Below are 286,846 nucleotides of genomic sequence, written 5' to 3'. Positions count from 1 at the left end.
TGTTCACTTCTCTACCTGTTGCCCTGACATCTCTAACATCAGCTCTCTCTCTCTCTTTCTTTCTCTCCAGGTGACGAAAGGCATGTTTGGTGCTAGAAAGAAATTTGTAGAGTTTGTCGAGGTTGTCGATAACGACTTTACTGATGAAAGCATGTACTACAACCAGTCCTCGATGTTCCCACATCGGTCGGACAAAGACGTGAGTGTGTTTGCACACGTCTGTCACATCATGAGTGGACACCAGAGGAGGTGTTTTCTAGTTTTCTGACTCTGTCCTGTCCTTTAAATGTTTCCTTCAGATGCTTTCCTCTCCCTCGCCGTCGTCGTCGGGTCAGCTGTCGCAGCTCGGCGCAAGTTTGTACGGTCCACAAAGTAAGTGTTTGGTTTTCCCTACCGTTCTCGTATGTAGCACATTTCTTGTGAACTTTACTAAAAGTTTCTTTCCCCTGTGTGTTTCCTCCGTGTCTTTACGCAGGTGCACTCGGTTTCTCGGTAAGGGGCATGGGGAGCAATACGCCTCAGTTAAACCGAAATTTAACACAAGGCACGCTACCACCAAGTCATATCACCCCCACGACAGGGGTCCCCGCCATGTCCCTCCATACCCCTCCATCACCAAGCAGGTGTGTATGAAACTGTTGATTGTGAGTTTGCAGACACACACCTGTGTGGTTTATAAAGGGAAATAATAAGGGAAATGGCAAATGCGTGAGACCCCTTTGATGATTCACCAGGGGGACATTACCGATGAACTCGAGGAACATGCTGAACCACTCTCAGGTCGGTCAAGGCATCGGAATGAGCGGCAGGACCAATAGTATGGGCAGCTCAGGGCTGGGCAGCCCCAACCGCAGCTCGCCCAGTATCATCTGTATGCCCAAACAGCAACCAGCACGCCAGCCATTCACCATAAACAGGTAAACATTATGTCCTGTATTCACGTCCTTGTACATGTCTGCTGTTTTGCGTCCAGAAACGAAAGGTTCACGTTTGGAAGCTGGAGGTTTATTGTTGGTTTTTGGTTTTCTTTTATCTCTGCAGCATGTCAGGATTTGGTATGAACCGCAATCAGGCTTTTGGGATGAACAATTCATTATCAAGCAACATCTTCAATGGCACAGGTTGGTGTTTTTGAATCAGGTCCAGATGCCAATGGATCATTAGTTGTGCGTTTAAACACTCCTGAAATGTACCGGTGTTCATTCAGTGTTTAAAAAAACGTTTGGCAACCTGATCTTAAAGACGACCTCGTCGCCTGTAAAATGCAGTGGACAGTGTTGTCTTATAAAGACAGATCAGTTCAAACTAAACTCTTTTGAAAAAGTCTGTGCATCTTTTATGGTGAAACTGTAAAAGTGAAATTCATTCATGTAAAAATGGTGAAGGTAAACCCATCGCATCACTTATCTTTCAGACAGAGTAGTAGTAGTTCGATCAACCTTTGTTACTTAGGATTGGAGTTGGCATGCAATTTATTTGCAGTGTAATAAAATTAGATCACCAAGTTAATAATTGCCACATATTGAAGGTGACATTACAAGTTCCTGACCTTCCTATTGCTGCAGATGGGAGTGAGAATGTAACGGGACTGGATCTGACAGACTTCCCCGCGTTAGCAGACAGGAGTCGGAGAGAAGGGACTGGAAACCCAACACCGGTGCTCAACCCACTGGCTGGACGGGCTCCTTATGGTAGGCCATTAGGCCCGAGATCTAATATCTTATTTTTACACTAGCAGTAGGCGGTAGATGACATGAGCAGAGGAAAAGAATATCAGCTTCTTGATTGGGTTCATAATACTAGTTTTTTTTTTTTTTTTTGATGCACAGAAACATGAATTGCTGACCATACCCCTTTTTGTTTTGATTCATTGCGTCTCACACTTTGGGGAATTATAATCTCTACTTCACTGTGTTCATCATCATCAAGTTGGCATGGTGACGAAGCCATCAACTGAACAGACACAGGATTTCTCCATCCATAACGAGGACTTCCCTGCACTGCCTGGCCCAAACTATAAGGACCCCACGTTGAACAACGACGACAGCAAAACTGTAAGTGTGTGCCACTGATGGCTCTTCGGCACAATGTGGCAGGATGTCTGTTTGCTTTTTTAAGGTTACATATCAAAGGGAATTATTTGTGATGATTTTTTTTCTTTCTTTCTTTTTAAAAACTGTTTCTTTCCTTGTTTGTAGAACTTGAACTCCACGAGCAAGAGCACATCCAATGCAGATGGGCCCAAGTTCCCCGGAGACAAGACGGCCTCAGCACAGAACAACAACCAGAAGAAAGGGATCCAGGTGTTGCCCGATGGTGAGACCTCTCAGCCAATCGTATCGCTCCAATTCCACTGAGACATCCCTTCTTAATCGCACAACTTGGGTGAGGCAGTTGGGCTCTCTACCCTGCATTTGGTGTTAGATAATTATTGGATAGGCTACAGTGAGGGAAAACCAAAAGAATATGTTCAGTATGATACAGACCATCATCATCTTTCCATTAGTCTGTCATTAGTCACTTGTTAAAAAATAATTGGCTTGGTTTGCTCTCCGGTGCGTGCACAGAGTGTGGTTTAGAAATATGGAGGTAATGTATTGAGAGTAAGTATTACCTGTAAATCACAGCCCAGTTTGAGAAGTCTGTTGAACTCTGGATTATCCTGCCGCTGCAGGTCGGGTGACGAACATTCCCTCAGGAATGGTAACAGACCAATTCGGCATGATTGGCCTGCTGACGTTTATCCGGGCAGCGGAGACTGATCCGGGAATGGTCCATCTGGCACTAGGAAGTGACCTCACGACACTGGGACTCAACTTAAACTCACCAGAGTAAGAAAGCCGTTCTCTCTAAATACAGTCGTAGCGTTTCGTTAGCCAGTAGGTGTATGCCGACATACAATCAATGAAGAATATAAACAGGATTAATGAATCAGTAGTTCAGTAATGAAAATTAATTGCCCATTTAAATGTTATGTGACCTGTAATACATATTGCAGGCACAGACACTACCCTCCTTTTTTACCGGCATGCCATTTTTACACTGAATTTTTTTTTTCTCATTGTACATTTTTTGCCTCCAGAGCGGCAAAAAAACCTCAAAACTCAGAAAAAAAGTACAATAATGGAAGTATATGAAGCCAAACGGCCGTGGCAACAAATGCGTCCTAGCCCCAACCAGTACAGCAAACCTAGAAGAAAAGTAAAGATACTGAAGATGACGAGCTGCAATTGGCAGTTTAGTTTCACACTGTCACACTGTGTCACTGTGAGTTATTTCCCATCCATAATCAAACTGGCATTTAAAGGGTTAAACTCCTCAAAATGATTGAATGTTTGTTTTGAGCAGGGCAGAAGTTTTTTTAAGAGATTTATGCAGAAAAAAGCTGAAAAAAAATTAAGTTTTACAGTTTTTATAGCAGTTTTTTGGAAGTGCGCATTTTTTCCTTAACGACTTAAGAGGGTTGTAAATTTCTTTTGGTGTTCTATTGATCTGTTTGAAAAATTTTAATTCCCAAATTTGTCAAGAGAGAAAAAAATGTGCCATATGCACTAACAGGCAAAATAATGGTTAGATAAAGAGGAAATGGACAGAAATGTCCATAGTGACGGATGCAGATTAATTGTCCTTGTTTAGTTTGTTATTGTTACGCTCCGTTAAAGTATGTCTAGCAAATGTTCTGTTTTGATGTTCAGAGTGCCGAAAACTTACTGCAGCTTTATTTCCCGACAGAAACTTGTACCCTAAGTTCGCCTCTCCTTGGGCTTCATCACCCTGTCGACCTCAAGACATTGGTAAGTCATTAATGTGAAGTACATTGGAGGACAGCTTTTTTAATATTTTTGATTACCTTATTTTAGCGATCATTTCCCAGTCCTGATTAACTCTTAAGATTTGTCAGAGTCAGAGCAGGTCTGAAGAATTTATGTTGACAGACAGACAGACAGACAGGAGGAACCTGCTCCTCATCTATTCCCACAATAATTTGTTGGCTCTATGATCTGATCCGATCTAGTGCTCTAAAGCAGTAGCACTCATATTGCACTCTGCTGTTTCACTATGCAGTTGATTTTAAAGAGGGGATGCATTCAATAAGCAACCAGAGTCCAAACATTCACATGTAGCAACCTGATGAATAGTGATCATCACTAATACAGTACAGTACAGTTGCCACCCTAGTTAATGAAGCATATGATCACATGCGTTTGTCATTTGCTTGTTTGGGCAAGTAAACAGTGACTATCGGTGGGCTGGGTGCTGGCAGACATTTAACCAGTGATCAGGTTTAAATTCTGACATTGCTCTTTGTGCTTAATAATTAGCTGAGGCTTTGTTGTGTGAGTAACTGCCTTACTTGTGCTTGCCTTTTCAGACTTCCATGTTCCCTCTGAATACTTAACCAATATCCACATAAGGGACAAGGTAATTATGAGCTTCAGAGTTGTGCCAGTTTTTAGGTAGTACACAAGTTCAAAAAACTAATTCCCTTTTGTTTTTTGCTGTCCTGCTTCCAGTTGGCGGCAATTAAACTGGCTCGATATGGTGAAGACCTGTTGTTCTACTTGTACTACATGAATGGTGGAGACCTACTACAGCTTCTGGCAGCAGTAGAGCTGTGAGTACTTCTTTGGGTTAAAGTTTCATGGGAGTCAGAGGTCACTCGCAAGATTTGTTCCTTATTTTCTTGTATTCAATTTGGTCGACTTCACTCTGCAGCTTTAACCGGGACTGGAGGTACCACAAAGAAGAGCGGGTTTGGATAACAAGGGCGCCTGGCATGGAGCCTACACTGAAGACCAACGCCTATGAGAGGGGAACCTACTACTTCTTTGATTGTCTTAACTGGAGGAAAGTAGCCAAGGTAAGACTTTGTCTTTCTGCTGCCTCTTTGCACGTTCATTAACTGACCTTTCCGTGTGAATTAGAGCTTTTCCGATAATGTTTACGTTGTGTCTGCGTCTCCTAAGGAATTTCATCTGGAGTATGACAAGCTGGAGGAGAGGCCACACGTGCCAACAACATTCAACTACAACCCAGCCCAGCAGGCCTTCTAAGGCCCGACCAGTCTGAAGGCCACAGCTGTTCCTGCACACAACAGTGTTGTCTAGGAGGGGCGCTGTGGTTCACACAGCTTGGTTTTTATTCCTCGAAGGATTTGGCTATTTGACTGCGGGGGTCGTCGCCACCATCAAAACTGCCCTGCCTTTCCAAAATTACATGCTGCCCAAAAAAAAAAAACACCAACACTTGTTCTGTTTTTATTCTTTATGTTTCTCCTGTTTTTTTTTTTTTTTTTGTCTTGTTTTGAGCAGGGTCTGTGTTATGTTTACGTCTCTGAATCTGAAGCCTGTTTTGTTGCAGAAAAGGAGGACTGACCTTGTGGCACAGGACAGTGACAGAACAAGGGGTGACGCCTTGTTTTCACAAGTGTTAAGAGCAGGAAAAAAAAGTCGGGGAAAGCAAAGTGAACATCCTCAGACGCAAGTGAAAGGGTGAAAGAAATGCAATGTTTATTGTTGCACTATATTTAGTAATAAAAGAACACAAAATTTGTTTGTGATTTTTTTTTTTTTATGTGAACACTCCCTGATAATATTTTTCCTTTTCCATTTTTTTTGTTATGGGTCAGGGGGGTTCATGCAACTTTTCCACATGCATCCCTTTTTCATCTCGCCCTTTTTTTTTCTTCCTTCCATTTACATTGATTCCAACCTCTGTATTTGCACCACCAACCTGTTTTTTCTGTCTCATACATACATACTGTTTCTCTCTCTCTCTCTCTGTGAGTTCTGTGCCAGTTGAACATGGACACAAATCTGGGAGACTACTTTGGTTTCCACAAATGTGGACAAATCCTCACAGAGGCTAAACAGCTACACAATGTTGCTCCAGAGCAAACAAAACACTTTCCAGTCTTTGTTACAATTTTGTAAGAAATGTGTACATTTTTTGTTTCTTTGCATCACATAAATTAGTATGTATGTACGAATGTGTATATATGATTGCTATATATATATATATGTATGTATATATATATATGACATCTATTTTGGAAGAAATTTTGCCCTGCCTTGTACCTCGTTTTTATGAGGTGAGCATGGATGCAATATGTGGACGTAACAGGACATTTCTGGATCTGCTGGACAGGGTGTCACATGGCACTGCGGGCACTTAAATCAAAATAATACAAAATTAAAATTTAAGGAAAGGCCTGATTCTCAGCTAAAAAAGAAAAATCAAAAAGAAAAAAAAAAACATGGAGATCATCCCCCACAAGTTTCGAGTCCAAAGCAAAAGAAGGGATGTATTTCAATTAAAGCTGTTTGAACAGCGGTGAACAGCAGCATTTCATAGGAAACGGAAAAATGACAATTTGAGGAGGAAAAAAAATCCAGACCAATCTTGTATTTTCTGAAGTTCAAAGCTTTTCTTTGTATTAAAGCAGAAAAGGCTTTCCTGAACAAACGTGTGCGTGTGTTTTGTTTGTTACTCTTTAAAGTCACTCTCCTGGAGTCAGTTTTTTCCTTATGTTCAAATTTGTAGTTAATACCTGTGCATCACTGCCAAGGAACAAATTAACATGCATTTATTTAGTACACAGAGTTCAATGTTAACACCAGGGAATCATGCAGAGCAAACATGTAAGCTGTGCTCTAATACCTTTTGCAGCATCTTAACTGAGTTTAAAACTCACCGAGACATTAAATTCTGACCAAAGTGCAAGTTTTATTAGTCTTCAAAGACTTTACAGAACTTTCTCTTCAAGCAAGTTAATTAATGGAATGTAATTTTGACCAGATTATGGCCTCATTTTCACATGTTTATCGATACAAAATTTAGGAGATGTAATGATACATCTCCAGTGCAGCAGAGAAATAGTGAAACTCAAAGATCAAGAATCTTGTGTGTTTGGATGACTTATTTCTAAATTAATTAGTCAAATTATCAAAACAAGTATCCACAATTTATAAAGGCACATACACACCTCGAGTCATACATGTATAAAATGGACAAAACAAGCAGTAGACTAGCAGTAGACAAATATGACACACAAACAAGATTAAAACATTCCCAAGAGTCCTCGATACTGTGCTATAATTAAGCTGCCGTTTAAGGCAATGAACAATCAATTAGTACATCAAACCTGCAAAGTATTAAAATCAAATCAAAGATGCAGATAAGTCATTGATTGAACTGACACGCATTCAGCTGAAGCTTCTACTGCAGAAAATGATCCAGGCTGTATGTACAAGTATCAAAAGGCAGCGTGGCAAAGGAGAGGATTCACTTTAACCTTTCGCTTGTTGTTATGCCACCTGACCTTTTTAAATTGCAGTCGACTTGAGTAAATGCTACAAATTCAAACTGGATGTATTAGTTGCAAACACTTGAAAGCTGCGAGATGTTACATCGATGTTTCTGTAGAATGGAAACAAAAAGTGAAAAGACACTTTCTGCAGTAGCACGATCACTTTGTCACGGGGCACAAAGAGTCTTAAAAACAATCTCCCTCAATTGTCAGTTTTTAAATCCATTTCAGTGCAGTCTGCTGCAGGAGATCTTCTCCACACACTATCTTCTGACCAGGCCATGATCTCACAGTGAGGGTCACTTTGAGGCAGGTTCGTTGGGGGTCGAGCCATCTGAAGCATCTCCGGCTTTGGCAGCGTCTTCTGGTGAAAAATGGCAGTGGAATTATTTGCGAGATCTAAAGGAGCTCATCACCCGTTAATCAGCGTACCATCTTTCTTTCTACATTATCTATCTATGAAAACTCATTTATAAAAAGCCTGTATAACAGGATGAGTGTGTCAGTGGTTTTGCATAATTAAAAAGACTCCATCAATCAATTGCAACACCACCTAACCTTTATCTTTCTTCTCCTGAATCTCCTCAGCTGCAGTCTTGTCTGCTCTGAAGAAGATCCGTGCACTGCTTAATGAGAAGTGGAGCAGCTCAAACTCCTGAAGTGAAAGGAAGAGACAAAGAGGTCAGGGTGGATAATTGTTGAGAGGTTTTCAGACACTGAGGGAGAGACGTGAGGCAAAGATGCTGCATGAGGTAAGAACCATAAAAACAACGCCAGGGTTAGGTGTTGTAGTTTGACACGCTGATCTGACCTGCTTACCAACAGCAGCAGCTGGAGCAGCAGCAGTGTCTGAGGCAATTAAAGTACTTTAAAACACTCGGTGCCCTTTTCACGCAATTTACAACAAAGTTCATAGTCCTTCTCGGAGTCAGACAGATGTGAACCACAATTTTTTGATTTAGTTTGGCTAACACATCGCAAAGATATCATTTACTTGGTATCTATCCCGAATAAACGTCCATAAATAGAAAATGAGACACTCCTTAAACTCCAGAAACTGCCTGGGAACTGTCATATTTTTAAAAGTTCCAGTGTGTAAGATTTAGGAGTATGTATTGGTAGGAATGGAATAGGAATATAATATTGATTAGTTTGTGTTCATTCGTGTACCTGAAAATATCGTTTCTGATCTAGATATGGCCCTTTGTTTTATCGTGAATTTGGCAGCCAGAGTTTCTCTTACATGCTTGGAAGGAAGACACCGTTAGAGACGTGGGAGGGTTTTCATGTGGTTGCAATCTGCAACTTCACCGCTTGGTGTCACTAAATCCTACTTGCTGGGCCTACAACTTTTTCTCAGTGTTAAAGTTATCTAGTGATAGCTCTCTGTGCATCCTTGGATACAAAGCAAACAGGAGCTGCTAATAGCTAATTCAGCATATGCATAATGCTGCCAGACCAGCAGCGACTGTACCTGAAGGTAAACATCAAGCCTCTTCTGGGTGAGGTTCATCGTTTGCAGCAACTTCTCATCCTGGCTGGCAGACTGGACGTTCTGCTCCTTCACCACAGCATTCATCTCTTTCTTGTACTTATCTCTGACAGCCTGGAACCAGTGCAGGGAGTCAAACTCCAGGTACTGGTCCAGCAGCTTTAGGATGTACGCCACACCTGAGAATTGCGAGAGAGGCAGCGTTAAGAGAGAGGAGCCAAAAAGCAGCGGAAGCGTAGTGTTTAATTATGTATAATTCATCACTCACCCATAGCAAAGCCATCATCTGTGAAAGCAGCTCCAGTTTTGTTCTTCTTGTTGAGTTTCTCTTTGCAGCTGATGGAGTGCTCCACAAAATTCACCGTCTACAAGAGAGATGTGTTGTGTATCAATTCCAGACAGAGAAGATAAACACAAACAAAAAGAAGCACAGAGCCAAATTTGTCTTGACACTGACCAGTGGGGGCACAATCATGTAGAAGTTCCTCAGGTGCATATTCTTGGCACTGCGAAACTCAGGCGCAAACACCGCCACTAGCATCTTGAAGTACTCTGTCCCCTCGGCAGAGTTGCTGGTCAGATCTCCCAACACTGAATCCAGGACGCTGGAAGTGATCCACAATATTTAAGATAAGCAACAGGTGACGTTTCCTTTACATTTTTCTAGCTGTGTTTCCTTCTGCAGGTGTAAAAATGGAAATACAAATTAAAATATCTGGACATTATTTGACATAACTGAAGGACAGCTCTTTGTGTGCATGGCAGACATAATAAACCAAAACTGACAGCTTAACACCTACTGAAGCTGAGACTGAATTTAAAATAACCCCAAATCTACATCAGCCAGAAATATTATAATAATGCACAGAAAGAAGACTTAGGGCTGGGCGATATGGACCAAAAGTCATATCTCAATATTTTTAAGCTGAATGGCGATACTCGATATATAATCGATATTTTTTCCTCGGCTGGATGATTTCATACATCTATTATAAATGACCCGCCAGTAAATTGCACTCCCACCACTCATACTACAAAGACAGACAGACGACGTCAATGAGCAGCGTGAGACCTGGACAGAGGGAGAGGAGAAATAAAAGCGAACTGGCGGCTCAAGGGAAGAAATGTATGGTAATTTTAACGCAAAATAAACTATATCGATATTAACAATATGGTCTCGTGCTATATCGCGTTTGAAAATATATTGATATAGATTAAAATATCGATATATATCGCCCAGCCCTAAGAAGACTGACATTCAAGTTTTAATTTAGAGTCATAAAGTGATTTTGAAATACCTAGCAGCTTTCTGGGTCTCCTCTGACAGTCCCTCCTCCTTCACCAGCTCTTCAAAATTGACGATGTCCTCCAGGTCTGGGACAAACCTGGAGATAACAAGTTTTAATCAGATTTAATTTAATAGTTACACAATCAGGAATTAATAGACAGAGACCTTGGGCTGACTCAGCCACCGTCATATATAAACTTAGCAATGCAGCACACTTGAACAGCTCTTTTTACCGGATGGCGCTGCTGCAGCAGTGGAGGCCTCCAGAACGGATCATACGCACATAGCCCATGGCGTTACCTGAAATACAACAAGGTGACATTGGTCCTGGTGTACATATGTCTACACCTGCAGTTGAATTTTTAAAGATATTTCTGCTAAAAACAACATTTAGATGTTTTTCTCACCAATCTGGCTGATGAGCTGTCGGAACTGGTCCAGGTAACTCTGTCCATCAGGAGTGATGCCCAGCTTCCTGATGCCGCGGTTAAACTTCTCTGCTCGCTCAAATGGATACTGCAAATTAAATGAGGATAAGAACAGCTGAACAAGAGCTGGCAAGGGGGCTACGTTACTTTGCCTGGTGATATGATAATGCAGCATTTTTTTAAACAGGCGCTTCAGGGAGTTATTACAGGAGGATTAGACGGCTAAACGGTTTCCAAGAACAGAAAATGGAAAATCGTTCCAGAGACAGGATTTACTGAAAGTCTGTTCAGATGTGATTATTTAAAATTCTCATTGGCAGATTAACGTCGTCTTAACAGCTGGTCTCAGTCCAGTTTTCAGCTCTTACTACTTTCTATAAAAAGGTGCAATATTCACCATCTGTCCATTTTGCTTTGTGTGTGTACCTGGTGAATTTGGGCAGGCACTCAAGCCTTTTTTTACCTTCTGATCAGACTGGTCCTTCGTTTCTCTGAAGAAGCGGATGTCCTTGATGAGTCTAGACTTGATGTGCTCGTCATACATGAACTGGCTAAAGATGTAAAACTTCTTCCGCAGGAACTGGTAGGTGAAATTCACCTGAAGAAATATGAGAGGAGATGAGCAACAGGTGAGGCACAAACACACACACACCACTGCCTCTCCTGGAAACTCACCGTGGTGTTCATGATGCCTGTGCCGTGGGTCCGGATGGAGTTGGCGATGTGACGGATGTTGATGGTGTTCAAGTGTTTATTGTTACTTGCTTTCTCTATGAAGATCTGTAAGAAAGCAGAGACTGTATATAATGCACAGACAGCTGCTTGATTCAAGATGGTGATGGTGAACACGGAGGCTAACAAGTCTTACCTGATTGTTGAGGTTATAAAGGTAGCGTGAGACAAAAACATGTATGTTTCTCATGATCTCCAGAACGTCCAATCCCTGATGAGAACACACAGGGTGATTCAGTTAATCAACCATTCATCAACTTTACATCTTCACTTAAAAACTGTAAATACACAAGACCTGCTCCAGGGTCTGGCTGGGCAGGTGCGCCTCCGTCATTGTAAGTCCATAACGCTGCGTAGCGAGGTTTCTCATCTCACTGTATGTGGCCCAGTCATGCAGAGCAACGGTGGTTAGGTTGTAGAAGGTTTTATCCAGATAGTGGGTCACGTAGGCTGCAAGGACATGAAAAATAAGACAAATAATTATGCACCTTCAACATCATCTTACAGTTTTCTAGCAGTGTTACACTGATATGACCAGGTTTCACTTTTTTCTTCCATACACTGGTGCAGAGAGGTGATATACCACACAGATTAGCAAAGAAACAATAACAACTCCACTCGGAGGGTGCACATAAACTCTGTAGAGGAAGTGGTGAGGAAGGATGTTATCAAAGCTGTCATCTGTCATGAACAACGCCTCCTACCCCATGCCAGACTGCAAGGGTCTTAAACAGCTCCTTCAGCAACAGACTGCTACTCCCAGCATGTAAGAAGGAGCACTATCACAGCTGTCAGACTTTTTACCAGCAGGACTTCATGACTTTTTTTCTATAGATTTCTTCTTAATGAGTAATTTCTTAACAATCTTGCGGATACAAGCTGCTGTGACAAATGCATTTCCCCGGTGTGGAATCGTTAAAGTTTATGTTATCTTATACGACTGAATATGCTGTGTGCGTATACATGTGTGGTCACAGTCTTTCAGCACCTTTGATATGAATGAAGCGGTTGAAGAATCGGATGGGTTTGAGGGAAAAGAAGTGGGCCAGGTCCTTCATGCCGACTTTGAAAGGATTCCTGTCGTCCAGCTTCAGGTGTGTGTGAACAGAGAGACGCAGGTCCTTCTCAATCTCCTTACACAGCTTGTCCAAGAGGTGCTGTAAGAGTTAGACGCCAGAGAGAATGAGAACAAGGATAACAATGTTATGTTAGATTTCATTATTTTGATTCGTACCTAAAGTTCAAGTTTATACTGTTGTGGAAATTTTCTGCTGCTGGTGAAGAATGAAAGAGAGCCAACAAGGTTTTTATTTTCTTTGCAAAGAAAAGATCAGTTCAACACGCGAGCGGTGAATGATGGAGAAAAGACCCCGAATATGGGGACACCTGGATATTTATACATGAGGGGCACTCCTTTCACATCCCTTTGTCTGCTCATAAAGTGTTTTCACACCCTTTTGTCTGTTGCAAGTATTGGCGCCGGCCCCCCGTTGCTATGTTTTACACCTGAATTATCCTGCAGGATCTTGTATTTAGGTGCAAAGTTGAGTCTAGGCATCACAATTTACAAAGACAAAAAGGAGCTGGTGTCTTATGTTAAGGAGGAGGAGTGAATGAAACAAAGGCATTGAATTTACTATTACAATACGTCCTTTATGATTCTCACTATCTACTGACACTCATTTCATCTGTTCTCACCTCGTTGAACACATCCATGATCTCCTTGTCGTAGCACTCCAGTAGCTGGTCACATGACTCCAGATGTTTGGCGTGTAACATGGAAGGCACACTGTCCCTCAGTGCACTAAACATGTACTGCTCCGGCCAATCACAGAAGTCATCCAGAAGATCAATCAACACAAGCAGAAGAAAAACAAGGTAACGATTAAAAACAAATACTGAACAAAGAGATTATAGAAATTAATCTGTGGTAAATGTCAGAATTCACTCAGATAGTCTGCTACTTACGTGTATTCTTGCTGCATCCACAGCGTTGTCATATACATCATCTAGGTAGATGGGAAACACAGCTCGGTGCCAGTAAAGGAAACTGCAGTCACACTGCAGTTTGACCCTGGGAAATAAAAGAAAACAGACTTAAATTGGGCCAAAGACTCACAACACTGTTTTTCTGTTACACAAGATGTTGAACACTGTCTGTCACACACTGGCTCCACACATAGCAGCAACATCTAAACTTCTGGAAGTTTTATAAACTGCCTGGAGGGTTAATCACTTTGCCAGCTCTTGGCAGATAGAGTGATCAAAAAAAAACAGTGATCAGACATTTTGACATCTGAAATTTTTGTTAAGAAAATAAATAAATAAAACTCCCACCTCTCACTCAGCTCACTAATCAGATCCAGCTTCTTCAGCACGAGCTGCAGCGGAAGCAGCTCCTCGTCTTTGAAAGTTTTCTGTAAGACAGAAAGAAAGATTTCAACGGCAAGCTCAGAATCAAATGAAATAAAAAAGCAACAGCAGTGTCTGTATCCCATCAATCAAACTTCTCCGAACATACCAGCTGAGTGCCGACACACAGTGCCAGAGACACCACTAGGCGGCGCTCCTTTGTACTGGGGCCACTCAAAGCATTTTCTGCCAGCACCAGAGATGAAAGCACATCCAGCCGTTGCTCGCTATACTTCTTGTCTGAGATCACCCTTTTCTTCAAGGGAAAAAAAAGAAGTTAGGCCTCTAATTAGAAAAATATAAACGTATCACTTAGACCACTGCTATGAATACCAATAAAGTGATTTAATATTTGCGTGTTTGTATTTACTTTGGCGATGCCAATGGCATTGAGGGCCTGCGACTGCAGCTGCTGAGTGATGTGAGAAACAGAGTCTGCTACAACCATGGACCTCCTGTGAAATGTGTGCTCCACAGCCTGCGGGAAGAGAGCAGTCACATATCTAGACTGTACACTGGTGAAAAGCATGAAAACACTCAAAAAACAAAACACACACCTTGAGCAACTCAACCAGTCGACACAGAGCTTTGACAGAGGTCTTAGTCATGGGCCGCTGCATTGACATGTACATGTTCATGGTGGTTTTGATGATGGTGCTGATGCTGTATGCATACAGGATGCCCTGTGAGGAGCAGAAAACAGAGAGGGAGCTGTCAGGGAAGAAGGTATAGTACATATATTGTGCTTTGACATTATATGCTCAGTTTATCATGGAGGATAATGAATGCATCTTCATGTGAACAGCTGGTCTTTGCAGTCTCATACTCTGCTAACACTGGCAGATCTTGTCGTGTTCTGACTGATACATATATATGTTTACAAGAAACATAACAGAAGCACACACATAGAACTGCACAGGCACACACATGGATAAACAATCACACAGATAGGACACTCATAGCACATCTGGGAAACCCCTTTTGGTAAGGTCTTGGCATCAACAATATTGTGTCCTGGGATGACTTCCAGAATGAATTACCTGTTCCACCAGATAACATTCATCGCCCGTACTGACTTGTTTTTCCAGGTCGCTTTGACCAGATCATGAAGAAGTCACGCACACATACACACTAATGAGAGACACACACACACACACACTTCTCTTTTCTTGGAGCTCTTGGGGATACTCAGAACATTGACTATGTGATCATAACAAAAGTTCAGGATGTTCAGATTTCACAAGCAGCTGTCTCTGTGTTTTCTCCACAACAATCTTACCTGTACAAACACATTACACCTGCTGTTAAGGTCCTCTGCCAATTTGTCACCTTTATGCTCCTTGGACAAGATGGATTCCATCTTCATCATCCAGGAAGTGACAAACACGTAGTAGGACTGAACATCCCTGAAGAGGAGAGACAACAGAAACAGTCAGACTCTTAAAGCTGAACATTTTATACGAAATAAACATGACTTTGACTTTCGCTGACTTTGTTAGTGTCAGAGCTCTTTGCTGCAGGTACGTGTCTCTCTGCACTCGGATGCTCTGCAGACTTTTCTTATCCATCAGTTTAGCTGCAGCTGGGACCTTAGTGATGAGGAAATTGTCGGGAAACCAGATGATGTTTGCAGTCAGTGTGACAGCTGGAACCTAGAGGAAGGGACGGACACACGTTGATGTTTCCACCGTTGTGAAATAAAATAAATAAACATACTAAAGAGCGTGTCATGGAGAGAGAAAAGAGGAACAAGAACAGAAAACAGGAAGAAGAACACTAAACTACCTTTTTACAGACATCAAGCAGTGCTTTGAAGAACTTTTTGTCAACACTCCTGAAGATGTGAAAGTGAAGCACAAAGAGACCACAGACCCCAGCATATTTATCTCTCTGGTCAATCTCTGAAGGTTCACCTGAGAAGAACACAGACACACATTCATTAAAGTTGCAGGAAAGACTTAGTGCAAATGTACCTGGCGTATCCTGAGCAGAGAAACTGACCTATTTTGGACTCAACATTGGTGAAGATGGTGCGAATATTGGAGGCAAACTCCTCGGCAAAGGCACTGTTTTTAGCAACAGCTACTCCTTCCCCAGGATCATCGAATCTCTGCTCCACACAAGCCTGTCAGACAGATACAAGCACCATGAGGCGACTAGTCCTCAGAGGACATGAAGGTAAATTTTAGCAAAAAATATAATAAAAGATCTGTCACCTGCAGTATCATGCCATCCAGCAGCTGTCCCTCAAGCTTGAGCAGGAGCTTCTCAAAAGGTTTCAATTTCTCTTCAGGAATGGAAAATTTACCCGGGTTATGATGCACAGACTTCAACAACCTACAAGCAGAGGATGTAATTACAGTAGCTGATGCAGATGCTCTATGTGAAACTGATCATACACTACATTATGGTCTAAAGAGAAGAGATCTTTCTAGATCAAATGAATGTACATATATTTTAGTTAAGTTGAAAATAATTTTGTATGGTTTCATATTATACTTGAATAAAATTGTGCTAAATCTGTAATGCAGTGGCATCTTGCTTTGGTTGCTATTCCAATAACATTCTTTTAGTATAATCACACATTTGTCATTTTTTGACATGTTTCATAAATTGTGAAGAGCTGTCGTTCACGGTCATCCAGAAAGCTATATGAATTAAATTAAAAACCCATACCATTCAGCTTTTCCTGGTTTTAATAGCTGTGTCTGTGTGTGTGTGTGTGTGTGTGTGTGTCTGTGTGTGTGTGTGTGTGTGTATGTGTTAACCTTTTATACATCTTCCAGTGGTCTTTCAGTGTGCCATGATTTTCCATTATCTCATCGAGTGTGAGCAGAACCACTAACAACTCCCCGAGATGCTCGTACACGATCTGACGAACGCAAAACAGAAACAGTAGGAAAAGTTTTGAGTAATAGAGAACACGGACTCAAGACAGGAAGAAAATGATTCAATCTTTAAAAAAACCCCACCTGGAAATGGACACCTGACGACTCAATGATTTTTGTTGCACCCCTAAGATATGACAGGAGAAAGGTTGTGTTACATTTTGTTTTGCATAGTAACAGAGAAACCAGAAATGCAGTCTGTAAGTGGTTTTGTCTGTATATGAATAAAGCATAAAGGGTCTTTTGACGTCCAATCCAGCAACAAGAACAGTACATTCACTGTGTGAGACTACTTGCTTCAGTTAGTGGATCTTACTTGTTGCTGTTGTAGAGGGCAGCCAGCTGATGGACAATGTTGACCACCACTTCATAACATCTTGACACAAAACAGGACAGCTCCTATCAAAACAGACAGAAAGAGAAACTGTCAGTGTTTTCTGGATTTTAATTTTGTGTCATCATTCAAATTATTCATCGCTTACCTGAAAGAATGAAATAAATCTGCCCATCTGAATCTGTGAATCTCCTTCAACAACACTGGTGTCAGACACTGAAACACAAATGTACATATACCTTTTATTTTTAGCAATCGACAAAGAATCTGTGTGCCACTGAGAGCAAACATAGAATAATATTAAATAGTAACCACTGATTGATTACCTCCCTCTCCATAGTACAATAAGCCATTGTAGAATTTGGATTCTGCCTGCAAGGAAACATAAATTCAGGGCACAGAATTAGAAATTGTATCTCACAGCAAAACACAAACAAGGAATATCAACATCTGTTCAGAGAGATGCTGCCTCTGGAGTTTTAGACCTCTAGTTTTATGTTTCCTTTAAAAAACGTGGCGGATCTAACAGAATATTGCATTAATGCAGTGCTCGTTTTATTTACTTCTCATATTGACTTTCCCTCAAATCATTTTCTGTGTCTATTTTTGTTTTGTTTGGTCTTACATGATGTCTTCATCAATGGAGTTAGTGTAACTGTAAAAGTTGTACATGAAGGAGCACAGGGGTAGATGTTGGTAATCAGAAAAGGATCAGCACAGATGGTGGTGTTTGTTTGGCGTTATTGTTTTTTGTTATTGTTGAATAATGAAAATAAAAACTGTTCATCTAAAAAAAAACGTGGCGGACCTGTAGAAATACTCTTTGCCAAGCTCATAAGACTGATGTCTTCAAAACTATTAAGGTTTCCATTTGTTATTATTTGGGAAAAGGCAGTGATACCTCACTTGGTTTATTGTCTATTGCCTGTGGTCTTGTGATTCTGTGGGAAGGGTGGACCATATGATGGCCAGTTCAGACAACCCACTGATTTTGTAGCTGTAGCTTGAGTACTTCATTAACTCTGCTGAGGCAGCCCAGAACTGACTGTATAGATGTGTCCATTTCAGATAGCTCGATGTCTTTCCATCTAGACTCATAAACTGTGTTACACCAGCACACGAGAGGCCTCAGCTGAGCCGACAGGTGGTAATCTTTAACATATGGCAAGTGGATCTCTGTTTTGTTTATGATGTGCATGGGTTCAAACAGTTCTACCAACCTCAGTATTCCACTGATCAACAAGTGGCTGAACATGCCGAGGTATGCAGTGTTATGGAATTTTCACAGGGTCACGCATGGGCCTTGAGGTCATAGACAGTGACGGCACTAAATCATAAAAGACTCTCTCTCTCTTTTTGGTATGCGAGGCCGCTGTTTGGATTGCTGGAGGAGAGCAGGTGCCAGCCTATCTCAATGTTGTGCTGACCAGGGTCTAAGAAACTGAATGTTAGCTTCCTAGACATAATAGATAGCTTGTTGTTGACGTTCCATTAACATAAACAGGCAACAGTGTCTCCAGACTAGAATGTGCTGACGGTGAACACAAACATGGGTAAAAACGTTCTCTTTGACTATTTCTGGGCGTATAGTATTTCTGGTGTCCTCGGTAAAGTCTGACCACCAGCATGAGTTGAGCAGAATAGAGACGGACTCATATATATGCATAGCTGATGTTTTTAAGAATGTCTCTATTTCTCCTTGGCCAAGCTTCAATAAACATTACAGCAACAATTTCTCCACAACATGCAGTAATGCGCCAGAAAAATACATAGACACATTTATTTATATATATTAAATTTCATACTGAAACAATATATCTCATCTTAATTTACCCGTACTGTATAATTACACCAATTATTACATTTATACCGCAATTGTGCTGGTACACAAGCTGTAATATCTCAGTGTATCCATTTCAACCTGTCCATACCGATCATAGTGTATATATCATAACATAGTTTATACTTAAATCTACACTATTATTTATATATCTGTGCACTTTACTGCCTGTTTGCATTTCTGGTTAGATGCTAAGCTGCATTTCGTTGCCTTAGTACTTGTACTTTGTGCAATGACAATAAAACTAAAAAATTAGGGTTACACAGCTAGTTAGATGTTTTAACTTATACGATGTTTGTTCTTATATTACATGTCCTGAGGGCACTTCCCTTTTTTGCTGTTTTCCTGAGACTGGCAGGGTAAGGTAAAGTTCAGGTTATTGTATAAATAGAGGCCTAGGGACAGGTCAGAGAGGTGACATCAAGATTGGGGACATACTGGCTACTCATTAGGTGATATGTTGAAGAAAGCTGTTTAAATGCATTATATGCAAATTGACTGTTAACAATTTACAGGGGTTGAGACAGCCCATCTTCAGGAAAATGTATAAGAACCAACTGTTAACGCTTCTCTGTAACCCCTTTAGTGTGTTGCACTGTGAAACGGTCCTCTTGTACAAGAACAATAAATTCAACTTAAACTTTGATGTTTTGAACCCGATCCTCCTTATTTAAGGGTTTTTCAACACTCACACACATATTCACAATGATGGCTGCCATGCAAACGCTCAACCATACACGCACAAATCAAACTCACGATAACGCAACAGAGTGCTCCGTTTTGACCACGCTTACCTCATACTTGAGCTTCTTCACCTCACTACAGAGCGCAGCGTAAACTGTGATGACTTTGTTCAGAACCTGCACACGACACAACATAATGATCACTATCCCAAAACCTCGTAAATAAAAAAAACAACATTCTTACAGACTGTTTTTTATTTACCTTGTTGTCTGTCTTAATTAACTCCAATAAGGACGACTGCTCGTACGGGAGAAGCTGAAACAGAGTTGAAAACATTAGGAAGGAAGTTACACAAGTTTAAGTTGTGTAAAAGAAAAACAATGGCAGGTCCCCTTAAGTAGATGTGCAGTTACTGGTCTTGTGTGTTTCACCTTCAGGGCGATGGGGTCAAGAGTGAAGTCCCACACATCTCCAATCGAGTCATCTAGAGCCTCCTCGATGCCCTTCAGCTGGGACGTGTACTCCTCCAGAAACTTGCTGTAGTTCTTCAGCTGGACCTCTGTGTGTATTTCTGTGAGGTGGACAGTTTAAACATGTAAACATCACAAGCTAGATAGCATTTATGTCTTCCTATGATTTTTTTAGGAGCCATACACAGACACAAAATTGGAAAATTGGATTTCTATGAGGTGTATATGAACTGCAGGAGTCCTTGCTAAAAACAAACAACACTAGCATTGTGTTGTTGTTGTTGTTATTTTTGTTTGCTTTCACCAAAATAAGCTGGCGTTAAAGTCCATGTACAGACCATTTGTCCTGTTTTTGCTTTGGACTACCTTAAGCTGTCAAACTGATCAGCTGTTTGACTGATAGCTTTAATTACCGTCACTATCATTTCCTTTATCGAGTTTACGCTTCAAATTACGACTGGCCCGAGCACGCTGGACTTTAAAATTGCAGTAAATACTACGCGATATGATTTTTAAAGTCTCCGTTTGACGAACAGTTGTTGGAAATTAACACTAAGTTGCAGCAAATAGACGGCGCCCAGTGGCAAAGCATCCTGCTAGCAGCGACAGCTAGCACGGAAAGCTACGGGACCGTCAGGTGAGTTTAGCCCGTCGCTCTGCGTCCCTGCGCGGTGTACTCACTTTGTGAACCGTCGTCAAAACGGTCAAACTCCCAGTCATGAGCGATGGTTTCCACCGCCATACTGTCAGCACAGGTGACCCAAAACACTGCTGCTAAAAACTGGGGCAACAAAATCCCATGACGGGTCTCATGATTTTGTGAATGGTCGCTAGTGCTCATGGGAAATGGAGTGCAAAGGAAATAAGCATGGAGACTGGACAGATAGATAGATAGATAGATAGATAGATAGATAGATAGATAGATTATTATAACCACACACACTCCTGACTCTTCATCAGGGTCGTGGATGGCTGCAGGTTATCCCAGCTGGTAGTGGGTGAGAGGTAGGGTACACCATTAAAGCACATCACCAAACAAACCACTCACACTCACATTTACACCTACAGGCCAACTAGATTCACCAGTTGAATGTCTTTGTATCGTGGGAGGAAAACACTGCAATCATGGCTCCAAATGGCAACTATCAGGAAGAGAAGTGTGGATCAGGAACATCCCTTATCCACTCAAGTAGCTCTGGTTCTTGAACTGGTTTCATTCAGGATTCAACAACAGCATAATCAAAATTCTTCCAATAGTATTAGGAATAAAACTTCCTCCTGCAAGACCATCTGTAGCTGAATAGTCAGCCTACTATATTTGAACGCCTGTTATACTGGTGGTACTTGGCGAGACGAATATATTCTGAGGTGGTACACAGTGTAAAAGGTTTGAGAAACACTGTGCTAGACGATAATACAGTCCCAGACGACCACCGCTGGACTGCTCTTCACAAACAAATGTCAAATATGTGTATGTGTATGTGTGTGTGTGTGTGTGTGTGTGTGCATCCTGCTGCTTAGGCTGTTGCTGTATTTGAATATGCATGCAATGGTGTGTGTTCGTGTGTCTAAGGGGGTAGGTTAGAGTAATGTCACACTGGAGACTCAACACACCATTCAGAGGACGACAGAAGCCATACAGAGGAGTCATGGTTAGCGGTGGAGTGTGAGAATAGATGCCTCTTGTTCTTCTATGGTTTCACGTTGAGGGTAAGGCACTTTTTTAAATCTACTATTCTACTAACTGTAGAACAAATGTCACTCAGCCTATCAAATCATATATCTATGTACGACTATGGCCATATGGATTGTATCAGTATCTGTGTGAGCAGAGAAGCTAGAGAGAGACTGAGACACTGGAAGAGAAAGTAAGCATTGCAAATTAATTTGATGCGAGAATTAAAACTTTCTCTCAAGTTCTTTTAGTTTGTACTCAACCCTTTGATGAAGATGATTAGTGCCTAACTGTAGAAATACTTTCATTATACAGTGTTGTGTTCGTTACCGGACTCTTAGTAGATAACATAAATATTTGTAACTTTACTGACCATTTTGATTGTTTCTGGATTTATCATAGCTATTTAACATGTATGTCTGTATATATATATATCCATCATTTCTTTCAAACTGTAGTTTAAAGTATAGTTTATAAACAGCTTAACAACACTTAAGTTACCATTCCTTCAAGCTTTTTCAACAGCATAAAGCTGATTATTTATTTTTGATACACTTTCTTTCACCGTTAACAAGTGTGTCTGTTGACTTTTTCTACTTTTTGCAGTTTGTATTAAAAAATATATATATTTTATACAATTCCTCATTTGCAGCCCAACGCCCTCAGCCATTTAATACCTGGTCATCTCATAGGAATTTCCAATGAAGTGCATTGTCTCTGTCAGACAACACAGCCTCAGTGTTGCTGATGGGAATCAGGCATGAAGAATGATAATGCAGGCCATCTGTGCCATCAGATGACTCTGAAACAGCCCAATTCAAAATATACATGCCAAAGTCACACACTTGATTTTACATGGAGGTAAATAGTAAATATACTTGTAATTATATATTGCCTTTCTCGTCTACCGGTTTCTGGTCTGAGCTTTTACAGCTATTAGTACTGTTATACTGGCAGTCTTCATTGCTATTTTTCTTTCAAGGCTAACTGTTGTGAGCAGTGTCTCGGGAGCTGGAGAAGCAGGACTAACATCCTGCCTGAACCCAACTCTACACCATGGTTGTCTCGGGGTCACAAGATGAGCAACTACCCCGAAGTGGATCAGAGGGCAGAGGTGCCAACCAACAGAACAGACCCAACCCGTCTGTACTGCACCACTCTGGACACCCACATTTAAGCTCTAATGGGAATATTTCACCAGTCAACACCAGTCTCAATTACGAGCCACAGGAGACAGACTTTCTGCTCCCAAATAAACTATACAGTAGGTCAAGGCTCAGTGATTCCATGAGAGAAAAGGATGTAGACGACTCCGGTGCGCCAGCTGAGACAATCTGCTCCATGTTGCTTCAGATCCTGGTGCCATTTCTGCTGGCTGGGTTTGGGACAGTCTCTGCTGGGATGCTACTTGAAGTGGTTCAGGTGAGGGAACTAAGGAGGGCAAAGAAGCGGTTAAGTGTTTAGATGATCTAAGTGAGATTGTCATGTCAATGCCTGGAAACTAGAGATGAATCGATGTAGGAGTTAGGAGACCAAGAGGAAAGTATGACCAGTATTTTGTTGGTGCAGGATGGGGTCCTGCTGTAGACATCAGTCAGCAGAGAAACACAGGAATTATAAAATAAAACAAAACTAACTTGAATTTAAGCAACAACACCTTGAAAATTAAGATGTTTCATTGTGTATTTGTGGTGTTGACTGTCATTCACCTTCTGTATTAAGTTCACTGCTTTACTTTGTACTGTGTGTTTCACTGCAGAACTGGGACGTTTTCCAGGAAATCACAGAGATCTTCATCCTGGTCCCTGCAGTATTAGGCATGAAGGGGAACCTGGAAATGACTCTGGCCTCTAGACTCTCAACTGCTGTCAGTGTGTGCATGTTAACACACACACACACACACACACACACACACACACACACACACACACACACACACACACACACACACACACACAAGCCAACAATTTAATCTGGTCATGCACATACCATGATGCACATGAGAAATTACTACCATGATACAAGTGAGATGTGTTTCAAACAGTATATACAGTATAAAACAACACCACAATAGACAGAGATGGAGTGAAAGTGAATGATAAATTGAATTGATGCTCAAGGTAACTTCAACCTCTTTCTCAGTATTATATGTTTTCCCTCTGCACGTCATGGGTTTTCTGTCCTCATGTGAAACTCCTCACAGTCCTGTGAAGACTACAGCAGCAGGTCAGCCTGTAGTACAATATCCTGCAGGACAAATTGATAACAATAACATTAGTCCAACAATTCAGATAACCTGAATGATGTTCTCCTGGAAAAGGAGAGAATATAATAATCAAATATTATCATAGGTATTGGCCTAATGTATCTTATTCCTCGGTGCAACAGATCTCTAAAACTAACGCCAAGGAGCTGCACTGTTGCACTGATGGGTCCTTCATTACCATGAAAATTGCCACTATAGTTTATTTTGAGTCCATTGCATTCTGGGGCTGTTGATACACCTAAGGCTTAGGAGTGTGGATTAATCTGCAGCTGAAAACAGTCCAAACAAATGCACTATTCACTCCTGCTTGAGTTACATTTATTGAAAAAGTGGCAATTACTAACCGCTTTAAAAAAGCCATTAAATCTTTATATTTTAGTAAGAACCAACAAGGTTGGGGTGCCACAAACAGAGTATGTGAGTTAGAAAGTAATGAGAGACACAATAACATGTTTTCATGGTGTATAAAATAACACCAGCCTAACAAGGTCACAGTTTCACTAAATCACAGCTGTAAACTGTGTTACACTGTAACAAGTGATTTGATTTGTTAATTTGAATTCAATTTTTGCTATTAATGAATTACATTTTTCCCCAAAGCATTGAGTGAATTTCAGGTGTCTGCGCATAGATGCATAGTTATGTATTAATGCTGATGCTGTTATAAACATGTGCTTTATTTGAAGATACCTGTTTAGTCACGGGCTGATATCTTGACCACTCCTAGGTCAGAGGCTATTTAACTAGGGGGTTACAGGGCTCAGCCAGGTCGGAGCCGCTGCCAGATGTTCAGGAGAAGTAAAGACTTGTTTAGATACATTGATGAGGAGTCGGGTCAAAGGTTAAGCTATAGGGGGTCTTCCTAGGAAAGGAATTTCTATTATCTTTCTGTTTCTTTGGTTTTAATTAACTTTATTGTATGGTTTGCCGTGAGCTATTGTTACTGCATGTCATGGGGAGGCACAAAATACCCTATATAAGGGCTTCTCCTGCATAGATCGAGAGTCTCTCATCATTCGGCCAGGAGCTCTCCAAGTAGTTTTTACTTGCTTCGACACTGTGCTTGTTGTAATAAACTTGTTATACGACTAAGACGGTGTCGGCGGAGTTTCTCTTCAAACATCTTCATCAGCATCACCACTGAAAATATACTACAGCCTCAACAGCAAATTGAGTTTGTCAGGTTGTGATGGAAATGCAGATGTTGTAAGCTGATATATACTGTATATATCTGATACTGTCAGGTGAATGCAGGAAAATTGGACTCTACCAGAGAGAAGTGGATGTTGATTGTTGGAAACCTGGCACTCAAGCAGGTACATTATTTTCATATCAGAAAAGATGCGATCTTCTAGTTGATAAATTCTGTATCATTACCTGTTTATCTGCATCATTTTACTCTACCCAGACTTCTCACTGCCACTCTCATTTTACAGCTACAAGCCACAGTGCTCGGCCTGTTAGCCTCTTTGATGGCAACTGTGTTGGGCTGGATGGCAGAAGGAAAGATGCCCCTTCATCACTTAGTGCTCCTGTGTTCAACCAGTGTTTCTACTGCGTTCATGGCTTCACTGCTACAAGGTAATGACACAACTTGCTGTCACCTTAAACTTCTGTCCTTGACCATTCTCTGAGTGTAATAAGAATAGATCAGGGCATCACACACACAAACCTTTGTAACATTCCTCTTTCTCCCTCTCAGCGTCACCTATGACCTCAGGAATCTTCAAGAAGTTTAAATAGCTATAACGCATGCATTATACATTTACAAGTGCTGGCCCCTGTGTTTATGTTTGGGGCTAGGATCACACATCTCATCCTTCTTCACTGTTATTTATGTACAAAGTTTCATCTACCAACCTATACTTTCTTTTTAAAACATATTCCTTGACCTGTTTTCTTAGCAAAGACTCTTAAATACCTGAAAGGAAATGGTGCATTGGTGTCTCAGAAACTTTCTTCTTCTTTGGTTATATGAGCTGCTCTACGTGGGTGAGAATCCTTCTAGAAATGGAAGTGTAAACAGAGGGACCGTGACAAGGCACATCTAGGACATATAAATCAATTCTGCATGGGGTTTATGATTTTTGGTTGAAGAATGTCCTCTGATAACCCACAATTTGAATTTTGACATGGACTGATTATGGCAAATTCAAGATTATTTCCTTGTTCTTAACTCTCTCTAGGTATAATTATGGTTGGAGTGATCATTGGCTCCAAGCGGTTGGGAATCAACCCAGACAACGTGGCCACACCAATGGCTGCCAGCTTTGGGGATCTCATCACTCTTGCCCTGCTGGCCTGTTTCAGTCAGTGGTTCTACTCTATCATAGGTATGGACTACAAGTGGACCAATTCAAATCTGTCACATGCAACAGAACAGCAAACAGTAATCGTGCTACACTCAGAGGTCATGTTATTCTTACTTTTGGCCAACAGATGGTACTAACACAGCCATAAAGACCAGAGACCTGACAGCCTGGTTGAAAATGAAAGGTTGAAATAATGACAATTTCTCCTGACAGATTTGTATTCCTATGTGTTGTACCTGGTGGATCTGTTCTTTTTGTGCCTGATTCCTCTTTGGGTGGTAATTGCCTCCAAACATCCAGCCAGTCACATGCTGCTCCGTACAGGCTGGGAACCAATCATCACAGCAATGGTCATCAGCAGGTACTCGTCTCAGTAACTGACTTTTTCAAAAGATTGCATGTTTATTCAGACTGCTTCAATTGTTACACTTAAGTGTAGAGTGGATTTTGGAGTTTATAAGTTCAGTTCAGGTCAAATATTAAACCACTAATAAAATCATGTGCCTCCCATCACTGACTGTCAAATTACAGACGTGGAGGAATTTTTGTTAAAGAAAGCAGTTGAAGTAGACTTAAACTCCATTGTCAGCAATATACTATATATACAGTACTGTTTTGAATCACCTGGTATGGTGAGGTTTTTCTTCTTTCCTTCAATAATTGCTATTTTAACATATTTTAACATATGAATTAGTATAATTTAGAAACTAAATTATAATTTAATATAAGATAACCATATTTACTTATGCTTCTGTATTGGTTTAATACTTTCATTTTCATTTTCACTTTCATTAAACTTTTATGTCTTTTATAAGTTTGTGTAACTTTGGTCTGACTATGTGTGATCAGATATAACTAAGAATTGACTTTCTGATTTCTCTCTTCAGATTTTGCTGCTAACCCTCCATTTTTATTTTTTATTTTTTTTACTATTGACTGATAATTTCTTATATTCCTATATAACTGTTCCCCTCAGAGTTACTGTTTTTTCTTCCTGCCTTTTCAGTTGTCAGTATGGTTGAACCATCGTATAGCATTTGGTTCTCCATGTACGAAACAAGGACTTTTTACAGTAGCTTTAGTGACTAGCAAGTCCAAACTGTTTCAACAAAAAATAATGCTAACTAAGGGCCACATATGTTATTTTTTTTAAGGAAAACCTTTAGGAACACAGGATTCAAAGTTTAAGCTGAATTTATTATTCTTGTACAAGAAGGAGCGTTTAACAGTGCAACACACCACTCCCTCTAACAGTTGGTTTCTTATACATTTTTAATGGGCTCAGATACCTCCCCATTGATACAGATATGATCATAACGTCCTTTTTTGGTTTTCCGCTTAGTAATGAACATTATGTTCCTTATCCAAATGATACTTCCCTCTCCTTTGCTTGTACTATTAATTGATAATCATCTCTCCCTGTCAGCCTCAGTAAAACACAGGCCGAATAAGGGAAGCACACACACACAAACACACACACACACACACACACACGCACACACACACACACTATATGAATGAAAACATCTGCACCCCAGTATGATCCTATTTTTTATAACAACATACTTATCTAAACTGTATTGCATTAATTTCTCTAAAAGTATTTGTGAAAAAAAAATATATAAATAGAGAAATAGTAAACAATTAACCCCTAAAAAGGTCTCTTTTCATTAAGGCTGTCTGTTTGTTAACTCCATTGTTGAAGTATCACCAAACAAACAGTTCTGTTAAATCAAACAGTGTAATCACAATATGTAGCGCTTCTCAAAACATGTTCTTGGTTGTCTTTCTTTTAGCATTGGAGGACTTATTCTGGACAAGACCGTGTCAGATCCAAACCTGGCAGGAATCATTGTTTATGCACCAGTCATAACTGGTGAGTTTTAAAAATGCATTCATGGGCTAGTTCTTGTGACAATGCAGATCTAAAAATGTGTAGCCTGTGTTGGTAGACAGATCATCACCCTTTCAGTTCCCAATCTAAATTTCTAAATTCCTATTGACATTGAAGTCACAACCCTTCGCATTTAAACAGTTCAAGAAGGGGACAAACAATCCACAGAAATGCCACACTAGCTAATTTAAAAAGGTTAGTGTTAACAAAGGCAAACTGATTCCAAACCTTCCTGTTAAAAACTGCACATGAATACAGTGTTTTTACTGGCTCACTATGGGAATTCACAGAGCAGAGTTGGCTTGCCGACTTGCCAAGGACAAGCTTGGTCTGTGGGAGGATTAGAGGAAGGATGTTGATTATTAACAGTCAGGAAGAGACAGGACAGAAAGATGAAATAAGATGTTGCAAATAGATGAATGGTTTTCTATATGGGGTGCACATTTTGAGCTTAACCTTTTTTGTGGACCATGCTCTAAACATGAACTGTAACTTTGAATTGTGTGTAATGTAAGCCTTTGGTTTTAAAAAAGGAATACGAATGTGTGGAATAAAAAAGACAATATTTCTGATTGTGCATCAGTTTATCGTCTTCTGTTTCTGCCTGGAATAGTCCAGAGGTGATACCACATATCACAGATCTAGTGAAGGTGATAACGATTTAGTCTTTTTTTTTTTAATGAGTAAGCTACCTTCTTTGTTTATGCCACACGTCAAACAGAAGGCATACATTACATGTAAATATGACCTTACTGTGCTCCCACTTTTTCTTTTTCTATTCAGGTATTGGAGGAAACCTTGTCTCCATACAATCTAGCCGAATTTCTACTAATTTGCATTTGTATTACTTGCCTGGAGAGGTTCCTGAAGACCGTAAGAGCTGCTACAACCCTTGTCGCACCTTCTTGGGTTCAGGTGAAGAGCTTAAAGTGTTGAAGGCGGCGTGTTGCCCCTTTATCTAAACAAAAACACATTCTGATGTTCAGCTTTGTCATGGCAGGAGCAAACCATCGATCGGCTCAGATTCTGCTTCTTTTGGTCATGCCCGGCCAGCTCGTCTTTATACACATTATACATCTGATGAAAGGAGGCCACACTTTGCCCAGTCCTCTCTTCACAGTTGCCTTCTTGTCTGCTTCCCTGATACAGGTGAGCCAGACCTCTGTTCATTTTTCCTCCTCATATTTCATCACTGCTTTACAATATCACCTGTGTCCATCTCTTAGGTCTTCTCCCTGCTGTGTATAGCTGACTGTATGGTCCACTGTCTATGGCGGAGGGGTAAAGACCCCGACAGTTACTCAATACCCTACCTGACAGCCCTCGGAGATCTACTAGGGACTGCTCTCCTCTCTCTTGCCTTTCTCATGCTGTGGTGCATTGGTGACTCAGGCAGTGTATAGGAAGGCACTCATATATTATGTTTCACTTTTGTCAAACTAATAGTAGCACATTTACAACTTTTACAAGTATACGGAAGTTACTTTTCAGTTGAGGGAATTTCCCATCATGTCTCTACTCATATTTGATATGATTTTTTTTTTTAGTTTATCACATCAGCATTTTTGCCAACAATAAAATATGTTTAAAGGAACAGTCTGTGCTGCGCTTGTGATTCAGTTATACAGTCGTCCCTCACTATATCGCGGTTCACTTTTCGCGGACTCGCTGTTTCGTGGATTTTTTTAGTGTAATTTTGCATGATTTTTTTACAGCGTACTGTACAGTATGAACGTGCATTGTGTTCTGCGTCCTAAATTGGCTAAGGGAGAACCGCACGTGTTCTGCGTCCTGATTAACTAAGGGAGTACTGTACAAAATGCGTGTAAAAAGGTGTACACAAGTGTGTGGTTAGGGATTTTACGGCCTTAAAACATGTATAATAATTGTAAAACTTACTTCGCAGATTTTGTTTATTGCGGGTTATTTTTAGAACGCATCCCCCACGATAAACGAGGGACCACTGTATTAAGATTGTGTTTATATTATGCATTGTTTTATATGTATAGTGTACTATTTTGACTTATGTTTATTGCTTTTGTTTTCTTTATGTTTCAAGAGTCAACCCCACCGCACACATCTCTGGCGCGTCGCGTTTCAGAAGCGAGCATTTAGCCCCGCCAGACTTTGTTTACTTGCTCAGATCTGGCCATTTTCCCAGTGCATGTTCTTCTAAATATGCTTCTACATGTGTAAATATGCTACGTAGTTAATTAGTTTTCACTCTTTGCTTTTTCTGTGTCTGGCTTCCGCCCGCTCGAGGTGATCTGTGTAATATGCGGGCTGCTCGTGTCAAGTGTCAAAAACAGAACAGCTGTATATTTCACGTGGAGCCAAGCGGAAACGGACCACGGCGGAGCTGGTGGTGGGGGGAAGTGTGAAGTATATCTCTCTGTGTGTGTCTAAGTGTCTAAGTTTGCTATCACACATGTCCTTTTAGTTGGTAGTCATGATTAATGTTCTTTAAAAGGGTGTATTATTAGGATGTATGTTACAACAGTTTTATGTCCTATGTAAAAGTTTGTTTCTATTCATTTATCAGTTTGACATTCACATGTGGTAGGAATCTTGGCAGAAGCCCATGATTGATATATTGATGTTATTTAGGAGACCCTAGGATGAATAATGGACAGTCCAGGAGATCCAGAGAAGAGTAAAGGGTGTTCCAGTGTGTATCCTGTGTGTTTGTATGTTAGATGAGATTGTCTGTGGTCTCCTCATTACCTGTCAATTGCATATCAACTTGTTGTCTGTTGTGTAGATCCTTTCTATCGATCAGTGAATTCACTTCAATGCACCATTATGCAGCTGAGTTGTTGGAAAGCAAAAATTTAAATAAAAATTGTTAGATTAATTTGAGCTCCTTATAATCTAAAGTAATCAGCCTCCAGTGTCACCTGAGGGGACTGCAGAGATCGAAGTGTTCTTTCTTATAAGCATATACAGTTCTAGCTCAAAAAATCTGAATATCGTGGAGAAGTTCATTTATTTCAATAATTCAATTCAAACAGTTACACTCGTAGATTCATTGCACAGAGTAAAATCTTTCAAGCATTTATATCGTTTAATTTTGATGATTATGGCTTACAGTTAATGAAAACCTAAAATTCAGTATATCAAAAAAATTTAATATTACATAAGACCAATAAAAAAAGGATTTTTAATACAGAAATGTTGGCTTACTCAAAGATATGTTCATATATAGGAGAGAGAGAAATACTCCACATCTTTCGTCAAACACTGTTTGACCCCACTTTGACAGTTTTACTTTAACCTTTGACCTACCACGAAACGAGTGAGCTCTGGCTGTATCAGAGGAATGAGGGTGAAACAGTGGGGCCTCTGTCTGCTGTAGGGATGCTGAGTTCCGGCCTTTGACCTTTTAATGAGGTGTATCAAATTGGGGGCTCTTATTTTTGGTGCTTTTGGGATGTTCTATCTATTCAGGATTTTGTTTTGTTTTCTACACTGAATATCTTTTTCATTTCTTGAAGTGACTTCTGACTCGGAGTTTCAGGGCATCTGGCTCACGTGTTGCTTTTCATCTGCTTGTGCTTTGTGACGGTGAGGTGTCTGCACATAGATGCATAGTCACATACTAATGCTAATACTATTATATACATATGGTTTACATCAAGATACTTGTTTTAGTCACTAGCTGTTATCTTGATCCATTCTTGGCTCTGAGGTTATTTGAATAAGGCATGCCAAAGAGCCACTATAGCTTGATGCCGCTATCAGATGTGTAGATGTTTAAGATGTGATGTAGGTTGAAGGGGTCTTTTAACTGGATAGATAAGAGGTCAGGTCAAATGTTAAGGCCCATAGGAGGGGTATCCTGGTAAAGGAATTTCTCTGTCCCTCTGACTCAAGTTATTTTGACTGCATGTCTTGGGGGCATAACCTCGACCATATATAAGGGCTTGTCCCGCATAGATCAGGAGAGTCTCATCATTCGGCCAGGGGCTCTCCAAATAACGTTTTACTTGCTACGATACTGAACGTATTGTAATAAATTTGTTATACAACTAAGACAGTGTCAGCTGAGTTTTTCTTCAAACATCTTCAACTGCATCACCACTGAATATACGACTCCGACTTCATGGCCTGACCTAATTTCTGATTGGTTGTCTGGGATCTCATCAGGAGAGATGGTCAACACCTGAATTGGTGTGAATGCTCACTTATAAGAAGAGCTCTGAGCATTCACTCTCGCTCTCTCCTGTTTGAGTTGCTGGGTTTGTTTGAGCTTTGGTTACTTATATTTTGTTTCATCTTACATTTACACACATTCTCACACACCCACACATTACAAACATTACTGATGAACTGATATACACAGTTAATCTTAATGTAGTTTAATAAAATGTATGTTTTATAGTTTAAAGGCATGTGTGGTCTCCATCTTTTGTCATACCTCTGAGCCAGGTTGTGACAGCTTCCAGCTGCACTTCTCACTCTGTGGTTTGTGTCCCACAGCTCCTTTGTTCCACAGCTGTGACAAAAAAAATCTATTTTAATTTACAAGACAATTAAGAGACAAGACAAAACGATCATTTTATATTTAGAAAACTTTGTTGAAACCAATGAAATGCAAATTTCACACACACAAAGAACACCAGACTCGCAGATTTCTTCTTTGTTTCCACAGTTGATGGCTTTGAAGCTGAAGTCCAGACCTTGACGGCAACCCACCTATTCATCCTTCAACTCCACCACCATACAACTCTGTGACACCCAGCAAGAAGGGAAACAAACCCCCTATGCCACAACAAAAAATAAGTTCTGGAGCAGCTCATTGTTTCCTTGATGTGTCTGTTTCACCACAGAACCCTACATCTGAAACCACCATGTCCTCCCCTCCTCCCCCGCTTCAGAAGGTGCCTCCTCCTCCTCCTCCTCCTCCTCCAAAGGGGTCTCCTCATATTCAGTGGTGTGGTCAGAGGCTTCAGTTGAACAGGGAGGCTGACCCTCACCGGTTGTGCTCCTAGAGGATGTGGAGGGCCTAGTTGGTTGATCAGGGTGGCGTCGATGGAACTCCCTGATGAGAGGAGCATCAAAAATATGCCGTGCAGGAACCCAGGACCTCTCCTCAGGGCCATACCCCTCCCAATCCACCAGGTACTAAAGACCCCTCCCCCGGCAACAGGAACGAAGGAGTCGATGGATGGTATAGGCGGGACCCCCTTCGATGATGCGGGGTTGCGGCGGGGGAGGAGCAGCGGGGACCAGGGGGCTCTCACGGACAGGTTTGACTTTGGAGACATGGAAAGTGGGGTGGACCCACATGGACCTGGGTAACTTGAGCTGAACTGCCGCAGGGTTGATGACCTTCTGAACCTCAAATGGCCCGATAAATCTAGGGACCAACTTCTTCGATTCGTAAGGGTAGCTCCCGGGTTGATAACCACACCTTCTGGCCAACTTGATAGGTCGGTGCCTTAGATCGACGACAATTAGTTGGCCGTAGTGGAATAGCGGTCAGTGGAGCAAAGAAGGGAGGCTCTGGCCTGAGTCTAGGTCCTGTGGCAGCGGCGGATGAAGGCTTGCACCGACGGGCAGGAAACCTCTTTCTCCAGGGCGGGAAAGAGTGGGGGTTGGAACACGAGGCACACTGAAATGGAGTCCTGTAGCAGAGCTGGTCAGGGTGTTATGGGCATATTCCACCCACAGAAGCAGTCGGGACCAGGATGAGGGGTACTGAGAGACCATGCAGCGTAAAGCAGTCTCCATCTCCTGATTCATCCTCTCAGACTGGCCGTTGGACTGGGGGTGGAACCCGGATGACAAACTGACGGTGGCCCCCACCAGTGTGCAGAACTCCCTCCAGAAGACGGAGGTGAATTGGGTCCCCCGGTCGGAGACCACATCAGTAGGGAAACCATGTAAGAGAGAGGGATCCAACACCCTTTCGTCAAATTTTGACAGGTATTGTTCTCTACCCTTTACCCAGTAACCTTTGACCTAGTCCCCCACCCCCCTAATTCCCAGACACATTTGCATATTTAACAGACAGATTTGCATATTCCCAAACCCCCACCCCCTTTCCCCTTCACCTGGAGATGGAGCGGAGGAGGTGGATGGCCTGCCGGGATATATGAAAGGAGTAAAAACTATCGTGCTCCATCTGCTTAATCTTACTCTGGGCAAGTACCAGCAAGAGAACTGTAACGGGTGTCAGACAAACCATCCCAGCCAACGGCAGCATGAGTGTTTGAATGTCTTGGACATATGACTATTACCATAACAACTTTCACCAGCTGATGAAAAAAACCAAACTTTATTCCTGCCGTCCAACACTTTCTCACCCAGAACGACATCCATGTGGAGAAGAGCAGAGTCGTACACACGGTTGTGAAACTTGCGAGATCTGAAATCCGCAAATTACATCTATAAACCCATCAACGTATGTATGTATGACGATCTGGCCACAGACAACAGGTTGAAATTTGGACTACTCGAAACTGCGAACAAGATATGGGGGAAACAAGAGTAAGCTGCCACAGTCAAGACTTTATTTGAAAACAGACAGAAAACAGAAAAAGTAATGAGAAATGGGAAACGTCTTGGGGAAACAAGTTGTTCTGGAGAGCAGGATGAAAACCCTGATCGATCCGGAGAACAAAGAGAACCGGGTGGTTGGCAGGACACATAGATTTTTTTCTTCTTCTTTCCCTTTTCACTCAAACTTGGGCAATGCTGATCTGGAGAACAAAGAGAACCGTCTGCCTGATCTGAAAGGAGGGCTGGACGGATAGATTTTTTTTCTTCTTTCCCTTTCAACTTATTTATGTTACAAGTTTTAACTATCATTTGGGTTACAACATGTCTGTGAAACACTTGATGAAAAAAGTGTATTACGATCCTGCCCATCCGGACAGCTTCGGAGGTGTAGAACCTCAGGGGGTGCAAGATGAAACGGGAAAGATGGTCAACCTTGAGAAGGCTAAAGATTTTTTATCCGAGCAGGATGCTTACACTCTGCACAAACCTGTCAGAGTACATTTAGCTAGAAACAGAGTGTTTGTCCCACGACCTTTAAACCAATTCCAAGCTGACCTGTGTGATATGCAAGCTTTAGCCGAGTTTAATGATGGTTATAATTATCTTTTAACCGTCATAGATGTATTTTCCAAGAGGGCTTATGTGCGTCCTCTAAAAAGAAAGACTGCAGTTGAGATGGTAAAGGCCTTTGAATCAGTGTTTGAGGAAAGTCAGACACCCGCAAAGCTGCAGACGGACGATGGGAAAGAATTTTTCAAAAAGAGTTTTGAGGCTCTGATGAAAAAACACAATAATAACACATTTTTCAATACATTTAACAATACATTTTTCCACCTAGATGTCTTACAAGACTTGGTAAGAAGCTACAATCACAGCTATCACAGTAGTATTAAAACCCCTATGCAGGCGACTAAAGAAAATACTTTACAGGTGTTTCAAAACTTGTATGGTACACCTCAAAAGGGAAATCAAAAGATGAAATTTAAAACAGGGAATATTGTCAGGATATCAAAGCTGAAAGGGGTGTTTGATAAAAAAATATGAACAGAGTTTTACAGATGAAGTGTTTACAGTATCTGATTGCATCCCCCGCATCCCCCCTGTGTACAAACCAAAAGATTATAACAGAGAGCCCGTTCAAGGTTCATTTTATGAGCAGGAGTTGCAAAAAGTAAAACTGGCTCAAGACAAAGTATTTCACATCGAGAAGATTCTAAAGCAACGCACCGTCAAGGGTGAAAAACATGTCTTTGTACGCTGGAAGAATTGGCCTGAGAAATTCAACAGCTGGGTGAAGGCTTTGGATTTAAAGGATATATAAAAAATGGACACACTTACACAGACCATCATTCCATCATGCACGGTTCAAAGGATGAGGGGTTTTACATCACCCTACCCTCCAACACCAGCCACAATGTTTTCAAAGATACGACAATTTTCGCGTGGATCTATCAACTTAGAAGGACGATGGGGGGGTCGCCATGACAGAGGTTTCGTACCCGCATACCTGGTATAACATACATCATGAGGAGGCCTACTTTGATTGGAGGTCAAACTCTGAAAAGGGTCGTGTGTCTTGCCAAAGGTTTCAAGGAGGATATTAAAATAGCGTGCACCAGTTTAGGTCGGAGTTGGAAGCTTTCTTTAGAAAAATGAATTCTGATATTTATATTGTTTTTAACAGCATTCAGAAGAAGAAATATGATTTCCAGGCCGGAGGTCAAACCCACGTACGTTTTGACGCACCTGTGGCTTACATGATTGGTCTTGTTGAAAACAGCCTCTCTGTTTTTACCTAGATTGGTTGATGTGAAGAAGAGTCCAAAGACGTCAGAGACGGTTCGTGAGTGTAAGATTCACTTCCTCTCTATCTCGGGCTGCGGTTACTTCCTCTGCAGGCTGAGAAAAACAAGAGACAGCTGTTAACTTAACCCCAAGTATAAATGATCAAGCAGCAAGTGCATATATGTATAAAATGTCAACCAAGCATTAATATATTTTGTGTGATGCTGCATGCGTGCTCAATCCACAGTCTTAAAGCAGGAGAATGGTTCGAATTTGACAAGAAGATGGCTCACTATCCTGCGGATTTAAAAGCGGGGTTTTATCATCTTTACTGTTACAGCGATGTGGTTCGGCCACAGCTTGTAGAGGACGCTTATGCTCCGCTTTTGAGTACGGTTGACGTCAAGGGTACATTCAGAGATATCATCACACAACATTTAAATCCCGCCTATTATTTACTTGTGGCAAAGCAGTATATTGAAAACATTCAGATCCAGATAAAAACGGATCAAAACAGACCGGTAAAATTCACCTACAGTAAAACTATTGTAACGCTCCACTTTAGAAGTTACTCATATCAACAATATTTAACTATATAACCCATCTATCTGAGCAGATATCATTCAGTGCTAAATGTCCCACGATGGTAACTGTCCGCTGCTGACCGCGTGTCACGGAGGAAAAAAAAAAAAAAATTGGCTCTGGTGGGTTTGGTAGAAGATCCTCACCACTTTGTACAATATTATGAGAGACAAGTAGGAGGGGATTTACCAGGATTTTATGGAGCACCCGTCATGTACGGTCGCGGTATAGGCTCTCTGTTTTCAAGATTGTTCCGTTTTGTTTCCCCTCTCGTGAAGAAAGGCTTCACCATTGTTAAACCTCATCTTAAAATGGCAGCCAGCAACATTGCCTCTGACGTGTTCAACCAAGCTGTGGGAAAGTTGACCAACCAGCAGAAACAAGAGGTATCTGGGGGTATTATGTTCTTATCGCGTAGGTTGAAGAGGCAGCCTCCGGGACAACGTATCCCATCCACCTCTAATAAACATTCCAGCGGTAAAAAAAAGGAATCAGTCGGGGGAAGCGGGTGGACAAAGAGGAAGTCCGGCAGGAGCTCTGATATATTTTAATACTGGGGGAAAAAAACTTAATATTGAAAAAAAAAACATCAAAAATCTCCAGAGTGTACCTTGTCAGAGCTAGATTTGTTCTCAGCGCCTATGACGCAGCTTTCTATCGAGGACAAAACCTACACAGAAATTTCTCCCGTGGCAGCCATCAGCGATGGGGGTCCTATTTAGTTATTCATTCCGGGAGATGGGGAAAAGTATCTGGATCTCAACGACATCTTGTTGCATGTCCGTGTTAAAATTACAAATGCGGTACAAACCTGGCTAACGATGCACCTGTAGACTGTTAGTGCGCTCGTTGATTTGCATAGAGGAATTCTATAGCCGAATTATTCCTTAGTACGAGTATTTATTGTACATGTTCATGGACCTCTTTTGTTCAGCAAATCGCAGTCTGCAAGCAGTTAACGGCAACCAACTTCCAAAAAGAGAGTGCCTAACTTAAAATTTACACAAAGTTATATAACATGTGTGCCTATCTCATTGGTCCAAAAACTGTTGGGGAGCGGCCCTGGTTTAAACTTGGCTCTCCCTTGTTGGTGCACAGGCTGGTCCCAGCCTGTGCGCCTGTGCACCCCCCGAGGCGAACATTTTCTCATGCGCCCTCACGGCCGCCCCTGGATGCGCCGTGCGCCCCCATCACTCTGTCCGCCGCCCCCCTCTGCCTTGTCAACACCCCGCTCCCGGGGCGCCCGCTCCGCTACCTTAATGAGCGGTATCGAAAATTACCGAGGTTTTTTTCTTTTTCGGGCGCTTGTGCGCCCCCCACGGAGACTGCGCCCTGGGCGGCCGCCCACATTGCCCATAGCTAAGACCGGCCCTGAAGAGGGAGGACAACCTAAACTCCCCCTTTGATGTTCAGTTGTACCTAGTCAGCGATCTGAGACATCTATCTTACAGTATGCTGTCGTATATTCGGTGGTGATGCAGTTGAAGATGTTTGAAGAGAAACTCCGCCGACACTGTCTTAGTCGTATAACAAGTTTATTACAACAAGTTCGGTATCGTAACAAGTAAAACGTTACTTGGAGAGCTCCTGGCCGAATGATGAGACTCTCCCAACTAATGCAGGACAAGCCCTTATATAGGTAGTTTATGCCCCCAAACCATACAATTAAAATAGCTCGTGCCAAAACATACAATGAAGTTACTTAAGTCAAAGGAACAGATAGACAGAAGAAATTCCATTCCCAGGAAAGACCACCTGAAGGCTTAACCTTTGACCTGACCCTTATCCATCCAAAGAAGTCTTTGTTTCAACTAAACATCTGTCAGTGGCGCCGACCTAGCGGCCCTTTGGCTCCCCCATCCTAATAACCTCTGACCTAGGATTGGTCAAGATAACATCCCATGATTAAGCAAGTAACTTCAAATAAACCACATGTCTATAACAGCATCAGCATTAGTATGTGACTATGCATCTATGTGCAAACACCTCAATGCCTCACATGACTAACTGCATACTGAACTTTTAGGGGGTTTGACTTTTGACCCTGACGGTATCTTGTCCCTCTGTTTTCAACCGGCTGATAATCAGAGTAGCCCTCTGTTCTACAGATCCTGTTTCAATCAACTGATAGAGGTGGCCTTCTGCTCTATGGATCTATAGAAACCAAGGTGATAAGTTGGCAACACAACTTACAGGTCACACAATACGAATATAAAACATTTTATTCTAACAAGACCTCATCAGTTATCCCCTGAATACAATTTCTGAGCAGTGTGATGTTAGTCTGGGAGACAGATTGATTTCGCAGTCCAGCGCCACACATCCTTACCGTGCTATGATCGAAGCTCTGCTCAACTTTTCAGAGGATACGCTCAAGAGTCAATTCAGCGCAGGTCTTTTTTACAAAGATACCCTGGGTGCTATAGACTCTATAGTGACTATTAACGGACCAAATGAGGGTCTCAATAAAAGAGCCGGGTTTACCGCCCAGTCAGGAGAACTTCACCTTTTCGGTCCTCTGCACGGGGACATATTTTTCTGCGAGAGGCTCATCCTGAATGCTGTCGACTTCAGAATCAAACTGACGCCGGCCAGTGATGCCTTTTGTCTCAGCCGCCCGTAACTCCACTTACCGCCTCAAAATACTGGGGGCCTCTCTCTGTGAAAAAAGTCACCGTCTCCCCAGCCGCAGCGGCCTTACTCAAAGGGAACGCTCTCTATCCCCACTCCAGCGTCAACGTGAAAACATATTCCATCCCTGAGAATTCATGGATATGCAACCAAGATAATCTGTTTCTAGGGTCCATGCCTAAGTACGTGGTTTTGGGCATGGTTCATCACGAAGCTTTCACAGGGAAAAGAGATCTGTCACCTTTCAATTTCCTCCACAATAACATAGAGTATCTGGCTGTCTGTCAAGATGGCAGACCGATTCCTGCAAAGGCTTTTCAGATGCAATTCAACAACGGATTAACAGTCAGAGAGTTTTTGGCAACGGGTAGACATCTGAAGGATTTACCCCTGTGCATGGGTTGTGAGGGATTTAACAACAGGTACTCTCTGTTTGCTTTTAATCTCAACCCTGCTGATGACAACGATGCATTGTCCCCCATGTCGAGCGGTAATCTAAGGTTGGAGATGAGGTTCAGAGTGCCTGGTCCCGCACACCACTACACTCATAGTGTACGCTTGTTATGATTCTATCCTGGAGATAGACTCAAAAAGACACGTCCTGGTGGACTATTATTAACTTTGCAAGAGCGACATGGACAGTCTTCAACTGCAGAGCCTTTTACACGGCCTGCTGGGAGATGTGTTTTGTGGAGTGTGGGCATCTGATCAACTACCCTCATTAACAGAGTTTCAGACTCCCCACCTACCTTATCGTCAACACACACCCTGCCCACAGACCTGGCATTGGTTATCTTCATGGGCGGACTGGGACAAAAAAATCGGCCCTGGCATTTTGGAGTTTGGGGTGTGTTATCTACTCGTTAAATGAATATATATATATATATCGGGACTTGTCGGCCCAAATAGCACGTCGGCCCACCGGGCAAATGCACGGTATGCCAGATTGCCAGTCCGTCCCTGGTTATCTTTAACGTTGGAAGAAGATGGTGAAGCCACCTTCTTTGACTCTTATGGATTCCCGCCAGACTTTGTCTATTACCCATCGAGCATTTTAAAGTTTCTGGAAAAATATTCTCAAAACATCAAGTACCACCGCAGTCAACTGCAACACCCCCTATCATCCTTTTGCGGCCATCACTGCATTTATTATCTCTGCCATCGTGCCTGCGGATTATCCTTTGAGCAAGTATTGGAGCTGTACGAAGATGATGTGATTAAAAGATTATCTAAAGGCGTACAACTTTGTGAAGAAATATCAACGCTGCATCAAGAAACCTACCAGAACTGCCAAACAGGGGAACTGCTCTTTCCATTTTTTAAACAGTGCTCCAACAACTGATGTTGACTGATTTCAACAACTTTTATATGTTTATGGTTATCTTTTATATTTTGTGACCTCCCAAACTTTTATATTCCTCGTCCCTCAGGTATAAGCATCTAGGTGTACCCATATTCGTTCTTTCTTCATCTTGACCGCTTGCGTGTTGACTGACCTTTTCTTTGCAAAGAAAATAAAAACCTTGACGGCCGGCAGAAGTCTCTATCTCATTCTTCACCAGCAGCAGATGAAAATTTCCACAACACATGCCTCTCAAAGGACAGGTATCAGTAGGGCTTAAACACCTGGGGCAACCGTGGAAAAAGCAGCCGTGAAATTCCCAGACATATTTTAGACCGTCAATCTCAGCATAACCATCAACAAAATAACGGCCCAACTGTTTTTCTCCTATATTTAGGGCATGCTGGATAAAGATGTTTTGTTTGCACATTAGCCATTCTAACCATTGGATGGATGAATTTGAGAATCTTTTACACCGATGCTTGTAGTTGTAGGGGCACGGTATGGTTAGGGTATTAGGAGACAAGAAATTTGTGAGAAACACTTTCATACAAGCCAAAGCAATGGTGATACAGCTGAAAGGGTCAACTCCCGTACCACTGAGAAACTCTTCTCTGAAGATGGAAGTGCAACCCTTGGAGAGAATGTCAATATCATTTTTACAGTAATGCATGGCTTCCTCTTTGGCGTCGTGTGTTCTACATTGTAGTATGAGGGTGAAGGATAGGGCCCTACATACTCGAGGTGGTTTTTGAGCTGAATTTGTGAGGGAAATACGCCTTGGTCTGATCGGCAAAAACTAAGGCTTTAAGCATAGCGCTAAGACGCATGGTCAGAAAAGAAAGATCTTGAATTTAGTCTATGAATTTAGGATCTTACTCCCCGTCATGAGAATCCTGTGGTGCCACACCCTCTTGCAACATACCCTTCAAGACCAGGTAGCAAATTATGCGCCACAAAAACATTTTCCTTGAAGCATTTGCTCCTAAAGTACAGTAGAAAGGATTTAACACAGTCTAGACCATAAAACAGGGGACATGTTCACCACTCTCACCGACAGCACAGTCTGCATCTTTCACATTTTTTCACCAAGTTACAGAAGCTAAAAGTAGTTCCTGGCTTACCCTCTCTGTGTCTAGCCAAACAAGAGGGCAATCTGCACGTCCTGTGACAGTCTGAACAATTTAGAAGTCTGAGCCTTTCTGTGGGACAGATCGGGTCGTTGCAGACCTGACAGTAACTGTGGTGTTCTGTGTGACACATATGGACTTTTGAATAGAACATGATAAAGGCACACACATACACACATAATGCACAAACGCACAGATTACACAGCTAGGACAGTATTGAATGTTTCTGTGCCACCCGATAACATTCAGCCAGTCTGTTTTCAGATCGGCCTTGACCAAGATTAAGGAGTCGAGCGCACACACACACCATGCAGGCTCATGGGAAACACAGACAATATTACGTTCATGTGACGCTCAGAACACGGACATAAGATTATAAGAAAGTACAGGACGGTTGGGTCCAGATCTGGTGATTTGACTATGTAACAGTGATGTGAGAATGACGTAAAAATGGGTATAAAAAGGTTGTGAAAAAGAAAAGTAAAGGGTCGTTCGGATTTGCAAGCAGCAGTCTCCATGTTGTTATTTCATTACGTTTTGGAAGGTTTCTCCACAACATAACCTCTACAGCTATGCAGATAGGAGTCATTGAATCCCTTGTAGCAATAATTGCAGAAAAACCTTGTTCCTACAAAGCCTTTAATATTTTTTATCCCATAGTGGTTATGCAGTAAAAACAAAAACCGAGAATTAGAACCATCTGGGAAGATTGTCTCAAAATGAAATTCTGTAAAACACCAAAATTTTACACCCCAGAATCTCTTAAAATTTCCGTATACCAGTAAAAGTGACGGAGTCTGATGATCTAAGCACGTCTGGCGTTGCAATTCCCTCCCCCATCACTCACTCTCACCGTCAGTCAGCTCAGGATCAGCAACATGAGCCAAGTTGATGGCAAAGCACAGCTGATCGTTCCTATTTTCAACAACATACAAGTGACGTCTTTTCTTGCTGAGAATTTCACTGTCTAAAGTTTTCCACAGTTTACGCTCGATACCTCCCCTAGGGTTCTGCACTACCTGAACAATGAATTCTAGGCTTTCGTTTGCGGCCATATCAGTGTTGGGCTGCACCAAACGATTAAGCAAATTCAATCATCCACTTGTCGTATATTCAGTGGTGATGCAGTTGAAGATGTTTGAAGAGAAACTCCACCGACACTGTCTTAGTTGTATAACAAATTTATTACAATAAGTTCAGCATCGTAACAAGTAAAAGGTTACTTGGAGAGCCCCTGGCCGAATGATGACTCTCTCGAACTATGCAGGGCAAGCCGTTTTATACGGTAGGTTATGCCCCCAAAACATACAATCAAAAATAACTCACCCTAAGACAGGGGACATTTAAGGACAGATAGATAAGAGAACTTCCTTTCCCAAGATACCCCATCTATGGGCCTTAACCTTTGACCTGATCTTTCCCCTGCTACATCATAAATATCATCTCTCCTGTCAATGGTGCCAACCTGATGGTTTTTTGACCCCTTTCCAAATAACCTCAAAGTCAGGATGGTTCAAAAGAACAGCTGACGACCAAAATAACTATCTTGATGTAAACTATATGTATATAATAATACTAACATTCGTATGTAACTATGCATCTTTGTGCAGACACCTCACACTGAAACAGCAATGTGATCTCTTACATTTTCACCCACCACTTAAAGCTGTACCACATCATTACGGTTAGCTCGTAATCACATCTCTGTAAAATGGGGCAATATCAGGCACATCTCCTGAGGGAGGGACCGTCTGGGTCCGTTTCAGTCACTCTGTGTTAAAAGACTGGTGTAGGGGACTGTTGTGGTTTGTGCCGTCTGTGCAGTGTCTGACCACTCTCCCTCTTGAACCTTACATGACGATTGACAGTCTGATTAAGACTCTGCAGGGTATCGTTTATGGCCTGTAAAGGATCTCTGGTTTGATTGAGACGTCAGAGAGCATCATCTATGAAGGATCATCACAGCTAGTGCTGCTTCACTTCTCACAGGATTCCTCTGCTCGGTTGGTGTGACTGGACTTTGCCTTTGGTTACACCGGAAACTCTGTCGTGTCTTCTTTGCATCTGTCAACACAGCAACTATTTAAGTTCCAGACATCTTTGAAACATGTAATCATCATTAAACGTACTGTCAAATAGTTTTCTGGCAACTTTTGGTCTAGCTCTCTGAAACCTCAGATGCCGTACAGCTCGGACGGCCCTTCTGAAAGCAGCCCGGACAGCTTCAGAGGACAGGCGAGTAGGTGGGACGGCGTAAGGTGATGCAGAAGCGCCTGCAGGAGCACCTGCAGGGGTAGTCAGGGCAGGAGGTGTTGGGAGTTGCTGGGACGGCGAGAGGTGACTGAGGGGCTGTCTTGTGTGGATTGAGCACGCATGCAGTATCACACAAAATATATTAATGCTTGGTTGACATTTTATACATATATGCACTTGCTGCTTGATCAGTTATACTTGGGGTTAAGTTAAGGTCAACAACTGTCTCTTGTTTGTCTCAGCCTGCAGAGGAAGTAACCGCAGCCAGAGATACAGAGGAAGTGAATCTTACACCCACGAACCGTCTCTGACGTCATATATGGAACAGTTTCTAGTATACAAACTTTAACTTAGTCACCTAAGAGTGATACCAGATACCAGCTGGAACAGATCTATATGAGCTTGCTATTGCAGATATTACTCAGATCTCACTTTGCATTTGGCTTAAACAGATATATGTTCTGTAGTGTGATGTCCAGAGATCTCTGTTGACAGAAATAAAGGTTTGCTTGTGTGATATTCAACGACTCTTTGGACTCTTCTTCACATCAACCAACCCGGGTAAAAACAGAAAGGCCATTTTCAACACTTGTTTGGTGTTAGAGATATAGGCGATGTAGAAAAAAATGGAAAAAGAGAACGCAGAATTGGAGTTGAAGTCCGAGGTGGCGGTTCTGTTTTTAAAATCAGTCAAAAATGTATCTTTACAGACGTTAGCCATCGAGAACATCATACATCACAGACTGTGACGACACCACCTCGTGACAGAGTATGAGGCAGTCCCCCTTTCATTTGAAAGTCGAAGCGCCAAGAGTCTACACCCTCTTAAACCGATAGAAAAGTGGTCATATTACCAATGACAGCTTGCGTGGTGCCAGGATTTTTATTCACCGAGGCTCCCCGATGGATTTCAGGATTGGATTTACCCTGGCCCGAGTTTTACGGTCCGTTTTCCCCAGGATTAATCCCTTCAGGCCGGAAAGCCCCTTTGAGACACTCCACTGTACCACCGGCTTCTTCTTGGACACCGGGAAGATCACCGTGGAAAACAACGTTGGACGATGTGGGATGATTCTGTGCCGCCTCTACCCTAACTGGAAGATATTTTATATTTAAAAAATGAAGCACACGCAGGTGCGCAGCATTATGCGACTAGCATAAAATGGAGGAGAAAGTTTCTCCTGGGGAAAGCTTCTTGCAAAGAAAAAAAAGATCTCAGTGAGTTTATCTTGGTCAAAACTGTCTGAGAAATCCAACTTATCTGCAGACTTCACCAGATCTGTAAAAACATTTTTTTAACTAAATTTAAATTGTTTTGATTTGTTTTTTTTTAATATTGAAAAGATAAACACAGAAAAATTAAAACAGTACCGATATCTGATTGTGTGAGGTGGATGTCAGCTAACTCTTGTGGATATAGATGTACAGCACAAACACACCGGCTATTCATACAATTAAAAGTAATCAAGCGCAAATATGTAATCACAATGTTTAAAGATTGTGTAATGAAGCTAATGAATGTGACAGTTATTGTGCAACACAGCAGAGACATAGAGTTGTGCTGATGGCAGGATTATCTCAGGAAATGGCTCAAGAAATGTTTTGCACAAAACAGAGCAAAAGAACTGCAACCATTTAAAAGAAGAAGTGAGAAATATTCTGTTTTCAGCAGATGTAGAGTTTAAAGAAATGTCACCATATAGGGTAGCAACAGTATAGAACAGGAAGAAAGGAAGTGACGTTAGTGTTGCAGATTCAGAAGTGTATAAGAACACAGACGCAGGAAGAACTCTTTGAATCTCACTTGGCTTTTGCTGTGACAGATGTATTCTCTGTAGTGGGATTCCCAACAGCTGTTGTTATAATTGAATAAATACTTTGAACGGATCCACGTCTTCTGAGGGCTCTTCTTGCATCAACCAATCCGGGGAGGTGACTTAGGAGAAACCTCAACACTCTGGAGCAACAACTATAAATATACACATTTTATTCTGATGTTAGCTAGGAAAATATATAAATAAATAAGCCACTTACCGGGTATCCCCGCGATGCGCTCAGCTTTTTGGCAGGCTTCCACTTGTGAAATATCGCCGGCCATCTTGTTTGGTAAATAGCAAATTTGTCGGGGAATTGAGTAGAGAACAGTATCTGTCAAAATTTGACAAAAGGGTGTTTAATGTAGTCCTCTAAACCCTGCAGATAAGCATTGCAAGTGGCAGTCTCGTTCCAGTAGCTCTGGCGAGCCCTGATACGGAACTCAATGGCATAGTTAGCAACAGTTCGTCATCCTTGGCTCAGGTCCATCAGGTGCTATGCCGAACACCTTGTGAAGCTCCATGGTGAAGGCTTGGAAGGAGCAAGCAGCGGTCTGGCGTTCCCACTGTTCCCCACAGGCGAGCTCGACCTGTCAGGTGATTAATGGCGAAGGTCTAACCCCTAAAATACACGGCATGCGGAACGGCTGCAGAACGGCTCTGCTCCGAACTCGCAAATTCACACATAATCGCGCGATATTGCCGACTGCAGTCTCTTTGACTCCTGCAATGGCATTCCACATCTTTTTTCTGGTGTGAGGGGTCATGAATGATTATGCCTGAAAACCCCTCATCTGTTGACTTCAGGTCGGCCCTGCCCATGATGACGTGTTCTTTTAATGAAACTTGATCCATGGTGAACACAAATATTTTATTTTGAAAATCAACCGGGGTTTTATTTTGTAGCCGATTTCCTTCCCCACACAATTTGCTCTGTGATGAATTTATGCGCCGTGCTCCGGCGTCCTTGGAAAATAGAAGCTCTGCGTATGTGTTGCAGAGGGCTGCCGGATGCCGCAGTCATTCCGGTGCCGTGACGCAGCGGGACAGGGACTGTGTGAGCTGACACATTGAAACGTATCGGCTACGTCGCCGTGGCGGTGCCGTTCCGCATGCAGTGTATTTTAGGCTTGAGGCTGCAGAGCGAAGAGGATGGAGCAGTTGGTGATGAATGGTTGCAGCGCCCCGGATCTCCAGCATATAATTCCGGAGGTCCCACCCAGGACTTTGGTGGTAGACCCGGAGAAATGGGAACCGCAGCTGGTGGGGGTAGTGCCATCTGGTAGTGCTGGCAGAACAGCAGCAGCGGCAGATTGGGCAATGGCTGCTGCCAGCTGCTGGACCTGAGTAACTAGCATAGCTAGCCCTTTTGCCTGGTTAACAGTAGCCTGCTGGAAGTCAGCTGTTATGAAGGCATTCTCGATCCTCTCGAGCCGGGACTGCGGCAAAGACGAGTGCGCTGGGTCCATTCTTGGCCAGATTGTACTGTGACGGGTGTAGTAAGAACCCAAATGCAGCACACTGGATGAAGGTAATAAATGAAAGTCACTTTTATTACACTTGGCTGGTAGACGAGAAAAAGCACAGTTCAACGCCACAGCTGAAATAGTCTCTCGGGCACGGGAAAAGTCCAGGGGCTCTGGCTGGGGAAACCAGTGCGGCAAGCAGGTAAACAGGCGATGAAGCAGGCTAACCAGGAACGAGCCGCCGGTAGCCGAGCCGTCACCAGCTAGCAGAATCCAGAGGGGCCAGAAGCTGAACTTGTGGTCGGGGACAGAAGGCAGGGTCAGTTTCCGGGATTACAGCTAAACAGGTTAGTGCAAGTCAGGCAGAGTCAGCAACGAGAGATCAGTCCAGAGAAAAGTGCTGGAGAGTCTAGCGTGAGCATGTAGAACAATCTGTCAGAGAGTGAGTGAGCAGAGAGGGGTTAAATACTGGCTTGATTGGTGATGGGAAGCAGGTGAGTCAAGCAGGTGAGGGGAGTTGGTCTGATGAGGGAGGTGTGGCTGGCAGGTGAGTGGAGAGTGAATAGAAAAGTACTGACTGTGCAAACTGTGACGAACACAGTCCGAGAACATTGGCAACCAGATCATGAACATAGAGGAAGAGGATGTGGCCGACACAAGTACTGGGAAAGAAAACCTCCAAAGGATCTCTGTTTCCTCTGTGGTCAACATGGACATTGGAAACATAAATGTCACAAAATACCTCATCGACCCTGGTGGACTGAGTTGGACTGAAAATGGTTAAGGGTTGTCGGAGAGGGTGTTGTGGAGAACGTTTCTTTACTTTTCCTTTTCACAACCTTTTATCACCATTCTTACATCACTCTTACATCACTGTTACATAGTCCAATCACCAGATCTAGACCTAACCGTCCCGTACTTTTTTATAATCATATGTCCGTGTTCTGAGCCTGCATGGTGTGTGTGTGTGCTCGACTCCTTAATCTTGTTTAAGGCCAATGTTGCTGAAATTTCTGGAAAACAATTCACCAACACAAAATAAGGATCTTGAGTCAATCAATTGGTCCTTAAAGGCTTTGTCATTTTATTTTTGCAAGAGGAACAGCTCTACAAATGCACAAGACAGTCTGCAGAAAATGTTCAGGGTGGGGCAGTGCCACGCTGATTCTTATACACTTCTAAGGAGTATTCGTCATTATTATGATTTACTTATCTAACTGTAGCAGGTGACTACAATGGAATGTGCTCATCATTATCAAACCTCTTTATCAAGAGAAAGATACAAATCTTTCTCTCATTTATGCAAGTTGTTTGTAGCAGTAGGTACTGAGTGAAACCAAACAAGACTATAAGGCACACAGTGTTATACTTAAAACCCTTTTCTTAATATTACTGAGATCAAATGTGGCTATATATGGTTATAAAGGAACACACAATCATGTAATATAAATTTTCCATTACACCGACCTGAAAACAGACTGGCTAAATGTTATCTGGTGGCACAGAAACATTCAATACTGTCCTAGCTGTGTAATCTGTGTGTCTGCGTGTTTGTGCGTTTTGTATGTCTATGTGTGTGCCCTTATCATGTACCATTCAAAAGTCCATATGTGTCACACAGAACACCACAAGGGATGGACTCCTGTTGACAAGCCAAACTGACTTGTGAGATCGGAAGGAGGTACTGGACCACACCCACACACATACTGAGCAGATTAATACACAATCTATAGAGAATTCAGATAATAGACATGCAGTTGCTTCCAACATATGTTCAGTACACATCTGATCATTTCATGAAGTTTCCACAACATACATTGACCACCGAAAAACAAAATGTTACATTAGTTGACTCAGGAGCCACAAACTCCATGGTAAAAGCTTTAGAGCTCAATACAAAACCAAAAATGAGTGGAGATTATGTGACAACAATTAGAGAGACCATTACTGTCCCACTCAAATGTGCGGATGGACCAGATACGAGCTTCAAACATTCATTCTTGCTCTCAAAAGTCTGTCCCATTAACCTGATGGGCAGGGATTTGATGTGCAAATTAGGCCTTTGTCTGATCTCAACCCCAAAAGGTGTCAAAGTTCACAGACTATCCGATCTGGAGCAAACCTTTTCACACTCTTTTGTTTACCACACCCAAGACCTACAATATGTATATCAATGGAAATTGCAGCCATCAACTCATCTGAGCTTCTTACTAACCCCTACTTTAGCTAAATAAAAACAGTTTTAACAGCTACAGTAGATTTCACGACACCAGAGGATCTGCATTGTACATATGAGGAAGGTTGGTTAAGAGAGAGATTTGATAAACTCACACTGACACACATTTATTGGACACAACATAAATGTACTATATCAGTCTCTCTCACACCAGCTCAATGTGATGTGTACAGTGGTCCCTCGTTTATCGCGGGGGATACGTTCTAAAAATAACCCGCAATAAACGAAATCCGCGAAGTAAGTTTTACAATTATTATACATGTTTTAAGGCCGTAAAACCCCTAACCACACACTTTTATACACTTTTCTCAGACAGGCATTAGCATTTTCTCACATTTCTCTCTTATTTAAACACTGTCAAATTTAAACTTTCGCAGATTTAACAAAAATAAGTACAATACTGTATTATTAATGAAACCAAAGATCAAAACCTGTTTTCAAGCCCAAACATCTTAACAAATTTAATTTTAATGATCAATCTACGAGGTTTGACACATAAGAAATTATTACCAGTAACTCACGCATATTTCACAGTTCCTCTGATGGTGCCGAACACAATGCACGTTCATACTGTAGAGTACGCTGTAAAAAAAGCAGGCAAAATTACACAAAAAAAAATCAGCGAGTCCGCGAAAAGTGAACCGCGTTATAGCGAGGGACAACTGTACACCATAGATTATTTGGTCCCACACATCACAATTGCAAAACACACACCAGACAATTGGGAAGATTTGGGCCCATCTGTAAAATCATGTCAGCGCGCAACCGATTGACAGGAAACATCTGATCAATCTTTTGTTTTGTTTTTTTCACCTACACAGTGCTACTCTAGGAGTTTACCATCTGATGTGCACACTCAAAGAACAAACCAGCTGGTACCTAAAAGCGCCTCTAAATCTTTTCCTTTTTTGTCTGTCTTTTCCTTTTCGAATGTGTGTATAAGAACACGCTACAGCTATTACAGTCCTACAGGAAGTCCCTAAGAGATTGTGGACTGTTAATAAATATGATGTTGGCTTCATCAAAGACTGTAAACCTGTTGTCATTACTCCCTTTAGACCTTGCAAGGCTCAATATCCAATTAAACAAGAAGCCATCAATGGCATAACACCAGTCTTTGAGTCTCTTAAAGCAGCAGGAGTAATTATTCCCTGTGATGATTCTCCAGTGCACACACCTTTGTTATGCAATGCTTTCAACCCTGTCAATCCCACACGATCGACAAGAACATAACTGTGTTCCCATCCTCCAACAGGTCTGCTCCACAAGACTGGATCTATAAGAAACTCCATTAACTAACCCTGATTTGGTTGTTTTTGTAGATGGTTCTCTTTTAAGAGACCAACAAACTGGTCGCAACAGAGTTGGATTTGCTGTTGGCACTAATCATGAAACTCACTATTCATACAACAACTCGGATTCTGTCTCTCTGAAATGCAATAGGGATGTTGGATCTTCTACTCTCTCTCAAGTCTATCAGCAGGTGAAACCAGCCCTTCTACTACCAACTTCCACATCACTTCATGACTTCCAGCCTGGCGACTGGTTTGCTCAGACAGGTTTGTGAACACCAACAAGGACAAGACAAAAACTAAAAGTGAACTATGACAAAAGAAGAAGAGACAGGAATTTTACAGAACAAGATCGTGTCTGGATCCGTACTCACCCTCACTCTAAAGCTGTCAGGTCTTTTTCAGCCAAACTTGCCCCACGTTGGAAAGGCCCCCTACGGAGTGGTGCAGAAAATGAGCCCACTCTGTTACCAGATTGTCCTGGAGGATTCAGGAATGGACCTCAAAGTTGTAAACATTTCACAGATGAAACCTTGCTATCCCACAGTGAATGAATGGGATAAGCAACAACACCATCAAGTCATGTAGATTTTTGAAGCCGATTTTTTTTGTGTGTGTGTGAAAAAAGATGGTCAGTTTGTCCCGGGCGCATTAGCTACTACTGTTAATGTCCCATTTACAAACAAAGCATTTGGTCTTTTGCAAATGGAAATGACACAGGTGACTAACACAAGTGGCCACTCATGTGGGGTCTTCTATATAATGCCAGGTGTGAACAGGGCCACTATGATGTGTCTGTACTCCAATGGCCCTATACCCTCCAGACCTCCCTTGTATTGTTATGTTGCAAATGCTCTTCCAACTTTCTCCTGCAGTTGTCCATGCTTTTTTAAATTTAACCTTCCGACTTCCCTTTGTACACTCCTCAGCTTCTCCTGATCTCAACGTAGTATGTGAATGTGAATTTTCAAATCCAAACCGCAAAAGCCAAGCCAAAAACAAGTCTGGTGCCAAGAAGTAAAACTCTTGAAGATGTTTGAAGAAAAACTCCGCCCACACTGTCTTAGTTGTATAACACACTTGACAATGTGCCCTAAGCACACTCCCTGGTTACATTACACATGACTCTTTTAACATAAATTGTATTACATGGATACACTTAATACATACATTAACAAACTTGACAATGTGCCATAAACACACCTGACAGTGACGCCAGAATGGTAGCTCTCCAGTACCCCTATCCAAATAATCTCAAAGTCCATATGGACAAAAGTAACAGCTAACGACACAGACAAGTGTTGGTGGAAGTTGCTTAACCCTGTTTTCCATTTGGACTACCATTAGGAAATAAAAGTCAACAATTCACTATGTAAAATTCAGAAATGTGTTTACAATGCGTAGAGTAACTAAATTATATCTCAGATAATGTAAATTGTTGAACTGAATTACAAATAATCTAAAGTCTGAGTAAAGTGGAGGAGGTCCAACCATATTAATGTAGTGCAACCCTGTTACTCTAATCACAGTAACAGGGTTGCAAATCTATGCTAATGTTAGCTTTTTCTCAGGAATAGAAGCTAGCTGTTTAGTCAGCTGTTACTGCTAACCAGGAGGACAAACTTACTTATGTAAATAAGTAAAGAAAAAATAAAAATGTCTTATTCTGATCATATACATAACAGGGTTGCACGAGGTAAAGTGAGACATTCAATCAAGGCTAGCTATGTTATAAAAATATGAAAAATAGAAGAGAGGACTTACCTTTGCTCTAGCCATTCTTTTGGAAAACTGTTTGATGATGTCATATCCAGGGTATCATGTTACGCACTGCTTTCTTCTTCTTTTACCATGCTAAAAAGGTTATGGTAACAGGGTTGCGTGCGTGTTGTGGGACACACATTCTATGAATAATAATTACTATTTAAAATATTATGTTTATTTAAACCAATATTCCCACAGTTAGAAGAGACAGCAATGAAACAAATAATACCAAAAAAATCAAATTTAAATTTCATTTTAACGGTTTTATTTGAGATTCAATTTGGTCATTAGGGGGGTGGGACAAAGGAAAAATGGCATTTTAAGGGGTACTCCAGACTTATTTGGTATTGTTAAAACTCCTTTCAAGCATTGTTTTCTCTCAGTTTTTTAGATTTGGTCTCAGGACAAGTAAATTTACTCAGAAACTACACGTTTTAGTATTTTGTGTGTGCATTATTCAAAATTTGATGGGTGGGACGTAAAATGTCCTCCAATTCTGGAATGACCCATATGCTATGCTCATCATCTGCTCCGTCCCTGAAGTTATTAGTCTAAGTCCCAAGACTCGATGCTCCAATGTGGTTGATCGTTCAGCATGTCTTGGAACCCGAAGTCTCTGTTGTACAGTGTCTCTTATGCTCCCTGCTCGCCAGATTTTAACCATATTAGGTTGAGTCATATGTTACATAATCCATCATCCTCCTTGTCCATCCAGATGTATCCTGCTTGCTTCAAATACCCCTTCCCTTTTCAATCTTTCTCCTCCGGTTTGGTTGCCCAAGTTTTTTTGCTCCCCCATGATTTATTATTGTTATTTCACCTTAGTTACCAACTTATTGCAATGATTTCACAATTTCTAGTAGTCAGAATCTTCAGTTATAATCACACTCTTTTCTTATGGTTACACTCATTTCAACATTTCACTTTTGTTTAATACAGAATCATCATTAATCTCATTTTAGCGTAGCTCATTTTTATCTTTATGCATTACTCACATACTCAGAAGGAGAGTCCTTAAATGTCCAAAGGTTTATGCCATCACTGGCAATAATGGAAAGTCCCTTAGTTCCCAACTCTCAGGCCCTCTGCTGGGGAGTTTTACTTCCCTATTTGCAAGGTCAGACGGTGAGCAACCCTCTATCATCCGTGTAATGTTTTATATTCAGTGGTGATGCAGTTGAAGATGTTTGATAAAAAACTCCACTGAGACTGTCTTAGTTGTATAACAAATTTATTACAATAAGTTCAATATCGTAGCAAGTAATACGTTACTTGGAGAGCCCCTGGCCGAATGATGAGACTCTCTCGAACTATGCAGGGCAAGCCCCTATATACAGTAGGTTATGCCCCCAAAACATACAATCAAAAATAATTCACCCCAAGACAGGGGGCATTTAAGGACAGATAGATAAGAGAAATTCCTTTCCCAAGATACCCCACCCCATATGGGCCTTAACCTTTGACCTGATCTTTCCCCTGCTACATCATAAATATCATCTCTCCTGTCAACAGTGCCAACCTGATGGTTTTTTGACCCCTTTCCAAATAACCTCAAAGTCAGAATGGTTCAAAAGAACAGCTGACGACCAAAATAACTATCTTGATGTAAACTATATGTATATAATAATACTAACATTCGTATGTAACTATGCATCTTTGTGTAGACACCTCAAGAGCACAATGGTTGAAGTAGAGTTGGCTTATGTGAGCACACAAGTTTAATAAAGTAATGGGCACTTGTTTTTTTAGTATGATTTGATGTGAACTATATAAATGTGTGATGACATGTAACAGTTGATGGAAGGTTACAGTTAATACTAGATAATTGTGTGGTGTGTTAATTCTTTTGTGTAATGATGATTCTTTTGTGTGATGTTAATTCTTTTGTGTGAACAACAACTTAGTATGATGATGTGTGTGTATTGCAAAATGTTGAAGGGTAGGGTGCAGTTAAAAGGATCATGTGCACTTACATGTGAGACATAGGACAACAATCTAACTGTCTGTTATCCAAACCACACTTAAAGTCAATAACGTGAAACAGTGGAGAGATAACTGTCACAAAAAGAGTGGTCCAAAGTGTTTCAGGAAATAACGGTCAGTTTGTTATATCTTATTTTACCATATATGGAGTGAAGACATGTATTAATCTGCCCAGAGACAAATGTAACACCTGTTTGTGTGTGTGTTTAATAAAACGAGCCAGAACTGTTGGAGTTCAGAACTCAGCTGGATGCGATGGTGAATGGACTGCGGAGTCTGTAAAAGCCGTGTTCTCCCTCTGCAAAGGCGAAACTAAATTACTTGTTTTTTGTCTTCTTTAAATTCAATATCTTTCTGCTCTACGTCAGGTCAACAGAACTCGGGGTGGTTTGGACCACCACAACACAGTGTGACTTTTTTTTTTTAAATACAGTTGGGAAGATCTGTGACATCATGGTGTAAAAAAAAGTTAATAAAGGGTTTTTAAAAAAATAGTATAATTACAAAACAGAATCTGTCACCCAGTGAAGAATGAAACAAAAGAAAAACAACAAACAGTAGGATCAGTAGGTGTGAGATGAGACACCATTAAGAAATGGAAAAACCCCAAAACATGGACCAGCCCTGAGAGTCCACCTGAGTGGAAAATTACACCATTATGTCACAGAGATAGTTTGATGAAAATAGGCAGGACATGAAATGTGCATAAAGGTATATAAGAGAAAGCATGAGTCAGCAAATTCAGTTCATCCATGGGGACTCGGGCTCAGGCACGGACTGATAATCTGGCTGACTGTGCATTTGCCCGGTAGGCCGACGTGCTATTTGGGCCGATAAGTCCCAATATCTTTTATTTATTTATTTATTTTAAATATTGGTCTGACCGGCCCATAACCAGTAGATCACACAGCCCAAACACACTGTTGAACAACCACCCCGTTCGCTTTGGTCCCGCTTTGGTTACACGCTGACTGACAGTGGACCGGCCCAATCATATCATAAAAACACCTCCCCCCCTTTGGCTTGGCAGTTTATTGATGGGTGAAATGTTATTACTTAGAGATGGAGAGAAAACGCAAAGGTGGCGCAGAAAAACTCTGCGACAAAAAAGAAGCTTGCTCTTCAGGCAGATGCTGCAAAGTGTGCCAAAATCACTGATATGTTTGCCACAGCAGGGCCTCCATCAGCTCCCGTCGCTGATGACAGTGGTGCCGGTGGCAGTGGCCCTCAACAGGAGCATGTTGTTGAACCTGCAGTAAGCTGGACTACTGTCAGAACATGTATGAAATGCAACGAGTAGGATAAAGCATCCCAACCACTTGATGAATATGATAAAATGTCAATCAAATAATTCTGTCTATTGCCCTATGGCCAAGTTGTTTTTTGTAATGCAGGTGAAATGAGCTAAAAACGTTCTGAGCATTAGTGTTGTTTTTACTGTAAGACATTGTAGGCTACACTGGCTGGATGAGAAAATAAGCCTAGCTTAATAGCCTACTTTTATGTCTTTCATTCTAAACGAAATAGTCTTTAATGTGAGAAAACTTGTTCACCATTTACCAACAATAACAATAAGTCAGTGGGCAGCATTCTAATTTCTTATTATTAGACTATTATTGTTTGTGGGGTGAGTACTAGGCTGGCCTATTGGCTAAGTTGCTTTTTTGTCCTGAAAATATAGCAGTTCCTTATTATATCATTTTGTCTATGTTATGTGAATGCAGCTGAGGGTATGTGTACATTCCAGTAATTCTAGCCTAGGCATATTTAAAGCCACCACCACTCACCAAAAATGTGTGAAAAGTGAAGAGTCAGCACTCTCAATTTCTTTGTTCAACTAGTAGTAGTGGATATATATATATTCCACAACAATGCATCTTGCCACGTTGCTATGCACACAAAATAGTTAATGTATATATATGATATTATATGATATGTTATGATATATATATATATATACACACACACACACACACACACATATATATACATACATACATATATAGGCATAGGCACACCCAATAGGATGAATGCTGCCTTCAGATTCATTACTGTGATTGAGTGGTGCAGTGTATTTTTATAGTGTTAATTAATGACAAGTTTGGAAGTGTTTCATGTGTCCACTCTCACTGATTCCTGTTAAGTCATTGCATGGCTCTCAAGGTATGTTGTTTTAAAGACTTGCACAGTTGCACCGAAAAGAGTGAAAAGGTGTGTTATCAAATGTTGTGGGCCGGTCTGCTCCAAAAATAAAAGTCCGCCCCTGCTCGGGCTCTTGTTGTCTGTAAAGATAATAAAGAGTTCATTCTGCTGCAAATCCTGATGAATCCTCTGTGTTATTGCCTACAGAAGTAGAGTTACGCTATTTGACCTAATTTGAAGCAGAAAATTGGATAAGCTGCACGCAGTCTGCAGAGCAAGGAACGACACTCTCCAGAAAAAGGTCCGCCTCCTGCCCACACATGTTTAAGATTAGCAGGCTGGGGGGAATCCCCCTTATTGTTCTCTCGGACAGGCTGGTGGTTAGTTGGCGCAAACTACTAACGACTGGGTGTTTTTCTCTGCCTATGGTCCGCCACATGGAGATAAAACACTACACGGATGTGTGAGCGACAAATCAAAGAGGTGTATGTGGTTACTGATCGGATTTTGGATGTTACGACCGTCACGGGTGAAGTTGGACCTCGTCGGGATTTGAAAGTAAGATGGCGTTAATATAAAAGTTAAGCAGGCAGCTGAAGTGATTATCAAGATTGTTGTGAGGAGGTGTAGACAGACACTGCATGTTAATGTATTTACCTGTGCGCGATCGCAGTGTTTGCGCCGCAGTGGTATGATTTATCCTGAACTAACTTTTTAATCCTAATCTTTTTAATTCAGATGTTTTAGTCTCCTACTCAGCTGCAGCCTGTTGAAATTGTTATTATTATAAAATGAATGACTAAATCTACTCAAAACTCGCATGAAATCATGTTTTCTGTGCTTTGTTTTGTATGAATTACAACACAACTATGATTTGTAACACGTACAGAAGTTTGCCATGACCAAAACATGACATCATTATTTCAAGGATGGAAATCAGTTGCTTGTGTAAAATAGTCGGTAGTTACATGCCAACAAGGGCGTGCCACACCGGGTCTGTGAGGGCATGGGAGCTGAATTTTCAGGGGCTGTCCGTTTCTGTTTGAACAGACTTGATGAACTCTTAAACATCAGACTGTGTCAGACTCAAGAGCTTCCCCTCAAATTACTTTCTAGATTCCAGTACATGCTTTAGTGGTGTTTGTGGCAAAGTGCCTAGAGGAAGAAATCTGTTTCCTCATTCGTGGTATATATTAGTATATAAGTAATCATTTCTATGGCCATAATACTGGATGTATGACATAATAGCAATCTATAACGTAATCTTGAAAAACAAATTGTAATACATGATGTAAGGTGACAAAATGTGTAACAAGTATAAATAAGTAAATCAAAATCTTAACAAGTGTTTCTTGAGGATTAAGACCTAACGTTTTTTTATTTACTAAAGTGTAGCATGAAGAATTAGATGGTAAAGCTGTAAAAGAGAGAGAAGAAAAAATAAAAGACTAAAAACTAAAGTCAGAGCCACCCAATGACCCTGGGAACCCAGGTGCATGTCGCAAAGGAAACTAAAACAAAATGTAATGTTGTGCAAAACATTGAAACTAGTCCGGAAGAAGTGAAATAGTCCAAAGACTATTTACTCAATACTCCTTCAATTTTATTGTTTTGAGGGAATTATATGCCTATTTTGAATTTGATGCCATTGACACAGTTCTATGTTGGTTCGTGTTTCCCACATCATCAACACTCTCAGTGTATCTGGGAACTGAGGAGACCAGATGCTGTAATCTTGAAAGAGGAAAGTTTTACCATTCTTGCTTGATTGTAGGATTTCAGCTTCTCAAAAGTTCAGGGCCTCCTTTGGCATATTTTACATTTTATAATGTGCCAAACATTTTTTTAATCAAATTTTTATTTTATTTTCACAACAAATACTGATGTACAGTCACCGAACATACCGTTGCGTCAAACCCGTGGTGAGCCATATATTGATATTCGCCTCTTTGGCCCCATTTATACGGGCTGTTGACAGTTTCATATATGTAACATCCAGAAAAGTTAGAACCCATTGTCTGATGGTCAAAGTGTGAGGGGGGCTTCCAGTGTACTGCGATCATTTTCTCAGCAGCTGTTAATCCTGCCAACAAAACACGTTTCCGACATTCAGGAACTTGAAATGCTGAAAGGTCATTTAGTAATAACACTGATATGGTCACAGGTATTGTCTCCGATACGAGTGCCATCAGCTCAGCGGCCACACCCTGCCAAAATCGTGCAACAGGGGGGCACTCCCACACCATATGGAGGAAAGTGCCAGGGGTTTTTAATGTACACAGGGTGCATGACGGATCACTGATAACTTTCATAAGATGTAGCTTACGAGGGGTCAGGTAGGTCCTGTGTATGAAATTACAATGGATCTGTTGGTGATCAGGGTTTCGAGAGGCGAGTTTGATAGTGACCCACACCTTGTCCCAATCAAAATCCTGATCCAGCGCAGGGACATCCCCCCCCTCCACATCCTGTCTACTCGGAGCGTTTTGTAGGTGGCCTCAAGCAAGTATAAGTATAGAATGGACACTATTCCCCTCGCAGCTCTTTTAGTAATAATCAACTCATGAAGTGGATGTGTAGGCAGCGGGTGCCGTCAAGGTACACCGTGTGCTTTAAGAGCTGCTCTTAGCTGTAAGTAAAAAAAGAATGAAGTGCCTGGAAGATTAAAACTATTCTTAATGTCCTGAAAGGAGCGTAAACCCTCTAAGCCGAAGATATCGCCCAAAAATTTTATTCCTCCCTTTTCCCATTGAGGGTAGGTGACAGGTCTCCCTCCAGTCAGCAAACCTTTTTTATTAAAGATTGGAGAGTGCAGGTGCCATCTGCAAGAAATATCAGAAATCCTTTCCACTGAGCGCCAAACCTGCATCAGATAGGTCACTATGGGGCCACAACGTAATTGACTCTGCCGTGCAAAGACATTTGCAAATAAAATGTCTGTCAAAGACCACGGGTGTACCATTCTTTCTTCCACTGTACGCCAAGACACTGCCGTCTGAGAGTCAAACCATGTGACAAGGGGTCTAAGCGTAAAGGACCAGTGGTAAAGTTTAAATTTGGGCACCGCTAATCCCCCATCTAATCTCCTGCGCTGAACAGTGGTAGATCTAAGTTGGGGTCTCTTCCCATTCCATATGAATTTTGAAACCGCTACATGAAGCTTACCCCAGTATCCAGCAGGGGGAGAGAGGGGGACCATGGAGCTGACAAAATTTATTCTCACTACGTTCATTTTGACAATGGAAATGCGTGCCTGAAGTGAGTTGGGCCGGCTGGCCCATCTTTCCAAATCACCTAAGACTTTGTCCAGTGTCTCTGAATAATTGTGCTTCACAATACGATGTAGAGAGGAAAATATTTCAATGCCTAGGTATTTTAAAATGTGAAACTGAGGGGATATTGGAAGGCAAAGCAGAGGTCTTGGCCGCTTCATTCAATGACAGCAAAGCTGATTTTGACCAATTAATTTTAAACCCTGATAGCGTGTCAAACTCATCCAACGTGCCAAACATTTTTAACATAGGATAAGTCTAGACAGCAAAGACTCTTTTACAACAGGGCCATGCTGTTAAATGAAGTTAAAGTTATCAACTTTTTGCGACTTAACTGTCTATTGTATACTGTAATACCACTTAAGTAACCACAGGGGTGAAGCATTCTGAATAATGTGCATAGCTATGCAGTATGGTAAAAGGAGGGGGAAACCATACAGTTATTTTGTTAGGATAATATTTGAATTATAGAGCTGTTATACTTATATATGATATATGAGGAAAGATACATGTTTTTTGAAATGCATCTTCACATAGACTGTCTAGATATAGTATAAGGACAATGCTGGGGACACAATAAAATCAGGGGTTAACTGGCATGCATGCAGTCTTCCAGATTTGCACCCTCTCATTAACATTAAATCTTGCAGAGGTTTGACCTATCTGACAAATAAAGCTCTAGCACTTGATGTATAAAGTTTCATGAATGCTGCATAACTGACAGAATGCTTGACTGTTCTGAATTGTTTTAAGCTATTTTTCTGTTTTCCTATTGCTGTCGTTTGAGCAACAGGTATATAACAAGTACTATACTATGCATGTTCTGAAATATTTAAGTAGATGTGATGCAGGCACTTATAACTGGAAACATAGTGAATCACAGAAAGCAGAACCCTGTTTGAGATGAAATATAATTAGAATCAGAATCAGAAATACTTTAATAATCCCAGGGGGAAATTACTTTATTTGGATTTTAATCAAGGTGAAATGTAGTCCTTTTGAAGGCTTATACACATAATCACACAGAATGCTGTAAATCAGATAGAGAGCACAATGGTTGAGGTAGAGTTGGCTTATGTGAGCACGCAAGTAAAATGAAGTAATAGTAAAGTTCGGTAGGTGATATAGATAAATGACATATTTTGTGTGAACAATATATTTAGTGAACAGACAGTGAAGAATTGTGTGTGAGCAGATCATACACAATCATTACCTTGTGTTATATCCGCTGGTTATACTCCCTGAAATCTTCAAGGTTACAGATAAAACTGCAATAGGCTGCTTCTAATGAGAAGTCATGATGTGACTGGCACAATGAATGAAATGGCTTATTGTAACATAAACCTTACAGGTGTTGTGCCTTTTGTGTGATTTCCAGTGATGTATTTTGTCAGGATGGGTTGGGTGTTGAATGTGTTATATGTTCAAGGAATATTAGCACTGTCAGCAGTGTGCATCTGTGGGTTGCTCTTCCTTTAGAAGAGGTTAAGAGGTTTGGTTAATTTAAATATTAATAATACATATATGTAATAGTGATAATCTCTAGTCTGAAAATGACAGAATGTATAGATGTATTGTTGTATATTCAGTGGCGATGTAGCTGAAGATGTTATAAGTCAATAAGTTCAGTATCATAATCAAGTAAAACGTTACTTGGAGAGCCTCCGGCCGAATAATGACTCTCCTAAACTATGCGGGGCAGACCCTTATATACAGTGGAGGTTATGCTCTCAAAACATGCGGTCAAAGTCAACAATAGTATAACTCTTATGTAAGAGAGGGAAAGAGGAAAAGAGAGCCCCCCCCCCCAAAAAAAAACACCACATGGGACCCGAGACCCGGCCCCACATGACTCCCTCAACTTACATTGCACCACAAACGTCAACACACTTGACAGTGGCACCATACTGGCGGTTCTTTTTTACCCATATCCAAAAAACAGTGGCACCATACTGGCGGTTCTTTTTTACCCATATCCAAAAAACCTCAAAGTCCAGATGGACCAAATTGACAGCTAGCGACACAGACAAGTATCTCAATGTAAACCATATGTATATAATAGTACTAGTATTAGTATGTAACTATGCATCTATGTGCAGACACCTCAGTATAACAGCTTTGAAGTACGTCGTCTTCAGACATGCACCACTGTACCAATTTGACATGTCGGTCTAGAAGTAAAACAGTGTTCAACCATTAGGAGTGTGTATTGTGCCACCTCTAAGTGTGTGCATGTATGCATATGTGTCCTAGTATAGAAAAAGTTCTTGACAAGATGTGTGCTGAATATATTGCACTGCATAAATTAGTGTGTGTTTTTACGACTCTTAATATTTTTAATTTTTTTTTCAGGGAAGTAACCTCTTCGTGGCCATATGACTTAGCAGAGGACATCAATGGATTCTTGTGGATTACTGACTTACTGACAAGTTGGACTTACCTCAAAATCTTTGCACGGTGTTTTCTCAGGACACAATGTGGAGTCAGCAAGCTGGTACAACAAATAACTCATGTCCGTACAGGACATCGAACATGGTGCTTCACGCAATACTCTCTAACAAACATCAAACATCAAATTGGGAGACTTCAGCAGTCCGTCAGGCATTTTCTTTTCAGCAGCCAGCTATAGGGAAGACTAACAATGACTATCATAAAATGTTACACAGCAATCTACAAAGCTCATGTACAAATACACAAAATGGAAACCCTCTTCTGCTGGACACTAATGGACATCAGGTTGCCACTCAGCAAGATTTTCATCCGAACTCGGGATTCTTCAAGGCAAACACTACATACTCCCAGCCAGGCAAGGCAGGACATTGGAACCAACAGGATATAGTTCAGACACATAGCAGACAGAATATTCATAACCAGAATCACAGACAAAATGGTACTCATCATGGACACTCTCCTACCAACCCAGCACCATCTTATAATATGGCTGCCCCACAGTCTTTCAGAAACAACAAAATTACTACAAACTCATCAAATGAACAGATTTTCCACAGTTCGAGCACGGCTTGGAAAACTCAACAATACCCTTATCATCTCAACTCAAATCATAACACCCATAGTCATCTCAACTCAAATCATAACAACACCCACTGTGTCTTGTCAAAGACAAATAATGCTACCCAAGAACAAATACACAGAAACCAGGTAGTCGCAAGAATTGCGGACGAGCTTCGTAAGTCATGCACTGCTAGCTCAGATGGTTGTCCTCCAGTGTATACTAGTTCTTCTCGCAGAGAGAATCAGTTTTTCAGCGAGTGCAGAATGACAGAGCCTAATCAAAATATGCAATCTGTGACAATGACTGTCTCTCAAAGTCATAACTCAAATGCCTCCCAGTCCTTATCACTCAATTCTGGACTAACGTTGCCAAATACCAGCCACAATTTTATGTTAGAAAACCAGCACAGTGTGGATTTGCCACAACAAAGCTCTGTATCAAATGTCTTCTATGTCCCTGCAACAGTTGATGGAAGTGGTAATGGAAATAAGGCTGCAAATGCATGTGTTAAATCACCAAATAATGTATCTCAGTTTACGAGAATGCCTGAGAACATTCCACCACAGAAAAAGACTGAATATAAAAAGACTGAATCAAAGACAGCAAACAGAGATATAAACTTGGGGGTCTCTGGAATGCTCCAGTTTGTCACGGTCATTGATGACAACATTCACTCATCTCCTGGGCGCATAGCCACAAGAGCTGTTGCTGTTGTGCCACCATTGTCACAGGAATACTATGAGGGTGTCAGCATGCATACATCCTCTAATACGATCAATCAATCGCCTCCAAAGGACAATCTATGTAAAATTCAAGTACAAAATAAAAGTACAAAATACAAAGAGGCCCAGTATTATTCAGCAGCATCCAGTGATAGCAATTGCTCAGCTGGGCCTTGTCAGGCCTTGTCACAAAAACAACTATGTTCAGATGACAGTGGATCTAAACTAGGTACTAGCATGCAAGTAGACCAGTGTGCTGCATCAACTGCTCAACAATCAGTAACCTCTGAACTGCCAGTGAGCTCAAGTGGTCATAAAGACAGAAGTGAAAATCAGACGGATCCAAAAGGCCCTGTTTCTGAGGTCTCTGCAGCAACCCCATGGACAATTGGCGCATTAACTGAATTGGTACAGGATATTGAAAAGACTCAGATGATGCTTAGAGGAAATTCCACAGTGTTTGATTATTCTTCACGTGAATTATTATTAAGCCATTTTTGGGATGGTAACACTAAAAACTTGTCATGTAAACTCAAGACGGGCTGGTACAAGGATTTAATGGATGACGTTTTAGAATTCTGCCATAAACATGTAATGCCAGACTCCATCATACTGCCACAAGAAAACGCAAGCTTTAGGAAGGAACCCCAAAGCGACCATGTCCTCAAAAATGATGAAGTATATTCAGAGCCACCCTACAAATCCCTATGGTTGAATGTCAATGAGGACCTTGATGACATTGATAAAGAGTTTGGCTTCCCATGGTCTCTGAAGCATCATCTTCCGGTAATTGAGATCCACAGCCAGCCAGAGCAGTCTGAAACAATCAACAGCAATCCTGCACAGCTAGTTGACTTAGGTGAAGAAAAACAAACATCAACTGTTGAAGCCACTACAACACAAGCTGCCTCTCCTAATAAAACAGAAAGTACTGATTCCAGTGACCCATATTACTCATTTGAAATCAAAGTTTTGCCTCCAGAAGAGGCCAGAATTATCTTTGAGCAAACACAAAGCAAGATGCCACAAAGTATGGACAAGGACAGTCATCCAGAGAAAAATAGCTTAGTGGGGGTTGAGCTACCCGAGGCTGAAGATAGAGATGTCACATTGAATGACTCAACAGTGAAGAACACAACAGGCCGTCCAATAGAGCAGGTTTGCTGCATTTCAAGGTGGATGGAAATGATCTGTGGGTCAGACAATCCTGATTTGAGTAAATGCCAGTGCAAAAATGAGCAAAGTCTTAAAGATTGTACTGACAAGACCCCTGATAAGGTAGAGAAGGCGACATGTAGTCCGTCTGAACTATGCAATGAACCCAGTCAAATCATTGACTTAACTAAAAATGACCACACATCCTACTCACATTCTGAACCGAAGAACATCTCCCAGATAAGTGGTAGTAAGTCAAGCATTGTTGAAAGAAAGCGAAAAAGATCAGGCAGTCATGAAAGTTTTTTTCCACTTCATAAGAAATCAAACAAATGCAACCCCCCCGATAATGTAAATTCACAGCCTTCAACAGATAAGAAGGTTTTAACTGATGATACTGAACCCTCATCCTCAAACGTTAAGTCTATACAACTGGTTCTGTTTGGCTCAGCACAAGACTCACGTGTCAACAAAAGGAGACATATTTCATCTTCAGCAACTGTGTCTGGAGTACTGATGCCTCCAAAATATCTCTCTGTGAATCTCAGTCCCTTGAGTAGAAAGTTAAGTGAAACTGTCCCGACTAAGGAATATACAGTCAAACGATGGATCTATGAAAAATGGAGGAGAAGTTTACCACCAATTAAAATCCAATGCAGAAGCAAACTGAAAACACAGAAATGTGCTTTTTCCTCTTTTTCTGGTGTAAAAAATCCTAAGCACCGCCTGAGTCTGACAAGAAGGAGGTCCCTCCCTGACAATCTTAAATCTGGAAAGGAAAAAACGAAGATGGATGTGGTCCCACTAGAACAACCTGCTGATAAAGACAGTAGGAACACTAAAAATGGCAGCCATGGTGGCAAGCCTCACCAGGAGAACAGCGTCCTGACATTCAACGTGTTACCCAGTACCTTCAACTTCAAAAATAGATCCAATGAGGGAAAGGAGATCAATGGCTCTTTTACAAGTAAGTCAAAAGATTGTGGTTTATGGGATGTATTGCACCAGACTGTTGAGGGGCTTGTGAAAGAATGATTAAAATGGGACTGGTCAAAATCATTGCAGCAAAGAACAGTTTTTTCAAGTCCATGCCAGCAGATTGCAACAAAGGTTCCCAGAAAGCTTTCCTGGGTCACAACTGGGTCATTTACAAATATAAAAGAGCATGGCCTGTCTCTTTTAGGGAAATAATTAAACTCTTTGTCTCCTGGAATGACTAATCAGTGCAGCTGTCCTGTATGGCTTGAACTGTCTCCGTCTTCTAGGAGACCATGGCTGTAGGAAGATTGGCTGTGCTGTGCTGCAGGCTCAACAGATGGGCTGTTTGTGATTGTTGCTTTTGACCTGAAGTGACTCAATCGACTCAAGTTGACTCTTTTGGTTGTCTCCTTTGTTCAGATAAGACTGCCCTTGATGAAGGAAAAGACAGCAGCCCCAACAAACCTCTCACGAAGGAAAGAGGTAACAAACACAACTGAAACAATAAAAAAGTCTTCTCAGTTTTTATATCTTGACTACAGTTTTGCTAATCAGTATCAATAAACTGCACCTTAGGTACATGGTATCCAAATTTGGAGAAGAAGCATTGTCCTCTTCGTTCACCTCCCGTCCTCAAAAACAAAAACAGCATCTTCCACAAGTTTCAGAAGAAATACAAGGAGAAGACGCAGCCATTGATGAAGGAATGACATGACAGGCCTCAGAGACAGTTTTTAAATTGAATAATGTCTCTCTCTCTCTCTCTCTCTCTCTCTCTCTCTCTCTCTCTCTCTCTCTCTCTCTCTCTCTCTCTCTCTTAAATTTATGTTGGGCCTAATTTGTACCTCTGAATATGATTGTAACCTGCATATAGTAGTTATGTTCTCAACAGTTTACACATCAGTTGTTTACATGGAGGATTCAAGTTCTCCACTTACAGACTTACTTGACTTACTGTGAACTGTATTTTTATGTCTTCATTTTTTATACATTAAGTTTTTTATACAATACTTGCAACATATATGTATATAATGTTTCTATTTTTTTACATACTGTTTTTTTTTTTTTTTTTTTACAAATCACAAAAATCTTTAAATTATTGTATAATAACTGAGTATGTGCTGTTTTCCATGCATGGGAGAATGTTGTTGGAAATTTTGTACATTGGCTATAAAATAAAAACCCCAAACTGAACAGGACAAAGATGTTATTTAATTTTAAGTGTAAATAAATTTCAATTCATTTCAATATTCACATATAATCATACAAGTACAATCATGGTGAAATGTGTTTTGTCAGTTTATCGTAACTGTTACTACAATAATTGTTTATTACTATATTTATACAGCTATGTATTCATCATGCAGAACAATACACAGTATGTGTCTACTCAACACTACACTTACCAATATAATCATGTGATCTAAGTAATGTGTACACTGTTAATTATGTTACTATAATTAACTATTTTCCTTAGTTCTGTCAAGAAGTCTGACTGTGACAGGGTGTGACTGAATAATGCTCTCTGGCTATAAGGGCTCATCTTTGTCCATTACATTATGACTGTGCCCCATCAGGCCTTTCCAACTGACTTTTGTTGGGTAGACTTGACTCTGTATCACATGCATTCAGATGGGATCCTGCGCTGTGGCAAAAGTGGAGGTTTTCCATTCATTTGAATTTGGCTAGTGTGTTTTGGCTGCAGCGGTGCTAGCCAGTGTCTGCCAAAAGACGCAGTGACTTGTAGCGGAGAAGTTGAGCTGGAGTCTAAAGGATCAGTCGTGTGGCGGTGTGTGCAGGTGAGGAGGGATGCTTTGGATTTGTCCGTTTGTGCTGAATGTAACTGCTGTGAAACAATCAGGAAATAACTTTATTTCACTGATTAACCGGCATTTCGATGCCGTTACTCACTCACTCTCATTCACGGTCTCTGTCTCTCAACCAATGCTTGCTTTCACTTTCCTTGTCTCTCTCTCTCTCAAACCTCTGACACAAACCAAAAGAAACAAAGGATACATGAAATAAACAAGGCCAGAACGCAACAGGTACAGTATCATAGTTTAGTGGGGGGTTTTTTTGGACCCCCTGCTGCAACAACACTGACACAGCCACAACCCACTACACCCGCTCAAATGAATGGACCTGTGTTTAAAAACCTGTGTTGATGATGCATGATGAATGATGCATCATAAATCAAGTAGCGGGAAGCCACTGGGTATCCTAGTGCAAGTCAGGAAAAGGTCATAGAGTATGAGTCAAGATATCCACATTCAGACATTCAGGAGCATCATATTCTCCGGCCCCTTGCAACCCTCCACTCTTTTAGATAGAGCTTAATTGATTATAATTCACTATAGTGTTGTGGAAGGACTTAAAATGACAAGAAGAAGCAAAGTGTTTGTATTTGAGAAGACAGTGTGTTTATGATGCTTGTGTGTCTTTCTAATTGTATGCCAGTGGTTCAGCCATTTCATATTATTTCATTGGTCTCTCCTAAGGGTACAGTTGAATGTGAAGTGTATGTCTGAAATAACTTGCAATGACCTCTCTCTGGGTGAAGAATAAGCATTCTATAGTATTTGTGACCTTTTTTGGGTAAATGGCATTGCATGTCTTGTGCACTTCCTTATTTGGCCTGTGTTTTACTAAGGCTGGCAGGGAGAGAATAAACCAATAGTTCAAGGACGGGACAGACAAGCACGTGAGAGACAGGCCTGGGAAGTGTCATTTGGAAAAGAAACATAATGTTCATTACTGAGAAGAAAACCAAAAAGGACCCTACTGTTATGGAATTTTCTATCCTTAGGTTACACAAAGTCACATGTGGGCCTTGAGGTCCTCGGCAATATTAATTGTTTGGCTTTGAGTAGGTGCCAGCCTATCTCAACACTGTGGTGGCCAGGGTCGAAGAGACCCGTTGCTGCCTTCATAGACATAATGGATATCTTGCCGTTGACGTTCCAATCTGTGTAAACAGACATATGTGTCTCCAGACTAGAACATGCTGACAAAAACACCTCCATGGGTAAAAACATCTCTTTGACTAAATCTGGGTGTATAGTATTTGTGTGTTATCTTTGGGTTTAAAGTCGATCCACTAGCACAAGTTCAGCAGAATGTGAGACCGACTCAGGTACTAGATTAGATTATACTTTATTTATCCCACAATGGGGAAATTCACGTGTTAGAGCAGCAGAAAGTGTAATATACACTACAGAAGTAGAATCAAATAAAATGGCAAAAACCCACATAAATGAAACAGACAGAAATATCTATACCTACACAATAAACATGAAAAACAATCAACCTTTAAAAACAGACAAGTACTGAGGATGGAAATGGCATGATATATAAAAGTATTGTAGTGTAAAGTAACCATAGTGTAAGAAATATTGCAAAGGTAAGTGACCATGGTAAAAATTATAACCGCAGCGTATAAATGAAAAAAAAAATTGCAATGGGACATGAACAGGAGACTACAACATGATCAAGTGGTGTAGGTGTTGTAAAGTCTGACAGAAGCAGGAACCTCTCCTTCTTACACCATGGGTGTAGCAGTCTGCTGCTGAAGGAGCTGCTCACCCGACAGTGTCATGTAGGGGGTGAGAGGTGTTGTTCATGATGGATGTCAGCTTAGCTAACATCCTCCTCTCACTCACTTCCTGGGGGGGAGCAGGCCAGGGGAGGTGTGAATAGGGGGGAATAGGCCCAGTCCTTGTCCCCGCTCACTTGTTTCATCCCCACTCCTTTTTATCATTCCCTGCGATGGTCTGCAGTCCTCTCCAGACGTCCCTGGAGTTGTTCTGCTTCAGCCGCTTCTCCAGTTTCCTCCTGTAGCTGTCCTTCCCTTTCCTGATCCTCAGTCGGAGTTCCTTCTGGACTCTGTGCAGCTCCTCTTTGTCCCCCAATCCGAAGACCCTCTTCTTCTTCTCGTTCAGCAGGGCCCTAGTCACCCAGGGTTTGTTGTTGGGAAAACACTGTACCAACTTGGAGAGCACAGTGTTCTCCACACAGAAGTTGATATAGTCCGTGATGATCTGAGCGACCCAGCGGGGGGAGGGTGGATGAGGTGTATGCATCCTTGATGTTTGCATACAGTAGGTCCAATGTTTTATTGTCTTTGGTGTGGCAGTTCACTTACTGGGTGAAGGTGGGGAGAGCAGAGGACAGAGAGGCATGATTAAAGTCACCGGAGATGAGGAGGAGGGATTGGGGGTGCTGGTTTAGAAGCTGCGAGACAACAGTGTGGATCTGGTCTGTAGTTGCAGCAGCGACCGCCAAGGGGGGGATGTACACAGTCACAGCAATGACCTGTGAAAACTCCCTCGGGAGGTAGTATGGCCACATGCTGACCGCTATTAGCTCCAAGTCTCTGGTTTACGGATGTACTTTGAAAGTGTCTCTAATTCTCCTCGGCCAAGCGTCAATAAGTAATACAGCATAAGACATCAGAGGCTTCTGAACACTTTCTTCCTTCCTGACCTTCATTGACCTTTGACTTCAGCAATTTCTCCACAACCCCTATGAGTGGGGAGGTGTCCGAGACAGCCCATTTGAAAATATGTATAGGAGCCAACTGTTAGAGCTCCTCGAGGAGCCTTTTCTCTGTAACCCTTTTTTAAACACTCCTTCTTGTACAAGAATAATGAGTAATGATACTTTGATACTATGAATCCAGTCTTCCTTACTTAAGGGTTTTTCTTTAAAAATTCCCATAACACACTCTCTCTCAACAGAATATCCTATATCCTTAGTTGGTAAAGACATGTATGGCAAAATCAGCTATGGAAGATAAGCAACAGAAGTTGGTCCCATAAAAGGACATTCTCAGAATGTATTTTTGTTTTGTCTGTGTGTATAAAAGCTAAACCAGGAGAAGAGGGAAGTCCTAATTATTCAATGCAAGACGAGTTGTGGCTCTTACCAACAAGGCCCGGAACCCATCCTGACACTCTTTCACTGTTCACACTCTACCTTTGCCTGTCACATTGACACTGCACTCACAACTCTATGCGTTACATTAACGCTCAGCTCGGACTTCCCTGTTTTGTTACTTGCATATTGAAAATACTCTGCATACTATGAATGCACATGGTACTAACTCGGCTGCACTGCTCTTCTTATTTTTTACTTTTAAAACATATTGTGTATATATATATATTTATATTGTTAAATTAAATACTTTTTTCTTATTTTCTTATCCTTATATTTAGAGATGTCTGACATGCACCAACAACACCAAAACAACAAACTGATTACTTTGCCATATCTTTACCATACATTTTTCCATTTATCTTTTTCTGGTTTACGCAATTAGATTCTGACTCTGCATACTGCATTCTTACAAAAAAGAAACTTTTTAAAGAGTTTCAATCATCATGGTTCTTCATCTTTAATGTGATCAACATTTTCACACATTAAAGACTGATTATCTCACTTGTGTGTACACAGATCACAGATCATCTCTGTTGTAGCCAATTTTTCATGTGTGGCAATGTGGGTGTGGTAATGTGGGGTGTTGTGGTTGTGACGTCACCTGCACAGCTGACCAATTCACACGTGAATGGAATTAGGAGTGAAGGTGAGAAAGGGAAGTCACGGGTGGACAGGTGGTAGGGAAAAACACAACAAAGTAGAGAAGCCACACAGTTTTGTAACCGCACACGTGTGTGTGTGTGTGTGTGTGTGTGTGTGTATATATTAAAGGTGCTGTGCGTTTTATCAGATCACTTCGGTTTTGTTTAAGTTAACATGCACAGTTTAAGTCATTCATCAGTCATTCATTCATTCAGGATTTTTTTGTAGTTTGTTGATTTGCATTAATAAAACGTCAAAGCATTCTTTCTTGGAAGATCTTATTTTTTGCCACCACAACAAGTTACAAAGGACTTCAAATTCCCTCAAGTGGCATTTTTGGTTTTTCGGATTGCCATCCGACCATCTGTCTGTGGAGAACCATCAACTTGCTAATGAGCTGAAGGTGTTTTATTTCAGATTCCACACGTTCACACCTTCCCCCTTCCTCTATTTAGAGAGGTCATAAATACTATAGAACGCTTGTTCTTCACTCAGAGAGAGGCCATTGCAAATTCTTACAACACTTTAAAGCTGCCAGTAATGATTGAAGCACTGAGCAGATCTGTCGGGAATCTGAATGAGGCCGTGCACCGGAATACGGATAACATCACAGTTTTGGATCGCAAAGTGGACGACATCACAGAGACTTTGAACTGGAACATGGTCACCATTACAGGATCGATGGATAACATCAAGAACAACCAGGATATGGGCTACATCATGGAGAAGCTGACAGTTTTGCAAAGGCAAATGGATCGTTTTGGAGACCAAGCTGGCTGAGAGAGCCTGTAGCAGAAAAGAATGCAGCTACTGGCGCCCAAGACCAAACAAATTCCAATCTTATCTTGACCTCCCCATACCTGTAGGGCCTTGGCCAAGGCTTCTGCTGGAATAACAACTCCCGTGGAAGATCACTACAGCGAGACACTTTTATGCCCTCCTCCCCCATCTCCCACTGACACTTATTGACTGTTCTGCAATGACCTGATCAAGGCTGTCTCCACAGCAACTGCCATGCCATCGCCATAACATCTGCGGATTGAGACTCCATGATTTTGGTGCAGGGCGGGGCACGTCTCCAGGCCTACGCACTCATGCACACACTTACAGATGTGCTTTCACTGCCCCACCCCCATCCCCCCGCCTTCACCGCTTTGCTCCCCCCAGCCTGACAAGGCGGGTTGCCGAAACGGCTGCAGGACCAAATGGCTGCATGACTGTGCTGGGATTACTCAAACCCCCCATCCCCTATCCCCTGGTTGCTAGTGATGTGTCTCATGTTGTAGAGTGTACTGTATATGTGCTATAATTGCTGAGGTGTTTTTGTCCTGCTTCCAGTGTACTCCCGTTAAGGAGCACAGGCTGGGGGTTGTTCTTTTTTTCTCCTCCCCCCTCCCCATGTTGTTTCCCTTTTTTCTTCTTTCCTTTGACTACCAGACCCTGTCCTGTCTACCCCCCCACAAATTGTCATATATGTATGGACAGACTGGTGTTGCAATTTCGTTGTACTGTACTTGTACTGTTACAATGACAAATAAAGCTTCATTCATTCACTTTACATTCAACTGTACCCTTAGGAGAGACCAATGAATTACTATGAAATGCTTGTAAGAAAATATACCACATGTATGTCTGAATGTATGTCTGAAATGGAAGTTGAAGTTTTTTATGTTAAATAATTGACAGAAACCATTTGTGTGAGTGTCCTATGCATATTTATGTATTTATTATTGAACTTAGACTTTGTTATTTGTAAATTAGACATGTGTGGCTTAGGGGAGTCATCGCATAGGTTTGCCCCAAATAATCTGAATGTAAGAAATAGTAAATCTAGTACAGGACATTAAACAACCACATGTAAGGACTTTCCTTTGTCATAATGTTCAAGCGCATCCCGGTTGAGGTAGTTGTGTTAAATATCTGCAAGGTAATTACACAGTCCTCAGAGTTCAGGATGGTAACACCAAACACTGCTGCAGGTCAGACCATAGTTCTCCTCTCTAACAGACTCGGGCAGCTCAAACTGAGCCAGCAGACACAGGAGTCGTCGGATGCCGTGCTCCTCGAACTGGGCTCTACCAGGATCTCCAATCAGGACTTTGGTGCCGTGGGTTTTGATGCAGCGGTCCAACCAGCTGTGAAGGCTGGTGGTGAGGGCCTCGTGGTAGAACATGTCACCCAGGAGGATCAGGTCAAAACCCTCGGCTTGGGAACCAATCATGTTGTCAGTGGCACAGACGGGCGGCTCGAGTCCGTTCAGCTCACAGTTCATGAGGGTCGCAACAGCTGCAACTGTAACACAAACTGGTATTTTAGCATGTTACCCCCCGTTGCACAGCACGTTTGACACAAAGAATTCCATTTATACTCCTAGCTGTGAAAAACTGAAAAACACTGCACAGTGACAGGTTTTGAAACTGACCGCTCGAGGAATTACAGTTTTTAACACTTCCACATTTGGCTTTATTTTTCAGCTCCAGAGGTTGCTGCTTGGTCTTTACTTAATGATTTATCTGTGTACTGAGACCATTAGTAGTAAAATAATTTGTGTGAGTGTCTCATGCGGGCACAAGAATCAGTCATTCTTAATTTAATAATTACATATTTATGTATTTAATATTTAACATTGTGGGGCCTCTAGACTTTGTTTTGTTTTTTTTGTAAATGTGTGGCTTAGTGGACTCATTGCATAGGTTTGCCTAAATAATTTGAATGTAAGAAATAAAAGCTTTATAAAAACTGTATGTACATTCAGTAGAGGACATAAAACATCCACATGTAAGGGCTTTACCTTTGTCATATTGTCTATGTGCTTCCTGGATATTAAAATATATTTACATAGTTGTTAACATTTTCACTTTCATACAGACTTAACTATGAAACTATTTTATGCTATTACATAGACTTTTATACAACAGGGGTAATGGAGGCCACATAACAGCGTAGACAAGCCATGAGCGTGAGCATGTGTCTGCATTTAAGGATTTGTGCTGATTGTTATGGGAATTTTAAAGAAAAACCCTTGAATACGGAGGACTGGATTCAAAGTATCAAAGTTTAAGTTGAACTTATTATTCTTGTACAAGAAGGAGCGTTTAACAGTGGGGTTACAGAGAAAAGGCTCCCTGTGGAGCAGATGGTTCCTATACAAACGATAACGGGCTGTCTTAACCCTCTGTAAATTGTTAACAGAAAATTTGCATATATAGCATCTAAACGTTTTTCTTTTCCCTTAGTTAGTAGTCAGCATATCCCCGATCTAAATGTCACCTCTCTGACCCTCGTTCGGTTCTTGACTTCCTCTGTTTATTAACCTGAACTTTACCTTACCCTGCCAGCCTCAGCAAAACATTAATAAAGGGAAGTGTCCTCAAGACATGTGATAAATAGGATCACACAGACACACACGGTATGATTTAAAACATCTGAATAGCAGTGTAATCCTAATTTTTATAACACTGAGATCCTTGAGAGTAAAATAATGGAACAAAATGTACCACAACACAGTCAGAATAAACACAGATGCATACCAGTGTCAATGTCATTAGCCACAACATGAGCAGCTCCACTCAGTTTTGCAGCGATGGCTGAGGCTCCACAGCCACTCCCCACATCCAGGACCCTCTTCCCCCGACACACTGCAGGGTTATCCAACAGGTACCTGCAGACACCAGGTGAGACTCAACTCAGCATTCAACTCAGCGTGTGTCACACAGTGACAGGGGTTTATTACCTTGAGAGTGCCTGTCCGCCTGGCCAATATATGGCCCAGTACGGCTCATCAAAAGGCCAAAGCTCTGGTCTTTCTCGCCAAAATCTGCAGTTTGGAGTAAAAAGTCTGAGTTTGACCTCTGGGGTCAGGCTCTGCTCTCCAACTACCTCTGTGTTCTCGGAGATAAATCTCCTGATGTGCTCATCAGACTGACAGCTGAGGGAGAAACATCTGCGTGTCTGTCTTAAAGCGCGGACAAACAGTTTAACACATGGAGAGCAGTCACGTGGCGAAACACGCGCAAACATGATCACAAAGTTAGAAGAAAAGCGCGTGCGAACATGACGACAGAGAAATCATCACTCACGTGTTAGATCGTTTTCTACACGGACCCAAAATAGTGTCACACAAAAATGATATTCATCCCCCTGAAAACAGGAGACACACTCTATGTTCCGCCCCCAAAGGTTCCTACCTAAATATGTGTTGATTTTTTTTAAATGTTATGAATAAAAATATAAATGATTTTAATTTGCATATACACACACACACACACACACACACACATCAGATTGTTATATCATGACACGAAGGAGTGTTTGATGGAGGTCGACTGGAATAATTAGTCTCACTTATTGAAAGTTGGTTTTGTTAATAAGAACTATAAAACTATAAAAGTGCAGGCCACTACACTTTATGATAATGATTATATGTGCTGTACTTTTTGACAGCTGTAGTATCAAAAACAAAATCTTTAGCCCTCAATCTGAACTTTTTTTTCTCCATTCTTTCAAATTCTTGAACTCTTTCAATTCAAACATTTTGCTTAATGGTATTAATGGTTATTAAAAATTGCTTAAACGTTGTGCTGGGCAACCAAAATGTTCCAGCATTCATTATTGTAATGCATCTCAACTGTCATTTGCTTCTCCACTTAATATAATTGACACTTACCTAAACAACGTCTCAGTGAAAAGACGCACTGTGTGCTTTGTTGTGCCTTTTTGTGTAATGACAAATAAACAAGAAGTGTGAATGTCAACATCTTTTTTTCAGTTACATTTTATGATAAAAATGCTTTAAAATAAATAAAATAAAATAAATAAATCTAAAAAATAGCACTTTTGGGGATTTTAGGAGCTCCTGATATATAATGGTTAAGTTTTGTCGTATATTCAGTGGTGATGCAGTTGAAGATGTTTGAAGAGAAACTCCGCCGACACTGTCTTAGTTGTATAACAAATTTGCAGTAAAGTAACCTGAGTCAGAGGGACAGATAGACAAGAGAAATTCCTTTCCCAGGAAAGACCACTTAGGGGCTTAACCTTTGACCTGACCCCTTAGCTATCCATTTTAAAGAAGTCATTATCATTATCTCATCTACACATCTGACAGCGGCTCCAAGATGCTTTAGTATGTGACTATGCATCTATGTGCAGACAACTCAATTGTAATTCTATATATATTCTGATATATATTATAAGACCAAGACAAGACAAGATAAGATAAGATAAGATAAGATAAGATAAGATAAGATAGACTTTATTGATACCATACTGGGGAAATTCACTTGTTACAGCAGTTCACAAAACACAAGGTGAATAAATTGAATAAAAATAGAAAAGAAAATATACTGTAAGTAAAAGAGGAAAAGTAGTTGCACAGCATAGAATAATCATTGTTAGATTAGTGAGACAGCCTTATCCTCTGACCTCTGGTTACCATCTGGTTATCATGATCCAAAAGGCGACTGCTAAACAAAACAAAACATACAGCTGCACACTTTTCAAATGGTTGGTGTAGGGCCAAATGTGGTGTTAATGGTGTTTACCCTACACTGTAGGGTAAACAGTACTGTTTCCTGAGGTTCCTCAGGGAAAAGTTCTATCTATCTATCTATCTATCTATCTATCTATCTATCTATCTATCTATCTATCTATCTATCTATCTATCTATCTATCTATCTATCTATCTATCCACACAGAGACCAGTCATTATAAGTAAATATATATTAACCACAAGATATATTAAACTATAAATAGCATAATAACATTAAACTGAAGCATGATAGTGTTCCTCTATAAAGGCTGATAGATAATAAAACATTAAGAGCCTGCTGTTGGTTTTATAATGTAAAGACACGGTGTGTGTGTGTGTGTGCATGTGTGTGTGTGAGCAGATGGTTCACAGAGTCACAGTCATACTGGACCCCTGGGCTGTAATTACCTTTATGTTCTCATCACGTGCAAAGCTATTGGTTTTTGATGGAGGATGTGGAGTTCTAATGGGTAGTTTTCTTCCTGTCATTGAAGTTACTGTCATGTATTGACGACTCTCTTCGTGCTTGTTTGAGTGAAAAAGAATAAGCAGAGCTCGAGGCTTCTTTCTTAAGGAATGCTCCTTTTTTTATTACAAGCCATTACATACTCTGAGTGCATGAAGAGAATCCTTGAGGTCAGATTAAAGACTGCTGAGGTCCCTATGGTCAGATTGCAGCCCCGATTCTCCCCCTGTGTTAAGGCGTTGCCCTGCTATATACTAATATGCAAATGAAGCGATTACATATTAATGTTATGAACGTTTCACCATACATTCTTCCGTATTTGGTAGTGATGACCAGGGGTGCAAGCCTGGATCTTGTCATCTCAAGGGCTTACAGCAATCTTGACATGTACACCTTAACAGAAAATAGTTGATATTAAGATGACAGCCAATCGCTCAATTCTATTGTGCTAAAAGCTTTCTCCAATTTTACTTAAGACATCTGTTTACTCTGCGAATAAGTTCAAATAAAGCAGACTCAAAAATATACCACATTACCCTGAGCTGACCCCCGTGGGTCAGGACTAGCACACCCACAGCTCTGTTCAGGGATTATTTTTTATAGATGGCAGCTGTCTATCAGGGCCAGTGGTTGTAGTGACTTGATTTCATATGGGAATTGTAACCTTCAGTCCCTCCAGTTGATGTGTCAGTGTGGCAAGAGGGTAACAATGTGTTCCCGTTCTGAAAATAAAGGAGCTCAGATATACACTGTTGCCCATAATAAAATATTTTTACCTCTTCTCATGAAATGATTGTGACGATGTGGTTTATTCTTGACAGAAAACCAAATTATTACAACTTTATGGGCAACAGTGTACACAGACCTTTGTCCTCCATTATCCAGGTTGTGATTTAGTTTTTTTTTTCATTATGGCAGATATGATTTGACATAAAAGTTTTTTTTAAGTATATATATTTTTTGGGCTTTTCATGCCTTTAATTGATATGACAGCTGAGGAGAGACAGGAGGCAGGGGGCAGAGAGAGGGGAATGACACACAGCAATGGGCCATCCGATGCAGGATTCAAACCGGGGCCGGCTGCAGCGAGGACTGTAGCCTCTATACACGGGGCGCCTGCACAAGCCACTACGCTACCGACCACCCCAATTTGACATGAAAGTTATGATTAAAACTGCAAGATGCAAATTCAGAAAATATGTCTGTCTCTTTCTAACAATCCATCCATCCATCTGTTTTCTGTAAATAATAAGACTTATCAATCGCTGGGAGAAAATCAGGGTTTAGGAACACAAAAGATAAAGACGTGAAAAGAATAAAAACAGAGCAAAGTAAATAAAAAACCTAAAAATTAAGTTAATTATTCTAGAAATGGTTACATGGTCAGAACTTTGTGGCTGACTAATAAAATCTAGTCAACACTGTTTGTTTTCCTTTTTATTGAACTAGTTATGATTAATGAATAAAATGCAGTCTCACAGGAGACACTATAAATTGGTGCAGTGATTAAGACATGTTTTCACAGGCTGAGGTTAAATCCTGACAGATGATGCTCCACATGGTTTTCTGTGTCACGTCTTCCCTCCCAGAAAAACTGGAAGAGTCACAGCAAACCTCACACAATGTGAAAATCAAGCTTTCCTTTCACTATACTGAGCACACCTTTTGCATGCTTTCTTAATTTCTGATGCCATAGCATGGTACTTTTATATCTCGCATAATGTTCCTTTAAATTATTTTCCACTTCCTCCACTCCAGACACAGACTGGCATTCCTTCAGGAAACAAAAGTTACAGTTCTACCTAGTAAACTGACTTTCATCAGTGTTATCAGTGGTGTTGATACAATCCCCCAGTCCTTTAACACTAGTAAATTTTCCCTGTCTTCCTGTTTAAAATCCGAGGAGTTTAGAGGAATGCAAGCTGCAGCGACAAATCACTTGATGACTTAAACCTCTTAGAGCCTGAAACCGTTTTTTTCCTTTAAGAAGAAACTGAAGTAATATAGTGTAGTACTTCTCAGAATATTGCCAGAGACCTGGGGGAGTCCTTAAAGGATTCCTAGAGGCAAACACAAAATCTGACAAATAGTTTAATTTTAGTTTGGAGGACAACATGTGAAACTTTTGTAAAAAGGGATCCTAATTTCCTAAAATCACGTATGAAATAATAATATGATGGTTATGCAAACAGTCTTTCATTTGATGCCTCAGTGTGTTACAGAAATAAGCCAACCAACTAAATAAACAAATGCTGTAGCTCCCCCTGTTGGTCATTCACATAAGATCATTGTGTGTGTCGTGGGTGTGTAGATGAGTTGAATAAAGTCATGATCTTAAAAGACATATTTGGAGATGTCATAATGAAATTCATTTGTCTTCTTATCATCTTGGCCTCTCAGTTTCATCATGCAAATCTGTGAAGACCTGTATATTTGTATCTGCATCATCTTCAGAACACAGAGACAGAAGTCTTTTGCTGTCATTGGCATCCACACTGACAGTATTCAGTATTCAGATTACGTAAGCAAACGATACCACACTATAGAAATAGTAAAGTTGTTATAATGTATTTTATATTTTGAGACTATACTCATAGACTGTAGTCTTTGATTGTAGTAATTGACTGCTGCAGGCCTAATTTGAATTATTCTGTGTTTCATATTTAGTATGGTGACCCCATATAGGCCAGTTTGCATCCGTACCCTTATATCGAGTCACTTCTGGCTGTTTAAAGGTCAAAACCTTCTCCATCAGGGTCCATCGACTTTGGAACGACCTGCCCGAGGAGATAAGGCTCGCTGATTCAGTGAACTTCCTCGACACTTTTAAATCACTTCTTGAAACTCATTTTTATAGACTTTATCATCTCTTTATCCTTTTACGTTTAACACCAGACGAGCTACCAGACGAGCCTTTTTGTTATTAGTTTTCCCTTTATATTCTACCATCTTAAATATATATATATTTATATATAATATCTATATATATATATATTATATATATATATTATATATATATATATATATATTATATATATTCTTATTACTGTCTGATATTATTTTTTCTAAGCTTTTAGAAAAAACTAGTTTTAATTTTTTATTTCGCTAGCTCTGTTGGCTTTCTGTTGTCTTTGTTGTGTTTCACTTTTCTTTATTTTAACTTGTTTGGCCTTCTGTTGGTTCTTCTGCAGTACTTGACAGTAACAGTACTTGAGCAAATGTACTGTAAGTAAAAATAAAACAACTCCTTGTAAAAGGAGCAGGACCTCTAAATTTGGGTTAAATAAAAACACATGCTCCTGCTGGCTCACTCTGTTTATCTTCAAGCAAGTTGTAGACTAATTGATGTGCTAATTGTGCATTGGATGGTTTTCAAACTCTACTTTTTATTCCTTGTGAATACTTCAAGTTGATATGATTTGTCAAAGCATGTCTGTAACAAAGCTGTTTCCTCCAGGCTTCTGTGTGAATAATGACAAAACAGAGAAACCTGATGTCTGCCTCTGAGTTCTGCTCCATTATAATCATTATGATAATGGAAATCTGATTTCGCTGACCGCTGCATACATTCCCTCAGAGCCAGCAGGCACTTTACCATCTGTGACTCTGAACAGACCATGCTGATTTCTGTTTTGAGAAAGATGAGTCTTCTGTCTTCGTCATGTAAATTTAAGCAGCATCACAAGCACATGCAAACTTAAGGCTTGCACACAATGATCATTTCTAACATGTACAAACAAACAGAAAAAAGGCCTTAGGTCAGTGTCACAGAACATTAAAGGACCATATTTGCGGATGTGTTCCAACATTTAGGAATATGTGAGTCAGAGAGTAACAATTAGTTTTACAGGACTGCAACAACAAATAAACAATAAAAATAAACATTTTCTGAGATGTTTACCATGCAGAACTGTGTCAAACAGAGGCAAACCTCAGAGACAGTTATTAGACTTCAGTTAAAAATGTTTTTTCCTTGTCTTGTTTGCTTGCCTGTGGACACATTTACCATTTTTTTTCAGCAGACCTGCTGTGCGATGACTGAAAACCTCTGATTATGCCAGCAATTACTTGAAATCAATTTGAAGGCAACCAGTCAAAAACTCTTTCTCTCTTTTTTTCATATAATTACTATCAAATTACACCATACCTTCCTGGTGATTGTCAATTTACAGTTGAAAATAATATAGTCTCTAAGAAATTATAGGAAACTATGTGACCCCCTAAAATAAAAATGTTTATTGTGTTATTACTACAGTATACATATTCTGCATTTTTTAATGAAGCACATTATAGCTGAAAGAACTGCCTCGACATGTTCTCTCTTACAATTCATGAACCATACTGAAGGTCTAAATCATTTTTCAAAATTCAATTTTACAAAATTGATGAAGTAATGCTAAATATAATCACATAAGTTACAGACTTTTAGGTTATTTGTTTATGTATGGATAAGTCTCTCTTTTTTTGACATATCAAAATAATATTTATTTATTCTGTACACTGCTGGCCAGGGAATGATCTTCATTCCTTCGTGTTTAGAACATGTTTGAATGATAAACTAAACTGAACTGAACATTCTGTATGCTGGAATCAGCCTTACAATATATATATATATAAACTTCCCCAGAGATCATGACCTCAAGTGGTAGCTCCACGCTGCATGATAATAGACCAAGCAGGCATCCATCTTAAATATTACGCACAAACATACATATAATACGATGCAAACCACTTGTCAAGTCATCCTATGCAAACAAAACATGGTCTTCCCACATGGCTTGAGAAAAGCAGCTTCAGTTGGTCTCCAGTATTGTTTGACTCATTTGACAAATATACACAGCAGGCCGCCAGCAGAAACACTTGCCAGGAAATTCACAAGTCATAATTTATTTGGAGAGCTTACTCTTTGATTAATATAAATCAAAACAGTGAGCTGTACAGAACTTAGTTTCCTCTTTTTAATTATTATTGCATGTGATAGGGGGAAACAGTAAAATAATCAAACAGTATGCTCGACTTGGAGCATTCACAAGCGTCGCCACAGGACTGATTGTGTTAACAGAACGATATGCTTCACTGTCAAAGGAAGTTGATAAAAACAATGACACCATGGTATCTCTTAGCTATTCTTGTATTACTAGCAACTCATTTCTCCAGTTATGCAAATACCCCAATTAATATGCTTCTGGGGAATAAAGCTTTGTGCAAGAGTGAGCTCAGTAATATCCTCAGAAGAACGAGTGGTACTTCTGTTTTCATATAAGAGAGAAGGAGGGGGAGAAGACCTCTCAGTGCATAATGTTTTCTCTTGCTCATGATTTTGTTGACAATGATTCAGAGTAACAAACAATTACTTCTGAAGTTCAGTGATTTTCTCTGTATTTGTTCCTTGTCTTTTTTCATGTCTTTGAAATTACTTCTAGTGAAGTCAGAGTTAAATTAAGTTATTTGCTGAAATCGTAAAAATGTTTTGTCCTTTGTTGTACTGCAATGTCAGCATGAGTGGATTATTCATTTCATTAAAAAAAAAAAAATGCAATTCAGCTGCATTTGTCCCGTCTTTCCCTTTGTATAATTTACAAAACGTTCATCTGGTCACCCATTATCAAGAAGCAAATGAAGTCCAAGTCAAGTGTCAACAGTTCTCTGAATCTCTGATTATTTTAAACCATGAGAACAGCACGAGGTAATCAACACACAAACACACGTGTATCTGCATGTACTGTGCATGACAGCCCATGTGTTTGTTTGTGTCAGTGCCAGATGAACCAGCTGACCTGCAGATCACAGCAGCATTAAATAATATAATGCACAGGGCGTAAATCTCATTAAATCGCGCATACAAGTGCCGACTTACAACTGTGCTGCTTCCAAACAGGAATACAGTCTTTAGAAGAGAGACAGCGGTACCTTTCATCCATGTCCTTGTCTATTTAAAAACAGAAAAAGGCCCAGCTGGGAGAATAATGTGATTTATAAAAACTCATTATCTGGTTAATTATCTTTCTTTGTCATGCCAAAACAATTAGCCACTCTTTTTTTCCAGATTATGACCAAATAAATAAATTTAAAAGTCTTTACAGGAGTAGGTGTTTTCATGGTTTTCATTCAGATGGTGACCAGACGTTGTTTAGGTTGTCAAACGGAAGCAGAGCCCCAGTGCAGCAGTAGTGTGTGGTGCGTGTCTGCCACGGTGACACACAGCTCACAGGGAAATGGAGAGAAATGGGAGTAAACAGACACGGTCAGAGTGGAGAATGACAGAAAGAGAAAGAGGAAGAGTTATAGAGAGAAACACACTCACACACACACACAGAAAGAAGGAGAGTAGGAGAGGAACCCACCTCTATCACAAAGTTTTTGGCACAATACACAGAGACGATGCTGCTACTCCTCTGAGAGTTGCACACGCATAAAAATGTCACCACAAAACAGAACAAAATAGGCTGTTTCCCTTGTAAAGACTGGTGTTTCCGAGGCAGTTGTAAGATGTGAAACAGGAGAAAGCAGCATGACTCCCCGGTGGATAACACTTACAGAAGATAACTGGGAGGGGGTGGGGGTATGGGGGAGAAGAAGATCGAGTGCACAGGCAAGCAGCAGACTCATCTCTCTAAATACTCCCTGTGCCAACTAGTCTGAATCACCAGCAGGCGACCATGTTTAACGTCCCGGGAGAGCGTTTGGAGAGCGGGTCAATGCTCGGTGCACCGCTTGATCTGAAAGGATTGTTTGTACTAAAAGAGAAAATAGATGGAGCACAGTGGGGAGGATTTCCAGGTAGTTCAAGGTTAAAGCAGAACTCTCAGCACAGGGCCTAGTGCAGACGACATGTGGAGACGTGACTACAGAGTGCGCCGACTTCTATTGTGTTGTGACAAGAAATGTGAGCTGCTAAGAAAGTCTGGCAGCCTTGACATTGTAATTAGAAACTCATGAGGGAAATTTCTTCCAGTCATTTTGCTTTGTGATTTTAATAAGCCATTTTACTGTCAGAGGGAAATGACACTTCCCGATGACACCCTTGAATACGTCATTAATCTCAATAATACACACCAGTGTTTATTTAGAATAAGTCTCTCTCAGGTGATAAAGGGCCACCATCACCGTCTAACAGAGGAACCATTTATTCTGTATTTAAGTTCTCAGTTAGGTGGCCTCCTCTGCAGAGGTAATCTGTTTATCTCAATTTTCTGTGGCACATCTTGAAGCTCATATGCTGTAGAGATGCTGGCAGGGGACAATGGTGCTTTGCTTAAGTGGGAACTCTTTTCTTATTACTTCAGGCAATTGTCTTATGGCAACATCTCATAACATTTTCATCATAAAATAACCAATTTCAAATCATTTTGATGCTACATTGACTTCAGGTGAATGGTGTCTCACCCTGTGTGTTTCTTCTTGCATTGTGTAACCTTGTGCTCTGTGTATGATCACCTCGAGGTACATAACTATTTCACTAATTTTCGTGAAACCGCATCAACTCTGAGATTTTCAGAGTTTCCTAATGGACAGTAGTTTGTTAGCCGGGTTGTCTGGACTATGAGCGCATCAGGAGTGTGTTAGTGTTTGTACCACAGGTGTTTTGGACCACCAGGAAGAGAAGGTTTTCAGGCCCGGGGCACAGGCAGATGCTGGCGGAGAGTGGACCCAGTATCGTGCCAGAACCTGAGTTGGCCAAGTGGGTAATGTAACAGGGTTCAGCAGTGTCTATAATGAGAGAGACGAAAGAGCCATTGATGGCCACGGGACAATAGTAAAACGTTGAGTGACGTTTAGGTGTTGGCAAGAGCATTGTGAAATAAAAGGCTGAAAGACAGATGCCCAACTGGGCTTTTCTTGCTGTTGGTGTAGTAAGTTATATCAGCTGGTCTTGTGTTGTTGCACCTGCTTGATGTTTGGCTTTTAGCAAAGTTGTCGACATGCTAGTTTTCGGTCATAATAAATATTCATCACAGCTGTCGATTTGTTGCTTTAAAGATCCCTGTTCACTGGGAAGCTTGTGGTAGTCCATTATGTTCACAGGATGCTTTTCATCTTTAATCTTTGACCTTTCATCCATACTATAGAAATTAAGTGGTTAGGTCACTGTTTTATCCTACAATCGATTTGATACACTCAACATATTTACGAGCACCACCGTGACATAGAACTGTGCCTCTTTTTCATGATAACCAATGAGCTCATGTGTATTTACCTCAAAAGAAATAATAGACTTCTTCTCTGCATGTGCCAGTACCACATCTGTTATTGGTTACGTTGCTGATGAGGCATAACCTAGTCATTTGTAATGTGACATATTTATATAATTACACCAAGTCTGTCACTATATATTCATCACTTGACTAGTCCTTCATTATGTGTACATTATCTACAATATAGAGGTTCCTGATCCTGCCCACCTTTTGGAGTATTACTCTTCTGTTATTCCTCTCACTATTAATTTATTGAGAAATGTGGGTGCCATATTTCACATCAAAACATAAAACTTTAAGTTTGCAATGACTCACAGTATGTTGTCTTCCATCTCTGTTAGAGACCCTGCACAGGTACAGGTGTCTCTTGACTGATTAGACCTCTGCTCAGGTTAAAGTTGGGTGCCTTAGCTATTACAAGAGGTCATCGAACTTCCTACTGCAATAAGAATTATAACGTTACTCTACAGGTCTGTAGTTTATCAGTACAGACTAGTGTCTGTTAACAGACAGTCACTTTGTTTACAACATGGTAAAAATGCACAGGGAGAAGTACTTAAGTTGAACATCGTAGTTTCGCCACAGATCACGTCAATAATGATGATGTCACTGATGATGTCTTCATGTTCTGAATTCTCCTGCCTTTCTTTTCAATCTGATCTCTTGGCATTTTCCTTACAACATTTGTGGCGTCATCTGTAGGGGTTTAAGGTGTGACCACCAACATGAGTTGGGCAGAACAGAGTTCATATTCATACCATATACATACCTGGTTGTATGTGAGAATTTCTCTAACTCTCCTTAGCCAAGCTTCAGTAAATATTACAGCATAAGACACCAGAGGCTTCTGAGCACTTTCCTCCTCACCATTGACCATTGATTTCTCCACAAAAGTTGGTAGATAGTGTACAGTTTTTGGGGTTTGTAGCCATGTGACGATTCACCTTACACATACTCATTTCATTCTTTGTTTGCTGATATAAGCATATTAGTGCAGCTTTAAACTATGTGTATCTGTTTGAATGGTTTTATCTCTACTCAAGATAAAGCACCTGGTTGTTAGTATACCACTGTGGCTCACATGTAGAGAGAAATTATTGTAGACATGTAACCTAAATACATAAATTGCTCCACTTAAAAGATTAGCACTTCTGTAGCCTTGTGCTCTATTTCTCTGTTAATCATAGTAAAATAAATCATACATTCTCACCCATCCCTGCCACGGCATGAAACCCCCTACATTTATACAGTACATCAGCTAATTAAGTTCGTGAGGTGATGATGATTGTTATGAGGCTTTATATGTTGGGTGTTAGAGCGGTAATGTAGAGAAGTACTAAAGCCCTTAAGAGGCAACACATTAGAGAGTTATCAACTAGCTGTTGTGATTAACAGTTTAAGACCCAGAACTCAAACACCAACCAAAGCCTGTTCAGTTTTAAATAGTTTATTAAAAAGCCGGAGGTGACTTGGTGGACGAAACGATAAAATGGTGATGGTGGGTGGTGTAGCTAGTGTTATGGAATTTTCTATCCTTAGGTTACACAAGGTCACGTGTGGGCCTTGAGGTCCTCAGCAGTATTAGTTGTTTTGCTTTGACTGGGAACAGTAGGTGCCAGTCTATCTCAACACTGTGTTGGCCAGGGTCGAAGAGACCTATTGCTGCCTTCCTTGACATAATAGATAGCTGGCCGTTGATCTTCCAATCTGCGTAAACAGACATCTGTGTCTCCAGACTAGAATGTGCTGACAATAACACCTGCATGGGTAAAGACATTCTCTTTGACTAATTCTGGGCGTGTAGTATTTGTGGTGTTATCTTTGGGTTTAAAGTTTATCCACCAGCATTAGTTGGGCAGAATGTGAGACAGACTCAGACACTTCTGATGTACTTTAAGAGTGTCTCTAATTCTCCTTGGCCAAGCGTCAATAAATATTACAGCATAAGACATCAGAGGCTCCTGAACACTTTCTTCCCTCATGACCTCACCATTGACCTTTGATATCAGCAATTTCTCCAGAACAGCTAGGAATGGCGCAGGGCTGTGCTCAACAGAGACTTCAGGTGAAGGTGCAGGATTGGTTGGAGCTGGATATGTCAGTTAAGTGATGAGGGAAAACAGGACTAGCAAAAACTCAACAAGAAGATCCGAGTGTACAAAGATGGCCATACATGGCCAGTAGGTCAAGCCAGTTTTATACTCCAAGGGTTGATTAGTTGATGAGCTGCAGGAGGTGAGGGGAAGACTGGAGGCCATATCCAGCAACACATACATAGACATGAGTCACTTACATGTTGTGTCAAACAGGGGTCCATTCAGGAGGGTTAGGAATTATATGATTTAAATGGAGAAGACAGGCTTAATGCAGTGGACCACAATGAGGACAGTGTTGGTCAGCACATATTGCTGTAGGATCAGGTCTGAGTGTGAGAACAGAGCACATTCTCACAGCCACAGAAATCCTAAACCACATCTGATCCCAGACTATAAAGCTGTTCTTAAAATCCTACAGGTCCTTTGATCAATGAAAGGAGTCATGAATGGACCTATCACATCTCGTCCTCTGTTTAACAGCATTTGATATTCAGTTAAAATATAGTGTGTTTCTACTTAGTAAAAGAATGACAACGTTTACAGCTTTAGAGATTCAAGACAACGGCATGAAAAAACTAATAAACTTCAGATTATGCAAGGAACGACCTGACTGGATGGTGACCTCAGTGCACCCAAATAAAGTGCAAGGCCATTTGTCCTTTGAAATAAACGCTGAACAAGTAGTGTGAAGAAATAAGAGAAAACAAATGTGTTAACACATCATGTATTCTCTCTGCTTCAGATTGTCTGTGTTCATGTTGATGTGTGAATGTAATTATTAAAGCCCTTCAGTGTAGTGTAGCTTCAGAAAATCAAGATTTAATTCAGGAAATAAACAGCTCTGCTTATTATTATTGTTTTATTGATATCAGTGGCTGCAAGGCTGTGATCATCATTCAGTTTACTGAAGTTCTAATTTTCCAAACTATCATTAGTAATATTTTGCAATGAACTAAGTAAATTAAACAATTTTGCCTAAAAATACATTGTGCCTTTTAGATAATGATATGTATTGAATCAGATGAGTGACAATGGTCACTCTGTGTTACAACTCGAGTAGTACAATTGGGAAAAATGCCCTCTGAAGGAGTCAACCAGATTTCACATTATAAAAAGATTGCTACCGGTACCTTTGTGTTATACCTGCATTGACACTGCTCAAGAGCAGTGTGTTTTTCCACTTACTCTGACTTCACCACCAATGTTTTATGTCATAGTTTTTGAGTGTCCTGTTTGATGTTTCCTGTTTTCTCTGTGGGTACGCTCGAATTGTCAAAAAAAATGACCTTCTAAGTCCTCGCCTAATCACTTTTCCTTGACCTTAATGGAAAATGTCAAGATGCCAAGGAAAGATGTGAAGGAGAACTCATAAGGAGTTTGGTGCGGTGTATATAGAATCAGACTGTGCCTTCAAGCTGGATATGACAGTTAAGTGATGAGGGAAAACAGGACTAGCAAAAACTCAACAAGAAGATCCGAGTGTACAAAGTTGGCTATACATGGCCAGTAGGTCAAGCCAGTTTTATACTGCAAGGGTTGATTAGTTGATGAGCTGCAGGAGGTGAGGGGAAGACTGGAAGCCATGTCCAGCAACACATACACAGACAATAGAGAGAAACAGGGAGGGAGAAACAGTCATCATCATAGTCATCATTCAAACTGCACGTGTCAAACTAAGTTTAAAACCAGCCACTAAAAGGAGTGAAATGGCGACTACAAACAGAACTCCATCTTAAAACTAGCCTGAGGGACATTTATAATACAATGGGATCAGTCACTTCCATGTTGTGCGAACAGGGGTCCATTCAGGAGCGTTGGGAATTATATGATTTAAATGGAGAAGACAATCTTAATGCAGTGGACCACAATGAGGACAGTGTTGGTCAGCACATATCATCAGGTTTGAGTGTGAGAACAGAGCACATTCTCACAGCCACAGAAATCCTGATCCACATCTGATCCCAGACTATAAAGCTGTTCTTAAAATCCTACAGGTCCTTTGATCAATGAAAGGAGTCATGAATGGACCTATCACATCTACATCTACACCTACATTCATAGAATCCGACTGCACTTACACTAGACTACGTCATAATGTGACAGCGGATGTTATTTGTTGTTAGTTGCTGTCCATCATCATATGCTAAAGGAGATAATAAAGGATCATGGCTAAATACTTCTGGGTCATTTCACTCAGTTAAGAACCTTCCTAAGTAAAATAAACTATCTGGATGCACCCTCTGTGTTCCTTGTTTCCTTTTGTCATGTCGTACTGTCTGTGTATGGTTCGTAAGTTCTGTTTTCATTTCCTCAGTCTGTTTCTCAGTTCTGCTTAGTGCGTCTTCCTGTTGTTCCTGCGACTTTGGTTGACATGAACTTCTGTTTATTAGATTTACCTTGTTTTTCTCTGCGCTTATTCACCATTGTTGTTTTTCATTGTTTTTCATGGTTTTTATTGTTATTTTTGTGTTTTCCATCCCTGTAAGTTATTAAAGGTACCTTTTTGTTCACCTTCAAGTCTGCATTTGGGTCCTCTTACTGAACTGACAGTTTCAATGTACTTTCTACCAAATAAAAAGGGAAATGCATCACACAGCACGACAACATCAACCACAAGGCATAACTATTGAGGGTGTAACCAGTGGAGTGAACTAGGGTTCAAAAGCTGTTGGGGGCCCATTCGTGTGCGAGGGCTGAGAATAGCAAACTCCCTTAGCTGTCTTTTTTCATTTCCAAAGTTCTTATCTCCAAGGATGTAATATTTTTTTTCCTACAAGCACCTTTTTGGAGATACATAAAGAGACCCTGTTTCAATACAACTTCATTGTGTGTGCTCTTGTGTTACGCAGCACAACAAAAAAATATTTGCACCAGGCCAATCACAATTACGTCACACTGCAGCATCGTTTGGACTAATAAAGAACATTACATGTGTCATCACCCCTCTCAGGCCGTACCTTCACCGCTCATGTTTTAAAATGATGTCTACAGCCATTAACATGAGAGTGATTTGGTGTTGTTTGTATGGTGCTCTCATGTATTGTGCTTTCATGACTTGTTTATTTGCTGATTCATACAGTATTTTCAATTACATGAATCTTGCATGTGTTTGATTGCTCTGATAAGTCTAGTGAGCACAAATCATCACACAACTCAAGCTCATTCATTACACAGACTACACATTGTTTATGTCTGTCATTACTCAGTGTGCCTTCTGTCAGTTAATAGTGTTTGTTAAATTTGTGCCAGTTTGCATACTGCTCCTTCTCCTTCTTGATACTTTAGGACATCTGGTGATGCATTGTTTAATTCTCATTGAAGACATTCCTACATTGTTTATTGATATCAGGCACTATAAACAATTTCTGACACCGCAAGGAGCAGGAGCAGTTAAAACTAATTTGACTCATTTTTTTCCACAATGCCAAAATAATTATTTTAATCAAATTAAAATAAATTCCCTTTCCACATCTAGTCACATTTGTAATTCACACTTTACAATACCAAGGGCACAGACACTTTATTTGTTCACTCTTTCTGAAGGAAAAGTGGGTCGCATATTTGATAAAGACATGATTTAAAATATGCACAACAACAAGGTCGATGTGGAAAGGGTTTTGAGGAATTTGAAAGGTGAAGGATCCAAGGATATGTGGTCCCTAGTCTGAAATCAGGGAGCACTTGTCACACATGAGTGTAACAAAGACTGACACCATAAACTGCTGCAAAGTATGGACCTCTTTAACCTTGACCATATACAGTATTTCTGCTCTCCATCTGTGTGTAAACTGGCTCAAGAAAGAGCCATCTGCCCAAGGTTCAGACAGGCAGAGATTGATGGAGCTACACTTGTTCTTTTGCTCTTGCTCTTTCTCCTTGACTGCATTCATGACCCAAAATAAAGCATGAAATTACTGTCTCATATTACAGCTAAACCGTACATGTAAAGTATATGTTTATGAAAACATCTGAGAAATAGGTAATGCAGCAACATAATCTTAATTCATATTTTGCCAGCACTGATGAAATATCAGCACTACTTGGTTTGATAGTTTGATTCAAGCTTTTTGAGCATCCATCTCATTGCACTGGACGAATTTCACTTGCATGAAGCTGAGGGCAAGTCAACTCGCAGTGGAGTATCTATCATGCACTGAACGGACGAATCTCCTGCTCTTCATGGAAAATAAATTAGATCTGTCAACTTGACATCCATCAACAGATCCTGTGTGTCTGCTCCATGAGTAGGTGATCAGCCGCAAACTGCAATCTCTCTGCTGCGATCTTACCTGCCAGCCTCAGAGTCCCTCCAGCAGGAGACTGCAGCCCAGTGGGACCAAACCTCACACCACAAGATTAGTTTTTTTTTTCCCTGACTGCAGATAGTATCATCACCACCCACTGACACTGACTATATGACTGTCTTTAATATCTATAGCATGATGCATTTAGATTGTCATGTGGACCATTAAGGTAAATAAAATGATATATTTGAGTGAGGGCGCCTTGGTGGTGCACTGGTTAGCACTGACGCCTCACAGCAAGAAGGTTTGAACGTTGGCTGGACCATTCCTGTCTGTGTGGCTTCTCTCCGGGTACTGCGGCTACCTCCCACAGTCCAAAGACATGCATTTAATGGGTTAATTGGTGAGTCTAAATTGCCTGTAGGTGTTGAGGTGTCTGCACATAGATGCATAGTTTCATACTAATGCTAGTACTAGATATACATATGATTTACATCAAAATAATTGTTTTGCCTGCTAGCTGTTGTCTTGATCCATCCTGACTCTGGGGTTATTTGGATAGGGACCCAAGAGCCACCAGGTTGGCGCCACTGTAAGGTATGTTATGATCAGTAGTTGAGTTGTAAAATGAAACCGGGGTGATGGTGAAATTTTTCATTTATGTGACATATTTTCCAGCAGGGGGGTCTGGGGGTCCTCCCCCAGAAAATTTTGTATTTCTTAGATGTAATTTCCTGCATTCTAGTCAATTTTAGGGTGACTTGTTAGACATGGCAAATCCTAAATCCCATCTGATTCATAGCTTGCATTCTCAGTTGCATGGCCTGCACACGACAATACTATTTATTGGAAAGAAACAATAACCACTATGGACATCATGTCATTCACATCTTTTTTAAACATATTTGTAAAAACATTTTAAATATCTTTATTTGTGAATGTTTTTAAACACAACTTTGTGTATGTATCTTTGTGTGTTTTCAAACATATTTACATACATTTAAACACATTTTTTGTTAAAAATCTTCACTTAAAAAAACACAATTTAAGGAGGAGGAAAGAAGACTTTGAGTTTTAAGACGACGCGATGTTTGAAACAAGCGGTATTAAAGAATATGAAGCAGCAGGTAGCAGCTAACGGTGCTGCTAAGGCTAAAACAACACAGAGTGTGGATGATTGACACCTGTCACCTGTCGACCAATCAGAGTCAGGAGAATCTATTAGTACCGCCCACATTCACCTTTGACCCACCAATGACGATCCAGAATGAAGTAAACCCAAAGGTAGTATATCGCAGCAAGAGGTCTCACTTCACTGTCAAAGCCTCTTTGTCTTTATGTAACAACCAGGAGCTTCATGACTGATTCAAACTAAAGCAGAGACATAGCAGGAGACATTAGCAGCATTTCTTCGCGCTGAAATAAAACTTTTGACACGAAACAGCAAAGATCAGACATACTGTGTCATTTTGTGGATTTTTGTTGCTACTCTTTGTGGGCTAGCTCGCTGAGTTTTTATCGCACAGTGATGAGACACATATCTTTGTAAGATATATTTTTATTTTTCCCCCCGCCGCGCCTCCCCTGAAGTCCTCTGGCGCCCCCCAAGGGAGGCGCGCCTCACACTTTGAAAACCGCTGACATAGGTAATAGACTGATTATCATAAAGCCCCCCTAAATGTCGAATGGTAATTCTATTTCCAGTGTTAAATATAAGTAATTTTCACATGCATTGATAAAATGCCATAAGGGATGGAAGAAGGGATGACCATTTTAGAAGAGGGATGATTTTGACCATTTTCCCCCAGGGGGGATGCCATCCCCCCCCCATCCCCCCTCAACTCGAGTACTGCTTATTGTAATAAATTTGTTATACAACTAAGACAGTGTCAGCAGAGTTTCTCTTCAAACATCTTCAACTGCATCACCACTGAATATACGACAGTGTCAATGTAAGTGTGAATGGTTGTTTATCTCTATGTGCCCTGTAATGAGCTGGCGACTTGTCCAGGGTGTACCCCATTTCTAGGCCAGAGGCAGCTGGGAAAGGCTCCAGCCCCACCATGACCCTGATGAGGATAAGTAGTTACAGATAATTGATGGATGGATCTTTGAGTGATAATATGATATTCTTCTCACACTTAAATGTGGTGTCGGTCATACTGGAGAAAGATTGTTCATTGTTGAGTCTCATATCCAGGTTGACAGATACTGACGTAAATGGGAGCATACCACTGCACAACTATCTTGCAGCCACCAACCTTAAGCGTCGGTATTTCTTGACCTGGGAGTATGAATTCCATCTGTTGTGTTGTGACTCAGCCTGACTCAGAGCCATTTTGTCGGTATTTAACAACCTGGGAATGAGACTCCATCACAGACGACGCATTTAAAGCTGTGTTTTGTGCTCTATTATGTTATTTCACATCTGTGTGTGCATCTGAATCAAATCCTCTAACCCTTTAGAAACAGATAGCTCAAGTCTAACAAGTCTCTTGTATTATGCCATTTTTCTGTTTTGGAAACTCCAGTGAGATACAAACACATTAAAGTTACATTAATATTGTCTTTGATGTTGATTTATTAGACAGAGTAATAAGTACATCACACAAAGAATACCAAGTTCCAAATATTTCAGGTGAAAGGTCAGAGATCCTCTGAGGATCACAAGATGGTCTGACAAAGAGTGAAACAAAGTAACATGCATACAGTTCTGTCCTCCTTGATTGTGACTTCAACTGAAGTTTAGCTGTTATCCTGGCAAGGGAGTCCTCCCATACAGAAGGACATGGCCTTATCCTGTCCTTGAAAGTTATCAAAACTACTCCAAAATGAAACTCATATGAATACCAGACATAATTTACTTCCCAAATTCTTGACTGATCCTTGTAACAAGTCACAGTTATAAGAAAAACATGCCGTAGTCATATTTCCTAAAGGAATACACACAGAGTCTAGCAAAATACAGTGCAATATAGTTAAAATGTTAACAATAATAATTTAATTGGTGTATTTGTCACTACATAAAGAACAACCTTCTTGGTTGCGAGTGGGGTCAAGCTCTTGCGTGATCATTGCATAGATCCCATTAGCCACATCCCCTGAAAAGCATGAATAGGAAGACTTCTCTGAGTAAAGAGCTGAGCGTCTTTACACATTATGGTCAAACAAATCAATTCAGAAAAAGAAAAATGTAACTTTGGAATTTCTTTCTCTTTAAGAAAAGCTCCTCAGAGAATGGTTAGACATGATATGTGGGCGACACTGTAGTGAACTATATAGTCCAAGTATAATCACTATAGGAGGTAGGGGAAGAACATTGCCTTTCTGTTGTAAGCTGCTGCAATCATGAGGTTTCACTGAGGACCAGCAGGTGGCCGGATGGGCTCAGTGGCTCTAATTGGGGGAGAGCAATATGGTTCATCCACCAGCAGAGTCACAGCCCTCCCCTGATGGCTAGTTGCACACTAGTATGCTATTTATTACCCTGAACAAACCCTGAGCACGTTGAACAAATGATGGCCACACAACAATTCAAGGGAAGATGGTGTGAGAAGCAATCATACTTTAGTATTTTAGTTTAGTTTATACACTCCTTTCATTTTCTCTTTAAAACAAGTCACTAGTTCATCGCAGGGCACATAGAGACAAACAACAATTCACACTCACATTCACACCTACAGGCAATTTAGAGTCAGCGATTAACCTATAAAGAGCATGATGTCTTTGGAGGATGGGAGGAAACTGGAGTACCCAGAGAGAAGCCACACAGACACGAAGATAACATGCAAACTCACCACAGAACCAAGGTTCAAACCTCCTTGCTGTGAGGTGACAGTACTAACCGCTACACCACCCCAGTGATAACATAATAATAGATGAAAATTAGTTAGCGTTCTGTTTATTGCTTGTTTTCACTGGCCCTAAATAACAAAAGAAAACAAATAAAATCCAGCCAAAGCCAAAAAAATAAAATGTTAATGCATTTTTTAAGATGTTTTAAGATATTTTAGGATGCATGCCAAGTAAACACAGCAATACATTTGCATATTTTTATTTGGTTGTACACATATGCATGTGTGTACAACCAAATAAAAATATGTATGCATGTGTTTGTGTCTGTGTCTGTATTTTTCTCCACACAAACACTGCCCTCTTGATTTCATAAAGCTTTATCACATTATTTCTGCACCAGTTTATTTTTCACAATTTCTTTTTGCCTTCCTTTAGAACCAGGCTACATCTGTGCATGAAAAAAATAATGTTTTATATAAGATTTCACACATGGCTGTGTACCTTAGAGCCTAACTCTCACCAGTCACCATGATCCTGTCATTCAATTTTAGTCAATTTATGGCGAGTGTTGGGTGTTTATCAAAATAATAGAAAGTATTTCATGTGCTGCATGGCTGACACAGTCAGTATTCATCTTTCAGGGTGAATGAACAAGAGATTTCTCATGGTTCTTTCCATCTTTCTAAAGAAATAATAATAAAAAAACTTTATTATTATGAAAATATGGAAATGGTCATAGCCTGCCTGGCCATCCTGGATTCTGTTTATTTGATGTGTGTGAATTTATTACTTCCTTATTGAAAACGTAGAGAATGAACTTCATACTGGATAAAAGATAGTGGAAATACATATAGGCTACTTTATTCTTATTCATTTTCCTCTTTTGTTCTGCATTGAACATTAGTCTGAATGTGAATATGTAAGTTTAATGAATATTGTCTATTTGAACTACATCACATGTTTGAAAATCACCCATGAATGATCACAAAATGCCACCCTTGTGATGGTTGGATTATTCAGTTTTGCTCTTTGTGTTTCCAGAGTAAATAGCTTGTCAGGTTGTTTCCCAACAGCAGGGTCAGTCGATAATGACGGAGAGCTGTGTTGGCCAAACCAATCAATGTTGCTTTTCTTACATTTCCTTCGGGCGAATTGATTTGATAACTCAAAGATATTGCATATTAGATTGTGCTGTTGAATATAGCTGTCATGTTGTAAGATGTGAGCGATGATGTTTGTGTTTTTGTTCTCACTACATAGACTCTCCTCTTTTGCTCTTTTGTTGAGTGAATCAGCACACAGATGAAACACTGGAACATCAGAGAGAGGAAAAAATTATATTAAACATTTTTTTCCCCTATAAAATTTCAGTATTTCACTGCTTTTGTATATTTTGTATATTCAGACAGTTCAGTTCACATCAAAGGCAGGGGAGAGTTAAAGCTTCATACTTTCGTTAGGTGGAGATAAGAAGTCCCTGTCAAGGCCAATATGGTCAATCATCTCCAACATGTAGCTACAGCAAAGGTGAAATCAAATCAAATCAAATCAGATTTTATTTGTATAGCCCAAAGTCACAAAGTACATTTGCCTCAGAGGGCTTTACAATCTGCATAGGGAGTGACACCCTCTGTCCTTAGACCCTCGGTTCGAGTGAGGAAAAATTTGCCCACAAAAAACCCTTTTAAAAGGGAAAAAAGGTGGAAGAAACCTCAGGAAGAGCCACAGAGGAGGGATCCCTCTCTCAGGACGGACAGACGTGCAATAGATGTCACGTGTACAGGACGAGAGGAGAAGCTGTGAAAGTTTCAAATCGTCTAAAATGATAGCCTGTAGCTACAGTAATGATGAAGAGTTACAAAAGTTTAGAAAAAAGTCTAAAAAAGATTCAAAGGGTCAAAAAAAGTTTATTCCTGTGAGATAAGCTGAAGACAAAGCGGCTTACCCTTCTTTATGCACCACCTCACCCCTACGTCCACTTTCACTTTGGTTCTGAGGTGTCTGCACATAGATGCATAGTCACATACTAATGCTAGTACTATGATATACATATGGTTTACATCAAGATAATTGTTTGGCCTGCTAGCTGTTATCTTGGTCCATCCTGACTTTAAGGATATTTGGATAGGGGTACCAAAGAACCAAAGAGCTGTCAGGGGTGTTGATGATTGTGTTGTAATGTATGTTAAAAGAGTCATGTAAGTATGTATGTATCTCAAGTCCCATACAGTGTTTTTTTCCTGTGTGTGTGTTTCCTTTGACGTGATTAAGGGAGAGGTTTCAGGTCAAAGGTTAAGAGCAAATTGTTAGGGAATCCTGGGAGAAGGGCCTCTCTTTTCTTCTGTCCCTATCTTATACTGATTTATACTATTGTTTATTTAGACTGCATGTATTGTATTGTATTGTATACCTTCCGCGGTATATAAGGGTTTGTCCCGCATAGTTCGAGAGAGTCTCATCATTCGGCCAGGGTCTCTCCAAGTAACGTTTTACTTGCTACGATACTGAACTTATTCTAATAAATTTGTTATACAACTAAGACAGTGTTGGCGGAGTTTCTCTTCAAACATCTTCAACTGCATCACCACTGAATATATGACAGTTCCTCCAAATTTAGATTTTCTAATTGCAATTTTTTTCAAATTCCAGATGCCATATTAGTTCAAGCCAGTGCCATGTGGCATGATTCAGGACCTTTCATGAGCCTGCAGTGCATCAAGGCCACAGATCAAGGCCGTTTGTCTCTTGCTTTAAAGCCTGACACTGTTATTTGGCCCAAGGATAGTTATACAATACAGACAATATAATTATGCAAACTGAGACAAAACATATATGAATATACTGGGGTATATAAGTTGATTTCAAACATATCTTGTAGCACACTATATATTTTGTAACACAACAGGATTTGTTGGCTCAGATTATGAACCCGCACATGCATTATTTGGCATTATTTTATTTTTACAATTTTTATTTCAAATGTATGTTTTGTTGCATTTTGTCCAGAGCACAGTTTATTTTTATGATGTATGTAGGTAAAGGGTTAACATCCAGCGAGGGATTTAACTTGCCAGCAGACACAGGGCTCAGTCACTTTGATCAAATTTTTACAAACCATGTGCAGCAGCCAACGCTTCTTGGTATCTCTTTTGGAATATATATTTTCTATTGGCAACAATGGATTCACACACTGTCTCATTTGAGACAAGGCCATTTTGTTTATCCCATTACAGACAGGAGCTCTAAGAGCCTGCTCAAAAATGTGATTTGTCCTGATAAGCCAATAAATGCTCCTTCATCAGTTTAGTGTTCAAATCCATTAAAGGAGCACTCTCCTTAGCAGAACAGAGAGAAAAAAATTGACTGAGTACAAACAGCGCTTCGAAAGGCGGTCATTGATCTGGGGGATCTGAGAAATAAGCTTCTGCATCTCGGCTGAATGTCAGTGACTGAATCTCAAAAACAGGAAAATCCAATTTTGGAGTTATTCTTCTGGAAGTCAGTGACTATATATCAAGGAGGCAACTTTCAAAACAAAAATTGTAATGTTTTTCTTGTAACTTTAGCCGAAGTTGGCAGCTCTGAGTGGGAGCAGGTGAAATCCAGGCTCAGGTGGGCAGACAGCATACTAATTACTTCAGTAAGTTGAACCTAACAGGGTGAATTAGTGTGGAAACACGTGTGAATCCCAACAACACAGGAGGTCTGCGGGGTCTACCAGGCTTAAACTGTCTGCAGGGAGGCAGGCGACAAGATAGTTCACATTAATTAAATCTGCCATATGCTGGCTCTCTCCACGTCCCAGGCTGCATGTCCCACAGCACAACAGATGCGACAAACTATCAATTGTTTTGGAAATTAAATCTACCAGGGCTTGAACATGAGATATCGAGTGTATCAGCCAGTTGCTGCTTCGGTCCTCTTCCAGACAGGTTTTTTAGCTTGGCAGACATCGCAGTCGTCCATCTGAACAGCTGCCAAATGGAGCCAGTTACATGCGGTCATCTGTCCTGTTATCTCCATAGACAGCAGAAATCATTGATATAGTCTCTGTGGCGTCACCCACAGGTTTCTGAAGAGTTGTTGTGAAGTGGCTCTGGTTCCCACCATCTTGGCAGTCTTGTTTTTGGCTCATTCTTTCTAATCAAAAAATGGGCAAAAACCAAATGGCAACCTCTATGTCTGTGAAGTGAAGAAAATACTGCTGAGGTGTCTGCATATAGGTGCATAGTTACATATTAATACTAGTACAATTATATACATATGGTTTACATTGAGATAACTGTCTGTCGTTAGCTGTCAATTTGGTCCATCTGGACTTTGAGGTTATTTGGTTAGGAGTACCAGAGAACCGTCAGGATGATGCCACTGTCAAGTGTGTTGATGAATGTTAATGATGTGTTGTAATGTAAGTTGAGGGAGTCATGTGGGATTGAGTGTCCCGGGTCCCATGTGGTTTCCTTTAACGTGGTTAAGGGTAAGGATGGGAATTGATAAGATTTTTACGATTCTGATTCCATTATCGATTCTGCTTAACGATTTGATTCTTTATCGATTCTCTTATCAATTCTCATTTAGGAAAAAAAGGAGAACAGACAGTTTGATCTGCATCAACTTTGTTTAGTTAGAAGTATCACAACCTTACAAAATCAACAGCGAGGTCAAAAGAAGCCCACGGCCTAGATAATAATAACGATGTGTAACTGTGGCAAATAAACAAGAACCAGAGTTACCTTCCGTAGTAACCGCAGAGGTGGTCATAGCCTGGCTGCTGCCACTGTAACCAAGTAACGTCATACTTGCTTACGATACTAAACTTATTGTAATAAATTTGTTATACAGCTAAGACAGTGTCGGCTGAGTTTTTCTTCAAAACTCTTCAACTGCATTGCCACTGAATATACAACACTACACTTCCTCAAATGACCACTTGAGGCTGGCTACAGAATCAATCAATCTCCACAAGCCCCCATGTTAAAATGTCCAACTTCACAGCAGAAATAAGCATGTTTACAGCCTGGTACAACAGTTTTGTTCTCTATAGCTAATTTCAATGTAATTTCCAGACAGCTTGGTTGAGCACCCAGGCGTCATTCAGCCCACCTCAGCTCCATTGACAATCAATGTCATTTTTAGATTAGCCGGGAGTACTGCCAAGACAGTGAGGGCCAGAGCGACCATGCTCTGAGCTTCACAACGGCTCTTTAGAAGTGTTAAGGTGATTTCTCTGAGACAAAGTCCATTCTTACTGTCTATGACATGACATGGCTTGTGGGTAGAGCTGAGGCAGACTGAGCCCCCCCAAAGTCAGTCAAAGCAGACACACTTTTAATTAAATTTTAATATGGGGGCTTATGGAGACTGACTTGTTCTGTACAAACTCAAGTTGGATTCATTTCCCAGCCATGGAGGTCACCGCTTGGTTATTTCTTGCTTTGATCTTTGTAAAATAAATGTAGTTTCAGAGAATATTTTTCCCTTTGAGCGTTAATTGGAGTCACGATGGCTTCAGATGCAGCAGAGATAACTTCAGATGGATCTCTACTCGTTTTTATTTGGTTTCTGAATCAAGTAATTTCACACAATGTTGTGGCTCACAGTGGCATCAAGAGAGTCCTGATGTCGGCCTGCAGCACTTCTCTCTGGGAGAGAGATAATCTCTTCGAGAGCACCATCGTGAAAGGAGTTTTCATAGTCTTTATTGCCACTAATTAGATTGCCGTCTTTGAGAACCCCTTAAGGCCCTGTCAGTTCACTGTTTTTTGTGATCATCTACACGTGGAGTTATCTTGTTCTCTGTAGTTTGGAAGAACTCTCTAGGTGCTGTGGTCGATTGCATCCTCGTGGAGTAAATCTTGATGGGCTTTTGGATCAATAATTTCTCAAACTGCTTCAACAGGGATAAACTACCCCTCTGAGGGAGCTTTTCAGGTCAAAGCTCGCCTCATTTAACAGCTAATTAGATGCTTTCTATTGAGCATATGGTTCCTGTGAAGCCTCTGTTTCAGCAGAACATACAGTAAACGCTGAATTTGCACATGACGCTCAGTGGGAATTCTGTGGCCCTGCTTTGGCTGATAATGAACAGGATCTATAGTTCATGTATATTTGGGAGCTTAAGAGTTTTCTCTTTTAGTTTAGTTTTGATCAATAGTGGTAAAATGCTGGCAGTATGGTCATTCACTTGAGTAATGTCAAATTGTCAAGTGGAGTTTTTTAAGCACAATTCCTTTTCAAGCCAGAGCAAATAATCATGACGCCGGAGTGGAGCATCAATTGTCCATCCATTACCTGATTAATCAAAGCGGCATGCCACTGGCAACTTCCTCTTCCTATTAGATTTCAAGACAGATGGTGCAGCAGAGTCTCTGTTCATTATTCATCAGATATCAAACTAACGCCTATCTGTGTTTTGTGGTAATCATGCTTGTGCATGCTCTTATTAATGTGACTGCAGGCAGTGCTGTGTGTAGAATAATACACAGCCATGACGCAGAGGAGACCAGACTATGCTACAGGTCCCTTCATAACAGACCCCTCTGATTATATTTATGAAATTCAATTACTCTGACACAGACAGATGGACTTGCTGTCAGTGGGGACGCTCGTCATTTGTTAGCATCAGCGGACATGTCAGCCCTGAGGTACTGATGGGACAGAGACTGTGTGACTGGAAACAAAAGAGAGGAGGGGAAGAAATTAGAAGAAGAGACCCAGTGATCAACGTTTTTCACATGAATAAACACAAATGAATAGTTCAATGCATATTTTCTTGTAAGATGAAAAGTTTGCTATCAATATCATGTCTGTGTTAGGGCAAGGTTAGCTTAGCCTAGCGTTAATATCGTTACAAGTCTGTAAGCAAGGTAACTAGAGGCAAGGCCCAACAGCAGATGCTACAGTAGTCACCCTTTGTGCAGTCCAAATATGATTAAATAACACAAAACTTACAGGGTGGCAAATTATTCAAAGAAATATTTAAGAATTATTCATCAAATAGAATTAATTCATATAAAAACACCATGATAGAAAGTCATCGTAGGTTAGGTCTACCATTTTGGAAGTCCTGCCCCCCAGTCGGCTCCCCACCAATCCAAAAGTGGGGCTGAGATGGGCTGAATAAAGTCTGTGAACAGTTGAACAATTGAGTTATACAGAAAAAAAAACTCCACCAGAAGTACAGTTGTCAACAGGGCCGTTTCTAGTTGTTTGGGGGTCCTATGCAAGATGCTATTTGGGGCCCCTATTTTGTCAAACTCTGAGGGGGAGATTCCTCACATTTTCAGATGATCCGAGGTGATGCAACGGTCTGTTACATTTTAAGAGGAAAACAGGCTTGATTACTGTCATGAGAATTTTTTAAGAAGAACCTTTGAATAAGGAGGACTGGATTCAAAGTATCAAAGTTTAAGTTTAAGCGTTTAACAGTGCAACACACAAGAGGGTTACAGAGAAAAGGCTCCCTGTGGAGCTCTGTCAGGTAGTTTTTATACAATGCATTCAAAATGGGCTGTCTCGAACATCTTCCCACTAACGATTTCCTTTTTTGGTTTTCCCCTTAGTAATGAACATTATGTTTCTTGTCCAAAATGACACTTCCTTTAGTCTGTTTCTCATGTCCTTGAACATTTTTAAAATTTCCTTTCCCAGGCAGCTTTAACAAACACATGCTAGATAAGGGGAATACACAAAATAAACAAAAAGACAAAACACACATACACTCCCTCTAAGAGTTAAAACACCTGCAGCCCAGTACAATCCTAATTTTTATAACAAGTACATTAATAAATGCAACAGATGCAGCATGTTCCTGAAAAATGTAAACTGTAAACTTTGAAAACAAGGTGACATAAAAACTCTCCTCACCAATTCAAAACAGTAAAGAAGAAATAACGTAACTTACTTAAATGAATAAATATGCCTCAATATTAATGTGCAAACAATAAAAAACAAAGAAACTAGTAGGAATAATACTGATGTAACACTACAACCCCTTAAGTACCATTTTTTGGTATGTATAACCACAAGTCTGATGTTTGAGGCCATTGCACAAGATCAAAATGATAAGAGATCAATAAATGAGAGGGTTTGCCTGGCTACAAATAAAGACAGGTACTTTTAATTCTCCCAAAATATATTGAGGCTGATCTTGGAGCTCGGGCCCCCTGATGGCTGCGGGTCCAAGAAACGGCTCAAGTTGTGAATAACATGGAAGTTAGCCTTTAAGACCAAAGCCATCATTTGTACCAGGCTGTAAACATGTTTATTTCTGCTGTGAAGTTACATTGGTTTAATATGGGGCCTTATGGACTCATTCTGTAGCCAGCCTTAAGTGGCCATTTGTGGAACTTCAGTCTTTGGCACTTCTGCATTGTCTTCACGTCACAGGTCCAATGAAAGATGCTATTGAATTGTACAATGGGAAATGGAGGATCCAGCATTTGTTGCACTTAATCCATAAAAGGACTAAAAGTCTGGATATGTCTGGTGTACCTATTGTGAATATTTGTTTTTTAGAATCTATCTACAAAGAACTGCAACACCGGTTCACTGGAGGAACACTTTAAGATGAAAACAGTCATCCATGCTGATGCTTTTGTAGTCTACATCTATTTCCCACTTGCCTCTCCTCCGTCCTGTCTTTTCCTTTTCCTTTTCAACATATTGAAATCAGATGTCTTATATGCTGTTTCAATGAATATAAAAATCTATTCAAATTAAATCAAAAGGAAAAGAAACAGTACTTGGGTTTTTAATCCAGCTAGATGTCGCTCTGTTCAGTGCCCTCTGTTGGTGAATTATTGATGAGTTTGAAAATTAAAGCTAGTTGGGAATTCATTGTAACTGCTGACAGTGTTAGTATACCTTCTAGACCTATCTAGACCGTAGGAGCTGTGGGTAGGAGCAGGTAGACAAAAACCGCAAGGGACGTCTGTTCAATGCAAAGTATGTTAGGTAAAAGGTAAAACCACATGAGTCCTTTTGTTTCGAACTTGCCCTGAAACCTTTAGCTGTTGCAAGCTGAGATGAGTGGGCTGTAAAAACTGAGGCCAGACCAAACTCACAAGCCAAGGCTGAAAAGCATGACGTGTGATCTGATCTGAGCCTGCAGGGTTGTGATCACACCTTCCTCCTACTGCCTCTGTAATACTGCAGCCCACGCCTCACAATGTGCTTTAGTTCTTGTGTAAAAGACTTCCATGAGTGAAAAAATAAAATAAAGACATTTTCATACCTACTGTTTTTCTGAAAGTGGAGCTTGGAATGAAAGGAAGAAAGAGATGCCAAACGGGGGGGAAGGGAAAATGGAGGGATGTGAGGGAAGGGAGAGGGGGCAGCAGACCAACATTCACATCTAAAACATCTGAGCAATGCTCACTTGAAAAAGATTTTGACTAGTTTTTCCAAAACCTTCCGGAAGAAAGACTCTCCTCGGGGTAATATCCTTTGGAGCCCAGCTCTGGCTGCTGAGAGGCGTCAGCTGGGTTTGTGATTGAATGCCAGTAGATAGACTGATCTACTGTATTCTACTGAGAGCACCCTGAGGAGGCCAGGAGAAACAAAACCAGTGCTTTGCTCTGAGCTAAAGATCCAGCAATGCTTTCACTCACTGTTTTTATTTTCAGGTGCTTACACCCAAATGAAACAAACAAAACATACTCATGAATATTATATTGCATTTCTCCTATATTCTTTTCATAATTGTGATGCCTCTGTGCTTTTACACCACCTGTTATTGGGATCCCCAGTCGTATCCCCAGAAGTATCCTGTTGTTACTCACCTAATGCTTGATGTTATTTCTCATTTCTTGTCTATCTAGATGAGCCCTCTTCTTCGCCAAAGCTCCATGACTGCTTCACTGTGCATCATAAAAAAATCCTCACAAGAGCCCCAGCGTTTTATAAAGTATAGACGCTTCTTAAAATTATACATTTTTAATGCATATTACCTCAGATAGTAAAATGCCTAATTACCCTCTGCAGTATTACAGCAGTTAAGCAATCGCCACATGCCCTCCCAAAGTATGTTTTCCATCCAACAGGGCAATAAAGGACGAGATCAATTGAGCATTTAATTATTGCAAAGATGTAAACCTGTGATTTAGAGCCTTCTGACAGTTAAAAGAGGACTCCACCTCTAATAACACATCCATATGGTGATTTTACTGTATGGCTGTTTATTGAAGTTTATCTGCTGATATATGAAACTGCAGTGAGTGTGTGTGTGTGTGATACTGCTGACGGTGCTAAGTTTAACTGGGGCCTGCTTACATTTACCTTGAGGAGCTCTACCCAAGATGCAGCTCCACCAGCTGGCTTTTTGATGTTCGCAATGAAAGTCCCTTATTAAGGATCAGTGGAAAACAAAATAAATAATCTGTGAGTGAACTTGCGCTGGAAACAAATGTGGGAGGGGAGATGTCATAAAAAATGCAACTTTCCCCACAAAAGATATCACTGAGTCTTTTCGCAAAAAAAGGCAAAAATGTTTGGATGCTGAGAGGGAGAGAGGTAAAGATGACCGATGAAGAGCAGAGGTGCATATGGAGGGTTTGTGTTTGTTTGTGCGTATCTGCACTGAGCGCATGGGGGGAAATAACAGTATTTGAATGATGGGTGTGACAGAGGCTGATGTCTGCTCAGGGCCCGTGTTGCTCCAGTAATAAAGATACTGTGGCTCAAAGTGGTTTCATTCCGTCTTAAATGCTCCTTAATCTTCCCATAAACGACATCTTTGGCTCCCAGTAAGGAGAGTGAAAAAGCCAAACTGTTTGTGGCAGTGCTACTGGGGTTTTAATGGTCATGTCAATAGAGAAAAAGCTCCTGAGCTTAAATGTCAGAGGAGCTTGATGTATTTTCTCATCATTTTCTTTTTACATTTTTATATAAAAAAATCTAGATATGATACACTGCATGTACTTAGCTTGTGGAAATTACAGCCTACAGTTTCTCTCAGCACTCACGAGGCAGAGAAGAATTAATAATAAATATTGTATGGTGTGAAAAGCTACATGTAAGTGCGGCTGTAAGTCAGATACAAAATAGGAATACCCTTTCGCTGGTGCTGTTTCCTCGGCCATCAACAGCACTTTTCACAAGTCATTTTAACTGGCTTGTCAATACACTGTGTGTTCTGCTCTCACCAGGCTTTGACCTTTTTTTGAATCAGTGCTTTTCTATAAGGACGGCAATTTGTGGAGCTCACAGAAGGGCAGAAATTGTTCCCTGCCTCTGCTGCTGGGTGTCACCTTTGTCATAGCCATATCCACATAATACAGCATGCACATACAGATACATGTTTATATATGGTCACGAGATAATATTGATTTTGATCAAAGCATGTGGTTATGTGTCAGTGTGATAGCAAGGGAGCTCATATTCATTTGCAGACTTTCTGGCAGCTTGCCCAGATAAGGACCATAAAGAATTGACCGTGGGATAATGAACCTGTATGACACACCTGCAGCTGGAGGAGCAACTCCAAGGACGACTTATGACCTCCTTTGCTCCCACATCTCATTATGACCAGCGAATGGTTAAGGCTGGTGATTACAGACAGGCGTTGCGGCAAAGCACAGGGGGGATTTACGTGATAGAGCTTATTCGACTGACACTGACACAACGGTGTTGCTGTAAGGTCAAGAAGGTGCTTATCAAAGCATCGTTGGAAGCTGGTTCACACTGTGCCTGTGCTGCTTGATGCGTTGAGGATGGTTACAAAAGAAGCGACAGTCTGGCTTGTGAGTTATTTGCAAAGAAACTGATCAAGCAAGGATACATTCTGTGCTAAAGCTACATCATGAGTGTAATACCACTGTCTGTAAATGTGGACAGTGGTTTTACATGTGTATTTGTTATGAATATATTACTTCAGAAATTAGTGAGTCTTTGCTAACAGCCATATGACACATAGGAGCCAGCTAATATTACTTATTAGTCCACGCTTGTCTTTCAGCCTTTTAGTTCACAAAGGTCTCGCCAACAACTAAAAGTCAGTCCCAGATTTTCCACTGGCATCTTGCTTGTCTTAGCTCGTCTTAGCTTCTTCCATCAACATCCCCTTTGGTCAGATTCATGCAAGTTTAACATATTCCATACAATGTATTCTTTGTTACCTGACTCCAGATGTGAAAGAAAGGCAGAATTGTTTTTTAGACCCCCCCTCCCCTTCCTCACTTAGAGAAGACACTTTCACACAACTTTTCCCTTATCTCATCTTGCACTGTTAACCCTGTCAGCAGTTTTACACACACACACACACACACACACACACACACACACATGAGGGTGAAACAGTGGGGCCTCTGTCTGCTGTAGGGATGCTGAGTTCCAACGACTAGGCAGTGCTGAGACTGGTGATTTCAAATCACTTGCCCTTAACCAACCTTTGACCTTTTAATGAGGTGTATCAAATTGGGGGCTCAGATAAAAGGGGGTCAGGGGAAGTTCCAAGAGAATGTTCTGGAAATGGGGGTGTGCACATGCACACACACACACACATACACAGACATATTACTTTAATCAGCATTCATGCACAATAGGTAATAGAGAAGACACTTCCACACAGCTTTTCCTTTATCTGATCTTGCACTAAGTGAGGAAGTGGGGTGGAGGGGTCTAAAAAACAATTCTGCCTTTCTTTCACATCTGGAGTCAGTGAACAAAGAAATTGTAAATTGTATGGAATAGGTTAAACTAGCATGAATCTGATTTAAATCTGAACCTTATGTTCAACATGACTTATTATGAGTATTGCAATATCTGTTTACATTTAAAGTGTCACTCTTGCTCTTGTCTTTAACCAAATCATACAGAAAGTAATTTTTTGTCCCATATAACACCAGCAGTTATGTCCTTGCATTCAAATGCTTCATTATGTCGACCAAAAACACCAAATATTCCAACCATATACCGTATCTGACAATCCTAACAGTCATAAATAATATATTATAAAAATGAAGCTTTGGGCCACATGAAATCTAAAAGCGGGCCGTGATTGCCCCCGGGCTGTACTTTGGACAGCCCTGCTTTAAGTAGTGTCAACTCTTGTGCAATCTCCTCACCCTTCTATGTCTGGAACATTACCCAATCTATGGTTATATTTTATCATTGCACAATTAGTTAAAAACTAAGGTCCTGTGAGGTCAAGGACCACCATTCTCAGCCAGTTCTCCTTTCCCAAAAAGAAAGACCACCTAAGGATTTAACCTATGGCCTGTTTCCTCATCGATCCCTCTAAAAGAGACTTTGTTTTAACTAAACATCTGGCAGTGGCGCCGAGCTGGCAGTGGTGCCAGCTCGGCACCCCCACTCGAATAACCTCTGACCTAGGAATGGTCAAGATAACAACCCATGCCTAAGAAATTATCTTCAAATAAACCACATGTCTATAACCGCATTAGTATTGGTATGTGACTATACATCTATGTGCAGACACCTCAAAACTTATCAAAACTCATTTATCAACCATGTATTGAATGTATTCACCATATGACATGAAGTTAATCAATGAACCAATAATATCCATCGGTCTTAAATCTTAATTACTGAAGAAGTTTATTTCACAGGAAAAAATATTTGTTACTTTTTAATTATCTATTTCTTAGTGGGAGAAAAGGAAATAATCAAGTCATGTGTCTGTTGTGTTTGAGTCTAATAAACACATTATTAATTTCTACTGCATGTTAATGTGATTCTTTATTGATCCCTGCAGGAAAACTCTTCTTCTTTTTGCTGCTGTTTGCAGATGAGACCACAGCAGTGGAGATTCTTGCCTACTCAGGCTTTGAACCTTAAACCTCTAAGCTTGAGGGTGATCTTCCTCCTCATCCTGCAAGCAAGTCTCCACCTTCACTGAATATTTAGTTTATCATGTTATTTTACTTCATTATGCTGGTTTTAAAAAAATATCCTGACATTCCAAAGTCAGCCTTTTCTCCTGTTAACTGCACACATGCAAATCAGTGATGCGAGAAGAGCTTACGCTTAGGTAAAAAATGAAAAACACATAAATTGACTGAACAGCTAAAATTTCTTCCCCTGATTTTCAAATCAGTAGAGGTTCCTGCTTCCCAGGCACTGTCAGTGTGACAGATGTCAGAATGGGCCCTCTCCACATGACCACAAACCATTTACAGATACATTGTCCAAGTAAACAGCTAAGGGTAATGAATAAATACACCAATCAGCCATAACATTACAACCACAAAATAGCCAACAGCCCTGACCTGTCGTGGTATGGACTCAACCAGACCTCTGAAGTTCTGCTGTGGTATCTGGCACCAAGATACAACAAGCTGCAAGATGCATCAAGCTTTAAGTTGTGTGGTGGGGCCTCCATGGGTCAGAGCTGTTTGTCCAACAGATCCCACAAATGCTGGATGAAATTGTTGTTGTGTTCGTCATACCATTCCTGAACTATTTTTGCTTTATGGTAGGGTGCTTTATCCTGCTAAAGAGGTCCCTGTCATTAGGCAATATTGTTTCCATGAAAGGATGTACATGGTACAATGCTTAGGTGGATAGTACATGTCAAGAAACATCCACATGAATGGTAGGACCCAAGGTTTCTTGATAAGCACCACACTGCAGAGGCAGACCAGCAACACCTCACAAGAGCTGGAGTTTTGTAGATGCTCTAACCAATCATCTCGTCATCACAATCTGTCCATAATTTCATTCATTTCTTTTAGGCAAAAGATAAATAGGCTATTGAGGATAAAACTTTTGCTTAAAGACTCATTGTGTAAGATTTTGTGGAATCTATTGACTGAATGTGATATTTTTAAAGTATGTTTTCATTAGTGTATAATAAACAGAAAATAAGAATTTCAATATCTTTTATATGTACAGTGTCCACGGTGTTAAACCGCCATGTTTCTACAGTACATACCTGGAGGGGGAAGGAGAGGCGAGAGGCATTCGTTTGGCTGCAACCTCAACTAAATGATGCCACTAAATTGTACATAATGGACCATTAAAGCGATAGATACACATTTAAAAGTGCTAAAAGTAATGGCTGAAAAAGTGGTGTCAGTGAATGGGAACTTGAGTCTATCTCACAGGGCTTTGGAGTATGTCTAACTAGGTTAGGAACCACTACCCAGTGTGCTATTTTGCATTTCCCAATAACAACAAGCACCTCACATTTGTTACCAGTATTGATAAGACCTAAATTTGCCAGCACAGTTAAGGAGACAGTTAAAGAGCTGTCAGTATTGAGCGCAAAGAAATGGATAATTAGCTGACGGCTGACTCAGGCCACTTGCAGCTTTGTGTGTCAGGGTGAGGATGGAAAAAGCGATGAAGAGAATCTCCCTGGGTGTCATAAAGCTTTGCTTTATGGCCAGTTTGTGTAGCCTTGCAGATTAAGTTCAAAGAAAGACGGCCGCTCTTTTCTCCATGCATCTTAAATCCTGTTTCTCCTTAGCTGGATCTGTAGATCAATTCTTTGGGCTGCGCTGAGATATCCCTGGTGTCAGCAGCTACACGGCAGCTATAGGAAGGACGGGGAGGACTGGGGATCTAAAAATACATTATTAAAGGGACAATTTCACCTTAGATTTAATAGTGCTTACAGAGCAGCATGACTGTTCCACTCAAATTGCATACGTTTCTTCACTCTGGAGTGACTGCTACAATTGCAGCCTCCATAAGAAGATACGATGGTTGCATTTGAAAGGCAAGAAAATACCAGTCTATTAGTGCATGGCTACATTTTAAGCGATGAGTTCTTCCTTAGAAACTACTTGCAGCATTTATCTCAAGAGAGCAGCACAACATGGAAATAAATGGGCTGGTGTCTGGAGATGGCAGGCTTCCTTTCTCTGTATAGACACAAAGACCAATTTCAAATGGTGGAGCTGGCAGAGGACCTGCAGCTGTCTAATCTCTCTGACTATACTCCACTGCAGACAGCTGGTACTGCTGAATGATGCTGGTATTATTCTTTTTACATTCAAAGTTAACTCAAAATGAAACACAGTGCAAGCAGCATGCGTTTTCTCTGGAGTCAGAAACATATCTGTTATTACAGACACATCAACAGGATTGAAATTTGGTTGAAAGAAGAACTGAACACAGAGGGATTACAAGATAAAAGACAAGGAATTTTCATCATTCTCTATTTTCAGCACTAAAACTCAAGCACTTATCCTCTTTACTCAGGATTGAAATAATAAAAAACAACAACACATCAAACAAATGTGGTTGCAAGAAGATTTTAGGCTGTGTGGTAGATATGTATTACATACATATGAATAATTTATTTTAAAAAGTCTAAAAAATATAAACAGCATCACACTGACAAAAATGGGTCCAAACACACCCAGTACATAACGTTGGCACACTTGCATTGCAACAGTTATCCAGTATTTACATTTTTTTAAGTATTTATATTGAAGAAAAAACAAATACATATTCTCATATTCATGACTTTTTCACATAAAAATTGGAGCTGCTGCGCACTGCAGAAGATTAATCCTTTTCTGAGATGCATTAGAGACACTCGGAAGGCAAACCCTATCATTTCTGTTTTTTCCCTCCCCCTCGCTTCCTGTGTGTCTCACCTTCAGGAATAACACGTTTTGTCTTAAGGTCACATTTACTCTTTCAAGTGTCTTTTTTCCCCTCAGTTGAACTTGTAAAAACTGAAATGATAAGAACAGCATAGAAAAAAAGCATAATAACTTAATCGCATCAGGATTCTGTCGAGATCAGTCTATCAGCACATACAGCAGTAAGGACAGCAGTTTATTTTGTACCTTTTCCAGCACCACATGTTTTTTTTTTAATAATTTGGCACTTTTAATATACAAACCATAAAAGTAAAGAAATAAGTGAGATAGATTACATTCATTTTTATCAGCATCATGATAGAGAGGAACGTCAGAATAAATAAATAAATAAATAAATAAATAAATAAATAAATAAACAATAAATAAATAAATACATAAATAATTCAATCAAATCTACTATGTGACTGGTTGAAATGTCCTGTGTTCCACCAAACTATGAGACAAGTTTCTGAGCTCAGCTGCAGAGTGAACCTGCTTGTATCCCAGCAGAGCCAGAGTGTCATTGCACAGATTCTGCACAGTCCTCACAATATCAAAGCCGAGACGAAGCCTCCAGCTCTCTGCTGTCGCTCTGGAGTCTCTGGTGGTGGAGTACCTGTAGTTCCACTCAGACGGAGACGATACGTTACTGTTGGTGTTCTTTGCAATCCACATTTGCACTCTATCCTCCATCTCCAGCCCCACAAACCTGTAAATCTCACTGGTCCTGTCCTTCGGATTGAACGCCAGGTCCTCATACCGCACCAGCATGTACCGTCCCCGCAGCCATGCTGGTCTTTGCAGGCCTGTTTCTGCAGAGGCCGCCATGTCCTTACACGTGCTGGTGATCTGCGACAGGTCCACGTATCGAGGCTGCCGTCCTGTCGCGTTCCATATCTTCCAAGCACGGAACTGATCTGAAAACGCCATCATGCGTGAGGCGAGGATTGCTCTGGGGTCTCTTACCAGGTGGATGATCTTCAGGTCCAGACGTGGATCTTCTGTGAGGGTGCGCAGGTCCCCCACCTCAGGGACCCGCACAGTCTTTATGGCTACATGTCCCTTTGACAGACATGACATAGAGGCTAGGGTGAGGTTCAGGGCCCCACACTTCTTAGGACACCAGGTTTCATCAGGCAGGTCAGAGGCTGCTCCATCCCCTCCTTCCAAGCACACTGGAGGGGAACAGAGGGCGTGGCTGGAGCTTCGCCGGAAGAAGGAGCCTGTGACGTGGTCCTGGGGCTCTGGGCGGATGTAATTCTCCATAAAGTGAAGGTCACAGGTATACAGATTAAGGAGGAGGTCCCTGTATGCTCCTAGTAGGGCGCGGCGGTCCAGTGTGCGACGCAGCCTGCTGCTGGAGTTGGTGAAGGCCTGCTGGACATGGTAGAGAGGTTCAAACACATAGAAGGTTTCTGGGTGTTGGTTGAGGAGCTGCCCAGTGAAGGAGGAGCCACTGCGTGTGGTGGCAAACAGCAGGATGTGCTTCCTGGGTGAATCGATGGGCATCCAGCTGTCATCACACAAGGCTCTCCACCTGGAGTCTTGAATTGAAACGAAATGAAAAGTCTTATACTTTGCATATTTAACTCGAATTATGTGATACTTCCACTAGCAGTGAGCTAAATTTAAAAAACACATTTTTTTCCCCCCAGTTTCAATTTCTGATGAAAGAGTTGTTTCACGTATTTCAGAAGAGTTACTTCAGCTCATAAGAGTCCATTTTTGTCATAACTTCAAGCCAGTAGAAAGTAAACGACTGAATCTAGCCAATAAAGCTTAAATAATTTAGTGGGTAAACATGCATGAGTAAGTTGCTTGTCTGCCGGTGGTTACCAAGGGGGTTTATGAAATGGCGGATCTCTAAATATAGCGCAAATAGCTAATGTGTAATTACTGCTGATGAGGAGTTGATTGCAAAGGGGATGTTACTTTTGTATACAGGAGCTGGGCGCCGGCAAACTACAGCTGCGCTTATGAGAGGGGATTAATGGAGATAAATTGGAGGATAATTGTAACATATTTCATTTCTCAATAATCCCCATCTCTAAGGAATTCCCTCACTAAAAATAAGCTTTGTTTCTTCTTTTGCTTCAGTCACAGTTTTGATGTCTTACTTCACTGAATGCTAAAAAAAAAGTGTTAAGAGTATCTCTTTGTCTGCTGTCTGTAACATTACACATACCTTTTAATTAATAAAAAATGTAACCATATATGTATACATGTCAACAGCTATACACATATTATGCTCACACACACAGTATGTGGGACAATCTTGACTGCTGTCAAGGCGTACCTCTGTGGTGTCTGGTCTGGCAGCGGTAAGCTCCCTGGCAGGGTCCAGACAACGAGTCCCTCAGGGTGCGGATGGCCGTGTACTGGACCCCAAGAGACGCACACACCAGCAGCAGCACCGTCTTCCAGGAGCACTCCATCCTGCCCTCCCCTCTGGCTCTACATCCTTCACGCTGACGCCGCCAGGGAGGCACAGAGACACACACAATGAGATTTCATTTTGATGCATTTTTCAGCTTCATGCAGCGCAGCTCCCCCTCATTTTAATGCCTGCAGCCTTCCACTGATGGGCAATGAAGTGCTCTTGCTAGAGCATCCCTGATTCTTGCTCAAGGACACTTAAACAGAGAATAAAATCTGTCCCATTAACTTTTACTTCCAGATTTTCCCTGCTTGTTTAGAGTGTTAACCTCTGTTCCACAACTGGTGTAACAGCATATTTTAGTGATGTAAAAAAAAAAAAGGTGTAATTTGAGTTGATAAAAGAATAGTTCAACATTTTGGGAACATGCTTATTTGCTTTCTTGCTGAGGGTTAGATGAAAATAACCCTAAAAAACAGAAGTGTAAAAATGCCAATTTGGGGGTTTATGTGCATGCCTAAACAAACAAGGTACAACCTGTGAATTAGTGAGTTTTAGAGGTTCTGGCAGGTGCCACCTTCGGACAGAGCAAGTCTTGTGTCTAGTTTTTGTGTTAATCTAACCAGCTGCTCAGCACATAAATGTAAGTATTTACCAAAACTCTTCCTTAAAATTGTGATTCCTAAAAAAATACAGAATCAAGAAACGGTTGCAGACAGCACTTTTTTAGCATTTCAAACATAAGTAGCTTAAATGCTTTGAAAAAAATATTTTCAGGGTTCAGGATCTGTCTCCTAAAGGCTCCACAGATGTGTTTTGCACAAACACACAACTCAAAGGTGAGACCTTCAGTGGGAAGCAGAAGTAATGTTCCTATATACAATAGCTCCACTATTCCGGGTAGCATTGCATAATTGCATTTCATTTTTGCTTTTCCTCTCTTCTGGGTAATTAAGCCTCTAAGCCCAGCAGAGAGCTACATACCCAGATAAATATAGCTGTCTTCACATAGATGAGTTTCCTTTATACACTTCCGAGTTCTTTGCCACTGGGCATGAAAGAGCAAAGTGAGATGCAATTTTCCAAATTCACGATTTTTAGAAAGAAACATGCTGCCATCTATTTGTCTCTATGCACCAAACTGGCAGAAGGTAATCACACGAAGAACCTGGATGCAAACTGCGCCTCCATCACTCAAAGTGGCCGCACGGAGGTAATCATCATCAAAACCGCAGGTAAATATACATGATATTACTGACAAAAATAAATACTGCCTTCCTGTTTACTTCCTCACTCTCTCTCTCTGTCACTCTTTCTCTCTCCAGTCTGCCTCTTGTTCATTAATGATGTTTATGTGTCCCTGGCAGACTCATGTCCTCAGGAATGTATCACACTGAGCTGAGATCGGCTTTTGATGTTCCATTAATCACAAACAGCGCAAAACCAAAGACATTTACTCTGTGGGTGAGAGGAAAAGGAATCAAGCTGACATCATGAGCCGTTCTGTTTGAATGTGGCTAAAAACAGCAATCACCGAATGAGAAATTTTGTTTCTTAGACTGGTGATGCAGAATGATATAAAATGGGAACACTGTATCCTTTGTCTTTCAGAACAACTTGCTGCTGCTTGTTCTGTTTGTTGAAGGACGGATGAAAACACAGAGAAGTATAAGCACGAATGACTACAGATAATGAGAAACTTTTGACCAAGTTTCTTACCATCTCTGACACTTAAGAAAAATCAGTCAATCTGACAGACTTGCCATCTACACCCTACAAGTACTGCACAGCTGGCTGACCAGGACACATCATTCCTCAGCGACAGGTTTTGTTTTCCTTTCCAGTCATGATCAGGGCTCAATGCTCCTCTACTATACATACACACACCCTGCTGCCCTCTGGAGAATGAAGACAGATGCTTTGATGGATTAAAGCAATTTGATTTGCAAGTCCTCGTCCTTTTTTCCCTGGCTTATAACTCCGCCCGCACTGAGACTCACACCAGGAATAATAGACACTTTGTCAACATCTGGAAGGGGACTGCAAGCTTCAGATGGTCTCAGCTTTTGTATCCCTCGTACAATAACAGTGCTTACGGTGGATAAAAGCCTCGGGGACATGATCAACCAAAGATTACACTGTGAGGTGCACGCTTCTCTGGCAGGTTTGAGTTGTAAATTTAGTGAGCACGGGCGTCGTTTCTGCTGCTGAGATAACACAGCTCGCAGCAAAAGTGTTGGAGATAATGACATTTGTGCACGGCGCAGGAAAGGCAATTGCCTCTGTGGAAAATAAAGGCAACAAATGAGGTTAGAAGTTAGTGATGAGGTTGGGACTGAGGGATTTTGGATGCAAGTGATTGAGGGATGTGACAGTGCCAAAGATTTTTCTATTAAGGCACCTCGGTGTGTTCACAGATGCTCTTGAGTGGGTCTGTTTATTGGCAGAGCCTGGTGATCAATCTCGGAAAACACAGAGAGTTGAGCAACAGTAGTAACACCAGGAGTAGCTTCAAGTCTCTGGTTTACCTTTATCGCTCTGTTCTGTATCTTTCTGTGCATTTCTTTCTCCCCCTCTAAACCAACAACACACACACACACACAGTGACACAGGCAGGGAGGAGAGCAGAGGAGCTGCTTCAGACCCCGGGCTACAGAGGAGCTCCTGTGATACGAGAGAATATATAAATCTTGTCCTACATGATTCCTAAAGCAAACAAACATTTGGAGCAAAGGCAGTGAGACTGGAGGAAGGATGAAGAAAAAAGGTCAACTCTTCATATGAGCTCGTCCAAGGTGAATATGTTTCCCCTATGAGTAATCCTTACTATGTGGTTCATCCACAAACAGAGAGAAAGAGTGGACAGTGTTAGATGAATGATAGGAGAAAATAATGGAAAGTTTAGTGATGATATAATTAAAGAATAGACAAAAAATAAATAATAATAGACCCGCAACTGCTGAGCTTACAGCACAAGTCTTGATTAAAAATGAATTTAAAGTGATTATTACAGATATAAACTCAATCAATAGCCCTCCACACGGGGTTATCACTTCAAAACAATCGTAGTTGTCTTAAAAATAAATGTCAGAACAAAATAATAAGCCCATGTGGAGTATTAAAACACACGCAGCCGATAAAGTAAGACCTATAAACTCGCCACTGAGCACCGCAGATGCACTTTTAAGCAGCCGTGTGGAGAAATGATGGGCATATCTACTGCTTTCACCCCTCACCTCCTCACTATCATGATACGCGATGTCAGATTGGATCATCTTGTTTGTTAGATAACAGTTCGTCTTTGCAGCCTGCCGCGCGTAAAATATACAACAGATGAAAAATAAATAGAACAGAAGAAAAGAAATGTTGCCTTACCATCAACGCACCCGATCTGACAGGATTTCTCTAGCCGGTTCAGTCCTCTGTGTTGCATTTGTAAAAGTGTGTGTGTGTGTGTGAGAGAGAGAGAGAGAGAGAGAGAGAGAGACAGTGAGAGAGAGGAGGAGGATGGATCGAGCGCTACCGCCAGTGTCCAGAGCCGAAGTGGATTCATAGATGGAGATGCGCCATGGATGGAGAGCAGCGAGAGTCGAGGAAGCATGTCTCTAGATTGGATGCAAGATTGCCCCTCTGTGCATTACGATTTGTTGCCGTTTCATTACGTCTTGTGAGCTTTACAGACTGTAAACACAGTGAGACCTCACTGCCTCCACCTAAAATCTGATCCTGACTCAGTTTGCCATCATACTTGAATTTGTTTGCACGTGTAGACGTTTCCCATATTTCACGGAGGCAGGTTTCATCAGCTCCAGCCAGGCATCAACAATCACTTCAGCATCCCACCATGAACATCAGTGTCATCGCTCCCTCTCTGTCATGCTCTCTGCAGGGATGCTCCCTATACCCTCAAATGGAGCACACACACACACACACACACACACACACACACACACACATACAATGACCTCTATTTTTCCTCATTCCAGTGTGGATGACTGCTATCATCAGATGTATGCCCCCCCCCCCTTTCTCACTCTGCTGCTGACTCCCCAGTGTGAAAGGATGGGTGCCATATCATTGCCCCCCGGAGGGTTACTTGGGGGTCAGATTTAGCCAGTGACAGCTCCATTACTTCTGGGAATGGGGGTCGATTCTGTTTGCGATCTCTCAGATTTATCTCCAGCTGTGACAGAGTGAGAGTCAGTGAGTGTCTTTACTGTGAGAGATTGGTGAAATCATGTTAATAATCTCTTAATGTATTGCTGAATCTCACTCGCACAATTTGTGCTGCTGTAGGAGTTGGCAAAGACATCAGACGCCTTAAACCTTCTATTAGTGAGGGATTAGTTTGCTCCAACTTCCCTGCCCTCATCCAGCCTGTGTGTTTGAATCTTTCATCCAGTACAAGCAAATACACCAAAGCAAAAAGCAGGCAGAAATGATCTGAAAAAATGGGAACCGGAGGGGTTTGAAGTCCTACCTACGCAGATAGAGAACAAGCTTTTTTTTGATGATATAGGGCTGAGGCACATTACCACCCAAAGTTCTCACAGTGCACACAAAGGACGACAAGCTGCCAAAAACGCCTGGTGAGTGATACAAGAGTGTCCTGTCCTACGCATATCTCTGCGTTGATCCCTCGCTCTGCCTGCCTGCCTGCCTACAGCATCGATTCTCCCGGCTCCGAGCAGCCAAACGCCCCCACACCTTCTTGGTGAGATCTGAAACAAGCAATAAGAAAAAGTTGAATTTTCTATGAGCGAAAAACTGAATCCTCCACAGGCCTCCCTGTTTCGCTATACCCACACTTGCTCCTCACCACGCATGCATGCAAAGAGCACAAAATCACATTCGAATTAGAGACTTAAAGTGTCTTTCATTCTTCCTTTCCAGAATTTGAGGCTGTTAACAAATCTGCATGCTTTCATCCACATATCTTTATGATCCACCCCATATCTGATCTTTAACATGACAGCAGTCTGTCATCATAAAGTAGATGGAAAAGCTCAGCTAAAATCTCTCAAATGTTCGGGACAACCTTGTCTCCTTAGCTCGCTGACTGATTTTCTATATCTGGGCCTACTTTGGCAACTTCTGCACTTTCCACTTTCTTTTAAAGATGCGATCTGTCTGTCAGATTTAGCTGTCAGTCAGCTTGTCACAAGGGAAAGTAGGTCTCACAAAAGTTATTCAAGGGGTAAATTTTGCCTGTGGACGAAAGGTAGTGTTTCTATACACTCGGTTTCATTTGAGAGAGCAAAAATGAAGAAGAAGAAAAAGAAAAAGGAAAAAAGCAGGTGCTCTATTCAGCTCTCCCTCACAGTAAGTGCTATAAGCAGGTGAAAGGAAATCTCATTTCACCCACTAGTATGCCAGCAGAGACAGCTAAATTTGATTCAGCAAACAAGCAGCACAGGGAACACCAGCACACTTTCTCTATTTATCACTGGTATTGCACTGGCAACATCGAAGCACTTTTCCAAAGTTATTGTGGCTTGGCCAGTAATAACACCATGCATACACTTATTTCATTTAAAAGGAAGAGTGTGACATCTGACATTTATAAGTTTTAGATCATTTTAAATTTTAGATGAGATCGATGCAAAGGTAAATGTGTAGCTACAGCCAGCCGCTGGAAACAGCAAACCTTTAAAGATGTGTTCAGAAATCAAAATGGACGAAAGGTGAACGTTCGTCTTTATTTGCAGCAAACAGCCAATATACCAAATGTGCAGATTCTGTTCAGCTCAGCCCCTGACTGAACCCTCCTTATGTCCTTGTATGTTTATGAAAAATTTAAAAAGCTGCAGAGAAATTAGATTTCCACTGATTTTGTATGACAATCTATAAAATTCAGTTTGCAGTCTGTCAGAATACTGTGTGCTCTTGTTTAGTTTGCACAAAAAAAAAAAAACTTTTTGGATGGGAGAAGTAAGACCATCAAAATTGTAAAATTGTGTTTTGATACTTCAGTTTTCATAGAAATAATATGTAAATGACCTTTAGTTACTCTTAGACATGGCCAGCCTAGCTGTTCCCCCTGTTTCCAGTCTTAATGCTGGCAAGTTAGTTAGTGGTAGTTTGACTTTGTGTAAAAATAACAAGTGTTTTCGTGAGGCTTATGTAGTATGTGTTGCTCATCTTTATGCTAAACTAACTGGCTGTAGCAATTTAGCCGACACATAGAGTGGACACACTCCCCAAACATTTCCCAAAATGTCAAAGCTATTTAATCCAATCATGAAATCATTGAAATAAATACTGATTCAGATTCTCATTTTTTTCCAACACGGTGAAGGAACATGATTGTAATCATTTTTGTTTTGTTGTGTAGTATTTCTTGTCTGTTAATGGGAGATCATGATAGAATTCACCGATGTTGACTCAGTCAGACTTAGTGTCAGAGTCTCTTTGATTGCTCGTTATCCTGAAGCCCACACAGCTCCTGAGCAACCTCGCCTCAGTTCAGCATTCAGTGAGTCAAGACCATCATTGGCTTTTTTTTTTGACTTTTTTTTGGGGTGGGGGCTTTTTTTTTTTTCTACGAAAAACACCAACTTACAGAGCGAGCGGACTGTCTTCATAACACCAAGCTTTCAACTAACATTTACCCAGCCATGGTGTTTCCCACCCAATCTAGCAAAGGCTTCATTTATGAAATTTAGGGTTGCAAGTCGATGTGCTTCACTGCTGGAAGAGTGAGAGAAATCCGCTGAGTGACACGCGAGATGATGAGAGGAAGGAGGAATGTGGGACATGAGGGATGATGAGCGAGAGATGGTGAGAGAGATTATAGCAGAGAGGAGGAGAGGAAGAGCAGGAGGGAGAACGAGAAAGTTTACACACACCATCTGTGCATCAAAGGTGTGGCTGTGCTGGCTTGCATTCATGAGGCACTGTCTGTGTGATTGTTTTTGAACGAGAGATCTCTTGAATATAGATGGTCTCATTTTCACTCCCCTGTCTACTGAGATATTCCTTTTTTTTTTTATTTCATCTGCACATGGGTGAACAAGTCGGCTCTGCCGTTGTGTTGTTGAAAAAAAAAAAAACAAGACTTGTAATCATCTGCTGTGTGAATGCCGATAGCTCAGTGAAATTAAAACTTTTTCCTGGTTATGAAGTTTTCTCCTGGCAGCCATCAACACTTTCTTAGACAACTCTTTTGCCACTTACATGCCTCAAGTGCCAGTTTCATGACCAATCATTTTTTATTCTAGCCGGCTGCTCTTTTAAGTTGCAAGAAATAAACTATTTGCAAACATCACAATGAGCACAATCATGCCGAGGGATTAAAAAACAGAATGATTGCTTGTGCTTGTGACGCACCTTCTGCTCTCCATCAGTTTGATCACACAGGGGAGTTTAAGTTTTACAATCTGACAGAGAGCAAGTATCACAGCATCTCAGCCTCACGCCCACTAGTTTCTAGGTTATAGACTTCAAATCAAATCCACTGAAAGCCTTTGAGACTTCCAGGGGGAAGTCAGTTTTATGAGAGCGTTTGATTGGTCCTGGTCTCGCTCGGATTGCCCCACTGAAAATAACAGACATAAATTCCTGCATGGCTGCGATCCAACCAGACACCTCCACATGTCTGGGTAGCGAGCAGACTGCTATTAGGAAAAGAGGAGTCCCAAGAGGCTCGTCTCCCTCCTGTCTCTAAAACCTTTTTCCTTTCTTTTTTGGGGGGCATTTGTTTCTGGACCCAAAGACCCCCCCTTCTGCAAATGTTTTTTCCTCTGCACTTTCGCTGTGAAACCAGCCCATCAGCAGTGCTCTCTGGTGCGTAATTGTGCCATTAGCACGACGAATCACACACTCTCAGGCAGTGTGGCTTGGACGGCGGCTGCAATAACTAGGTATCCTGCTCCCTCTCTCTCTCTCTCTCTCTCTCTCTCTCTCTCTCTCTATCTCTCTCTCTCTCTCTTTATCTCACCAACTGTTTCACACTCACAGGACTCACAGCCATCACATTTGTGGGAGTAATGGGCCTGGCAAATTACAGCAGATCGGGCCACAGCAGGCTTAGCGTGGCAGCCACCAGGGAGCACCGAGCAGACGTGCTGTTTCTACAGAACATGGCCTCCTGATCGGACAGAAAGAGGTGCCCCGGGAGGAAGCCAAGGAGGGATCATGTTAACATCCGCTGGCTGTGATTTTGATTGTTGCATTGGTGAGAGAAATGGACCAATGTGTGTGTGTGTGTGTGTGTGTGTGTAGGTGAGAGAGCGAAAACTCTAGATAATCTTCGAATTGGGAATCTAGTCACACATCACGGTGTGTTCTGCAGAAGTTGTAGGAGCCCAAGTAAACGCAGGTGACTCCGAGTAACAACTTGTCTAAACACAATTTCCTGGCTGATTTCATTTATTTTATTTTATTTTCAAACTTTAGTTCTGCTCTCTCACTGTGATAGCTCACGCTTTGCATAAACTCAAACACACATGAAGCGCAGGCATACTCGTAGCTCAAACACGCCCTCCTACACACACAGATGGTCTGAGAGATGCCTCGACAATTAAGCTGATCCATTTAAAGTCTCCCACTGTAACAAGCCGATGGAAGCCTGCTGCTGGATCTCGCTGTTCTCTGAGGCATGTTGATTCCTCTGCGCTCTGTCGGGCCTCCCAGGGCCTTTCTGTGTGACCGAGCCCTTTCTTAATTACACCTGAGAGCAGCGAACAGCTGCTACTCTTCCACATCTGTGTCTCCATCAATCAAGCCTGTGAAGGGGCTTATGTGAAGCAAACCTCACACTCCCTACCATCTCTTTCACATGCCATTCCTCTGTGCTTGTGGAAACAAATGCCCCTGATTTTGTGTCAATTTGGCACCGACCCTTTGATATTAAATCTACTTTTTCGTCTGCCAACAGACGTTCCTCCCTTCGTCCTGAGAGCATTAATGATCACAGGTGTTGTAATAAAGTTATTTTTAAAGACAAAGCATGAACTTCTAGGCTGAGCTTAGCTCTCTAAATATGATGCTTTTTATGAAACTGAAACTTTCATCCCAGAGCTGTAAAACTGTGAGCTGGGAGACTATTTTAGCAGAGAGCACAGAGCGGGAAATCAAAGGTTTCTCATGGACATCAACATTGTATTTATTTGGATCTCTTTTATAGAAACAATACCAACGAAAAGAAAATATTGTAAACGGTTAAACAATTGGTTTAGGATTTTCTACTCTATCTTCCTGCAGTAGCAGTATGAGATTCTGGCCCAACATCAAATTAAGAACAAAGATGGAATAAGATTTAGTGGTTTATATATACCAGCTGAGCAAATATTTCCCAATGGAAACCATATTTCTTCTTTGAATGCATTGGCACTGCTGTGAAACATAAATATTTATCAGGGCTCAAAAGGTTAAGTGCGTGGGAGTAATAGAATCTGGCAGCTGAAAATATTGCTGAAACACAACATCTCCAGATTGTTTTTGTAAGATGGAAAGCTTCATGAGCACACTAGAGCCACTTGCCGCCTTGCTGGTTGCATGTTTTGATATGCAGACTGTGATTTGACCTTTGCATGTCTGTAGCAGCATAATGTTACTGTATGGGCTACAGTTAGAAGTGATGCAATTGATTCAAGACAGAGGCAAAGGTCATAAGGTCATTGTGCCCAATTTTAGTGGAATTTTAATTACTCATTTTTTAAAATATACAGAGCGTTAGCTGAGAAAACTGATGCCACTCTGATCTGTATAGTAAATTTTGAGCTACTGCCAAGCAGCTGGTTACCCCGAATGTCCCTCTCCCCAGCAACGTATTCCAGCTCCTCCTGGGGGATTATAAGGTGTTCCCAGGCCAGATGGGCTAAATAGTCCCTACAGCGGGTTCTGGGTCTGCCCTGGGATCTCCTGTTGGATGGGCCTGGAAAACCTCCAGTAAAGTTCCTAGTTGGCATCTCCTCACTGCTGAGGTAGTGTAAAACCTCAGTCAGTGTTATATTCTATTAAAACTTCCTAATAATAATAATGTCTTTCTCAGTCTTTCTCAGTAAGACAACTAACATCTAACAACTGATAACAAATTAAGACTGATTGGCTAAATAAAGACTCCTTAGATGTGGCATGATGGTGCAGCACTGTCACAGCAAGAATGTTTTCTGGTTCAAACCTGTCCAGTCCTCTGGGGCCTTCCTGGTTGGAGTTTGTATGTTGTCTGCTTGGGTTCTCTCTGCTGGTTCTCTCAGGGTACTGCAGCTTCCTCCTACAGTTTTGGTGAGTCGGTGTAAATGTGTGTGAATGGTTGTTTGCCCTGTGATGAACTGGTGACTGTTTAAGGTGTACTGTACCCTGCCTCTCGCCCAGTGTCAGCTGTGATCGGCTCCAGGCCCCACAACCTTGATATGGATATGTTGTATGGTGTACTACAATGTTGTATGTTACTGTTAATGTTATATACATGTATAATTGTACACCACACCATCAATCTAACAACCTGCAGCTATGACGTTGCAGCCCATCCAGTGTAGCCTAGAAAATAACCTAACTTTTACATTTTTGTCATGATTTTACAGACAAGCTAAACATACATTATTGATGCATGTCCTTTCCAGACTCTGGTGTTACTGACAACCTGAGGGAGTGCAAAATGTTTCATTGGCCTGGCAGTGGATGAGCTCAGGGTTAACCATAACTTTACATGTTAGTTCAAGAATGAGACCAGCATTTGTTCTGGTTCTTCTAATTGACCAAATCATAATCAGATTACATGATGATAATAAACCATTTTTTCAGATCCCAGCTTGAATGTATTCATTCAAATTCATGTGAGCTTGTTACTAATGAGACTTTTAGTACCTCAGTTTCCCAAAGCATGATGCACTGTAACAGCTGTTCAGTTCAGCTGTTCATATTTTGTAAAAATGTAAACCACACATTCCACTGTATATTATCATGTGTAATAAAATGCATAATTGAATCAATATAAACACATTCAGCTAATCAGTAACACACACGATACATACAACACTTTATGTACTGTACCTCATCTTGTGTTTCAAAAACATAAACTGCGACACTGGATCAATAGCGATTCACTCTGCAGCAGTGTGCTAAGCTCAATACTCAGGAGCCACAGCGGATATTGATTCAATATCGCAGTTTATGTGTTTAATATTTGATGCTGCAGCCTAAGGTATGTTTTGATCAAAGACAGAAATGTAAGATACTTAAACATGTGTGCTGTAAGGTATGCAGTTTGTTTGTTCTGCTTTCTTTTCACATCCCAGCTTTTTGGAAACATCGAAGCACTGGTGACAGCTTGAGTCTGATCTTCTGATTCTCTTTGTTGCAGCAGAAGTGCCTGTTTTTTTTTTACAGTAATTCCACAAAGATAAGCATATTCATTGAAAGCAGAAAAGGTGTGCAACATGTTTGGTTTGATTGACTTTGCAGTCAATCTTCTTTCCAGCAGCAGCAGTTTTACAGACACAGTTTGCAACTAGCTAGTCAACTTAGTAGAGCATTTAGCCACTAAAGAGATATTTACCTCAGGAGTTGCTGAATGGCAAAACAGAACTACAATGAGGGTGAATATTGGACTTACATTCATCAGGTGACAGAAGCAGATATCCAAATGAATTATAATGCTGCTCCATCTCTTCTGGATCACTGACAGTATAAAGCGTATGCGTGACGTCACAGGTAGGTCTATGAAGTGCTGTTTTGAAGCTAAAAATCTGCTCCACCATGTTCGTAGTCCTCTTCCACCACTGGACTACTCAGCAAAGACGTGGATCATCGGTGGACCTGAGGCAGGCTGAATGATGCCTGGGTGCTCAAACAAGCCATCTGTAAAGGGACCTACCTGTCATTCAAAGTGGCCACACTTTAAAATTTGCAAACTTTAAGTCTTGATATAATTTGAACCTGCGAGTTCCATAAACATTCACCCTCAATACAGTTGTCATGAATGGGGAAATTATCTATAGAGACCAAAACATTTTTTTGTACCAGGTGAACATGTTTATTTCTGCTGTGTTAGTGGAACATTTAGCCACTAAAGAAATATTTCCCTCAGCAATTAGTGAAAACTAAAATGAGAGTGAATATTGGACTTACGTTCATCAGATGGACAGAAGCACATGTCCAAATTAATTATAATGCTGCTCCCTCTCTTCTGGATGTGTAAATAAGTTACTCTTTGCTGGCAGGCTAGCTGTATCTAATTATAGACAGTGTTGTGTTTACAGCTGCTTGTTGCACTGCCACGAAATATAAAAAACATGTAGCTTTGATATCAATCAAGATAATAAAGCCTAAATATATGACAGTTTTGAAGCCATAAACTCAACAAGCGTAAGAAAGAAAGCGTAGTCTGACAGGTCTGACTGCAATTATAATAATTACTTAATGAATGTCAGTGTCACAGTGAAATTACTTTTTCTTGTTTGGATTCTTTTGAAACGGGAACTTCGGGTACATTTTGGCCGTTGCCTTAGTGGCAACAAGCAATCTGTTGACAAGAGAGCAGCATAACAGGTTTTTAGTCATCATTTCATGTCACATTACAGCCATACCAAGTTGTCAGCCCATCCGATAAGTCTGAGACACAGTATCATCTCCTTACACTACTGTTTGGTTTGTACATTGACGTATCCAACAATAACAACCGAGGAGAGACTTTGTGACAGCACTGACATTTCTTTCTATTTAGAAGCAAAACACAGGCCAAGATAGGGTTTTGAAAAAAATAAAATAATTGCATAAAACCCAGTAATTAGTCATTAGCACCTAAAAAGAAGAAGAAACATGACATATCTATCTAACTAAATACAATGATGTACAAAGAATTGATGTAGAAAGATTTACAGGCATGTTTCATAGCACAGTTATTTCCAGTTGCAAATAAAATGCCTTGGAGCCACTATTAAGCACCATGTTCATCATTATTAGTTAACCTCTCAGTGCAACCAGGATCCACGTTCATTTTATGTCCTTGGTCGTGTCCAGAGCGAGAGGCCGATGAGGCATTTGCCCTCTTCTTTATTGCAATCACTGCAACAATCACTCCAACCACCAGCAGCCCCACCAGTCCTCCCCCCACAGCATACGCAGTCACATTACTGGCTTCTGGCTCGTCAGGTGGGGTGCTAGTTTCTAAATCCGCCGGTGTTTTCTTCAAAAAGTTCAAGATGGTTTTCTGTTTTAAGACGCACCTGTGTGTCTGAGGCCAGTAACTGTCATCCTCGTAATCATCTTCCCCAGTCTCAGCATTTTCCTCGTCATAATCATCTTCATATTCATCACCATCCTCCATGAGCTGAGGGCCTCTTAAAACAACACACCAGTACACACCTTGATCTTTCATCTCCAGGTGGGAGATCCTCAGCGAGGTGCCATTCTCAAGCTGCGTCATTCTGCCCCTCAGATCCTCTGGGATGGCGACAGTCTTGTCGTGTGAGTCATAGATAAGTTCATATTCCCTTGACGGTTGTAGTCTGTGCCACTGCACGCTTTGGGAGTCACCTTTACTAACATCACAATGTAGTAAGGCACTCCCGCCTACAGAAACAAAGTTCTCTTGGGTTTCCTCTTTGGGGCAAAGAACCAGCATGTAGTGCAATTCAAAAGAGGAGGACATGCATGAATAGTCCCCCCCGTGATCTTCAGAGACATAAGGAATCACCAAAGAGAAGCTTTCTGATTTATCATCAGATGATATGTGCATTTGGTTGTCTTTCACACTGCTATCATTAATACTCCCCAGTGGTGTATGCCATTGCTGGTGGTTACCATTAGAGGGGCAGTTTAGTACCAAACTGTCCCCTACTGAGGCATACATGTCCCTGCTGTCACTGATGTCCGGTAGATACATGTTTTGGAAACTGAGACAATGCTTACCTCTGATCACAAGGCAGTAAAAGTGCTGGTTATTCTTTAACATGCTTTTGTCAAGCAAGAGCAACGCCCCACTGTCTCTGACTTCCACAACACCACGCAGCTCCTCCACCAGAGGGTCCAACGACTTGCTGCTATCCAGGAAGAGTGTGAGCTTATAAGACGGATACATTTCATGATACCAGCGCACTGAGGTTCCCTCCAGACCAATGGAAGTGCTGTTACACACAAACTCACCCTGTCCATCTTGTTCCTTCACAATGACCTCTTCAGCTTCACCCTCCTCATCGCACACATAGAGTTGCTGTGTGTGCTGGCTGGTTAGTGTCTGGTCCTGCCAACATTCCCGCCTATAAACCCCAGAGTCCATGGCTGTGAGGTTACTGATCTGCAGCCCGAGCAGGTGCTGATGTTGGTTGATGTGGATGCGACCCTGGAGGTCTGCAGGGGGTGTAACGGGTGCGCCATCAGTTGAGGAGTTGCCAAGCAGCTGGTCTCCTCCTGGAGTACATCTATACACAAGTATATAATCCACTCCAAAACAATACCCCATCTCAATAACAGTGCCCATTGCTTTAAAAACGGGCACTGCCTCCTCACTGGAGACCCGGTGGAGGAGGAAGAAAAACAGAAATCTGATGTAGGTCATGTTGTCCGTCTGTCCTGGCCCATGTATTTGTCACACTCTGAGAGGTGTGCTTGTAGTAATACATCCACTTTGGTTTGTCACTTTAGTTCCGCCTCCAGTTAATACCAGTTTCCCTCCTCCTCCACATTCTTACAAAGATCTACACAAACACACTCTCAGCCTTAGAGTGACAGGCGTAGGAACACACACACGCACGTAAATGTTTGCACAATGACACACACACATACCCGACACATGTCAAGTTACTGAATGAGTGACAGGAGTGGCTGGAGAGGCATTAAAGTCATTAAAGTAATTAAGAATTGTGACAAATCTGAGACAACCGATAAGGCTACACAAAAGCCAAACAACAGAACATATAAATAAATAGTTGTGTTCCTTGGTTGCACATTAATTGTGCTCGTGCAGTTGGACAGGTTTTCACTGTGGGCGTGGTCAGTCACCACACAAGGTCGCTCGCCAGCAGTCAGAGGGAGTGTTTATGATCCCGTGTGTTTTTGTAGAAGATTCCGTGCAAGTAAGCATGATCGCACATTTCTTAAAGCATGCAACAATGCCTTTCTAATCTGAACCAAATCTAGAAGTATCAGGTAATCTGTGGCACGTATCTGTTGTCATTAGATTTCATTGTGTTATTTTCTTTGCACTGTGACAAAACACAAAAGATTAAATCTTGTGCTTCTTATCATCTGGAAGGAGCTGCATCTTATAATTTCACATTGTTCAAGAGTTGAGTAATATGGCATCAGCATAAAAGCTGTGAAATTAAATTGTATCCTGTTGTTTTTTGATGCTATCAGGCAGTGTTGTAGTACTTGAGATCAGTCTTGGTCTTAACAACCAGCTGGTCTGTAGCTCTAGAGCAAACAGCTGCATGGCACAGAAAATTAAAGAGAGAACAGGAAAGTTCAGGTCAAGGTTTAACCACAAAACCATGAGCAACAGGTGCAAAGTTATTCCAACAAATCAAACTCAGTATTTTATAAAGCAGGTTATTATAAAAAGAAAAGAAAGAAAGAAAAAATGAATATGAACTAGTTCCAGTTTGGGACTGTGAACCCTGTGACCTGTGGCTGATACAGCTGCCAGTAATCAGTGATTGGCCTCAAAAATCCTGATCAGAGCACCTTTAATAGTAACCCTCAAGTAATCAGCCATAGTATACAGACTGTTTTATATTTGAAAATGTATAAAAGAAAATCTGTGGGACTTGCTGAGAAGGCTGCGAGGCCTTACCCAAGGAGATTTGGCGAATATTAGCTACATGTTAGCTACCTAAGTTGACTATATACTGTCTGCTCTTGGTCTTGACTTGGTCTCACCCCCTCAAAGTCTCGGTCTTGTCTTGGTTTCGGTTTAGCTGGTCTTGACTACAGCACTGCCATCAAATGACGTCAATCAATATTTAGGAATGTCATGTTATTATATTGTAACTGTCATTGTTAATATGTAACTTTAATCAAACAATCTGCTGACACTACGAAGAGACTTTGCCTGGTCAGTCAGCCTACTAATAAGTTATTATATAAAGTCATTTTTACCAGTATTCCAGTATTAGAAATCACAGTCTGTTCAGCATACAGACAGCCTATGTTCTTGCTTCAGATGAGGAAAACAGGGTGACAAATAGAAGAAACCTCAGGAGAAAGTTAAACGTGTGCTTTTACATTGCAACAACAAGGAAACTGCAACAGGAAAAATACAATCTACATATCAGTGTGATAAAATTATCTTTTTTTACACAGCCGCAAGGTCGCTGATCTGCTGAAACATGAAACAATGGCAGGTTTGTTTAAAGTCTGCTTTGTGAAAAACTGCAGTGCTCCTGTGCTTTTTAGTGACCTCTCTATCTCTCGCTTTCATTTCCTCGTGTTGTAAATTCTTGTACTTTGCTCTAGTATGTTGGTGACAGAGGACAAGCACACTGTCTGGGAAAGCCCCATACTTTTGCTATCTGTCGTGTGATGGCTTTTGTATTATGTTGGGAATATACACTGTTTTCTTTATGAGGAGACGTCTAGCTATGTTTATGAAAGGACAGTGAGGTTGTGGGAAAGCACCTCAAGGTCCTTTTCCCCTATGGAAGTTTTTGTTAAGTTCCCTGGATCAGTTACCTTCTTCTTGCATATTAAACCAAAAAAGTTCCATAAAGCAACAAGCAGTGTGTGAGCATCTGCAAAGACGTCTGACAGCCTGCATCACATATTGCTTGTATTGTCAGTGGCATTTTGGAAAAGCTTCTCCTTTCCTCTTCCAGTTCAATGCTTTTGTTTACGCTTTGTGCAAACATCTCTTCCTAAGCATTCTGTTTTTTCTTCACTGCCATTGTGTTTTGGTGATTGTGCTATCACCTGGTTACAGTTGCTTCTTTTATTTTGTGCACCCCTCTGCAGCACTGAGTGATTGTTAACGAACACGACAATGTCACAGTAAGTATGTGATAGATTTAAATCTACGAATCAAGTCTGGGCAAGTTACTCATCCTACACCAGCTACACATTTATCAGAAGGGATTGACACAAGCTCTGCCTTCAGGATCATATTGGACCACAAACACATTTCAGACACAGGATTCCACATACTGCCAGCCTCAGCTGAGCATTTTTCGAAGCTCGTTTTGTTCTGCCAGTCCCAATTTCCCAGTGTTTTTGTTTTTAATAAAAATGCTGTTTAAGTCTTTAGTTCCTCATTCCTACAGAAACCACAGGAGCATTACATGAAGAGAGGGTGGATACTGATTGCGTGACTTTGCTCAAATGTCTGATCAAAGCCAGAGAGCCAGTTTACAGGTCGACTGCAAATAGAAGAACGGTGAATGGGCCTGTTTACTCTGCAGGCCTGCATGTTATTTTATACGTCTGGTTCCACTATTAAGAAAATTGTTTCCCATGACAGACATGCAAAAACAAATCTATCTTTCTCGCTATGCTGCGTTTGTGCTGCTTGGACATGATCTGTCTGAGTGATAAAAGCTGTTAATAACAACACCACCAGTGCACTCTGATGACCAACTCATTCCTGTCAACATACTGAGTATTGAAAGCGAAAGAAGCACCAACCTGTTTTCCTTTGAGACATATTGTCTGTTTACTAGTACATAAACTATAATGAACCCAGATACCCACTCAGCAGCAGCAGCTTTCGTGCTGCTGAGGGAACAGCTTGCAGAGCTGGTGATCAAGCATCATGATTAAGCACCAACTGTGAGAAAACTCTCCGTGTGTTCAGTCCAATTTAGCCCTGCACTGATTACACTCATCAGGGCCCGTATGCTGCAGGGTTTGGAGATGCACCAAATGCTGTTTGAGATACAGATTTTTGCCAAAATTATTTGATTACTGGACATATGGTCTGCAATAAAAGGGCAAAGCTTTGGAACAGGAAAGAAATAAGGCCAGTGATCAAATAAAACACATCAAATAAAGCTCACACTTCTACATTCTTATGCAGGGAAAATAACATTAAAAGCTTTTTCAGGGTCACGTTTGACTTCATAAAGTCTTGTCGTGTACCCGCCACTGCGCCTGCGTGGCGCTGCAGCACACAAAACAACAAGAGTAGAGGAAGAGACCAGTTTCATAACAAAACGTCACATCCGCTGACCGCTGGTAAAGCTAAAGGTAATTTATTTGCTAGTAAAAAAATGTCGATATACTCGCTCAAATCTCCACCTGTGATCATGTTAAACCGCGTGATTAAATCCCGCCATGTCTCGTGATGTCTGCTGGCATCTGCTCTTGTCTCCTCAAACATTTAGCATGTATGGTCAAATTGAAGACGACTTTTATTTTGAAATGCATGACCACTTAAGTGCCTTACACTGGTGTGCTTTAATGTGTTATCTGATTTTAGTCGGCATGTTTCAGTGCAGTGACAAGTTGGCTCATGCTTTACCACTTCCCCCTATGAAACATCTGGCAGCAGCTGTGCAGAGTAACCATTATCTTCTGTGTTATGAAGGCACTGACAACAAAATAAAACGAGGTTCAGTTACAAAGTGCTTTTAAGAAAGTAGTCACCTTAAATGAGCTTAAAAAATAATACAGGTAGGAGTCTGAAGGTTTGATGGTTGGATAGCACAATGTATATACATATCTGTCAGTGTAGAAGTGAAAACTGTTTTCTTTTTCTTGACAGTCAGTAGAAAACTGAACAAAAATGGCTGTGCACAATGTCAGGAAAATGTAGTCATAGAGTCTGTGTGGTGTTTGTGTAACTCGTGAAACAACAAGATAACAATGACATTCATGATTGTTAAAATATTGGGCTTTCCAAGTACCTCCGCGATGACCGATGTTAAAATAAAGCAGCACAGGCAGACCCTGTTCATCTGCAGACATTCACACAGGAGGTAGTTAATCTTAATTAGAAGATTATTTATTGTTGAGTGACTGCTGTCGATTCCTGAACAGAACCGGTTTAAGAACAAAACCTAATTTGGCGGAAAAGGAGACACCTGGTCCACACCTTTCTTCCTAATAATTCCTGTTTGGAGAGAAGCTGGTATTTTTAGCAACTAGTTATGTTAGTTGCCTGCTTGGTTGTCACTGCAGTTTCTTCTTCTCTCATCTCCCTAAGGTGGTCCAGCCTTGGGACTTTGCATCAATGCTGCGCTTGATTGCAACATCCCTGTGCCTCCGGTGCCAGCATGCCACAGCTCTACCTTTAAACCTGAGACCATGTGTAACCCTGAGCTCAGCAGAGAACCGGCAGACAGTAAAGGACCTCTATGATCTCTCTGTGGACATCCAGAAGATTCGGAAACTTAAAGGCTGGGTGCTGCATCAGAGTCAAGCCTATACTAAACAGGTGGCTGAAGTGCTGAAGGACATGGGAGCCTCAGACTCCATTGTTTCCCAGATCCTAGCGGTTCACCCTGAGGCGGTCCTGTGTCACCCAGAGCAGATGCAAGCTCAGAGAGAGCTGTGGATGTCCGTATGCCCAAACCAAAAAGACCTGATTGGTATCATTGAGAAATTTCCAGCCTCCTTTTTCACTTCCTCCAGTCACCATGACAACCAGCGGAACAACATTGCTTACTTTCAAAGCTTAAACCTCAACAAGCGAATCATCACCAAGCTCATGGCCAGCGCTCCCCAAAGCTTCAGCCGGCCGGTAGAGCAGAACGAAGTTATGGTGCGCACCCTCCAGCAGGCCTACCAGGAGCTTGGGGGAGAGGAGGCCAACATGAAGATCTGGCTTCAGAAGCTGCTGAGCCAGAATCCATTTGTCCTACTCAAGCCTCCCGAGGCGCTGAGGCAGAACTTGCTCTTCCTGAGGGACAAGGGCTTCAGCACAGCAGAGCTCCTCCACCTCCTCTCCAAACTCAGGGGTTTTGTCACTGAGCTGGACCCGGACAGCATGCGTCGCACCTTGGCATACTCCCAAGACGCTATGGGCTGCTCTGAGGCAGACCTGCGGGACATCATCCTCAACTGCCCGGCTGTGCTTTATTACCCTGAAACTATTCTGGCTGATCGTATTAAGTGTCTCCTCAGCGCGGGCATCAGCATGTCCCAAATCATATTAACTCCAACTGTTTTGGAGCTGACCACACAGATAGTAATGTATCGCATCCAGCGGCTGAGGGCGTATGGTTATGATGTAAGGACAGGTAGTCTGGAGGTCCTGAATGGTACCAAGAAGGACTTTGAGGTAAGCTATGGTAAACTAAAGCTACGTAGAGAGAGACCAATTTTCAACCCTGTTGCCCCTTTAAGAGGAGACGACTGACAGAGGCTGTGTGGACTGATTCAAATTAAATCTAAAACTGGATGTGTATTGTTGTAATTATTTATCTCTGCATGGTGTCAGTGTCAGATTAAAGTTTCTAAAGTCTAAAAGTGGACTCAACTCAAGCATGTAATTTATATTCCTATATTTTAATTGGGCATGTTACAATGGTGCCTTTTCTTAACTTCACAGTTAAGATGCCTGAGAGTGCTAACTGAAACAACAACAACTCTAAATGGCTTAGATTTAATGGGTGCTTAAATTCTGTTTGAAAATGTAGGCAGCTTTGCCGAGGTGAAGACAATTAGTTTTTACTCCCTTTCTGATGCCACGATCTGCTATCTTGGAATAAAAACATATCCATATTTATTTATATGAAATTCTATAATATATAATAGAAAAATGATCATGTAACCTCGCAAGAACCACGTATAAAATTGAAAAGATGTACACCCTATTTACTAGTGAGTCCGATCGCATTCACATGAGAAGCAACACACTTTTATTGCAGGTGTAAATTCATGTAATAAGACATGACGATGGTGATGTAACGACATCCCAGAGTGAGATCCGAAAGTGAGACAAATGCAATGGCATCCCGATGTGGCACGCTTTGATGTAGTCCCTTGACAAATAAAGACTTTATTACAGCTTATTTACCTCATCACAATAACTTAACATAAAATGCCTCATGACATAACTATGACATGACAGACGTGCTCAAATGTATTACCATAGAGCACAACTGAGGACAAACAAGGCTTTTCAAATTGTTTTATTTAGAGCCTGTGCAAGTGTCTCATTTTCACACAATGTTCTTGGCAGCACAATAGTTCCCCTCAGGGAGGAAATCTGACTGTGTCTCAGATTTTTATTGTTACTTTACAGATGGAGGCACTTTATTATAAGCTATTTCACTGCTGAAATGTCACTTTATTATCATTTCAAATGAATTTAAACACACCCGCACGATGCCATAAAACAGGGAGGAAAATGAACTTTCATTTGGATTTGAAGTGGTTTATTTATTTAGATTATTATTCAAAAATAGATTTTCCATTATGTTTGGCTTCATTAATGAGTTTCTCATGTCTATGTGCAACAGAAGCCACAAAATCAATATACAATCTCACTGAGCATTGTCTAAAACAAGAGAGGGCATTTAAAAATGTCTTCTTGACTCACTTTGAATGTGTCAAAAGCCCTTGAAACATGCTTTTTTTTTTCTTTTGATTTTTAATGGGAGCGAGCGCCCCAGCTAACGAAGACATGACTTTATGCCTCAAGGTTCCCTCTCTCTCTTAATGTAGATGTTGGTGGTCACAACAAAGAGAGAAAGGACTTGTGTGTCCAGAGGGTGGGAGGGAGGGGGCGTCATATACGTTAACAACTTCCACTTCCCATCTGCTGCCGTGTGCATCACTCAGCATGGCCCCGTAGTCATGGTGATAGCCACTGCGCAGATGATGCGAAAGTGAGTGCATCTGGTAATGAATCTGAACTCGGCAGATGGATGCTTGACTAGTGTTCATTTTCAAAGCATTCACAACATGGAACCCTTGAGGGGCTACAACAGTACTTCAAGTACTGCAGCTGATGTACTGAAGGTTACTAATTTAACACAGACAGCCGCACTTTCTTTTATTCATCATGTTGCAAAGTTATGTCTTTCTGTAAGTAATAAATGCAGGAGTTAATCAGGACGTATCAAGGCGAGACCTCAGGTGTATAAATAAAAGTCACCTCTATTTCTTACCCACTGTCCTCTTGTCCTCTGTCGACTGTCGTCTCGCGCTGTGCTCTTGAATTACACAGACAGGCCTGAGAGGTTAATAAGAGGGAGTATAAATTGTCCCTTTTCATTTCAAACACAGCTCTGCTGGATATTAGCCGCGCTTAACATATTGCTTTTATGGGTCCTATCTCACCAGAAACAGATGACATCTGCAATTAAATGCAGTGATTTCCAGCTGAAACCAGAGTGGACAACCACTGCTGCAGTAAATATTCATTTGAAGTCAGTGTGAGTCTCAAGTCCTAGATTTTTTATTTAGAAGTACATTCATCAAAAGGAGCTAAAACACCCCAGATTTAGTTTGGAAAAAACACTTAAATGTGCATTTAATAATCTTGTTTGGTTTCCCTACATACTAACTTTCAGCCTTAAAAACACTAATATTGTTATTGCTCTTGTGTTTTCTCCCTTATGTTAACATCTGCACCATAGATTGGGATTTTTTAATGTGCCTTCAACTGAATCTTTTTCTCCCCACCTACACCAGAAAGTTTCTTTTGTCATTACTTGTCTCTCAAAAGAGACTCCAACCTGCAACCCCAATGAGAGAACACAAATATACTGTACATGCTGTGGGCGGAAAATGAATGTCACATTGATGGACGTTCAATGCACCAAAAGCTAAATAACTTTCTATATTGAACATCTGAGATTCACAACTTGGAAATGCAGGCTCATCTGTCACTACTGGTAATTTGGCTTGTGGCGAGGTGCAGTCTGTTGGGATTGTATCACTTAATCTTTTGAATCATTCATGTCTGATTTTGTGTCATTGACCATATAAAACTGGTTGTCAGTGCTTGTCCTTGAGGCTTCTTTTGAAAGCTACTGTATCAGGAATTAATAGGCTTTTTTCAAAGAGGACGTGCTAACATGTCACAGTAGGAAAAGCACAGGTCACCAATAATTTTAATGGATTTCTGGATTCTGGCTGCTTGAGTTTCAGGTTCCTGGTATTCTGCACACTGGCTCATTGTCACACTGTCAAGGCTTACTCTGACACAAAGAACAAAACCATCATTAATGTTATCAGTAACACCTGTTCTTGTGACAAGTCAGAATATCCACTGTAAAAAAGGCCTCTGTTTCATCTCCGCCATGTACACGTCTGTGCATTGCTCAACGTACTGGAATTTTTTAAAGACATTTTTCCTTCAGTGTCTGGGTGTGTTGTGAGTTTCTGTCTTACAAACTGTCTTGAAAACCACAAACATGTATGAAGTATTTGACCTCGAACCACATGAGGTCACCAAAATGCATGTCTTGTGCAGGCATTGCAAGAATGGGAAAACACCTACTGTAAATGGAGGTATCATTTTAAATGACTGTTGATACTCTAACAATGACTGGAAATGTTGTTGCAGTGCAATACAGTGACATACCTTTATCATGTGTTCAGATGTTACGGCTGATTAATGTAAAAGTTGTTTGTCGAGTTCTCAGAAGAATCAGACTGAAGAGGGAGGTAATTGGAAACTCCCTTTCTCTTTCATTATGAAGTCCTCTGGGGAAACTAAAAAGAATAGACAAATAAAACTTATTTAAATTGCTCTTTAAGGTGTCTTTAGTCTTGTGTTGTTCTGAGCACAGTCAGTTTAATTTATATTACATACTTCAAAATGTCCAAGTGTTTTGACAAAGGGGTTTAAAAATATAATGTATGTTTTTATCATTTTTGGAGTAAAATCCCTGTGACCATCAATATTATATTACTATTGCAAAACCATCAAACCTTCAGTACCCAGTTAATACTAAGCTTTGTAACACTAAGCAGTTGACACCGTGTGTTTAATCCAGTTCTCCAAATGCCTTCAAATAGTGGCTGGTGTTAAAGTCTGGGACATGTTTATAATCAGTTACCAGCAGCGTGACAGTCTCCCCACCTCTCATTGATATGCCTCCATCTAGTGGCAAAAAGGATCACATACAACCAGATGAATGAGGCAAATTTTATTAAAAAGTCACAAAATGTCAGTTGTTCCTTCATAAAATATGTACAGTTAAATATTTTTGTTAAAAAGGTCCATACAACAGTAAACCCTTCATCAGTGAATATGTCTTACAACTGCAAACAACAAAAATATTAAAGATGTAACATCTCTATATGTATGTAAACAACACAGTCATTATCAAAACAACAAAACTGGCATCTGTCATGTTGGCTTAGAACAAACCAGATCTGCCGTACTACCCGGAGTACAGGCTGTCATTGACGTAGGCTGCTGACTGACTCACCGACAAACATATTTTCCAAGCAGCTACAAAAATACTGAGGGGGAGGATGAGATGGGAACGCTGACAAGTGACAAGGTGACAGCAGAAGGTGGCAGGGGATAAAAAAAATAAAAATAAATTAAAATACCACAACTGATCATAATCAAACAGCAACTAAACAGCATTAAAAATTAGAGTGAATACACATAAAACAAACTGGACTGTGGTTCAAGTGTCTCACAGTGCTCACAGTCAGCTGGGATAGGCTCCAGCCCCAGTTTGGATGCATTACAAAGGTCATATTTACTCTAGCTGGTATGCTCAGTGACTATATTGACAAGACTTTGGTTTTCCTTGAATTAAATAAAAATAAAAATAATAATAATATATAAAAAAATACAAAGATACACCGGGGGTTTTGGTTTGGGCATGTCTCTGCAGTCTACTCAGCAATACTTGATTTTGAGTATTTTCTGATGAGATCTTGTCTACACAGCATCACTCATCTCTCTCTTGAATACTTGGCATTTGTACTTGATGCCATTCTCCTCTTGAATCCCACTCGGTACATCAGGAAATCTTGTTTGGAATGAAAAGAAAAAGACAGAAAATTAATGGATAACAATTCAATGAAACAATCACAAGACTAGCAAGTGGTAGAACATAACTGTCTTCAAAACCACAAGCTTTTATTGTGAAAGAAGACATAATGAAACATGCAGACATTTTAGTCAACAATAACAAACAATTATATATTACCTGTAATGGTAAAAAACAAGATAATACCAAAAACATAAAAATTGACCTTTAGTGAACAACATTCATTAGTTTACTGTTTCAGTTCAGTGCCATTGTTGTACCATGGCGATGTCAGCAAATACTTAAAGCTTGGTTTAGCTAAACTAAACCAATGACAACGCAGCCTGTGCACAGATGGTTGCTCTGTAACAAAAGGCAAAAATCCCTTCTTCATACTGGTGGCGAGCACATTACTGAATCATTATTACAATAAATGATCTTTTTATAACTCAAAAGGGGCATCAGTGAAGGTTCACACTGTCAAGTTACACAGATTGTAAGAGATATGCTTGTTTTGGTAACTGGTTCTGACTGGATTTTGGTGTTTAGAGCAAAAGACTAGAAACACTAAAGGCCCAGGTCAGGATAACTTGCACTGTAATGGTGTGAGGATGAGATGAACACATACCTTTCTTGCAATTTAAATAGTCCTCTGTCGAACTCAGGGAAGAAAACATCGCAGTCAAAGTCTGCCATCACATGTGTTAGGTAAACCAAGTCGCACCACGGGTGCTTCAACGCATCCTGATCATAAACAGGAAGCAAGAGATTCTGGTCACATCACAAATGTGTACTTTAGCACAAAATGTATATTAGTAGCTTCAAATGGCCTTAAACATTTATCATTTCCTGCGTACCAACCCTGGTAAGCTGGTATGGGATCATTTTTAAAAGGTTAAAGGTCCAGTGTGTGAGACTTTAGAAGTTTCCATTTACAGAATATGGCAGAACTACAATATAATATGCAAATCATGTTTTCATTGGTGTATAATCAGAACCTCTTCCATGGACTGTCAGATTTCACAGTTAATATGCATTTTACAGCCACTGTAGTTTCTTTCACCCATGGATGGCCAGAGGAGGTGGATGCAATCTGCAACAACACCGCTAGACACCACTAAACCTACACACTTAAAATCACTCAACTCCAGGCTGATTCTGTCCTTAGTTTGCCATCTGTTTCCATGCACATAATTCAAAAAGGTGCTGCTCCTGCATGGAGTAGGGCATCGCTGGAATTCACAGGAGACCACCATCTAAATGTACTAAATGTAGTTAATCCAGCTGTACTTTCTGCCATACTAGAGGCTTCGATGATGCTTCAAGTTGTTTACCTTGTAGACCCGTGTTCCACCCACAACCCAGACGGTGTCAATTAGGCCAGCGAGTGGGGGCTGTGCTGCCAGGCGTACGGCACTCTCAAAGTCTTGACAAAGGAAGTGGGCGTGATCTGGAACCGTACTGTGAGAGAAGAATTGCCCAGAATCAGAATTTTGGTGCAAAATAAATATATTAAGTAGAAAAACATAAAGATATTACTAACACGTCAGGAAGCATAAGCAGATATTATAAATATATGTACTGAATGAAAAGATCTGTAGAGATTTGTGCAGGTATGTGTAAAGTTTTAATCAGGTAACAGTTAATGATGAATGGTGATGTAAGATAAGGTTTGGTATGATTTGTGGATAAAATATCTTTCTCCCCTTGTAGATGCATATAGGAGAGAAAACAAAAAGCACTCACTCCAGTTTCGTACTCAGCACCACATGCATCATATTGGCCATCGGAAAGGAAGTTTTTGGGTGGGAGAACCAACACTGTTTGCCCCAGACCATCATGTTCATCTTGCCTGAAACGGATACAACAAAATATTTGACTATAAACTCCAAATCTCAACTATTGCAGCTCTCACATTTATTTTGATGGCATATAGTACAGGACTGGGTTCAAAACCTTAAAAGTTTGGGGTAGCAAAAGAATTGAACCAAAACCAAAGTGGGAAAACTGTCAAGTAGAGGTGGATGCTATGAATAACATCTTCTATCATGGCATATGTAATTTTATATCATGATACTGACATATACTGAGATAAAGTACATTCTCTGGGAATGTCCCCTTATGGCTGTGAGCTGACAGTTTTCAGTTTTAAGTAATATCACTTTGATAAAAATGTTGAAATACAGGTGTATTTTAGTCTTGAATGATACCCAGGCTTTAAGGTTGCAATAAATGATTAAATGAACATTACCTGGTCTTGACACCCTCGTGATAGTGCTCATAAAATACTGGAATTCACATCTGTAAGAGTCACATTACCAAAGATAAATGAATCAGAAAACAGTCAGCTGTTACTGAGTACTGTTGCACCACATTGAACAAAGAATGTGATGAATATGCTGACGTATTAAAACACAAGTTTCCCTTGAGGCATCGCTTTTATAACTACTGCTGCTACTTACTTTAAATATACTGTACCACTACTCTCCACTCTACTACTACCTGTCCTGAAGATTTCTAATAATAGTAATATACTTATCTATTATTATATTTTATTATCTATTCATCAATTACATTATCAAAAGTCAATTATACATTTGAATAAATGTCATAACTTTTTTGTCATCAGCTGTTAATCACTGATGTCATTTTTGTCTGCTTCTAAGCAACAATAAGTAAGAATTTATCATCCATTACATGAAGCTCTTCTGTTTCACTAGAAATAAACCATATTGGATTGTGGAAATAATTCTTTGGAGCTGCTTTCATGGGCTTTATAAACTTTTCCACAAACCTTACAGAGGTTTGCAGATATATGTAGGCCTACATATAACAGATAGGCTACAATATTTAGTAACTAGTCTGACAAGTCACTCTTACGGTAAATTCCAGGGCACTTTTCCATCCTTCCCGATCCCCGAGTTATTACAAGCTGCTGCGATGAGGCGGACAGGCTTCCTCTGCATGTTGTCCTGATTCATTTCCATCTCCAACAGTCGGTCAAACAAACCAGCCAGAAAACACAGTGTCGAGATCTGCACCAGCTGCCACTACATTCATGTGCAGGGGCATTTTACCGAGGCTTTGAGTCCAGCTGTCACCGCCCACCGAGCTGCTATTGGACACGATGGAGTTTAAATGCATCCTGGATTTTACGCTTCCAACCCTCCCGCAAGCTTTTCTGTCTCCACCCCGGAGTGCGTGATCACACAGCAGCGTGACATGAGATGACGTCCGCAGTGCAAACATGATTTACCTGTGAGTCATTTCATTTAGGCCTGGTGTGTTTTTAATCACACCTTTTTTCCACTGCGTACATGTTCTTACTTTATTTTCTATCTGCAAGTTTTAGGAAAACTGGATAAAGATCAAAACCTATGGAAACTGATAAACAACACACTCTTTGGTTCAAAGTTCACATACAGGTCCAGCAAAGAGCAGCAGCACCCACTGGACTTTCTCGTGTTTTATTAACAACTTTGAATCAAAGGGTGTGGGAGTCATGACACTGATTTGAAATGTTTGAACTGAATCACTTGGCTTGTTGAGATGTCGTGCAGTGTTCGTGTACAGAGAACAATGTGAAATAAAAATCTGTTGGCACTGTGATGTAAATAAAACAAGACAAATAAAGACGATACGACAATTATTCTGGTGCAGTAAGAATTTGGTTGTTCTTTATACAAAAATAATAAGATTATATATGATCACATGGGAGACAAAAAGCACATGCATTCACAGTAGAACTTTACAGTTTTGGTAAGACATTCTTTACAAAAGGAGTCGTGAAACCCCATGACCAAATATACAAAAGCTGGAAATCAAAAACAATTAATATTTACAAATATTATTTTTATGAGACCTGCTTTATAGCCAAACCTGACAATCTTCTAATACCTTTACTACCGTACATCAGACCTTTAAATGTTCTCACATTATTTACATTCACGAGTGTGAATATTCTTTGTGTGAAATATTTCATGGTGTGTTTTCTGAGAGAACTGTGTCTTATCCAGGTCATCTCATGTCAGCGTGTTAACAGAGATTCAGGGTGTCAGCTGTATACAAGGAATCTTCCACAGTCTACTGATTGTGTTTTTGGTTCCAATCACTCAGATGGGAATCAGGGACCGAAGCTGTCAGGTATTAGCAAAATGTTCAGTTCGCTATCAATGGGAACTGATGCATGCCTAGATACTCTTTAAGCTGCCTGAATAACTGGGGGAAAGATGGTGTTTATTCTCCTGATCATATTATTATTATTGATATCCTGACATGACTGATGTGAGACGTTGAGGGGTAAAAAATAAAAGAAAAAAAAGGACATTTTTAATATTGATTAGTGTCTCTTTGCTTGTACAGAGACAAAGTATAGTGGAAGACCTCACTCTGATATATATATTTTCTCAAGTCCTTCTTCTGTTCCTGAGTAGTGAAATGTGTCCAGAACCTCGAGACCAAGACATTTTGGACTTTTGACAATCTGAACAAATATTATGTACAACGACAAACAGTCAATAGTATCAGCTAAATCCAGCCACTCCATTCTGTCTCCTCCACGGTTGTTAGTTACAGTTACTGCTGTGTGTGGAGAGGATGCTATCCAGATGACAGGACGGACAGAGGGATCCTTTGTGTTCTGCCTTCTGCACACTATTTGCTCTGCTTCCAGGATTTAGAGCTGCTTTCTAGTGAAGCATCTTCACGGCGGCGCTTCTGCGTGGACTGTCCTCTTTCTGCATTAAAACATGACACAGAACACGCAGAAAAGATTATTTCAGATTCACATGGTATCAGCTCAGAAATTATCATTTTAATGGTGAAGCGAATATACCTATGACTTTCTTTTGCAGTTTAGCAGTGCTGGCTCAGGGCATTTGATTGCTTTATAACAGAAGTTTAGTGTGATAAAGTAAATATTCAGTTACCAGTTCTCATATATATGTGATATCACGCTGACTGACCTGATTCATGAGTATAATCACTTTGAATAAAGTAAATTTTAGTATCTTGACTTTCTAAGTGTATGCATGCATTATTGTGCAAGGAACTGTGTTTTATCAACCATTAACAATCAGACCTACAAACCTGTTCGAGATGTTCCCTCCTGTATGGACGGGTTTTCACAGGACCCTCCTGGTCTTTGACTGCTCTCTGTGTTGACTCTTCCAACATTACTGCCATTTGAGCCATTGGTAGGATTGACTGGTACTGTTGCTAGCAGGCCTGCGAGGGAACCAAAGCAATTTACTCACAATAAAACACTTATGTGAGCAATCCATGTCTATAAACATCTAGCCGACATCATAAACATCAGTATGCTGTGTCTTCAAACAAAGCTAACTGACAAGGTGACATATAAAAGACACACAATACTGTGCATTTATAAACATCCTCAATGCTGCTCCCTTACCCTGATTGCTTTGATAAATCTGGAACTAAAAGCATCAAAATTGGTGCTATTTTTTGTATAGTAGTTACCAGAAACCCAAAACATTGTAATTTTCTGCTCTAGGGTCTCATTATCATCTGACCATCAAGGGAATTAACAATGCAGCGCCTGATAGTTAACAAACTGATGCAAATGTGCATGAATATTATTTGTAGAGAAGAAAATGTGAAAATTAGAATTTTCAAAATAAGCTTCTGTAGTTGTCCTGTATAGGGAATTCTGTCAGTCAGAACTTTATATATAGAGTCTTCTTGAAATGTTTTATCTGTCTAAAAAAAAGACGTTGAGTTTGAGGTAATCAGTATGTGGGTCATGTCCCTACCCAGTCCTCTGTAGCAGGAAAGCTGCTGGTAAATTTGCTTCATCCGCTCTATGTTGATGCGGCTGGCCTCAGCATGGTTCACCATGGGCTTGGGGTAATGGACTCCTATGATGCACTTGGCTGCCTTCTGCACATCCTCTGGGGCATTCCAAGGATCATAGATGTATTTGGCTGGAAAACCCCTCAATATGGGCAAATAACGCCTGGGAGCAGAGAAAGAAAAGAATGAAGACACATGTAGAAGATAAGAAAATGGAAATGAAACCTGCAGCATGCAACAGAAATATGTGACAGATGTCACATGAAAACTATTTTTCCTCCTCGTTAATTTAGACAGTATTGATTAGGTCACATGATTCTCATTATTGTTGACATGACTCTGTGGTGTGATGCAGACGATGCAACCTTGACAAATCATTTCCCCCACGTGAGGCTACAAAACAACCAACAGCACCAGGGCTTTGAAGTTAATATAATGCAGATCTGCTGACTGACCGTATGAAGTCCCCGTTAGGGTCTGTGCGTCGTCCGAATCCCACTGGGCAGTAGCAGTGAAAAAACTGCTGGAAAAACGAGCTGCAAGAAAGCCACATCCAGCTGCCTGCATTTACACTCCAGTCAGCATCCATAAGTAACTCTTCAAACGCCTGCACAAGACACAGAGTCAAAACAATGAATGGAAGTCATTTGAAGCACCAGGACAGCAGCAGGGAAATACTTAAATATCATTCTTACCTTCATGCCTTCCTCCCAGCTGATCCAGAGGTCTCCCCTGGTGAGGAAGCAAGCCACAGCGTGCCTCGCCAAATGATGGATCCACCCCTCCTGCCTCAGCTGGGTCATAATGGCGTCTATCCAGGGAAAGCCTGTCTGTCCCTCTGCCCACTTGGCCAGTGCCTCTGGGTTTCGGTCCCAGGGGATCTGAACACACACAGGGTTTCCCTCCATCTTGTCAAAGCAGGGGTTGTTGGTGGCAGTTGTGTAGAAGAACTCCCTCCACAATAACTGGCCATACAAAGAAAGCGGTGGTGTGTTGTTCCTCTTGACCTGATGAGACACAAAAAACACGTAAAGAGGATTCAAAATTAAGTTTATCATTTGTTTTTTATGTTTAAAAGAAACATGGCTAGAGAAGATGTTGAAATGTCTGTGTTCGTACCTTCCTGTACAGGTCGGTGAGTTTGTAGTAGAAGAGTCGACAGGAGAGACATCCAAAACGTAGGTAGGGGCTGAGACCTGTGGGACTGGCCAGCAGGGAGTTGGCATTCATACGTGGACGCTCAAAGTTTGCCACCCAGGCCTGTAAGAGATGGTCAATCAATTTCAACAAAAATAATACCACTGTGATGAGAGGAAATCTGCACCGGAAAAAATGACATCAGATGAGGTGTTTGTATCTCTGTGAAACAAAGATGCTGTTGATGGTGATACAACATCAGCATACAACTGATGGATTATTTATTACTTGAAGTGGGTAGAATACGATGAATCTATTTTGTTTTTGTAACAACTTGTCACAGGTTTTCAGAAGAGTGCACCTTTTGTATCCAAACTGTAGACTTAAGGGCTTTCTACAAACCTCTGTGCAACTCTTTCTATTGAAAAACTGTTACGTTAAAATGTTATGTTCATGGTATGACTTTTGAGTGCAGTCAGCTATTTGTTTTTTATTTTGTGCATACACTGTGTGGTCAGACATATTTTTACCTTCCTCTCCAGGTGCCGCTCAAGCCTTATGAGGGCTTCTGTTTCTCCACCTGGCCATACTGCTGTGGTCAGGCCCTCTGTATCAAAACCTGAAAAAACAAAATATAAAGTATAAAAACAAGTCTGCAACTGTGAAACTATAGTAGTAGTGTTTGTTTATATACACAACAAAATCACAGTATTCATGCACTGAGTTACAAAAACCTTACCGAGCTCTTCCAGTGAGGGCACCCCAAATTTATCATCATGGTCTTCACTGATGGGTGGGGCACATTCTTTGATGACATCAAGTGTGATCGTCTCTGCAGGGAGCTCCACGGCATCCATATGGTTGATGAGGGCCTGGAAGCGCTTGTATGTGAGAGGAGGCTGACCATCGTTGAGTTCTATGATCCTTTAAGACAAAAAATATATGAAGAAAATCAACATCAATATTTACACACTCAAACAGGGCAGGCCATGACAACCAACACTGTTTCAAGTAGGTCTAATTACATAACATATTCACATTACATAATTAATAGTGTATAGTCACTTACTTGGCCAGATTGTAGAGGGTGTGTGAAATCCGCACCATGACCTCTACCCCAGCCTCACAGGCTAGTTTTTGTATGGCTGCATCCCGTTCTTTGCCAAACGGCTCAGAGTCATATTCATAAGATAAACGGGTAATCTCCCATTCCTGAGAAGCAAATTAACACACACACACGCACACACACAGTTATAGATATAGTTGTTTATTTATTCGTTAAAAAAAATGGACTGATAGTGTCTATCCTTCTAACATTTATGCTTTATATTATTTTTTTAGTCAAAAATCATTACAACAAATTGGTTTTGAGGAATTAACCTCAAACTTTTGTGGTTGTGGGAAACTGTAACTAGAGTCATAAGTGATTTTTACGACATATATTGATATGAGATACAACATTAAGTTAAAATGATTAAAAATCTACAAAAGTATAAGATAGCATCTTCTACTCAGTTTCTTTTCAGTTTCAATTGTCACATATAATCATACAGGTATGTAGAAGTAAAAAGTAATCTCAATGGAAATGAATAATAACGGTAGTATTAAATTCCATCTGTAATACCTTAAAAAGACGGGGGAAGACATCTGTAGGCTGGCCTCTAATGACAAACAAACGTAAGTTGAGTTTACGCAGGCTCGCATCCAAGTCCTCTAGACAATGCAACAAAAACCTGGAACCAAACAGACAGAGGGGTCATTTAATTGATTATACAGTTGAGACTAAATGCAATCATGAGACCACCACTAATTACTGGCTTAGCTGACCTGATGACCTACACCAAGAAGGTGTGTGTGCACGCGTCACATGGTTTCAACAGTTTAATGGGACAGTAATGGCTGTGAGGACCATTGTACCTGATTGATAGGCTTGTTGGATATGCAGTCACAGCCTTACCATGTGTGGAGTTGAAAATTCATTCAGGTGTGAATCTGTAAATACAGATAGCTTGGAAAAGTTCTGTTGTTATGCCTGTTTTTTATTTCCTGAGTCCTGAGTGATGAGGAAAGGGTGAGGCGATTATTAGAGAGGCATTACATCCCCTAGTTAGTGTATACAAGCTGTTATCATCAGGCAGATGGTTTATAGTTTGTCATCCCTGCCTGTATTGTACTGCTGAACAAACTGTGAAGCAAAAATATCTGAACCTGTGTGGGAGGATGCTGCACCTTATAATATGTAGAACACTTTAAAAAGGTCCATTGTGTAGGATTTACTGGGATCTAACAGTGAAGGTGCAGATTGTAACCAGGTAAATACCGCCCACCTCGCCAAGCTCCTCACTCACTATGGCAGCTGTGAAAGTTGCAAAAGGCCTTATGTAGAGCTGGTGTTTAGTTTGTGTGTTCGGGGCTAATAAAAATGTATAAACACGACTTTGTAGATACATGGAGCTTCTTCTAAGGTAATGAAAACACAATTCCTATTTTCAAGTAATTAGACACGAACAAGAATTGTTGTTGATTATCATAATGCGTTTCTGCCAAAATGTCAAATTTTAAACACTGGACCTTTAATGGTATCTGGTGAATAAGTTGATATTAACAGTGAGGACTTGTTGGTGTTGTTGGGGTCATCGGTGGTTTTATAATTATCTGTTTACCTTATTGTGGCACATGATGAATTTCTGAAAAAACTAATAAATCATGTGTTGCAGTAACTGAAGCTTAGAGTTAAACAACAACACTAATGTAATTTCATAAGTTTTCAAATTGCACTGCAGAGACATAACAGCCTCCATGAGAAGACACCAATATGAGAAAGCTACAAGGGCTGATGTAGTCACAATTAAAATGAAGGCCATCATGTAACTGTCATGTCACATAGACAATACACCGTTTACAGTCAACAGAAACTTCTTCAACCCGGACAAACACAGTCAAAACACAGTTTATGCATATTTGGTTAAAGTATTAAATGTTCTTTTATTCACACTGCATGCTACCTACTTTGCATACAACAAATATACTTTTCATTATTCTATTAATGAACTAGAATTGGTTCCAAATTCACCATGACAGAGATTTGTTAAGAAAAAAATATTTTGTTTTCGTTTATTAGTTCAAAAAGAAATTTTAGACCAAAAACCCAAAAGGCCGGAACAATAATTATTGCTACTTTGCCACAACACTGCATAACTGATGTCCAGGACATTGTCATCTGCTTGATGAAAGGCTTCCGACTTAAAAAGCATGGTAGTCTTATAGTATGTAATAGTAGGACTGAAAGAAAAAAAGTATCTTATGTTCGATGTCAGACATCAATAATTAATGCTGTGTATTCTGAAAATATTTTTTAGACTCCCTATCTAAAGTTTGAATATTCTGTCAAACTATCACTCGCTTGTCCTGCAAATCATTACATCATATTTCCACTCACACATCTGCTCACCACATTAAAACAATACAACAGCAGCAGGAATCTCGAAGCATTGACCCCAGTTCACAATGCTTTGGCATGGCTCGGTATTGGAAAATCGGAATGATATGGATTATATATGTGCATAAATAAGGAGGCATGACTGACAAAAGGGAGTGGGGTAGGTGGTCTCGTGAGAATGTGTGTGTTTAATGTAGGTCAAGCTGTGAAGGGGCAATATGATGATGTAATTGTCATACCACACTGACCCAATTTCTCAGCTCTCCAGGGCTGAGCAGCAGAGTTAATAAGCAGGAAAATGACCTGCAACATCATGGTCAGAGTCAGAGTAATACCGGGAAACTGGCCTATTGTAAACATGCACTCAATAAACAAACACAGTGCAAAGGCTGGAAAAGACAGATGCACCTAGACAGCATTTTTTAATATCCTGTATTTTTCATCTATCTGAAACTGGCGTAGGTGACACTAAAGATTACACAACAACAGACTGTATATTGGTATAAACTGTTAGCAGTTTTTCTTTGTGATAGAACCCTTACACCACAATTGAGTTGAAAAACAAACCTGTTATTGGGAAGAGCTTTAATACTAGAAGGAAAACATATAAATATCTTAAAAAATGTCATTAGGCGTAGTGGCCAAATTGAGTTTCTCAATGTGCCTTCAGAGTCTCAAGGTACATTAAATACACTGCCCGATTTTAAAGCAGGGTTTGTCAGCCTGATCAAACTTAGGATGACTTCAAATGAATGAAACTTATTTGTCTATAGGGCTGCAGCAAACCATTGCTTTCATTATTGTTTAACCTGTCAATCATTTTCCTGTTTAACTGATTAGTTGTAGAAAATGGTGAAACATGTTGCTTCTTCAATACTCTTGTCACTTTTGCACACAATCCACATACAGTGTATAATACACTTATATAGTACATTTATACATTTTTTTTCATTTTATTTACATATATTATATAAATAATATTAAAATATATAATTCGATTCATTTTTATTTGATTCTATTTCTTTATATGTTAGATCAAGCACTGCTGTTGCAACTTAACGCAGTTTTATTCATTGTACTGTTGATCCTGTTGACCTACTATGACAAAATTAAAAACCAAATACAGAAATAAATAACATATAGTGATAAAGCAATGGCTCATAAACCAGTATAAACATGCACTGAACCTGATGAATCCAATAGTCTGCATAGTTTTAGAATAAATAGTTTTATACCAACTGAAAACACATGTCGTGTAAAAGATACGAGTTTAGTTTCAGATTTTACAGTATGTATAGTGCATAACCAAAAGTGCAAAGAAATATTTGGACAGAGAAGTAAGTGGTTCAGTCGGTGAAAGTGGGAGATTATTAGGTTAACGGTGCAGTGTTTAAGATTGGCAGCCTCTATTTTCAAAATAAGACAGGCATGGAATATAATAGCCATAACTATGTTTCCATGCATGTATAATCACCTGAAAAGAATCTTGTTATTTTATATTTTTCTTTTTATATCAACAGTCTTCCATGAGGGCTACCATGTTGAAACACCACGTTTCTACAAGTAGCAGACAAACTAAATTCTGACTCTTACAATGCAGCGATTACACTGCTTGATGCAACACACACACTGGACCTTTAAATGGGGTTCATTAGATTTGGGGTTGTGGTCCAGTAATGACACAATCTGTTAAACCCTCTACCCACCTATCACTCCCTCTCACATTCACATCTATCAAGCTCTGTCATCCTGTCCCATGCCTTACCTCCACCTGTTGATGCCCACATTGGAGGACCCCGCGAACCAGGGGTCCAGGATGTAAATGCAGCGCAGGGTGTCCGCTCCCCGGATAGACTCCCTCAGAGACGGGTTGTCGTGCAGCCGCAGTCCCTTCCTAAACCAGTGGATGGTGTTGACCACCATGTCACCTGCTTTCTTTATCAATGCCTGATGGGGTCAAAATGAGAGAGGAGGCGTTTTCCAACAACAACAACAACAACAACAAAGATCCTCTCTTGTGTTGTTCTGGTGTCAAAAACAGTCAAGTGTCACATTCACATCCGAGGGTGATGTAGCTCTTCACCTGCTCAGTTTCAGTCGGTCAGGTTGCGTTAAGGGTTTGCTGCTCCTTAACCTTGCTCCATGGATTTATCCACAGGGATGAGTCTGCTGAGCAGCGGCGGCTGCATGTGTGGGCAGCAGGTGACCACAGCCCAAAACCAGCACAGCTCCTGTTTGGTTCAGAAACGTCCAAGTGAACACACACTTCAAATAAATAAACCTAGTGAGCTTCAGCAAATTGTTTTTATCTCCGTACGCTGTCACACGAGGCGTGGGTGAAGCCCATAAGCTACTAGCGCGCAAAAAAAGTAAACACGAGCAAATATTCCCGCGTCGTTTTCCAGCTGTAACGTCAGTCTACGTTAAGTTAACACAAACTCGACCTCAGCACCGGGTTAAACAGTTTGTATAGCTCGTAAAAAGCTGCTAAACTCGGGCAAAACACGCAGGACGTCCTTTCTGTATCAACATCTCCACCCACAGGCAGACGCGGGGAGAAATGCCGCGCTCTGATTGGTCAGGACACACCGTTACATAAGGTCCCCACTGTCACGTTTCCATAATGTGCTTTCTTTATCCTGCTCCACGCGTCGTCCGTGGACGTTTTTAAACCACCCAGACGTCCACATGCGGTCGTATTATGTCGATGTTTTATCGCAGGATTCACTTTTGGAAAGCAAAAGTGACAAACAAGCGTTAAAAGGTTCAGTTGACAGCAGCTAATCGGAGGCTCAGGATTTGGGTTACGTGTTCACTCAGGAGTACCCGGATGAGCACATGTCACGCGGCGAGGCTTGGCTCGGATCAGGCGCGCTCGAGTTATCGTAGAGACCGCGCGCTCCCCGCCCACCCTCAGTCAGCAGCCATAATCTGTAACCCATGTGCGCCACGGCAAATTACATAAAAGTCAAAGTTGTGATGATACACCTAACCATACACGGTTAATGTTGTGTGTAGCACTCAGTTAAAGCAATTATAGCCTGAAATCCACCCTACAAATATATATTGTTTATGTCAACATTATGAAAATTAAAGCTAAGATGGACAGTTGGCAAGATGCGACTTCTAATGTAGGATGGACTTCAAACATCATTGTAAGCATACTGCATGGCAAATCAGGCAATATCTAATTTATTATAGCTTAAAAATATATATATTTTAAAGTTTCTCTGCACTCCACAATGAATGTTTGTTTTTGATTACATTAAATTAATCACAATAGCATTCTTTTATAAAAAATGTATTATATAAATACCCTGCTGAAGAATTATATAATGTGTTTTTGCTATTCACTACCACCCAGAGTTACCATTGTAAGAGCAAAGAGGATCTACTGTTCTGTAGTAAGGGAAACATAGGCGTACTGTATCAGCCTGGAGAAAGATGTCAAAAAATTGAAAGTTATTGACACAGACCCAGGCCTGAGGAGCTGTGCAGTATATTAATATAGTAAGTATCTATCTTTACAAGCTTTACAAGCTAAACTTGTTCCGAACATTACACTTGACTGTTTCTATTTCTATTCAAGACATTTACAGAAGGGTGGAAACAGCTGGCTTGAAACACCATGCTCAGTGATTCACAAACTGAGCTCCAACAGTAAACAGCAAGGCTTAATAAGGCAGTAATAGTTTATACTGTAGCCAGGGGTGGACTGGGACAAAAATTCAGCCCTGGCATTTTCTGTCCAGAGTCCAGACCAGCCCACTACATTATCAGCAGACCCTACATACAGTAGAAGTCCACAAATCTTACGGCATCTCCTGCATACTAGAAAGGTTATTTAAAACCTGTCTCTCTCTCTCTCTCTTTGTCTGTCTCTCCCATCATAGAAGAACTTCTAGCAGGTCAGGAAAACCTGTTTGACAGGAGATGATGGTAGCAGAGAATATAAAGAGACATTTATGAATTACCACTTATCATTTTATCACACATATAGTATTTTTATTACTATATTAAGTCATCATCACAAATCAAGTATGAATTCATAGAACATTATAAGACACATGACATACTCAACAAATCAGAGACGTCTCAGTAGCCAAAAGGAGGTGAAGAGGAGGCAGTAAGAGAGCAAGTCCTCGGACATGGACAGACGGGGAACAACTCCTCAGGCTCTCACATGTCAAGTGATCAACCTGAGAGGGACATGGATACATTATTAATTCTGAAAAATAAAGAAAATGTTTTCCTCTGTCCTGCATCTAGAGTTGAAAACTTTTTGGATGGAGAAGAATTGATACTTCAGTGTAAATAAGTACAGCAATAAGGATCAACACATGAGCACAATACAACTTCTAAAAGCATCAATAAAATGACAAATAATGAATTAGTCCATCCATAATGTGTGATGTGTTTGATTCTGCGTCTTTATTCACAGCTCATTAGTCCATGTCAATGTTTTCTGTTGCTATGGAAACAAGAGATGCTGACGTTAGCAGCTGTGAGCTATCTTAGCTAAATCATCTTAATAATAATCCATAATATCACAATTGGGCATATTTAAACAAAATCAACCACAACTACAGTGGTTCATTTTGTCACAGATGGCCAGTCCACCCCTGAACACACCACTACATTTGTACATTATACGTAAACAAACCAGATGCAGTTAATGACAATATATTGCAGAATAAAACTTTGACAATATCGTGGAGCTGAAAAAAAATGAATCATAATAATACCACGACCTCCTATAAATATGCTGTTTTTTATTGACATAATAAAGCAAGAATCCATCCAAGCTAGACGTTTTGTGCTTGAAATGTCGTTTAAAAAATATCACCCTGCTCCAGAAATCTTAGTTTACTGTATCTGTGCTATTTCATTGACTGCTCCTCTCCTCCATGTGTCCAGGACAAACCTAACACTAAACCAAACACAACTGGTTTCTGACGAAAAGTGAAGAAAAAAAGGCAGTGATGAACATGATGTGTCCTGTACATACATAGGGGTTAAAGTGTAGGTGTAATGAGGTTTAAAAAGCCCTTAAACCTTTTCTGGATGCCAAACTTTTAGGTCTGTTAATATGTTTGATATTTGAGCCTGTGGTTTATTAAGTAAAGCCTGGTTCACCCTCAAAGCTCGTTCCACTTGTTGTCTAATTAGGCCTCTTGTCAGGACTGTGTGGATGTGCTCCTCAGTCTTATCAGGGTTCTTATGTTAAAAATCCAGTTTTAGACTGATATTGACAGTGTGCTCAGATGATTTATGTTAAAGAATTATTTTTGTGTTTGATCACATTATCAGACAGCAAACCTGACGATGTATTCTAGCACAGGAATATTGCACACACTGCACAGAGATAATGAGGAACAAGGACTTGATGGGAGGCTCAGCAGCTAATTTGCACTTTACTTTGATTAAAGTACAATGCTATGTACACAGATCATTATAATGAACAGTAGAGAACCCAAACTGCAAACACCAACCACAGAAGAGAATACATTTATACAGTTTATTCAACCAAATTAATAGTGCAACTCAGGAGCAGGGTGACTGGATGAGATCTTAAAGGTAGGAGATCCAGAACAGTGCAAGGCTGGTGGTGGCAGCAAACTTCAGGAGCAGGTGTTTAGATAAGACTGAACTGGATGGATGACTGGCAGGATTTCCTGAAGCACAGGGAAAGTAAGGTTAAACAGGATTCAAAAAACAAATCTGGAAGTCTGGAAGGTTGAATCAGTCCTCTATATAGGATGACTGGATGATGAGCAGCAGGTGGTGAGCTGACAGTCAGGTGAGAGGGAGACTGGAGGTCACATCCAGCAACACACAAAACAGAGACAGACATGTCAGACAAACAGAAGGTGGAGTTTGGTAACTTACATTAGAACTAGTACAAGTAAGAACTAACTACATACCACTACAGGCTACCACCTGCAGGCTGCCTACACCTGCAGGTGGTAGCCTGTCAAAGCTGCTTGCCAGAGTCTGCAGGTGGAGACGGCCTGCAGGCTGATGGCAGAGGCAGGTAGGTGGAGGCGGCCTTCAGGATGGACGTAGAGCCTGGTAGGTGGAGGGTCAGTCAACGCTTCTTGCCACAGTCTGCAGCTGCAGGCCTCCACCTGTAGACTGTGGCACACAGCTGTACCTTGACCCTCCACCTGCATACTCTGGCAAGTAGCTTTGACTTTGGCTGGTGGCAGAGGCTGGCACATGGAGGATCAGTCAAAGCTGCTTGCCACAGTCTGGAAGTGGAGGCGGCCTGCAGGCTGGTGACAGAGGCAGGTAGGTGGAGGATCAGGCTGCAGCTGCTTGCCCGGGTCTGTAGCTGGAGGCTGTTGGCAAAGTTTGGTAGGTGGAGGGTCAGTCTAAAGCTGCTTTCCACAGTCTGCAGGTGGTGGTTGCCAGAAGGCTGGTGATAGTGGCTGGCAGGTGGAAGGTCAGGGTAAAGCTGCTTGCCACAGTCTGCAGGTGGCGGCAGCCTGCAGGTTGGAGGCAGAGGCAGGTAGGTGGATGGTCAGTCAAAGCTGCTTGCCACAGTCTGCAGGTGGAGGCGGCCTACAGGCTGGTGGAAAAGGCTGGTAGGTGGAGGGTCAGTCAAAGCTTCTTGCCCAGGTCTGCAGCTGGATGAGGACTGCAGGCTGTTGGCAAAGGAATGTAGGTGGAGGGTCAGGCTGCAGCTGCTTGCCCGGGTCTGCAGCTTGAGGCAGGCTGCAGGGTGTTGGCAAAGTTTGGTAGGTGAATGGTCAGTCTAAGATGCCTTCCACAGTCTGCAGGTCGCCAGAAGTCTGGTGGAAGTGGCTGGCAGGTGGAAGGTCAGGGTAAAGCTGCTTGCCTCCAGTCTACAGGTGGAGGCAGTCTGAAAGCTGGTGGCAAAGGCAGGTCAGTGGAGGGTCAGGGTACAGGTGCTTGCCACAGTCTGCAGGTGGAGGCAGGCTGCAGGCTGTTGGCAAAGTTTGGTAGGTGGATGGTCAGTCTAAAGCTGCTGTCCACAGTCAGCAGGTGGAGGTGACCAGAAGGCTGGTGGAAGAGGCTGGCAGGCGGAGGATCAGGCTCCAGCTTCTTGCCAGAGTCTGCAGTTGGAGGCGGCCTGCAGGCTGGATTGTCATGGTACAGCTGCTTGCCACAGTCTGCAGGTGGAGGCGACCTGAAGGCTGGTGGCAGAGGCAGACAGGTGGAGGATCAGTCAACGCTTCTTGCAACAGTCTGCAGCTGCAGGCCTCCACCTGTAGACTGTGGCAAACAGCTGTACCTTGACCCTCCACCTGCATACTCTGGCAAGTAGCTTTGACTTTGGCTGGTGGCAGAGGCTGGCAGATGGAGGGTCAGGGTACAGCTGCTTACCACAGTCTGCAGATGGAGGCAGTCTGAAGGCTGGTGGCAAAGACAGGTACATGGAGGATCAGTCAAAGCTGCTTGCCACAGTCTGGAAGTGGAGGCGGCCTGCAGCCTGGTGACAGAGGCAGGTAGGTGGAGGGTCAGGCTGCAGCTGCTTGCCCGGGTCTGTAGCTGGAGGCAGGCTGCAGGCTGTTGGCAAAGTTTGGTAGGTGGAGGGTCAGTCTAAAGCTGCTTTCCACAGTCTGCAGGTGGTGGTTGCCAGAAGGCTGGTGATAGTGGCTGGCAGGTGGAAGGTCAGGGTACAGCTGCAGGTGGTGGCAGCCTGCAGGTTGGAGACAGAGGCAGGTAGGTGGATGGTCAGTCAAAGCTGCTTGCCACAGTCTGCAGGTGGAGGCGACCTACAGGCTGGTGGAAAAGGCTGGTAGGTGGAGGGTCAGTCAAAGCTTCTTGCCCAGGTCTGCAGCTGGACGAGGACTGCAGGCTGTTAGCAAAGGAAGGTAGGTGGAGGGTCAGTCTAAGATGCCTTCCACAGTCTGCAGGTGGAGGTCCCCAAGAAGTCTGGTGGAAGTGGCTGGTATGTGGAGGGTCAGGGTACAGGTGCTTGCCACAGTCTGCAGATGGAGGCAGGCTGCAGGCTGTTGGCAAAGTTTGGTAGGTGGATGGTCAGTCTAAAGCTGCTGTCCACAGTCAGCAGGTGGAGGTGGCCGGAAGGCTGGTGGAGGAGGCTGGCAGGCGGAGGGTCAGGGTAAAGCTGCTTGCCGGAGTCTGCAGGTGGAGGCGGCCTGCAGGCTGGATGGTCATGGTACAGCTGCTTGCCACAGTCTGCAGGTGGAGGCGACCTGAAGGCTGGTGGCAGAGGCAGGTAGTTGGAGGATCAGGCTCCAGCTTCTTGCCACAGTCTGCAGGTGGTGGCGGGCTGCAGGCTGTTGGCAAAGGAAGGTAGGTGGAGGGTTAGGCTCAGCTGTTTGCCACAGTCTGCAGGTGGAGGTGGCCAGAAGGCTGGATGGAAGAGGTCAGGTAGGTGGAGGGTCAGTCAAAGCTGCTTGCCAGAGGCAGTAGGTGGAGGCATGCTTCAGGCTGGTGGAAGAGGTTGGCAGGTGGAGGATCAGGCTTGAGCTGCTTGCCACAGTCTGTAGGTGGAGGTGGACTGAAGGCTGGAGGCAGAGGCAGGTAGGTTGATGGTCAGTCTAAAGCTACTTTCCACAGTCTGCAGGTGGAGGCGGCCTGCAGGCTGGAGGCAGAGGCTGGTAGATGGATGGTTATTCAAAGCTTCTAGCCACAGTCTGCAGGTGGAGGTGGGCTGCAGGCTGTTGGCAAAGGCAGGTTGGTGGAGTTTCAGGGTATAGCTGTTTGCCACAGTCTGCAGGTGGAGGCAGCCTTAAGGCTGGAGGGCCAGGGTACAGCTGCTTGCCACAGTCTGCAGGTGGAGGCGGCCTGAAGACTGGAGGCAGGGGCAGGTAGGTTGATGGTCAGTCTAAAGCTGCTTTCCACAGTCTGCAGGTGGAGTCGGGCTGCAGGCTGGTGGAAGAGGCTGGCAGGTGGAGGGTCAGGGTACAGCTGCTTGCCACAGTCTGTAGATGGAGGTGGACTGAAGGCTAGAGGCAGAGGCTGGTAGGTGGAGGGTCACTCAAAGCTTCTTGCCACAGTCTGCAGTTGGAGGTGGGCTGCAGGCTGTTGGCAAAGGCAGGTAGATGGAGGGTCAGGGTACAGCGGTTTGCCACAGTCTGCAGGTGGAGGTGGACTGTAGGCTGGTGGAAGAGGCTGGCAGGTGGAGGGTCAGGGTCGAGCTGCATGCCAGAGTCTGCAGGTGAAGGCAGCCTGAAGACTGGTGGCAGAGGCTGGCAGGTGGAGGGTCAGGGTACAGATGCTTGCCACAGTCTGCAGGTGGAGGCGGCCTGAAGAGTGGTGGCAGTGGCAGGTATTTGGAGGGTCAGGGTCGAGCTGCATGCCAGAGTCTGAAGGTGGAGGTGGCCTGGAGACTGGAGGCAGAGGCTGGTAGGTTGATGGTCAGTCTAAAGCTGATTTCCATAGTCTGCAGGTGGAGGCGGGCTGCAGGCTGGTGGAAGAGGCTGGCAGGTGGAGGGTCAGGGTACAGATGCTTGCCATAGTCTGCAGGTGGAGGTGGGCTGCAGGCTAGTGGCAGATGCTGGCAGGTGGAGGGTTAGGGTACAGCTGCTTGCCACAGTCTGCAGGTGGTGGCAGCCTGCAGGCTGGTGTCAAAGGCTGGAAGGTGGAGGGTCAGTCAAAGCTTCGTGCCAGAGTCTGCAGCTGGAGACAGCCTTATGGCTGGAGGCAGAGGCTGGCAAGTGGAGGGTCAGGCTACAGTTGCCTGCCAGAGTCTGCAGGTGGAGGCGGGCAGCATGCTGTTGGCACAGGCTGGTAGATGGAGGGTCAGGCTACAGCCTGCTGCCAGAATGTAAAGGTGGAGGTGGCCTGCAGGTCATTAACAAAAGCTGGCAGGCAGAGCCTTGTGGTACAGGTGGTATTCAGAATTTGATGGTGGAGGAGGCTTCGAAAATGTAGGCTGTAGCTGGTTAGTGGAGTGCCAGGAGTCAGCTGCTTGCAACAATCTGCAGGTGGAGGACCTCCAGGTTGTTCTTAGAGGCTCATAGATGATTTTCTGCTGTACTTTTCTGCCAATATATGCAGGTGGAGTTGGCCATTGACAGAGGTTGGCAAGTACAGGCTTGTGCTACAGGTGGTGGTCAGAGTCTGCAGGTGGAGGAGACCTGCATTGTGTTGGCTGGTGGGTGTTTGAATTGTAAGCTGGAGGAGGCTTACAGGTTGTAGGTTGAAGCTGGTTGGTGGAGGGCCAGGAGTCAGCTGTTTTCCACAGTCTGCAGGTGGAGAAGCTCTATAGCTTGTTGGCTGAGGTTGGTAGTCAGAGGCTTGTGATACAGGTGGTGGTCAGAGTCTGCAGGTGAAGGAGGCTTGCAGGTAAAGTTAAAGGAGGCTTCAGGTGGATGCTGTTGTCTCAGATGGGTTTGTCTTTTGGTTGTCTTTTGTTATTTTGAGTCTTAAGGTGGATGATAGGTTTGTTGGTTGATGAGGTAGGAGGTTGTAGGTAGAGGATGGAATGGAGCATCCAGTTCTTACTTCCTGGCTCTCTTCTGTTTTGGTTTGCCAGGCTTTGGTTCGCCAGAAATGTCCACATCATAATGAGGAGGATGGACTCCGACCCCAAAACGCTGGTCGATAGTCACCAGTCCATCTTCACTTACTGATTCTATGAAGCTAGGACGACCCAGTCGCTCCCACAGCTCGGTTTTGATCCGGCGTCCCAGCTCTAAAGTGTATGGACGCAGGTTTCCATTCTTGTACCTGTGAGGAGCAGAGAAACAGAAATGAAACAATTCTGATCTATTTCAAGGAAAATGTCACGTGTTGCGTTGAAAATTTTGGGATGGGATTTTGTCTAAATCATACCTCAACAAATCATGTTGGCAACTTGGGACCAAGTCCAACGAGCTGGTAGAAGCAGTGGAAACTTGACTCAGCAGCTCTGGATGCCCAGGAGAAGGCTGGGAAGGACGGGCTACAGAGGTCCGCTTCCTCTTCTGGGGCAGGCTAGTAGGTGTAGCAGAGTGCTGGTGCTTTGGAGAATTAAGAAAGAGGATGTCAGGCTTCAGTAAATTTACTTACTAAACAAGTTGAAATTGAAAAGTGAAGATTTCACAGAGCAAAGTTTTAAATTTGTCAGAGATTAGATGGAAATGCACTGCTTATTACACTCATGTAAATGTAAATGACTGCTATATACAGTGCAATCTGCCTGTACGATGTCTCAAAACACTCAGTGTTGAAAATATATTCTGTCATGATTTCTACATTTTGTCAAGCAGTCTAATTCTCTCGTTCTGGAGAATGACATTTTGAACAATTTGGGACATAAACCATTGAAAAATAAATATATTAAAAATAAAACCCAGATTTCTAACCTGGTTGTCCCTGCAGCATGGACACTGCCTGTGAGCTGCAGGCTTCTTTGTCCTCTCTGACCGACGTACAGAAATTTGTCTTTTACTGCTGTAGTTATGGTCTTGGTTTGCCACATTACACTGAAAGGATACACACACATTAGAATGAGGCTTTACAAGTACATGATATGCAACAAACAGCACAGAATAATGTCAATTTCACATTTCCTGCAAAAAATGAACTTCTCTTAGATAATTACATTTGAGCAACATAAATGTCTGAGTCCTTTCAACCCATAGAGTTCTGTTCTTTCCTCGTTAACACAGACACATTTATCTACAAGTGACAGGCTGTGCCCATCTAACCTCTAGTGCAGGCCTTTAAAGTCAGAGACTTTGGGCCTCCCCTCAGACAAACGATCAACGTTTGTTTATTTAAATGTGGGACATAATTTATTTATTAGATAGTATAGTTTCGGCTGAGACTGCATACTAAAATTGGTCAATTTTATGATTTTGACTGATTATGACTATTTTGCCTCCATAAAATGTCTTTTTTCAGACAAGAGTAAAGATGATGCTAAAAACACATATTTTGTTTATTTGTGTCTGTAGATTTCTCCTGAATTTACCAAAAAAAGCTCATTTACATAATTTAACATAAAATGTCAGGAAGAATACCAAAAATAATTCTCTTAATGTATCTAATCAACTGGGGAAGTTTGATGGTGATATGGATTTGTTCATATTTTTGACCATCTTCACCTGCAGTCTTGTTAAATATATGTAATTTTACAATACACGAGGGGTTTGTTCATATTTAATTTCTATTTTTTTCTTTTTCTGTTGACAGTATTTACTGGTTTATTCACAGATAAAAAGAGATATACAAAATCCCCTCTGAAAACCTTTGACTTGATATGATATGTCAACATGATTTTTATCCAGCGTTCACATTAATGTTCTGGAGATGTATGGAAACTAACGCATTTCTAATTAGATAATACTTCGTTTGCACATTTAAATCTTAATATTTGTCATAAAGTCATCATTTCATGCGCATGTTTGGCCTGACGAATAGATCGATTGATCCGGTACAGTCCGGTAAAATCGATATTAAACATAAAAAAAAAGTAATCAAATCTCACATTTTCCATGATAGAAGTTTCTTGGTCGACTTCTTCACTCTCTGTGTGCTTTTATTCGTCGTGTGGATGTAAAAAATCCGCAGTTGAAGGGTTAATTTTCCGTTAATAGTCGGTGAAACAGGAGACAAACTTTTTCGTGACCGTTCGGTTTTGTTTATGTTCAAGTTATGATCTGTCCCTAGTTATGATCTATTAAAATGATGCACCTGGAGACAAAACATAGCAACCATAGAATGTTTGAATAATAATATATTGTCTATTTTGTTTTAAAATGTGTCTGTCTTGAATGTCTGTAATAATTACTTAGACTTTTATTTTAACGTGTATCTGAATGATAATAATATTAATATTAATGTTGTTATTATTATTGTTATTATTAATAATGGTGTAAAACAATTAGTATGCGTTACTGTGAATTTGCTACAATAAGACAATAATTTACTGTAAAAGTACAATAACATGTGTCACAGTAAAGCAGAACTCTCTAGTTTAGAGTATTGAGATATATTTTTATACCAGTTGAACCTTCGCTCTCATCAGATGCAATAAGAATAACAAACAGCAACAGTTGTGTAAACTATGTGAGTCTAGTTTTAAACTGATATTAAAAGTGTTCTCAGATGATGTATATTAAATAATTATTATCACACAGAAAACCTGAGGATGTATTCTAGCACAGGAATACTGCAGACGCTGCACAGAAAGGACGAGGAACAAGGCCTTAATAGGAGGCCCAGCAGCTAATTTCCACTTTGCTTTGCTTAAATGAATACACTAAAACGATAAATAGTAAATGGACTGTACTTATATTGCACCTTTCTAGTCATCTGACCACTGAAACTGCTTTTACATATATCATTCACCCATTCACACACATCCATAGACTGATGGCATCGGCTGCCAAGCAAAGTGCCAACTGCTCATCAGTTTGAGGAGCTAATCATTCATGACTTGAATTTAATTTAATTTAGTAGTAAGTGAAGTTTTGGACTACAACCTTCTGACAATTTGTCCAGGTGGTGGTGGCTTGTAGGTTCTTGACAGAAGCTGGTAGGTGTGGTTATCTGCAGGTTGTTGGCTGACACTGGTGGCTACTGCTGTTTGCCAGAGTCTGAAGGTGGAGGCGGCCTCCAGGTTGTAAAATGAGGCTCATAGGTGGAGGTGGAGAGTCTGCAGGTGGGTTGCCTGCAGGTTCAGCATTTAATGAAATGACCACAATCAAACTGACAGACTGAAAACCTGGAGCCAGATGTTTTCATCCAGGAGTCCTTGTTGGGTTCTTGATGTGAGGGAAAACAATGAAGCTACTATGTAAGGTCTGCTGTGTGCTTGATATGAACATGGAGGCAGCAGGTAAGCATGAACGAGGTGGAGGTGGACAATTGAGGCAGCAGTAAACTTTTGTTCTTTGACTCCGAACAAGTTAATCTGACCTTGACTGTATGTGTTTTATGCAATATAAAAATCAATAGAAATCAATTGTATTCATCTTCCCTTTTGACAAGTATGGTCCCCATCTGGAGAAGCTGTACTCCTTCAAGATGTCATAGCAGTCATGCTGAAATGAGGAAAACAATATTTTAGAGAGCAGATCCAGATTCATTATTTTAGTAGAAGAACCCTATAATGACTCACTAATTTATTTCTATTTCTTTGTGCAGACCTGAAAACTTTTTGTGAAATGAGAGACTTTTTTTTCACATTTTCACTTGTCAAAGAAAAGCTCAGGTGTCACTGAGAACATGAAAAATAGCTGTGAGACAGTGAGACATCTTTTTTTTTTTTTACACGTCCATGTTTTCAAGATTTTCACCTCTGGATGAAGTTCAGTGAATCACTGACAGAAAAACCTGTGAGTTTACTGAATGTGTGCTGCTTCATTGACTGCTGTGACTGCTGCTCATTGCTCCTCGTCTCCAGGTGGAGGCGCTGTAGGACAAACAAACACAAGTGGTTTCTGGAGGTTTTTCATGGCAACAAGAAAATCCAAAGCAGTGATGAAGCTGTCAAACATAGAAGCAGCTTGTTGTTGACCGTGCTGTTCGTTGAACAGTACAAAGAGTGTAAAAAGACTGGATCCCGGACTGGGGTGGACTGGGACAAAAATTCATCCCTAGCATTTTCTGTCCAGACCAGCCCACTACATTATCAGCAGACCCTACATACAGTAGAAGTCCACAAATCTCACGGCATCTCCTGCATACTACAAAGAAGAGTCTTATTCCTTGATAGCAGTTAACAAATAAAACACATAACTATGAACTCAAGGACTAAAACTGACAGCTATAGCAATCAATCAATCAGTCTTCATTCATTATAAATCACAACAGAAGTTATGTCATGATGAGACGGGTGGGACGAGACGAGACTAAAAGAACCCTCATGCTACCCTTTCAGTTTTTAGTGTGTGACTGTGAAAATCTTTTGGTGTAAGCCGAGCATTAGTTAAAACCTGTCTCTCTCTCTCTCTCTGTCTCTCTCTCTGTCTCTCTCATCATAGAAGAACTTCTAGCAGGTCAGGAAAACCTGTTTGACAGGAGATGATGGTAGCAGAGAATATAAAGAGACATTTATGAATTACCAATTGTCATTTTATCACACATATAGTATGTTTATTACATTATTAAGTCATCATCACAAATCAAGTATGAATTCATATAACATTATAAGACAGCCAAAAGGTGGAGAAGTGGAGGCAGTAAGAGAGCAAGTCCTCGGACATGGACAGACGGGGAACAACTCCTCAGGCTCTCACATGTCAAGTGGTCAACCTGAGAGGGACATGGATACATTATTAATTCTGAAAAATAAAGAAAATGTTTTTCCTCTGTCCTGCATCTAGAGTTGAAAACTTTTTGGATGGAGAAGAATTGATAATTTAGTGTAAATAAGTACACCATTTAGGATCAACACATAAGCACAATACAACTTCTAAAAGCATCAATAAAATGACAAATAATGAATTAGTCCATCCATAATGTGTGATGTGTTTGATTCTGCTTCTTTATTCACAGCTCATTAGTCCATGTCAATGTTCTCTGTTGCTATGGAAACAAGAGATGCTGACGTAAGCAGCTGTGAGCTAGCTTAGCTACTGTAAATCATCTTAATAATAATCCATAATATCACAATTGGGCATATTTAAACAAAATCAACCACAACTACAGTTTTTTATCCATTTTAAACTCAGCCCGTCCCGCGACTCCGGCCCATGCCATGAGGTCCCGCCCACCCTGGTTTGTGTTGTGATTGACAGCTCTGTCAGGGCTCTGTGAGCCTGTCAGCCCATGATTGATTGACAGTGACAAACATAGACCAATAATATATAATAATCTATCTATATAATAGCCCTCTGTAGCCAATTGACCAGCCCAATTGGAGGGAACCGGTATGCCAGATGGTCAGTCCACCCCTGACTGTAGCTAATAACTCCTAGTATAGTCATAAGATGATTTTCTTCAGATGGTGCAGAAGCTGCCTTAGTGGTTTAGTATTCCCAGGCCGACTCATCTCTCACTTCCAGGGTGAATTATAGTGGATGTGCCTATAAACACACTGCATGCATGCTGTTTCTTAGAGCATAGCCTGGCTTTCCAGTCAAATCGGCTGGTTCAGGCCATCTTACTGTAGAAGAGAGGAGCAGTGATGGATCACAACAGTGGATTAGTTTAAAGGGTTTATGTTGATTGTCTTTGGTGGAACTGCAAGTTTTTGGCCAACGTCTTACTCACCAACCTTTCCTGACTTACTCACTTTTTCCAAAAGCAAATTTAATCCAAAGTTCTCTCTCTCCTAATACTAGAGGAATCGTAGTAGTTTCCATTTATCCTGATTGTCAGTGACTTACACCACCATAGACCAGTTATTGAACTTGTCTGTGTCGAGTTAATTATACTGCATTACATTTGCAGATTATTGTGATCAAAGCAAATATCTGCTCTCATAAAATAAGACAAGCTTCATTGGAAAGTAATGCACATTGAAAATCATGCAATTGCATGCAGTTTTGAAAGTGAATACTAGATGGCAGTCTCAACCAGGAGTTGTTTTTGAAAGGCCTTTTGGCGTCCTGTCATCATATGTATAGACAATATATATTAGTTGTAATTTAGCAGAATATAATGTGAAAAAAAGAGTCTATAGCCATGCTTGACACTTGGTCACTGTGCTACATCATGCTTATAATGACAGTGTTACCATGCTGATAATTAACATTAAACGCAAAGTAAAGCCAAGACTAACAATAATGTCATTAGTTTTGCAGGTATTTGGTCATAAATAATATATCATAAAATCATGCTCTATATAAATTCAGCTTGATGATGATGATTAAGTGATCTCCAAACTTATTTCAATTCATCCTAAGCAGAAACACAAATGTCTCTAACATATTTTAGGGCAGTCTCTCCAGTAGTTCAAAATGTCAGTCGGTAGAGCATCCGCCCCATGTACAAAGGCTCAGTCCCTGCCGCAGCGGCCCAGGGTTCAAATCTGACCTGTGGCTCTTTGCCGCATGTCATTCCCCATCTCTCTCTCCATGCATTTCCTGTCACTCTTCAAGCTGTCTCTGTCCAAAAAAAGCTAAAAAATGTCAACCCCACTGTAGCATAAATCATCTGGGTGCCATGAATGACTGTACAAAGGTGTGCCACACAATTGAGAAGATGTTATGGTATTTCATTGGATAAGCTGAATAATTGCTGGTTGTGATGAAGGACAAGTCAGGGGATGATCAAAGCCAGATTCATCCATGAACATGTGCTAAAAATTTCATGACATCCCACCCAATAGTTGTTGAGATATCTCAGTCTGGAACAAAGTAGACAAATATTAGAGTCATGCTGACAATGTGGCTTAAAACAATTCATTTGGTTTGTGTTGCATTGGCTCCCAACTAAAAAAAAAGCCATAGCCATCACCTTTTTTAATTACCTCATTCTGTGTTTTGCGCCCTCTGACATCCCGCTCCTTATATATTAAGTTTGATTAAAGCATTCCCTCAGCTAGAAAGGCTAATTTGCACCCAGCATAGACATGAAACTGTGATATTAAATTATTCTCTAGGGCTACACAACCTTGAAGGTGAGTTTTACAACCTAATTAGGTACTTTAATTATACAAGAATTGATTCTCCAAAATTCTTTGGTGCCCAACATTGTAGCCTTTTCTTTCTCTAAAGATAGAGCTGTCATAGAGCAGTCAGTGAGGTTGCTGAGATAAATTAACATGATTAAAATCAACCAATCTCTCTGTCTCTCGCCCTGTACCTTGTAGAAAGAGGGTTACTGTCATTACTGTCATGAAGCCAGACCTTTGTCCTTTTTACTGTGTTTTATTTAATCTCCCAAATTATGTGACAATACCAGGTGATGGAGAATATGGAGGACACTTGGAGGTAGTCAGCCTTGACTATCTACCTAATTGCCCGATATTTCTCATGGATACTGATACCCCACATGCTACTGAAATATACGTCCCCTCTCACCTCTATTGTCTGTTGTGTTTCTGACCTCTCTCATCTAACTGCACCTTCTCTGTGCTGTGTAGACCTTCCTGGTGACCTTGCAGTAATTTATGAGATTTGTGTTTACACCTTTCACACCCAGAGCAGAGAGAGAACCTACTAAAACATTTAAGATGCCTATGTTTTTTTGGTAGTAATGTTTTCTTTCACACATCCTGCACTGTGCTTTTTGTCCTTTTCTTGTATGACTGTCAGAGTCTGAACAGTGTGCAATTTATATGTACATAATAGATCTACTATTTCTCCTAGCAGACATTCTGACTTGTCACAGTACAGGTGTAACTAATAATATTAACTGTGACTCTGTTCTATTCAAGTGCCCCTGTAAGCCATAGCAATGTAGCGGTGAGGCAGTATGAAAAACAACAGGATACCATCAATCCATTTTCAATAACTGCTTATTGTTATCACAGTCATGGGGGAGCTGATATTGGATATTGGGTACATCCTGGACAAGTGTCCAGTTCATCACAGGGCTGACACATAGAAACAAAACAACCATTCACATTTATGAGCAATTTAAGTTACCAATTAACCTGCATGTCTTTGAACTGTGTAAGGCAGCTGGAGTACCCGGAGAAAACCCACACAGACACAGGAGAAGATGTAAACACACAGAAAGGCCCCAGCCGGTTGAGGGATTCGAACCATGAACCTTCTTGCTGTGAACTAACCACTGCACCATACAATACCAGGATCCTAAACCAGAAGCAGCTAAATGGTATTAAGCCATCAAAACACCTGTGAGTATACTGTGAAGGGTGAAAAGGTCTATCTGTGGTGTAGAATAAGTAATTTTAGTTGTCTTTTTAAGGTTTCCATTAACAGATAAAAACCAGTGCATGTTTTTTTTTTTTTATTCCTTGAAATTCGTTGTCATAAGGCAATTTAAGCCTGTTGCCCTGACAGATAAACTGAAATTTGATTGCACAACACCAGGGTTCACTGTTGCTCCAGAGACACATCCATCTAACCTGCTGCCAAATGCAGAAGCTACAGTCTCACTGCATCTATGATGTAAAACAGTCACAGTCCCACAGATCTGTGAGCAATCTCCAGCTCATGAGGTAATTATTTCTTTTACCACCAGATTAGATTAGTTTCCACTCTTTGGACAATTTATGTACTCAATATTGCAATTATTCACACTGAACTCTTTTTGTCAGTACACTGCAGTTATTTTCGGTGCATTGAACTGACTGTTATTTCAGAGTAAAGAATATCAATTCAAGTTGTGCTTGCAGCCACCATGGCTTTCATTTAAGGTGGATTAGGGTTCATCCAAATTCCTATGGGTTTAGTGGGTAAAAAAACACAACAACAAAATGCCTGGGTTAGACCCTGCGAGTGATCCCAGCTAATGACCTTGAAAGTAATTCAGATCTTTTCAATGAGTTCTCCTCCAGAGGAACAGAGAAGGATACATTATGCATGCAATCTATTATTAATGGTCTTGAGTCATGTTACGATCAGACATGGGCCCTGAGAAAATATGTGAAAAGAGGGAGCCTGATCCTCTGGGGGACTGGTCCTCTAAACATGGATATATAAAATCAGCTCCCTCTATATGATGTGATTTATTATTAACTGCAATTTATGTCTTTGCTTAATAACATTTGTCAGGATTTAAACTATTTCAAAGTTTTGGGACATTTCCCACAATTAGGCTGTAAAGAAATCAACAAGCACTCTACTTAATGTTTACATCGCTTTCCTATTACTAAGCCTGATCATGGGTTAGCCTACATTAATGACTTCTTATTGATCCTCCAAAGTAAACCAATTAAAACTCTTTGCTGCTTCATCCCGAGAGTCCATTGGCTGACAGCTGTTCTCGGTTCTCCACGGCCCGCCTCCATCTGTCAGGCACTGCGCTGCTACAGCACTGTGTGACTGTTGATGCACTGTAGTGAGATACTACTCTTTAACTTTATACAGCAGCCTTGGGAGACTTTTCCCAAAAAGAATAATATCTGTCAGCGGAGCTCTTGCATTACGCGCGCGTATCCAAACCTCCATCGTCTTAAATATTTCCCTCCACTTTCCCAAGACCCTCTTTTGCAGTATGAAGTGCAGTTATGGCAAGGAGTAGCAAGACAGTAGCGAGGACCCTGGAGGATTTGACGCTAGACTCGGGTTATGGTGGAGCCGCGGACTCCTTCAGATCTTCCAGTGCGTCGCTGTGCTGCTCAGAGGCACATGGGGGGAATCACTGGCATTTAACCGACTCGATGCACAGTCGACACAACAGTCTGGACACTGTTAACACGGTCCTGGTCGAGGACGCCGAGATCCTGGAGAGCACCGGGCAGTGCGCTAAACTACCCGAGCTTGAGGATGTGCCGTGGAGCCTCGGGGAAGTGGCGAGCGCACTGAGCAGGGACGAGGAGATGAGCCTGCCGACCCCCCCGCAGGACGTCCTGCTCAGGCTCTCGGTGCTGGTCAGCCGGGCCCTGGTTAGGGTCGCCAAGGAGGCGCAGCGCCTGAGTCTGCGCTACGCCAAATGCACCAAATATGAGATCCAAAGTGCCATAAAGATGGTCCTGTCGTGGACCGTCTCGATGAACTGCATCAGCGCGGCCCTCAGTGCCTTGTCCCTGTACAACATGAGCACGGAGGAGGACAAGTTCGGCCGCGGTAAGTCGGTGCGCTGCGGACTCATCTTCAACGTGGGGAAGTTCTTCAGGTGGATGGTCGAGAGCAGGGTTGCGGTCAGGATCCACGAGCACGCCGCGATCTACCTGGCTGCGTGCATGGAGAGCCTCTTCCGCGAGGTGTACGCTCGGGTGCTGCGCAGTGCGCTATTGGAGCGGGATAACGGGATCCCCAAGTTCACTGTGGAGACCCTGGACCAGGCCGTCAACGGTGATGCAGAGATATGGGGGTCTCTGTTGTCCTGGCAACACCTGATATGTGGAAAGAATGCGAGCGGTGAGTTATAAATATTCAGAGTCCACGCAACAGGGTCTTTCTCCAATTCACATCTTACCACACATCCACAGATTTAAAACCCCTTTGTGCAATTTATCACTTGTAGAGCCCCCGTCTCATCTCACAGTAAATAAACAGCATGACAAGGTTAAGGCTTCGTTATTGGATTTACTCCAAATGACCATTATACTAATGTAACAAAGGAGGTGATACTGATCCAAACAAGTCTCACCTGCATCATGAATGACACAATTCTGAGCACTTTGTTGATCTTGCTTCTTCTCTGGTATGAAAAGGTTATATCACATTGTCTTCATCTCATTCTCGTTGAGGAACTGTGTAACTCAAAGACAGGCTGTAAGTGAAAGAGCATTCTTGCACTTTAAACAGTGCTTTCTATTCTCAGATTGTAAGGGGGTGCAGGAGCTGCAGGCAGGTGATGACTGGATAGATCAGGATGGTGGAGAGCCATCCTCATAAGGCCACCTTGCCTCTTCTATCTTCTGTGCAGTGGTATATTGCAGATGTTATTCTACAATATCCTTCTTATATCATATGTCACTGTTTTGTTAACGCACAAAATGATGAAACAGGGCCTGATATCCCAAGACTTAAATGCCTCACTTGAGAGCTTTCATCAAAGAGGTCTCTCCCTTTTGGTTCCCTCCAATGATACCTTGCAGAGGTGAGTTTTTATTCATTTCACACAAAGAGGAAGGAGGGCTTTCATTCCTAAAAAAACACCTTGTTATGTGTGCTTTGAAAGTAAGTGTAGTTGTATTCAGACTTCGCAGCCGTTTAACCAGCAATACATCACAAACCACTCTAACACATGCTTGCCCCTGTTTTGATGGATGTTGTAAAAGTGCTGCTGTGGCTCCTCTTGCAACAGGTTTACGTAATGAAAGGCCTTGGGGGACCTATGTGCTTTCATGCATTATGCAGAGTGATGTGAATAAAACTGAGTTATAGAGTAAGGGAGAGAAAGGGAGACAGAGAGAGAGAAACTTAGAGAGCTTCTGTGACTGTATTGATGAATCACCAACAGAAGCCTGGCATCATGGAAAGAGCACTTTATTTCACTGTACCTCTTTGTTTTAAAGGTACAGCCAAACCTGTTTGTTAAACACACTTACTTAGAACAGTAGACAACTGTAAGGCTTCAGTTGGCCACTTTAAATACACTCACATAAAAGTGTGTTGATTTGCTGTAGTCATGACAACATATAGTATCGCATTACTGCATTTCTTGCCACACAGTGCAAAAATGAGACTTCAAAGAGACTGCAATATAACATCAGAGTTTACAGGATGAGCACATACCGTACAGTATTAAATGTCAATATTCAGTCACTCTGCACACTCAGGCCACTTGGCATGCAGTGAGGCTCCAGCTGTAGAAGAGGTGTGGTGAGTGTTCAGTGGTGCATTGGACCGGTGAATAGGATGAGATGCAAGCAAAATGTCTGAAGCATGTGGAATATTGAAGTAATGCTCAAGGCTAGAAAAGAGTTAGTGTATGGTGTTTTTAGTATTACATTTGTACTAAGATATTTCTCTATTAACATTGCATCTAATGACCGTGTAATGTGAAGATTTCTTCATAGTATCATTTTACTACTTCATTGCACTTAACTTTATCACTTTGGTTCACTCTCTCCACTCTGACTGTACACTACCTATCCAGTACCAAATCCTTAATGCTAAGCTACATTCACCATCTTGGTGGCCACTAACTAGTGGAGCATTTAGCTGCTAAAGAGATAAATATTTTTATAAGGGCATGGTGGAGACCAAAACGGAGCTAAAAGAAGAGCGAATATTAAAAAAACAACTCCAAAATGAATGTTCATGTTGTTCCGTAGCAGCTGGATGTGCAACTAAGCAATTCCATGCTTACTGCTGTTAGCCATATCAACTTAAAGGGTAATAATATGTCAGTGCTGTGTTCTCTGCTTGTTTTTGCTGCCCCCAAGAGGCAAAAAATAACAAATGAATGCAGCTTTAAGTTGCAGGACGCTGAACACAAAAAAGCCACTGAAACTCAAAATTAAAATTATTTTAACTTTGACCTTGGGTGCTGCTAAGGTTTACAGACAGTACAGGTGTGTCTGTTTTGGTGCATGATAAGATGACTGGTTTTAAACAGAAGATGACTGGAGTTAATATAGGAAGTTCTCCACCACATTTTTTATTGTGACACTTCAGGACCTCTAAACCTTAAGATATCCTCTATCTGCAGTGACAGATAAGGCCAAGACACAGCGCATCATTTGTTGTCTTCGCAGTAAAACCAAACAGCCAGTCAATCCGAGGGTGGGTTGACCTTAACAGAGCCACTGCCTGCCAAATTGAACCTCCGTATCGCTCCATCCATTCTCTCTGTCTCTCCCTGCCAAGTGGGAGTAATTGAGGTGATTTTTCTATATTATGCTAACGCTGGTAACCCAGCTTTGTCAGGAGGCCTTTATGAATGTCTTTATCAAATCTTCTTCCGCCAAAGCTGATTTCCTTTTTTTTGTGCTGTCACAAATTTAATTAGGAAGTGACTTTGTTTGGTGCTTTCCTTTTTGAAGTTTTTATCCTCGATCAAATCAAAGGTACCTTAAGTAATGAGCTAAATAATAACAACGGGGCTCTTCTGCAGAATGGGTAAGGGAATAGTTTGACATTTTGGGTGATTTCGTGAAAAGCTTTCTTGGAATAAGTTAGATTAGAGGATTGAAACCTCTCTCATATCTGTACTATAGAACTATCAGCCAACAGCTAGTTGCTAGTCAGCTTGGCTCAGCATAAAGCCTGGAAACAGTTTTCCTGGCTCTGTCCAAACATAACAAAATACACCTGCCAGTGTCTATAAAGCTCACAAATAAACATCATTCAACAGTTTAATCCATACGAAAGCTGTAGTATAGTAGTAGTAGTATAAAAACAACATTTTGTGTTGTTTCAGGGGATTATGCTTCCTCAAGGCTAAAGTTGATTGTCTGGCAACCACATGATGACGACACAGCATGAACAGGTTACTGCAAGAAATGGTCCACTAATGCTAAGCTAAGCTAATGGGGCTGCTGACTGTAGCCATAAATATACCATACAGATATGAGGACGATATCAATCTTCTCATCTAACTATTGACAAGAATGTGGATAGGCTACATGTATTTCCTGAAATGTTTAACTTTCTTTAAGCCCCCAAGAGTGATCAATAATAGAAGATCAGACAAAGTATACGAGGAACTGTAGTTTCAGGTAGAAGTCCTGTATATACATTGTATTTGTTTTTCGTGAATCGCTATGTCTGGCTTCAACACAAGATCCATAATTTCCCTATGCTATAATGTCTGTTCTCACCTACTGCACCTCACAGGCCTGCCTTGGCTCATCTAGCATATGGCAGGCCTCCCACACACAAACCCCAAACACACACTCTCGCACACATACACATACATCAAGGTGTCAGGGGCTCCTCTCACCATGTCTGACTCAGTGTTATTTGCAGGTGGGTGTTGGATTTCCCTGCTTCGGCTGTGGTATCCTGTCAGAACAGGAAACTACTCTATATGGTGGGATATTTCTTATGGCTCCCACTAGACACAGGAACACAGTGATTCTTTGATTTCCTTAAAGACGTGTTCATGTCACTGAAATTGTCTAGTGGAACGTGATATCCAGTGCTTAGGGATATGTACTACCCTGAGGATGAGTTTCTAATCACACTAGGTGTGAGATGACTTTCAAGTCTGGGCAGAGCGGGTTTAGTTGAAAGATTTATGGGAGTATTTCACCCTAAAGTCATTGAAAACAAATGTAGGTAATGTGCATTGCAATTCCAGGCCCATTTTTTTGCATGTTGGTGTTTTTTTGCACAGGTGGCTGAACATACACCACTCTAAGCAACAAAAGAGACCATTTCTTGCCAAGTTAGAGGGAAAATACTATCTATTTAAAGCTGCTATGATCAATATATTTATATATTGGTGAATTGATCGGTAATGTGAAAAGGATCCTCTCATGGTAACAAACCCAAAGAGGAATATCATGTGACTTTGCAGATCACTTCAACATTTAAGCATCTCAAACTGAGTGTTTTGGCTCACTCTCACTAGACATTATTTTGCACTGACATTCAACAATCATCATAGAACAGTCAAATATATGTATCTACCAATGGCAGACTGAGTAGAAATTCAATGCAGCCACAGATTGCCTCTTTGTGGAGCTGCTACCAGAAATATAACCCTGTTGAGGGGTAATTTGAGATAATTTGAACAACCGGGCATGCTGCTCTGTGGTATTGCTCTGTCTTCACTCTTACTTTTTCTTGCCTGGAAAACATTCTTTACTAAATCCATATAGCTTATTCACAGTATTTCCAGCACAATGAACACACCTCTGTGATACCTTTTGATGGTATGATGTTTGTGCTATTAAAACAGTGAGACTTTGCTGTACTTCTCCAGGGTAGTTAGCGCTTCATGGGGTTGAGAGAGTGCAGGTCCAACTCCATTCACAGGTCTTTTGTTCCTCATCCAATAGTGAGCGTTGCGGTGTGAAGTCGGTGCCTGGTGCACACATGCTGTGGGGAAGGCAGGCAGACAGGAATGACTGCGGTCTGCAGTGGTACCACTCTGTACCGATGGAGACCAGTCCCCATTATGTCTGGGAGTGAGATGTATCTGTGCTAGGGAAACCCTTACACAGCAGCATACCCTTCGGCATATAAGGCAACATACACAGACACATTCCTACACACATAGGGACACACACACGCACCAGCACAGTCACACATGGCCCAGGAGCAGATCTGGTATTAATTGTGAGTGGAATAAGGAATGCTGATGTGACATGGAGTCTGGTACGGTGAGGGAGCTCCAACTAACTTTACTTCAGTTGATTAAGAGGAGACAGGTGATAGAGTACAGTTAATTCTGCACCCAGCTGGCAGCGTCGACAATAGATGGGATGTCTTTTTTTCTCCGTAATCGTCTGTAACTGTCCACCTCAGAGGATTGTATAAAAAGTTTCAGTTGCACAATGTCACTCATTTCTGTGTGTTTATACATGCAGCTGGTGGACTGCAGCCATTGTACAAAATAAACAGACACAAAAAAGAGTTAGTATCCTATCTTTACACACACACTTTCAGAATGCAGACATCCTATTTTAAATAGCCCCTAACTGCTGCAAACTGTAGCTGCTGCTAGTTACTGCTAGCTGATTATGACTGGACTAGGAGCTTGGAGCACAGGGGCAGTGTTGGTGTTTACTCTGTTACACCACCACACAGGAGCTGTGGCATGCGAGTTGGGATGTGGGTGTGTGTGTGTGTATCAGTGAACACAGCTGGACTTGGTTCGAACACAGCCTCTGAGACAAGTGGAGGCGATTTTGACGACAGGGAATACAGTCCAAGTTGATTTACTATGGCTTAGAACAGGACTCGAATACACAGCAGTTTCAGGTGGGGACAGGTGAGGCATGAGGATCAAGAGGTCAAGGATCAGTCAGTGTCCACCTCTGGAGGCCTGAGCGAGGGTTATGGGGTTAGCCCCAGGTTGCAAAGAGATAAGAAAACCAACCTTTATTGTTGTTGTTGGATTGAGGGTAGACTGAATGCTACAATGACTAACTATGGCCTCTTGATTTACAAAGTGGTATTAAGAAACAGGATGAGACAAACTGGCTACCATGATAACTTACCGATAATCACACCGAGAATACATAAACATCTTTGACATAAAGTGAAAGCTGTTTTTTCTTCGCATTCTGTTGATGATTTTAGTCAATATTTGTGTGTTTTAAGATTATTTTATGTAATATTGTTTTTAAAAACGGGATATTGCAATCTGGACCACCTTAACAAATACTGATGAATATCTCTTCATGGCAAAACTGACACTATTCTGTGATGTCATTTTAGAAAACACTGCTGGAGCTGCTGCAGCTACGACTAATTTTGTTGATTTTTCTAATTTCCATGCTTGGCTTTTTACACTGAAATAATATTTACACTGTTATAGCCCTGATAATTTTAGCCTAGAAAATTTGCACTTACTGCCCTTAAATCACTCATGCAGAATGTCTTTAGCTTCCTATTTACTGTTGGTATTGTTATCTCTGGGTGACATTATTGAGGGAGTCTTAGCTGCTTTTATTTCTTTGGGAGCGATTTGTTTCCCTCTGGAATAAGTCTTATGAGATGCACAGGTAGCAAATTACACTTTCACCTTTCCAAGTATTTGGCATTAACTCTTAATTAGGTAGACAATGAGAATGTACCAATCCTAGACAAGAATAGTTTAACAATTACTCTGCACTATGGAGCCAAATCCTGTAAAGTTGTGGATAACAAGAAATTGTTCATTATGTCGACTTTGGAGGGAAGGCAGAGGGAGAGAAAAAGGCACAGATGGCAAGGATCAAAACAGGAAAATCCATAAGTATATCTGTGGGTGACAGATGAGACCCGACGAGACAAGCATTGCCTACTTCTTATTATAGTAGGAAGCAGACTCTGGGCAAACAAGTACCAGCAAGTGGATTAGTTTGGTGAAGCATCAGTATCTACTGCACTGTCGTTCTGCAGCTCTGAATTCCTATTGTTGTATAGAGGGAAATGATCCAGTTTAAATAACAGCCAGTCTGGCTGGAAATTATGAAGAAGATACTGGTAAACAAGCTTTTTTACTTCACCTCTCTTTGATGTGAGATGAGCAAAATTCAAAGAAATTGTCTTGTCATCATTAGAAAAGTGATATGTCTGATAGAGAAAGCTGCATGTCAGGACACGCCAAGATGCTTCTGGTTTACAGTTGATGAACTGTGAACTAAATTTGCCTGCCGTCTGTTATGAACAAAGCAGGTTTTCAGGAGGTATACAGTGCTGTTTCTTACTGTGGCAAGCACCAGTTATTAGCAGCATTATGCAAAAACAAGTTATGCCTCACCTGTTGTTGTTTAATCACAGTAATACATGAGATGTCAGTCAGAGGACCTGCTAGCAGCCACATCTCTGATAAGTTTATTACCTATGAGAAAACAATCTTCAGTGACAGATCGCCTCCACTCGGTGTCTGTGTGGTAATCCTCGGTTGAATACTGTGATATCAAAAGATCATTTCTCCAAATCAACCAGCAGTCCACACACCACACAAAGAGAGCCAGCCAGTCAGGCCAGAAATGACTGTGAAGAGGAGAGCTCCCTCTTTCCTACTTTAAAAAAAATATTCAGTGTGTTCAGTTAAAGGAATTACTTTTTTTGCAAATAGGTAAATTAAAAGACTGATACCACACCCATGTAAGCAAGAGATGGTTAGCTTAGTTTTATATTCAACAAACATTCACGAGAGTAGTTGATCATTGCATACAACGTTTGACAACAAAGGGTATTCCCTAAATATTCTCCTTTAAAGATCACATTTTGTCCCTGAATCCTTGACAAACCTAAACCTTTGACAGCAGATTAGTCAAGGTGAAGAAAATGCGCTCCTATACGGCCTCTGAGCTGCCAACGTTCTCCTGAAGTTTTCACTAATCCACGGCTATAGTACAGTAAGCCATGGGTTTGTGAACATGTATGGGATTTCTGTGGTGATTGTGGGGAGCTGAACCTCTATTATTTCAGTCTTCCATACAACCCTTTATGCGTGTTTCCTCTGCACACGACAAATACAGCACCATCAGCTGTATAAACATAGAGCAGATATACGTAATTCATATGACAGAAATAAACACTATGCTTCTGACATGCCAGTGTTCCCGTGGAATAAACATATACTTTCACTGGGGGACATGCTGTAATTATCCTTGGATATATGGATATATACACTGGTTTGTGCTGATCACCGCTGCCGGCTGTTGTTTCATTACTGAATCCTTTACAAGCTGCTCTGTGGTCCCTTAAAATCTAAAACGTTTAAAACAAACATTACAACACATTCATCAATCTGAATCTACCAACTTCCTGTCAGTCTGCCTCATGTACTCTACTAACTTGGATATCATTAACTGTTTTCCCACATTTACCTGAATGCCTTTCAGCAATCCTCTAAACTTGTTTTATTCACTTGTTTGGAGTTACCATTAGTGAAGACGATATTGTCAGTGACACCAATAGAGCAAGTTTTTCTACTTGAACTGCTGTGAAACATTCTGGTCTTTTGAGGCGTCTGCAGAAGAAGAAATTTGTATATACACAGAGTGGACAGAGCTTCAGAAACACTAAGATCAGTATCAGTATTGAGGGTCCAAATCCACCATGTGCATGAAAGTCAATGGAAAGGAAAAACAAACAAACAAAAACAGCCAAGTTATAAATAATAGCTAGTTTTCTGTCAGGATCATCTAGCATTTAGTAAGAATGTAATGGTGGTAAAACTATTTAAAACTATTGCTACTACTGACCCAGCTCGTGTGGAGAAAAAGAAGTAACATAAAACCAGATGTACTTGGTAAAAACAAACTTATTTATTGCCAGGAATTTGGATTTAATAAAATACAATAAAGAGAGGTATGGTAAAATACAAGGGGAAACAAAAGGGTGGATGCGGTCCAAATCAAACTTAAATACTGTAGATCTTTGAATTGGACCCTGTGGATCGGAGGGTTGACCAGGTGCCGCTCCAATCAGGATCCTCTAGCAACTTGCATGCACAATTAACACTATAAGCAAGGTTATAAACAAGAGCATTGAAGGCAGTCATAACACAACTGTGAGATTCAATATTATATTCAGAATTATATTTATTGTCAGATCTGCACAGTTCTTTTTATTGGCTTCAAATTAATCAAGTACTTGCTACATGTAAGTTTCAGCGCCCTTCATGGTAGTTATGACTTCCAATTTAGTTTTGAAATACTGAGTCAACAAAGATTATTTTTGAGCAAGACACAAAAAATGTTTGCTGCCTTGTGAACAACAAAAACGACATGAAGAAAAGCATATGCTGAGGCTTTCTCGGAGGAGTTGAATCTGCTGATGCACTACTGATTCTGTTCCAATGGACCGGTATCCCATTACCTCCCATGAGAGCTCAGAGCACTGACCTTCGGACTATGTGTGTGTCATTGCATATATACTATACACCATTCCTCTGTCTGTTTTCCACTTTGCAATTGTCCCAATCAGAGCTTGTGACCTGAGAAAATGTAGCCAGATGATTTTATTAACTGATCAAGGTGTGAATAAATCTTCCCTTTGTCTCTCTTTGACTCCCTCTCTGTCTTTGCCCTTCTGTCTTATTTCTTTGGCTCGTTTCTCATTCTCTCGGTCTTGCTTCTTCATTTTCTCCCGTCTGTTTCAGTCTAGCTTTCTTATTCAGTGCAGATATAAGTGAGCCCACATTCTGCCGCTGTCTTGGTGGAGAGTAAGTGCCGAGTTGAGGTAACCTTGTCCCGTCCTACATGTCTGGCAGAGCTCTAATAGTTCTGTCAATCCAGACATGGAAGGCCCCACTGGCGAGCCTCGGCCAAGCTCACGCTGTAGACAGACACATGTGTCTGAACCATGACAGATCTCCTCCAGATCGAACTACAATCTGTAACTGTAGTTTGTACTGTGAAGTGTTGTGGGCGATGTGAGGGAAAGTCAATGAGAAATGTGCCAGACAACAAGACTTTGCCCGAGTATCAATCAGCATTTTTGCATTGGGTCTACATATCCAGTGCCAGACAGCTTTTCTCAAACTCTGCACTTAAACAGTTGAACATTGGACGCCTTCTCAATCCTTCACTCCAACTGAGTGAGTTTGCTCAACCCCCAGCTGAACTGAGGGCATATGGTACAGATTACCACAGGAGAAGGTATATGTCTATTTTGTTCATGACAGTTTTTATTACTAACATATGCTGGTTCCTGCTTTACTCCCATTTCATTCTTAAAGTGTATCAATGGCAGAATGACAATCACGCTGTGAAAAGACAGATGCAAGCAGCAACTGTTGCCCTTTTAGCAAAAACACTCAGACATTTCACCGTATATTTTGTTATGGCAACCATAGTATATAGTACCTTAAAACGAGCGGATACTTATTTCCTTGTAGCAAAGTAACCGGGAGACTGCATATTCATCATCCCTCTCTAACTTTCCTTTAAAAATTGTCTTTATTCGGTTCATATGTGTCCTAAATTGATAGGTCTTTAAAGCAGATCATTAACTAGTGATACATTAATGTAATGATGAAGATAAAGTAGATCTTTATAAAATATTTGTGACAACAGGGTTTAGAGAATGGCTGAGTAAAGAAGTGGTTAAGTTAAATGCCCATTTCAAAACTTTGTAAAAGTTGCTGTTTAAGTTCATTGAATGAGTGATCAGTGGTGAGTGAGTCCCTGTATCTATTAATAGATTACAGTTATTACACTGTTACTTGGATGTATGGTTTGGTTTTTGACTTCAATGAATGAGACTTGTCTGGTACATGTCCAAAACGTGGGCCGGTTGCCCATTAAAATAAAAGGTTGTTATTATTATTTTTTCAATGAACATGCCCAGCACTTACAGTCACCAGTAAAAGACATGAAGACATAAAAGACATGACAGGACAAGACTCTGACTCAACCTTCCAGAAAAAGTGAGAAGACACTTTGTCATTTGTAACGACAGCAATGACAACAGCATGGGACGCACACTGGCACAAAAATGCTTTTACCCATAAAAATTACATAGTAAAAGAAGCAATTGTAAGATGGTAGAGAAAATAAACATCACAACCACTCTCAATTTTCTCCATCCATCTCCATTCAAGTTAACCGAGGGCTAAACTGGCAGTTAGCAGCTAGTTTCTAGTGCATTTACTTTATGGGCCGCACAATGCGGGTAATTTCTTTACCTGTAAATTAAACTTTTTTAGCTTCATGTGCCACTGAGCAGCTTCCATAAGAAGCCAATGCTGTATCCAGTCCTCCTTAATACACGCATGCTCAGCCTCACTGGCCATGTTAGCTTTGTGAGACTGCTAAATGCTAACATCAGCATACTAACATGATCACACAGTACATTTGTATTTTTTATGGGTTACCGTGTTCACCATCTTGGTTTAGCATGTTTGCATGATAATATTTACTAATGGCCAGGTGCAGCTGAGAATGTCATTAGTTGCCAAGTAGTAGGCTATCAAGTGGATATAGACAAATAGAGTGGCATGAGTTGAAAGGACACCAATCACAATTTATCCTGAGGGCAACATGAATATTTGAACCAAATTTCATGGCAGTTCAGCTGATAGTTGTTGTCTCAGCAAACCTCATGGTGTTAGAGGGTAGGCTATCACCAAACTCTTTAGCATACATCCTCTGGGCACGTTGAATATCCTTGTGTCAATCCATAGGCCTATGTTGAGATATTTGACAGGATGAGTGACAACTTTGACTTGCTGTTGACACGAGAGGATCACCAAAGTCATTAGAACGTATCCTCTCTGGGAATTGAATATTTGCAGCAAATTAAACGAATATCTATTCGAAATTGTCAAATATTTCCCTCTGAACGACAAACCTGCTGGAGGTGCTATAGGACAAGGCAGGTAATCACTAATATTCAGTAGGATTCATCCTCTGGTGACCATGAAAGTCATTTCAGTTAAAAGCTGTGTTTGTTTATTTTTAATAACCGACGCTAACGTCTAAAAAAAACCCCACCTGCACCAATGCCATACTACAATCGTGATTAAAGGCCACTAGAAATGAGTCAGCCATGTCATCACACTCTGACTATTCTTTTGGTTCAGTCACTGTCTCTTTTTGGACAGACAGAGGTTCAGAGCTCTCTCTGACTCACAGGATAGAGAGGGGTTGAGAGGATGACACACTGCTGGTGAAACAGGTGTGTCTGTCAGCTTTATACCTGGCATGATGTTGCATCAGCTTGGCCACACGGCTCTGATCCACACACTCTCACTCGCAGTCGGATGTCTGTTTTGTAAAGGACAGGAAGAGCACCAGGAGGATGAGTTACTACATGCTGGGAAGAAGGGCTGTTCACTTTCAGATAATCTCCAAACACGCTGAAAAATAGATGAAGCAAGATATTTCCATGAATTCTATGCATATTGCTTATTCTAGGAATATTGTTTATTCAAGCACGTGGAATTGAATATTTTTTGAGGCAGTGATGGGTTTTTTTTCCCAAGAGAAGGAAGAATACCTTTCATCAAGATCGTGGATCCTGCAGAATCATTTGGTCCAGAAACAATCAAACTAGTTATTATTTAACTCGAACGTCAGCCTAGAAATCAAAGAGAGACAAAGACTTAGCTGAACTATTTTGTTTGGCTTTATCATATTTTTCTCATCATGTGAGAGGTGCTGTCATCACACATACTGTTTACTGAAGGCTACGAAGGCACCTCATCTTCTGACACGTTTGCAGCTAAATTAAGATATTAACCTGTCTGATCAATGCAAAGCATGATGATGATTTGCACACAGGACAGTTAAACATATATCATATTTTCCTTTGTGGTTTCCCTTTTTATTTGATTTTTTATTTTATTTAGATTTATCATGTACAATACAAAAAATTGTTATAATATAAGATTTCAGCATTGAGGAGCAATCGGGTTACATTCATGATTTTATTGAGAATCATTATAAAGTTTCAGGGCGTTCCCGTGACCATAGTATCTCATGGTGTCAGAGGGGAGCTAGAGACACTGTGCAGCTGCCAGAAAAGAAGCTGAATGAAACTGTTTACACAGATACTCAGATAAAGTCCATACTGGAGTCATACACACATGTAGCACACAACAGGAAACATTCTTCACATGTTGACAAAACTTGTAAACCGAGTCTCAAAATGACACACGCAGTCAAAGACTAATTAATAATTGATTATGTCCGGCAGAGTGACAGACAAGCAGCACCGTGTAGCATTTCCAACGATCAGGATGAAAGTGACAAATATCAATTTGTATGTTAATGGACATTTGGCTGGAGAAACACATGAAAAGGGTAAATTGTGTGAGTCTCAAGGTCATTTTGTGAGAGTTGGTAGCCCTGTAATGAGTCAACCAAACAGCGGCCCTGCCTTTCATGCCATGTCATTTACTGTAGTACCTGTAGGCTCCTGCTTGCTCCTGAGTCTTTATTAAACCAGTTAACTAAGTTCTCTCACCCCCTGCTGGAGGAAGAAATCCATGATCTGAGATACCATGTGGTTAGTGCCTGAATCTGATTAAAACGATCAGATATAAATCTCTGGGGTGGAAGGAGATTTATCCACCAGTTGCACTTCTGGTTATAACATCTTGTCCCACTGTCCCATAACAATCATTAACCTTTCCTGCAAAACATTTCTGAGAGGAGGAACGAGACCACCAGAGAGTGGTGCAACGAAGCACACAGACACACAAATTCCCACCTCTGGAAATGTCAAATTCAGGCTTGTTCCTCATCCAGGATATAAATTATTGATTGTCTCCTGGTGATGATGACTGATTGTAAAATCAATTTCTGCTATTGTAACCTTTTGCACACCTGCAGAACTTACACAATGAAATGAAATGATGAAAATCAACCTCTGCTGCACTCTCACAGAGACCCACAGTGTATTTTGTGCTGCAGCACGTGCGGTTTTATTAAAAGAGAGAGAGATGGGGAGAGAGGAGCAGATGGGAGGCAGGATATGAAAACAAGGTGAAAAACACTGAGACTGAAAGCTTGAAAACAAGCTACACATTTTGTTCTTGTGTCAGTGTGTGTGACACATGACAGAAAGTGAAGTCGGGAGCTCAAGTAAACTATTAGGGTTGCTTCTGTTGTCAAGGGAAGCTGCATCCATCGAATCTGGTCTATTTACTTGCCTGTCAGGGGCTTGAACCACAGTGACTGTGGCAGTCCAGCACTTGAAAATATGGATAACATTAGCTCAGAGGGCGAAGCAGCAGTACACCGAACCACTGAAGGGAGAGGTGTGTGTGTGCGTAATCAAAGAAAGACAGCTGGGAATACTACTGTGCCAAAAGAGGGGGTTTTTAAAGCTTCTAGCTGTGATAAATATGTTACAAATATGTATATTTAGCTTTGTAATCACATGTTGGTGATGTAAGATTATAAGGGCATTTACTCATGTAGTGTATTGCATTGTTAAGGTACTTGAATCTTTCATTCAAAACACATCTTCATCTTATAAAATATAGTGTATAGTATACTTTAAAAAAAAAACTTTTACTTAATGGAGTATTTTTAAATCGTCGTATTATGTAAGGATCAGAGTATTTCGTCCATACTACACATGACCACCAATATGAGCTGTGCTTGCCACAAGTTGTGGTGCAGAGAAAAAGTAGAGTGAACATTCAAGCAGCAGGAAAGAGCAAGACAAAATAATAAGCCTGTAATATGTGAATTATATATTTCAGTTCAATACACGGGTGTAATTATACTCATTCAAAAAGAAGACTGGTTAGAGAGGTTTGTGCTCAAACTAATCACTTTTAAATGAGACATTATTTGTCGGTGATCTTTCAATGATGGCTCCAGGTGATGTTATCTGAAGGCGGCCTGTGATGGATAAAAACCTCATTCCCACCCTGATATACATCGATCTTGGTAGGAGGGTCATAGCATGGCATAATTAGATAAACAGATGGAATTACCAGGTGGCAGACAGTACACAATAACTCTTACCTGTCGCTCACCTGTTGCACGGGCAACCTGCACTGTTTTTGGGGTGCTGATCATATTTAACTTAATGGTCTTCCCAAAACTTTCCTACTTTTCTATCAGCACCAGTGTTGTTGTGCCGTTTTTCATCCAGACTGATGATGACTTCTGACTGAAGCTCTGTGCCGGGTGATGTTTTAAGGCAGATTCATTTGTTTAAAAAAACAGGGTGCTGGTGGGGTGTTGAGATAAAGACCCTGCCCTTTGCTCCCATCCAACTGCTTCTGGCTTTTTGATTTTAAAAAAATTACACAGGCAAAGAAAGGCTCCTCGGGGCAGACAAGTGATGTTGACCCAAGTGTTACCCCCTGTGGGGGCAAAAGATTATCACATAGACATCACAGTGTCTGTTTCAGCAACTGCAGCTGAGCGGAGCTGTTGGGGGGTGTTGAGTAACAGAGGAAGCCTCAGGAAATGACTAAATCCATACAGACAAAGATTCGACATTTCATCCAGGCTGTGCACTCTGCTCTTCTTTTAGCGCTCTATGCCGTCCCATCATCCAAAGTGCAGAGCAGACAATATGAAGATATAGCATTGATTTTCAGACTGATTTCAGCTTTAATGGATGAAATGAGGAGGTCGGATTCAGCCTGATAAGAGACTGACTGCATTTTTCTTGTCACCTCTGGAAAGTTAAACATTTAGAAGACAGAGAAAAATAGTGACAGTGTTTATTTATTTATGCAGACATGAGATATTAAAATACTTTACATGCACGTCATCCATCCTCTGTTGGGACGTGAAATGTCTTTCTATCTGTCATGTTGTTTGCCGCACTGAGACTGGCTAATCCCTGCTTCACAATGACTGATATGGGTGATAGCAGAGCATGTTGTCCTCAAGAAACACATTCTCACTGCTGATCTAATGTCATAGTATATAGTTGGACAAGCCAAGGAGATGCAGTGTTTGAAGATGCGGCGGGATTTGATTTTCTCCATGGACAAGGATTACTACTCAAGATTCCAAACAGATATAAGATTTGCATATTCATTCTGGCAGGATGAGAGCTGACCTGCCCCATCCAATCTATTTCCATCAAAAGGCATATTGGATTTCTGATTTGAGGGATAACAGAATTGCTTGTACCCAGATTCTTATTTAGGGCAGACATTGTGAAGGTTAAGAGTGAATGTGTGGAGATTGATGCTTGACAGAGACGATCATTTCATGTATAATCGAAGTTGGGGAACCATGAGCTGTGAAATTTGTGTGTGGAGATTTGAAATGTCTCCTCTTTGTGATGCACATTCAAGCAAATAAATCATGTCCGACTTATCACATGAGGCATGCCTCTCAAGGCCTGATTTTCAGCAGGAGAAAAATGAGAACATAGCAAGGATGATTTTGATCTGTTCAGGGACCCAGGGCAGATAAATCATTCAGTCACCTCCAGCTGACAAAGTCACATTTTTAAGATTTTTTTTTCTTCCTGGCAGAAATATTGACATTTGAAAAGCAGATCAAGTAGTGGGATGTGATTAGCAACCCTGATAAGTCCTCATGTAGAGTAGCTGCCAGTTTAAAAGGATTCCTAAAGTCATTAAAAATAGTTTAAACATTTTAATGAGGAAATCCACCTTGGCATATCTCAGCCTTGGCATTTATTCAAAGTTTTTGCATATGTTTACATTACTCAGAGAATAAGGCAGCTCTTTTTACCCCCCCTTGTCTCAGAGGAATAATCGTAATAGTTTAAGGTAAATGAAGGCTGTCATCGTGTTTTTTTTAGGCTCCACTATCTTATTTATATGTAATGTCATGCACTGTGCGCATGAGAGGAGGTATATTCTTGTTTCTAATCTTTCACTTTGAAGCAAAACTCTTTTTTATACTTTTTACACAGTGACCTGTAGAGATTAAGTGGTTCTCGGTGCAGTTTGTGTTTTAAATCATATAATATTCATACATTATAAGCACAAATCTCATCTGTTGGAGAAATGACTCAAGATATATGTATTGGATCTATGAAGCTCTTTATTTTCTCTTGAATTCACTCTGTGCCACTGGCAGAACCTCAGTGGAATTTAAGCATCATTAAGGAACCATTAAGATATGCTTTACTTTGAAAATCATTTTCCTCTGTGAATGGAAACTACATAATGTGCCTGGATCTCATGCTCGACTTTGAGTTTTCTTCACGTAACACCAGAGCTTGTGCTGAGCTGGAGCTGTTCTGACAGAAATGATGAGGTGTCTTGTTTGAGTGAGGTCTTAAACTTACTGTACACTGCAAACAGAGACAGCTAGAGTTCAGTGGTGAATATTATCCTCACTCTGCAAAATATTCAGCATTTAATACCTTGAAAACAGACACAAAGGCCACATTTTAAACCCTGGCTGTGTGCTGTAGTGTTTTTCTTTGTATTCACTAGAAATGTTTGCTGTGCTATGAGCTGAATGTAGATTTTGTAAACTCACTGAATGTGCTTTTGATTTTGTAGGGGATGGCTCTGCAGCCCATAATGATGGCTCTTTAACAGCGTATAACAGCTCATCTCTTGGGGCCCAAACCACCGCTGTGATATCACTGTAGATGTAGATCAAGAGGAAAGTAGCTTTAAAGCACCCTCATTTTTACACGAGTGTGTCACATCAGATTATTTGATCAGTGTTTATGAAATGTACTCCTCTTAATTAGTCATTTCTGTCGTTGCAAACGCAGCAACATAGGCACTCAGCTTCTCCTTCACAGTATCAGCGTTGGCTCCAGGGGACAGTGTTCATTTACGATCGTTAATTGCTCATCTCTGTCTGAGCTTGCATGGATTTCACATGTTCACGGAGAGCTTTGGTAATGAAAATTGCCCCATGACATCACACTACACAATGCCTCGCCGGACCTATTTGGATGAGACAGCGTACTGAACAGAGGGGACCCACATGCTTGGGTTGTGGTCACGTTGGTTTTGGGGTTTTCAGGCTTATGGTGTAATGAAGGAAAGATGGCAGAGAGCCACATGAAGAAAGGTCTATTATGAGAACAACATTCCCTGATCCGCAAGCAAGAAGCCTCTGAGCATACTTTATGATGACAACATTCAATTTGCTGATGGCAGGCAAATGTAGTTTCAGACAAGAACTGAAAGAATAATCAACATCCTGTGATGTTTTATTTTTTTATTTTAGCGGATTATTAGGACATGTAAACAATTAAAAAAAATATATGGGAAGGATTTTCTTCTTAAAAGTATCAGTTTGACATTTCAGGAAACATGCTTATGTTAACAAAGTGAGGGTTGCACATTTTGGGAAATCTGCTTTGTTTCTTAGAATTGGTTGATTAGCATAGCTTAACATAAAGACTGGGAGCAGCGGGCTTAAACAAATTAGATATAACATGTTAATTAGTGAGCTTTAGATGTCAAATCAAATCAAATCAAATCAAATCAAATTTGTATAGCCCAAAGTCACAAAGTACATTTGCCTCGGAGGGTTTTACAACCTGTGTACAGGGAGTGACACCCTCTGTCCTTAGACCCTCGGTTCGAGTGAGGAAAAACTTGCCCACAAAAAAACCTTTTAACAGGGAAAAAGGGTGAAGGAAACCTCAGGCAGAGCCACAGAGGAGGGATCCCTCTCCCAGGACGGACAGACGTGCAATATATGTCATGTGTACAGGACAAATCAACAAAAACATTTGTACAATTACAATGAATGATAAAATGATTACAGTAGCAGTAGAACCTGTGATAGAGAATAGAGAGACACGGATGCACAGCGGCAGCAAATCATCAACTAACTATAAGCTGTAATGGAGATATGATAGCAGTAATGACAGTAGTAATATGTGTAGTGGACGTTGTGCAGGACTACAGCAGCAGCCACAATCCACGAAAACCTGCTGGACGACAGAGCACAGAAACTCTTAAAGTCTACTCTAAGTCTAGTCTAAGTCTACTCTTAAAGGTGTTAACCGTGTCTGCCTCCCAAACCCAGAATGGTAGTTTGTTCCACAGAAGAGGAGCTTGATAGCTGAAAGCTCTGGCTCCCAATCTACTTTTCGAAACTATAGGAAAATTAAGAGACGATGCGTCTGATTTTAGTGTTGTTACGTAAGTGGAAGAATGCAGTCCTCGAAATTTGTTTTATGTGGACGTTAAAGGACAAATCCTGATCAAAAACAACTCCAAGATTCTTTACGGTGGAGCTGGAGGCTAGGGTGATCCCATCTAAAGTCACTAAGTCTCTAGAAAGAGAGTTTCTAAAGGTGTTTCGGTCCAATTACAAGAACTTCAGTTTTGTCTGAATTTAACATAAAAAAAATTGTAGGTCATTCAACTTTTTATATCCTTAAGGCATGCTTGGAGTTTAGTTAATTAATTGGTTTCATCAGGCTTGATAAATATAATTGGGTGTCGTCAGCATAACAATGAAAATGGATAGAGTGATTCCTAATAATGTTCCCTAAAGGAAGCATATATAAACTAAATGTGGTCCTAGTACAGAACCTTGTGGGACTCTGTGACTGACTTTGTTGTGCATGGAACATTCATGACTGACATGAACAAACTGAGACTGATCTAAGAAATATGACTTAAACCAGCTTAGGGCGGTTCCTTTGATGCCAATTTGATGTTCCAGTCTCTGTAAAAGAATTTGATGGTCAATGGTGTCAAATGCGGCACTAAGATCTAACAGGACAAGTACAGAGATGAGTCCTTTGTCTGATGCCGTTAGGAGGTCATTTGTAACTTTGACTAATGTGGTCTCTGTGCTATGATGCACTCTAAATCCTGACTGAATATCCTCAAATAGACTATTGTTATGGAGAAAGTCACACAGCTGATTAGCTACAGCTTTCTCAAGTATCTTAGAGAGAAAGGGAAGGTTTGATATCGGCCTGTAGTTGGCTAAAAATTGCTGGTAAGATGATTTTTTTGGACATATCCAGGCTAGCTGTTTCCTGCCACTTCTAGTCTTTAGGCTTTGCTAAGCTAAGCTAAACAGAAGCTCCCTGTACCTTCATATTTATTTCCGTACAGGCATGAGTGATATTGATTATTCATCCAACCCTCAGTAAGAAAACAAATAAGCATACTTCCCAAGTGTTGTTAGCCTACCATAACATAAAAACAAGCAAGAAAACAAGCTCTCACACACAACAACACATTTTGTTCGTTAACAAACAAAAATTTATGAAGGGCAATTTGTGGTTTTAGGAGACTGTACCCTAAAACCATTGTGCACAGACGTAATGGTACCTATCTTGGCAATACTGTGGCGACAAGACTCGAGAAAACTGCATCCAGCTGTTGTTTTTCAAGAAATAGTTCCAGCATGTAACGTTACACATTTTCCACATTTATATACCTGCCTTTACATGTGTTGATAGGCATGCATTTGAGCAGATCGAGGCTAGCTGCTTCCAATCATTATTCGAAGATAAGCTAACCCACGTCATGACTCCAGAACTATTCCTTTAAAGATGGTTCTGCAGACCAAATGCTAACAGATTGGTGGCGCTACAACAAGAATTAAACTTTGTACATGAGAATGAGAGAGGTTTGTAATCAGAGATTGGCCACCATGCCCTGTGCTGACAACCGCAAACTGAATTTCCTCTCTTACCTGTGCTCTGGTGGTGTCAGGTTCCCTGGGGGGAAGGAGATTAATATGTCATACTGTGTCTCTGATCTCTCACCCTTTGTGCACTCATTACAGTCTCTGCTGTGTCGCCTTTGCCCACATCCCTAGTCTGATCCAGCTTTTGACTGAGCTCAGCTAGCACAAAAAAAGCACTGAAATAACAATACAAGAAAAACTGCATTACTTTTTCCACATGTAAAATATAATATGTGCTGTTAGCTATTTCGTCAGACTCAGTAACTGTCATTCACACCGACTGCCCTCATTGTTTGTGTCCCATGAGGGAGTAATTTGGCTGAAGCATCAGGGAGCAGTTTAAGATGAAAGAAGAATCCAATCCATTGTTGCAGAAGAGGTTGGACAAAAATAGAGGGGGGACTTATGAGAGACACATGCCTCTTCAGTGTTGGAAGATCTATGATTCCTGAGGCCGCTGCACACCATCCAGATGGCTAATGGTTCTCTGTGCCTCTCCTGCAATTGTCAACTGTCATATTTTGAAACCACTGACACAGCTGGCGGCCGGCCAAAATGCTGAACACATAAAAACAAGAATCAATCCATGATCAATAGAGTCAAACATGCAACAGTGTGGCTACACAGCATTGTTTGATCAGTAGGATATTGATAAAGAATCATTCAAGTGTCCAAGCAGGCCAATGACTCAGTGATGGAGCTGCACAGATACAACAACACAATCCAATATGACAACTAAACAATACTGCTTTAGAGCTGACTCGACACCCCTCTGACACAGTCAGTCACTAAATATATGTCTCACAAAGGTAGTATTTATTGCAGGGCTGTTTTATTGAGCTGTCTCATATTACACAGTTGTTTTTTGGGTTAACTCCCTGTGGAGGCAACTCTGTTTACTTGTTGCAAGTGTCATAACAGATAAAAAAAACATAGGGAACAGAGAAAGGATGAGATAAGGAGGGAATTTTCTCGAATGTTACAAAAAACAAAAAAACAAACAAACAAACATTATTCCAGTATTCATATATACTCTCTTTGTCTGTTTTTCAATATTTAAACAATGACCTAAATGACAGGAATATTTAGACATTAGACACTTTTTGTTTCAGAGAGTTAGATGAGATTAACACTCTTGTGTCTATACTTACAATATAAAGCAACAGCCAGGAGGCGATTTGGAAACAGCTAGCCTGGCTCTGTTCAGCACCTCTAAAGCTAAATCATTTTTGCTTTTATAACTTGTATTTTTCAGTGTTTATAAAAACATCATGTTGTTTGCTACAGTAAAGACAAAATGTTCCTCTTGGTTATTTATCGAAACTATTACAATATAGAATATATACAGTGCCACACTTTTTGAGTTCAAATCACATTTATTCATTCTTATAAGAGATGCCTACATAATCAGATACATAATTCCTCTTGTCTTCATTAAGACATAATGGCATAAATTAGTCAGCAAACAGCAGATTCTGCACTTTGTGCATCCATAAAATTATTAGTCATCTAAAATAGCACAGAAATTTGTTGTCTACCTAAGTACTTAAGGCTTGTAAAGCAACATCTCCATTAATATAGGGCATTATATACTGATTTAATAATTAAACATACAGGGACAATACAAACAAATGTTTTTGGAGACTCCTACACGCTACCACTATGTAAATGGCAACGAACGAGCCGCATATTTGACCGTGAGATTACTGTGCAAACAAACACAATGTAAACAATATTATGAGGTAAAATAAAACAGAAAATACTGTTTAGATACAGACAATCTATTTATAAATACTCCAAATACTGCTTTTCACATAGGCCATTCAGTCACTGGTTTTGTTGTGTGTCAGACTTTTCCAGGTGTAGCAGCCTTGTTATGTCCAGTGTTGGGCAAGTTACTTTAAATTGTAATACATTATATGTTACAAGTTGCTTTTATCTGAAGTTGAAGTTCCTTTAGAATTTTACTCTGAGTACTGCATTACTGATGAAGTTACTTTCTCCAAAATAATTGCAGATGTACTGATATTATTGTATTGGACTTTATTTGATATTCAAAGCGAGCTCTATTGTGGTCTATTGTCTATTGTGGTTCAGTACAAATCCACTGTGGATGTGCATAAAAAAGGCTCTTCTCCAGAGCACATTCATGCATTCACATGCAGTAGTTGCCACTTTGCATTAAATTGCCCACTTATATTAACAATAGTGTGATGATACAGAACTATTAAAGCATAGATATTTTTAAATAATGAAAGCACATTGGCAGGAGTGACACAATGTGGATTAATTCATGTAAAACACATGTAATTTAAAGTGAGCAGAATAAAATATAACCCTCCACCTGTCCACCTTGGTTAGTCTTTTTACTGCTTCAACAATCCCCAACTCCACATTAGTTTGGTCAAAATAAACCCTTCACTGAGTCTATATATAAAATGTTCTGGCTCTGCAGGCTGTCGTTGCCTCTATGCTGCCCAAACATCTCTCTCCCTTGAGCCCCGCCTGTCCCCATGTCTTCATTGTCCCTGGAGTCAAGAGTCCAGTGGAACCATTGAAAATTATCCAGTTCTACACGCTGTTTTTTCCCCACTGGCCTCTATGTGCTCCTTAACTCAATGAAAAAGAGTCTGTCACTGCTCACAGACCAAACTGGTGATGATCTCAGCCAAGTGGTAACATGTTACTTGACATGAAGTAATATAACAAAAATCCTTTATGTAATGCATTATATTACTTTGTATATATTACTGAAACACGTTCGTTTTGGAACATGTTACCTCCAACACTGACCTTGCCCAGAAGTACCTTTGTGTTGAGCTAACCTAACTGGTTGCTGGCTGTAGCTACACGTTGGCCAAATCTGAAAGTGGTATCGATCTTCTCATCTTACTTATGGCAAGGTGATGGATTGCACTTGCCCATATTGAAATAGAATTAACTGTACATTCAATATACTGTATATTCTCACAGGGCAGCTATGGCTTCCTTCATCTGCGAGAGACTGGATTTAATTTCTATGCCAATGTTTACAAAGACATGTGACATGTATCTAGCAAATGGCAGGTGGTATAATTGTGATATTATTTAATAAATGCATGGGTTTTTTTGTGTATTTTCCCTCACATTTTTGATTACTGGGCGCTCTGTTACACATTGTCACACCTTGCAGAAAAGAAGTAGCAAGAGCGACTTCTTGACTAATTATGGAAATCATGCCTGATTAATGACGATGAAGTACTTTAGAGAGAAGGTGAATGCTCGCACCTGTACCAACACTTGCTGTATCATCCTTCCTTCTTCCACTCCCACAGCTTGCAGGTCATTTCTCCCTTTTATGTTTGATTCATGGCAAGGGCTGCTTTTTTTTAACGGCCTCGGACACCTGTGGGTCAGAAACCATACACACCTACAAAGAGTCAATGCGTAACCCTTTGAACTCACTCTTCCTCCCCTCTGGTCGTCTGCTGCATTCCTCCTGCTCCTGACACTGTTATTGCTTTTTGTCTTTACCTCTCTGCACACAACAAATGCAGCTTTGCAGGTGTAATGACCAGTATCAGATATCATTCTCGCTACCAGGTAGACAAACCACTCAATTAGTTTCTCAGGTGAAAAGTGGACGTCCAGAGAAAGGTCATCCCTACTCATTAGCCAGAGTAGCAGCTAAATCTACATTATCATAACTCTGTTGTCTTTGTTGTTTCCTAACAGGGACATTAACATTGTGGTCTCTGTAAAGGTTGGCTCAATTTCAGAATAGTGCAAACCTAATTACTTTGTGCTCATTGTTATTTACATAAAGTGACAACTTTGTTCTCTGTTTTTGAATTAGAGATGACGTTTTTCTCAAGGTCTTTGCAGAAAGAGAGGGGGAGGGAGCCGAAAAGGAGGGAGGATAAGAGGACTGCGCCCTGCAGTCCGCATGCTGTAGTCATTAGTTTATGTGGTGGGGAGCTTTATTGCTTCCCACTCGTGTTAAGTCAATCCAACAATTTACTCTGCTGCCCTCGCTCCCCCTCCTCTGACAGTTTCATGTACGACTGTTATGTCTATGGACGTCTCTGGTCAATCAGTGCAATGTTCTGGATGGGTGAGCCAGCGGTCTGTCAGCCCTCTGGTTGAAGCCATACAGTTCCTCGAGGCAGCATGAGGGTGGGTGGAGCTCTTCATCTTGGAGCCCTTAACTGGGTGGCTGCAGGCCAGTGGCTAGGACAGCCTCCAGCTATTGATGTCATCGCGGCTTTTCTGGTATCAACACCCTCAGGATGTGTGCTCAGCCGTGGTTGTTTGTTTCTGTAGGACAACAGCAAGTCAGAGTACCATCTAGGCATTTTTGAAGACTTCCTTTGTTCCTGTGTCCTTATTTTAGCCCGTGTCTAGCCACTGTTCACTAAACATAAGTGAAGCTGAATGGGAGACAAAAGCTAGATGAACTGTAATGTGGCGGAGCTTTTAAACACTGATTACAGGGGTCGACAACAGAGGCCTATTTTTGTGCTGTAAAAGTTGCTGACCTGAAGCTGACGGGGAACTATTGTGTTTCACATGCTCCTGCAGGCTGTTTTGTCCGGCTCACACAGCCCAGAGGCAGACACACTATCACATTTTCCACCAAAGGGCATCAGCTACTGCTCTCCAACCTTCAGATTGTATTTTTGTCTCTTCTGTATCTGGGCTCGCGTGTCACAAGGTCACCGCAAGAGACAGCAGAAGCCTTTTTGCAGCCGACTGATAGTCACATCTTGGCAGGTTGTATCTCCATAATATTTGATGATGGGGGAAGTGACTGTCAGTTGCTGTCCGCGTCGTCTCCAAATCCTCTCAAGTCTATTGACTGTCCATCACTGTCTCCCTCTTTTCATTGATTTTCTCTTTTGATTTTCGCTCCCCAGTCTTCTCATCACTCCTCACTGTCTCTTTTTTCACACGGTACATCTGTCTTTTGGTCATCCAGGTCTCTATTGGCTCCTCTGAAGGTAAATATGAGTCACTATCTGCAGTGAGCAGAGTTTGATGGGCTCATTTCAAACATCTTTTGCCAAAAGAGGGGAAAAAACAAACTTATACTCTAATGAAAATGAATTTGTGCAGCACATCAACATTCAGCACATTGCCTGTTCTTCAGAGACCCTAGCCAACATAAAAATGCCAGCCCCTGCTCTCCAATATTTCAAAATAATATATTTATATGGGAAACACAGCAATTAAAAAATTGTTAAATAAACATATTATAAGTGTAAAATGAATGTAGGCAGCAGAACTGTGTCTTCTCATGGACTTATTTTACTCTCACCGCTGGATTCTCCTGAATGAAAGTATGAATTAAATTAGCTTATGATGTAGCCTGATCTGTATGAGATCAGATGTCCCTGAAATCAATTATTATGATGCTGTGTTGTGAGCTGTGTTTATTTCAGGCAGCTGTTTCAAAGAGAACAGTGTTAATCAGAAACCATATTTTTGTGCCTAGGTGACTAACAGGAACATCAGTTTTACATATTGTGTGAGATCGTACTAACGTATTAAAACACCAAACAAACTAACCAATTGAGGCAGCTGTAGACCATCGACTCCTGTGTCCTGCAATCTAAAATGACTGTTTTCTCTCAATGGAGTCTTGTGGCTTTGAACAGAAGGACAAAACGTCCGTTTCTGGTTAAACAAAATGGATTTTACTCTTTCACAAAAGTGTCCATGTCCGTAGGGTCCTTTCCATAATGCTGCCAGACACTTATAATAACAATCTGAGCATGTCAGTGGCAAAAATAAGCATTGTTTTGGACATACTGTGTACAATTGCCCCAAAAGGTTCATACTCATTGTTGCCCATTTTTGTGGCTGCCTGCTGCAGCACTCTCGCTCAATTCTGTCCCCATTAGTGGTAAAATCGGAAAATACTGAAGTTTACCTTTAAATATAAAAATGCAAATTATCTTTGAATGAATCTGGGATGAGAAAATGGTAAAAAATAAAATAAAAATCTACTTACTACTACTTTCTCTTACATATACCTTCCTACTCTGACCTCTTCTCACCCTCTAGTAATTTTCTTACAGTCCCTTACTTTTTATGTAAGTGAGGAAAACCCCTGACCCTGCCAAGACTTTATGCCATGCTTGGCCAACCGCAAAGGATATGACGTGACTTTGAGTAAGCCTATACGAAAAGTGTATGTCAATGTTTTAGCATAAAAGCAGGCAGTATTTAGCACAATATCATATTATAAAGCACTTTTAATGTCCCGTGGAACCACAGAGTTTCACCAAGGCTACAGGAGAAGAAAACACACGCTCGTATCTCTTTTTTGTTTGTGTATGTGTGCTCACACACATGAAACCCCTTCGTGGAGCGTGGCTGCCGTCTGGTGCAGAGGCGTCTTCTGCAGAGTCATATTACCTGTCGTTCAGGAGGTTGCCATGTCTGATGAGGACCTGAACCGTGCTTCAGTGGCAAACAAAAAACAGTAACAAGTGTTATTTTCTGCTCATGGGCCCAAGGTGTTTTCTTGCGTGTGACAGATAAAGCAAAAAGAAATCCCCTCATCTCCTCATTCTACCGCTGTTACAGTGACTCTATGAGTGATATTCTTCTGTTTTGACCTCCAGTAAATAAATGGATGGCCAAACACCATGCCTTCAGGGAGGACATGAATGGCTTGCCAGTCATTCATTGGCAAATAGAAATTCCCTGCAGGGACACTGGTGTGGTGCAAGCTGCTTTTTTGACTCACGTCCACTGACTTCCTGTCCATTCACAAGCTAATGCCCACTAAAGCTCCTCTTCATTCTTGATGCATTCAGTAAACCATTCGATTTTAATTACTCCACAATACTCACAATATAGGTCATTAAACTGGTGCTTTAAAGATCAGACACTGGCGCATTGTTCGCTCGTTAATTTAGAGTACAAATGAAAAGCAGCGGCACACTCTCATTTCATCTAAATGAACTTTATTGATCATTTGAGCTGGACAGCAGTCAGGGAGATATTAGTCGAGCATCTTTAGACATCACCGCTGAGTTTGATGCTGTTTTGCCATTTCAGTCGCACAGCTGGATGATTAACAGCGTAATGTTTTGCAGCATTTTTTTGTAATTTGTTTGCCTCGCAAAGATTCGCAATGTTTTCCTGCGTGTGTGTATAGGTGTGTATCAATAGTTTTCATCCTCATTTAACCAAAATCGAAACTTAATTAAAAACAGAGTGTCTCTGAGTTTCAGGAACTCTCTCGTTGATTAGTTAAATGGAAAGCATTAATTAGACCATTTGTGGGATGCCAAAAAGCCTGTGTCCTATATGAGTCATTAAAATTATGGGATAGAGACTGTGTTATGATCATTTTGTAGTTTCCTTATGTTCCTACTTGTTTTTCATCTTTACTGTACATAACTGACTGTCAGTGTGCACACACCCACATACATGGCATGATGAATAAAAGAGTACTGGAAATGTAGCCCTTTAATGTGCACAGAAACTAGGTTTTAGCTCTAGAATAAAAAATTCAAGAGCATGTATTATATAAATATGACTCGTATTTATAATTTAAACAAACTTGAACTTTTTTTTGCAATTCTCGCAAGAAAATGGTTCATCAAGTTTAGAAAGTATAAGTAGTGCAAGTAAACTTTTATTTTGTAAAAAAGTGCTTCTTCTACACATTATTAAAGCATAAAATATACATTGGCAGTAACAATAGCAGTATCTGTCCAATCACTCACCTTTAATCCTGCTGCTCCTTCTTGACTGAGACATCACTTTATGCTGTAAATCATTCAGTTTTCTTTTGTTTTCTAATGGTGCCATTCTGTCTATCAATGCTGTATGACAGCATAATCAGTTCTGTAACAGCAGTGAGTGAAGGGAAGAGGACAGAAAGAAAGGATCAATGAATGACTTCATTTCCACAAACAATAGGTCTTTATTTCAGCACACAGGAGCTTCTTGTTTTCAGTGAGCTGAGGTTTTAATCACTGCATAAAAAGAAATCCAGACAGGCTCTACATGATATATATAACGGGTACATGATAATGCTGCATATACAAAAAAAACAACAAAAAAAAAGTCCAACTCAAAACACATGAAATCCTTTAAATTGTACCATAAATCATTGTTAGTGTTCATGAAATGCAGGACTCAGATGTCAAAGAATAAAGGACTGATCTCCAGGAGGTTCTAATCATAAATCCGACCATCCGACAGGAAGCATAATTTACCAGCTGCCAAATGTAAACATTTCAGTATGTGAGTGCATGAGAAAGAAATCTCATCTGCTCATTTTTCCTACTTTACATGACCAGATAATGTCTATTTCAGGCTACAAAAACAAATATTAGTAGTGGTTAGTTTAGTTTTCTTCATTGATTTTCCTTTTTATGCTCAGATTTTCTGTCTGTCAGTCTGTCTTAATTCACTCGCCTATATATTGTGTACACTGAAGGACTGAAATAATTTATTTCTTTGATATTGACTGGGAGAGCACTTCCAAAGAGGAATGTAGGAGATGGGGTACAAAATGTGCAGTCTTTGTTTGTAAAAGAAAAAACTACAGTGTCGAAAAACTCTTTAATGTACACACTCACAATCGTCAATTTTTGGCTAAAAAAATGTTCTTAGTCATTTCATTAGACTCGAACCTCAAATCTGTGTGCGTCGTTCTGTCTTAATTTCAACTGATTATTTTCTGCTTGATCTCTGCCAACCCAAGGGCTGTTTAAGCCTCGGTTTGGTGCAGTAAAGGGAATCTGTCTCTCACTCTCACAAAGAAAGTGAATGAATGTAAAACATTAAACTATTCCCTGATCAAATTACCTGCAGACTAATTGTGGTATTCATCCACTGTGCTCCATTTTGCAAGCGCCAAACAATCCAATGCTAATGATCTGATATGTCATTAGAAAACATACTACTGCATATTTTACTTGTCAAAAATCATGTCAACTAAGCTTGCTCCTGTCAAACATGCACTTAAATATCTCTTAATGGAAGTTTCTCTCGTGGCATTTTCCCTCCAGCAACAACTACCTCATGCACATCATCTGCTTTGACCTCCACTCAGGAGTTTTTTAAGTTATCTGTTAAGGTTGACTTTGCAACAAACTGTTGCCATTCATCTGCTACTTGAGCTTTCAAGCTCTGCCAACTCAGTATACCTAAGCATTTTCCTTTCATATGCCTCACCAGCTACATCCTCCCATCACACTTTGAACTCAGAATATACAACCTGCTGTGCTGTCTGACCACAACACTGAGTCTGACTTTAAGGTACGATTTGCTCTTGGCAGACTGGCAGCCCTCTCCACAAACACATTCCCCAAAATTGCCCCAGAATTCACTGCCTCTCTCCATCTCCATGAAAGAACTAATATATTTCACGTTTTGAGCAAACAAATTATTTTTTACCCAAGTTGTTGCCAAGTGTGCTGGGACAGACAGAATCATATCTAAATATAACTGCAAGAACAGGCAGAGTCCTCACTTCATATGTTTTCACTGAGTTTGGAGTTAGTGAGAGAGGGTAGTGCATATCAGATAGTTTAGGTAGCTAATATACTATAAAGTGATTAACTTCAACATAAGCGCAAAAACATACATTTCATAATCAATATGACATTTTTCTCCATATAGTTAAGAATATTTCAACAAAATCTATCTGTTGGTGATGGCCCAATTCTTCTCACAAAATAGGTTCCTTCAAGTTGATACTAAAAACAATTTGAACCTTCAGTTTCTCTGTGTTCTGTAGTGAAGACGTCTCTTCAAATGCATAACCAGTCATTATGTATAATTTTACCTCAAGATACAGCAAGATAAAATATTCATGGTAATGCACTGATTCAGCATCCCACTCCCTTTCCACTTATGAAAGGACAACACACAATGTTAAAAAAAATGTAACTTGACTGCATCGATTTGTCGTTTTGCCTGGTAGCAGACGTCACACTTGGAGTTTAAGTGAACGGTTGGTTCAGTTTTGCTCAGTGTCGATTGACTGGTTGTCCCACTTCCTATGTTTTGCAGCACCATAGCAAGAACTATAATATGTAAGCTGCATATACTACCATACTTACACTTGCCATTTTTAGTTCATAAGTGTTTTTTATATTGTCAATTATGACAAAATGCAGTGTACTGTGAGTATCCAGATGGTACACTTCTCACACTCAGTGGTCCCCATTTTGGCCATGTAGTGGAAGGGGAGGGACTACCTGTGCATTGTGAAAATGGTAGCTGAGGAAGATGCTGGAGCTGAGGCATTTTAAAAATAAATTATTATTATTAATATTTTTGCAGTCAAATTTTGACACTAGTTGCAATTCACCGGTCAGTGCGCAATGACTGCGCAACACTACACTGTCAAAATTAACGCACTACAGCACAAAGTACATATGTACACAGTGTACTTCATAAAAGTCCTAATTTAGGCACATGTGTCTAAATCTTTGTGCTAAGCTAACCAGTTGCGTGTAGTTTCAGAGCTATGTTGAGTGGTATAAATTCTTTACTAAACATGTATCTGTAAGATTCTTCCTAAAATTTTTTATCTGTTTATTGCTACCGTGACATGTGAACCAAACCGGCTGCCACACAGCAGTTCCCATAATGGGACTGAAACTGCAGTGTGATATTTGATTGTCAAGATGTCAGTGTGCAGCTCTCATTCATTCTGTTTCCGAGGCAGCTCTATCACTGGATTTAGACACGCTGCTGTTGAGGACACATTTTTCTCTCTGTCTTCGGATGGGTCCCCGCTGAGGTTCAGGATGAACCTGAGATAATGAAAAAAAAGAGAGAGAAGTGAAGACAATGAAGCTTTTAGACCAAGAGCACTGAAAATCACACAACTCTATAGTCTTAACAGAATTTGTTACCCTCTTGGTTTAAGGTGGTTATTCACCTTCAAGTCTTGAAAGCATGAAACCTTTATAGTTCAGTCCAGTCTTTTTTTTAAAGACTCTACTCTAGATACTTTTATCTCAGTTTCACTGTGGCCTTCAGATCAAACTGTCATAAGGTAATTTCTAGGCTTTGGTTTCAGTTAACCACTGTTGTTCACTTTGTGGAAGTTGCAGTGACTTTGACTCTGAATAAAAGTCCTCTGTCTTTTTAAATAGCTGATATGATTTGACGCCGCCCATCTATATGGTGGAAACATCTGGTTGATGGTCTCTGACATATTTAAAGGATGTGTCACTGTCATTTATCCTTCACTTTGACATGTCTCGGGGAACGGTAGAACCACACAACCCTGCATGGATAACATAAAGGTAGCTAATGTGACGTGGCATGAAATGATTCATATAGACTACTACCACACTTTCAAATCATCTTACGTGAAAGGAGTCAAAGGACGATTAGCGACCTTGTGTGCAGACACGCAGGATAATCTCTAGTTAGGCAGGAATACGTCCATGCTTACGGAGTCAGCTTGCATGCTCTGAGGCCCTTTATGTCTATGGCACGCTATACTGTCATTGTGCACAAACATGCACTAAGACCAAACACACACACAAGGGTCACTCATGGGTTCAATCCAAGAGGGGGCATTGTTGGAGGAAATTAAAAGAAAATAGTGAAGTTTAATGGCTGAGCTGACTTTTAACTTTGATCTCGCCTCTGACTGGAACAGGCAGCTGAGTGTTTTGGAAAACTCTAGAAGGCAGATTTCACTTGGAGGCGTAGGCCCTCTATTCATACTCAAAACCCTCCATCAAGACCTTGGCTGTAATACCCCTGGCAGGCAAGTCAGCATTATATAATGCACATGAGAGTGTCCATTGTGAAAACAGAAGAGACTGCTATTAATGGCTTATGGCCACTAAGTGACGGAAACAGAGAAAATCAATTATGGGACTTGAGAGCAAAGCAACAAGATGTGAATGAAGAATTGGTGGAAGTCTGTGCACAAAAAATACAATCAGTGTGAAGATTTGGGCTTTTTTTTTACAGAAGACTGTTGACAACATGATATTAAACTGTGACAGGCCTCTGGGTGTTACTGCTCTCATTTTACTGAACAAGACACAGGACTCATAAGCTTGGTACAAGGCTTATAAATTCATGAATTCTTATGTCATTTGCCCGTTCACTACGATTAATAATAACTGCCTAAAAAGAGTTTTTTCTGCAATGGCAGTCAACCAATCATGCATTCAGTAATGCCGGTCATTGGCGTCTTTGTGTTAATCTTTCCTGAAACTCTCTGTACTTGACTTATGCCTCACTGCCTTTGGGACCATAGACGTTGGCCTCAAGTGAAGAAATGAGGCAGGCAGAACATTTGGAAAACAAGTTAACACTAAAACCATTTGGGATAATGGGCTGATTTACTTCATGCATAGCCTTCATTCATAGCTTCTCAAAAAGTACCTTGAGAGGGATAAATGATACTGTTTCTGTTGATAGTATTGAGGTGTTAATGCATGTGGACACACTTCACACTCACGCGAGCAGTCGTGATTTTCAAAGCAAAGCATCAGACATGTGGCACTCTCAAAGGCCGCTTTACTTCAAACACAGACTATCATTCTCTGTGAAGAAACTCAGACGATTTGACTTCATTTGACTTTTTAAAAGGTCTTTCTTTTTTCTTTTTTAATCTAAAGCTTTCTCTGGTTGGCTAATTTCCAGCTCTTGCTATAAAGCCTAATGCATCAAGCTGCGGAGATGAAGTGCTACAACCGACCAAAGCAAAAAAACAACTTGTCCCTGCCTCCACTGGGCCGGGCTGGGCCATCCCGAGTTAGGTTTGGACTCCGTAGTGCCTGAAGCAGCCTGGGACTTGGGCCACCATTAATTACCACTAATGAGTTGAGCATGAGTGACCAGATGATGATGGACTGTACATCCCCTTCATGAGCTTGGGAGGAATATGGGATTCAACACTGTGATGGTACATGTGGGGGAATGTGGCCACACTGGTTAGAGGGGTGTAGCAGCAAAGGATGAATAATCACTGAGGGAAGAAGAGTATAAACACGATGAAGAAAAGTACTAGTGTCTTGATTTATTGTGCTTTGGGATTAAGTCGTTTAAAAGCATTTCTCATGGGATTGTGAGGTAGGGAATCTATGAACTACACAGTTTGAGTAGCACATTATTTGTGTCTTTGAAAGGCTTCAGTATCCGTGTTTTGCTGTTTTAAACTTTTAAGTGAACCACACCTCAGGAACTGAGGAAAGAGTTGAACACTGAACTTGGCTCTTACAACAATGACTCCCTTTTTTGCGTTTATATTCCTGGCATGTTGTGTGTGTGAATCTCACAACTCTGCAGAGTGAAGCAGGAACAGAGGAAAAAAGAAGGATACTGAGCATGTGTGTGGGTGTGTTTGCATGTGCACATACCACAGATGTGTACGTCTGAAGCACGTGGAGGGATGCGTGTGTGAGCGTGCACACACATTCCAGCTCCATGTCTGTGTATTTGGATTTAAAGTGGCTGTTCCTTGCCAGCCATCCTCCTCCGCCCCTCTGTGCTTCTCACAGCAGAGCCAGTGTGCCTGTGGGAGAGGCTGGGGAAACATGTGGGGGAGAGTCCTGAGAAGCAAGGGGGAGACCCAGCCTACCTGCTGCCTGCAGCTGACAGGAGTCAGTTGGTGCAGGGCAGGCACCCAAAAATACGATACCTTCAATATTTGCTTTGGCTCGGTTTGTGTGTTTTGTTAAAGGATGTACTGTTGGCATGGGCTGTGACATTTTTAACCTGCAATAACAATCCCACTTTGGGAACACATCCTTGTCTGAAACATTGCGTGTTTTATGAGTATTATCCAGCTAATTTCTGTTTATAGCTTAGAAGCGTTAGAGGAGATGTATTTTCGAAAGGTTAGCTTGCATGACTGATTTGGAAAGTGATATTGCAAATTACTTAATTACAGCTTGGCCGATGTTCACCCCAAAGTGCAAGAGGAATCGTTCATTATCGAGATTTAACAAAGAGGACATTGTTTTTTTGTCAGACTTTTCACATTTTCCATTGTAAGCAATACCGTTGAGGTAAGCAGGGCTCCTCCCATGAGGTTTTGAGTATTGTTCAAAATTGAGTGATCACAGTTCTGATACGAGGGCTCTCACATTATCAGTGACAGGGATATTTGCTAATGGATGCCCTCGGTGGTGAGGGTCGTCCCCCAGTGGGGGGATGCTTGGGTAGGGGGAAGCAACAGGGAGAGGCACACAGCTCCAGGCCTCATCACTCTCTGCCAGGCATGGCCCACTTCCAGCTAGTGTCTGTGCTACACGCAGCCACTTTGTAAAGTCAGGAATGATAGATTATGCTAGGTGTGTTAAACAATTACGGAGCAATTTGAAGCACTATGCCTCATAAGTTGCCGGTCTCCCATCCTGAAACAACTCAGGGAAGAGTAATGAATCAACGTTCAGGAAAATTCGTCTTTGATGTTAATCATAACCGTATAAGGGAGGAAGAGTGTTGTTTTTTAGGACTGTCTAACTGTAAAAGGGCTGACAAAACCATAAACATACACCAATTAGATAAAGTCAAATTCAGCAATGTGACATCATGTTTTTATCCTCTCAGGAAGTGTGGTAAATAAAGCTTCCAAATTCATCACTGGCTGTTGTCATGTAGATGACTGATAACTGACTCGTCTGCAAGCCAGCGTTTAGAAAGCAAAGGAGGAACGGGCATGCGCTCGAGATGTCTTTACAGTGACGCACAAGATGCCAGGGGTCTGGCCTATTTTGCTGGTATGGTAGCTGTTATCAGATTATTTCCACCAGTTTGCAGACATGGCACTCCTGGGAGGAGGAGCAGGAGGAAATTGAGATAAATGTTGTGGCTGGAAGTCAGGTGTCGATACTGAATGGGTATTACGCATGCAGCAGCTTATATGTGCGTGTGCCATTTTAGTTATAATAGAAATGGCTGTAGGAAGAATCCTACAAAACAGCTGAACGTAAATGAGAAAGAGGTCTGTTTGGAAAAAAGAAAAGTGCTATTTTTAATGTGGATTGTGGTCTGTGTGAGTGGTTCACAGTGCACCACAGCAGCCACTGGAATGAAACATAGATGGACTTAAGCATGACCACATTTTAAAGGATGAAGCTGGTGTTATTCTACATTATTCTTATTATCAACGAAACCCCAGCAAAGACCAAAACCAACAATGTATTAATCCACCTCTCAATACTTTCCGACTTCTATCTTTATAGGAAAAGCCAGAGAAATGAAGATTAACACACAATATACATCACTTCTTACATCCGGTATTTTGTGTGATGTTTTGCACAGAACATTATGAATCACCCTCTCTTCCCCTTGTTGCAAATGTCTTGTTCACTGCATGCTTCCTCTTTTACTGTGAAAGTCTGGCTTTTAAAAGTGACATTTTCCCAAATAACCCTTCCAAAGTGAAGAGGAAGAGTGGCAAAAGTAGCTGCTGTGGTAGGTTTTATCATGAGAAAATGCAATGCAGAGTCTATACGGTGTAGTTTCAGGGTTACAGAAATGTGCAGTGCAGAAATCCATGTACTGTAAAAATGTTGATGCATGATAAATGGTGCATGAGAGTCGGTGTTTGTTTCATTTTTGTCCTGAAATATAGATACACTTCCTGGGAATACTGTCATTTCACACACACACCCACACCCACACCCACACACACACACACACATAAGGATTTGAACCCATTGCACGCAGGCAGTGACTGTATCTTTCCCACCATAAGGATTTACTGTCCTATCTACGTTGCACTTTGCTTCATATTTACCGTATACGGTGCTGAGGTTTCATGTCCGAGAGCATCTTCTCTTAAAAGCTCTCAGTGTTTACAAGCAGCTCAGTATGATGTCAGCCCTTTAAAATAAGCCCAAGGAAAATTTCCCCTTGCAACAAATCTCATTTTATGACATTAGTCATATCCTTTAATTACTTCAGTTCCCTCAGTGCTAAATGAGCAATTACTTCATAACATTGTTACATTTAGCAGAATCGCTAAAATAGAGGCTTTTTCATATTTTTCAGTCATAATTCAAAGCAAGACAAACCTTGATTTTACTGTAATGCGACAGACCACACACACACACACACACACATACTTTTTTCTTTCCCTCCTCCATATCAGATTATATGAGATAATTGTAAGGAAGAAAATACCGTAGCGGTGCTTTTTAAGACTATCCCAGAAAGCTCATGGAGAGGTAGTGCAGGGTGAACACAGAGATTACGGCTCAGTGACTTCAGATTTTTCCCTGCTGCTGCTGATTGCCAGTATTGTCTGGAAAGCATCCTGCGGGAAGCGTACGACTCATGGATATTACACACAGTCTTATTACCCTTGACAGAAGAAATGAGATGAATAGAGAGAAATAATAGTGAAAGAGCCGCTACCTCTGGATGGAATAACACAGAGCCTGCAGGAAGGCTGGTTTCCCACTGATTGGAGAAGATTGCGTAATTCTAGTTGTGTCCTTGTTGTGTGTCGGTCACCCGTCACAAGTCCTCCCTCTGTGTGTGCTTGAGTGTATGCTCTGTGTGTAGTATAAACTTGCATCTGTGTTTTTTTGTTTGAGTTATTCACGTCTGTCTCCTTTTTTTAGCTCTTAGTTCCTCTGTTACTATTTCCAAGCTGCTTGCAATGATTCATTGGCCACAGTATCTACCCAGCTGACCTCTGTCCTTTATTATTTACCATTAACTGATGCTAACTTAAAATTTCTGCATTATATTGTACTTATGAGGCAGAATTAAAGGGCCAACCTATTTAAACCTACACAAATGAGTGGCCCCGCCACCAAAATCCAAACACAGGGATTGGAGTGCAAATAGCAGAAATTAGTTTAAGTTAAAATATTGCTAAAATGTTTTCATGTTGTGCTGAGGTAGAAAAAGTCTAGTGAAGCATCTGCACCACTGAAGAGGTAAAATATTGCAGCAGATAAAAACATTAGATCAGTGTGGACTAAACACTCTCCAAATTAATACATAAGAAGAAGAAATTACAGGTTGGGCATTTAATGATGCAATAACTGAATATTTCTTTAGCCACCTAGGGCCCATACAAACACAACACCAGAAAACAAACTACACAAACAGAAAAGCAACATAGCATTTTGTTACTTGGAGTTACACAAACAGAAAAGCAACATAGCATTTTGTTACTTGGAGTCTCATTTCTGATAAATTTACATCCATATTCTCCTTTACAGTCTTTTTTGGTTTCCACCGACTCCTTAGAGAAATATCTGTCTCTCTAGCTATTACATGCACCAATACGTTTACTAGCATCATGCTGTAGACCAAAGTGCTTTACACAATAAACAAAAAAATATACAGAAATTGACAAAATGACACTTGATATACTTAAATCACATTAGTGGGGTTTCAGCCTGGATTTAAAAACGCTTGGTGGTGGTTATTCGAACGTGTAGATGGAGGCAGTTTTACAATTTGGGTTGGTAACATCCAATGTGTTTATCAGAGCTTTTTTTTTTTTCCTGAAAACTGCTTCCCGCTGCTGAAAACATAGTGCGTGCGGAAAGAATGAACCAAAAACATTAAAGTTGTGAGGTGTAAATAAAAAATAATGAGCTAAATGGGAGCTGGGTGATTATTCTCTGTGGGTTCCTCACCACAAGGAGCCACTTTCAAATCACATGTTGTTCATGAAAAATATTGATTAGTGCAGCTTTGAGAGTGTACTTCACAAAAGAAGTAGATGCCCCTTTACGAAACTTAACTGGAAGGGAACAGGTCTCCAATTAAAGTGAAGCTGGACTAAATATCAAAGGCAGGATTGAATACATTGTTTTTTGATTTTTCGGTGTCTGATGATCAACCGTTTAAAATAGTGTCAATGATGAGGTGTGACTTCAGTCAAGAAAATTTAATATAAGACTATGCACAATTTACTCATAATTTAAACAGCAACAGCAATCCATAATCTTAAACAATTAAGCGTCCTGTGAGCAGAACCTTAGTGGTGTCCTTGAACAAGATGTGACTCCCAAACAGTGACTCCCCATCACCTCCAAGATCCACTGCATCTGAGCCCAACCTCTGACCTCTGCTTGAAGGGGGGGGCGTCATCAAAGGATCAATGCAGTATCACATTTTGCATTCATTATAACTCATCATTTCTCATAAGAGAAGAAGAGGTTTCATGTGCTTACCCTGGGCCCCTCTTACTGATGATCTGAACACGAAAATAAACCTAAATGTACTGAATGTATCTCCTTTGATGCTTTACTCATACTTGTGAGTAAGAACACATCGAGAGGTTTGTGTTTCTTTCAGAGCGACAGATGATGCAAACTCTGGAGCTTTTTCAGCCCCTTTGTATCAGGGACAACAAGAGGATTTTCAACAGACTGTATCATGAATGTGGTTGCCCAGCAAAAGGAAATATTCAGTTTGAATTTAGCTGAACACATTGTTCCCTCTGCAGAGCAAATTCCACTTCAACTAGACACGAAGTGCCTGGGATTAAGACTTTTTAATTACTAATAATTATCTGTGTGTGTCTGCTTTTGTGTGCACACTCTTTGCAACATGGCTTGTTATTAATTTGTTTGCAGCTACTGACTGACTGTATATTAGGATTTGTATGTGTTCATGTGTTTGTGGTACATCGAGTATTCACACGCCTTCTCCTTCTGCCAGTTTCCTAATTTAGACAGACATTTGCATGTGTACATGTATTTTCTCACAGGACTCGTGGTTACACAGTCCTCCTTTATACCCCTGTGACTGGCATGCACAGGACTAACCCATTAAAGACTTGTGGCTACCTCAGACCATACTGTGGTCACCTGAGAGCCCAAACCGAGACTGTACCTCTGGAGGTTTACAGGCATAACAGCACTGTTTTCGTATTCACGCCTCGATTTCTAAAACTCTAGAGAAGGAAAGGCATTCTAACACATCTTAACACATGTCACTACTCTGTTTCCCGCTTTCCATCTCGCTATGTCTCCCTCTATGATCACTCGCTCAGTATACATATGGTAGCCATCTGGCCTGGCAGAACAGAGCCGGAGCACAGAGTGGGGCAGCACTGGTGTGATCCATGTACAGTTACAACATGATTAACCCTTTAGAGTCATAATCGTGCACCCAAAACGTCTTTATCTCATGCTTTTACTGGTATCACATCATGCTACCTGTATTTATCTTATTTCCTCACCTTTTTTTTGCTCTGTCAGCCGTTACATCTCATTCATCCAGCTTTAGTGTACCTGTTTGCACTGTGCATTCATAATCTGCTAGATAAAAGCTTGACTCTGCTGTTTTATCTTTCTGTGAAACCTAAAGCCAGTGTTCCTGCAGAACTGCAATGTGTTTAGGGAAGTGCACTTCACTGTGTGTCCCTCCAAAATAGATTTAAGTGCAGGGTAGCAGCCACATCGAGGTCAGCGTTCCTGCCCCACTGCTCTAGTCAACCCTGAGACAAGTTAGAGCGGATCCAAAATACAGTAGGTTATCCTCTGACAGAAAGACAGTAAAAAAATGAGTAGTCCTCTTTTTAGCATTTTCTGCAAAACTCATAATGTGACGCGAACACAAACAGTTGGTGCATCTGTCCATGCAGTTGGTCTGTTTTTTGTTTTTTTTTAGCAGATTGCATAAATGGTGTAATTGTAGGAATGACATTAGATGAACATTTTTGTCTGGGTGTACCTCTGCTATTTTTTGTATGCAGATTAAACAAACAAGTATTGAGTTGATCCTGGTAAAACATTTGTTACCTTTGGACAGAGCTGGGTTAGCTGTTTCCACTCCGTGTCCAGTCTTCATGCTAAGCTAAACTAACTGGCTGTTTGCTGTATCTTTTTTATATTGACTGTTCATACACAAAAATGGTCCAAGCATGTTTCCCAAAACTGTTCCTTTAAATGGTTTAACAAGAAGTGACAGGAAGAGATGGAGAGCTCTCCAGAGGACGTTGCATTTATAGATATATTTTGGCTAGACTTTTGTTTGTGGCTTTTTTTTTTTTCTGCCAGTGAATGTGGATGTCTGCACTGGATCTCCTCTGTGCTGCCTATCACACAATATGACTAAGATGCATTGAGTGACATCTTAATGGGAACTCCTATACTCATTACTTCTCCTCCACTGGCAGTGTCATGCCTGGAGCATCATTCAGCCCCCTCTCCTCCTTTCTCCTCTCCACTCCTCAGTGACACTGAATAGCTGCCATATGGCAAACAAGACCGGGTTCACTTAGAGAATGGCAGGTGCCCAAAGTCTTGCCACTATACATCCTAAAACAATGACCAACTGTTATATCGTTATGATTATGGCCAGTAAACATCTTGGGCAGTTGAGACCTGAGAAGATTTCTGGTGTGGTCACAATCAGGAGGAAGATGGGGACAAGACGAGGATGAGAGAGAGAGAGCAGAGGGAGCAGCTACAGTACAGTCGGTGGCATGTAAGAGCTCCATCAGTTCCTCCCTGAGGGTAGACAGTGCCTTACATTAGGACACAGAGCGTGTCAGTGAGTCACCTTCCCTCAGTCTGTCCTAAGAACATTCAGCACTTCACTGTCAGCTGTTCCTGTTATCCCCCTGAACCAAGGTTAAGGACCTGGACATTTAAAGCTCAAGTGTAACAGCGAGGTGTTTTTATGTATGTTTTTCAGAGGAGCATTGGGTCCTTCATGTAGTCAGAAAATCAAATCAAGTCACCGTAAATAAATATATAAATAAAATGAGAGGGTGATGAAAGGAGCAGGTTTGAAGTGAAAGAGACTTTTTTTTTTATCCTTGAGCCTGTTGTGAAAATGATGGCGCCTGCAGTGCAATATTCAGCCGAGTCACACCTGGGGGCCTTTATTCTGTGCACATCAAAAGAGGTGGGTCATTTAATCCTGTGGTCACACTCTGAGTGGGCTATTTCAGTTGGTATATAATTGTTTGAGAAGAAAGTGGGAGTGTGGAAGGTGCCAGGGTAGCCGTCCCACTGCTTTAAATGGTTTAAGATGAATTTCCAGCCGTTTGCGCAACTGCTCGCCCAAGAGGGCACATTGTGAGAAGAAATAAAAGCAATAAAGGAGGTGTTTCAGAGTAATCCCTCCAGCAAGTTCTTGCAGAAACACAGAGAAACGTTCCTTTCTTCATAATTGATCCTGTTGAATTGTCTCAAGCTTTGGCTGAAAACTGCAGCTGTTTAGGACCCCTTACACCGGTGCAACAGATGGTGACGTCTCATGCTCTTAGGTCCAGAGTCGTGTAGGTTGTCAGAAGCTCTCCTGGCCTGAACAAAGGTGTAGATGAGATGGTGCTCTGTGGGTTTAAAAACTAAAGAACAGAAGTGACTTATTACCAAGAAATCTGTTTCCAGATGTTTTTGCCATACTGTTTTTATTACTCGTATAATGCCTGGTGAATAGCACACACAAAAGTATAGTATAATCAGGAGCATGTCTTTTAAAGTCAGCACACTAGAAGTACTGGGGTAGAGTTGCTGTATTTTCAAAGGAGATATTACACTGTTAATTCTACTTAGTTGAGTAAGGAGGGTAGCTTTTCTAGATACAGTAACAAGGCCCTACTACATATGTTAAAAAATTGTTCAAAGCTTTATTCACTTCCGAGGGAGCTGCATGAAATCTGAAAAATTGGTTCTAGTAATGTCACTTGAGTGAGTGTCGATTTGGGCTCAAGACCGTAAGTCTGGAGGAGTGGAGTTACATGATCTGTTCTGTGCCCACCGCAGCCCCCAGAGCACCCGTTCTTGTCGATGTTTGTAACCCCTCCGGAAGTAGTCAGTTTCAGAAGAAACCTTCCACAATGTGGATACGTGTCATCAGCACCCGGCGCTTCGAGCTGGCTGGAAGACATAAAGAATCCAGTCGATTAAAAAAAAAAAAAAACACCCTGTGCAAACCTCAGATTGTAAAAACAGTCAAAACAGAAACAATTTACCTACGTAAACCAAGAGAAAATAACCAAATCTTGACAAGTGACCTTGTGAAAAACGTCTGGTGGGGTTTGACCCCACGTGGGGACCGGACCAAAACAGCATTCCAGCTGCGTCATGACAGAGACGTGCCACCATTAGAAAGGATATGCTTACCAGACCTGTAGTCCACTCCTCATCTTTGATCGAGGCTAAAGGCTCAAGGATACATTAGCCACTACTAACATAAAACACCTGAACGTCCCACAGAACTGTTTGACTGTCAAGATGTATTGTGGGTAATGTAGGAAGCAGATCCCTAAAAGGAAAAATAATGTTTGGAATAACGAAGGTGATAGTACAATGCTAAATCGATTGAGTATGAAATGAGTACATTTCAGTTACGTCAAACATAACAAAAGGACACAGCAACTCTAAAAAGAATACATAGCCCGCAAAATAATTTTCATACAGTCCCTTGTATCGTATTAATATCGCCCTAACGGCAACTGTCTGCTCCAACAAGATGAATGACGACTGTCTCCTTCGCCACAGGCAGCATGTGCATTAAATTAGCAGCATATTATGAGAAAGAGGCCATTAAAACCAAAGCTACTATTTTCACAGTGATTAAAGGGCTAAGTAAAGAGTCACTGCTTTCAGCCAGTTGACACCCTGCAAACAGTAAGAAGGGTGCAGCACGAGGCTGCAGAGGAAGAAGAAACTGTCAGCGAAGCCAAGTGGAAAGCAGTCTGCCTCGTCACCCTCAGAGCAAGCGAGGAAGACAAACTAACACACAGTGGTGCGAATAATGAAAACACATCTGAAATATTACATATTATTACCTCTGGGAGAAGTTTCTGACAGATGCAACTAGGAGGCATAATTACCACCTTGTATGGCCTCCATTTTTTTTATCATGTCAGGTACTCACTCATTAAATAATTACACATTAGTATGACAAATGTATAAAGGGAAATAATTAGATATTACTGAGATTTAAGAGGAGATACTCAGTTTTTTATTCCCTTTTCGATTTGAAACTTAAGTCTTGTGTGCTGTCATGAATTAATGCCCCTCTCCCTCTTTCTCTCTCAGGTGTGCTCAGTCTACCTGAGGGTCTGACTCTCTACAGGGAACAGCAGCAGCAGCAGCAGCAGCAGCAGCAGCGAGCAGGGAAGAGCGGAGAGGGAAACGCCTACAGTCAGTCTGATCTGCGCTCCGTTGAACAGTGTTTACTTGCTACAAGAGTGGGCAGCATCTCTGAACTCAGTGAGTCTTATGTGTGTGTGTGTGTGTGTGTGTGTGTGTGTGTGTGTGTGTGTGGACAAGTGAAGAACGTTGACAGCTCCCTCGATATGCTATGTAGTCAATGTGCCCTTGAACAAGACACTTAAACAGCCTAAACCACTTCAGTGGAGATGCTCACTGATCACCTGGTCAATGTCAGGTGGTTTATGGTTTCCTGTTTCAACATGACAACACAGCTGTGCACAAACAGAGCTCCAAAATAGAAAACGAGATATTCAGAAGTCACATATGGTCATTAGGCAATTTGAGGAGTGGGTTTAATCCCCCTTGTTAGCAAAATTATGTTTCTTGTTAACCTGCGGCCTCGTTCTCCATCCCTGATTAGCAGAGAGAGTGCAGGAGCAGACGGGTTGTTAAGTGGAATACGCTGATCCACGTCTTATCCATCATCTGAGTGAAGTTTGTGCAAGTTATTTCTACAGACCCAACCATAACTCTGAAATATCAGTGACCTGATGCTGTATATTGTTCATGGTGCTGTCTGTGGATCTGAAGTAGCGGACAGATTTATGAATACTCTTTGTTGCTCTCAGTCCTGCCCTACTGTCAGTTTCATCTTGAAACTTTAATTTTCTCTAAATTATATCCTATAAATACTCCACTCTGTGCTATATTTTAGCCTATATATTCACCTGTGTGATTAAAGTGACAAGTAGCAATGTGTCGCAGAAGAGCAAGAGGACACTGCTGCCTGTATTCCTATAAAATTCCTCACACCCAGACCAAACCACGTCTGTGGCAAGAAAATATTTTAGGAGATATGGTTGGGGTAGAAATGAACAAATCACTGACTGCATATGGTTTTATTGTTTGAGTGTCCCTATACATTGTTTTGGTTTCCACATACTTTTGTGACTGTGTGATGGCACTGGAAAAAAGAAGTTGAAGTCAGTAAAAAATACATTAAGTCGTCTGTGTGGATATGAGGCTTTGATCAGTATGACTGAAAGCTAGTAGCTGTTTTAGCTGGAAATGCAGACACCTGTTATTTTTGGCTGATGTTCAATAGTTTTAAAAGAATACTCCATGTTCAGTATTGGTTGTTTCCCCCAGAATTTTGTTCTTGGACTGAAATGAATTTAAAGCGGTATTTAAACCATCTGAAAAAAGCTGGACAGACAAAAGCTAAAATTATTTTTGGTGTTTTCAAAGCTCTCTTAGGCAGTGACCCACCACACTTATTCAGTGGTAAAAAGTGCTTTTTAGGCATGTTAGCGGCATGGCTGGAAGGAAGGAAATGAACTGTCAGGCCACCACAAAGTATCTCAATAACTACTGGATGGAGTACCATGAATTTCATTGACATTCATTGTTCAGAAGATTATTCCTAATTACTTTGTTAATGCCCTAAATTTTCCAGTCCAAACGTTCACTTACTCTGTCAGATATCTCATCCTAGAATTTTAAAATCCTCTGACTTCTTTTGTGGGTTAGGGTTAGGGATTGCCATGAAATTTGGTACAGACATTTATCACATCTCCTTTAGGATGAATTGTAATAACTCTGGTGAGCCCCTGACTTTTAATTGCTTAGCGCTGTGATCTGGAGCTATTTCAGGAAGACTGTAAAAGGACTTCACTAGTCTGCGCATCTGATTGGTGGATGCTGGGCAGCGTTTGGTTGCATTTCTCCAAAAGTTGAATCTGGCTCAACTTGTCAGCTACTGGTCGCTGCACCCACACCGCCGCAACCAAAATGCATTATCCCCATTCAAATGAATGGGAAAACCTTTTTGCCACAACACTGGATTTGGTCTGAATCCAGCCTTCAGTACAGAATCACAGAGCCTGGAGACTCTGTTAAACCTTTTATGCATTTAAAAAAACACATTAATTTTAGGTTTTATTGAAGGTCTGCATCTCTGGTCAACTAGAAGTTTTCATATTTGTGCTGGAAGACATTAGCTGACATGATAATGTGATGTTTAATAAGGCACACATATTGTCAAGTGCTATCAGTAAATCGCTTTATCATAATCCTGCTGTGCATGTGTATGGACCTATTTAAATGAATGTGAAACAGTGGGAGTCACGCTGTCAAAGAGCGCAATTCCAATGAACTGCAGCCATTCATTAAAAAATGATTTTAGCTTATAAGTTTGACAAGCCCTCCAAAAGTTAATTGAATGTCTTTCCTCTCCCAATGTACTCATTATTCAAAGAATAATGGGCATCAGAGTGCTTTCTGAATACATTTATACAGTAGGAAGTCATTTACATATGCTTTAGGAGTCTGTTTTTATGTAATAATAATAGGTTTTCTGCATCATTTGAGAGATTACATACTGATTATGTTTTACCCTCTTGTCCTCACTCACAAAACCGATTATAATACACAACCCAAGTTGGACAAAGTATTTTCTCTTTTGGCGGAAACTTTCATGAGGCTTAAACAAATCTGTACAGGCAAACTGTGTCGCAAACCACTGAGAACACAACTTTGTGTTTTCCCATTTGATGTAATCAGATGTAATCACCGAATCAAGATGCCAATTGGAAGTGATGAACAGCTTTGTCTCTCACTCAGAAAACATCATCAGTGCTGCAGTGTCCTCTGAGAGGTGAATAACAAATTTAGTCGCATGAGCACAGATTATTTCCTAATGTGCATGACAATAATAATAATAAAAAAAATCCTCAAGCCAAATAAGTTGGATAGGTTCTGTTTCTGTTGCCATGGCATCCGTATGTCAAGACAAGGCTGGAAAAATATTTTCCGTATGTCCAGTGTAAACATTTATCATCAGAGCCAACAGTGAGCCAATTCTCCTCACTGTATGTTTTCTCAGGAGAGGAGGGGAGGCAGATCGCCATTCCGACCATGTTGTATTGATGAGGTCAAGCAAGGACTCATTCTGTAATGTTGACACTGCAAACACACTCTGAGACAACAGAGTGGCCGATGGATAATAGCAGAGCTTAGTCTGGAGGTAATGTTATCAGCTCTGGAGAGGAATTCTCTAAATAGCTATAGGATTTGCAAACAGACAGAGCTCAAGCCGAAAATAAAAAAATGAATAATTGAGAAAAGTGGAATAGCCTGCAATGATTGCACTATCAGGCTGTCACATAGTATATTTAAAAGAGTGCAAGATGGGAAACTGAAAAAGAATAAAAGATGGGACAGTTAGAGAGAAAGACAGATGGGAGTTTGATTTTTTAAAAATAAATTTCATGGTATAAAATAACATTTGCTGCTCCAGCACAGTGAAATTTGCATCCTATGCAGGGACATTTTTTTTTGCGCTCGCATTTAGACCCAATTTTAGAGGTTTGTCACTGATTTACCTCTTTGTATTTTCTCATTTTCTCTTCAACCAAAATGCCAAATTTGCATATTTGAAATGACAGTCGCACAAATACTGCAATTATTAGGACTCTTGTGTGTCATCATCACTCAGTCATGCTTCACAAAATCCTGCTTCAAATATGTTCCACACAGTGTTGCCAATAGGTGGAGCTTATACAATACCTGCAGGCTTCTATATGTAAATCTATACAGCTGGAAAATACCATGACCACAAGGTGAAACAAGGTCAAATGACAGTGACCCCGCTGGGCAGGTTGAAATGTATCCTGTTCTCTTCCTTTATAGAAATAGTTGTCTAATAGTCTATTTCTTGAGTTTCTTGAGATCAGGGGATTTATATCAATCTCATGACTGACGTATAAAGAATGGACTGCATCTGTGACTTCACACACAGTTTTCTAAGAAGTCATTTTGAAGTTCAGAATGTAGTGACTCTGGCCGCAGCCATCTTGGCAGTACTGTCTCTTCCACTTCCCAGCTAATCTAAAAATGGGCAAAGATGTGGGTCGTCAGTGGACCTGAGGCAAGCTGAATGAAGCCTGGGTGCTCAAATAAGCCACCTGTAAGTGCACCCAGCTGTCAATCAGGTTCAACTCTACTAATGGATGATTGAAACTGGATTTTTAGACTTCTTTGTCGTGTTTCTTAACTTATTCGCAAAAAAGTTTCATTACCTGCAACGATATTTTGTGCTAAAATAATAATGCCTGTGTTAATAATTCATGTGTAGCCTAACATTGTCTGCTGGATACTTTGTCATAGAATATTAGTTATTAATGCTCTAAAAAAAACACCTTGAACATCAGCTCAAAACTTACCACAGGCTTTTTGCAGAAATTGTTCCAATTGATGCTTTTTTGTTGTTTTCCTGAAAATGTATGATGGGAACAGAAGATGCTTCTAATGGTTTTGTTGTGGAAAATATGTACCTGATGAAAGTAGCAGAAACTTACAAATGGAACTATTTCGTCATTTTAGTCTTCTGATCTGTGAGGGTGGTTTTGATTGGTAGGCTGGATCAGCTGAGGCTGAGACATGAAAGTTACAATGGTTTCACATAACAAAAGCAATATCCAATCAGGGATGAGCAATGTGTAGAATAAATTAGTACAGTTTTACAGTGTCTATGTGATATTTTTGCCTTGATTCAGCCTTGTGTTTAACATACTGGTGAAGAGCGATGTATTTTCATGTGTAATAACAGCAATGTACAGCACATCTCCCATCCGCACTCTTCTGAGAACATACTTCCTCTTCTAATAAAGACTCCAGAGGCCTTTGACAGAAAGAGAGTCGTCACGTGATGTGCAATTCAACCTGTCCTGATTTAAGCTCGTGCAGATCAGACGGAGACAGGTTACTGCAGGGACACTGTGCTTTTTCCTATGACAGATTGTAATGTATGACTCCTCTGTCTGTATAATGTGAAATCACTCTGAAAGCTAAAGTAGCGATGGATAATGATGGCACGACACTAAAAGGCATATTTATATTCAAAGAGAGCCCAAGTTCACGAGTTGTTTTTATTTTTTGTTACCTTTCTTCTTTCTTTTTTATTTGTCTTTCAATCTCAGTGAATCTTCACATTAACTAGAGACGAATACTGTGTCTGTGCCCCTCAATGTTATTTGATATGCGTGGTAGTTTAGTGGCTGTTTTCATATGGACAAAAGTAATCGGAGGAAGAATAGCTAAGCATCTCATTGAGTCAGGATGGCCACAGGCGACCATTAGATGTAATCATGGCTGCATAGCAGCAAATAATTGAAACACAGAAACTGTGATGATGGCAGCAGCTGCACACTGCAGCTAGGACACATTCATCAATACCCAAAGGAAGCTGATTACTGCATATTTATTTACTTATAAAGGCTTGAATATATCAGAAATGAGAGTTAATTTATACGTCCTCAAAGAGTATACTTTCTCCCTCACTATTAAACATTAAACAGCCTTCACGCTCTCTGAAGTAATGAGCGGTTTGGTTGTTATGTGGGAGCTCCAATGCCGGTAACTGACCTAGAAGGTGCCCACTCTCATAAAATCACTCGTAAATCAAAGCAGTACCATTATACTCTGGAAACTAGCATATTTGTGAGTTTTGGGTTTTCTAAGGAGATCTTAAAATGTTGAAAACGAGGAGAAAGCGCTGCCCAAATGCTAAAAGGTAATCACTGAGATACCTGAGGAGTGGGATCTGCTAGGCGTGTCCCCCACCACTCCTCTTCTTGATAGCATAAAAAATAATTACCCAGGATGAGGTATTGATTAAATGCTTGGGTTTCATAATGAAAAGGCTATTGATGTTTTAGCTTATTAAAATGCTGTACTTATGTACATCCTCTCTCATTCTATGACCAAAACAAAGATTCCTCATGGCTTTGTGCTGGTTTGTGGTCACCAAAAATAACTAGTTAATCCAGCAGTTATTTATGTGTACACCTGCTGAATCTCTCTGTGTTAAGCTGCTGTTACTTCACTACTGTTGCACACCTCCTCAGCCCTGCCAGCCTGCACTGCTAACAATGAAATGTCACAGGCCTGCATAAATAAGACATGAGAACTGGCTGTTGCTGACCACCTCATCTCCCCTTACCAAGCTTAAGAGGACACCATTACAAACCCATCTGTATTCCCGTTGGTACAATTAAAAGAAAGATGAAGGAGGCGTTACGTATAGCGACAGAGAGAAACTGCAGGTCCTTAATTTAAAGTTTGTACAAGAGGTGGTCATTCCTGTCATGATATTTCCTGCCCATTGCGTCATTACATGTCCAGCACATTTCTATAGTTGCACAGCCCCACTGCTCCCAAAGGACACTCGTGAGATTGACTGTTTCATTGCATGAATGCTCTTCCCTCATTCAGGCATCCTTTTCACACTCGCCTCACATTGTTCAGGCTAAATGGAATTTTGGCAAGCACCAAAGAGTGCAATTTTGATGCTAAACAAACTCCTTTGTCAGAGTGAATGACCGTTTGTTCCCGCTCTGTATTGTATAGGCACATACATATAGTATAGCTCATTTAGAGCTGGGAACCAAGTGCCATCATGCTCTATTACTTTTGTTTGTTGTTGGGTTTTTTTTTGCCTTGAATAGTATCAAATTGACCAAACAATCTGCACAGAGTGCGTTTTTTTCAGATTGACCGCTCTTCAGAATTTCATTATCTTTTCTCGTAGTGCAGTGGGTCGAGACAGGAAGGAGAAGCGACAGAAATATGACAGCATTCACTGAAATGGGATTTGAGTTCGTACTGTAATAATGCAAGACTGTTTTTCAAGCATACTCTGCCACTCAATTGGCACAGTCACAATGTGGATGATGGTCTTGACTGAAATTTCCAGTTTATCTCTTTATTTTTGATTAACTGAAATGCCGCACTATACGGGTATCTGTCCCTTAAGTATAAAAAATATAGGGCTGAGCACGCTTTTTTGAAACTGTTTACTCTCTTTTAAACCTGCCGAGAGAATGTTCAATTTTTTATTAGCAGAGTTCTCTCAAGCTTTGATTTTTGAGCCCAACTGGATGACCTTAAAGTACCTACAAATTATGCAGAGGAAATAGCTTGGAGTAGCTAATGTTTATCCATAAATATTCATTCTTCACACAGTGCAGTCAGCATCTCTAGCTCTCCCTATGTGAGCCACACAAAAAGGACTGGGATGAACCCTGTCTTTTTCCAGACTGTGGTATGTGGAAACAGACGATCTCCCCTGACAGAATGAGCTCTGAGGGGGCTGGAAGGAATGAAGATGATTCCCCGACGTCTTTTTAAAGGCCGTGTGCTGAAAATATTCCTGTCTTTTCATCCTCTGCCTACACATGAATTTACTTTCTCCCTACTTGTGTTTGACATGTATCTGTGTGTATAGGTGACCTGGTGTCTCGGGCCATGCACCACCTACAGCCGCTGTATATGAAGAACCACAACAACGGGACGCCAATCCACCAGAAGAGCAGTGTAATTCACTGGGAACCAGAGGCGATCTACACACTATGTTACTTCATGCATTGCCCTCAGATGGAGTGGGAGAACCCAAATGTTGAACCCTCCAAGGTGACCTTACATACAGAGAGGTAAGAAACAAACAGGTAGATAAAAATATAAAGAACTGAAACATCACATACCAGTGGAAGACAAACAGACAAATAAACAGAAGTTATCCAGAAATTTCAGCTGTCCAATGAAAAAAACACCAAAACCAACAATGAACTGGTTTTACTAAAGTATTTGAGTAAGTATAGACCGTATTGTTTCATGCCTCCATTATTGTCCAGAAACTATTAAAAATACACCAAGGAGCCACACTGCAGATTCTTTCATTGTAACAGACCTGACCGGTCAAATGTGTATTAATCCTCAGCTGAAAATAATCATGATAAATGTACTACTCATTGTTGCTTGGGTAAGTGCTGGGTCTTCTAAAACCTACAGTGTCCAGCTGTTTTAGAAAATTATACTGAGCCTTTTTTGAAAATGAAACTGGATATGTGTGGCCCTTTTTAAAATATTTAGTACTTTATTAGGAACAGCTTGGAGATGAGACACAGACAGGTTAAAAAAGTTAAAATGTGTTCAGCCTCATCTATCGTTGGTTTTGGTGATTAGACTATAGAATAACACCCACAGCTTTCACACTATTGGGTTTGATGCTTTAGACATTGGGAATGAAGGGCTGAGAAAGAAATCAGTAGTCTGCGCCAAGTTATACTCTGCGCTTTTGTATTATTAATGAATCACATGACTACCTGTATGTGATGAATCCACAGATTATTACTGTTATGGAACTTAAGAGCACTAATTGTGACTTTATAGTCAACCTCCATCAGGAAGTGAAAAGATGGACATCAGCAGGTTTGTGGCACAGCTTATGGCCTGAAACTCAAATATAAAACTAACATTTCCACAATTGAACAAGTAGCAAACTCGCTAGAGACAAGCTATAACAGGAACATCTAATAAAGAGGTAATATAGCACAGTGTACAGTACAAAAGAAGATAATTGTTTTTTTATATTTGTTGTATTTGCTAGAGAAAGAAAATTGTCAGTTGCAATCTTCTGGACATTTATTCGCACCTCTTATCATATTTGAGCCGTGAAAAATGTTTTGTGTTCATATAGTGTGCGTTTTAAAAACAAACAAACAAACAAAGTAAAGTAATAGAATTTTCTGGTATTGATTAATCCATCAGACCCTTTCACCTCACTCAAACAGAATAAAAGAACACCAAGAAAAGAACCAAGAACACAAAGAGATAAAGTAAAAACTCCCTTTAGTTATCCACTATTTACACTCCTGCATCTGTCCTTCTTTTCACCCCAGCATATAACTTTACAGACACCATCCAGTGGTAAAGTTCCTTATGTAGAGAGCTGCAGAGATCATTCTGCTGAAACTGTACACCTCAGAAGACTTTTATTGTATTTTTGGCTCTCTGTGCTCACCCCCGAAATGGCACACCAGATGTTTTCCTCTGGAAAGAAAGTACAGTTTTGTATAAGTGAATTGTCCGCTTATTGGCTACTTGAGTGAGCCCTCTGGGTGACCTGAGCAGTGACAGGAAGCAGGTGTTCAGAGACTTGTGTTTAGTTAGTATTTATAATTATCACCATTGACATTGTGGTACATTATCAGCCAGCAGCTGTAGGACTGCATTGATGACTTGTGAGCGAATGACATAAGGATTAGGTAATATTTCCATGGTGTTAATTCCCTTGGTCCTTCATCCTGTAGTTTTTGGACACTTCATAATTTTCCCACAAGTCAGGAAAGCACAGTCACAGTCCTTACAGTTTCTACTCATGAAATGCTGCTTGAGTTTATAATGCTATTTCTTATTTTTTCACTCATTATATTCCACTATATGCATTTATACCTCAACATGTTCAGTATTTTCTACAGTTTGGTGGAAACCCTTGTCAGCTTGCAGCAGAGGTGGGAAACAATGCTGACAGTTGAGCCTAAGCAGTCCTCCTCTGGAGCTCCAGACTTTATCGCCTGCAGTGGTGCAAGTTATCAGCTCATGTGTGCCCCAGGTGTCCAACCCGCGTCTGCTTTAGCTCTAATCACCATTTTTAATGAAAATCACATTTATGCATGTTTGTTTTAGACATATTTAAGTGAGAGCGCCAATTATTGCAATCCTTGAAAGAGTTTTTCATGCACTGAAACAGCAGACCTTGAACTTCTTGTGAACTAGTATCCCCTTTGGGCCTTTGAGGGAACGCATTGCCGTTATACGTTCCTTGCGTTTTGATTAGGTGTTGTGAGCTGCTTTAATGAAGTCTGCGGAACCAATAACATCACCTCACCTTTGAAGTGAGTAAAACAAAAAAGGGTTGCATTTCTTAGAAGATCAAACTATTATTAAAAGATCATTGCATCAACACGGAGAAGCATTGATGAGCATGTGATTAACAATGAGTGACAGATGTGGGACGAGCATTTGTCAAGGACAGTCCAGGCGTTAAGACATCCTTTGTGAGGTGATGTAAATCCAGGAGGACTAGACCACAAGTTTCACACGGCATAGATATACATAGATATATATAGCTCATACAAAACACACAACCAGCTGGTTTTCTCTGCTGCATTCTAAAGAACTATATCAAAGATCTTCTTTTATTTTAATATGCAACCAAACAGATTGTTAATGCAATGATCTGAATACTGTTTTATCTGGTTAAAAAGATACTACAAATCTAATGCACACTGTTGAAACCGATCCATTTAAAAATAGATAACTAACCTGTAAAAACATTTTCTACAGCCCAGATCTTATATTTTTTATATACCTACAGTTTCTGTATATTCACACGTGTGTAATGTATTATAGGAGTCGATATCAGCCATGAGCATTCACAAGGCATTATTGTCTCATAACAATTCAGTGTGGTTATGTTTTGCATAATCAATTTATGACAGCCTGTTCTTTGAATAAGCGTGTTTATCACCACAACATGTCAGTACATTAATGAAGGTCAAATTGTCATGCATAGAAATTTCACATGGCTGCAGTAAACACTGATGCAGAGTGACTGAGCAGAGGAGAGAGGGTGCCAGGAAGAGAAATTATTTAATATATTAATACTTCATATTTACATCCAAGAACGTCTGGGCTCTGGGTCCTGGTGAGGCAGAGTTCTCACTTTGAGACTGTGGTTCTGTTTTCCTTGTGCCACCACATTTCCCCTTTTCCCTCTCAAGCTGTTCACTTTTAGCTCTGGTGTCAGGATCAACTGCATGCTTTCCTTTTCCTCTGTCTAAGCGCTACAGTGCAGCAGGTTTGAAAAAAATACCTATAAACCTTTAGTTTACTTTAAGCAGACAGTGAAAAGTCATGCAATGACCACACACACACACACACACACACACACACACACACACACACACACACACACACACACCATTTATTATGTTTACAGAGAACACCATTATGTTCATAAGACCTTATAATGTTGTGCAAAATAAACCAGAAGCGGAACAATTCTTTCTCTGCAAAGTGTTTTAATGATGCGTGACTGTTTTAGCATTACAATGCATTTTAAAGCATATAGAAATAATGCATTATGCATATGTTTCAATGCATGCTGTGTGGTTCTATAGCACATTATAAATATGGACTTTATTCAGTGTAACCAGCTGAGCTTTTGCAGCATTAACACTGTATTATAATATTGCTCTGTCAGGCTTTGGGTCTCTAAACTAGAGCAGAAAAGGTGGTGTAGACAGACATTTTTATACAAAATTAGCATTTTATTGCTATGATCTATGGTCTATAATCTATGCTATGGTCTTGCTGAGGTTTGATTTGCTCCCTTTAAAGTGTCTCTCTCTGACATACTAGCTTTGAGTCTTTGATTTCAACTTCTAGATGGAGTTCATCCTGTTCTCAAACATCCGTTACACCGGGCAAGATCTCCAAAATAACATGCAAATTCTGTGGATTTTCCTTGCAACTGCCTGGGCACACCAAGTACTGAGTATGACTGAAGTTCAATGTGAGTCTCTGGTGGCCAGAACATGTGCCTCTATCTCCCCCTACAGGCCATTCATGGTGCTGCCGCCTCTGATGGAGTGGGTGCGCGTGGCTGTGGTTCACACCGAACACAGACGCAGCTTCTCTGTGGACAGCGATGATGTCCGGCAGGCTGCCAGACTGCTTCTGCCTGGAGTGGACTGCGAGCCCCGTCAGCTCCGGTACGGCTGTAAGCAATGTGCTTGCCTTAAGGCTGCCGAGCATGTGTGCACCCAAACTCCCCTTCTGCACATAAAAGAACACCAGCAGGCACCCATGTGAACTCACAAACTCAGACATCATGAGCAAGAAAAGATTTGCATATTTCCAGTGAACCCATCCTCCCAGTAGTGTTAAAAAAATAAAGCTTATCAGGTGTTCGGGGGAAAATATGGTGCATTGCAAACAGTCAAAACGGTCTAACTTGCACTGTGAATCACTTTATGTGCTTTGCCCTTCAGAACGGATGACTGCTTCTGTGCCTCGAGGAAACTGGATGCCGCCTCTACTGAAGCAAAGTTCCTGCAGGATCTGGGCTTCCGTATGCTCAGCTGTGGACGCACAGACCTGGTGAAGCAGGCTGTCAACCTGCTGGGGCCCGATGGTATCAACAGCATGAGTGAGCAGGTTAGAAACACAGTAAATAATGCATATGCAGGCACATCTATACTTATAGACGCACACACACAGCTTGTGGAACAGAAAAATCTTGTTTTCTTGGTAAACTGCAGCTCCTTCACCTTTGAGTACCATGCAGACTTGTGAGCAAAGAGGGAATCATGAATATTAAAGCTCATTCTGACATATTTCTCCTGCAGCTTTCCTGCCAAGGTGCTCTGCATTATATCACGACTACCACCTCCAGAACATTAAATTATCATGGGAGTGTTGCAAGTGTAACTTCCGTGGGAAAATCAACATGTAGTTTGGGGCTGATCTAAGCAGAAACTTTCAGATACAGAGTCTGGTATGTTTCTGTCAAACACAGTCTGCAGATGTCCCTGATGGCACAGAGGAGATGTTGATTCATATGGTGTCCTTTGAAACAATCAATAGCAGAATATTACTCTTATCAGACTCAGTGGAACAGTCAGAGATTTAAGAATATACAAGTTTGCAGTGGACCAAAAGTTCTGCCTTGTTTTGTACTTTGTACTTGGGTTTAAGCTAAACTTGTATTCAAATAACAAAAAAAAGTGGCCCAATGTCAGATGTTTGACATTGAACATCCTCAATAAGATAAAAATACTTGATCTCTACTATCAAATTTTATAAAGTCAGTCAGTGGGAGGAAGATCTGCAATCTGATGATGCCATTTGGTGCTTTAATTAAATGAGAAAGCGTATCTTTAACTTGCTCTTGCTTTCTGTACCTGTGCTTGTGTAGGGGATGACCCCGCTGATGTATGCTTGTGTCCGTGGAGACGAGGCCATGGTACAGATGCTGCTGGACGCTGGAGCTGATATTAACAGTGAGGTCAGTGCCGATGATGTTTTTAACAGCTATTCCAGTTTCGACATTGGATGTATCAAAGTCAAATGAAGGAAGGATTATCAGCAGCAGAACAGAGTACACGTCAGCCTCACCAACTTTTTAAAATATGAAATGTTTCTTAATGTGCTTTTTAGTTGGAGATATTCACATTGTTTACAACAAGTAGGAGTCTTTTTATGACAAGTAAGAGGTGTTGACAGGACTTTGCTTCAGTATTTACAGTGTGTCTCAAAATGATTTGTATGTGTGCTGTTGAATTGGAGAAAACCAGTCATGTTGTCTTTCATCTCCCCTTCATGTTCTTTCCCATATGTCATGATGCTAATTGTGTAAGAGCTGAAGATCAAGAGGCACTGACTGTCCTGCCACATTAGAGGATATTTAGGAAATTGTATGCCCAGTGAAACTCCCTTGCATTTGAGTATTTAGAGCGTAAAACATGATGAAGAGGTTTGTTGCTGAGTCATTTTTTTCTCCGTCAGGGAAAAAGGTGATAAAGATCACCCTGACTTGAAGCAAACTGAATTCCTCAGAGAGTCTGCAGAGAATCGAGATGGCATGCTTTGACTCGGCACAGACTTCAGAGAGGTGGTTCAGTTAAGGCCTCATGATCTCATGGTCCTCATGGTCTTCATTAGTCACCTCAGCAACAACATGTCCCATCAACCACTGATTTGCAGTCCACTGCATTCATGACCCCCTGGCCAAAGCACCGATGCACTGTCGGCCAAAATATAAAGACTCACTTCCTGATTCATTTTAAGCGTCTGCTTTCGAAGCTGGTTAACATTTAAACAGTTAAAGACAAATGTTGTTTGCCTCTGATGTGTGCAAACATGTTTCACTAGGCAGCCTTAGGTACCAATAAAATACATATCGGTTCTTACTTGTATTTCAATGAAGGAACTGTGGAAGAAAACAAGGCTATGGGGAACAAGGGCATTTTCAAGAAAAAGAGAAATAAGTTATATTCAGTATTTTTGTAAGGTGCAGGAAACAAAAATGTCATTTTGAGGAAAATGGTGTGACTAATATTCTGCAGAGTAATTACAGTATAATGGATTGCACAGTAATGATATGCTACCGAAACAGCAGGACTACTAAGTTAAAGGTCAAGTGTATAAAATTTAGGGGGATCTATTGGCACATCTCCCTATTCATAAGTATGTATTTATTAGCGTATAATCACCTGAAAATAAGAATTATTGTATTTGCGTTCCTTTTCGTTAGCCCTTTTGTATTTACAGAATCGTCCTCCATGGACTCCGTCATGTTGAGCTGCCATGTTTATACAGTAGAACAAATGGATGAACCAAACACTGGCTGTCAAGAGAGCGTTTTGGATTTTTTTTCTAGTTTCATGGCCGTCATAGGTTCTCCCACAAGGGAGAGTGAGGCGAGGAGTATTCAGTTGCAAAGTTCAGTTAAGTACCACTGGATGCTAATAAATCCTGCACTTTAGTCCTTTAAAGTTGGACAACTAAAGAGGACTGTGGAAATATCTCTCAAAGCTCAGAATGCCAACAGACTTACTCACCATCGCTAGTGTACGTCACTGAAGTTTTTTAATTTACGCACAGGAACGTACGTATAGGGACACGTTAGTGTAGGTCCTGTTCTTTATTGTAGTGGAGGGAGTACAATAAAAAATTGCTCATGGCAGTTATTAGATACTGTTTCCCCAACAGACAAAAACAGCTAAACACGTCTATTTTGGAGGAAGCTGACCTACTTTTATTTTACCGTGACAATATAACTACAATGAACATTAAAACATAAAATACATCAACGGTATTTTTAAAGATGTGTGTCTTTGTGCTTTGTACCTTTGTCATGTATGTCGCGCTTTCATTTGCTTTCCATTGCAGGGAGGTCGTGTTAGAGCCCTGTCAGTTGAACCCACAATGAAGGGTGGAAAGATCAGAGAGAAACCATTAGGACTAACTAGACAGATCAATCCGTCGTGTTCATTAGAAGGCGAGCACAGTGACAGGATGTCCTCTGCAGCCCCAGGGTTCCTAGTTAATTACTCTAGTTTCTCCTGTAGAGCTTCCTGTCTCCCCTTCTTCTCCCTGTAGCTGCTTGTCTTGTGCACTGTAGGCCATGTAGTAGTTTTAATGGCTTCATATCTCTCTCCCTTACCTTTGTCCCTCCTACCTACCCAACCCAACCTACCCGTGTCCCTTCCCCAGGTGCCAAACTCAGTGCATAAGCAACCCTCAGTCTTTCCCGAAACGCGGCAGGCGACGCCTCTCACTTTCGCTGTGTTACACGGACATGTGCCTGTGGTGCAGGTAGTGACGTCCTCTCTCACCTGTGATTCTTTCATCATGACCTCTCGTGCTTCAGCTCATGGTTGGTCATCATTGTCATTTTTGTCATCAAAGCTTCTTGGTGGTGATGATGATGATGATAATGGTTCTCCACTACGAGTTTTCTCCTGTCTCTCTGTTTTCTTTCTATCTTGTAAACTTAGAGATAGAGATGCTGTTTGTGCAATGTATAGTTGATGTTTTTATCTTTAAAGAGGGCATTCACCAGGTCAATCTTTGAGTCTAAACAACACGGCCATGCATCAGACTGCTTTTAGCAAGTGGAAAGTGGAAACACAGCAGCCTAATTGTTATCGAACTCATTTAACTAATTTAGTTTGTCCTCTAAATGATTTGTCCATTGGATTTTGAATCATTAAATTCTAATGGAAAAAGTTCAGGCTATCAGACACCACAATGATCTCTGAGGACAGCACATGAAAGAAATAATGAAGTTAAAAAGATTAAATTCCAAGTAAAATCATTAAGTAATCATTTCACACTCAATTTTACTAGATATTAATTTTAAATCCAACTCATTTGGCATCTTATTAGATGATTCAAATTAAGATTCAGTTTAGATCAGCTCTCAGCTACAAAGATATTGTTCAGAGCGTCAGCCTGTATATGATTAGTGCTTAATGTACGATTCTGAGACAACTTTAATAAGCAACATGTTACAGTTCATATAATAATAACAGATCAACAGTCAGATTTGTGATACTAGTCTGCTCTCACAATTTGGCTCATAGTTGTTACTGCTGTATTTACATTTAAAAACATCAGCAACATTAGGAGAAAGGTTTAACATTTTGGGAAATATGCTTATGTACTTCAGAGTTTAGGTGAAAATAATAATATCATTCTCAAATCTGGACAGTAAATATGTAGCTGGAGCCAGGATATGCTCTGTAGCATTACCTGCATGTAAACTTCACCTGGCTTAACCTGACTGTCTGAATGTAACAATCAACCTAACAACCTCTCAGGCTTACTTATTTACATGTCATATCTTGTTTAATCCATAAAAAATAAATAAATGTATAAACAAGTTTTGATCTGCAGGGATTGTAATATTTCTTGCTAAGATAACTGGCTACTAGCTGTGCTTCATGTTTATGGTCACATGTGAGATTGGTATCAGTCTTCACATCTAACCCTCAGCAAGAAAACACATGTATTTCTCAAAATGTTGAACTATTCCTTTAAATAATGGAAACATGGATTGCTGTAAACTAGCCATGTAATGGTTAAACGTCTACTATTCTATATACAAATTAGTTATACATGCACAGATGACTACCAGACTGACTACTAATCATTCTCATTAGCCAACTGACTCTTCGTCTACCCCTCACCCTCCTCTCTCTCTGTCTCTCTCTCCCATCATGCCCCTCTGTGTCGCCACCCGACCACCTCTGCAGCTGCTGCTGGATGCCAAAGCCAATGTGGAGGGTTCCCTGCAGGATGGGATGGAGAACTACACAGAAACCCCACTGCAGCTGGCTGCTGCTGCAGGTACAGAGACACAGCTTGACTCCCATCCTCTTGTCTCCTGTCCAACAGTACTATAGCACGCTGACAACACCAGCTGGTCTTCCATAACCAGCTGATAACAACACCTGACTGTCAGCGTGAGGCATGCATGCAGAATGATCAAATATGTGCCTTACTCAAATTTTTCTTTTTGGGTTCTCTGCCAATCGTTTTTCATGCACAGGTAACTTTGAGTTGGTGAGTTTGCTGCTGGAGCGGGGGGCCGACCCCATGGTGGGAACCATGTACCGTAATGGCATCTCCACCGCCCCGCAGGGAGATATGAACTCCTACAGTCTGGCAGCAGCTCACGGGCATCGGTAGGTAACACACACACACACACACACACATACATTGATGTTCAATCATGAGTACACACTCCCCAGCGAATAAACAGAAGATACACAAGCACACTCTGCTCATACTGTGTATTTAGTACATAATGTTGTTTATGCACAAACACGCAACAGAGCATGTCCATGAATCTGACAGCTCATCTGTTGAGGTTATTAATACTGTATGAATAAACTCCTGTTGTCTTCTTGTGCTGTTTTCTTTCTTTTCTCTTTAGTTGTCTTCACTTCTTTCTAGTTTTGCTCAAGATGTTACAAAAAAAGTTTGAAAAGCAACACAGACATCTTAAATATATTCAAAGAAAGGCAGACAGCTTGGTTTCAATGAGCCACAACATCACAGTGCTAAATATGCGTTTCAACATTTACCTCTTTTGAAATGTATTCATGTTCAGCTGACCTGCTGCTTACTAACGTAGAGAGACACTAAAAGGCTCCACCTAGTTTACTGAATTGGAAGTGTGCCAATTAAATATTCTCTATGAGACTTCTTGCAATTTGTGAGGAACTTATTCTGAAGTGTTGCTGAAATAGAGCATTAACTAAATTGTCCTTCATTTTTTTCCCCACCAAATCTGCACCACTGCACCAATCGAAGTGTATTTGGCAAACAATAGACCAACTATATTTAGTTGGAGTGGCTACATTTTATGAGATGTGAGGTAATAAATGAAATAATGGGCATGGCCTTTTTTCCTACTTTTTATGATTTATAATTGGGTTTAGAATTAATGTTTTGGTGCATAAAAACAGCAGGAAAAAGGCTCAGTCTATGAAATTATAGCCCATATTCTCTAGTCACTGCTCTCCATTTAACACTAAATCTCCAATTATTTAAAGCCTTGAAGCTGATATGCACAAAGCATGTGTTTATATAACCGCATGTGTTTGATGCTCATCACTAACCTTTAAAAGCAGTTGCCATTTTTAGTCACCTTATACTTTGAGCAATTTGTGTGTCATTCAAAAGCCAACAAATGATTGCTAATTTCTAAAAAATGGTTGCCAATGGCAACAGTTACTGTTGAGCCCTGTTTTTAGTTACAACTGAGCCATATACAACAATAGCAATCAAAGCTGTTAGACAGCGAATTTCAGATGGTCAGTTATGAATACAACTCAGTGAAAGTCATAGCACTTAAATGTGTTGGTCATGTGATGGTCGTGGTGATATTGGACAGCAGACACAAAAACTTGTATCACACTAAAAGCAATAAAAAAAAGTATTTTTATAAATTTTTATAGACAAATCAAATTAAATGCATTTTTTGTTTGCTTTTGTTCTTCTAGAAATGTGTTTCGCAAGCTGCTGTCACATACAGAGAAGGGGAAAGGAGACGTGTTGTCCCTGGAAGAGATTCTGGCAGAGGGTTCGGAGCTGGAAGGCAGAACTCCGTCTCAGATTGACCTGATCCGAACCGGGAAGGCCAAACTTAAAGCCCTGAAAGAAGCCATGTACCACAGTTCAGAACATGGGCATGTAGACATCACCATAGACATACGGAGCCTTGGTTAGTATCTCTAAAACAACTGCATGTATTTTGTACAGTATGACTTGCTGTATGCTCTATCTTTCTGTGTGTATATGTTTCAAATGTGTTTACATCTGTAACTATTTCCCAGGGGTCCCATGGACTTTGCACACTTGGATGGAGTCTCTGCGCACATGTTTCCATCAGCACCGCCGACCTCTGATCCAGGGTCTTCTGAAAGAGTTTAGCTGCATCGAGGAAGAGGAGTACACCGAGGAGCTCATCACTCATGGTCTGCCTCTCATGTTCCAGATCCTCAGAGCCAGCAAGGTACTGTACTGTCTGTGTCACCCGTTTCTGTATTCACTTTGGGAATCAATAGAACTTCATCCCAAGCAACATTTTGTTCTTTAAAATGCTGCAAATATATCTGCTCTGTTTACTGAGCTCATCTCCTTTCTGTATGATTATCGTTAGCTAGTCAGGTCATCAGCTTCACAGAGACTGACGGAGCCCCAGAGGCCCACTCAATACCAATTACCTAAAATGATAACGATTTATGACAACCCGCTCCTCTCTGTTGCTGCTCATTAGATCAGAGCCCTGTCTCATTACTTAAGCTCATGATCCCCTTGGTAGACCATATTAGATTTTAAAGCAGCACATTATTGTCCCGTCTGGCACCTCTGTTTGTTTTGTCTACTTTGTCTTGGCTTTGTACTGCCCTGCTGGCGAGATGAGCTTTGCTGTCATTGCTGATATGAGAAAAAACACTGCAGTGCACACACACACACTCAAAAAAGTACAGTATCTCCTCTCTGTCTCTCTCTCTCTCACACACACTCACACACACACACACACACACACACACACACACACACACACACACACACACACACACACACGCACACATACACTCAGACCATCTTAGCCTTCAGTGGCTTGCTGCATTGTCAGTCCTTGTCTCTGTCTTGGCTGATAAATGGCAGGGCCAGTGACCCTCATTTCTATGAGGGCCTTTGGGACCCTTGGCACTGTTTACTCCACTATGAGATGTCAAGGTAGGGGCTGTTCATCTTTCCTCTGCCACAGAAAACCTTCATTCAGCAGTTTAGTTAAATACAGTTCACTTCAATATCTATCTATCTATCTATCTATCTATCTATCTATCTATCTATCTATCTATCTATCTATCTATCTATCTGTCTGTCTGTCTGTCTGTCTGTCTGTCTGTCTGTCTATCTATCTGTCATATTGTATCTCTGTGAATGTGGGGGAAGTTATAGAAATGCATATTTATTCCTGGTGGAATATGTGGCTGTTAATAGCTGTTTGTTGGTGTCATGCTTCAGTAACAGAAAGCAGCTTGACTGCACACACAGGGCTTGTAGTGTTGCACTCCTCTGCTGCAGCTGAATGCCACTGTCCCCCCTTCTCACTCAGTTTTAGCACCACACAAAGACAAATGCAAAGCCAGACAATCTCAAATTCTGCTGTCTCTCTCCCTCTCACACTCCTACAGTAGTTCAGCTTGTCATAGTGTGCCATGTTTTAGAAACCTCTGAGGAACAGAGGGTGTAAGAAATGAGCCTGATATTCATCTGATCACTTGTAAAAGAAAGAAAAAAAGAAAAAAAGGGTGAGACGAAGCCATGGATATGTGGCCTTTTGGAAGAATTACTTGAATAAAGTGAATAGTGAGCATGATAGGAGAAGTTAAACCTCACTCACTGTGGTGATAATTGTGTTGGGGTTGTTTGTGTAGGAGAGGATCATTACAGTAAGTGCTTTTGTTCTTGCGTAACATGAACTCCTTGATGTTTGGCCGAGCACAGCCTGCCCAAGCAGCAAATTTCCTCTCATGTTTTGTTACTCCGCCTGTGTTTTGTCAGAACGAGGTGATCAGCCAGCAGCTGTCTGCAATCTTCACCCAGTGTTACGGCCCTTACCCGATCCCCAAACTGGCAGAGATCAAGAGGAAGCAGACATCACGCCTGGGTGAGGGCCTTTTTTACTGTAAAATCCATACCGTCTAACAATGTATAAACACAGCGTTAAGGCAGCTCATACGCATCACTTGATGTTTCTTATTTAGTCTGCTGTTACTAGTAGATGTGGGAAAAATGGGGAGAGCATATACCGCCATCTAGTGTTAAGAGATAAGAAAAGGTTAATTAAAAAAAGAAATGTATCTAGAATGGCTAGTGAGGCTAAGTTGTACACCCCATTTGTTTTTGTTTTTATGATAATCAGAAAAACATCAAGTTTTTCTGGTCATGTATCTTTCAGATCCTCACTTCCTGAACAATAAGGAGATGTCAGACGTGACCTTTTTGGTGGAGGGGAAGCCTTTTTATGCCCACAAAGTCCTGCTCTTCACAGCTTCCAACAGGTAATCATCTCATTCAATATGAAAAGCAATGCACAAACACATGTTGGTAAGATGTGATGTCAGTACTGTACATGTTGATTCATTAAGTAATTTCTTTGTGCACCCCCTCGGGATCTTGACTGGACACCTGTTTCCATCCCATGTCATGTTGCATTTATGATAACCAATCAATCCTGAAGAGAAATGATACATCAAATGTGTTGCTGACAAAACGTCCTTAGAGAAAACCTAAAATTACTCATGAACTCTAACCCATTACTGTACAGTAATTGAATCTTTATTGTGCCTTCCCTCCATGCATCACAGTGTTAATCAATGAAATACTGACCTACGACTTCTCTCTCTATCTCTCTCTGTCTCCCTCTCCTTTTCTCAAGGTTTAAAATTCTTCTAGCAAACAGACCATGTGGTGAAAACACATGCATTGAAATCAGCAATGTCAAATACCATATTTTTCAGGTGAGACCCTTGATCTGACGTATTAACTCCTATACTATCCTATATAGACTTTCATACTGTATTTAGTCTTGTATGAGAGCTGTGTAATATGTGTTTCTTCTTTTCAGCTGGTGATGCAGTATCTCTACTTTGGAGGGACAGATGCTCTGCACATCAGGAACACTGATGTCATGGAGGTAAGGTTAATTTTTTTTCTGTTATTACACTGCTTTTAGACTATGACCTGGTTTAGAATCAAAATTTGCAGTAATCCCTACATACATCATTTGACGATAAAAACCCAAAACAGATTTTCTTTAAACTTTAATTTATGTTGTTTTCTTTTCAGCTTCTGTCTGCAGCCAAGTTCTTCCAGCTGGAGGCGCTGCAGAGGCACTGTGAGATTATCTGCTCCAAGAACATAAACACTGAAACATGTGTGGAGATCTACAACCACACCAAGGTACAAAAACAGACTTGAATGTTACAGTGTAATCACACCCACACTAACACTACAGGACAGTACAGAAACAAGCTGTGCTACAAAGCAGTTTAAAGTGTTTTGGTCCACTGAATGGACGCATATAAAGTTGATGCGTTGTTGAAATTCAAATTGTTCCTCTTTTTTTTTCAGTTTCTTGATGCTCCAGACTTGGCGTCTTATATAGAAGGCTACTTCCTAAAGAACATGGTAATCCTGATCGAGTTGGAGCCGTTCAAACAGCTGTTGTATGACGCACCTCCAGATAGCCCCGGCTGTGACATCCTGCAGGACCTGGAGAAAACTCTGGCCGTTCGCATCCAGTCAATCCACCTGTCTTCCTCCAAGGGATCCATCGTCTGATCTCCTGACACATCAGACATATGACACTGTACTGAGATGTATCTGAGTCATGGATCATTTCAACAGAAAGAGAAAAATAAGACTCGTAGGACTGTCCAGTTTCAAATTTTGTCTCTGTAACTCATCAGTTGCTAATATGCTTGTTGTTATCTTAGCAAAGATGGTTACAAGTCTGTCTGTCTGCCTTGTTGATATCTGTCAACTATGAATTACAGTAACAATGACTGTCATAGGATAACTGTATTATGCCACAACTTGCCAATAACATAACATTACTGTAACAATGTCCCTCATTCAGCAAGAATTTCTCAGCCAAGTAGTACACTCTACGTGTTACATGTTGTTGCACTGAATGGAGCTGAGGAGGAAGAACTGCAACAAGAGAGCATGTAAATACACGGTTCAGTGTGTTGAGACGATAACCAACCTCAGTGTAACGTGATAAGCCATCAGTGTGTCCCCTCCTGGCTGAAGAACTGCTGCCTCATGTTGTGATTATTTGCTTAGACATGTCAACCTGTACAGAGTAATTAATTTGTATATTTGTCAGTCATTTAGCGTTATCTGTACTGATTACTCTTTAAAGCCAAACAGGACAAACAATTGACAATTACCTGTAATGTGACTGATGCAAATGAGGGACTTTCATGATGTGACTTTGGGCAACTAGGTTGGAAAAAGTATTTTTCCTTCCTCCACTACTGTGTAAATATTGTTCATAAAAAACAGAGCTATTGATAATGTAACTTAATGTATATATCCACTGATGTTTTCTCATGTGTCTTACTGTTGGATATCGCTGTAAAAACAAAAAGCTCATGTTTTAAATATCTATGTTTAAATCTTGCATGTCAGAGGGATGAATGTGTTTTTCTGTTGGAGGATAACATCGAGGAACTGCTTTCACACTTATACGACTGAAAGTTTGGCGAGAATATTTTCTCCGTCATCAGCATGGGTCTCTAAATGTGTAACAGTCAAATGGTGTCGTCATTTCCTGTGTGAGAGGCTCCAGGCCTGAACTGAAACCACATGACTTGTATGTGTGTGACTTGATATATCTTTCATCTATAAAGATTAATATAAAGAATACTATGAATCTGCTCTTAGATTCTTCTGGTGCAGTCTCTGGCTCAAAAACTCCCAAAACAACCGCAAGGGGACATCCATTATTCTGTTTGGTGTAAAGTTCGAAGGCTGTCCTGTTATTATTTTGTTCTCTGCAGCCCAGAAGGTTAAAGCCAAACTAGGAGGTGGTTTAATTTGGCACCGAAACGCACACAAGACTATGCAGTCTCAGATAAATAACCTTAAATAAATGACGGAAAAGAAAGAAAAAGAAAACACTAAATAGGTTCCACAGCATCCCAAAACAGCCAGTGTGTGTAATGTTAATCATCCATGTAGTTTACTGCATGTTGCTGTAACATTGCTGCACTGTATAATCTCTTCTAATGTTCAGTAGCTAAAGCATTTTAGTTGGTAAGCTAACACCAGCAAAGTTAGCTTACCAATGCTACTTGTAAGTTCCCAGATACCAAGTTCCTAGACACCTTTTGTCTTCATTCAGGACCAGAATGTAGTCTTGGACTTCGGCTTAGTCTTCCTTGACAATTGATTTTGAGATATGCATCATTCATTTTTCATAATGTAAACCAAACTTCAAATTAGCCTTAATCTATGGAAGCCGTAAAGGGTCATACATACATACATTTTATTCCACCCGTTTTCCCATGATAACGAGATAATTTCCTCCGTTTTCCCGTGATAACAAGATAATTAATTCGAGATCTTGAGAAAACAAAACGATAGTCTAGTGTATAGAATGTACGGCAAATGCATGTAGTCCATGATACGGAGCGAGCAAACCTATTACTCCACTGTAAAATCCCTTTGATCCATAAAAGGTTGAGACACTTGATCTCAAGACTGGAGTGAGGATTAGCCAAGTGTATCAACCTTTGTCAGAAATTATAGATCAAAGGGATTTTACAGTAGAGTAAATACTGGACATAATGCCCTTTTAAATTCAAAATAATTGAGGCTGAATTGCTCAAAAATACTTAAAAATGCTCAAAATGATACAGTAAATATGCTTGATACTGAATGAGTGAACAGTCAGCATGGTCCTGAGATCAAGTGTGTAAACCTTTGTCAGAAATTATGGATCAAAGGGATTTTACAGTGGTGTAATAGGTTTGCTCGCTCCGTATCATGTACTACATGCATTTGCCATACATTCTGTAATACGGGCGCACTTAATACACTAGACTATCGTTTTGTTTTCTCAAGGTCTCAAATTAATTATCTCGTTATCACGGGAAAACAGGTGGAATAAAATTTATGTATGTATGGCCTTTTAGGGCTTCTGTATCTGTATCTAAATTCAATCCTTCATTCACTCATCCAATAATCTACTCTTTAATAGACATTCAGTATTTTTTTCAGTAGTGAGCATGATTCAACTTTCAATTTAATTTTATTTATAGTGCTAAATCATAACAAAAGTTATCTTGTGGCACTTTTCATATAGAGCAGGGTTACAGAGACCCAACAATTCCCACCATCAGCAAGAACTTGGCGATGGTGACCATGAAAAAAACCTCAAGCAGAACTCAATGGTGGCTATCTGTCATGACTAGAAAGTAAAGCTAGCTTTTCAGCTGACATGCTTCAGCTACTCTTACAGTGATGTTACAGCAATTTACATTATGTTTACTGGCTGGTGTAGTTTTATCAAGAAAGTTAGCTTCAGGTTGGAAGCTTAGCTGAAATAGATGGTGCTCTGTGTGTTTAACTATTGTTTTTTCAAGTAAGCTAGGTAGTAATGTTGCATGCAGGGAAAAAGATAATTAATTAAATGCTGCTAAGACCAAAAAAATTAACTATTACTAGGGTTTAATTTTTTTAGCAACGATTCCGTTGGAAAGGTAAATTATAATGCATTACATATAATTTTATTGATATTTATTTTTATATACTGGTACTTTTACTACATTTAGTCAGTCTTGGGGCTCCATAAAAATATGGCAAAATGCTTGTTATTTCATTGTCTATGCTGTGTAGTCTATATTTCATCTGTATTAAACCAGTTTGCAGATGAAAGTGTAAAGAGGTTTCAGCAGTGTCAAGGTCAGAGAAGGCTAGTGAGAGACAGGTGTAAAGCAAATCAGAGGGGAAAAGCAATCAGACATAAAATATCCACCTACCGCATAGAGAAGAGTAGTAGAAAGAGTGAATCAAAACTGTGCAGGGAGAACAGACCCGGCCTTGTTCTCTGTTGGTCCACACTCTAAAAAAGCAAAGTAGTGAAAACCTTGTGTGTGGTCACTTTGTACTGCTGAGCTGCTGAAGTGAATTCCTCTCCCACTTCTCGTACAGAGATGCAATGCGAAGAGACTTAAAATAATAAGAGTTTCATAGTGCTATTAGATGAGATATATTTTTTTTACTTTAAACTGGTCAGAAACTAGCAGCTCAGCACTGCACTTAATCTGACATCCAAAATGCACAAATTACCCCGAAAACTTACTACATACCTCAGGATCTTCTTTATTGCAAGGATTGTGTTACCTCACAGTGGATCAGAAATGCTGCAGTACGCTTCAAAAGACCTTCAGTAGGCAGTGTTTTTGCAGAGAGTACATCCAAGTGTACAACATGAAACTAAAGTAACTCCCAGGGATACAACACAGGGCAATATGACATGCAGAAGATCTACAGATATAGAAAAACAACAAGTATACAAGTTCTCACCCACGTAACACCTTCTGTCCTTTCTTACACCTGGGAAAGTTGTTTTGCATGTCTCATCCATCCCCTGGCAATCTTGTACATAAACAGTACGTCTAGACACCGAGCATTCATTGCATCCAAGAGGGACATCTGATCATGTGGTTGGTGGTCATAATATTGCCACTTCTACAAGGAAAAGAATCCCTCCGTGAGGAATGGAGAGTAAGTTGGAAGAAAAAGTGAAACCATATCCGGGGATGGGCTGTAAAACACAGTGAAACATTATATTGTCTCATACAATTACACATTGTTCTGAATTCTGCCTCACTTGACCCATTTCCTCACCTGTACAAGTCTTGAATGGAGGTAATTGAGGAATGAGAATATGTATTCAGTGTTGCATGTCCCAAATATGCATTTGTATTTGAGATGTAGATGTAGCACAATGTAGTAAATTATAGTCATTTTGTGTTGTTTTAGGTTTTGAACATAAATTAAACAGTTTTTATTATAATTATTCAGTTTTGTTAGTGGTTGAGTTTGAGTGAGAGAACAGTTCACACATTTTGAAAGCTGTAGTCATCGGATTCATTTTGTGTCAAAGCAATGAAAAGTAATTTACAGTTTGATCCAGGCTGACTTCTGTTGTGCATGCTGTGTGAAGAAAAACTCTGATACTCATTTTTTTAAACTGTTTTTGGCTTTGTGCCAGCCTGCTACAGTGAAATCAAACTGCCAAACATGATATTTATATAAATTCTTTTCTTTACTTGACATACATGTCAGAGGCAGCAGTTTGTTTGGATTCAGGATTGTTTTAGACATTTTTAAAATCAAATTACTGTGAGTAAACACTCCAGTCCAAACACACCAAACAGATATTGAACTGTGTCTCATCTTATCTGTGTTCTTCAGATCCCCTTAAATGTCTCCAGAGAACTGTTGCAAAATACTTCACTCTCTTTGAGTGTGTATTGTATGGTCTCTGCAGTGTGTGTGTGTGTGTGTGTGTGTGTGTGTTGGGCGGAGATGTTAGAATGGCGAGGGACGGGGGTGACAGCAGTTGTTAAGAAGTCGCCATGGTTACCGCCGCCCAGTAACAATGTTGAGCTGAGAATGCTCCGCTGAAGACTGAATGGAATCCCGAGGTGCACATACACGTACACACTGAAACACTGAAACAATGGACACACACTCACACACACACACACTCGACAAGATGTCATGCACTAGGATTCACTCCTGAATGAGTACTTCTTATTTAGAGCAGAAATTACCCATCATCAGATTAGCTGTGTCAAACAAGAGGCCATGTGATTAAGCCATGGAAATGTCTCTGTTGACTCTTTTCTAAAGCACTGCTGGGCATCTTAATTTACTGGGCTGTGAACTGCAAGTAGAGGGAAGTCGTGAGGGTAGCTCCACAGGGGGACACATTCAGTTATTTAGGCAAAAAAAACAACTGTTTGACTCAGTACATGTTTCCTATGTGAGTTTCTATCTGCGGCTGCTTCATTTTTCTTGTAACGAACTGAAATTTCTAAACACATAACTTTGTGTGCCGCCATGCTCTAATTTCTGAGTGTCTATTGTTCAGTCCTGTGAGTGGGTTGATGTGCATGTGTGTGCATGAGCAAATGGGAGTGTAAAAAGGGTGTTTGCCCTGCTAACTCTGCCCCCAGTGCGAGCCCCTTCATCCTCCCCTTGTTGTCATGCACAGGCGCTCTCCCTTTGGCACAAAGTATGCTGGCAAGCACAACAGCCATGTGTTTTAGCTCCACGCTTTGAAGGGCTAAAAAAAAAAAAAGAGAGAAAAGTTTCAGAACTGTTTCAGAGAAACATCGTGTGAAGGGAGAGAGACGGAGAGAGAGAGAGAGAAAAGAGGAAGAGAGCGGGGGTGACAGAGAGTGTAAGTGTGAGGGAGAGAGATGGGGAGCAGAAGGAGCTGCAGACAAAAACAAGCTGTCCTCCATGTGGTGATTTGATCTCAGTTGTTGAAGGATACCTTTGTTGGACAACTTTTGGGGGAGATTCTGCAAGAGACTCAACAACAGGTGAGTGTGGAGGGAGCGATGTGTGAAAAAGACTGAAAATGGAATAAATGGTGTCCACTTGGCTCAGACAGACAAAAAGGAGGGTGTTGTTTTGCCAATACTGCCATTAGTAAGCTAATGGCTCACTTTCTTTCAGTTTAATGCACTTTTCATTGATTTTTCCACCCTGAATTCCCATGTTGGAGTACTCCTGTTTCCATCCTCATTTTGAAAATAGACTTATTGCCTCCTGTTGATGAGAACAGCTGTGAAGAAGCTCTCAGGTCTTGAACTCATGCAGCCTCCCCCCCCTTTCCTAGACGCTGAATTCTCACGGTGTTTCCCAACCCATCATTGAAGTTAACCATCAGCTGTCCCAGTGATGCAGTGCGACGAGCTCTCAGCCAGAGATGAGTTCACCTACAGCCACATGTCCACTCTGGAGAGGGGCAGTGGGACGCTTGGACGACAGAGCGACAGGGGAACGGAGAGAAGGCCAGACAGGGGGGAGCGGTATAGGCCAGAGCGAGACAGCTACACAGTGGACGTGAGGGCCAGTGACCTGCAGCTGGCCCAGCCGGAGCCTCTAAAGCACCCCTGCTTCAGCTACAGGGCCTGGCTCTACAGTGTCCTCATAGGGGTGAGAGGAGAAATGGTCAGGGAGAGGAACATTGGAGGCACATTACAGGGTGTGTCTATTTAGTTCATAACACACAAATTTTAAAGGTTGGGCTCATCTTTTCTGATAAAAGCATATCCCAATCTTGAATTTTGAGTGGGATGGCGACAAGAAATCTTGTTTTGTGCTTCCGCATTTATTGAAAAGAAACGTACGACTTAATCGACTGTCCTAAATAATCTAAAGTGCTATAATATCAAAGGAGGAAATGGGTTTTGAGTATAAACTTTTGCTTTGGAGAGATAAATAAAACACATTTTGCAGAAGTGTATAATGATGTGATCAGGTTGCTCTTTCAAATGTCACTAATTTGTCCGTAGGCGTGTGTATTGTGTTATACCAGGATAACTGGCCACTTCAGATTTATAATTTATGATAATGTGATTTATTGTTAAATATGAGTGTGTATGTGTGCGTCTGTATTTGTATATGCATGCCTGTGTGTGTGCGTGTGTCCTCAGGGCAGTCTGCTCATCACGTCTGGTTTCTCTCTGTACCTGGGAAATGTGTTTCCTGTTGCCATGGACTACCTACGCTGTGCTGCAGGCTCTGTAAGTGACCATCATACTCACGGTCACATTAAAATACATCGCTACATTCATGTGTGTATGCACATTGTTTAGTTTAAACTCTCATGTCAGTATCATGTAATTCTCAGGACAACATTTCTGCTAAACAGATAAACATGGCAGCTCATTTCTTGCTGTTCTTCACAGGGCCTCCCTGCAGCAATAGCCAGTTTTGCCATTGCCAAGAACAGACATGTTGCAGTGAGTAAACAATGAACACACCAAAGGCAACAAAGATAATTACGTTTTAATGGATTTTTATTTGATTTTCCTCAGGGCAGTTGATACTAATATCTTGTGTTTTTTTTTTTAAGGTGTCAGATTTCCAGGTGGTCTACGTGTCAACATTCGCTGTGACGACCACCTGCCTGGTTTGGTTTGGATGCAAACTGGTCCTAAACCCCTCTGCAATCAATGTAAATCCATCATAGCAATATAATAAAACCAGAAGCATAACAATTTATTCTTCAGAATTAAGCATTTTTCTCTCTTTTCCATCAGCCATGTGTCTCTCTCTCTCTCTGTCTCTCTCTCACTCTGTCTGTCCTCAGATCAACTTTAACCTCATCCTGATGATTTTGCTGGAGGTGCTGATGGCCAGCACTGTCATCCTGTCAGCCCGCTCTGCAGAAGACTGCTGCTGCCACAGGAAGGTGTGTGTATGAGTGATTGAGTGATTGCTTTTATATCCTCAACTAATGCCTCCTCCCTTTCACTCTCACTATAGTTTTCACACTGCCATCCTAACTCCTCTCAATCTTTCCGTCCATCTTTTAGCCAGTGACATATGACAGGCCTGTGGTTATAACGCCTGCAGTGTTCCCAACTCGACTCCTCAGAGCATATTCTGTGAGTAGTTTTCTGTTTTGTTGCATGTGATATTTCTGTCTGGTCAATGCTAATCAGTCACCGAAGAATGTCTCCAATAGGTGATTGAAGTAATTGTTGGAATCTCTGCTGTGTTTGGAGGAATAATTGCACTCAACATGGATGCTTTGCTACCTGGCCCATACTTGTCTGTCACATTTTTCTGGATTCTTGTGGCTGTGAGTTTTTCTTACTTTTATTTATGACAGATTGCAGCTCATAAGGATAGCTAAAGCTAAGATGCTATTCATCACTGAGCCTATTGCATAACTTTGTGTATGATCTTTAATCATTTGCAGTGTTTTCCTAGTGCCATTGCCAGCCATGTTGTGTCAGAGTACCCTAACAAATGTCTGGTGAGTACAAGATGGTAATGGTTGTCCTCAGTTTTGCACATTTTTAGTACAATAAAATAAAACGTATAATTTAAAGCTCTATATGTGGAACTGCTACTGTTGGATCTCAGTGTAGCTTTTACAAGGTAGACCATAGTATGCTAATCTCTGATAGGAGTTTCTTGGTTGCTGTTGGTTATTATGCATCATTATCTAAAACTCTGTATTGTGGTGTGCCCCAAGGGTATGCCCTGGGTTCTTTTTTGTTAGCCTTGTTTATGCTTGCTCTTCTTTTTACAGATATCTGTATTTATCTATTTTACAGGTGATGTGCGAGTAGTTATTATTGCTGCAGTAACATGTCCTTGTTGCATTATACCTTGACTATTTCCATATTTGTAAGTTGTTTTGAATAAGCTTAATGACTTGACTTAAATTTAAATATATCTCCTGCCACTGTTACGCAGATGACATTCGATTTAATATCTTATTTAAGCCTCCAAATGTAGGAAAATTGCCAGTTTTAAATAATTACCTAGACTCGCTAAGAAAATGGATGGCATTTAACTTCCTGCAGCCAAAACAGCAGTTCTGCTCCAGTATTGTCCCTAACATAGTGGATAGTCTAGATTCTCTTTTCTCTTTGGTTAAGTCATCCCTACAAAACTTTTGATCAGGTAGTTAGGCTTAGGGTAAAGTCTCATGTGATACCATCTCTTCACTAGCTTTCCATCATACCCAGAATTTAGTTCAAGGTCCTTGTCATCACTTATAGGGTCATGCGTGGCCAGGCACCTGCCTGCTGACAATCACCAGTAGGTCTCTATAGTCCAGTGATCAGGGTTTGTTGGTTGTTCCTTGCTCCAGGCTTTAAACTAATGGACACTGTGCTTTTGAAGTTGTGGCTGCTGAACATTGGCTGGCTCTCTCTCTCTTTGCTTCCATTTGCTCTTTTGATCTGTGAACACAGTGGACACTTTTACAAAGACCCAAAACTTGTTGGAAATAGTTGGAATGGAAAGGGGGCTGAGTAGGAATGATTAGTATACGGTATATATTGCATAGTTTTGGGTGTAATCATTGAAATATGTACATGGGTGGATATTAGAAAGTGGGTCTATTTCCTTTTTCTTCTGGGTCTACAAACTTTTTGCTCTCTTCCTGGTTCTTAGGTGGAGGTGCTGATTGCCATCAGCAGCGTGACGTCCCCTTTGCTCTTTTCTGCCTCCGGGTTCCTTTCTTGCAGTGTGATCAGCTTTATTGAAATTTTCCTGCATGATGTGCCTATAGCCAAGGTGAGTTTAATTCAGTGAATATTTACAATGTGCACATTTTCTAGTAAGCATTACCTATCCAGCCTTGAGCTCCTTTTGCATGAGAAATACAGAAACAGATTTTAAAGGAAACATGACTCATGACTAAAAATGACTCATTGAGAAACCTCATTGAGAATTATCTAATTTTGTCTTAATATGTGTGCATGTGTGTGGTCCAGCAATCCTATGACATCCTGCTGCTGATTCTGATGGTGTTGCTGCTGGTGCAGGCAATTCTGACTTCAGCCACTGTGGTGCACTGTGCCTCCTACAAGAGTCAGCTCCGCATGGGGGCTCTGGAGTGTGATGACAGCATGCACACAAGCCATTACTGTGAGGTAAGGCAGGTATAAACTTGGGTCATTGACACAAATGGACAAATCTGTCTATCTGCCTTTTTCTCACCTTGTCTGTCTCTCCACTTCCAAGAAGAGATATTTGGACAATGTGTGAATGTGGACAAGGATGCACAAGTCTAAGTGTTGGAGCAGCTGTAGCTCATGTAAATGGCATTTAAATATGATGACATAAAAATCAATGAGCTAGTTATACATGCAAAAATGACATTGTGATGCTTATCCTTTACACATCATTTAACTCAATGTTTTTGTCACCTTTCCCCCTATTTAATCTCTCTCCAAACTCTCTCGCTTCCTGTTTTGCTCCATCAGCAGCAAGCAGCCAATGAAACGCTGCAGGATTTTGACAAAGACAGAGCCTGGAAGGCAGTTGTGGTTCAAATGGCCCAATGAGCTGCCCTACACAGAGAAGCTGGTGATTTGTAGAGGAAAACAAACTCAGCTGTAAGCACAAGAGTTCAATCTTGAGACACTGGAAGAAAGAAAAAGTAGTGATGATGTATATAGAGAGAAGAGAGAGAGTAAGAAGAAAGAAGAGACTGAATTAAAAAAGAAAGTTTGAAAGAATGTCAGGTAGAGAATTTTTGTTTTGTTTCTGATGAAAATATTGTCATAGATAATGCTTTGAGCACTTTGCTTGATGTCTGTTTTGTGTTTACATATATATATCTATATATATATATATATATATATATATATATATATATTATATATATTATATTATATATATATATATATTATATATATATAATATATATAAAATTGTTGCCTACTTACTGTAGTGTAGAGAGAGGTGTTATTCGACCTGGACGTTGAACCATATTCTGTACACTTTATGTGCAGTGAACAATCATGTTAATCAATGATCAGTCTTCTGAAATGTCTGAGCACTTCAGCCTAAACAAAAAACTCACAAAATGTTAGGATGTCTCGAGATATCCAAATTTGTTCAACACAATACATGGATGTCACTGAATTTATTTTGGATTTTACAGATATTGCATATTTTGTCGATGGGTCATTGTTGTACTGTAGGATGAAAAGGATGTCAGTTTGAACTGTATAAACATGCATTCAAGACATCCAACTCAGTTTATTGTGTCTTTTTCTTTTCTTTTCAATTGTTTGTATCCTTACATAGAGATTGCACATCTTGTGTCTTAACTATAAAAAGCACAAGCAAGCACAAAAAAATGCAAGTCTGATCTTAATTGTTTGTTTTTTACAGAATTACTTTTTTTTGATGAAATTATGAAAAGTAAATGTTGCATAATTGCTAACACACAATAAAAATAAAGTATGTCCCTTGTGAGGGCTGATTCAGGCCAAATCAGGCGGTGAAAATGCAAGGTATTGCATTTAGGTTGTAGTGGTGCGGGCCGCATGCCAAAATAAAAACACAGCCACCTGTGTTGAAGAAGTTGAGCCAAATTCAACAAATTCAGCTTTTAGGAGCAACACAACTTGACACCATACTGCAATAGTCAATCGGACAATCAGACTTGTCGCACTAAAATGTCATTAAAACTGAGCACTATCCAGGTGGAGTTCATGAACTAAACTAGAGAAAGAGAGAGACAGACAGCAGTGGTTGAATGACATAGGCAGTGAATAAGAGAGAGGGAGCTCTGATAGCGAGAAAGTTGATGAATCAGAAAAATGTTAAATTGTTTTCTCATTGCTTCATAGAGGTTCCATCCACCATAAATAAACACAATGAAAAGCCCAGCACAAGCCTAACTTCGGTGCACAATTTGCTGCAATGCCTGATTTGGTCTCAGACAGGGCTTCTGTACGTATCTATCCTCTGATACTTTGCTGGATGTATGTTGCTATTTTATTCATTGCAGATTTCTTCCCAATATTCATCAATATTTTGTGGTAGTGGTTGTTTTACAAGTTAATTAATAGATAATTGCAGACTCATTATTAACAGATGTAAAAAGTTTTAACTGAAATTCTGTAGAGTTTAGAAAAATTAAACGTTTCTCATCAGCTGTAAGTAAATGTGTGTATAAGTTTTATGCCTATTTTGACACTAAACCTGCATCCAAAAATAACTTTCCAGGCAATATTGTTCAGTTATGAAGCTATTTTTACCATGTCAGGCCATGATGTATAGACTATGGACGATTTATATTTGTATATGTGTTTACAGGAAAAAGAAAATGCAACCCCTGCTTTATTGTTTGTAAATGAGGATGGTGTTCTCATTACTTGTGCACTCTAATGCATTGATACTTTGCTTATTGACTTAATTTCCTTACTCCTTTAATTTACTCCCAACCCTCCGTCTGTGTTAGACACTGCACATGATATATTCCTATTTACAAAGAGTCATTTCCCTCCCTTACATTAAAGATTAAACCTCAGTGATGACACACACATAACATAGTGCAAGACTGTAATGCCTGTTAACTGTTTACTACATCTGTACACTCTAATGCCAAATATACAGCTGTTGTGCTATAAAGTCTATTGTTGTGATACCTGCATGTCGTAGAGTTAATTCAACTACTGTGTGTTTTAGCATTGAGGTCATGGTTAATTTTAGTGTACTGAACTGCAGAGGTGCAGAGGACAAAAAGTTAACCTTCAATATAGTGCAGTCCAGCTATGACCTCAATAATAAACATACACCTTTCTGACAATGTCTGCAAAAACTAAATATTATACATTTCAGTGCAAGATTGTACAGATGAGTGTATCTCTAAACACATTGGGACAGTAAGGGAAGGATATGTTGTTGTTTTTTATTTAGGGGGATGCATTATTTTGCATTCTTTGCACCACCTTGAGAGGAAGCTGCATCACATCTGAGACATGAACATCACCAAGATCTCTGCAACGATGCTGAGAGAGAGAGCGAGAGAGAGAGAGAGAGAGAGAGAGAGAGAGAGAGAGACTATATTTGGTAGCAGACGTAGTGAGGTGCGGCTTCCCTAACCGGTGGAAACCGGCTTGAAGAACACTGACTTGTGGCTCGACCGGCTGACGAACATCGGGAGCGCGCAAGCTCACACCACCACACGAATCCCCACAGAGGAGCAGAGACTGCTGGAGGCTTCAAACAAACTTAACCATGTGGTGCGGAAATTAAAAGATAACGTCTCTTCATGTTTTATGCTTCCCTATAAGATCTCTTTAGATCTTCACATGCAAATATGCAGTTGCAAAAAGCTCTACTTGATTTCAAACTTTGAGTAGTTTCCCTCCACTGTATGATCCCCTAATGTGGATGATGCTGGATGTAGAAGAGGATGCTCGCCACACCCAGTGAATTTGAATGACAGACATGTTTCCCCATTTGTTGCTTGCACGTGTCTGTGGCCAATCCCACAATAACAGATGATGGGCAGCCTGAATAAACCTATCAATAGGAAAGTAAAAGCCTGACAGTGCCTTGTAGTTAGGTTGTAGACTGACTGGTAGCCGGTGTGTAGTCATCCAATTGGACTTATTTAGCCAAATCTTACCTAAATGACTGGTCTCAAACGTGACTTTTTACATCCCAAGAATATTTATGGTATTTGAACACCACTGTAACATTTATATATTAATCTACATCTGTTATATTCGAATGTTAAACCTCCACATATTGATTCCTGCAGCATAATTTCAGCATCTCTGCTTACACAACACCTGTCCTTGTGAACCACGGAGGCGCTCATTCTGCGCGCACTGCGCGGATGAACGTGAGGTGATGTGATGAACTAGAGAATCTTTAATGCGTTATCTCATCGTCCCTTGTTTCTGAGGGAGAGGCAGGCCAGGGGAGGGGGAGAGAGGAGAGGAGAGGAGAGGAGAGGGGTTGGACGGGAGGGGAGCTGGGGGGGAAAAGGCGGAACAAACCGGTGTGCTCGGATACATGCTGTAGCTGCTCGCCCGCACTGCAGATTAACTCTTACCGTGCCGGGAGATGCAGCGAGACATGGTGAGTGGATTTTTTGTTTGTTTTTGTTGTTGTTATTTTGGTACCCCCCCTCCTCCTTCAGTGCATGCACATGGCTCAGCCGTGTGGCTTTTCCGGTGCTAGTCTTTCTCAGTGGACAGGTAGACAGCTGATGCAGGTATTGAGACTCTCCTCAAACACACACAGAAACAGAGCAGCACACACACTCTCACACACACTCTCATCGCCACAGTTGGTGTTTTGTAGCTCGTCTTCTCTGGCTGAATATTCGGGGAGCTATCCGCTACTCAGGTGCTGAAACGGCTCGGCATCTGCATGCAGCTGCGGCTCACTGCAATGCAATGTCTCTGATGGAAGTGTGCTTTTTCCCCGGGTTGCTATTCTCCCAGTGTCCCGGACTCCAACAGGAGACAGCAGTGAGAGGCATCCTAGCTCAACATGAGCTAACTAGGACATAATGATCTCCTCACCCTGATGAAATGTTCCTGCGGTGTTCCCATGGGGACTTAGTGATGAGTCAAAAGTGAGGAAACAGTACTTTCTATGTCACTGTTACTATAAAATTCTATTTCTTTGTCTGCGTTAGTTATCTGGTCTGCTGTGTTTTTCTGAATGTCTGAAAACAAGTGTCAGATCACTGAAAGTTCTTCCCTCTTCAACCATCATCTAATTCACAATGAATGAATGAATGGCACTCCTCTCCTTCACATCCTGGCGCTTAGCTCTGTCTCTTTGTAGCCGGCTGTACTGGTCACAGCCAAAGCGGGATGCTGTAGTAGCCAAAGAATGTGGGATTTCCCTCTCTAAACACTGGTAGCATTGCCCAACTGAAGGGCATTATCTGTTGGACTGGAGCAGTGCCAGTGGATCACAGACAGCAGTGCAGCCTCTCAGTGAGCACCGGAAAATGTGTTGCTGCCTCTTTAAATTTAAATTATGCAAAGTTTATTTGCCTTCTTACTTGAGACAGTGTTTGAGGATAAAGATAAAGTTGCCCTGATTGTCACCAGGCAGTGTAAAATCTGTACTGTATGTTATGTTGGGACATCCGCTTCTTGTACAGTTACGATATGTAGCCTTGAATAATGTTCTCTGATAATATTTCCCCTCCTTATAATCTTTCTCATCATGTGGATAAGAGCTGACCAGAGTACGTTAAATTGCCCCTTATACTCATGACGCTGCAGTCTCAAGCTTACAGTTCCCGAGATATTAAGTATACTTTCCGGCCCTGGACTGGAGGACTTGGCTTTTAAGGATTTCATAAATGAGCTGTGTGTTTGCATAATGACGGGAAAGTGAGAGGAGGGCAGAGGGAGTAACAGAGAGAGAGAAAGAAAAAGTGGAAAAGAAGAGGTAGAGCAGGAGGATTGTTGATGGAAAGGGGTGATGTATTCACATTCCTCTCGAAGGACGTTCACATAACCTTCAAGTGAAATGAGCATGCAGCAGGCACCAACTCAACCCTGCACGATTACTGTACACGCATAGTCACTGAAACACTCAGACACACATGACAAGACATCCCACTGACAAGTGTCTGGGTTCACCTGACACCCCAGAGTGGAAACGCTGTTCCACAGAGATAATGACCACCAGAAGAGGGGAGCAGAGTCAGTGTTCATGGAGATAAGGTTGTTCATTTCTCAAGACAAATTGAACATTTGTCAGAATTGCTTCGTATATTCTGCTTTTAATCAATTTCAGTTTAGCTCCTCAGAGAATAAATGTCCTTTAGCGTCCTTGTTCAACCAGAGGCAAATGTACCCCTCAAAGGTAAACACATTCACACGCTCCACTGGTTACAGATTGGGGATTAGTCGTCCTCAGCCACATGACTGCATTATAGAGGATGATAGATGGGAACAGAGAGCTTTCTTGAAGACGGTGTGAGACAATGCAAATTCACACTACGGCTTGTTTGAAAGATGGTTGCACTAATTCATTGTACTGTTCTTAGTTTTATAAAATGTACACACTGTACCACCCTAATTTGGTCATCTGTCTTTCAGGAAAGGATTGGTCAGAGCTGCTCCTGACTGGAGCTCACAGAACAACTCTTCAGCCAGCAGCCACTCTCCCTGGGGATTGCAAGGACGCCTCCTAAACTCAGCTCATTCCTCAACCTGCCACACTGTGTGCGAGGACTGAGGCCAGACACTGTTGAGATGGGACAAAACTCAGGGATGCACGCAGAAGAGAGCGAGCGAGTGGTGTCCTTCTGAACATTATGTCTGTACTTTTAAAAGTGAGGAGCTGTGGGAAACTGTAGAAAACTCAGACCTCTTAAGAACACAGGCCACACAGTATGACCTGCTTCTTTCCCACACATGGTGACAGGGGCTGAAGGGGCACACATTCGTGTGTGTATGTGCCAGTGTATCACACTGTGTTGAGGAGTATTTAAGTACAGCAGGGAGTGTCTGGTTTCCTTTCCAGCCCAGAGAGAGGTTGTAGTGTGTGCGGACTTGTGTTCCGGATGCAGAACATCCTCGATCAAAACTTAGACATGGCCACAGCTCTACTCGCCGGTGAGAAGCTGAAGGAGCTAATCCTGCCTGGCTCCTCTCAGGATGAGAAGGGTGGGGCACTGGCCAGCCTCATGGTGCAGCTCAAACTGGAGCTGCCCTTTGATCGTGTTGTTACTATAGGGACGGTCATCATCCCCATCCTTTTGGTCACCCTTGTCTTCACAAGGAACTTTGCAGGTGAGACTTTTTGCCACTAGAGGGGGTGAACTGTTAAACTGTGAGTTACATAAGCACATGTTACTCCTCATATCACTTTTGACCAGGTTCAGTTTGTGACAGAATCTGGCTCAGGTCTGTAGAAAGTACACTTTGTTCTGATAAAGTAACAAAAAAAGTCACCCAGTTTCACCACAGGAATGTGATAAAAGCTAAGGGAGTTCATTCAAATGAGCTTGACCCGGTATATTTTGAGTTAGCCATGCAGTGCTTTTTGTCGTCTGTGAGATTAGGCAAGACAGAAAAAGAAACATTGACAAGTGCAGCGGAGGACACAGCGAGAGCTAGAGAGGCTAGAGAGACTTTGGAGACACACAAGGATGGATTACAGCGAGGGTGGAGAGGAAGGTGTTTGGTTAGAAGGAAAGTGTGGAAGCCGATGGATGGGAGAGTTGTTAGTTCATTGCTGAGTCAGACTCTCTGCATAGCAGCATTAACCATCTGGGACTAAGCGTTTAACTTTAGCAGCAGAAAGATGTGGGCGTTTAGACAAATTCTTCAGTATTTCCTCACTGGGGGTGTTTTATAATGATATTTAGGGCATTGCTAAACATTTTACATGACTCAGCACATCCTGCCCGCTGTGACTGTAACAAAAAAAATGCCATTGCAGATATTGTCTTAATTGCGAGTAACATAACATAAAAGAATAAATGAAGACTCTAAAAACATACAGAATGTATAAAAAAAGTATTCAGATAGCAAACGTTTGTGATATCAAATGTCAGTTCTAAAGATTAAAAGTGGACTTGCTGCAACCCCGAACCACTTACAGTTGCACTTAATCAACACTGAACTCATCGAGAGTTACTTTGACAGGGAGGAGTTTTCGCACTTCCTTTATCTAACCCGCAGAGACACTTCTTTCATTTCAAAAAACAGTGAGAGTATTATCAGAGACACACAGCACTGTGTGATAAACACATGAATGATTCTGAACGTTTCTCAGAGATACAGTATAAATAAAAATGACACAGAGGTCAGATAGATGTGAGATATCTCCTGAAGTTGCATTCACTGCAGTCAAAATATGCTCTGGTTTAGCCATATTATATTCAGCATTACTCGGTGTATAGTTTTACAGTACAATGGATGATTACAGCAGATATTTCAGGTATTTTTGCATTTTATTATGAGATATAATCATCCAACTTGTTAAGGTAATGTTTGGGCTTATTCTTTCTATCTGTTCTGCTTTCAGAGGAATCCATATACTGTTACACACCACACAACTTCACCAGGGACCAGGCACTGTATGCAAGAGGCTACTGCTGGACAGAGCTGCGGGATGCTGTACCTGGAGTGGAGTCTCACCTTTGGCCTTCACTATTTGAACACAAATTTCTGCCCTATGCCCTGCTAGCCTTTGCCGGAATCATGTACATTCCTGCTTTGGGCTGGGAGTTCCTTGCCTCCACTCGGCTCACTTCAGAGCTCAATTTTCTGCTTCAAGAGATTGATAACTGCTATCATCGAGCCGCTGAGGGCCGAGCCCCAAAGATTGAGAAGCAGATCCAGTCCAAAGGACCTGGCATAACTGAGCGAGAGAGAAGGGAGATCATAGAGAATGCAGAGAAGGAGAAAAGTCCAGAGCAGAACTTGTTTGAGAAATATTTGGAGAGACGAGGCCAAAGTAACTTTCTGGCTAAGCTTTACCTGGCACGCCACCTGGCTATAATCTGCCTCAGTTCCATCCCCATTTCCTACCTGAGCGCCTACTATGCCCGCCAAAGGCAGAATGAGTTCACCTGTGCACTGGGTGAGCCCCCAGATGTTAGCAGCTATGCAGAGCTGAAGCTCAGGGTCAACTGTAAGCTGCCTGCTGTGCAGTTGCAGCGCATCATGGCAGCGGTAGATATTGCTCTGCTCTGCACCATGAACCTCATCATCCTGCTTAATTTACTGCACTTGTTTGTGGTGCGCAAGTCCAACTTTGTATTTGATAAACTGCATAAAGTTGGTATCAAAACACGGCGACGCTGGCAGAAGTCTCAGTTCTGTGATATCAACATCTTGGCCATGTTCTGCAATGAGAACAGGGACCACATCAAGTCGCTCAACCGGCTGGACTTCATCACCAACGAGAGTGACCTAATGTATGACAATGTGGTCAGGCAGCTGTTGGCTGCGCTTGCACAGTCCAACCATGATGCTACACCCACTGTGAGGGACTCTGGGATACAAACACTTGATCCCAATATGGATCTTGGAGTGGGAGAGATGGGTGGGGAGCCGCTGGTCATCAAACGACCCCGCAAGAAGATTAAATGGATCCCAAGTTCAAATCCTCTTCCTCAGCCATTCAAGGTAAGACAGCTGCCTGGGAACAATTTCAATATCTCCAGCTGAAATCAAAATTGAAATGAAATTCATTTAGCATCAATAACAGAAGAAGTAGAAACAGATTAGTACACTACAAGAACTGTTCATATCAACATGGACTGTGTGCAACCACACTGTAGTTTGACCTACACACTGGTCTTTAAACTGTTGTTTAAGTCATGATTTAACGGCACCTTTTTGTGTTTTCTGTGCTTTTGTATAGGAGCCCCTTACCATGACACGTCTGGAAAATAACACCAAGCCTGAAAAACCCAAACCAGTCAGACGAAAGACAGTGGCAGACAACTTCATTGCACCACTTCTGGATACCAAGAGCACACAACATCCTGCAATAAAAGGTATGGAGTACTATAAACAGTAAGTATGTGCTAATCAATATTCTATTGACAGTATCGATTGACAATATGTGAAAGGGTTTCCATCTAGTGACAAACCCACAGAACCTAACTTTTCAGTTTTCTTCAGCTTTACGGAACTTTTTAGCATCTAATTGTCTTGGTTCAATTTCACAGCTTTCATCAACACTGAGTTCCCAGACTGTCCCCAGCAGCTTTTTTTAGGGAAAAGGCAAAGTAAGCAACTAGCTAAAGAGCATGTATCTGCTAAAGAGCAAGATACTTTTCATAAGAGTTGGTGGAGACAAAAACAGAGCTAAAACAAGAGTGATTATTTGATTTACACTCGCTAGGTAGGCAGAAAGACGACTTCAAATGACTGCTAACGTTACTGTGTCTCTGCTGAATTTGTAAATAAGCTTATTGCGAACATGCTCACCCTGTCAGTTTTCTGCAGTGATGGTGCGAATGCTGTGTTGGCTTGTTTCAAGAGGTCAGACAATCAGTGCAGGCGGGTTCTTTGGATAGATGACTAAGTCCGATTTTTCTTTTCTGAATGCAGATCTAAGTGGGATGGAGAAAAAGCACACTCGCAACTTCTCTCTGGATGTCCACCCATACATGTTGACCATTCGAAAGCCCAAGGTGGAGGCCACAACCACAGAACCTCTACCCACAGAGCACAACATGGATACAGTGTACCTTGAAGGCACACACACTATTGTTCATGTGTCTGGCGCAATTACAGGTAAGCCTGGTATCTCCTTTGCTCTTGCTCTTACTTGTTCATGTCACATATTCACATATAAAGAATTTACCAGTATTAGCTAAGAGACAAATGCAGCATCCCATCTCATCAAGCCGTAGCTTGCATATACCTACAGTCACAACCTGGTCCAAACCGTGGGCATGATTATTTACAGTCTGTTGTTTTATCTGGTAAATTCCACTTGTTTAATATGTATTGTTTATTGCTAATGCCACCTTTCATAGTGGCTAATCAGTCTTAGAATATTCCAGCTGAAACAAATACGATCTGTCTTGGCAATAAAACACAATAAAAAAAGAGTATAAGCTCTCAGTTAGAGCTGAATGCGTGCTCCAGCTTGTTAGGCTACACCATGACTCTCAGAGTCTCCCAGTGTAATTATTGCTGACCTTTTTTTAGAAGTAGACACACTGCCTATACTGACTTTCTCCTCTCTTCCTCCACCTTGTGTTGTATTTCCTTCCTGTCTCCTTAGAAACTAAAGTATGCTCTCCAGAATCTACCAACACTGCCTTTTCTACAGTCACCCTGCCCACCACTACTTACGTCAATGGCGTGAGCCCGAACCCTCCCTCCAGTGAGGACGCCCTCAGCCCAAAGTCCTCTCCACCTCTGACGGAGCCACTCACCCAGACAGAAAACCCTGAGCATCCACCACCACCCCTGACCAGGGCCCCTACACACCAGCTCCTGAGTATACGTCACACTCTCTTTGAGGAGGAAGAGGACGAAGAAAATCGCAGAGACAGACTGGCAGAGAGACCTGGGGAGCTCATCGCCGCTGGGGAATGTTGAAGAACAAGAAGAGGAGGAATGCTGACTGAAGATTTCTTTCCCCTAACACTACACTCTGCACACATGGCCACCATGTCAACCACCTCCTATCAACAGTCACCTCTACTCTTGAAATTAACTCACCCACTCCTGTGATTGCTGGATTGGGCAGAAATTGGACAATGAGAAAGCAAATGACTATTAGATGGGAATGTGATTCAGAGAAGAGCAGACAAAAGCTTGTGTATTTGATAATGTTGACCAGAGTATTACTGTAGGAAATGATGTCCCATTCATGTCTCAGGATGACTGTGTACAGCTAAACACCCTCCAATGAAACCAGCAGTGATATAATAATTCTACAGGGTGCTGCGGTACAGGATAAAACAGCTATATTGAAAAAGGCCTCATGAAAATATGAGTGGGAATGAGTGAGCTTTCTAAAAAAAAAAGGAAAAAAAGCTACCTTAGAGATGCATATCTGCAAAAGGGGACTGTTTTATGGCTTCAAACAAAATGTATTTTAAACACATATGATAACGCTTAGTCCCTTTATCCCAATAGCCAAGTAGAAACGTAGCTCACGCAATACAGTTGTTGCGATCTGCACAATTAATATGCAAAAGATCACAATATATTTGTGGCAATAATGTATGCGCTTACAGCATCATATTTCACAAAATGCTATAGGTGTATTAGACACTGTATATGACTCAGTGTTTGTGGGGTGTTTAAAATATAGCACACTTTTCATGGCTTTATCATTGATATTTCACCATTGATTAGGAATGTGTATCAGAGCTTGACTCGACTATATTTGCACGTCACTAATAATAGGCAAATTGGCATATCATATAAAGGAGCAGCAAAAGAACAGACATGCAGTGAGAGCGTGGCATTGCGAGGTGACGTGTGACTACGATATTGCTCAGATTTGTGTGATATCTGTGAGATCTAGTAAAGAAAAAAAAGAAAAAGGCAGTGATGTAGGTGTTTTCTCCTTGAAGACATTATTAGCAGCTCCAATATGATGAATGGAGCTAGACTCACCAGTAAAGTATATGACTTTTGTGTTCTGCTGGCTTCTTGTCAGAGTGCTGTGACGTGAAGTGATAGATGTTGAATCGTTCCTCACTGGATGGTTTATTACGTGGATTGTCATCCGCTGTCTCGGGACACGATCTAAATTTCTTTCAGTAGCTCTGCCCTGTCTCCCATTGTGCAAACATCCACTATGGAGGAATGAGTAGTTAGAATAGTTGGTCTGTTATTTGTAGAAAAAAAAAAACATGGCATATAAGGTATGTTAGCACTTTCACAGGGAACAAGTGAGTGGACAAGAGGGACTGGTGCCTACCACGACCTCTCCATACACATTTCTTGCAGCTGCATACATGATTTCAGGAACTTCAATAAAGAAACTCTCTGCACTGACTTTCACACCAATATGACATCTACTGTAGAAGACAACAGTGCTGTTGAGGTGACTCTCTACAGTATAGGCAGACCTACGCACACTACACTCATCTGTTGTCATCTTGTGATGGGGAGACCACTTCCTTTATCTTTTGGTGGAAATAACAAACGAACCGTTTCATCGTCATGACACAGGTTGGCTCAAAATCCCCACGTTAGACTACTCAAGCACACTGAATGCATCCAAAAGCACTTTAAGACTTGTAGCACGAGTGTGTGTGAGAGCATGTTATATGTTGTAGCACAGCTCTGCTTAGATCTGACCTTCTGTGTAGATTTTCACATTTGAAGTAAATCTCTCACAGTCTTAATGCTAGTGAACAGGTGGAGATAAACACGACTTTGGTTGTACTGTGTGAAATGTTATAATGACAAATAATAATAATGATAATAATAATAAAAACATTTTCATAAAAAACAAAAAAAAAGCTCCCAATGATCAATGACTACATGTACCATGATGCACTGCGGCTGTCAGTTTGAGCCGAGCGCTGTACTGCTGTACTGGCGAAGAGCAGCACACTAACATACGGGCTGGCTTGCTTGGTAAGTTGTTCGCATTTGTTTTTAGACAACCATCGTCTTTATTACCAAATGTGTTGTACTTGGTGTTGGCGGCATGTGTTGTGAAATTATTCAGTCATAACGTGTATGATTTGATGAAATCCTTACCGGGTCTTGCTAGCCTACGTTAGCTTGAGTTAGCTGTTCTCATCATCCGGTAGCTAGCCGGATCGATGATTTTTTTTTTTTAGCAGTCCCGTACCTGGAAGTAACGTTAGCTCATTTGTAAAGCAGCCTCCGGCATGACACTTCTTTTTTTTTCTTTTTTTAGCTCTTGTGTTACGTTATCTCGTCTTAAGTCGCAGTGACAGCCTCGTAAATGTCTAATTATGCTCGTAAACCTGTTAAAGTCGTCACTTTGTGTTATTAACGTCGGCGCTTTAACCGTTAGCCGCGTCCGTTGCCGTTCCACTTTAAGCAACGTCAGCAGTCAGTGAACGCAGCAGTTATCTGTCAGTGAACGTCTCACCGTCAGTGAACGCCTCACCGTCAGTGAACGTCTCACCGCTGTCTTCGTCCCCCCCTCAGCTTTCAGTGCTTCAGACATGGATCAAGACAACAACTCGGAGGTTTGTAACAGTTACGTACTTGTGTGTTTGTGTGAGAGAGGAGATGTTTTGCCAGATGTGCTGCTCGCTCTGGGGTGAGGAGACACACTGGGCAGCTCTGAGAATGAATGATAGTAGTAGTCTGTGTGTATATATTAAAAAAAACATCTTATTGTTGCTAATTTCTTTAAATGGTTTAAACTTAATTTACCTAATCATGTGCAATCAGCCTGTCTTTCTCAAACCGGCTTGGCTTTGACAGGAATAATCCCTTAATCTTAGGGTGATGCAAATATGCCTTGTAAAATATGTTTTGCTGTTTTTTTTTAATGTCTGGCAGGATGAGTCAGTTGGTGCATCAGAGGATCCTTCAGAAGAGGAACTCCCTCCTTGTATACCTCCAGGACTCTGTACGTTGTTCTTTTCTTTTTCTTTTTATAAACACAGTGTGTATGTTGTATTTCGTCAGAAAGTTGTTGCAACGCCTCTTTTTTTTCCCCCTACATGTTATGTATAATAGAAAAAAGTGCAACATTGTCTGAGACTAGACAGCTCATTGACTGTATAATTGCAGCAGCCTTTTTTGTTGCTAATTTAAATCCACGTGGCGCAATAATACTCTGTACAAGAAACGGATTAATGTTGCAACAGTTAGATTATCGTAGTATAATTACACATCGTGCCCCTAAGAATGAAGGTTTTACTTCGTTACATGGTTTTAACCAGATTGTAATTATTTTCACTAGTTTTTAAAGTCAAAATATCAAAGTTAGATAATTCAGTTTTGGGTAGAGGACATGCAGAATTTCTGATAGCCACAGACCACAATGTTTCTTTCCTTTTTAATATATCATAGATATATTAAAACATCAGATACTTATTTTTCCTTTTGAATTTTTCTAACTTTGTCGTTCCTGCTTAGCCGATGGTGAAACAATGGAGATGCTCTGGCAGTTGCGATCCCAGCGTCGCCAGTCGTCCCCTGAGCTTCCAGAGACAGTGACTTGTCTTACTGCCCCTGATGGCAGCCTCCTGTACCTGGTGGGCACTGCCCATTTCAGTGACAGCAGCAAAAAGGATGTGGCCACGGTGAGCCGCTGAGAACAGGATTTTTACAGTCTACTTTTTCACTGACACCTCTTTAAAACTGTGATACGCTGTGAATTGTCAGTGAAACAATGGAGTAATACTGTGAATGTGGAGAAGTGCTGCAGAGTAGCACCTTGAAATGATGACTGTTCTTGTCCTAACTTCCTCTCTCACTGCTCATTTGCCCTTTGTCTGTCTTGTACCCTCTTATGCTCTCTCTCTGTTTCTTATCTTACTTACCCACGGCTCTCTCTCTCTCTCTCTTACACAAAGACGATTCGCGCTGTGCAGCCAGACGTTGTGGTGGTGGAGCTGTGCCAGTACAGGGTGTCTATGCTGAAGATGGACGAGAATACACTGTTGAGGGAAGCCAAAGACATCAACCTGGATAAGGTTCAGCAGGCCATCAAACAGGTGTGGATTTCAGAATGGTTGGGAATGAACAATGATGGTAGTGTGAAAACAGCGAGAGAATATAAAATGGAGAGGAGTAGAAAGGGTAACAGTACAACAAAGACAGTGAGGGAGCTGTTTATTCTGAATAAGGCAGTAATGGAGTTTAGGCTCTTATCCTATGATGGGCAGAAAGCTAAGCTAAGGGGATTGCAGCATGTCCTTGTTGTTAATGGACGAATAAACATCACCGATGTATGATGGACAAACAGGATTAGGTGTCAGTAAAGAGATTTTAGTCTATTCTGCATTTGTGTTGTAATTTTTGTTTTCTCTTTTTGGTTTTCCACAGCTTTGGTTATATAAATCCATAAAACGGATTTAATGAATAGCCGCTGAATGCACATCTGTGTTTTTATGAACGCTTCTTTCTGCCCTCTGTGTTTGACAGAATGGACTGATGTCCGGCCTGATGCAGATCCTCCTGCTTAAAGTTTCCGCACACATCACGGAGCAGCTGGGCATGGCTCCTGGAGGAGAGTTTAGAGAAGCCTTCAAAGAGGTAAAACACACAGAAAAGAAGTTGAAGAAGGAAAAAAGATCACTGATAGTTTCAGTTTTTTTATTTTTTATTTTTTTACGTATTGTTGATTTTCTTCTCTGCACACAGGCTGGACGGGTGCCATTCTGTAAATTTCACCTTGGGGACAGGCCGATCCCTGTGACGTTTAAGAGGGCCATTGCTGCTCTCAGTCTGTGGCAGAAGGCCCGTCTGGCATGGGGTCTTTGCTTTTTGTCAGACCCAATCAGGTATAAGCTCACCTTAGTCACTTTATGTCATACCACACAGTGTTGCAAGACTGTCTTTCTTATTACACCCGAGATGTACTGTATTTTATACTGGATTCAGAAATATACATGTCCCGTGATTATCCACATGATCGGTATGCCCTTAACCGGATACTGTACATTGCTACTCACCTGACCCAAGAATGTGGATACTGCTAGATTTTGGAGGGAAATGAGAGATCTCATTGAGCAGAAAGTATTTTTGGACGGATGGGTTACTGTGCTCACCAGATGGATTAGAAACTGAGAGGTGGAGGAGGTTTCCATTTTGTTTAAAAGTTTAAAAGGGTAAAGAAAAAGTTATAATAGTTGTAATAATTTTGAGTTGTAATAAAAAGTTAGATATTAAATAATTATGAAATGTGAAGATAGCAAACATTTAACGTTGGACAGTTTTTGCCTGGGAAAAAATGTTGTAACAGTGTGTGTGAGCATCTATCTGTCGATCTGTGTGTTCTATTTTAAACTCGGGAATGTGCGCCCACACACATTTTCCAGAGTACATTCAACTCTGCCAATTCTTTAAACGTCCTGTGTCTTTGAGATCTGACTGGAAGCTTTCTGCAGCAAGTTATTGTGTGTTCATCTTTGAATATCTCTTGGATTGGTTTGAGCCTTAAAATGACTCTTAAAGCTTAGAAGTATGTTTTGAAAGCTACTTTTTCAGGCAAATCTCACAGCCTTAAAAAAAAAAAAAGCTCACCATTCACTAGAGACATGCTCCAGTTTAGTGGCTGGATCTTGGATCTTTTGCTTTTGTATCGTAAACAGTAAAAAATAACAGTTTTCACCTTACAAAAAAGACGTTTTTTGTTTTGATAAAGACTTTTAATAGAAGACCTAAAAGCCCTAAAAATGTTTCAAAAACAAACCAAAAAAAAATTTGAGAAAAAATATCTTAGGCTACTGTATATACAGCTGTCATAACCAAGATACTACATGATCAGCAGCAACTGTGTTTGAACTCTGTTGTGTGTTTAGTAAAGAGGACGTAGAGAAGTGCAAACAGAAGGACCTGCTGGAGCAGACCATGTCAGAGATGATCGGCGAGTTTCCTGCTCTCCACCAGACCATCGTGGCTGAACGAGACATCTACCTCACGCACACGCTCCGCCAGGCTACACGCTGTGTGGAGGCCCCCTCTAATGCCCAGAGTACGTATTACACTGTTAATATATATGCATATAGTAGTCTTATGTTTTCCCATTTTCATTTTATTGTTTTATACATACATTTCTTATTGTAACTGAACATTAATTCATTTTAATTTTGTTTTCTAAATGTATTGTCAGAATTGCATTCCTTTGCCTGAAGTTTTACTTTAGTCAACTTACTGTGCATATCTGTCATCAAATTTGTTTCTGAATTGTTGCGTAATTCACCGACCACTAATGATAATGTGGTTTGAATGCTACAGAGTTTGTGGAAATGCTTAGTCATATTATATACGAAAAGGGTCACATTTAAGACTATATTTCACAGAAACATTGGGGCTTTTTTTACAGTTTTTCTCTGCTTACAAGCAGATTCTGCATCGTCTGTCCTGACCACAGAAATGAACGCTTTGTAAATCATGCTGTACTTTGTTTAATAGTGCGTTTGATCTGGTTAAAAAAAGGGAGAATCCAGACATTCAGAACTTGTTCATCTGTCATTTATACTGGAATCTATCTTGATTACATTTTTAAAATATGCTTTAAAGTGATGGTCAAGAGATAACCTGTGCTTTTCATTTTATTACTTCTGTGTAGAAGTGCCTGCTGTGGTGGTGGGAGTTGTAGGGATGGGTCATGTCCCTGGCATAGAAAGAAACTGGGAGAAGCAGCTCAACATTAATGAAATCATGAGGTATGTTTGTCTTGTTTTTTAAAACGATACATCACAGAAAGTCAGTAATCAAAACTTTAATTGTGTCTTGACCGTTCCACAGCTGCTCATACAGTATGCCTGTGTGTCTCTTCCTCAGTGTTGCACCTCCCTCACGTTTTGGCTGGGTGTTGTGCACTGTCATAAAGGGTGTCATGATGGGAATGCTGGGATACGCCTGCTACCGTGCTGGAGGGGGTTTGGGCAGAGCCCTGCTGTCTTTACCTGCGGTCCAATCTTTAATGGAAACTCTGCGGCCACCCCCTGCTTGACACCCACTGGTCCTCTCCGAGCCATCAGTGACACGACCGTTGATCTCTTAAAACAATGCATCTATCACCAATGGCCTTAAAAAAACAGGAAGTGAGGCTGGAGGAAATTTTTCACCAGCCCACACGATGAACTAACAAGGACCTCAGGGAGTTAATAGCCTCCCACCTCGTATTGATGTCCCTGTAGACGCAGCAGGGCCGTACTGCCAAAGAAACCATGACAGTACTCTTTGTCTTCTTTCATATTTTGTGCAAATCCTGCATTTTGTAAGGTTTACAAATGCCAGTAATTCCTTTTTGAACAGATTTACAGTTTTCCCCTTCACCATTCCTTTAAATAACTTAGAGTTTTTATTTGACAGTATCATTGGAGTCACCTTCAGTCACCTGCCCTGATATGACTGAGCCGTTTTCCTAGAGGCACACTTTTCTATCGCTGTCTCCTCCTCTTCCAGTGCCAACCAGCACTTTTGGTAAATGGCCCACTTCAAGTCCAGCACTTTATAAGAGACTGGTAGAGTCTTGTACTGTACATGCAGCCTATGGGGAGGGAAAAGAAAGTGAAACATCAAGTCATAAATATAATAAACGCACCACAAAAATATAGTCATATAGGAGCTCTTTAGGAGGAGGTGCGCCATGATGTGAGGTTAAAACATCTGCTGTTTGAAGTGCATATTCTTCAATACTCACATACAAGATTAGACAAAGACAAAACTTATTTCCCACATGCACAGTCCTGCCCACATCAACAGACAAGTGCCTCATATTGCAGCAGTAAGGGCTAATGGTGAACTCAATGAATGGCAAAAATGTGTGTTATATGCATCTTACACATACAAACAAATGGTCAATGCAAGTTTCTAATATTCTGTCTTATATAATGATATGATAGGCTTCTTTTATAAATACCGTTGCCCTGAAAATAGATTGTAGTTTGTGTTGTCTTGGTTTCAATTGAAACGGTACCACAGCCCCTTCATTTTACAGTCACACACACATTCAACAGAAACCCGACAGAGGACAGTTTTTAATGTGCCTCAGAGGGAGCAAAGCATTAATCTTGTATTTGTATTTGACATTGGCTTGAACTGGCTCCACCTCTTGAGTAAAAGTCCATACCGGACACAAAAGTATGCATCTTGTACAGAAAACCATCTCTTAACACCTTCACATGAGAACGTCTGTAATTCAGCGCACCAGCTGCTTGTACTATGATATATGCATTATCAGCTGATTGTAAAATGGCGATTGAGATGATGAATAGGCAGTTGGTTTTGTTTCATTCAGATTAAGGATTGAATGAAGGATTTCTCAGAGAAATTTGTTCTGGACTTTTGACGACTATGAGGAAAGCTGACAGTTTAGACTGGTCAGAATTGGGAGGTACAGCCTTACACTGCTATCACTGCTGCCTTTGACCATCAGATTGCCTCCTCTGCTGAGGCAATGACCTGTATCCACAGTACAGAGCCTCTTATTGCACCTTGAATTGGCTACATGACCTCCCTGGAGTATGTAGATGAGGTCCCAATAAATCCAACATTTTATTGAGATTTACATGGTTATAAAACAGTATTCCCCAATCTTAATTTTAAGTGATTTTATGTACGGTACTCTGTAATTATTTAGATGTATAATTAAGAAATATGGAAGGATTTACTGTCTCTAATTTGTTAAATGAAGCAGTGCCATTTCATCTTACAAACATAATGAAACCACTCGCAAGTTATCCACACACATTAACTCCGACGTCTTCCAATTGATAAACAGGTTGTCTTCAAGTAAGGAGGATATTAAAGAAGTGGTGAAAAGCTGTATTAAATCCTCTCAGACCATCAGCAGTATCATACAGTCAAACATGTCTCGCTCCCACATCATTTCCAAATGTTTAATCCGCTGTGTGTTTTGAGAATTGCCAAGAGAAAACTGTATGAAAGCTTGTATTTTACCCCCACACCCTTGTGTGGTACTGTCATTGTTACCCAAACCAAACATTAAATCCTAACTTCTGTAAGGAATTATTAAAAAAGTAAAGATAAGGTATATTTGCCTCCAAATATTATGTTTTTATAAACACTCTTGCAGTATATTACATAATATTACATCATACAGTGTTAATCAAGTTTCTTAACCATGTCAGAGTCATTTTATTGTATTAAAATGATATATATTAGTGAGGATATAATGATGTTATATGTCGCTGTATATTTATAATGATTTCAACATTAACTTGGTTTGATATTTGAGTTTCGATCCGTCGTTCATGTTCGTTTCCAGTCGGACAAATAATAATGTTACACCGGTTGTCTCGCAAACATCCGTCGTAACTTCAGGATTATGAAAGCATGACTGGTAACCACGTTATAACTGCGCCAGCGACATAAACGGACAGATGGCCCCGGTTGCATGGCTTATTTAAGACCTCGGCTGGGACTGTCACGCATCTTCCTCCCCGGTGTGTCCGCGGTCAGGCTCTTCTGTTCGGTCGGCATGGACGACATGGGTCTGGCTATGAGTCGTTCCCCGCTGGAGCGGCTCGACTTTGACAACGTCGTGCTGAGAAAACTTCCCCTGGACACCTCCGAGGAGCCCGGGGTGCGGCAGGTGAAGGGAGCGTGTTTCTCCCTGGTGAAGCCGCAGCCGCTGGTCAATCCCCGGTTCGTGGCTGTGTCCCATGAAGCCCTGGCGCTGCTGGGGCTCAGCGGTGAGGAGGTCATGGACGATCCGCTCGGACCGGAGTATCTCAGCGGATCCAAAGTTATGCCTGGATCCGAGCCTGCTGCTCACTGCTACTGCGGACACCAGTTCGGACAGTTCGCCGGGCAGCTGGGCGACGGGGCGGCATGCTACCTCGGGGAGGTGAAGGTGCCACCCGGCCACGATCCCGAGCAGCTGCGGGATAATCCGAGCGGTCGGTGGGAGATTCAGGTGAAAGGAGCCGGACTGACTCCTTATTCCAGGTATTCCTTCATTGTGTTTTTAAAAGCTATACAGAATGTCTAAAATAGCAGATGTGGTTTAAAAGTGGCAGATAAGATGTTTGTTGTCTAACTTCATATGCAAAAATCAGGAAAACATGATCCATTCTGTCTTCTATAGGCAAGCTGATGGCCGTAAAGTCCTGCGCTCGAGTATAAGAGAGTTCCTGTGCAGCGAGGTGATGTTCTTCCTGGGTATTCCCACCACCAGAGCAGGCTCCATCGTGACCTCTGACAGCAAGGTCATACGAGACGTGTACTACAGCGGGCATCCTCGCCACGAGAGATGCTCTGTGGTCCTCCGTATCGCTCCCACCTTCCTCAGGTCATTGTCGCCCCCTTTCATCTGTCATGGACTTTCTCCATACGTGTAAGAGTTGTTTGTCTTAATCTGTGGACTCTCTGAGCAGGTTTGGGTCTTTTGAGATCTTCAAGCAGGCCGACGAGTTCACCGGCCGCCGCGGTCCCAGCTGTGGACGTGATGAGATCAGAGGACAGATGATGGATTATGTCATTGAGATGTTTTACCCCGAGATCCAGCAGAATTACCCTGATAGGGTGGAGAGGAATGTGGCTTTCTTCAGAGAGGTCAGAGCACACAAGTGACACTCTTCTCATACTCGGCAAACACAAATTTCAGTCAGTGAAATACTTTGCAGATCCGAGGCCTGGCGTTACAGTTCGCAGCCAGGAACATTTGGATCCTCTTATCCTGTTAAGCTGCTGTAGATAGTTCAGTGGCTGCATGTGCTGTGTCACTGTGCCCTCTGCACAATATGAGATTACCTAGCCATTAAACTCTGAATACAGACTTTTGACATTTTCCTCATTGAATTAGTATGAAATGGCATCATCTTCCCACAGGATCTGTTTTCGTCTCCACACTCTAATGTTAGATTTCTGTCTCCTTCCTGTCTGTCTGTAGGTGATGCTCCGTACGGCTCGACTCGTGGCTCAGTGGCAGTGTGTCGGTTTCTGCCATGGAGTCCTGAACACAGACAACATGAGCATCCTGGGACTCACACTGGACTATGGTCCATATGGCTTCATGGACAGGTCAGACAAAATTGGTGAAATCAATTAAAGAGTCTTATTTTGTTGCTGCTGCAGCATGGTATGAAATCTCCACCCCTCATTAAACTCATTAAAGACACCTTTGCTTCTCCCTCTTAGGTTTGATCCAGACTTCATTTGCAACGCCTCTGACAACTCTGGTCGATACTCGTACCAGGCCCAGCCAGCTGTCTGCAGGTGGAACCTGGTGAAGCTGGCAGAGGCTCTCGCCCCAGAGCTGCCACCAGACCGCGCTGAAGCCGCCATTGATGAGTACATGGCTCTGTATAACGGCTTCTACCTAGAGAATATGAGGAAGAAGCTGGGCTTGTTGAAGAAGGCCGAGCCTGAGGACGAGATCCTGATCACTGAGTTGCTGCAGACCATGCACAACACAGGTGGGATGGAAATGGGAGGGCAAAGAGTTGGAGAATACAATGTATACATACATACATTACATATAAAATATGAAAATGATTTGAACAATCTGGTGGTGTTGTAAGATTCTCTGCCCTACCCCCACCCCAGGTGCTGACTTCACCAACACCTTCCGCAGCTTGAGTCAGATTTCCTGTCCCACTGAGGGAGAAGGTGAGGCAGGGGAGGACCTCATCAAGAAAGCCACAGACCTTCTGCTGGAGCAGTGTGCCTCCTTAGAGGAGCTCAAGGCTGCCAACAAACTCACAATGGATCCCCGGTGAGATGCACAGTGTATAAACAAACTGTTTTGTCCATTTTGTACTATTACAGAAATGCAGACACGCACAATAAAACCCAGTGTACTCTTTTTAGAATGAGGAATCAGGACTATCATGGTAAATGCAGCTAGAGAGACCAAATAACCTGAACATGTTTTACCAAAGCCAAGATTCTTAAAGGTTTTTGTGCTGTTAGAGAAGCAAGTTATCTTACACACTTCCCCAGGGCATGTGATGTGCCGATTGCCGGTCTTTTAGTACCACCTATAGGACAAAATCTGTAACATTATTATTTAATATATTTGTTATTTATTATTAGTACTATGTTCAAACCGGCCAGAACCTTTGTTTTGTTTGATGTCATGCACATCACAGCCTCTTGGTGCCACTAGTGGCACTTAAAATGATTGGTCATGTTCAGTAGCATTGTGACGGAAACAGGTGTAACAGGCGTTTTGGTCACTTGAGAACAGCAGAAAGGGGTGTGAACACAACTTTGCCAACACTGACATCACAGTTTAAAGTTAATATGGAGAAAGTGTCAGCAAACAATTGCCTAATTAGATATTCAGCTCACACGGAGCAACATAAATGTTAATTGGGAAATGTGCTCCTGGCCAGTTGGCAAGTCCAATATTCACTTCATCCTTTACATCATAATGAGTCTCGCCAACTCCTGAGGGAAATATTTGGCCCTCTAGCTGGCAAATGCTTCACTATGTGCCCCACGTGGTCACTAACTTTGTTGGTCTGCTGTTTGGTGCTTGGCAGGTAGCATACACTGGTTTTACCTGAGGTGTCTTGCTAAAAACAAGCTGCCTAATGATAGTGGAAAGAGGATGTCGGGTTAGAGAAAGCAGTGAGGACAAAACAATAAAGTTGTAGGTTTTAAAATCAAAACAATGAGCTACAAGATGCTAGAATTTACTTACTTAAGTTACACTGATCCCTTTCGCTCACCTCAGCTTCAGCATTTCACTTTCAGGTAAATGTAGACATCAGATTTAGAGTAAGAGGAGAAGCGAATCTAAGCAAGTTATCTGATTTCCTGCCTTCCCTAATCTTTTCTGTGTGCAGGCCGAATGCAGCATAAAGATAATCATGTCTTTCTTTTGTTGCCTCATATCTAACAACTGTTAAAAATGTGAATTGCCAGCACCGGCAGCATCAGTGCGCTCTGCTTTCTCCAACATGCCGATAAAGATTATAACTGTTGTGATTCCTGTTGACAGTGAGCTGGCGATGCTCCTCTCCATGGCTCAAAGCAATCCAGCGCTGTTCCAGATGATCTCAGACAGGGCAACAATTGCGAGGCAGTTAGACAGACTCAGCAAATTGAAAGACCTGACGGAGACCAGCCAGGAGGAGCTGAAAACCAAACATGCTGAGGAGTGGAGCCACTGGATCACACGCTATAGGTGAGATCTGGAGGGAAAAGTAAATAGGCGGATAGAGGGAAGGAAAAGGACGGTATCTAAAGGAAATGATGAAAAAGACACGCAGCTGGCAAGTACAACAAGAGTAGAGGGTGGAGGAGTTGCATGGACCGGATGAGAGACTTTTTGGGTGGATGGTGGTGCGTGGAAGTGTGACTGATAAAGGGGGAGCGGGCAGAGAGAAAGAGGAGGAAATGGGGTGTTGAGTCAGTAATCACTGTAAACTTTTGTTATCTCTGCTACAGGAAGCGTCTGGCTCAGGAGCTGGAAGGCCAGAGTGATGTGCAGGCCGTGCAGGAGGAGAGGGTGAGGGTGATGGACGGCACTAACCCTCGTGTGATACTCAGGAACTACATTGCCCAGAATGCAATTGAGGCTGCTGAGAATGGAGACTTCTCTGAGGTCAGGCTTGGATCCACTGTGGCGTTCTTGTCTTTTGGTTTGATACAATTAGATGTCATATTACCACATCCTTGTGTCAGTTTCAACTGCTGTTCATCTGAAATAATTAAAATCATATCAGAAGGTGTTTCCCGTTGGATCACCTCCGCTTCAGCATTTTACTTTCAGGATATTTGAGGATGTCTCATGTCCTCTCTGCAGGTCCAGCGGGTCCTCAAAGTTCTGGAGAAGCCTTTCTCTTTGCAGCCAGGTCTTGAACTACCTGCGTGGGCGGGCAAAGGAGAGTCAGCTGAACGAGGGGAGAGGGACGAAGGAGAGGAACAGCAGCAAGAGGCTGCGTCTACATCTACAGCCAGAAATCCTGTCCCTTACGACAGCAAGCCTCCATCCTGGGCACATGAAATCTGTGTCACATGATCTTCGTAATAACTTCCTTGACTTTCCTGCCTAAAGTGTTAAGAGAGTTTATTGGGTTTACCTTTTATATCACCCCCCTCTATTCCATTCACTGTGCAACTCTCTAATACTTTGGCAGGCAGCGTCAGGGAAGCTAGAATGAGGCACGACACCTCATAGGTTACCTAGATGAATCAAAGCAGACAGGGGAAAACATTCTTTTTCACAATATATGATATGTGCCAGGAAATAGCTTTGAAGTGATTATTTTATTCCATGACTTGACATTTTTGCTTCAAACAGGATGTTACAGCGTGCTTTTACATCAGAATTTACTGAATATGTGGAATTTGATAGACCAAGGGATTGACAGATCCAAATATCCACAGCAACATTTTTAAGGTGGTATTTTTGTGGATGTCACTGAATCCCAGAGGCATTAAGTGAGGGGGAAAAAACAAGAAACATTACCGTTAAAGAAAGACATACAACAAAAGATTGCATTACATCCAAAAGCATTTTGGAAACTTTACAAAAAAGCCCCTCGGCTTGATCCCTGTCTGCTTGGTGTTCACTTATTAATGACGACTCAGACAACAAGTCCTACAGTGGCCTGTCTGACTCTGACAAACTGTGAGGTGTCACCTCAACATATACCAAATAATGTGTGTGAGTGTGAGTGTGAGTGTGAGAGAGACAGTGAGAAAGCAGGAGGTGATTTTGGCACATATATGTGGGTGAAAGTGAAACTTGATCTTTAAAGCCGCAGTAGACACATGCACAACATATTGTCCTAGAATAGAAAACATTTTTTGCCGCTTGTCAGAGCACCGCTTTAAACAAACATAACCATTTTCTGTTATCTAACATGTGTCAGTGGGCACTGAGCTACAATGAAGTCCAGAGTCAACAAAGTAAAAATGAGAACCGCATGTTATATTATGGCTTTTTTAGTCAGGACCATGCAAACTTAACAGGGGAAGCTCACTACACATTGAGCCACAAATGTGATGCTATCAGGTGTGAATCTGTCAAAAGGGAAAAACAAACCTTCACCGCCATTCATGAATCACATCAGTCATAACATGCACTATTTGAATCAGTTGGTCTGACAAATGAATTCAAAATAAACCATTAAAGCTGGTTCCACATAAAGGCAAGAAATGGACTTAAAATGAGATTATTTTATTTTGATAAATATGATTTTTTTTTAGTTAAGCTATTCTATAATTGTAGCCTTAACGTGTTCTAATAAACTGAGCAACCTATAGAGAGTGTCCCTTTTTATTTTGCACACCTGACAGCTGGATTTACTTTTTAAAATCATTTATATCAGCTACTGTTTCCTTGTTCCTTGTTTCCTTGTTCTGTTTCCTGGTTTCTTGAACGCATGAAACCAGTATTTTGTCTCTTCAACCACGTAGCTATGTGTCTACACCCCAGGGCGTCAGTAGTGTTCATGCCCCAGCAAGTCTCAAGCATTTTCTCGCAGCACTGAGGAACGTAACCTACAGTGAGGTATACTATCTATCTCAATCCAGCAGACTTTCAGGTTATCCAAACAGTGCGCACCTACCAACGGATTTCAAAGTCACGTTGTTAGCCCAGTCTCGTATTACTCACATTCCAGTTTCCTTGTCACCTTTAATTGTAGGCCTCCAGCAGGGCTCGGGAGTGGCTTTATGTGACCTCAGGGTGCGCCCTGAGCTGCTGACATGCAGAGCTGCGCAATGATCGAGGGTGAGCGCATAGGTGGGATCTGGGACAATGGGTGTGTAGCGACGGAAGAGACAAATCAACAAAAGAAGAAGATCTTCTAGACTTGTTATTTGATTATTTTTTTGTAGTAATTAGGATGTCTAAACGTGTTAGACCCGGTTATTACCGGCAAGATGTCAATAAAACCACATGGGAAGTACCGGAGCGGTACCGGGATCTGAAGCAGGTGGGGACCGGAGCGTACGGGACGGTATGGTAAGTGAATTGTGCTTAACTGGATGAAGCTGTAACCCCGATCACACTGCTGCTGGTTTATGTATGGCGAGGCGCACGGTAACAAAAGAAAGCGACGGAACAGATGGTGCCACACAGGCAGCCGAGCTGTGCCACAACTGAACAAAAGAAAAAGTATCTGCGCTCCGCTGAACACATGCTGCTTCACTTCCTTATATGATGGAGACACTTGCACCGACACCTTAACTACGGCACAAACATCCCGACACCTCTAGTCAAATCTTAGATTATTGAATTACGAGGAGCGCATGGGTGGTTCGGGGTGAACTGGGTGCGCTCGTTCAGGTTTACTGGTACACAACAACGAACAGCAGCTTTTCAAGCACCTCTGTGCGTCTCACCGTATGCGGCCCCTTTGTTATAAATGATTAACTCTGTGGGCGGCTACTAGACAGCCCACAACTGACTCAATGCAGCTTAATAACACACGAACAACTCTGAACATCTGTGGTCGAATGCAAGCTGGAGATGGATCCGCCTGCTACAGCCAGAACACTGCTGGACGTACCAGATGAGGGAAGGAGATAGGCTAGGGTACTGTGTGTAGGTGTGTGTATGTAAACACAGGTTTGGGCTTATAGTGAACATTCCTGATCACAAGATAAGCGATAAACCCTAAATGAAATACTCAGATGACAGGATAGGGAGAGAGATATCATTCCCCCACCATTGATCACAGGGGAGTTCCTGGATTGGATTATTATTTCCTCCCACTGATCCTGTTACAAATCAGGTGATGTTCTTTGGAAAATTGGAGCTATGTATTTTGTCTCACACTCTCTGATATGTTCTCGCCCCCTCAGCTCAGCAGTGGACTCCAGAACAGGAACCAAAGTGGCCATTAAGAAGCTCTACAGGCCTTTCCAGTCAGAACTCTTTGCCAAGCGGGCCTACAGGGAGCTGAGGCTTCTCAAACACATGAAACATGAAAATGTGAGACACAGGCATCCAGGTCTTAACTGTATCTTACATCAGTTGCAAAGTTTACTGGATTGAGTAGATGGAGTTTCCAATATATTGTTTATCTCTGTCTGCAGGTGATCGGCCTTTTAGATGTGTTTACTGCTGACCTCTCCCTGGACATATTTCATGATTTGTAAGTGCACTCCATGCTGTGCTATATCTGCCTACCCCAAATAATTTCACATCCAGTTGAAAAGTATCCTGCTCATATTGTTTCCTCCTTCCTCAAGTTATCTGGTGATGCCGTTCATGGGGACGGATCTGGGGAAGCTGATGAAGCTGCACAAGCTGTCAGAAGACAAGATTCAGTATTTGGTTTATCAAATGCTCAAAGGGCTTAAGGTGAAGAACTCTACTCTACTATCATGCATGTGGACAATTTATTACTTTACCACGTGATTGTTTTGTTGATTAAACTTCTGTTTTATTCTTTTATTACAGTATATTCATTCTGCTGGTATAATTCACAGGGTAAGTTGTCTCTTGTCTTTCCACCATATTTATATGATAAAGATTGTGTTCACACATTGTTGCCTCATTGTAAAGGGAGTTGGTGTTTCTTGTCCTGTCTTCGTAGTCATAGTTCATCTTTTCATATCAACTTTTGCAGGACCTCAAACCAGGAAATCTTGCCATCAATCAAGATTGTGAGCTCAAGGTACAATGACGTGACAACCCAAACAAAAACAACCCATCATGTAGATAAATTCATAGATTCAAGCATCCAGTAGCAGCATGCGAACATACATTAAACATACATTAACCTATAACACTGTAGCCATATGTTAAAATGAACCTGAGATAACTCTGACTTAAATATGTACAGAGAAATGAAACATTTGCATAGAATTTAAATATATAACTGTGTTAAGAAGTTAACTTGTGCTATGTTTCTTCATTTCTAGATTTGTGTTTTAATTACAGATAGAATTGAAAAATGGGCCATCTATAACTATAAAACCATCCTTATTCTTAGACCTGTTACCTCTGTGTGAGTAAGATGTACATTTTGCAGTGTTTCATTTCATGTTCTGTCAGATCTTGGACTTTGGTCTGGCGCGGCAGGCGGACAGTGAGATGACGGGGTATGTGGTGACTCGATGGTACAGAGCCCCCGAGGTGATCCTGAGCTGGATGCACTACACTCAGACTGGTAATGAAGAGATAATTAAAGGAACTCACACTGTCATCTTTTATCACTGTGTCATGTTCAGTGCTCTCCATTAGCACTGAATCCTTATGTTATTTTATGATGGTGGCATGAATTAGTTGTTTTGGTATACTCACTTGCCCTCAGTTCAAACCTTCTGCTTCTGCTAATGGGTTACTACATTTCCCACTCTGGCAACCTCCAGTGCACAGACAGTCTTGAAGCTTTGGTACTTTCCCCTAATGATATCTTGCCTGTCTCGTGCTTGAAGCAGATTCTGGTCTATTGAGCCTACAGTCAGTAAAGAAATTAGTATTGACTCTTCATTGCATAGAAAGTGGTATTTCTGTGATATAGCTTCCAGTTATAACCTCAGACCTTCATTTCCTAGTGGTCCTAAACTCCTGTGGTACAAACACTAACACTTCCCCAGTGCACTGAGCTAACAAACTGAGCTAACAATAGTTAACTGAAGCTAAAGGTGGCAGCAGTTTACTTTACTGTCCCATCATGAAACTGCAAATCACAGAGAATTGATGTGGGGAAGCAGGAAGACATCAGATGGAAACCAGAAAACATTTTGCCATAAAGACTTTGTGCCATAAAGTGTCTTACAGTGCAAATTATACAGTACAAGAACAGGTGTACGGGGCAGAGTGGAAATGACAGAGACACCATTCAGTCAATGTAGCATGTTAAAGGTTTAAAATCAATTATTTTATGGTGGAAGAGTTACACAATGTTGCTTTAATTCCTCCTTTATGACTTTATCAAATACAAACTCTGCTGTAAAAACTATACATAACTATAAAATAAGCATAGAAATACATTTCTAAACAATGCTGAGCTGGGGTTTGTACCAAAGTATTCAGATGTGGTGTTAAAAAGCTTTGTTCAACACTTTGTTCACCTTTGTTAGTATTGGTATACTATTGTTGGTATTAATCAACATAATCCGCTAGGTGGCGATCTTTTACCACCTTACCTTCCAATACAGGCGTTTCGATAGAGAATTCATGCATCTTTTTCTGCTGATCACTGAAGGTCTGAAATGTTTTATTGTTTTCTTCTTCTTCAGTGGACATTTGGTCTGTTGGCTGCATCATGGCAGAGATGCTGCAAGGAAAACCCCTTTTTAAAGGCAGCGACCGTATCCTTCTAAGTTACTGACCTCTTCCACTAACATCTTACAGACATTCATAGAGAGAAAAGACCATCATCAAGAATTATTTTATACATGACATTTGAACCTTGACCCCTGGTCCACAGACCTAGATCAGCTGACTGAGATCATGAAGACCACAGGAACACCAACTCAGGAATTTATATCAAAACTTGAATCTGAGGACGTGAGTTCAGAACATGCAACACGTTCAAGACCAATCGTGCTCCATAAGCATCTTTAAGTTCATGTGCATATAAACACACAAAGACAGAGCTTTGTTATGGTTAAAATGATTTATGCCACATTAAATGTATTCATTTCTTCTTTTAGGCTAAGAGCTACATTAAAAGTCTTCCAAAAGTGGAAAAGAAAGATCTTCAGAAAGTGTTTTCCACAACTAATCCACAAGGTAAAATGTGCTTTCCTTTTTTTATCTATTTTCATTTAGATAGTCAAACTGTGATTTGATTACCTGTGTCCTCTCTGACCTCAGCCGTGTCTGTGCTGGAGCGCATGTTACTGCTGGATCCTGAGTGCAGGGTAACCGCTACAGAGGCTCTCAAGCTGCCTTACTTCACTGAGTTCAGGGAACCAGAGGAGGAGACAGAAGCGCAGCCGTACGACCACTCGCTAGACAACACAGACCTGCCCCTGGCCCAGTGGAAACGTAAGGATGAAGAGAAGGAGCTGTTTGACTGATTATGGTTGCAAAGAAGAAGGGAAAAATTTATTAAAGGATGAAGGGTGAAGGGGAAAGAAGAAAGACAATATGAGCTGTTTTATTGATCAGTTTCCTGTTGTGCCTCTTTCTTTAGGTCACACCTTCACAGAGATCTTGACCTTCCAACCGGTTTTGCCAGAATCCAAGGAAACCTCACTGTAAGACACAAAGAGTAGCCTGTGCAGCCTGGGGACCAGAACAAACTAACATGTCTTTTTATTTTGATCTGTGAAAATGCTGGCTTAATGAATGCCTGTGGGCTCAGTTCACACTTCCCTTACAAGTGCAAGCTTGTGTTTGGGACCTTCCAGATGTGGATTTGTCTTTGTCTTTCAACATCATGCTGGTCTGGTAGCTTGCTTCCTGACTCTAGCGGTGCTGAAGATGCTAGCTCAGCTGACGTATCAGGTATTCTTTGATGAGTAAGTCATCAAGGAGTTATGTCTTTGTCTTAGTTACTTGTGGTACATATACATTGTATGAGTTCTTTACCAAATATGATCTCTACCTACCTGTTTGTATCAAGTATAAATCAAGAAATTGCAGTAGACACAATTTACTTTAGAGGAAACAGAAATATTAAAGTCAAACTTAGATCGAAATTCTTGACGGATCCTAGTGAAATTCATTGTTTAATAGGGATGCTGTATTTGAGTGACATTTGCATCAGTGGCATAAGCACAATTTAAGGCCAATAGACCCAGGACAATTCATGATGCTGCAAAAACAAACTGATTTAGAATATTAGTATAGCAATATCAGTTTGATTGACAGATATTGTTGTTTTGTGACATTGTTGTTTTCCTGCGGTGGCTACATGTCCTCAAAACACATTCGATTGGAATTATTGGTACATCCTTGTGTGTGTGTGTGTGTGTGTCTGTGTGTGTGTGAGTAGTCTACACGTCTGCTCTGACCTTGTTATTCCACACAGTGGCCTTAAGATAACGACAAAACAAAACTACCACCGAGCTGCTGAAATCCATCCTAGCACGTTCTGTTCAAACATTTTGATTTCATACAAAAAAAACATCAGTCACCTTTATCTGTTTGTTTTAAACACAGTAGTAGCACAAAACACATTGTCAGTCTTGATTTGTGAATTAATGTTTCAAACACCACTCATGCATTTTTATTATTAAAAATTCTGTGAAAATGTGTTGTTTGTTTTACTTTTCTTCCAGCCATGCCTGTTTAGTGTTTAACCATGGATTACAGTTAGGATTAGGAGAAGGTTTTTCACATAGACTATACAAAGAAAACAAGCGCGAGAGAGAGGGGGGGGGGGAGAAAACAAGACAAACAAGAAGTGCAGGTACTAATTAAAATGATTCTATATATAGTTTCATGCAGGTTATTCAAACCAGCACTTCAATGAATTTGAGGAATTTACAATATGCAGCAAAGACTGAGGTATCCTCATTTTTTTCTGTTTCTAGTAGAGTCAAGCAGCAAGCTCTGTAAGGGCTGGATCCTACATTCCCCACAATGCAACCAGTAGCAGGTATTGTTTGTTCTTTCCTGCCCTTAAACTGAGTTTGTAATGCAGGATAGTTTAGTTGTTAAGCTCAAATCATGATAAACCATACAATATTACAGTGACCAATACGATGCATGTTTCGTATTAATATCCAAACTATAGTCCAGCCAGTGAAGTAGAAGGGTGCATTTCACTTTTGTGTTGTTCATGCAAACTCACACTAGGTGGCAGCACATAAACAAGCCATGGCCAAGCTGTCGCTCATGAGTTAGTAATGTTGGTTGGTTCACCAGTTTGCTCTTGGCTGAAATATCTTCACAAATATTGAATGGATTCCATGAAATTTGCGAGGCTACAGAAGATAAATCCTAAAGACTTTCTTGACCTCTTGAGTTTTAAGCACAAGCTAGACACAACATTTGATTCAGAAATTCATGGGTCCAGTGTGTTTTAACTTTTGTGACCCCAAGACTTTTCCTATAGCGTCATCATTTTAATTTTTTTTTTTATTTGTTAAATCAGCATGTTTGCATTGTCAATAAGAGGCTGTAAACATTTACCATGCTAACATTAGCTTTTAGCTCAAAGAACCACAGTCCAGTCTTGTTATTCTCTTTTTGGGAAAGTAAATATGCCAGAGATGAGCTGTCAGAGTAGTTGCTGCAGTGATTTATTGTATTGCATTTAACACTGACAGCCATATTTTTGTAGCCTGCTCACCAGGATTGATGACTTCAAGTAAGAAATGTTTATACATTCTTGCAAAATGCCTGTTTGCGTTGAGATTCTGCTAATTCCTACACACACATTCTCCATTGGTGGGTGTTGAATTTAACAGGCTTGTCTTGAGTGACCTGCAGATCCTTGACTCCCGAGGACGACTCCCCCGAGTACAAGCTTCCTTCCTGGGCCTGAGCTCCTCCAAACTAAACTCTGGGTGCATGTTATGGATTCCTTGTGATACACACAATGGATGGTTCACTGAAAAGTCAGCGAGTTCTGTTCCCACTGCAGACAGGAAAATAGGGGGGAAAGAACTCCACAGCCTGTCCTCGCCAACACACAGCAACACATGGATGGACTCCCTCTTGCTGTCTTGTTTGTTGACCCTGTGGTTTATTTTCAGAGCATGTTGGATTCAAGCAGCATATTTTCAAAGAGACATAGAGTTCACATGTGTGCTACCCATATACACAGATACGCCTGGCATGCACAGTTGGATATACACACAGACACACATGCATCTGAACACTTTAGACTCAGGAGGGAGTCTTGTGGAATGGTAGCGATCCACAAATACTGATCTGACCTGGGTCACCCTTCTTTCTTAAAGTGGAATGTCAGTTATAACTGTGTTTATTTTATGCGTCTAGGGGAGGCACATCACTGTGAATCTCACCATAGTGAGAGGATCAACACTGTTTTTGCTGAGGCTCTGGTTCCCGTGTACAAAAGATTGAACTTTTTAACAGCTTGGAAACTTTTCATCGTGTCTCATTTGTCTCACAGTAGGAAATTCGAATAGCTAATGATTCGATGAATAATAGGCAGCACTATCACTATGAGAGTAAAATCAGTTTTAATTGAATCACAACAACAGAGCATCATCTGTGACAGTGTTTATTCTCCAAATAATTCAGATTGTCCTTGCTGGAGATCAAATAAACAGATTCAAGGCCTAAGCGATGATAAATCGATTGGAGTTTTACCAGGAGGTGAGGTGAAAATCTGTCAACTCACTGAATGTCCTTGTATCTGTCTGTTTGCAGGCTTTAACACAGATTTATACTTTAACATAGCAGGGTATTTATGTACATGATGTTCACCATGTGACTGTTTGCTTGGTTCCAGATGTCTGTTTGGATCTGTTGCTGCTGCTTCTGCTGCTCGGTGGCTAGTTTACAAAAGGTCTGTGTTTCTTCATACATGGCTACATGTGTCATGGGTGCTGTTAAAAAGACAGATATTCTGGATGAGAGCAGGAATATTTTTAGCACAAGCGAGAGAAACGGCTGTTTAATTGTGCACCAAATATGGATTTAGTTACATTTTTGAGCTTGCGCAAACTCTTGACAGCTGTTAAACGGGTCCAGTTCAAAGAACATTTTCCACATTTTAAAGACAGGAAATGCTGCTTAATCATTTCTCCAGCTTGGCATGTTTGAATGTTTTCTATTTGTTTGCTTTAGTGACTGAATACTTGTGTTTATAGCTTTCCAGCTTCAGTATTATTTTATTTGCGTCTCTGGCCCTGTGTTTGTTTGTGTGTGTGCGAGGCTCGGTAGGTGGGTGTATGTGTGTGGAGGTCAAGCAGTTCCAATAAAATGAGTCACGTGGCACATGCATACTGTAGCTGAGGGTTTTCCGTCTTCATTTCTGTCTAACCCTTCTCGACTCAAACCTTTTTCTGTCTTTACACGTGCCCGAGCCTCTATCTCTGCCCTGATCTTTGTGAGATGTATACAGAAGCACACGTGTCTGTGGGATCCTTCAGGAGGCAAATGGGACCTTGCCTGGCAAACTAAAGAGGAAATTCCACAGGCTCACATGGAGCTGGTGAGCCCAGTGTTAACACTGAAGGGGATTCTTCAGCTCTCTGAGCTCTGAGGGAGCACCAAAGTACGAAAAGGAAGTAAAATGGGAAGTTTAGGAAGTAATAATAAGACTCGGGAAGATGAGAGGATTGGAACAAATGTGCAAAGAATAGCTGGGCGGATGAAAGGAAAGGAAGGAGAGATGAAGGGTAAGACAGAAAGAGATGCAGAGGGCCCGAGGGAGAGACTATCTCAGCCAGAATTGGCAGTTTAGTTTACATTAGCTCATTCATTAGCCATCCACCCCCTGTTTGAAGACGTGTGTAGAATATACAGTGCATGCCACAGATTGTGATCCCAGGAAAACTATCTGTCCATCTGTGATGTGTTGATGTATGGGGTTGTGGTGTGTCACGTTCAGAGATGCACTGCAGTGCTGAAGAGCACTCAAACCCCTCTGACCCAAAAGAGTGATGGGAGCCAGCTGCTGAACCGAGACGAATTACTGTCGTTTGTTTTGAAGATGAAAGCTACAAGGGGTCAAATACAACTCGCTTGTTAAGAGTTCCAGCACATTATGAAATTTGTCTTTTAGAGAAAAATATCAGCTTCTGCATCGCAGATTTTCGCTGCTGAACTGCAACCTTTTATTGCAAGAAAGTACAAAATGTACATGGTTGTTTCACCTTGTCTGTAATTTGTCTCCTGGATTTGATTTTCTGCTCACATAGCTGGTGAATAAATCACTGTCTGACAGCCTTCAAAGTGCAAATGAACACACCCCGCTGTTGAAGCTTATCAGAATACAATTAATTATATTGCCACATAATAACAACTGCCAAATATACAAGGATGTAAAAATAACATGATGATTTATCCTCTGTAAGTGAGTCTCATATATCAACCAGTCAGAGAGAGAAGACGCCATTATCTGCCTTCATTAACTGCATATCAATCCACCAAATGGAGAATTAGAAAAAAATTAAAGAGAGAACATAAGAACTACGGAAATGTACTTATTATTAATGAACTAAACCTAATTAAAATCAAGTTTTCCCTAAAAAGAACCATACTTCATAATGGATAATGTTGTATTTCCATTTTTTTCTACAAAAAGAGAGTTATCTTTTTCCGCTTTATCTCTTAATAAAATAACAATCATAAAATATAGATTAAATGATTTCAAAACATGCAGACGAGGTGGAAATCCTTGTTCTTAGTTCCTGCCTACAGTCTTGCCTGCAGATTTTCCTTTTCAGCTGCTCGAGAAGCTTATTACTCTGAACATATATGGTAATAATTGAAGGCAAATCAGACGAGCAGATCATTTTTTTTTTATCAGCTCCCCTCTTCTCTCATATGGATTCCGGCAGCCTGACAAACAGAAGACACGAGTTTACAGAGAGTCTAGTAGATAAATCAAACTGAAACATAGAGGGTACTCAAAGGTGAGGGGAGCATATCTCAACCATCTACAGTGGAAATTACACCCTTGACTGTAGCCAGTTTGTAGTAAACTCGCTACAACATATTATTATATATATATATAACTAAACTAAAAAAATGTCCTATCTTTCAGATAGATCTTTGCTTTTTGGCCCTCAGCAGTTTAAGAAAACTGTGATAAGACAACAAACAAGGTGCTAAAAGCACACTATATAGGCCACATCTCCCTTTATTGAAAACTCTCTCTCTTTCTCTTTCTCTTTCTCTTTCTCTTTCTCTTTCTCTTTCTCTGTCTCTGTCTCTGTCTCTCCTTCTCTCTCTCTCCCCATTACCACCACCATCTGTAAACATACATGCTTCATTAATACATGTTACTAACTAAACTTCTTCCCCGGAGTTTCTGTACTCTCTCGTCCAGCAGGAGGATCGTGGCTGCTGCTGTGGTCCTGCACGACGTCCACTACACATATTATTACTGTCATTATTGCTACCATACCTCCATTACAGTTTATAGTTAGTTTATGATTTGCTCCTGCTGTGCATCTGTGTCTCTCTATCTCTATCACAGGTTCCACTGCTACTGTAATTTTATCATTCATTGTAATTCATTGTCATTTTATCATTCATTGTGATTCATTGTCATTTTATCAGCCATTGTAATTGTACAATATGTTTGTGTTGATTTGTTCTGTACACGTGACATCTATTACACGTCTGTCCGTCCTGCGAGAGGGATCCCTCCTCTGTGGCTCTTCCTGAGGTTTCTTCCACCATTTTTCCCTGTTAAAGGTTTTTTGTGGGCAAGTTTTTCCTCACTCGAACCGAGGATGTAAGGACAGAGGGTGTCACTCCCTGTACAGATTGTAAAGCCCTACATGTTAAATGTACTTTGTGACTTTGGGCTATACAAATAAAATTTGATTTGATTTAATTTAATTTGATCTGTGAATGCTCTAAAAGCCATGTCCATCTATCTATCTTTCAAGTATCAAACTCTCACACCGTGTAGGTTTGAAAGGTAGCTGTTAAATGTTTTCCTCAGAGAACAGCAGCTTGAATTCATTCTGTTAAAATGGAGTCCAATGGTGAGAAGCTTGCATGGTGGAAAAAAAGAAAGTATCAAAACACCCACAGGAATTTCTCAAACATGTTGTATCCACTCCTCTGCTGTCTGTCTGCATGCTCAGGGAGATCGGTTTCTTTTTCCCTGTGTGAAATCAATAAAGTTAATATTATCGTAAAGAAAAGCAGAAGCTATGTTCGTGTGAGTGCTGATTCCCTGCAGGTGAGCTCAACATAAGACTTAAAGATGACTTACATAACAGTCTGACCACACTCAACCTCAGATGATAAATCCTAATAGATTTTATGGTCAAGTGGAGCACATGACCTCAACAGTGACTTCATTTGGGGTCAAAGCTTCCCAAATGTTATCCGTCACTACAGGCGATAAACCAGGCAAGACAAGAGCTGAATCATGGGTAGGACCTGGATCTGAGGTGAAAGGTTACAGTATATCACAGAGCCTGTGTTTCCCTTTTTGTTTCGAGGAAAGCTGCTTCTGTGGTTGGGTCAAGGTTAGGAGGAACCTCAAATGCCGTAAAAGCAACAGGAAGTGAACAGAGGAGCAAATAAGGCAAGATTAGAAAAACAAACAGCAGTTTGCGTTAAAGTTTCCACCTCGTAACCTCATATAATGTGTACCAATATAACACCTAATGGTATCCAGATTTCAATTACTTATCTGAAAGCTGAGTAGAGGTCAGATTTATCTGTTGTGTTATTGTTTCCCCCGCTAATGAAATGATAAATTGTTTTCCTCCGGTGTCTTGAATGAACGAGGTGAAAGATGCGGCCTTGGCGGAGGCTGGAAAATAAACAGGCATTATCGCACAATGGTGGATAAAAATGTACCCAGAAGTGAAAGCCCTTAAAGTCTGTTATATAAGCCTTCAAAATCTTCTGAGTCTCCCCAGCTTGATGTGTTTAGGGCTGATGATTGCTTTCAGTTGCATGGCCTTACTGAGCGAAACAGAAACCGTCGCATTTTTTCCTCACTAAAACCCATCCCTGCCGAATTAAGGAAACTCTTGCAGACGCACATGCATCAGTGGTATGGCAGAGAACAGAATAGACCTTTTTTTTCCAGGGGGGGTTGATGGTGGTGGTGAGGAATGTCAGCATCTGTGTTGGGGATATTTTCTGTTTTATAGCTGTTTTCTCAGAAATTCCAGTGAGCACTGTGGTGAGAGCACAGGGACTGGGCTCCAGTCCCAGGCTCTATACCTCATGTCTGTCCACGTGGGTAGGAGGGGAAAGAGATACCAAACCAGACATAGTTTTTAATCTAGTCACCGCAACCTAATAAAAAGTAGGATTTTGTTTTCTTTGTGTTATTCTCATTTTCTTTTTGTTCCTACAGTACTCATGTGTATGACTCTGCTCTTGTTTATAAATCCTGCTCCCCTGACATGATGTTAGTATCTGGTTGCTCTATAAATACCCAGAATAGAAGCCATGTTTTCCTTATGTATAAGAAGTATGAAGGATATTATTCCAAGGCACAACAGTGATCATGTAATTGCTTTGTAAGCAAGTGAGTGAAAGCAGAGGAAATTTCGTGGTAAGAGAGGCACGATTGATAAAAAAAAAAAATCATCTCTCCACCATTGGACTGTCTGCTCACGTAGGCTGCAGTTCCACTGCGTGTTTCGTAAAAAGTTCCACCTGGTGGAGTGGATGCTGAACAAATGAGAGAGGAAGGTGTGTGTGGCAGATGTGCAGGGTTATAAATTGACAGGATGTTTATCAAGAATGCTGTGGGGTGACCCCAGCCCCCATAGCTACCCCATAACAGACCAATGATGATGTGGTTAAAATACATTACACTCTGGTGGCCTCTAACTCTCCACGGCAGGCTGAATGTGATATGTTATAGTAGACTACTAAACCTCTAATAAACTGAAAAGTAATCTACTCCCTTAAAATAACAAGTTAAACTGGTTTGTTGCTTTAATTATTTCAGATCTTATTTCTCCTTAATTATATGAACTTGTTTTAAAGCAACCTTGTATTGTATTACGGAAGACTCCAGCCTTGATGTAGTGTAACATAACTGACTAGTTCAACAGCCAGAAGCTCCACTCGTCTGTCTGTCTTTCAGCCTTTTCACGAAGCTCTTGCCAACGGCTAAAAGACAGCACAGTTTCACTACTGTCATACGGCTTCTTGCTCGGTCCTTTTATCATTTTCTCTCCTCAGCTTCTTCTCTTTGCATCCCCTTCAGCCTATTAACCTATGTCATTATAAAGGCTGCTGAACCAAGTTACAGTGGCCGCTTTCTTAGCTCCGGTTCTGGCACAACACTAGATGGGTGTCTGACAGACTAACAGAAATAACAAGCTAGCTACAAGAAATAGTTTGGCACTTTAGGTGCTTACCTAATATTTCCACAAAATGTAATTTTTACACTTTGGAAGCGATACAGTTTTAATTTGTGGTCTTTAGAGGTGCTGGTATGTGGATCCTCCTGATGGAACCAGACTAGCTGTTTCCCTATTTCCAGTGTTTTTGTTTTACAAGTGACCATGTTGACTGACAACTGTTAACTAAATGCATCTGTCTTTGGTGTCTTGCTTGACATCTACATATTGTCTTCCTGTTTCAACAGTTGTTGTAACTACGACAACCACAGACACATTCGGCTCATGGTCGCCAGTTAACATGGTCACTCGTTGAACTGAAACACCGGCCTTTGTGCTAAGCTACACTAACTGCCTCCTGTCTGTATTTAACATGTGAGTCATATTAATCCTCTAATCTAACTTTGGGCAACAAAGTGAACAGGTCAAATGACAAACTATGCCTTAAAGGTCCAGTGTGTAGGATTTAGTGGCACCTAGCAGTGAAGTTACAGATTGCAGCCAAATTAATACTCTTCCACATCTCATCCTCTTCCTTCCAAGCATGTAGGAAAAACTCAAAATTCACA

General features: G+C 41.0%; 15 protein-coding genes and 1 long non-coding RNA gene across 26 annotated transcripts in view; 10 read left to right on the top strand and 6 right to left on the bottom strand.

The window, feature by feature from the left end:
- cnot2 (CCR4-NOT transcription complex, subunit 2) overlaps nucleotides 1–6,255 on the top strand; it is a 7,246-nt gene extending 991 nt beyond the window's left edge. For all 3 annotated transcript variants that reach the window (XM_010754876.3, XM_027272758.1, XM_027272759.1), the window contains exons 2-15: nucleotides 71–199; nucleotides 300–372; nucleotides 476–623; nucleotides 735–917; nucleotides 1,042–1,121; nucleotides 1,566–1,691; nucleotides 1,930–2,054; nucleotides 2,199–2,316; nucleotides 2,675–2,831; nucleotides 3,733–3,794; nucleotides 4,373–4,422; nucleotides 4,515–4,615; nucleotides 4,717–4,861; nucleotides 4,968–6,255. In XM_010754876.3, the coding sequence (XP_010753178.1) occupies nucleotides 83–199; nucleotides 300–372; nucleotides 476–623; nucleotides 735–917; nucleotides 1,042–1,121; nucleotides 1,566–1,691; nucleotides 1,930–2,054; nucleotides 2,199–2,316; nucleotides 2,675–2,831; nucleotides 3,733–3,794; nucleotides 4,373–4,422; nucleotides 4,515–4,615; nucleotides 4,717–4,861; nucleotides 4,968–5,054 (1,572 nt within the window). In that variant the 5' untranslated portion in view covers nucleotides 71–82 and the 3' untranslated portion in view covers nucleotides 5,055–6,255. The remainder of the gene's footprint in view (nucleotides 1–70; nucleotides 200–299; nucleotides 373–475; nucleotides 624–734; nucleotides 918–1,041; nucleotides 1,122–1,565; nucleotides 1,692–1,929; nucleotides 2,055–2,198; nucleotides 2,317–2,674; nucleotides 2,832–3,732; nucleotides 3,795–4,372; nucleotides 4,423–4,514; nucleotides 4,616–4,716; nucleotides 4,862–4,967) is intronic.
- A 564-nt stretch (nucleotides 6,256–6,819) lies between these two features.
- washc4 (WASH complex subunit 4) lies at nucleotides 6,820–20,720 on the bottom strand. Of its 2 annotated transcripts, none has more exons than XM_019263102.2 (33): nucleotides 20,559–20,720; nucleotides 19,839–19,978; nucleotides 19,669–19,722; nucleotides 19,518–19,583; nucleotides 17,210–17,255; nucleotides 17,032–17,099; nucleotides 16,866–16,948; nucleotides 16,634–16,676; nucleotides 16,430–16,533; nucleotides 15,878–15,998; nucleotides 15,663–15,786; nucleotides 15,447–15,574; nucleotides 15,153–15,313; nucleotides 14,941–15,067; nucleotides 14,219–14,344; nucleotides 14,032–14,139; nucleotides 13,771–13,917; nucleotides 13,587–13,666; nucleotides 13,218–13,323; nucleotides 12,948–13,064; nucleotides 12,238–12,406; nucleotides 11,545–11,699; nucleotides 11,386–11,460; nucleotides 11,193–11,297; nucleotides 10,981–11,115; nucleotides 10,497–10,605; nucleotides 10,323–10,389; nucleotides 10,100–10,186; nucleotides 9,259–9,406; nucleotides 9,070–9,166; nucleotides 8,784–8,980; nucleotides 7,868–7,964; nucleotides 6,820–7,673 (listed from the first exon to the last, which is right to left on the bottom strand). In XM_019263102.2, exons 1-33 carry the CDS (start codon nucleotides 20,716–20,718, stop codon nucleotides 7,609–7,611), a joined length of 3,615 nt encoding a protein of 1,204 aa, XP_019118647.2. In that variant the 5' UTR covers nucleotides 20,719–20,720; the 3' UTR covers nucleotides 6,820–7,608. The 2 variants fall into 2 exon arrangements, with proteins under 2 accessions (XP_019118647.2, XP_019118648.2); XM_019263103.2 differs by having other exon boundaries at nucleotides 6,820–7,670.
- Nucleotides 20,721–21,385: 665 nt separating this feature from the next.
- On the top strand, nucleotides 21,386–29,696 carry slc41a2a (solute carrier family 41 member 2a). Of its 3 annotated transcripts, XM_027272521.1 has the most exons (12): nucleotides 21,386–21,587; nucleotides 22,205–22,413; nucleotides 22,535–22,974; nucleotides 23,312–23,419; nucleotides 25,063–25,134; nucleotides 25,255–25,399; nucleotides 26,005–26,151; nucleotides 26,344–26,491; nucleotides 27,927–28,006; nucleotides 28,808–28,939; nucleotides 29,025–29,173; nucleotides 29,251–29,696. In XM_027272521.1, the coding sequence occupies exons 3-12, from the start codon at nucleotides 22,609–22,611 to the stop codon at nucleotides 29,425–29,427; spliced, it is 1,524 nt and encodes a 507-aa protein (XP_027128322.1). In that variant the 5' UTR covers nucleotides 21,386–21,587; nucleotides 22,205–22,413; nucleotides 22,535–22,608; the 3' UTR covers nucleotides 29,428–29,696. The 3 variants fall into 3 exon arrangements, with proteins under 3 accessions (XP_027128322.1, XP_010753179.2, XP_027128323.1); XM_010754877.3 differs by lacking the exon at nucleotides 22,205–22,413; XM_027272522.1 differs by lacking the exons at nucleotides 22,205–22,413; nucleotides 28,808–28,939.
- Nucleotides 29,697–57,150: 27,454 nt separating this feature from the next.
- Nucleotides 57,151–67,291, top strand: amn1 (antagonist of mitotic exit network 1 homolog (S. cerevisiae)). Its single transcript, XM_019263075.2, has 4 exons — nucleotides 57,151–57,506; nucleotides 62,573–66,077; nucleotides 66,509–66,571; nucleotides 66,665–67,291. Exons 2-4 carry the CDS (start codon nucleotides 62,696–62,698, stop codon nucleotides 66,796–66,798), a joined length of 3,579 nt encoding a protein of 1,192 aa, XP_019118620.2. The 5' UTR covers nucleotides 57,151–57,506; nucleotides 62,573–62,695; the 3' UTR covers nucleotides 66,799–67,291.
- A 6,015-nt stretch (nucleotides 67,292–73,306) lies between these two features.
- etfbkmt (electron transfer flavoprotein subunit beta lysine methyltransferase) lies at nucleotides 73,307–75,778 on the bottom strand. The gene is made up of 3 exons (XM_010751083.3): nucleotides 75,399–75,778; nucleotides 75,196–75,326; nucleotides 73,307–73,957 (listed from the first exon to the last, which is right to left on the bottom strand). The coding sequence occupies exons 1-3, from the start codon at nucleotides 75,683–75,685 to the stop codon at nucleotides 73,608–73,610; spliced, it is 768 nt and encodes a 255-aa protein (XP_010749385.3). The 5' UTR covers nucleotides 75,686–75,778; the 3' UTR covers nucleotides 73,307–73,607.
- A 37,009-nt stretch (nucleotides 75,779–112,787) lies between these two features.
- On the bottom strand, nucleotides 112,788–118,484 carry si:ch73-62b13.1 (Carbohydrate sulfotransferase 1-like). Its single transcript, XM_010751084.3, has 3 exons — nucleotides 118,300–118,484; nucleotides 114,844–115,015; nucleotides 112,788–114,091 (listed from the first exon to the last, which is right to left on the bottom strand). Exons 1-3 carry the CDS (start codon nucleotides 118,300–118,302, stop codon nucleotides 112,965–112,967), a joined length of 1,302 nt encoding a protein of 433 aa, XP_010749386.2. The 5' UTR covers nucleotides 118,303–118,484; the 3' UTR covers nucleotides 112,788–112,964.
- A 14,477-nt stretch (nucleotides 118,485–132,961) lies between these two features.
- On the top strand, nucleotides 132,962–135,199 carry mterf2 (mitochondrial transcription termination factor 2). Of its 2 annotated transcripts, none has more exons than XM_019263077.2 (2): nucleotides 132,962–133,044; nucleotides 134,003–135,199. In XM_019263077.2, the coding sequence occupies exon 2, from the start codon at nucleotides 134,030–134,032 to the stop codon at nucleotides 135,155–135,157; it is 1,128 nt and encodes a 375-aa protein (XP_019118622.1). In that variant the 5' UTR covers nucleotides 132,962–133,044; nucleotides 134,003–134,029; the 3' UTR covers nucleotides 135,158–135,199. The 2 variants fall into 2 exon arrangements, with proteins under 2 accessions (XP_019118622.1, XP_027128314.1); XM_027272513.1 differs by lacking the exon at nucleotides 132,962–133,044 and adding an exon at nucleotides 133,278–133,470.
- A 3,688-nt stretch (nucleotides 135,200–138,887) lies between these two features.
- On the bottom strand, nucleotides 138,888–142,857 carry zgc:153031. The gene is made up of 6 exons (XM_010751079.3): nucleotides 142,626–142,857; nucleotides 141,997–142,046; nucleotides 141,492–141,597; nucleotides 141,080–141,206; nucleotides 140,374–140,489; nucleotides 138,888–139,745 (listed from the first exon to the last, which is right to left on the bottom strand). Exons 1-6 carry the CDS (start codon nucleotides 142,730–142,732, stop codon nucleotides 139,655–139,657), a joined length of 597 nt encoding a protein of 198 aa, XP_010749381.2. The 5' UTR covers nucleotides 142,733–142,857; the 3' UTR covers nucleotides 138,888–139,654.
- Nucleotides 142,858–143,394: 537 nt separating this feature from the next.
- cry1b (cryptochrome circadian regulator 1b) lies at nucleotides 143,395–152,968 on the bottom strand. The gene is made up of 12 exons (XM_019263111.2): nucleotides 152,219–152,968; nucleotides 151,901–152,082; nucleotides 148,321–148,429; nucleotides 147,766–147,908; nucleotides 147,436–147,620; nucleotides 147,227–147,315; nucleotides 146,679–146,819; nucleotides 146,255–146,566; nucleotides 146,015–146,166; nucleotides 145,520–145,722; nucleotides 144,834–144,971; nucleotides 143,395–144,481 (listed from the first exon to the last, which is right to left on the bottom strand). Exons 2-12 carry the CDS (start codon nucleotides 152,056–152,058, stop codon nucleotides 144,399–144,401), a joined length of 1,713 nt encoding a protein of 570 aa, XP_019118656.1. The 5' UTR covers nucleotides 152,059–152,082; nucleotides 152,219–152,968; the 3' UTR covers nucleotides 143,395–144,398.
- Nucleotides 152,969–168,643: 15,675 nt separating this feature from the next.
- Nucleotides 168,644–237,929, top strand: btbd11b (BTB (POZ) domain containing 11b). Of its 3 annotated transcripts, XM_027272958.1 has the most exons (18): nucleotides 168,644–168,811; nucleotides 170,119–170,999; nucleotides 214,195–214,368; nucleotides 221,597–221,801; nucleotides 225,774–225,926; nucleotides 226,206–226,371; nucleotides 227,132–227,221; nucleotides 229,432–229,533; nucleotides 230,976–231,069; nucleotides 231,272–231,407; nucleotides 232,731–232,951; nucleotides 233,064–233,242; nucleotides 234,805–234,910; nucleotides 235,202–235,304; nucleotides 235,682–235,763; nucleotides 235,871–235,939; nucleotides 236,092–236,205; nucleotides 236,377–237,929. In XM_027272958.1, exons 2-18 carry the CDS (start codon nucleotides 170,147–170,149, stop codon nucleotides 236,584–236,586), a joined length of 3,057 nt encoding a protein of 1,018 aa, XP_027128759.1. In that variant the 5' UTR covers nucleotides 168,644–168,811; nucleotides 170,119–170,146; the 3' UTR covers nucleotides 236,587–237,929. The 3 variants fall into 3 exon arrangements, with proteins under 3 accessions (XP_027128759.1, XP_027128760.1, XP_027128758.1); XM_027272959.1 differs by lacking the exon at nucleotides 170,119–170,999 and having other exon boundaries at nucleotides 236,377–237,923; XM_027272957.1 differs by lacking the exon at nucleotides 168,644–168,811 and having other exon boundaries at nucleotides 169,164–170,999; nucleotides 236,377–237,928.
- Nucleotides 237,930–241,934: 4,005 nt separating this feature from the next.
- On the top strand, nucleotides 241,935–247,040 carry mlc1 (modulator of VRAC current 1). 2 transcript variants are annotated; one of them, XM_019276595.2, is made up of 12 exons: nucleotides 241,935–242,375; nucleotides 242,675–242,994; nucleotides 243,495–243,584; nucleotides 243,750–243,803; nucleotides 243,917–244,018; nucleotides 244,154–244,255; nucleotides 244,380–244,451; nucleotides 244,532–244,648; nucleotides 244,769–244,825; nucleotides 245,977–246,099; nucleotides 246,300–246,458; nucleotides 246,795–247,040. In XM_019276595.2, the coding sequence occupies exons 2-12, from the start codon at nucleotides 242,737–242,739 to the stop codon at nucleotides 246,870–246,872; spliced, it is 1,212 nt and encodes a 403-aa protein (XP_019132140.1). In that variant the 5' UTR covers nucleotides 241,935–242,375; nucleotides 242,675–242,736; the 3' UTR covers nucleotides 246,873–247,040. The 2 variants fall into 2 exon arrangements, with proteins under 2 accessions (XP_019132140.1, XP_010735204.1); XM_010736902.3 differs by having other exon boundaries at nucleotides 241,937–242,375; nucleotides 246,792–247,039.
- Nucleotides 247,041–250,283: 3,243 nt separating this feature from the next.
- Nucleotides 250,284–258,404, top strand: panx2 (pannexin 2). The gene is made up of 6 exons (XM_010736898.3): nucleotides 250,284–250,413; nucleotides 252,405–253,100; nucleotides 254,341–255,446; nucleotides 255,685–255,820; nucleotides 256,380–256,565; nucleotides 257,062–258,404. Exons 2-6 carry the CDS (start codon nucleotides 252,872–252,874, stop codon nucleotides 257,379–257,381), a joined length of 1,977 nt encoding a protein of 658 aa, XP_010735200.2. The 5' UTR covers nucleotides 250,284–250,413; nucleotides 252,405–252,871; the 3' UTR covers nucleotides 257,382–258,404.
- LOC113744198 (uncharacterized) lies at nucleotides 255,373–259,208 on the bottom strand. Of its 2 annotated transcripts, XR_003461354.1 has the most exons (4): nucleotides 258,411–259,208; nucleotides 256,257–256,381; nucleotides 255,696–255,808; nucleotides 255,373–255,484 (listed from the first exon to the last, which is right to left on the bottom strand). It is a non-coding gene; the product is annotated as an uncharacterized LOC113744198 (long non-coding RNA). The 2 variants fall into 2 exon arrangements; XR_003461355.1 differs by lacking the exon at nucleotides 256,257–256,381 and having other exon boundaries at nucleotides 258,411–259,207.
- An 82-nt stretch (nucleotides 259,209–259,290) lies between these two features.
- Nucleotides 259,291–266,454, top strand: trabd (TraB domain containing). Its single transcript, XM_010736897.3, has 10 exons — nucleotides 259,291–259,382; nucleotides 259,929–259,969; nucleotides 260,289–260,358; nucleotides 260,871–261,037; nucleotides 261,311–261,451; nucleotides 261,882–261,992; nucleotides 262,101–262,240; nucleotides 263,261–263,433; nucleotides 264,031–264,127; nucleotides 264,246–266,454. Exons 2-10 carry the CDS (start codon nucleotides 259,946–259,948, stop codon nucleotides 264,415–264,417), a joined length of 1,095 nt encoding a protein of 364 aa, XP_010735199.3. The 5' UTR covers nucleotides 259,291–259,382; nucleotides 259,929–259,945; the 3' UTR covers nucleotides 264,418–266,454.
- A 136-nt stretch (nucleotides 266,455–266,590) lies between these two features.
- On the top strand, nucleotides 266,591–272,653 carry selenoo1 (selenoprotein O1). The gene is made up of 9 exons (XM_010736896.3): nucleotides 266,591–267,380; nucleotides 267,520–267,723; nucleotides 267,809–267,986; nucleotides 268,324–268,454; nucleotides 268,572–268,849; nucleotides 268,980–269,148; nucleotides 270,382–270,567; nucleotides 270,831–270,987; nucleotides 271,189–272,653. Exons 1-9 carry the CDS (start codon nucleotides 266,827–266,829, stop codon nucleotides 271,402–271,404), a joined length of 2,073 nt encoding a protein of 690 aa, XP_010735198.3. The 5' UTR covers nucleotides 266,591–266,826; the 3' UTR covers nucleotides 271,405–272,653.
- A 128-nt stretch (nucleotides 272,654–272,781) lies between these two features.
- Nucleotides 272,782–278,547, top strand: mapk12a (mitogen-activated protein kinase 12a). Its single transcript, XM_010736895.3, has 12 exons — nucleotides 272,782–273,357; nucleotides 274,200–274,329; nucleotides 274,434–274,492; nucleotides 274,590–274,701; nucleotides 274,801–274,830; nucleotides 274,970–275,017; nucleotides 275,398–275,512; nucleotides 276,588–276,659; nucleotides 276,779–276,858; nucleotides 277,005–277,083; nucleotides 277,168–277,341; nucleotides 277,490–278,547. Exons 1-12 carry the CDS (start codon nucleotides 273,239–273,241, stop codon nucleotides 277,555–277,557), a joined length of 1,086 nt encoding a protein of 361 aa, XP_010735197.1. The 5' UTR covers nucleotides 272,782–273,238; the 3' UTR covers nucleotides 277,558–278,547.
- The last annotated feature ends 8,299 nt before the right edge of the window (nucleotides 278,548–286,846 follow it).

Source organism: Larimichthys crocea, chromosome XXI (genome assembly GCF_000972845.2).
Source record: "Larimichthys crocea isolate SSNF chromosome XXI, L_crocea_2.0, whole genome shotgun sequence".
Taxonomy (NCBI): domain Eukaryota; kingdom Metazoa; phylum Chordata; class Actinopteri; family Sciaenidae; genus Larimichthys; species Larimichthys crocea.
This window is presented reverse-complemented; position numbering and strand designations above follow the sequence as displayed.

What these genes read in the sequence shown, in the direction of transcription:
- slc41a2a (XM_010754877.3), top strand. Translation starts at nt 22,609, where the DNA reads ATGGTTGTCTCGGGGTCACAAGATGAGCAACTACCCCGAAGTGGATCA. An exon ending in TTATGCACCAGTCATAACTG is followed by an intron (nt 28,007 to 28,807) that starts GTGAGTTTTAAA and finishes TTTTCTATTCAG; the next exon opens with GTATTGGAGGAAACCTTGTC. An exon ending in TCGCACCTTCTTGGGTTCAG is followed by an intron (nt 28,940 to 29,024) that starts GTGAAGAGCTTA and finishes TTGTCATGGCAG; the next exon opens with GAGCAAACCATCGATCGGCT.
- washc4 (XM_019263102.2), bottom strand. Translation starts at nt 20,718, where the DNA reads ATGAGCACTAGCGACCATTCACAAAATCATGAGACCCGTCATGGGATT. An exon ending in CGTCAGGTGTCCATTTCCAG is followed by an intron (nt 16,534 to 16,633) that starts GTGGGGTTTTTT and finishes TGCGTTCGTCAG; the next exon opens with ATCGTGTACGAGCATCTCGG. An exon ending in CCAGCCAGACCCTGGAGCAG is followed by an intron (nt 11,461 to 11,544) that starts GTCTTGTGTATT and finishes TGTTCTCATCAG; the next exon opens with GGATTGGACGTTCTGGAGAT.
- selenoo1 (XM_010736896.3), top strand. Translation starts at nt 266,827, where the DNA reads ATGGCTTATTTAAGACCTCGGCTGGGACTGTCACGCATCTTCCTCCCC. An exon ending in ATGTGGCTTTCTTCAGAGAG is followed by an intron (nt 267,987 to 268,323) that starts GTCAGAGCACAC and finishes GTCTGTCTGTAG; the next exon opens with GTGATGCTCCGTACGGCTCG. An exon ending in AAACTCACAATGGATCCCCG is followed by an intron (nt 269,149 to 270,381) that starts GTGAGATGCACA and finishes TCCTGTTGACAG; the next exon opens with TGAGCTGGCGATGCTCCTCT.
- zgc:153031 (XM_010751079.3), bottom strand. Translation starts at nt 142,732, where the DNA reads ATGGAAATGAATCAGGACAACATGCAGAGGAAGCCTGTCCGCCTCATC. An exon ending in GTGCTGAGTACGAAACTGGA is followed by an intron (nt 141,207 to 141,491) that starts GTGAGTGCTTTT and finishes CTTCTCTCACAG; the next exon opens with TACGGTTCCAGATCACGCCC. An exon ending in GTGGAACACGGGTCTACAAG is followed by an intron (nt 140,490 to 141,079) that starts GTAAACAACTTG and finishes GTTTATGATCAG; the next exon opens with GATGCGTTGAAGCACCCGTG.
- etfbkmt (XM_010751083.3), bottom strand. Translation starts at nt 75,685, where the DNA reads ATGTTTGCGCGTGTTTCGCCACGTGACTGCTCTCCATGTGTTAAACTG. An exon ending in GGCGGACAGGCACTCTCAAG is followed by an intron (nt 75,327 to 75,398) that starts GTAATAAACCCC and finishes TGGTGTCTGCAG; the next exon opens with GTACCTGTTGGATAACCCTG. An exon ending in GGCTAATGACATTGACACTG is followed by an intron (nt 73,958 to 75,195) that starts GTATGCATCTGT and finishes TTTGTGTTACAG; the next exon opens with TTGCAGCTGTTGCGACCCTC.
- trabd (XM_010736897.3), top strand. Translation starts at nt 259,946, where the DNA reads ATGGATCAAGACAACAACTCGGAG. An exon ending in ATCAAGACAACAACTCGGAG is followed by an intron (nt 259,970 to 260,288) that starts GTTTGTAACAGT and finishes AATGTCTGGCAG; the next exon opens with GATGAGTCAGTTGGTGCATC. An exon ending in AACATTAATGAAATCATGAG is followed by an intron (nt 264,128 to 264,245) that starts GTATGTTTGTCT and finishes TCTCTTCCTCAG; the next exon opens with TGTTGCACCTCCCTCACGTT.
- amn1 (XM_019263075.2), top strand. Translation starts at nt 62,696, where the DNA reads ATGTGGAGTCAGCAAGCTGGTACAACAAATAACTCATGTCCGTACAGG. An exon ending in GATCAATGGCTCTTTTACAA is followed by an intron (nt 66,078 to 66,508) that starts GTAAGTCAAAAG and finishes TCCTTTGTTCAG; the next exon opens with ATAAGACTGCCCTTGATGAA. An exon ending in ACCTCTCACGAAGGAAAGAG is followed by an intron (nt 66,572 to 66,664) that starts GTAACAAACACA and finishes ACTGCACCTTAG; the next exon opens with GTACATGGTATCCAAATTTG.
- cry1b (XM_019263111.2), bottom strand. Translation starts at nt 152,058, where the DNA reads ATGGTGGTCAACACCATCCACTGGTTTAGGAAGGGACTGCGGCTGCAC. An exon ending in TCTTCCCCCGTCTTTTTAAG is followed by an intron (nt 147,909 to 148,320) that starts GTATTACAGATG and finishes TTTGCTTCTCAG; the next exon opens with GAATGGGAGATTACCCGTTT. An exon ending in AGCGGCACCTGGAGAGGAAG is followed by an intron (nt 146,820 to 147,226) that starts GTAAAAATATGT and finishes CATCTCTTACAG; the next exon opens with GCCTGGGTGGCAAACTTTGA.
- mlc1 (XM_010736902.3), top strand. Translation starts at nt 242,737, where the DNA reads ATGCAGTGCGACGAGCTCTCAGCCAGAGATGAGTTCACCTACAGCCAC. An exon ending in TACGCTGTGCTGCAGGCTCT is followed by an intron (nt 243,585 to 243,749) that starts GTAAGTGACCAT and finishes TGTTCTTCACAG; the next exon opens with GGCCTCCCTGCAGCAATAGC. An exon ending in TTTTCTGGATTCTTGTGGCT is followed by an intron (nt 244,649 to 244,768) that starts GTGAGTTTTTCT and finishes AATCATTTGCAG; the next exon opens with TGTTTTCCTAGTGCCATTGC.
- mapk12a (XM_010736895.3), top strand. Translation starts at nt 273,239, where the DNA reads ATGTCTAAACGTGTTAGACCCGGTTATTACCGGCAAGATGTCAATAAA. An exon ending in GATGCACTACACTCAGACTG is followed by an intron (nt 275,513 to 276,587) that starts GTAATGAAGAGA and finishes CTTCTTCTTCAG; the next exon opens with TGGACATTTGGTCTGTTGGC. An exon ending in CCTTTTTAAAGGCAGCGACC is followed by an intron (nt 276,660 to 276,778) that starts GTATCCTTCTAA and finishes CCTGGTCCACAG; the next exon opens with ACCTAGATCAGCTGACTGAG.
- panx2 (XM_010736898.3), top strand. Translation starts at nt 252,872, where the DNA reads ATGCAGAACATCCTCGATCAAAACTTAGACATGGCCACAGCTCTACTC. An exon ending in ACAACATCCTGCAATAAAAG is followed by an intron (nt 255,821 to 256,379) that starts GTATGGAGTACT and finishes TTCTGAATGCAG; the next exon opens with ATCTAAGTGGGATGGAGAAA. An exon ending in TGTGTCTGGCGCAATTACAG is followed by an intron (nt 256,566 to 257,061) that starts GTAAGCCTGGTA and finishes CTGTCTCCTTAG; the next exon opens with AAACTAAAGTATGCTCTCCA.
- mterf2 (XM_019263077.2), top strand. Translation starts at nt 134,030, where the DNA reads ATGCTGCGCTTGATTGCAACATCCCTGTGCCTCCGGTGCCAGCATGCC.
- btbd11b (XM_027272958.1), top strand. Translation starts at nt 170,147, where the DNA reads ATGGCAAGGAGTAGCAAGACAGTAGCGAGGACCCTGGAGGATTTGACG. An exon ending in GCAGCTGGCTGCTGCTGCAG is followed by an intron (nt 231,070 to 231,271) that starts GTACAGAGACAC and finishes TTTCATGCACAG; the next exon opens with GTAACTTTGAGTTGGTGAGT. An exon ending in TCAAATACCATATTTTTCAG is followed by an intron (nt 235,764 to 235,870) that starts GTGAGACCCTTG and finishes TCTTCTTTTCAG; the next exon opens with CTGGTGATGCAGTATCTCTA.
- si:ch73-62b13.1 (XM_010751084.3), bottom strand. An exon ending in CCAGACCAGACACCACAGAG is followed by an intron (nt 114,092 to 114,843) that starts GTACGCCTTGAC and finishes TTTCAATTCAAG; the next exon opens with ACTCCAGGTGGAGAGCCTTG.